At 42.4% G+C, this 288,358-nt stretch overlaps 6 protein-coding genes, 1 long non-coding RNA gene and 1 pseudogene across 28 annotated transcripts; 5 read left to right on the top strand and 3 right to left on the bottom strand.

Moving 5' to 3' along the window:
• The first annotated feature begins 5,619 nt into the window (after positions 1-5,619).
• On the top strand, positions 5,620-6,273 carry LOC100350100 (histone H1.0-like; annotated as a pseudogene).
• An 8,983-nt stretch (positions 6,274-15,256) lies between these two features.
• On the top strand, positions 15,257-29,281 carry AMBN (ameloblastin). Of its 5 annotated transcripts, none has more exons than XM_051819732.2 (11): positions 15,257-15,672; positions 17,184-17,252; positions 19,989-20,039; positions 21,620-21,667; positions 22,097-22,207; positions 23,924-24,160; positions 25,075-25,113; positions 25,352-25,411; positions 25,514-25,558; positions 25,987-26,031; positions 28,219-29,281. In XM_051819732.2, the coding sequence occupies exons 2-11, from the start codon at positions 17,199-17,201 to the stop codon at positions 28,762-28,764; spliced, it is 1,236 nt and encodes a 411-aa protein (XP_051675692.2). In that variant the 5' UTR covers positions 15,257-15,672; positions 17,184-17,198; the 3' UTR covers positions 28,765-29,281. The 5 variants fall into 5 exon arrangements, with proteins under 5 accessions (XP_051675692.2, XP_002717166.3, XP_008265993.3 ...); XM_002717120.5 differs by lacking the exon at positions 15,257-15,672 and adding an exon at positions 16,096-16,262 and having other exon boundaries at positions 23,969-24,160; XM_008267771.4 differs by lacking the exon at positions 15,257-15,672 and adding an exon at positions 16,097-16,262.
• Positions 29,282-61,081: 31,800 nt separating this feature from the next.
• ENAM (enamelin) lies at positions 61,082-74,303 on the top strand. Its single transcript, XM_002717035.3, has 8 exons — positions 61,082-61,264; positions 62,758-62,826; positions 62,935-62,979; positions 63,685-63,726; positions 65,221-65,475; positions 66,435-66,497; positions 67,845-67,892; positions 71,460-74,303. Exons 1-8 carry the CDS (start codon positions 61,211-61,213, stop codon positions 74,301-74,303), a joined length of 3,420 nt encoding a protein of 1,139 aa, XP_002717081.2. The 5' UTR covers positions 61,082-61,210.
• An 11,494-nt stretch (positions 74,304-85,797) lies between these two features.
• Positions 85,798-100,162, bottom strand: JCHAIN (joining chain of multimeric IgA and IgM). Its single transcript, XM_008267769.4, has 4 exons — positions 97,013-100,162; positions 92,661-92,781; positions 87,451-87,531; positions 85,798-86,807 (listed from the first exon to the last, which is right to left on the bottom strand). Exons 1-4 carry the CDS (start codon positions 97,074-97,076, stop codon positions 86,597-86,599), a joined length of 477 nt encoding a protein of 158 aa, XP_008265991.2. The 5' UTR covers positions 97,077-100,162; the 3' UTR covers positions 85,798-86,596.
• A 1,691-nt stretch (positions 100,163-101,853) lies between these two features.
• Positions 101,854-147,100, bottom strand: LOC138843560 (uncharacterized). The gene is made up of 3 exons (XR_011378406.1): positions 146,973-147,100; positions 127,920-127,953; positions 101,854-101,979 (listed from the first exon to the last, which is right to left on the bottom strand). It is a non-coding gene; the product is annotated as an uncharacterized lncRNA (long non-coding RNA).
• Positions 131,222-133,728, top strand: UTP3 (UTP3 small subunit processome component). Its single transcript, XM_002717119.5, has one exon. The coding sequence runs from the start codon at positions 132,221-132,223 to the stop codon at positions 133,655-133,657; it is 1,437 nt and encodes a 478-aa protein (XP_002717165.3). The 5' UTR covers positions 131,222-132,220; the 3' UTR covers positions 133,658-133,728.
• A 1,081-nt stretch (positions 147,101-148,181) lies between the features above and the next one.
• Positions 148,182-249,528, top strand: RUFY3 (RUN and FYVE domain containing 3). Of its 17 annotated transcripts, XM_051819718.2 has the most exons (20): positions 173,464-173,595; positions 173,756-173,943; positions 194,169-194,222; positions 211,551-211,724; positions 212,807-212,924; positions 213,709-213,810; positions 214,032-214,155; positions 215,676-215,737; positions 218,168-218,233; positions 218,946-219,015; positions 222,664-222,756; positions 223,863-223,946; positions 226,698-226,865; positions 233,740-233,837; positions 237,894-238,013; positions 238,777-238,876; positions 241,232-241,296; positions 244,751-244,778; positions 245,467-245,535; positions 248,087-249,528. In XM_051819718.2, exons 2-20 carry the CDS (start codon positions 173,766-173,768, stop codon positions 248,228-248,230), a joined length of 1,917 nt encoding a protein of 638 aa, XP_051675678.1. In that variant the 5' UTR covers positions 173,464-173,595; positions 173,756-173,765; the 3' UTR covers positions 248,231-249,528. The 17 variants fall into 17 exon arrangements, 16 of the variants coding, with proteins under 16 accessions (XP_051675674.2, XP_069904147.1, XP_069904151.1 ...); XM_070048049.1 differs by lacking the exons at positions 173,464-173,595; positions 194,169-194,222 and adding an exon at positions 148,593-148,750; XM_070048047.1 differs by having other exon boundaries at positions 173,035-173,943.
• Positions 249,529-257,269: 7,741 nt separating this feature from the next.
• Positions 257,270-276,498, bottom strand: GRSF1 (G-rich RNA sequence binding factor 1). 2 transcript variants are annotated; one of them, XM_051819728.2, is made up of 10 exons: positions 276,016-276,498; positions 273,435-273,591; positions 272,187-272,342; positions 270,952-271,095; positions 269,934-270,069; positions 265,598-265,782; positions 263,639-263,760; positions 261,759-261,894; positions 261,316-261,391; positions 257,270-258,714 (listed from the first exon to the last, which is right to left on the bottom strand). In XM_051819728.2, the coding sequence occupies exons 1-9, from the start codon at positions 276,367-276,369 to the stop codon at positions 261,342-261,344; spliced, it is 1,440 nt and encodes a 479-aa protein (XP_051675688.2). In that variant the 5' UTR covers positions 276,370-276,498; the 3' UTR covers positions 257,270-258,714; positions 261,316-261,341. The 2 variants fall into 2 exon arrangements, with proteins under 2 accessions (XP_051675688.2, XP_051675689.2); XM_051819729.2 differs by lacking the exon at positions 276,016-276,498 and adding an exon at positions 275,741-275,944.
• Between the last annotated feature and the right edge of the window lie 11,860 nt (positions 276,499-288,358).

Raw genomic sequence — 288,358 nt, 5'->3', positions numbered from 1 at the left:
CCTGCCTCCTTGGGCTCTAATGGGGAATAAATGTAACAACATAGGTAAATATCAGGTATAGAGGAAAAGTAAACCCTAATGGGTAGCTCTCCCTTCCCCTCTCATTGCCTGCTACATCTTATTACATCCTGGAAAGCACAGGGCAGCCAGGGAGAGATAAATACACCCTACAAGTGTTAAAGGAAAATGTATGTGCTTGGTCATCTGTACTCCCTCTATTATTTTGCTTGCAGTTTTGTATCTCTCTGCATGTCTGTGTTCCAGCCAGAAATGCTGAGACCACAGAAGGAAAGCCAGAGTGTCTTCATCTTGCCTGAATAAGAGTCCCTGACTGCCTCCTCAGAAAAGGAGCTCTTTTTTGCAGATTGATTTATTTAGAGTCCTATATTTTTACAACATTATGCAAGCATTATCTTGCACTTTCAGAAATTCAGTAAAATCCTCTAAACTCTTCATCTCTATGACCCTTATGGTCATGAAATTCTAAAAAATACATAGATGATGATGTTTGAGCCAGTATTTCAGACATTCTGTGAAACACAGTCAATAGTGTAATCTATGTCTACCCAGAAAGTTAACATCTCTTTTCAGTGATATTAAAGAAATCAAATGAAACATGTCTTCAACTATAGTATATAACCAATAATGCTCCATTCACTGAGGTTATCAGAAAATGGGCTACTCCATACACATTAATTTTCCAGATAAATGAAGTTTGTAGTTGGCCCAATGCCTATCCTCCTCACTCCAGCTATCAGAAAGGAATTCTAGAATGTACAGAGGATGTGGAGAAAAGGAAAAGCCCACATTCAGAACGCAGAGTGGTATGGACAGGCTCAACAGAGAAGAAGGCAGCCCTTCCTGAAACAGAAAGAGCTCCTGGAGCCACCCTCCTGTGTACACGCTGCCCAGCCGCAGGCCTCAGAAGAGCTTGGGGAATGACCTTTGGTGGGAGGGATGGAGCTACATACGGACAGGCTATGAGGTTTAGAGACAGAAAGTTAAAACTAGCGGTTTCAGGCCAGCGCCGCGACTCAATAGGCTAATCCTACGCCTGAGGCGCCAGCACCCCAGGTTCTAGTCCCGGTCGGGGTGCCCAATTCTGTCCCAGTTGCTCCTCTTCCAGTCCAGCTCCCTGCTGTGGCCCGGGAAGGCAGTGGAGGATGGCCCAAATCCTTGGGCCCTGCACCCGCATGGGAGACCAGGAGAAGCACCTGGCTCCTGGCTTCGGATCAGCGCGGTGCGCTGGCCGCAGCAGCCAACTGGGGGGTGAACCAACGGAAAAGGAAGACCTTTCTCTTTGTCTCTCTCTCTCTCACTGTCCACTCTGCCTGTCAAAAAAAAAAAAAAAAAAACTAGCGGTTTGTGACTTTTTGGCCCATATTACCAACTTAACACTAAAGGATTTGAAGAATTTCTTGGGGCTTTTTGAGAGCTTTTAGAGCATCTGTAGTCCTTTGGAATGTGTCAAGATGGCCCCCTCAGAAAAAAAGGAATTAGGTGGGGCCAGCGCTGTGGCTTACCAAGTGAAGCCACAGCTGGTAATTCTAGCATCCCATATGGGCACTGGTTCAAGTCCCCGCTGCTTCACTTCTGATCCAGCTCCCTACTGATGTGCCTAGGAAGGCAGCGGAGGAAGGCCCAGGTGCCTGGGCCCCTGAATCCACTTGGGAGACCCAGATGACACTCCTGGCTCCTGGCTTCATTCTGGCACAGCCCTGGCCATTGTCCATTTGAGGAATGAAACCAGCAGATGGATGATGGGGGGGGGGGGGGGACCTCTTTCAAATAAATAAATAAATCTTTAAAAAAATAAAGGAAGGGTGAAGTAGGGAATACATTGATGAACCTTAAGCTAGTTTCTAATTTTAAAATTTTCCTCGCATTTGTTAAATCAACTCTCTGAGCTAAGCAGAGAGATCACAGGTGAGGATCAGAGTTCTATGCATCCACAAACTATTGTCTGTACTCCCTCTCAAAACTGATTCAAACACATTTCATCCTCTTAGAGAGAAATTTCTATAATTTTACTCTCCTGTTCCCTTGCCAAAAAAAAATTACAAAAAATCTAACCGATTTTGATGTCACAATGACTGTTGCAAACATCTGTTTCTATTTTACAGGAACTTCTACAGCAGTGGGAAATGTTAGACCCACACCAAGTATCCTCAGGCTCTTTGGTTTTTGTTTTGTTTTGCTTTGTTTTCATTTTTTGTATCTTTTTTGTTCTCTATTTTATTTTTTAAGCTTTTTGTCAACATGTAGTACTTGTCCATCATTATAGAGAAAAGTACAATATTTCCACCTTTCCATTCTTCCTCCATGTTTGGAACCTTCCAGCTTCCATTTTCTAGTTCTTTTTGTGGCAGATAATCAGTATTGTGAATCAGTCACCAGGGATAATAGCTAACAGCAAACATAAAAATAAAAACAACAGGACAGTGGGGTAACTATACTTGTTTTTATTTTTATTCTTGAGATCATTTATTACTTTGGGGGACTGTAAGTTTTTCTAAACCTGAAATATTTCTCTTTCCCTTCTGATCTGCCATTTCTAATATTTTATTATCTAAAAAATGATAAGATGATGATATTGATTTGAAGTATAACTCACATAAGAAAAGAAAGAGGGGCCGGCACTGTGGTGCAGTGGGTTAATGCCCTGGCCTGCAACGTTAGCATCCCATATGGGCGCCGGTTCGAGACCCAGCTACTGCAGTTCCCATCCAGCTCTGTGCTATGGCCTGGGAAAGCAGCACAAGATGTCCCAAGTCCTTGGGCCCCTGCACCCACTTGGGAGACCCAGCAGAAGCTCCTGGCTCCTGGCTTCGGATCGGCGCAGCTCTAGACGTTGCAGCCAATTGGGGAATGAACCATCGGATGGAAGACCTTTCTCTCTCTCTCTCTCCCTCCCTCTCTCTCTCCTATCTCTATGTAACTCTTTCAAATAAATAAATAAATCTTAAAAAAAATAGAAAGGAACTAAGAAAGTCTCTTATTGTATATGAACTTTAGTGCAATGTGTGTGCTGTCTTAATGACTTTTAAGAAAATTTTTTTCTAAGTTGAATGTTCCAGATAGCTGCCTTTAAAAATAAGTGATAGCTATCCATATCCATGACATCATCCTACTCAATAAATACTATGCCAGCCTTTTTCTTTCCTTTCTCTCATATTCTACATGTACCCCATCAGTAAATTCCACCAGACTTACCTGGGAAAAAACATCCAGAATCCAACCATGCTCCATCACTTCCACTGCTCCCAGTATAACCCAAACCATCATCATCTCCAACCTGAATTATTTTAATCCCTTCTAACCCATTCCGTGCTTCTACCTTTGGCATAAGCCCAGACACGATGGTCCTATTAAAATGTTAAGTCAGAAGAGTATGCCCCTTCCCTCTCAAAACCCTCCAGTGACTTCCTACTTCAGAGTAAAAGCCAAAGCCATTCCCATATCCCTGAAATCCTACACAATTTCATCTCCTACCACTGTCTCCATCAGTCCTCTCCACCCACATTGTCCTCTATACATGATTTACACACACACACATGCACACACGAACCCTAAAACCATCTCCCTGTGCACTGGCTGTTTTCTCTCCCTCAAACCCACTTCCCCTAGATACCCACTGGGTCTTCTCCTTCACATCATTCAAGCGTTTTCTCAGTTGTCCCCTTCTCATCAATACCTTTCATGACCACTCCAACTAGTGTTTCAGCATTCACGCCTCCAATTCCTATGTCCATTTCCTGACTGATTTCTCCTGGCACTTATCACACAGTTCACCATCTTACCTTGTCAATTACTGTTTCCCTACTGGTGGGTTTGTTTTCATCTGTTTTGTTTGCTTTCACATCTAGTGCCTAGAACAGTATCTAGCACATATTAAGTGCTCAGTTTTGAAAGATTAAGTGAGCTATTTCAACTTTTCATTTAAATCACAAAAAAATTAAACATCCATTTAATTTCTTGAAATATTTAACTCCTTTCTCTTGAAAGAATTTAAATCCTTTGGTACAATTTGGCTCTCATTGGCCAGACTTGTGTTGAATCTAGGCTACCACGTACTAGCTGTATGACTGAGCAAACTAATTAAACTCACTTTCTTCATCTACAAAACATTGACAAGAATACATTGCCTGCCTCAAGGGCTTATTGTAAGGATTACATTAAATGTCCAGAATATTTATGTCTAGAAAGAACTTTATAAATATGAGTTATGATTTTTTCATATACATTGAGTTTTTAAAATATATGTGTCCAGGGAGTAGGCATTTGGCCTAGTGGTTAAGATAACAACATCCCATATCAAAGTATTTGAGTTTAATTCCTGGCTCAGGCTTCTGACTCCAGCTTCCTGCTAATGCAGACCTTGGAAGCAACAGGGATGACTCAAGTAATTGGGTTCCTGCCACTCACACTGGAGACCTGCTACCAACTTCAGCCCCAGCCCTGGATTTGGGGAGCCAACCAGCAGATGGGAGGTCTCTCCCTCTCTTCCTCTCCCTCCCCCTCCTTCCCCTCCCCCTCCTCCTCTCTGTCCCTCTCTCCCTCCCCTCTCCCTCTCCCACCTCTCTCTTTCTCTGCCTCTCAAATAAACAGAATTTTTGAATGTATACAAATATGTTTTATACTCTGGAGAATAAAATAATATAAAAACTGCAAATAAAAACTTGATTTCAGGCCGGCACCGCGGCTCACTAGGCTAATCCTCCGCCTTGCGGCGCCGGCACACCAGGTTCTAGTCCTGGTCAGGGCGCCGGATTCTGTCCCGGTTGCCCCTCTTCCAGGCCAGCTCTCTGCTGTGGCCCGGGAGTGCAGTGGAGGATGGCCCAAGTGCTTGGGCCCTGCACCCCATGGGAGACCAGGAGAAGCATCTGGCTCCTGCCATCAGATCAGTGCAGTGCACCGGCCACAGCAGCCATTGGAGGATGAACCAACGGCAAAGGAAGACCTTTCTCTCTGTCTCTCTCTCTCACTGTCCACTCTGCCTGTCAAAAAAAAAAAAAAAAAAAAACTTGATTTCAAGGCACCATTTTGGCTACTAGTAACTTACAGGAAAGAAAAAGCAGATACTCTAATCTGTCTCTTGATTTCCTTGGCAGTCATTATGATGCTCACCTTTCAAAAGGAAAAAGCAAACTTTCAGTATATCTGGTACCACGCTCATGTTACTTCCTACCAACGAGACACAATTTTCCCTAGATTTCTTAGTAATACTTAACCTCAGACCATTTGCTTTTCTGTCTGCATTATGCAACCAGTTCATTTCTATTCACGGATCATTCCTTCAGCATGGAAGTCCACCTATCAATCTATATTCTCCATCCTTGCCATTCCTGCTTTAAAACTTACCTTCCGCGAGATGCAGGCACTAAGAGCAGCAGCGGGGCCCAGCCAGTCCTCCAGCGACCCGCGCCTGGGTGCAGAGGTCCCCCTCCCCTCCCCGGCTCTCCTCTCCTCACCTCTCCTGGCCGGCTTCCAGGAAAGCTGGACCCTCCCATGCCCACACTGTCAAGGGCCCGACAGCAGGTCTGAGGTGGGCTTTGCTCAGCCTCCGACGGGGCCGGGGCTTGGGAAGGCATCTTCGACAGCAAGACCCTGCCGGCCAGCATGACCAAGAACTCCACGGCAGCCCCTATGGCCAAGCCGAAGCAGGCCAAGGCGGCCTCCAAGAAGTCCACAGACCACCCCAAGTACTCAGACATGATCGTGGCTGCCATTCAAGCCGAGAACTGCACCTGCTCCTCGCACCAGTCCATCCAGAAGTACATCCAGAGCCACTACACAGTGGGCGAGACGCCGGCTCGCAGATCAAGCTGGCCATCAGGCGCCTGGTCACCCCTGGCGCCCTCAAGCAGAACAAACGGTAGGTGCCTCGGGCTCCTTCCGGCTGGCCAAGGGCAACACGCCCAAGAGAGCAGTGGCTCTCAAGAAGGCGGCCACGCCGAGAAAGGCCCCCAAGCCCAAGAAGGCGCCCTCCAAAGCCCCTGCGAGAAACCCAAAGCCATCCCAGCCAAGAAGGCCAAGAAGCAGCCAGCTGGCACACCCAAGCAGGTCAAAAAGTCCAGGGCCATCAGAACCAAACCGGGCAAGGCCTCCAAACCCACAAAGGCCAAGCCGGTGCAGTCTAAAGCCAAGTCCAGCGCCAAAAAGGGTGGCTTTCCCTCTGGCTCAGCTTCCTGGCTCCCACTCCTGCCGGCACCTCCCTGCTTCTCTCGCGCCCCGTACCTGCACCCCTTGCCTATTTCTACTCTGACTCGATGAGAGAATTTCATTCCTCAGACAATGAGGGAGTGATTCCTTTTCCCTTAACCAGGTATGCAAGACAGCAGCAGCATACCTCCGTACTTAGGAGACTCTGCTGACAATTCTGCTTTGTCCCTCTGCTGCGAGTGCTACTGGTTTAGGGGTCTGGGTTGGGGCGGCGTGCGTCCTGTGCGTCTTGTTCTGCTGGGCGTTTGCGATAAAGCTGAGGGGAGCAGAGCCAGCCGGGGCCTACAAGGCCCGCGGGGCCAGCCGGCCAGCAAGCTTTTCTGGAAGTTGGCACCCCATGGAGAGTTAGAGAAGGCAGGCAGCAGTGCCCGCCAAGGAAGGAGGTGGAAAAGCCTCAAGTCTCGCGGGCCGACTGCTGCCTCCCTGCAGGCCCTGTTCCCTCTCCTCTCCAGGCCTGGCCTTGCGGCCTGCCCTAGTCTCCGGGCCGAAACCGGGCCAGGGCCGGGGCAGGGGACCGGGAAGGGGATTCAGGGGATGGCTGGGACTAGCCCCGCGGGGAAGGGGCTGTCTTGGTGGCTTCTGCAAGGACCCCTGTTGGTGGGAGTGGACACTCGGGGGTGAGTGGGGAGGTGGCCAAGTGCCTTGGTGCACCGCGCTGAAACTCGGGCTTCTCACACGGCGGGTGGGCCGTGTCCTGGGAGGACTTTTCCCCTGGGTTTGGCCCCCTTGGCCAGGGCTCCAACCCCACCCCTTGCCACTTAAATCACCTTTGAAAGTAGGATAGTGGACAGTCAGACACGCTGCCTCCCGCCGCCTGGTGAATGAGCTAGGTGCATGCGCGCGTGTATATAGCTTATCTCGCCAGGAACCCGGAAAAAAAATCTTTTTTAATAAAACAAGAACATCATGCACTTGCGCGTTACCCCCTCCCCCAACTTTCCTTTTAAAAAAAAAATGTTATTTGTGCCGGGATAATTTTGCAGGAAAAACATGAACAATTTACAAAAACTATAAAACAGTAAGTAAATGTGAATAAAATATTTAACCTTGATGATCAAATAAATATAAATGAAAATATTAATAAAGTAGTGCATTATACCTATTAAATTACAAGAAGGATTAATTTGATTAACAAGCGCTGGCAAGGCTGTAAGAAAACCAGGGCACATAAACTGTCAGTAGTAGACAACTCAGCAATGTTATCAAATCATAAAATTGTACATACTTTCAACTGCAAAGCATATTCATAGAAAATTATATTAAGCAAGTAATTCAAAATACAAAAATATTTTAAATCGCTATAGATCTAAATATTTTCATTATGAAAAATCTGAATCAAAAATAAAAAATTAGAGGTCCTGGGGAGGCATTTGTCCTAGTGGCTAAGATGCCAGGTTGCAGACCCACGTCCCATACCAGAGCACCTGGGTTCAATATCTGCCTCCAGTTCCTGACTCCACCTAATGCAGACCCTGAGAGGCCATAGTAATTGTGTTCCTGCCACCCACAGTGAAGACCTGGAGTGAGTTTCTGCCTCCTGGCTTCGGCCTGGCCCAGCCCTGACTATCACAGGCATTTGGGGAGTAACCATGGAAAGAAGCTCCCTCTATCCTTTCTCTGCCTCTCAAATAAATAAATGAAAGCTTAAAAAGATATCATAATCATCAACTTGAGGATTTACCACCTAAACTATTAAAAATATAATATTTATCCCTATAGCCACATATTAATATTTATTACATAACAGTAAGTATATAAAGTCCAATGCCAAATGATACAACTATAATTATCCTAAATGGGGATTTACCATGGATAAATACTGTAAGGGAAAAAAAATTTTAAATTGATGAGATGGTAAACTACTATCTAATTCGTCTTTCTTTTATATTTGTGTCATCATCATTATATTGTTTTTTCTGATTCTTGTCTTTATTATGAAGTAAGTAGAAAACAATGAAAAATAGTATTTTCTAATGTTGTCTGCAATTTTTGAAATAACATTGATCAGATTATCAGGCAAAAATAATTCACACCTGACTCCTCTATTAACTATATGGTAATAATGTATCAATACACTTCACATATATTTTCCTCTTTTGTAGGAAGTACAAATCAAATATATGAGAGAAGACATTTAGTCTAGTAGTTAAGAAGTCCTTGTCCCACTTTGGGACACGTTGGTTCAGTTCTCAGCTCCAGCTTCCTAATATGCAGAACCTAGGAGGCAGTGGTGATAATTCAAATAATTGGACTCCTGCCACCTACTTGGGAGAACTAGATTGCATTCCCAGCTCCCAAGCTTTGGGCCCTGGCCCACCCCAGCCACTGCAAGCTTGGAGCGAGTGAACAAGCAGATGGAAGCTCTTGCTCTCTCTCTCTGTTCAAACTAGCTTGATAATGGGCTCTATGAAAACAACAAGTCTAACAGTCAATATGGTAGCCCAGTGGTTAGGAGCAGACAACCAGCTATGCTACTTAATAGCTCTGCTAGACATCAACATCCTTTCTAATAGAGGATATTAAACATAGCACCTAGTGCATGGTAAATGGTCAATAAAAATAAGCTACTGTGGCCAGTGCCACGGCTCACTTGGTTAATCCTCCGCCTGCGGCGCCAGCACCCCGGGGTTCTAGTCCCAGTTGGGGTGCCGGATTCTGTCCAGATTGCTCCTCTTCCAGTCCAGCTCTCTGCTGTGGCCCAGCAGTACAGTGGAGGATGGCCCAAGTGCTTGGACCCTGCACCCGCATGGGAGACCAGGAGGAGGCACCTGGCTCCTGGCTTCGGATCGGCGCTGTGCCAGCCATAGCGGCCATTTGGGGAGTGAACCAACGGAAGAAAGACCTTTCTCTCTCTCTCTCTCTCTCTCTCTATCCATCTCTCTCTCTTTCTCTCTCTCTCTCTCAGTGTCTATAACTCTACCTGTCAAATAAAAATAAATAAATAAATAAATAATAAGCTACCAATATGACATAAGGTAGATTTTGTAAGATTCATGAGATCTATTTTGTTCCTTTTATTTTTCAAAAGTACAAAGACAGCTGTAACAAATGACCTTGCCCTGGCATAGCCACACTCTCAACCCTGGCTCCCTTTCATTGATCCTTACTGCAGGATGCTCCATCAGATTCTTTCCTTGAGTTACTTAATACTGATCCATTCAGTCAGCTACCAGTTATTAATTGAACCTCTTGTCAAATCTCATTCTGCCTCCAAAGCCCAGCTTGTACCTATTCTGGTACCTGACCCCAGTGCCCCTAAGGCTTTCTCCAATATCAAAAATCCCAAAGCCTTCTTCATAGCAGTTTCCCAACCTCTCACAATTGACATTTGGAGCTGGATAGCTGTTCTGGTGGGGCTACACATCAGTGGCCTTTACTCACTAGAAGCCAGTAGCAAATCCCCTCCACCCAACCTCAAGCAAATTGTGACAACCAAAAATATGCCCCAGACATTTCCAAATGTTCTCGGGGTGTGGGGGTTGGCAAAATTGCTCCTAATTGAGAACCACAGTTCTGTAGTATTCTTATTTGGGGAGTTTTTCTATGTGGGCTTGTACATCTTGATAAGACATGTGCTTTTAAATTAGGTTATTGTTTTTTTTTTTTGATTTTTTTTTTATCTTTTATTTAATGAATATAAATTTCCAAAGTACGACTCATGGGTTACAATGGCTTCCCCTCCCATACCGTCCCTCCCACCAACAACCCTCCCCTTTCCCACTCCCTCTCCCCTTCCATTCACATCAAGATTCATTTTCGATTATCTTAATATACAGAAGATCAGCTTAGTATACCTTAAGTAAGTATTTCAACAGTTTGCTCCCACACAGAAACATAAAGTGAAAAATAATAGATGATTTTTTTTAAATGATGATGAAATCAGATCAGACCTATTGTCATGTTTAATCCCAGTGAGAGTCAAGTTGGGAATTGAAAATTTCTTTCTTTTTTTTTTTTTTTTTTTTTACAGAAGATCAGTTTAGTGTACATTAAGTAAAGATTTCAGTCGTTTGCACCCCCATAGAAACACAAAGTGAAATATACTGTTTGAGTACTCGTTATAGCATTAAGCCTCAGTGTACAGCACGTTAAGGACCGAGATCCTACATGAGGAGTAAGTGCACAGTGACTCCTGTTGTTGACTTTACCAATTGACACTCCTGTTTATGGCATCAGTAATCTCCCTATGCACCAGTTATGAGTTTCCAAGGCTATGGAAGCCCCTTGAGTTCTCCGACTCTTATCTTGTTTAGACACGGTCATAGTCAAAGTGGAGGTTCTCTCCTCCCTTCAGAGAAAGGCACCTCCCTCTTTGAAGACCTGTTCTTTCCACTGGGATCTCACTTACAGAGATCTTTTTGCCAGAGTGTCTTGGCTTTCCATGCCTGAAATACTCTCATGGGCTTTTCAGCCAGATTAAATTAGGTTATTGTTGATCTATTGTGTGCTTCATTAACTATTTGGTGTATTAAAGAAGAACTGACTCCAATTCTTCTCAAACTATTCAGAACAATCAAAAAAGAGGGAGTCCTCCCAAATTCTTTCTATGAAGCCAGCATCACCTTAATTCCTAAGCCGGAAAAAGATGCAGCACTGAAAGAGAATTACAGACCAATATCCCTGATGAACATAGATGCAAAAATCCTCAATAAAATTCTCGCCAATAGAATGCAACAACACATCAGAAAGATCATCCACCCAGACCAAGTGGGATTTATCCCTGGTATGCAGGGATGGTTTAATGGGCACAGAACAATCAGTGTGATACACCACATTAACAGACTGCAGAAGAAAAACCATATGATTATCTCAATATTTGCCAAGAAAGCATTTGATAAAATACAACACCCGTTCATGATGAAAACTCTAAGCAAACTGGGTATGGAAGGAACATTCCTCAATCCAATCAAAGCAATCTATGAAAAACCCACAGCCAACATCCTATTGAATGGGGAAAAGTTGGAAGCATTTCCACTGAGATCTGGTACCAGACAGGGATGCCCACTCTCACCACTGCTATTCAATATAGTTCTGGAGGTTCTAGCCAGAGCTATGAGGCAAGAAAAAGAAATTAAAGGGATACAAATTGGGAAGCAAGAACTCAAACTATCCCTCTTTGCAGATGATATGATTCTTTATTTAGGGGACCCAAAGAACTCTTTTGCAAATATCTTATAATTCCTTCTGGGAACTGTATGTGTTATATTCCTTTGCACCTATCAATGACAGATTGGTCCACACCATCTGCCAAAATGGAATCTATTTTGACAGAGTAAATAAGAGCAAGGATTCTGAAGCCAGATGCCCAAATTTTTTCATGTATAAAAAGGGACAGAACAGTATCTTCTTCACAAAGTTTTTCTGAGAATTCAATAAAAGTATACATGTAAAACACTCAACTCGGTGCCTGTCTACAGTAAATATTATCCACTGTTAGTTATGATGGGTGTATACAACCAAATAATGAAAATATTTGCAATTTCTGCCCTACAGGAATGTTTTAATATTGTTGAAAAGACAGGAAACTCATATCCCAGAAAATTAGAGGACCATGTACAAAGTAAAATGTTAAAGATCTATAATGCACAAGCTGTCACAATCTGGTTTATGAACGATTACTAAGTCAATGATACAAATATTTGCAATACAGGGAAGGGAAAAATCACAAAAGAGTGGTGCAATAGTGAAAGGAGTCATGGAAGAGATGAAATTTGATCAGGACTTTGAGAAACAAGTTGTAAAGAGGTGAGAAAAATATCTAGGTGAATCTCCATCTATTGTGCAGCATTATTCACAATAACCAAGGGATAGAAACAACCCAAACGTCCATCAACACATGAATGCGTTTTGGGGAGAGGGAAATGGAAAATTATTTTTTTGTTTTCTTTTTTTTTTTTTTTTTTTTTTTTGACAGGCAGAGTGGATAGTGAGAGAAAGAGACAAAGAGAAAGGTCTTCCTTGTCCATTGGTTCACCCCCCAATGGCTGCCGCGGCTGGCGCGCCGCAGCTGGCGCACCGCAGCTGGCGCACCGTACTGATCCGATGGCAGGAGCCAGGTACTTATCCTGGTCTCCCATGGGGTGCAGGGCCCAAGCACTTGGGCCATCCTCCACTGCACTCCCAGGCCACAGCAGAGAGCTGGCCTGGAAGAGGGGCAACCGGGACAGAATCTGGCGCCCCAACCGGGACTAGAACCCGGTGTGCCAACGCCGCAAGGCGGAGGATTAGCCTATTGAGCTGCGGCGCCAGCATTTTTTTCTTTTTTTAATGTGTTATTAATATAAAGAGAACAGATTTTCATGTAGGAAATTGTTTTCCAATTGAAAAATTCCTGTGTTCTCCAACATGAGTAAGTTCTAAAGATTCTGCTGTACAACATCGTATCTACAGTTAGCAGTACTACATTATGCATCTTAAAATATGTCATAAGGAAAGAGCTCATGTTAAAGTAACTTTAAAAAGAGACAAAATAATTCAAGAAATCTTAGGAGGTGATGAATATGTGTTTGTGGTGAGGGTATTGTGAGTGTGTCCATATGTCCAAACTTATCAAAATGTATGCATTAGAAGTGTGTGATTTTTGTATATTAAACCTCAGTAAATCCAATAAAAAGTGTCTAATATGAAGCAGATATTCAGCACATTTATTTACCTCAATAAGGAAAGTAAACCACTATCACTAACCATTTTCTTTTTTTTAAAATATTTATTTTATTTTATTTGAAAGACAGAGTTACAGAGAAAGGTAAAGACAGAGACAGGGAGAGATCTTCCATCCACTGGTTCACTCCCCAAAATGGTCTCAACGGAGGCCAGAGCTGAGCCAACCCAAAGCCGGGAGCCAGGAGCTTCTTCTGGGTCTTCCACATGGGTTCAGGTGCTCAAGAACATGGGCCATCCTCTACTGCTTTCCCAGACACATTTAGCAGGAAGCTGGATCAGAAGAGCAGCAGCTGGGACTCGAACCTATGCCCATATGGGATCCCGGTGCTTCAGGCTGGGGCTTTAACCCGCTATGCCACAGTGCCAGCCCCTCGCTGAACATTTTCTGCTCAGTATGCTGAGCACTTTATATTCTTTACTATACTTAAATTAATGTTAAGCTATGGTAGACAGTATTTCACAGATGAAAATATGCATATATGATTAGTCATAGAGGGGATTTAAATATTTGTGCTCTCAGCTACTATGCTAATGTCTTCCTCAGGAATTCTTTCTCTAGATTTTCCTTACAACTTCTCCCGTGGCATGTGGCAAGGGTTTTATTATTTTTGCTGGTCTCTGGACATGGGCTTTCATTTATCGGCACTCTGGAAGGTCTTCAGACAGGTACAGGCTGAATCAGCTTCAGTTACTGCCTTAACATGTATAATGAATGGGGCAGAAACTCATTCACAAACTTAGGCTAATTTGCAATTTCTTTGTGATTAAAAGTTTCCCACAGAATTTATTAGGATCATATTTACTGACTTCCCCAAACATATGCATTACATGAACCAAGATTAAAAAACGGTTCACTTGAGGCAGGCACTTTGGCATAGCAGGCTAAGCCTCCACCTGCAGCCCTAGCATCCCATAGAGGTAGTTCCTGTCCCAGCTGCTCCTCTTCCAATCCAGCTCTCTCCTTGTGGCCTGAGAAAGTAGAGGAAGGTGGCCCAAGTGCTTGGGCCCCTTCACTCATGGGGGAGATTCAGAAGAAGCTCCTGGCTCCTGGCTTCAGTTCCGCTCAGCTCAGGCGAACGAACCAACATTTGGAAGACCTTTCTCTCTGTCTCTCCCTGTATTTGTAACTCTGCCTCTCAAATAAATATTTTTTAAGAAATGGTTGTACCTTAATATTTCTGGATGACAGTGAATATTTTTTAAAAAACTGTTCACTAGATGGAAAAACAAAACAAAATCCAACTCACTACAATTATTACTATACTGATCAACACAGTGTCTCACCCAGAGAGGGAAAGAAGTTTGTAAAGGTGAATTGAAATGTGATTTGAAGTGTCTAGTTACAGAGGGTAAAATGATTTCATAGCTGTAAAGATGCTTGAAAAGTCTATTGCTGTGTCAGTGAAAATCTGAAATGAGTATTTTAGGAAGAAATTTGATGTTGGCATGCAGGATATTGGAAGAGAAAGAAATTATCAGGTATATCCGGAAAATGGTAATCCTGGATTGAGTGTGAAGGACATTTTTGAAAGAAAGAAGCAAAAGTATCCATGACATATTGGCCATTTGTCTTAAGAACAAAGCAGGACATATGAATCTTACCAAAACTTTATTAGCCTGTCATGATCATGCTCATAAACCATGAAAGACACACATGCATTTCCAGTTAAGGACTCAACTGGGAGGCTCAGTGCTATTTGTTCTGCCTCAACTTCCAGAGAACCAATGTCTTGTGTTTTGTCCTTCCTCTTCCTTCCTTGGAGCTCTTGACCTGGCTTCCTGCACATCTCCTCCTCCAACACACACACATACACACACACACACACACACACACTGTCCTTGCAGTCCCATGTTTCATATATTTTCTCCCACAAAAAAAAAAAAAAAGACAAGTAACCCATTTATTGAGTACAGACTGCTGGACAGTTACCACATATCCATTGTCTGACCAAATTTTCAAGGCAAGCCTATGGTAGTAAATGATTATCCTTGTATTACTGAGGGAAGAAATGGGCTCAGAGAGATCAAGGGACTTGATCAAGCACTAGAGCTGGGCAATAGAGAGAGGAAAAATACTTTTACTTCAGTAACATTTTGCTGTTTACAAAATGCATTCACATTATTCATTTCATTGCATCCTAAAGATAATTCTGTCATCAGTGGAAATGGGGTCCTTCAGGGACAGCATCTTAGATAACATTATTTGAAGCTGTTACTCCCACACTTGGGTAGGGAGATGTCTTTCTCCCAAAATACCAGCTTCCTCAATGTTCCCTGTAATTGGCAAAATCTCTACTTCCCTAAAGAGCATACTGACTCATCCCTTCTCCAGCAACTAATCTTAAATGCCTAACCCTAGAGTGTATGAAATCACACCTTTGGAAAGACTAAGAGGAGCAGAGAAATAACAAAAGCAACCAGCATTCAATCTATATCCAAGACATTCTCATCTGTTCATGAAGAAAAATCAATCCAAGTTGATGTTAACCTCGTCAGTGGCCCAGATAAATCTCGCTAACCGGGCTTGATACGAATGCCTGGAAACAGGGCTGTGTAAAGACTGAAGTGAGAGTTGTTCCCCTTGATTGGATGGGTTCATGGACAATGTTCTGATTCTTCTTCCCTGTGCCTACAAAGAACATGCATCAAAGGTTTATCTCCAAGTGATTCTTGCAGAGAGTCCAGTTGAAATGTCTTACAAAAGCAGGGTTATTTCCAATCAATTTTCTCCAGAAATGAAAATATCTACGACATTCTGAAGGAAAAAATAGCACAGTCATTTTCCAGGTAACATTTTCATCCTTTCTCCTAGTCCCAGGAAATATTTGGTGTTTACCTCTAGACTGTATGTGTATGTTGGGGGAAGGTGGAGTTGTTATACCACAACATAGGTGTGAAAATATTGAGAATGCTGGCATTGGGTCACTAGCTTTATCTGTACATAAGCATCTGCACAAAACAGATAATTGCTTGCTTTGCACTGATTTTACATATATTTCCCCCAGATCACCAAAATGATTGTCTTCAGAGCCTAAGTCCATTATTTCTTTGCTGTTTTCCCTGCAATCAAGTTCTCTGAATAAATACAGGGGCTGAGTTACAATTTAATATAATGAGACCCTCCTGGGCCGATGTCCTTGCATGCAATAAAAGGGTGTGGACTAATTGCAGGATCAGAGATTCGGCCTCCCCCCTCCCCCATTTTGCCTCACTTTGATTGGTGGATTGGCACTTTAAATAAAGGTTTCTGCTCTTCCTTGAAATGAGAGGTACAGAGCAAGTCCCAGGCACAGTGCAGAAAAAATTTTATCTTTTCTTAGAACTATCTTGGTTGGCATCACGAGGTCCTGAGAGCACAGTAAATGTCAGCATCGAAGGTAAAATGTGATTTTATGATTTCCGTATGTTTCCTGTAAGTTCTTTTTTTCTATCTCCAGACAGCTTTTACAAAGAGGATTTATCTTCACTGGTCACCAGAAGCTGAATAATTGCTTATCATAACTCATTAGCGAGTTCCAGAGGTGGCATAGCTATTGCCTAATATCGATGCTGCTAAGCAAAGAAAGACTTATCTGTAGACTTTTTTTTTTTTTTTGCTATTTGTGATTATTTTTGTTCATGCTTAAATTAGAAAATTATTAGAGGGCAAGCAAATTTCTTGACTACTTAGATTTCTATTCATAGAAGAATGAAGATACTTTTGAAAGTATAGACTACTTTTTAAGAGATCATTCATCTTTTAAAGAGGAAAACTAAATTTGGAGACATATTTTCTAGTGATATCAAAGGAAAAGTATTCAATGTATTCATACTTGAAAAAGGTAAGTTTTGGCATGGTTATGTTGACAACCAAAACTTACCAAGTGATATACCCTACATATGTGCAAAACAAAAAAGATGTTATAAAGTGATTATTGAATAAATTATATTTTAAATGGATTTCAAATTTTGTCCCAGATATTAAGTGAAGTATAACTACTGTGAACACTTTATAGATCAGTATTTCACTTAATGAAAGGTATTTTTTAGTTCAAAGTTCACTGCATGAAATGAAACATAATATTTAAAGAATCTGTGGAGGCTGTTAGTGCATGTTCATTTAGGTTGCAAGTGTCAATTCATCCCAGAAATACTAAATACAAATTAAATGCCTTAACAACAGTTAGTTTTTTTATAATCTCTTTTTAACTCAGTCATGTTAGAAGAGCAGACACTCTGGCTTATTTCTAAAGCTGTCTCTTAAGCATTCTAAATTCAAAATTAATCGGATTTAATTCTTCAACCCAATTATGTTTTAGATTCCGCTTTTCAAAATGAAGGACCTGATCTTGCTCCTGTGCCTCCTGGAGACGAGTTTTGCAGTGCCGGTAAGTCAGTCTGCTGGTCAGGGAGCTCCTCACTGTTGGACACCAAACAGCAATGAAGGGATGTTGGCTGGGAATCCATACATAGACTTACTTGATTTAGTCCCGGAGTTTAGCTCCTAATAAGTCAAAAGTCATAGTGGCCCGCATCTCTGCCTTCTAGTCTAAAAGTAATATCATATACTTTTTCTATTGCAAACAATATTTAAAATATTACAAAGACAATTTCTAAATCCCATTCCACTCACTTAAAGATAAAAGACCTGGGAGGTCTCCACAATGCCATCGAACAATTGTAACATCAACTTCTTGCTATTATTATGAAATTGGAATGGAAAGAGAAATTCTTTTCTGAAAAAAGCATATTTTCTTCATTTTAAGAAGGACAATATTAGCTAAGTGACTAGAGTTACAAAATTGTGACAGGTAACTTGAAGCTAGCAATTAAATTTACCTCTTGGGGGTGATACTGTATCACTGCCAGCTGAAGTTTCTTAAAACATGTCATGGGACCAAGGCTACTTGTGTGTTGCAGGCCCACATCTGATCTACTCTATTGTATATTGAAATGATGTCATACAAATGTAATCCATGTGATTATGTCATTTCAAAGACTTTTTTCAGCTACTAAATGTATTCAACAAATATGAGGAATCACCAAAAAGTTCATAGAAATTTGTATTATGAAAAAAACTATACATGGATTTCAATTTTTTGCACCAAAATAAACTTACCTTTTTTTTTTTTTTTAAACAGGCAGAGTCAGTGAGAGAGAGAGAGAGAGAAAGGTTCCTTTTTCCGTTGGTTCATCCCCCAAGTGGCCACTATGGCTGGTGCATTGCGGCTGGCGCGCTGCGCCAATCCGAAGCCAGAAGGCAGGTGCTTCCTCCTAGTCTCCCAGGCAGGTGCAGGGCTCAAGGACCTGGGCCATCCTCCACTGCACTCCCGGGCCACAGCAGAGAGCTGTGGAAGAGGAGCAACCAGGACAGAACTGGTGCCCCTATCGGGACTAGAACCCAGGGTGCCAGCGCCGCAGGCAGAGGATTAGCCTAGTGAGCCACGGCACCGGCCCTAAACTTAACCTTTTAATTCTAATTTTCCACTAAATGTTTAAAGTGCCCTCATATATACTGAACAGCAATATGAATCTATCCACCAACATATTGGGCACGGGAGACATAGAGGTCCATAAGACATCATCTGTTGTCTTCAGAAGTTCACAGCTGATCTCAAATGAACTTTCAAATACTTTAATTCCTCAAGGGGAAAGTCTGAGTTCTCTAAATATTTTTTGAGAAAGAGGATGAAAACTTTAATTCCACAATTAAAAACAATTTCCTTTCCATCATGCAAGATGAAAGAAAATGAGAAAAATACTTAAGCTGCCACCCTAGCTCACTTCTACATGGTACTGGGGTTAGCTTTGATCATCCACCATCCATGTATTACAACAACAGTCTTTGAATCTATAAAGGTCTATGTCTGAATCAATCAGGGTCACTGTGAGGAACAAGACAATTGCTTATGATTGCTAACTGACTGCCCATCAAATCCAATGCTCCTCTTTTAATTTAGCCTGGCATATGTATCCATTTGCAATTTCTATTCATGTGAATATTGTTCCTTAATTCATGACTAGGGATAGATGGAAAGTGAAGTATATTTTGTCCTGTAATTGAATCTGCCCAAGTTTTGGTGCTTGTATACTGACCAATGGTGGAAAAGAAGGCTCTGTTCTTGCAATTCCCTCAGATTCTGAAGAGTCTACAGAAAACATTCACAAGCCACACACACATACAACTAACTTCTTTCTTCATCCAGAGGGTTTACAATACATTTTTATTGCCTGTCCCTCTTTTCATGTCAAAAATTGTAGGAGGTGGAATTCCTGAACTACTTACACAAAGGAAAATAATCTCAATACATTAGCAGACATTCTATAAATATTTGTGGTATAAATGAAGGAAAGCATTCAACCCTTTGCATTTAGATAGTGAGAATATTCAAAGAATGGGAGACTCAGAATCCAATTTACTCTCATTTCTGCTCTTCCATTTTCCTTTTTTTATATATTTGTGTTCTGTATTAATAAGGATTTTTTAGAAAGGGAAATATCTTAAAGTTTTTAAATCTAGTTGTAAGTATATCTATATTTTTGAACAATTTAAATAAACACAATAAGTGTTAAAATGCATTAGTTAGTGCTAGAATGCTCTTTTAGGGAAAATATAGCTTTGACATTATATAAAATATAAATACAGATGAACAGGTTTATACATAAGATAAACTGTCCCTAAAGATGATGAAGGATTTTTGAAGCCTGCTGAGGAGCAGGCAAGTCAGGTTTTGCATATGATTTCTTGAGTGCCATGACCCCACACCACAATCCATAAACCTGAAGCATGTGGTTTCCTATTCTACTGTATTAGTCAACTTTTCATTTGTATAACTTTAAACTAAGTCAAATTTTGGTTTTAAAGCAACATAGCATTAAGATGCAAATGATAGATATTCACATAGGAGCAAAATTACTAAATTTTAATTCTCCCAAATAACCTATATTCTTCTTCATTCAGTCCAAAAGCTAGAGTCATTTGGGCAACAAACCAATATGGTGGTCTCACGGCTGACCTTTCTGCACTAGAACAGCTTTGTATTTTCACCAAAACAACTTGAAACTATGCAGTTAGGGAAGTTCCTCACCAAAGGCAACTCGAAATTATTCTTGTTTCCATTTAGGCATTTCCTCAACAACCTGGGACACCGGGCATGGCTAGTCTGAGCCTTGAGGTATGTATTGCCAGAATCTTTACATATAATCTTTACATTGGCACGTTTCTCGTAAGAGAGAACCTTAATGAATTGCTTCTCACTTTTCCTAAACAGAAATCTGACTGTCATCCTGAGTAGTTCTAGAGAAATCAATAGCATTTACAGAGCTTTGTCTTACAATACTTATATAATTTTTAAAAGTTAATTTGATTTAATTGAATTGAAAGACAGAGATCTCCCACCCACTGGTTCATTCCACAAATAACCATGACTTCCAGGGCTTGGCTAGGCTGAAGCCAAGAGCTGGGAACTCAATCCACGTCTCCAAAGTTGGTGGCAGGGACAGAACTACATTAAGCTATTACCTGCTGCCTCCCAGGGGGCATATTAGCAGGAAGCTGGAATCAGAAGCCAAGCTGAGACTCAAACCCAGCACCCTGATGTAGAATGCTAGCATCCTAAGCAGCACCTTAACCACTGCACCAAACTCCTGCCTCCTTCTACCACAATTTTAAACTCTTGGTTTGTTTATTAAGCTTTATACTATTATCTTTATATGAATCAATGCAACCCTAATAATACCTAATATATACTATATACACTTTGATATAATGGCTACATTAATTAAAACACATTACTCTGTAGACACAGTTTACACTCCTGCTTCTTACAGTATCTTAAATGATAAAGTTCTCATGAAGAATATGTACCTGTACAAAATATAATGACTTACAAGCAGTACTGTGAATAGCATTAACGTTGTACCATGATACCTCCTTGCATAGCATTATTGCTGTATTTATTTGATGGAAATTCTTATAAAAAACATATTCTGCTTAGAAACCTCAGCAAATTAGCAATTTTGACTATACCAATAAACAAAATCAACAGTTAAACATAAAAAAATTTATGAGATTACAAATTTGTTAACAACACCTGGCAAAATTCCCTTGTATCACGACCATTTAATATCAGTCAATATAATCATGGGTTTGGTATTTATCCCACATGAAATTAATTTCATTGATGCTTTTTTTATTCTTTCTAGCTTTAACAAAATCTGAAGCACTCTAAAGCTCTTCCAATTAAAAAAGCAAGTTGACTACTGAAATTCTTGACAAGCTGTCCACATGCTTACCACTTCTTCCAGTGTATTTTATATTTATTATTTTTAGAGTTTTGTTTGTGAAGGAGGTAAAATTGATTTGGGTGTTTGTTTATTTTTTCTAATTTCTTTTCTGAGCTGAATTAATCAAAGACAAGGTAAACTAAACGGGAGAAAAGAGTTAATGAAGCAATGACATCTTAATTGCATTTTTATTTCAGTTGATTGTTATTCCCTTTGTTTCAGTGTAACACCCACTTAAATGACATTTTTCTCCTTTAATTAATGACAAAAGCAAGCTCTGTATTTTAAAATCAGTAACAACAATGGCAGAATCATACTGAATGTTTATTTTTAATGATTATTGATAACTACTTTTTATTTATTCAAATTTTCCCACCCCAAACTTTGTGCTGATAATGTCGCTATAAGATATCAGTCATGTCAAAAGTGACACACATGACAAACACTAACCTATTTTTTTTCTTTACAGACAATGAGACAGTTGGGAAGTTTGCAGGGATTAAATGCACTTTCTCAGGTAATCATATATCCAGAGATTTCTTTCAAGTAGTAATGGTGCCAATGGTGGTGAAATTAGCAGCAGAGTTGTAGTTCATAAAATGTGTTTGTGAACAGAAAATAACCTCAACACTGAAAAAACAAATAAGTAACTGAAACAGGCTAGAATAAAATAAGGTAGGGTACCAAGGAAAAATAAAATATTGAACTTTCTTTAATAAAAAATCTTCCTTACTTATCAACTTTGTTATATATCCCAAATACAAGTTCTTAGAAAGCCAAATCTCAAAAAAAAAAAAAATAGAACTATTGTAGTGGGGCTCAGAATGAAATTTGATTCTGTTGGGAGAATCTATCTATCCATTTTCAATTAACCAAAATCATTCTTATTTGTGTTTTTATTTCTTAATATTGAAATATAAGCATGTCTTTTTCCCCGTGTCTTTAGTATTCTAAATATGGCTTTGGAAAATCACTTAATTCCTTGTGGCTGCAAGGTCTCCTACCACCACCTTCCTCTTTCCCATGGATGAGGCCAAGGGAACATGAAACTCAACAGGTAAGTTAATTGCATCAGTTTGTTTGAATTTCAACCTTCAAAATCTTTCCACGCTTGCCTTCTCTTGAGCTACAATATACTAGCAATACACAAGAACCAGTAGCTAATAAAAAGTTATCTTAATAGGAAATAGAGCCTATTACTATCTACATATTTATCTCAAGTAGAAAAAGTATGTTAAGATATCATCAATAGCAACAGATAAACAATCCTTAAAAAATGGAAGCAAGTGATATACTGGTAAATTTCACCTTAATCAACAAAATTCTCTAATTAAGTACTTAAAGGCTAATTTCAGATGATAATATACATCCTCCTGAAGCACAATGAATTCTACAGAAGTCAATAAATACAGCAATCCATTAACCATTATTTATTAGGTCCTTAGTAAGTACATAAGCCAAATTGTGGTTTGGGAGTGAAAGTAAAGAAGAATGGCTCAAAGGCTCATGAAATTTCATATTTGCTTGGTAGATAACATAAAACAACATATTTCAAAGTGATAAATTATAATGAATGCCATAGGAGTTTAGCGATGGGCTGGAGGTGAAGAGTCAAAACAAAACAAAACTATTGTGAGACTTCACTGCAGGTTTGAGGAATTTGTAACCAATCCACAGGCCATCTGCCATTCACCACAAGTAACTTCTACAAGAGGCAATAAAACATATGGGTTTTCATAGGAACTTCTAATTCCAGACAGCCTTCCACAACAGGAGAATTACCCACAAAGCCACATTTAGTAGGACAATAAATTATATTCATGGTGACTATTTATCCACCTAAAGAATTATTACCAAAATGGATTCTCATGTAGGAATTGGATGGATATTTTACTTAATTACTTAATTAATTACTTAATCCTTTTGCTAACTCAAAAAATAAGTACCCACCATGTGCCAGCGTGCTTGTAAGGAAGTTAATTATATGGACTACAAAGATGAATAAGACACATTATTCTCAGTCAACTTGAGGAGGGAGCAAGGATTTATTAAAAAATTACTATAAACTGGTGACAGCACAGTAAAATAAAGATGCAAGCGGGCAGCTACTTGAACACAGAGGAAGAAATGACTCATTCCACCAGAAACAGGCAGTTTCCCTTCTTCTTGAACAATGGTGGTCCCAAAGGATGTAAATGAGGCGAGCACATACAAAACCTCCCCCAACACTCACCTTAAGAAAATTGGTGCTGCCTGGGACAGGCTTTGCTGCCACTTGGGATGCCACAACTGAGTGCTGGGTTTGAGTCCCACCTCAGCTTCCAATCTCGCGTTCCTGCTAATGTGCACCCTGGGAGAAAGCACACTGTGGCTCAGGTATTTGGGTCTCTGCCACCCATGTAGGAAATCTGGATGAAGTCTCTGGCTCCTGGTTTCAGGCTGGCTCAGCTCTAGCTGTTAACAAGCATTTGGGGAGTGAACCAGCAGATGAAGGAATTCCTTCTTTCACTCTCTCGTTCTTCCTCCCTCTCTTGCTCTCTCTTTCTCTCGCTCTCTTGCTCTCTCTCTCGCTCTCTCACCTTGCCTTTCAAATAAATGAAAATAAATATTTTTAAAGAAAATTGGTGCTTCTGATGAAAACACTTCTTCAAGACAAGTCCCTTAAGCCTCCCTTCCAGAGAGAAAGCACCTAAGCCCCTTTGCTTTAGAAATTCTAGGCACTACAGCTCCATGAACCATCCCTTCCTGACACTCTTTTCAAATTTCTCTGCAGTATGAATATTCTTTGCCTGTGCATCCCCCACCTCTCCCATCACAGCCATCCCTGCAGCCTCAACAGCCAGGACTGAAACCCTTCCTCCAGCCAACTGCTGCACCTGCCATCCAGGGCACAGCCCAGAAGGGAGGGCCTCAGCTTCGGATTCACCCCGCACAGCTGCCCTTGAAGGATGGAGAAATGCCAGAGATTCAAGAGCAGGTGGCGCCGACAGAGAAGCCCCCAAAGCCTGAGGTAATTCCCTTCTTGGAAGTCAGGTCAGGATCACCTGCTAACCTAACTGAAGGACCCCAATTGGTAGGACACATGTAAAGAATCATGGCCTGAAAATGTACTCATAGAATACAAAGATGTTCTTAATCAGTCTTTCCCATCAGGGATTTAATTTTGGAGTAGAATACAGCCATTTCTATCGTTTGCCATCAGAGACCAGGCACAGATTCTAACAGATCCTGTGGCCACAGAACTTGCTATCTTAGTTGTAAAACACGAAAGCTTCCAGAAGATTCGGGACAGCCCAGAGAGATCCAGGCTTCCTATAGTTGTGTCTTTACTGTGTTGGAAATGCTGAAAAGAGAAATTGATCCCTCAACATCACAAGTAGGATTCCACGCTGTTATTTCTCTGACTGAGGGGTGACAACCATGCAAAACCACATTATGATAATGTAGACAAAAGAACAATAGGCCGAGAACAAGATGCTGTGGAACTGAAATGTTGCGAACACTTAACATCCCTCCCCCATATCATGCTAACAATAGTCCTACAAAGATCGACAGTATCATTATTTTAAAGAGAAGACAGACTTGGATCTGCCTAGGATCACACAAAAACTAAGACACAGAATCTAAGTGACAGAGCTAAGATTCAAGCCAATCAAGTATATATGGTTCAGTTCCGAAACCCATGACTTTTGACCCTATAAGGGATAGCAAATCCATGATGGCAGGCCTCAGTTCCCTGCAGGTACACTTGACTTGTATCAGTAGAAGACCATTGAAAACTCTTGGGTCATATCTCCCAAGAGACTAAAAGAACAAAAACAAAGAGACTTGTTTTAGAATGTTTTGATGTAATTGTATACAAGTGTGTGTTCTGCTCATTTTGTCTATTTTGACTGGTAATTTTAATATTTATCTGTATCATAGCTCCCAGCAATGGATTTTGCTGGCCCACAAGTTCCAACCGTAAGTACAGCTCTCAATGAGACTTTCTTGGGGATAATTTCTCTATATTCAAAAAAATTGAATGAAATGTTTAAATTGTCTCATTTATCCATGGGTATGAAATATAATGGGTACATTTGTGTTAATATTAAAAACTGATTTTTCATACTGATCCATCTGAAAATGTGTTTCAGTAACTCAGAAATTACTGTAACAGGGACTTGCCTGTGTCAATTATTTTGTTTTCTGCTACTTACAGGTGTTCCAAATAGCCCGTTTGATCCCTCGGGGACCCCTGCCTCAAAATAGACATGCTGCAGTAAGTTTTTTCCTTTTTTAATACCACTTCTCTGCTTGCAATTTAATAAAAAGCTTTCCCTTTATAAAATGCATTCTGTGACAATTATTGTATTTTATTTAGCTTTATCCAGGTATGTTTTACATGTCCTATGGAGGAAATCAACTGGTAAGTCTATATTCCATAAAAGGTATCATTCTTAATAAATGTTATCTTAAGAACTAAAATTATAAAATCAGACCTCACAAAAGATATTTCAAATAAATATTCACTGAATGCTTACATTAGCAACTGAAATAGTAAAGAGGCACAATTCCCTACATATTTGGACAATTCTGGCCATATGCACACACACACATACACACAATAATACAATTGCATTAAGGAAAAAGTAAATTTTAAATATGAATTACCCAAGTTGGATACATTGATTCAATAATGATTCATCTCTCTGCTTTATTCTGCCTCTGGGTACAGCATTAATATTAAGGTTTGATGGAGAAACAAATGACTTTATTAACTTTGTCTTGTGCAGATAAGAAGGTAAATAGAAGGCAGCTGGTTCATAATACGATGTAATGTTTCTTTTTGAACAGAATGCCCCTGCCAGACTTGGCATCCTGAGTTCAGAAGAAATGCCCGTGAGTAATGTCTTCTAGCTCTGCTTAAAATAGTAGTCAGGGAAGGACAGTCCCGGAGGACAGGATGATTGGTTACAAACGCAGTCATTGGGCATAGGTTTCAGATTTTTCCACTCCAAAGCCAAGAGCTTGATTCCAAAGCAGTATCCAAGGATTATATCGTGTTTCCTAGATTGACACTCATAAATGAGTGATGACCATTAAAGAGTGTAGGATTTTTTCCCCATTCATTGTATATTTGTGAAGAAACCTCTCCTGAAAGGCCATCTTCATTGAGCTGCAAACACTTCAAACCAAAAAACAACATGTGTGGTTCATACAAATCTCCCATTCTTTGCAAGACCTTAAAGTCCTACTCCCCAACACCAAATTCAACAACAGCACGAAATATTTCAGCTTCAAAGACTGAAATATCAAAAAGGAAAAGGAAAGGAAACAAGTTTAAATTTTGATTATTGTAAACTTCAATGTTCATTACATCCAGGAGAGTATGTTCTTATTCTATTATTCTATTATTATCCATACATATCACAAGTTTAAGATTTGAGATCAGTAGACTCACACTCATCAACCTTTTCCCTCAGAAATATCTATGTGTTACATCTGTTGCAGTACACACACACACACACACACACACAGCACAAAAGCCACACTGCCTTAACAAATCATTAGCAACTACAGATCCAGTGGAATAAATATGCATACATATGCCATCACTAAAACAAAATTCACATAACATTTTAAAGATTTATTTTGTTTGTTTGAAAGGCAAAGTGACAGAAGGACAGAGACAGAGAGAAAAAGAGTTTCTCCATCTGTTAGTTCACTCCCCAAGTGGTATCACCAGCTGGCACTGGGCCAGGCTGAACTCCCTCCTGGTCCCCCACATGGTGGCAGGAATCAAAGGATTTAGACCACCATCCACTGCTTTCCCAGGTAGATTAGCAAGGAGGATCAGTTGGGACTCAAACTGACACTCCAATATGGGATGGCAGCATCACAGGAGGTAGTTTAACACATCGTGCCATAATGCCAGCCCCCAGACACAACATTTTTTAGAACTTTTTCTTGCTTAACACATAGGGAAATATTGTAGGCAAGATAGATAGAATAATATTACTGTTCTCAAGGAGATTACAGTCTCATGATGAAAAATATAGTTACGAAGGCAGACAATGTCAAATTAATGTAATAATGGTATCAATATTTTTATTATAGGGAAAGAGAAAGAAAGGATAGGAAGGTAGCTTCACCAAGGAGCTCACAGTGCCATCCCTGGAGGAGACAGTGTGAAAGCTGAGACTCAGTAAAGAGGCAGGCAAAGGCAGAAGGAAAGAGTATTGTTTCTATACAACACACACACATACACACATACACACTGGCTGAAAATTCAGAATAAGTGTTGATTGACATATTTATAGTATTAATTATCTATATTATGCCTCATTCCCAAATGATAGTCTGCTTCTAAAAAAATCACACAATAAGTATAACAAATAATTGAAGGTAGGATTAAAAATGAGTACAAATTGCAAAGAAATCAGAATATAGATGTGCAAGCCACATAGCCATAAATGTTTGCTGCAAATTGCCCAAGATTTTGGTCTGCATATGGCAGAAAAAGAAACATGATCAGTTCTGGTGTCCTGTCTGTCCACAAGAAGAAAACATTACAGTTCCTCCGGAGAAATCAAGCCTTTTCTTGACTTTGTTTTTTAAAAAATCTTGTATAGACTTTATCCATTGGGAAGATACTGAGAAATGCCAATGACAAGATCTTCCAAACCACCCCCCAACAAATGCAGTTACAAAGTTTAGCCTTTGTTTGTTTGTGATGGTGGTTCCCGTTCCAAACGCATGTTATTGTCTTAAAATTCAATTCAAACTAACTTTGCTGAAGTCTTGCTTCTGCCCTACTTCCCCACTGCTGCCCTTCTAGCTAGGTGTGGAGAAAGGTCTCAAGCTCCCTTTCAGAGAACCGGCCTTTCCCCACCCAGATATGTGCAGAATCCTCTCCATTATATTTCAAAGCCAGTTTTGTAAGAAATGTACTGACATCAAGCTGTCAGCCAATTCACTCCATGCTCTCTGTTAGTTCTTTGTAGATTCTTGCTGAATATGACCAGACATAATTGCAGGGAAGAGTTACTAGCATATGATAATAATGTCTTTGATCCTTTTTTCCAGGGAGAAAGAGGAGGACCCATGGCCTACGGAGCCATGTTCCCAAGATTTGGAGGCATCAGGCACAGCCTTGGCGGAATGCCTCACAACCCGGCCATGGGTGGGGACTTTACTCTGGAGTTTGACTCCCCAGTGGCCGCAACTAAAGGCCCTGAGAAAGGAGAAGGAGCTGCAGAGGACGCCCCCATGCCGGAAGCCAACCCATCCAATCCAGAAAACCCAGCTCTCCTTCAAGAGGTAGCACATGGCGCCCACGCAGGGCTCCTTGCTTTCCCTAAGGACAACATTCCTGGCATGGCAAGGGGCCCAGCAGGGAAGAAAATGGGAGTCCCCAGAGTCACCCCTTCAGATGCTGACCCACTGGCAACCCCTGAATTAGCTGAGGTTTATGATATCTATGGTCCAGATGTGACCACACCCCTGGGTACCCAGGAAGAAACAACCACGGATACCACCATGACCCCAGACACTCAGGAAACATCCATACCGGGAAACAAAGATCAGCACTCCCAGATGATGCACAATGCGTGGCGTTTCCAAGAGCCCTGAAGGCCTTGAGATCTCCGCTGCTTTCTGTATGCATAAGCTGCCCAGCTTAGTCCCCGTAGTGTACCTCTTTGCTAAAGCACTTATCACCCTTCTGCAGCAAAGGCATTAAAAGTGCAAAGCATGTCTTAATAAACACACGTGGCTAGAAATAGTGTAGGTCCCCTTCTTGCTTCCATTCTCTTATTGAAATAAAATGAGTCGACTGTCTCTGTGATTTAAAAATATGATTGATAACATCAGAGAAATCTGAGAGCCTCAGCATTTGATAATCTTTGTTTCTTAGCTGTCTCGTCATTATAGAATTTTCTCACTAGCCTCACACTCTTATATCTAAGAAGCATTGCCCTGCTTTCTTCTCTAAGCAAAGGCACATGTTCTCAGAATTCTAAGCTATTTCATTTAAACTTTATTAAATGAGGATTGGTGGAGAATCCCTGACTGGTATGACTGGGTTTGGTATATTGGACTTAAAATTCTCATTTGTAGAGTATTTTATTTAATTTAGGGAAAAGCAATTCTAGACTATTTTAAATAAAGGATTGTTTTCACTGAAAATAATCAGGAATTATATGCTTATTATTTATAAAGATTTAAGTGGCTAAAAAAATACTCATCCCTTACCTTTGCTACTCTTAACTCATTTTATTCAATTCATTCATTCTTTCACCTGAAAGTTTGTTGAATATCCACCTTCATCTTAGGCAACAAAGTTTGTAATGGACATGACTGAGAAGTAGATAGAGAATTTCAATAACAGAAACCACCATTCTAGGTCCAGCTTAGTTATTCACATCTAGTATCTCATAACACTGGAAAACATGAGCAGTCTTCAAAAAGCTCATGAAAATATGTGTTGTGGAAAACTGCATAATTTCAAAATTTTTGCACTTAAATAAACTCACCTTTTAATTCTACTTTCCACAAATTTTTCAAAGTACCCTGGTAGTGTACTCAATCCCATAACACATGTGAAAAGTACTATGAAGAAGCCAAATATAGGTGCTCCTAGAACCACAAGGTAGAGGCACGTTACACACTTGCAGGTCACTGGAGGGGCTGGGAGACATTAGACGAGTTTTCTCGGAAAAGTTTCAAAGACAGCTACAGAATGAGGCCTCCAGGAGGAAGAAACACAAGCAAAACTTGGTGCCATGTGAGAAATAGCTCATTCCTATGGACTATGACATGGGAAAGGGGGAAGCCGCAAGTGATCCTTGTTTGTCACCAAGGCTAGGAGTGAGTCAGTTAGGGCTATATGCATAACTTATGAGGTTCCCAGACCAGAAATAGTCACCCCTGAAAAGTAATCTCCTATTCCCACTGTCTCCACTCTCTCCTAAGTTTCCCAGCCAGGTCTTAGCTCCTTGGGATTCAGACTCCTCTCCAACTTTTTTTTTTTTTCTCTCCAACCTTTAATGATGAATCTGGGGAAACAGCCAGAAGAGAGAGCCCTGGGATGCCTCCCAGCCTGGGAAACTTCAGAAGCCTCAGCAGGAGAATGTAGCCTCCCTCTTTTTGGCAAAGCTCTGTTCAGCTCCACTCCATGGACTGGAGCTGCAGTAGACACACAGAAGATAAAGTCAACTTTCCTCCCTATAAGCTCTGGCAAAGGTGCAAAGATAGAAGAATGACTTTCACAGTAGCCAACAGGTACCTACTAAAACCCATCTTAGCATTCCAGATAGTCTCCTAAAAAACAGTAGGGTAAAAGGCATACACATAGGCAGATATGAGTTAAAACTTTGACATCACATCTTATCATTTCTGAGACTTTAGGTATGAAACTGAATTTCTGTGCTTGTGTTCTCACTGCCATATGGGCAAAACCTAGCTCACAGACTTGTTGTCAGAACTAAAAGAAAAAGTACACAGATGAAACTGCTGAATCATAGAAGTTTCCTTCCTTTCCAACTGATCCATTTCATCAAGTGAACTCAGCAAAACAGCAGTAGTAACAATGGCAGGGTAGAATTGTTCCCATTATCTGACAGATTTGTGCTTTTCCATTTACACACAATGCATTACCCTTTTGGTGCTTCTCCATAATTCAGAGCGTGCATTCATGAGGCTCCATATGAGGGTGAAAACTATCATATCCTAGCCACAGAGTGGACCTCTGCTGCGAGCAGGCTGGGCAGTTAATTGTGGTGAGAGCTAAGGTCAATTTCAGTGAAGACAGATATCATATTGTTGAGAGGTTGAATAACCCCTATCTCTGTTACCATAATCATTCTGTATACTGACCCACTGAGCAAACACCAAGGCCAGGGAAAGAAGTTAAATGTTGTGCTCAAGAGGGGCCGTCTTGATTATTGAGAATTTCCTCCAGCAGGCATTTACACAGAAAAAAAATTCTTATACGATGTCCCGTTCTCAGAGGTCTATCCCAGTAACCTTTCTTCCAGGCACTCCGTAGCATCAGTCTTCCAATTTTTTCCTTTCCCTTCCTTTCCACATGACCAGGTAACTTTCTCATACATTCCTGGGTCAGTGTAGTTCTGTATATCAGGCTATCTCTCTTACCACACAACATAGACAACCAGGTATTCTGAGAGGGGTTGTGGTGCATTGACTGCCTAATACCAGTTAATGCCAAAACAGCATGCAGAAACCCGTGAGCCAAGCACCTACTCTTTCCTCTCTGGTAACTGATATGAGACGAAGTGATCATATAATTGATCCTTGAAGCTGGAGCACTTTTGACAATGAAAGGGCTGACATTATTAATGATTGTGTTGGACAACAGGCACAAACTAATACTACCTAGGGTAAATCTGGACACCTGGTCATTCTACTCATATGGAACCCCCCATGAAGATAAATCTACAGATTGAGGGAAAGGCATAAATATTGCAAAGAGGAAGTATGTGGAAGTCTGAACCACTTGCTATGAAATTTACTCATGTCCTCTACACCTGATAAGTGGAGAACCTGGTATCACATTTATCATTTCCATTTACCATGGAATCCTGCTACTTACGTTCAATTTTATGGTTCAGTGAATCATGTATTACCTAGTGCATTATGAACTATTCAAATAGCAAGATCACTTGGCATCCCATAGTGGGATACATTGCTTTATCGGGGTCCAGTAGCAAGGCAAGAACTACTTTTCACAAAGAAGATTCTAAGGTTCTATGTTCCTATTCTCCTGCCAGGCCTGGCCACAAAGGTCCTGTACAGGAGGCTAATGCTTTCAATTCACTTGCCTTCTAGATCATGACGCCCAAGTGACATGGAAGCTTCCATCACAGCATGCACTCCTTTCATGCTGTAACTCCCATGCAAAACCACCAGCCTTTCAAGCTACACAATGGGTGCCATGTGTTACCTTCAAAACACAAGTCCAATGGGCACTGCATTTCTTTATTCTTGTAGTATGGTTCAAGAAGCAACAGCTTGCCCAACTTTAGCTATCCAACATGTCTCAGGCTACTGGACCCCTAGAAATGTCATGACACACTACAGTATTTATTTTTCACCCTCTGATTTGCTACTTCATGTAAATCAAATTCTGTTGCATTGTACCTTTAATATATTAGAGGGGTGTGGTATATAAAAATAATTAAGGACTGAGGACCATATTGTGACAAATTACAAGCTGGTAGAGATAGTCCTAAGGGGAGACACTATAAGTTGGTACTGTCTCTATCATTTTTACTTATTTTTTTCCCAGAAACCTTTTATTTAAGGTCCCAAAACTGTATACATTTCATAAATGCAAAGTTAGGAACATAGTGATTCTTCCCACCCACATTGCCACCCTTCTTCTTCCTCTCTCTCTTATTTTCATTCCTATTTTTTGTTAATATCTATTTTTTTTTTTTGACAGGCAGAGTGGACAGTGAGAGAGAGACAGAGAGAAAGGTCTTCCTTTGCTGTTGGTTCACCCTCCAGTGGCCACCGCGGCTGGCGCGCTGCGGCCGGCACACCGCGCTGATCTGATGGCAGGAGCCAGGTACTTATCCTGGTCTCCCATGGGGTGCAGGGCCCAAGTACTTGGGCCATCCTCCACTGCACTCCCGGGCCACAGCAGAGAGCTGGCCTGGAAGAGGGGCAACCGGGACAGAACCTGGCGCCCCAACCAGGCCTAGAACCCGGTGTGCCGGCACAACAAGGCAGAGGATTAGCCTAGTGAGCCGCAGCACCTGTTAAGATCTATTTTTAATTGACTTTATATACATAAGATTAACCCTATACTAAGTACAGAGTTCAACAAATAATATTTTAAAAAACTTACTCAACAGTTGAGACAAGATGTCCCTATCTTTTAAAAGCAAACTGATTTTGAGTTTTCTTACTGATTGAAATAGAAAGAATATTCTAGATCAATAGTTACACATTAAGTACTATAGGCTATCCTGATTTGCTGCAATAAAGTTGCCATATCTGAAAATACATCTGCAAGTGGCATCATTGCCTAATTGAGTTTGCAATAATCCACTATAATTCCCTGTGTACAATCTAGCTTTTTCACCAAACAAGTGAGTTAAATGAGGAGGTGGTAGTTCACTGTCCCTGTATCTCTAAAGTCTGATGATTACAGTAATCTCTGTAATTTTCCCGTAGGGCTTCCTGTCCTGTTGGGAATGAGAAAGAGCACAATTCCAGGAGCTTGCTTGCACTTGGCCCTTCCTAATATAGTTTTTATTCTAATGGCATAGGAATCATTGCGGAATTCTTCCAGTTAGTAGATATACCTATTCCCAATTATACATTCTAGAACTAGAGAAATACCTACATGTTAAGTCCATTGGACCCACTGTTAGATGGATGTGGACCAAGATTCTACCTCTCATCTGATTTCTATAAGCTTTAGTCAGTAAATTATGATGGCTTTTCAGGTCAAGACCACATTCTAATAACCCCTAGAAAGTCTAGGTATTTCCCTTTCCACACCCCACCCTACTCAATCTATTAAATTACCTCAGGTCCCTCTAGAGAAAACTTAGGGATACTGCCATGGTTTATACATGTGGCCACATAGCAGAATCTAGGTCTAGGAGCCAGGTAATACACCACAAATACCACTATGGAGGTTTGAGTTGGGATCCATGACCCTAAGATGCTTTTGTCCTTTTATGTCAAGCAACACTTTAACAAGATGCCCATTTACCTTTTTTCTAGAAATCTATGATCAACTAATGACCACCAAGGAACCCTATCAGTCAAAACCCACTGAAGAGCATTCTGTCCTCTGTTACTGTGGATGCCCCTTGCCTCTGAGAGAAGAGCATCCCCACCTAGCCACCACTGTTCCAGATTCCCATCTGTCCCAGTGAGATTCCAAAGAAGCACCCTCATCAGCGTATCTGGCCTATAGAGAAGGAAACCACAGTGCTTTTAATTTTGTACTGCCTTGGAGAAGGAAAAGTTTTCTGGTCTCTTGTGTAGAGAGAAAGGTGGCCAGTGAATCTGGTATGGTAAACATAATAAATACATGCATTACAGCAGTATGTCAGCTGTGACACACCTACCATTAATATAAAGACAGTAATATTTATGTAGGACCTGAATAAACTTTTTATTTAAAAAGATTTATTTATTTGTTTGTTTGTTTATTTGAAAGTCAAAATTACAGAGGGAGAGAGCTCCGGAGAGACAGGGAGAGGGAAGGAGAGAGAGAGGGAGAGGGGAGGGGGAGGGGAGAGGGAGGGAGAGAGGGGAGAGGGAGGGGGGAGAGGGAGGGGGGAGGGAGAGGTAGAGGGAAGAGGGAGATCTTCCATCCACTGCTTTACTCCCCAAATGGATGCAATGGCCAGGGCTGGGCCAGGAGCCAGGAGCTTCATCCAGGTCTCTCACATGGGTGCAGAGACCCAATTATTTGGATCATCTTCTGATGCTTTTCCAGGTGCATTAGCAGGGCGCTGGATCAGAAGTGGAGCAGCCAGGACTTTACCAGTGCCCATATGGAATGCCAGTGCTGCAGAAGGCAGCTTAACCCACTATGCCACAGCGCATGCATCAGATCACCTTTTTCAAAACTTACAAATCAGTATTAAGATGGCAGGGTAGGGAGGTAGCTTACTTCTCTAGTCTAGAAGAAGATAATTCTTAAAACATGGAGACAGTGCAGTCTCAGGGAAGTTAGGGAGAAAATGGCAGAGGGAACTCCACACAAATTAGAGAGACACTATGGACCTACAGGGAGGGTGTGGATGCATACAACTCAGGTCTCTAGTAGCTGAAGTCCTCCACACCAGCTTTGGAGAGTGAGTTGAGACCAGTCTGCAGCAGTCCAAGCCACTGGTGATAAAGTTGTAGGAAAAGCCTGGAGGCAATCACGCTTGGAGCCCTGTGGGGGACAGTTTACCTGCTAACTTAGAGAAGAAAAATAAGGGAGGGGCATGTTTCTCTCTCCCCAATCACCCTGCAATGGCATCCTGAAACAAGCCAGCAGAGAACAGGCACCATTTTGGACATATGTAACAGCTATGTCAGCTCATGTCTGCACCCAGCAACCAGCCAAGCAGAGATTCCTGACAGAGGACTTGGTGTTCATAACTGTGGTAGGCTTGTGTCCTGGGACTATGAAAACACTGAGGCTACCTGGGGAGGGCTCAGGGTGTGCCTGGGCCTTTGGGCAGTCACTGTCAGAGGCTCCACGTGCTCAGGGCTCCCTGATTCCCTGGTGAGGGACACAGCTGTGGAATCTGGGCTTACTCCAAGGAGTGCACAAATCCTCTGTATGGTTCTCGTGGCAGTGAGGACAAAGATTATATCCACTGGGGCTAGCAGCCAGGCACTGGTGTCCTTTGAGGAGAGGAGGTGAGCTGAGCCTACACCAACGGAAAAAATAAACCTTCCCTCTGATTCAAAAAGAGAGAGAGAGGCCGGCGCCGTGGCTCAATAGGCTAATCCTCTGCCCACGGCGCCGGTACCCTTGGTTCTAGTCCTGGTCGGGGCACCGGATTCTGTCCCGTTTACTCCTCTTCCAGTCCAGCTCTCTGCTGTGGCCTGGGAGTGCAGTGGAGGATGGCCCAAGTCCTTGGGCCCTGCACCCACACGGGAGACCAGGCACCTGGCTCCTGGCTTCTGATCAGCGTGGTGTGCCAGCCACAGCGCACCGGCTGCCGTGGTCATTGGGGGGTGAACCAACAGAAAAAAAGAAGACCTTTCCCTCTCTCACTATCCACTCTGCCTGTTAAAAAAAGAGAGAGAGAGACAGAGAAATTTACCTTGCCCAACCTGGTTGTCACCTTAACACTCCCTTCGCCCTGGAGCACTGAACAGAGCTCCCTGTCCACGCCTACCACATAGTTCTACTGAAAAAGTAGACACTCCATTAATCCACATAGGCATAGCCCAAAGGTAAAAGCCACCACAGTGAAAAAAAATAAAGAAACCATTAATATCTCCACAAATGTCAAATAATAAATGCACCAATTTAAGACACAAGAATAAGGAAGACAAAATGATAACTCCAAAGGAACACAGTACTCAATACTAGATTATGAAGATGTAGAGATTGAAGAAATGCCAGAAATAGATATCAAAAATTGATTATAGGATTACTTAAAAGTAATCAGAAGCAAATGCACAAATTGTGTAATCTGTACATGACATGAAAGAAAATTTCTCCCATGAAATTGAGATCTTAAAGAGAAGTTAAAACAAAATATTTTTTTTTGACAGGCAGAGTGGATAGTGAGAGAGAGAGAGAGACAGACAGAGAGAAAGGTCTTCCTTTGCCATTGGTTCACCCTCCAATGGCCGCCACGGCTGGCACGCTGCAGCCAGCGCACTGCGCTGATCCGATGGCAGGAGCCAGGTGCTTCTCCTGGTCTCCCATGGGGTGCAGGGCCCAAGTACTTGGGCCATCCTCCACTGCACTCCCTGGCCACAGCAGAGAACAGGCCTGGAAGAGGGGCAACTGGGACAGAATCCGGCGCCCCGACCGGGACTAGAACCCGGTGTGCCGGTGCTGCGGCTCAATAGGCTAATCCTCCACCTATCTATCACCGCTAGGTGGAGGATTAGCCTATTGAGCCGCAGCACCGGCCTAAAACAAAATCTTGGAAATGAAGAATTCAATAAAAAAAATTAAAAATGTAGTGGAAAGGCTTAACAACAGAATAGATTAAGCAGAAGAAAGAATATGCAACTTAGAAGACAAATCACAAGAAATTACACAATCAGACGAAGCACAAGAAGAAGAAATTAGAAAACTAAAACACACTTTTGGAGATCTACAGGATACTATCAAACAACCTAACATACAGGTTCTAGGAGTTCCTGAAGGCAAGAAAAGAGAGAAAGGATTAGAAGGCCTTTTTAGTGAAATAATAACAGAAAAGTTCCCTAATTTGGAGAAAGTAACATCCAAGTACAGAAAGCACACAGAACTCCTAATAGACATGATGAAAAAAGATCTTTACCATGACACATTGTGATCAAACTCTCCATGATAAAACATGAAAAGAGAAGATTCTAAAATGTGTACGAGAGAAATACCAAATTATTTTCAGAGGAACTCACAGTGGACTTCTCATCAGAAACCCTAAAAGCTAGGAGAGAATAGCTAGATATATTCAAAGTCTTAACAAAAAAAAAATTGTTAACACTGCAGAGCTTTCATTTAGGAATGAAGGTGAAATAAAGAAGCATAACAAACAGAAATTAAAAGAATTTGTCACTACTCATCCAGCCTTGCTAAGATGCTTAAGGATGTGCTGCACACAGAAACACAGAAACATAATCATCACAAAGAAAGAAAGAAAAGGGCAAAAAACCTCTTAGTAAAAGTACAAAGGAAATCCAATGTAAAAATTAGGAATATTTTGCTGGCGCCGCGGCTCACTAAGGCTAATCCTCCGCCTTGCGGCGCTGACACACCAGGTTCTAGTCCCAGTCGAGGCGCCGGATTCTGTCCCAGTTGCCCCTCTTCCAGGCCAGCTCTCTACTGTGGCCAGGGAGTGCAGTGGAGGATGGCCCCAAGTGCTTGGTCCCTGCACCCCATGGGAAACCAGGATAAGTACCTGGCCCCTGCCATCGGATCGGCGCGGTGTGCCGGCCGCAGCGTGCCAGCCGCGGCAGCCATTGGAGGGTGAACCAATGGCAAAGGAAGACCTTTCTCTCTGTCTCTCTCTCACTGTCCACTCTGCCTGTCAAAAAAAAATTAGGAATTTTATGAGAAAATGGCACAGGAAAGTCTATACTTAGCAATAGCCACCTTGAATGTAAATGGCCTCAACTCTCCAATTAAAAGACACAGACTGGCTGAACAGATTAAAAAACAAACCCATCTATTTTCTGCCTACAAGAAACAAATCTTAGCAACAGAGATGCATATAGACTGAAAATGAAGGATGAAAAATGATATTCATGGCCGGTGCTATGGCACAGCAGGTAAAGACACCTCCTGCAGTGCCGGCATCACATATGGGCACTGGTTCAAGTCTCAGCTGCTCCACTTCCCATCCAGCTCTCTACTATGGCCTGAGAAAGCAAAAGAAGATGGCCCAAGTCTTTGGGCTTCTGCACCCACATGGGTGACCCCGAGTAAGCTCCTGCCTCCTGGCTTCAGATCAGTTCAAATCCAGCCATTGCAGCCAATTAGGGAGTGAACCAGTGGATGGAAGACCTCTCTCTCTTTCTCTCTTTCTCTCTCTCTCTCTCTCTCTCTCTCTCTCTTTTCCCCCCAGAGTGTCTTGGCTTTCCATGCCTAAAATACTCTCATGGGCTCTTCAACCAGATCCAAATGCCTTAAGGGTTGATTCTGAGGCCAGAGTGCTATTTAGGACATCTGCCATTCTATGAGTCTACTGTGTTTCCCGCTTCCCATGTTGGATTGTTCTCTCCCTTTTTGATTCTATAAGTTAGTATTAGCAGACACTAGTCTTGGTTATGTGATCCCTTTGACTCTTAGACCTATCAGTGTGATCAATTGTGAACTGAAGTTGATCACTTGGACTAGTGAGATGGCATTGGTACATGCCACCTTGATGGGATTGTATTGGAATCCCCTGGCACGTTTCTAACTCCACCATTTGGGGCAAGTCCAATTGAGCATGTCCCAAATTGTACATCTCCTCCCTCTCTTATTCGCACTCTTATATTTAACAGGGATCACTTTTCAGTTAAAATTTAAACACCTAAGAATAATTGTGTGTTAATTACAGAGTTCAACCAATAGTACTAGAACAAAAAAAAATACTAACATGGATAAAGTATTACATTGTACATCAACAGTCAGGACAAGAGCTGATCAACTCACTATTTCTCATAGTGTCCATTTCACTTCAACAGGTTTCCCCTTTGGTGCTCAGTTAGTTGTCGCCGATCAGGGAGAACATATGATATTTGTCCCTTTGGGACTGGCTTAGTTCACTCAGCATGATGTTTTCCAGATTCCTCATCTTGTTGCAAATGACCGGGTTTCATTGTTTTTGACTGCTGTATAGTATTCTGTATATAGTATTGCTGTATAGTATAGTACATGTCCCATAATTTCTTTATCCAGTCTATGGTTGATGGGCATTTGGGTTGGTTCCAGGTCTTAGCTATTGTGAATTGAGCTGCAATAAACATTGAGGTGCAGACAGCTCTTTCATTTGCCAATTTCATTTCCTTTGGGTAAATTCCAAGGAGTGGGATGGCTGGGTTGTATAGTAGGGTTATATTCAGGTTTCTGAGGAATCTCCAGACTGACTTCCATAGTGGCTTAACCAGTTTGCATTCCCACCAACAGTGGGTTAGTGTCCCTTTTTCCCCACATCCTCGCCAGCATCTGTTGTTGGTAGATGTCTGAATGTGAGCCATTCTAACCGGGGTGAGGTGAAACCTCATTGTGGTTTTGATTTGCATTTCCCTAATTGCTAGTGATCTTGAACATTTTTTCATGTGTCTGTTGGCCCTTTGGATTTCCTCTTTTGAAAAATGTCTATTGATGTCCTTGGCCCATCTCTTAAGTGGGTTGTTTGTTTTGATGTTTGGAGTTTCTTGATTTCTTTGTAGATTCTGGTTATCAACCCTTTATCTGTTGCATAGTTTGCAAATATTTTTTCCCATTCTGTTGGCTGCCTCTTCACTTTCCTGACTGTTTCTTTTGAAGTACAGAAACTTCTCAATTTGATGCAATCCCAAATGTTAATTTTGGCTTTGACTGCCTGTGCTTCTGGGGTAATTTCCAAGAAGTCTTTGCCAGTACCTCTATCTTGCAGGGTTTCTCCTATGCTCTCTAATAGTTTGATGGTATCGGGTCATAGATTTAAGTCTTTAATCCACATTGAGTGAATTTTTGTGTAAGGTGAAAGGTAGGGGTCTTGCTTCATGATTCTGCACGTGGAAATCCAATTTTCCCAGCACCATTTATTGAATAGACTGTCCTTACTCCAGGGATTGGTTTTGGATCCTTGATCAAATATAAGTTGGCTGTAGATGTTTGGGTTGATTTCTGGTGTTTCTATTCTGTTCCATTGGTCTATCCATCTGTTTCTGTACCAGTACCATGCTGTTTTGATTACAACTGCCCTGTAGTATGTCCTGAAATCTGGTATTGTGATGCCTCCGGCTCTGTTTTTGTTGTACAAAATTGCTTTAGCTATTCGAGGTCTCCTGTGTCTCCATATGAATTTCAGCATCATTTTTTCCAGATCTGAGAAGAAGGTCTTTGGTATTTTGATTGGTATTGCATTGAATGTATAAATTCCTTTTGGGAAAATGGACATTTCAATTATGTTGATTCTTCCAATCCATGAGCATGGACGATTTTTCCATTTCTTGGTATCCTCTTCTATTTCTTTCTTTAAGGTTTTGTAATTTTCATCGTAGAGATCTTTAATGTCCTTGTTTAAGTTTATTCCAAGGTATTTGATTGTTTTTGTAGCTATTGTGAATGGGATTGATCTTAGAAGTTCTTCCTCAGCCATGGCATTGCCTGTGTATACAAACATTGTTGATTTTTGTGCATTGATTTTATACCCTGCTACTTTGCCAAACTCTTCTATGAGTTCTAATAGTCTCTCAGTAGAGTTCTTTGGATCCCCTAAATAAAGAATCATATCATCTGCAAAGAGGGATAGTTTGAGTTCTTCCTTCCCAATTTGTATCCCTTTAATTTCTTTTTCTTGCCTAATAGCTCTGGCTAGAACCTCCAGAACTATATTGAATAGCAGTGGTGAGAGTGGGCATCCCTGTCTGGTACCAGATCTCAGTGGAAATGCTTCCAACTTTTCCCCATTCCATAGGATGTTGGCTGTGGGTTTTTCATAGATTGCTTTGATTGTATTGAGGAATGTTCCTTCCAAACCCAGTTTGCTTAGAGTTTTCATCATGAAAGGGTGTTGTATTTTATCAAATGCTTTCTCTGCATCTATTGAGATAATCATATGGTTTTTCTTCTGCAGTCTGTTAATGTGGTGTATCACACTGATTGTTTTGCAAACACTGAACCATCCCTGCACTTGGTCTGGGTGGATGATCTTTCTGATGTGTTGTTGCATTCTATTGGCCAGAATTTTATCGAGGATTTTTGCATCTAAGTTCATCAGAGATATTGGTCTGTAATTCTCTTTCAATGCTGCATCTTTTTCCAGCTTAGGAATTAAGGTGATGCTGGCTTCATAGAAAGAATTTTGGAGGATTCCCTCTTTTTCGATTGTTCTGAATAGTTTGAGAAAAATTGGAGTTAGTTCTTCTTTAAATGTCTGGTAGAATTCAGCAGTGAATCCATCTGGTCCTGGGCTTTTCTTTGTTGGGAGGGCCTTTATTACTGTTTCAATTTCTGTCTCAGTTATGGGTCTGTTTAGGTTTTCTATGTCTTCAAATAAAAAAAATTTTAAAAAAACATGAGAAAAGATATTCCATGCTAACAGAAACCAAAAGAGAGAGCTGGTGTAGCCATCCTAATATCAGAAAAAAAATAGACTTTAACACAAAAACTATTAAAAGAGACAAAGAAGGGCACTATGCAATGATTAAGAGATCAATGCAACAGGAAGTTGCAACTATTACAAATGAATATGCATTTAATTACAGGGCAGTTGGCTATTTAAAATATTAAGGGACCTAAAGGGAGACATACAATCAAATACAATAGTCATGGGAGACATCAATACCCCACTTTCAGCAATGAACAGATCAACCAGGCAGAAAATCAGAAAGAATACAACAGAGTTAATTGATACTATAGGCCAAATGGATCTAACAGATATCTACAGAACTTTCCATCCTACAGTTGAAGAATGCACATTCTCACCAGTGCATGGAACTTTCTATAGGATTGGCTATATGCTAGACCATAAAGCAAGTCTCAGCAAATTCAAAAAAAATCAAACTCATACCATGCACAATGGAATTAAGCTGGAAATCAGGAGTCTCTAGAACATATGCAAATACATGGATACTGGATAACATGCTTGTGAATGAACACTGGGTCATTGAAGAAATCAAGAGAAATCAATAAATTTCAGGAAACAAATGAAAACAACATTACAACATATCAAACATATGGGATACAACAAAAACAGTGTTAAGAGGAAAGTTTATAGCAATAGTTGCCTACCTCAAGAAATTGGAAAGGCACCAAACAAAAGAGTTATCAGCTCATCTCAAGGCTCTAGAACAACAACAGCAAACCAAACCCAAAACTAGTAGGAGAAAAGAAATAATTAAAATTAGAGAAGAAATCAACAAAACTGAATCAAAAAAAAACAATATAAAAGATCAACAAAACGAAGAGCTGGTTTTTTGAAAAAAAAAATTGACACACCATTGTCCAAAATAATCAAAAAAAGGAAAGCAAACACCCAAATCAATAAAATTAGAGATGAAAAAGGAAATGTAACAATACACACCACAGAAATAAAAAGAATCATCAGAAATTACTACAAAGAGCTGTAACCCAACAAAAAAGGAAACCTAGAAAAACGGATAGATTCCTGGACACATACAACCTACCTAAATTGAGCCATGAAAACATAGAAAACCTGAACAGACCCCAAACCAAGACAGAAGTTGAATCAGTAATAAAGGCCCTCCCAACAAAGAAAAACCCAGAACTAGATGGCTTCACTGTGGAATTCTACCAGACATTTAAAGAACTAACTCCAGTCTTCTCAAGTTATTCAAGAACAATTTAAAGAGAGGGATTCCTCCGCAATTCTTTCTGTGAAGCCACTATCATTTCAATTCCTAAACATGAAAAAGGTGCAACAAAGAGAATTACAGACCAATTTCCCTGATGAACATAGATGCAAAAACCCTCAACATTATTCTAGTCAATTGAATCCAACAACACATCAGAAAGATCATCCAGGGATTTATCCCTGGTATGCAGGGATGGTTCAATGCTCACAAATCAATCAATGTGATACATCACATTAACAGACTGCAGAACAAAAACCATATGATTATTTCAATAGATGCAGAGAAAGCATTTGATAATATACAACACCATTTAATGATGAAAACTCTAAGCAAATTGGGTATAGAAGGAACATTCCTCAACACAATCAAGGCAATTTATGACAAATTCATGGCCAGCATCCTATTGAATGGGGAAAACTTGGAAGCATTCCCAGTGAGATCCCAAACTAGACAAGAATACCCACTCTCACCATTGCTATTCAATATAGTACTGGAAGTTTTAGTTAGAGCCTTCAGGCAAGAAAAGGAAATCAAAGAGATAGAAATTGGGAAGAAGGAAGCCAAATTATCCCTATTTGCAGATGACATGATTCTATATACAGCGGTCCAAAGGACTCCACTAAGACACTATTGGAACTCTTAGATGAGTTTGGTAAAGTAGCAGGATATAAAATCAATACACAAAAATCAACAGCGTTTGTATACACAGACAATGCCATAGCTGAGAAAGAACTTCTCTCTGACCTGTGATAATTAATAGAGCACCTAAAAGGCAACCTGTAGAAGTGAAATTGACATTTTGAGAAGCAATGACTTGAACAGTCCTTGTCTTTACTGTTAAGGAACAGGTTTTTTTTTTTTTAAATACTATTTGTTGAACTCTTTACTTAAGATAGATTTAATCATATGTTTATAAAATCATTTGAAAATAGATCTTAGTAAGAAATAAGAGTGGATTGGGGTAGTGCTGTGGCATAGCAGGTAAAGCTGCCACCTGCAGTGTCAGCATTCCATATGGGCTCCAGTTTGAGACTCAGCTGCTACACTTCTGATCCAGCTCTCTGCTATGTCCTGGAAAAACAGTAGAAGATGGTCCAAATTCTTGGGTCCATGCACCCACATGGGAGACATGGAAGAAGCTCCTGGCTCCTGGCTTTGGATCAGCCCAACTCTGTCATTGCAGCCATTTGGGGAGTGAAGCAGCAGATGGAAGACACCTCTCTCTCTCTCTCTCTCTCTCTCTCTCTAAATCTGACTTTCAAATAAATAAATAAATCTTTTTTTAAAAAAATAAGAATGAGAATAAGAGAGAGAGGAGGGGCTAGTGCCATGGCTCACTAGGCTAATCCTCTGCCTACGGTGCCGGCACTCCGGGTTCTAGTCCCAGTTGGGGCACCAGTTCTGTCCTGGTTGCTCCTCTTCCAGTTCAGCTCTCTGCTGTGGCCCAAAAAGGCAGTGGAGGATGACCCAAGTGCTTGGGCCCTGCACCTGCATGGGAGACCAGAAGGAAGCACCTAACTCCCGGCTTCAGATCGGCACAGCGCGCCAGCCGTAGTGGTCATTTGGGGGGTGAACCAATGGAAGGAAGACCTTTCACTCTGTCTCTCTCTCTCTCTCTCACTGTCTAACATTGCCTGTCAAAAAAAAGGAAGAATCAACATTTCCTAAATTTAATTATAAAGTATATGAAGTTTGTAATTGTAAAGCTAGATAGTTCTCCATACATTCCTACTGAATTACTTCTAAGGGTACAGTTTGCCATGGAACCTCAAATCCCCTTAAGCTAGGTGATAAAAATACCATCTTAAGTGTTAAAGTAACCATATGGATAGGATTAAGTGTTAAAGTGATCATATAGATATGATTAAGCGTCTGGTAATAATAATAGATAGAATTTTAAAAGAGTGAATACTGCAACATGGGAAGCAGCCCACACAACAGACTCATAGAATGACAATCACTTTAAGTAGCACTCTGACCTCAAAATCAACCCTTAAGGCATCCTCTTCTGGCTGAAAAAGCCCATAAGAGCATTTCAGGCATGGAAATCCAAGACACTGTGGCAAAAATATGTCCTACATGAAGGACCTAAGTGGGTGATATCACAGTGGAAAGAAGTGGTCATCAGGGACCGGCACTGTGGGGCAGCAGGTTAAAGCCCTGGCCTGGGGTGCTAGCATCCCATATGGGTGCCAGTTCTAGTCCCAGCTGCTCCTCTACTGATCCAGCTCTCTTCTATGGCCTGGGAAAGCAGTACAAGATGGCCCAAGTTCTTCAGCCCCTGCACCCACGTGGGAGACCCAGAAGAGGCTCCTGGCTCCTGGCTTTGGATTGGCACAGCTCCAGCTATTGTGGCCATCTGGGGAGTGAACCAGCAGATGGAAGATCTCTCTCTCTCTGTCTCTACCTCTCTCTGTAACTCTGTCTTTCAAATAAATAAAATAAAAATTAAAAAGAAAAAGTGGTCATCAAAAAAGGAGGTACTTTTCTCTGAAGGGAAGAAAGAACGTCCACTTTGTTTATGGCCTTGTCTAAATACTGACGGAGTTTGTGGATTCAAAAGGCTTATATAGCCTTGGCAGCTCATGTCAAGAGCCTCAGGGGATCACTTGTGTCATAAATAAGAGTGTTAATTGTTAAATTAACAACAGGAGTCACTGTACTTTAGCTTTCCATGCAGGACTTTTGTCCTCAAAGAGTTGTATTATGGGAGTTAAGAGTAAAATTTTTTCTCAAAGATTTATTTAATCTAGTGTATTAAGTGGAAGAAATTCTTATGTCTCATAAGTTTTAGTTATGCCTAAGTGTTCAAGTCTATTGCCTATTTACTTAGGGTCTTCCTTAATTAATGGTAAAACTTGTTCTCAAGGACTTACTTTCTTTTAATGTATTAAGTGGAGGATATTCTTATGTCTCATAAGTTATAGTTATGTCTAAGTGCTCCAAAAATATGTATCATTCTTAAGTGCTTCTTTAAAGTTAATTTAAAAAATAGTGAAATTGTGCCGGCGCCATGGCTCACTTGGTTAATCCTCTGCCTGAGGCACCAGCATCCCATATGGGCGTCAGGTTCTAGTCCCAGTTGCACTTCTTCCAGTCCAGCTCTCTGCTGTAGCCCGGGAGGGCAGTGGAGGATGGCGCAAGCACTTGGGCCCCTTAAACCCATATGGGAAACCAGGAGGAAACACCTGGCTCCTGGCTTCAAATAGGTGCAGCTCCGGCCATAGCGGCCATTTGGGGAATGAACCAACAGAAGGAAGACCTTTCTCTCTGTCTCTCTCTCACACTGTCTATAACTCTACCTGTCAAATAAAAAACAAAGTGAAATTAACTTGGAGATGCAATGACTTGAACAGCCCTTATCTTGACTGTTGAGGAACAGGTTTTGGTTGTGTGTGTGTGTGTGTGTGTGTGTAAATTGTTGAACTCTTTACTTATTATAGAGATGGTCTTTTGTGTATAAAGTTAAATAAAGTGTATCTTAGTGTAGAATGGGACTGGCATTGGGAGAGGGAGGAAGTGAAGGGGTGGGAGTGTGGGTGGGAGGGTGGGTATGGTGGGAAGAATCACTATATTACTAAAGTTGTACTTATTATATGCATGGTTTGTATTCCTTAAATAAAAGGTTTCTTTGGGGAAAAAACTTACATCAGGTGATGCTGATTTTCATCTACAGATATTAAAAAAAGCTTCCTTTTAAAATAAATTTTATTTTTCAATGTTTAGGTGAAAGAAAATATTAAGTTAGTAGTACAGGTTGTAGTCAGATAAGACAAAAATCATAAAGAGAATCTGTAAATGCCTATGAAAATGAATAAACTTTGGGAAAACACTGATTTAATTCAGTCTTCTCATTTATAAGTGAGAAGAGTAATGATGTCTTTTTTCAAGTTCTAAAAGGTATGAGAGGCTGAAGAACCCAGGTTTCCAGATTTCCCATTTGATGTTTTCCCATATACACTGTCCACAATGGTCAATCCTTGTTTCAAGTGTCTAATGAAAGCCATGGGTCACCTTCCCCAAAAAGTAAACAGAAAACACACAAAACTCTGTTCATAATTTCAGTGACTAATTACCACAAATTCTATGGATCTAAGGTTTAAAAAAAATACCCTAATTTGATCATTAAAATACCCACCAGTGTCTGGGATTGTACAAAAGGAAGTAAATATTCAAAATGCCCCGCTCAGAGTCTGAATTTTAAGAGAACTTAAATATACTCAAACTTGAATATGTCTCAAACACATAAAACCTTTAAACTTCTAAGTGTGTTCCTATTATATCCAAAACTGCTCAGCATGCAAAGGTTGACTCCTGAGGACAGCATGTGGCTACCAGTCAAGTGACATCAACAGACTATGCTGCATCGTGCCAAAAAGATCAAGACAGAAGTTCAGACGATTCCTTTCTTCCAGAAACAGTAGTGACTGCAGGGAAGTTGAAACAGTGCTAACCACATGCCATGGAAACCAGACATTAGAAACAGAAATTTTCAGCTTTGAGAAATGATTATTATGAAGCTGTTTGCCATAATATCTTTTGCTGATGTCTTTGGCTCCTTCCTTACCCTTTCATCTTTCCCCAAGGTTCAGCAACTTTCTACCCAAAGACCCCATCTAACAACCACCTTGATGATGACTTAAAGATAAGCTGCCTTAAGCACAGTGAAGGAAATGACTGTGGGTTTTCCAGAGTGGTTGGGGATTTACATACTAATCTATTCATAAACTAGACATGTATGGATGATAGAGGTATGTTTTGGGAAGAACTAGCATGAAAGAACAAGTCAACCCTGGAGTTATGTGTCTGGCATCCTCTGGATAGCATTTCATTTTTTTTATATTTTATCTTATTTAATGCAGATAAATTTCCAAAGTACAGCTTATGGATTACAATAGCTCCCCCCCATAACTTCCCTCCCACCCACAACACTCCCCTCTCCCACTCACTCTCCCCTTCCATTCACATCAAGATTAATTTTCAATTATCTCTATATACAGAAGATCAATTTAGCACATATTAAGTAAAGATTTCCACAGTTTACACCCACACAGAAACACAAAGTGTAAAATACTATTTGAGTACTAGTTATAGCACTAATTAAACACCTGAGAGTAATTGTGTATTAATTACAGAGTTCAACCAATAGTTTTAAGTAGAACATAAAAAATACTAAAAGGGTAAAGTATTAAGTTCTTTTTGTTTGTTTGTTTGTTATATAGGTTTTTTTATTTAATAAATGTGAATTTACAAAGTGCAACTTTTGTATTGTTGTGGCTTCCCCCCCTAACCTCTCTCCCTCCCGTGGCCCTCCCCTCTCCCTCTCCCTCTCCCATCCCGCCTTTCATCGAGTTTCCTTTTCAATTACCTTCATATACTGAAGATCAACTTAGTATATACTAAGCAAGGATTTCAACAGGCTGCACTCACACAACCGCACAAGGTATAGGGTATTGTTTGACTAGTAGTGTTGTTTTTAAGTTTCATAGTAAAACACATTAAGGACAGAGATCCTATGTGGGGAGCATGTACCCAGTGACTCCCGTTGTTGATTAACAATTGGCACTCTTATTTATGACGTCAGCAATCACCCGAGACTCTTGCTATGAGCTGTCTTGGCTATGGAAGCCCCTTGAGTTCACCGACTCTGAACTTGTTTAATCAAGGCCGTATCACAGTGGAGGTTCCTTCCTCCCTTCAGAGAAAGGCGCCTCTCTCCTTGATGGCCTGTTCCTTCTGCTGGGGTCTTGTTCACCAGGATCTTTCATTTAGATTGTTTTTTGCCACCGTGTCATGGCTTTCCATGCCTGTGAGACTCTCATGGACCTTTCAGCCAGATCCGAATGTCCCAAGGGCTGATTCTGAGGCAGGAGTGCTACCATTCTATGAGTCTGCTGTGTGTCCTGTCTCCCCCACAGGATCATTCTCTCCCTTTTAATTCTGGATAGCATTTCAACGTGAATGTTGAAGACTGCACTACCTTTAGGAGACAGAAGCTACAGAACTTGGCAAGCTACTCTTGTCCTCACCTTGGGAAAAAAAATGAAAGAATGAAAGAAATCCTGATTGAGACTATATCTCTGCCTTGACCTCTAAGGCTTTCGTTCACATCCTCCAGTGCTCAAGTTGACCCAGTTTCCTACTTTTCAAGTAAATTCATGAAATATAGTTTTCTCTACAAAGACGCAGTTCTAAAAGATACAGTTTCTGCATTTCGATAACTGTTGGTGCCAAACATATTTTTGGGAAAAATCCCATGCTGGTTCTGCAGATTGTTTTCTATCCCATCTCCTAGAAAACTTGTTCCATAAAAATTCAAGTGAAAACCTCATCTTAAGTACAGTTCTAGACCTTCAGAAGACATCAGTAAACCAAACTACAAATTTATAATACTGTGTCAGGTCATGAAAAACCCTTAGAAGAAAATTAAATCAGGATGAGGAAAGAGGGAGAAGGGATGTTGGGACAGTCGCAATAACACCCTGAGGAATGGAGATTTGAATGTAACGACTTCAAAATGGAAAGATCCTTACGGGACAACTCATCAAATATTGACATTCAAAAACGAATGTTAAACCATCTAAATAACTTGTTCAACGTTGCACAGAGAGGAATATGAGACCCATAATTGAAAGCTAGCATGATGTTGCCCTGACCAAAGCTTATCCTGTCTGGTGTTCTGACTACCTTCTGCCCCGAGCTGAAGCATCTTCTTAGTCCTGGTGTTTCAACAGTGGGAGAAAGAAATGTGTAAAGCAACCCAAATGCCATGCCTGATTACATTAGAACTTGAAGATACTCCCTTTGATGAGAATACTAAACAGTAATGTAGCATAGTAGTTTAAATCCCACTTCTGCCCTTCCTCACTTGTGACCTTGTTCTTTAAATTCTGTGCCACAGTTGCCCTATCTGAAAACAAAATAATAACAGTAGAACCAATCCTCACGGTCCAGAAAAGTTTACAATCTAGCATGTGAAGAACTTAAAACAATGAGTTGCACATATTAAGAACTCAGTAAATACTAGATGCTGTTGTGCTGTTTAAAGATAGCATCTGTCATTACAATTACTAAATCTTTAAGATATGCCACAATGCAAGCCCATAAACTCTTTGATGGCAGGGACAGTGTTTGTCTTGTTTACTTCAGTGTCTTCAGACCCGAGAACAGAGCCTGACACGGAACAAGTTCTCCAAACATTTAACAAATGAATTTTTAAATGCATCTTTTCCATAGCCATTGGATAGGAGAGCAAAGCTGATGGAAAATTTGCCGGTTAAAAATTAGCAGTGCTCAGTGACTTACTGAAGTTCTGATCCAGAACTCTATTTGTTGTCACAAGAGAGGCTTAAGTTTGAGTCTAAATTTATTTTGTGTACTCAACTAAATGTAGTATACATAATGCTTCACTTCTTACTGCCCATAATCACTTTTTCATATTTATTTTAGAGACAGAGAAGAAGATATAGAGAAATCTCTCATCTGCTGACTTACTCCCCAGATATCTGAAACAGCCAGGGCCAGGCTTGTAAACAAAGCCATGGTCTGGAAACTCAATCTAAGTCTTCTACATGGGTGGCAGGAACTGTTGCCTGAGGCCTCCCAGGGTCTGCATTAACAGGAAGCTGGAGTCAGGAGCCAGAGCGTAGAATGGAATCCAGGCACTTCAATACGGGTCTTTGGTATCTTAATTATCTTAATCCCTAGGCTAAAAACCTGCCCACAAAATCACTTTTCATAAGAACCACACTTTAGTTAAGCTGTAATTGGGGCTAATTGAGCGCTTACTAGGCCTTGGCACTATGGATAAACATATGACACCAGCATAAATATGGATAAACAATGACATCAGCATAAATAGGAAACATGCTGTGGTAAATTCTACCACCAAGAACTGGACTCAAGGGACAAAGGCATGCAGAGAACAGAAAAGCTGAGCCTAATGGTAAGGGAAAGAAGGGGGAACCATCAGAGAGGAGAGGATTTTTGAGCTTGCCCTTAAAAAAATATGGAGGAACTGTCCACATCAGAGAAGTAGAGAGGGAATCTTAGACGCAGCAAACTTACACATGCAAATGGATAAAAAATGTGCAAAGACCCCGAGAATCTGGGAAGGGGGAATAGATCACTATGGTAATAATGTCAGGATGTCCAAGGAAATCATGGGTTGCTGTATTGTAAAAAAAAAAAAGAGGAGGCAGGTGGTGACTTGTATGCCAAGCCATGAAGTTTACATTTTGTTGTATTACTCCTGGGGAATCAACAGGGGTGCTATAGATCATAACAGGTTTAGGGGTAATTACTCTGGTACTAACAAGAAGAGTTGGAGGTTTGCTTGTCTGAAGAGTAACTGGAGGCATGAATCCAGGTAAGGCTGACTCTATCCTCTTCTTTCTTATTTCTGTCCCTTAACTCCGAGCGTGTGTGTGTGTGTGTGTGTGTGTGTGATTTTTATGCTATCTTACTCTTCTCCCATTTTCTCTATCACTCTGTGTCTCTTTGTTATTGCAGGGTATACTGACTCCAAAATCTAGAATGTGATATCAGTTTTTAAGAACTGTTCAAAACAATGTATCATACAGTAAAATATAAAATATAAATGTATCATGCAGTAAAATATAAACTAAACTGAAAGTCAGTGACCTGAATTCTGATCCTCACCAGTGGCAGATATCCTGGAAAAATCTATTAATCTCTGCTTAGTTCCCTTATCCACTCAATAAAGCAGCTGAATTGTGAGATTTTATTTAATTCCACAAATATTTACTGAGCATGTACTATGTTCCAGGTAGTAGGGATAGAATAATGAACATAATGGGAAAAAATTCTCACCTTTATGGAGCTTACACTGTAATAAAAGAAGAAAAACGGGCCGGCGCCGCAGCTCACTAGGCTAATCCTCCACCTAGCGGCGCCGGCACACTGGGTCTAGTCCCGGTCGGGGTGCTGGATTCTGTCCCGGTTGCCCCTCTTCCAGGCCAGCTCTCTACTGTGGCCCAGGAAGGCAGCGGCGGATGGCCCAAGTGGTTGGGCCCTGCACCCCATGGGAGACCAGGAGAAGCACCTGGCTCCTGCCATCAGATCAGCGCGGTGCGCCGGCCACAGCGCGCCGGCCGTGCCAGCCATTGAAGGGTGAACCAATGGCAAAATGGAAGACCTTTCTCTCTGTCTCTCTCTCTCTCTCTCTCTCACTGTCCACTCTGCCTGTCAAAAAAAAAAAAAAAAAAAAAAAAAAGAAGACAGACAACAAAATTGAAGTTAGGTAAATATATGTGAATTGGTAGTGAGTTCAGTGGAAAAAAATTAAGCCTTAAAGGTGATTAGGAAAGACGATGAGTTTCCAATGTTCTTTTAGATAAGGCCTCACTAAGAAGGTATCATCTAATTGAAGGCCTGAAAGAGGAAAAAGGATGGGCCATGAAGCCTTGGAGAAAAATATTCCAGACAAAAGACATGACTACTGCAAAGGTCCTGAGGCAGGAACATGCTTGGTATAATAAAGCAGAAAGGCCCACAGGACCATAACAGAAGAAGAAGAACAGAGACTAGTGTGAACCCAGGGGAGTGAGACAAAGAGCCACTGGAGGAAGGTCATGGTCTGCCTTCTGTTTTCCAAGGACCACTGGCTGCCATCTAAGAATCAACTGGAGGGGGCAAAGCACAGGATGTAGTAAGGTGTCATGATCGCACCGCAGTGGATGGAGACTTGCAGAGTGGGCTGTTTCTGGATCTGTGCTCAAGGTGGGGCTGACAGGTCGCCCGGCAATGACAGAAGTAAGGGATCAAGGATGAGGCCAAGGCTTGTTTCTATGGAACTGGAAAGACAGAGATGCACTCTTTAGATGATCCTTGAGGTCCCTTCTGACTCTGTGGTTTGGTGACATGGAAAAGCTCTCTTTCTTCATGGTAAAATTTCCCACTCATTCAGAAATGAGTCTCTAAAAACTAAAAGTATGTATCTTTTACATTTTTTTCCATTTTGAGAAGACTTTACAATAAAGTCTATAGCAAAAACCTTTGTTTAGAAAAGCATGAAGGAAAAACATCTATTGCTTCAAAACCCACTCTTTGCCAGTAACTTTGCAATGAGAGTATAATGGCAAACAGCACTCAGAGCAAGCCCCCCACTCTGTGTATCCTGAGCCCATGTTTATTAACCTTATCACCTGAGCCTCAATTTCCCCATGTGTCAAATGCATACTGTTCAGATCTGTGAGAGGAGGCCAACATGTCTGAAGCAAGAAGTCTTCACACATCCTGAGGGTGGGCTTATGAGATCCACTCCTTGCAAATGGGTGGGTGAATGAAGAAGGGACTGGTAGGAAGGGGAACGTAAGCAACACACTACCCAGAGGCTGCTCCCGTGTGCGGACTTGTTCAGGAAGAGGGGCTTGAAATGTGTGCATCATTGGAACACAGATGTGTCAGTGCAGGTGCTAACATTTTTGGAAAAAGTGATTAGATGGTGTCTAGTAAGAAATGATGTAATAGACTCAACCAGCTTCAACTTACTCAATTATGTAGTCTGCTCTAACTGTTTATTTAAAAGTTGATTCATCCTGCCCAGCAGGAACTGCATTTCAAATACTAAGAGAATATTTTCTTGTTTGAGAAGAGGGTTTTTTTTTTTAATTTCCATGTAATCAGACTTTTTTTAAAAAAAAATCATATAATTCATGTTAGTATTTGGAAGTAAAATTTCATAAACTTCTTTCATTGAAGTTTATACCTCCTACTTCATTTTTACAGAGAAGGCTTTTGTAGAATACTGGTCTTGATATCTGGCACCACTGATTAAAACAAGTCTAGTACATATGTGAACACCATATGCAGTGAAATGGTTACCTGCACACAGAAACAGATTATACCAATTAGCCTTGATCAGCTTATCAAACTTCATCAAGATTCCATTTTTCAACAGTGCAATGTTAACGAGGGAATTAGTATCTATCTTACAAGGTTTTGCAAATGTTAAGGGACTCATCAAAAGTATTTAGCACAGTGCATGGCACAGTGCAAGTGAACATGTTGTTATGCTTTCCAAGGTGCTGTCACTGTCAGAGAGCAGTAAATTAAGTAGGGTCTGCTGTCACTACTTTATGTGATTAGCTATGTTGTTTATATCTTTTTCATCTCAAAAAGGTTTTTAGAGCAAGAAATCGTGATAAATTTGGTACAGGTAGAAGGTAGACACTGGAAAGAAGGAAGTTCACAGGCAAACTCAATACAGGGACAGAGGCAGGGTCATTGTCACACAAATGAAGCAGAACCCCTTCCATACACTAGGAGGGGCCCAGACACTGTGTTCACAAGACCTTGAGTCTATGTAGAATTTGTCCACAACTGATTAAGACTGCTGTCTCTCCCCACTCCCATGTTGGCTCATCACACTTCTAAAATCAAATGGGGTTGCAATAGCCATGGGCATTTTGAAGAAGATGAGATGAACAGATGCTTAGTGTTTTCGGGATTCACACTCAATTTCTGAGTGTAGTTAAAGGGTGTTACCAGCCATATGCATGTAGGAGTGGCTTCCAGGGATATTTCTACCTTTCATGCCTAACTATCAATGCCTACTTGTCCAGCATGTCACCAAAAACATAGGACCAAAGGTCATATTGTGACATGAATGGATCCTTCTCGGCCTAAGCAAGAAAAATATGGATAACAGAGGGGAAATTAGCCTTGCAAGGTACAAAATACAGTGTTACTAGAGAGGAATTTTAGGCAATTAGAAAAAAATTTTTTTTCTGGATGTTTTGGTATTTGTACAATGTCATATTTTCAAAATTCAAAAAGTATGTTGGGCCGGCGCCTCGGCTCACTAGGCTAATCCTCCGCCTAGCGGCGCCAGCACACCAGGTTCTAGTCCCGGTTGGGGCGCTGGATTCTGTCCCGGTTGCCCCTCTTCCAGGCCAGCTCTCTGCTGTGGCCAGGGAGTGCAGTGGAGGATGGCCCAAGTGCTTGGGCCCTGCACCCCATGGGAGACCAGGAGAAGCACCTGGCTCCTGCCATCGGATCAGCGTGGTGCGCCGGCTGCAGTGCGCCAGCCGTGGCGGCCATTGTGGGGTGAACCAACGGAAAAGGAAGACCTTTCTCTCTGTCTCTTTCTCTCACTGTCCACTCTGCCTGTCAAAAAATAAATAAATAAAATTAAAAAAAATTTGAAGTATGTTGCACCTTTTTTCTTACCAAAACAAATATTTATTCTAACTTAATTTTATTTTTTATAAAGACACATTAAAATTTTTATTAGCTTAGGCCTTATATTACCCAGATATTTATTGTTTCAAATTTAGCTCCAAGTTTCCTAGTAAATCAGAGTGATAAGGAAACACAAGATGTTACAACTTATTTTTCTAGGACAAGAGAAAATAAACCATAACAAAGTTTTAAGAAAAGTGATTGAGTATGTCATTTCCATGATGAGATGATGTTATAATCAGTGTATAGGAAGTATAAGAAACCTAACCCATCTAGAACATTCACTACTGTACAGGTACTACTGTAAACACAGTATAGACAGTACTGAGAACCCAGGAATAATGACATGGGATACTAGCATCCCAATCAGCATCTAAACTACTGTACCAGTCACCTGCCCCAGTGCCAGGCATTTAATACACACTTATTTCATTTATTTCTTTGAAATATGTGTGGGGCAGGGAATATTAGTCCTATCTTATGGAACAGGAATTTGGACAGTTGAATAATTCATGGAAGGTTTAAATTCAGATATGGCAACTCCAAAACTCATCCTCTTTCTTCCACTTTTATCTTAAGAAATCAAGACTTTTCTGCTCGTGGTGGAGTAAAATCTAGAGAAACATGAGTAAAATCTAGTAATTGGAAGGAGAGAGAAATGGGGAGGTCACAGGTCCATGGAGGATATTGGTTCTCTTTCTGGGGCATGAGAGAGAATAAGCTTTTACACACAATGTAAATGCAGATACTTATATAAAGTTTCCCGAGTTTAGATGTAGATCACAAGTTAAAACAGCTTGCTTTATGGATAAAAAGGGAAATATAGAGGAGGTAAAAAGAGATGCACTTAAAAATTTTTTAAATCCAGCCGGCGCCGCGGCTCACTAGGCTAATCCTCCACCTTGCAGCGCTGGCATACCGGGTTCTAGTCCCTGTCAGGGCGCCGGATTCTGTCCCAGTTGCCCCTCTTCCAGGCCAGCTCTCTGCTGTGGCCAGGGAGTGCAGTGGAGGATGGTCCAAGTGCTTGGGCCCTGCACCCCATGGGAGACCAGGAGAAGCACCTGGCTCCTGCCATCAGATCAGCATGGTGTGCCGGCCGCAGCGTGCCAGCCGTGGCGGCCATTGGAGGGTGAACCAACAGCAAAAAGGAAGACCTTTCTCTTTGTCTCTCTCTCTCACTGTCCACTCTGCCTGTCAAAAAAAAATTTTTTTTAATCCAAATCATAATATGTTCACAAATGGTTGTATTTGTAAGGGAAAAGGATTTGCAAAATAAATAGAGATCACTGGAGCCAGGAGGGGGAAGTCATGAGGGACTGGTTTCAGAACATTTTACAGAATTAAGCACTTATTAAAAAAAAAAAAAAGAGTTGATTGTTTTTGTAATCCAAGTCCACTCTTTCAATAGCTTGGTGGAATTTTGGGAACCTGGATTCTTTCATGACCACTAACAACCCTTGTGGCAAAGGGAACAAGGGTAAACAGAGAAAGTGATCAAAAGTGAGAGTTAGTGGCAATGCCCAATAATCTATGCTAAGGCCAATGTCACAGGCATTGGCCAGGTTCATCCAGCATCACAACTCCCACTTCACTTCCTTGAATACACTGTCTACTAGTACAACTGCAAATTTATCTCAGTGTACTCACAAGTTATAGCCACTTCTCAGTTTCCACAAAATCCAACAAAGGTCCCAGGCACGTGATCTTTGCACATCTTGGAGACATATAGGCTGAGAAGATATTTTTTGCTGAAGTCAAAGATTCTAGCTCAATTTTATTCTTTGTAGCACTCAATCTGGGGAGCAAAGGGGAGACCTGCAGTGTTATTTGGTCCAAGAGAAAGGACAAGGCAATTGTGATGCCTTGGAAGAACAGCACCACGTGCACCCACTGGATGAACCTATATACTGCAGTCATGCCAAGCAGTATTAGCAGACACAGGGATCTGTTCACTTGGGGGATTTCTCAGAGAAGCATTTCACACACTTGTGACAAATAAAGGAGACAGTGGGAAGACAGAGTTCCCCAAAGACTGTCTCTCAGAGAAGCAGTTTTCTAGGGCTTTTATAGCAAGGGTTAGGTGAGTATCCATCAAGTGGAAAAGGGCTCACAGGAGGACCCTTCCTGCTCAAGCAACAGATACCACACATTCCATGTTCAAGAGTCTCACTGACACCGGTCTCTTGCAGCTCTCCTTGTCCCTGGAGGTTTGCCCTCTAGTCGCGAGAACAATACTGCAGGATAAACTTTCCTGGAACATTCCCTGAAAAATAAGCTCAAGGGAATAAACTGCTTCAGATTCTCTGCCATGTTCCTGTGCCCTCTCCCTGCCTAAATTCTACACTCAGAGTAGGAAACTGGTTTTGACATCAAAATCATTCTTAGTTTTTAAATGCCAACATTAAAATAAGCAAACATCATTACAACAAATGTTTTCTGTTGTGGAGCCCTAAGAGAACAGCAAAGAGCAAATCGTGCTCTTGTCAATGAAAAACATATTGAGCCGGCACCGTGGCTTACTTGGCTAATCCTCCACCTGTGGCGCCGGCACACCAGGTTCTAGTCCTGGTTGGGGCACCAGATTCTGTCCCGGTGGCTCCTCTTCCAGTCCAGCTCTCTGCTGTGGCCAGGGAGTGCAGTGGAGGATGGCCCAAGTGCTTGGGCCCTGCACTCCATGGGAGACCAGGAGGAAGCACCTGGCTTCTGGCTTTGGATCAGTGTGGTGCGCCGGCCGCAGTGCGCCGGCCGCAGCGGCCATTGCGGGGTGAACCAACGGAAAAGGAAGACCTTTCTCTCTGTCTCTCTCTCTCTGTCCGCTCTGCCTGTCAAAATAATTAATTAATTAATTAATTAATTAAAAAGTATATTGGACCCATTTATTTAGAAGTGAAATCTTGATTATGAAAAGCCTCAGAAAAAAATAGTCCAGAACATAACCCCTTGGGTGAATTTCTCATGAGGCTGTATTATTATGTCTAGCTCAGAGTCCATTTGTCATTTTACCCAGCTCTCCTGAATTTCTGAATCTCTAATGACTAAACTATATGTAAGATCAAAACAACCTTATAGAGCAGAACTGTCTAGCCCAACAGCACAACTCCCAAACCAGCACCAGCCCAATCCAACCCAGAAAGAAAAGGGCAGTCATTGACCTTGCTGTGAGGCAGTGCCAGCCTTTACAAATCACTCCAGTGCATAGGCCCACCTCCCAGCAGTGCACTCCCTCCAGCTTCTCAACACGTCTGACCCTGGCAGCCAAAGTTAAGAAACCCAGGGCCACAGCAATCCCTGGTGCTGTTGGAGAGCTGTACCCCAAGGTGGCCACACCGACCAAGTGCCACACCAACATGGCCTCGTTTGGCCTGTACCAGGCCACAGCCAAGGGCCAGACAAAGGAGAACTTCCTGCTGACACCCATGGTCATGGCCTCATCACTGGACCTCATGCCACTGCGTGGAAAGACAGTCACAGGGCAGGCCTGAGTGAGTTGTTACACCATGACCTGGAAGCTGAGTAGTCACCAGCCTGGACCCACCGTGCCAGCCTCACTGACCATTTTTTTATGCAGCAGCAAGTAGCACCACAATAAGCAGGTAGTTCAAGGTCACCTCCTATACCCACTAAAAGATGGTACCCTGCTCCTCAACATGTTTCTGTCATAAGATAGTAGAAAACCAAGGTATGGTGGTGACTCATTCCTGTACCGTGGGTTTCATGATGCTGCACTGGGCAGGCCCCTAGAACTACTGTGCTGATAACAAGAAGAAGCTGCAAATCAGAGGTGTCCAGTCCACCTGCAGGTGCTCTCACACCTCATCCTTCTCCTCCACCACCAGGCAGAGTCCCTTGGGCACCCTGAAGAGCTGCTAACCAGGAGCAGCTGAGGATCTGGGTGGGGCTGCTGCAGAAGGCAGCTCTGACCATACTCCTGCCCCAGGGTGTGATGGAGGTGACCAATGACTTACAGAAACACTTGGCTAGGTGGGCCTGACCATTGCCACAGACAAGAACAAGGCAGACTTATTGGGCATGGCCATGAGAAGAACCTACAGCTGCCCACCCTGTTCCATACCACCCACTTTGAGTGGGACCCAGAGGGTAGCTCCTTTCTCTGGGACATCTACAAGTGCCAGGAGCTGCACCGCCCTAAGCTGTTATTCACTGAGCAACCCTTTATCTCCCTGATGTGAGAACACTGGAAGGGGGTCCCTGGCTCCCTGCCTTGGCCGGCCCAGGGTGACAAGAAGGGAGATGCACTGTAGCACCCCAGAGTGGGTATGAGAGGCGAGAGGATGCAGAAGACTCTTGGAACATGAGTCCTCTTTTGGGAGTTTGGAGAAATAACCAGATGGGGATTCTTGGGTGTGGGGATGAAAAAATAGACTAGATTCTGGTGTGCCTGAGCAGAACTCCCCAGATAAAAATCATTCCTCTTGGATACGGGTTCCCAGATACCATGATGCTAAGACTCCACGTCCTTAGCACTTGGGTCTTATTCATACTGCCCTGCCCTCAAAGTCCCAAATGAAGCCTGCTACTCGATCAGTGTGCATTTCACAGCTATGTACTCTCCCACCTGTGAGAAGAGCTCAAGCTCGGGACTCAACCCAGCCCTCTTCTGGGCTCTACCTGGCTCTACCTCAGCCCATTGTCAACTTCCCCCATCGACAGGATTGACTGCTGCAGCACCCCAGGACCACGCACCCCACCCCAAAGGGTGCTGCCCTTGTGTGGAGGATGGGGAAATTAATTCATAATTAATTCATAGCTCCCAGGAGTAGCTTCCGGCAGCCTGTGGTCAAGAACAATGGCACCAGGCCTCAGGGTGGGGTGCACTTTAGTGTTCATTTTTCCCTTTTTTAGTTTTTCAAAGATGGGGAGTGAAAGGAGAACATAGGCCTTTGTTATTGTCAAACTGAGAATTTACTTGCATTTTTTTTTCAGTAAAACTTTTCCAATGGGGAAAAGAGAAAAGAATATCATGTTCTGATAGCCTTATACAATACAAATCAAAAGAAGTCACTGAGTTGTCCATGGATCTCACATTCCAGTTCATTTTAATTACATGTTAAATATATTAAATTAAATACACAGATGCCTACCTTTTCATGATGGCCAGTGATTTATGACAATAGCAGATAGTTAATATTCACTTTGGTTCATCTTAGTATAAACAAAGTTTCTATGCTTCAAAATTCAAATTCACCAAGCAAAGCATCTTCTAAATCTTACTGCTGTAAGCTCATTTTCCCAGACTATTATTATACATAATAAGAGACTTCATTTGACTGTTTCTATAATAACACATTATCAATTTTACACTGGATGTGTTTTTTAAGCGTAAATTCTTGTGACGGCAAAGTCATTTTCCTTACACCTGATTGGTTGTGCATGACTACAGCAGTGCTTAAATGTGACCTTGCAGTGCCAAGCTTTCTGACAAGGAAGGATCTTTTTATCTTAAGCCCTTTGGGTACTGAACATGACATCTCCATGAAGACTTTTTGTTTTGTCATTAAGAAATAAATGTGCCTTGCTCCTTGAGATCTCCCAGGCTTCAGCAATTTAGTCATTTCCATTACAGACCATTAAGAATGTATTTCAAAGACAGGCTAGCAAAGTTCAAGTAAAAATTATTTTTCACATATTGCTGCTTCTAACTGGCATTGGGTGAGTATTTAAGATGACCAATATGTTATATAGTACCGAATAATGAACTTAATTCATAGGTATTTATTTCCTTATTGCATTTCTTGATGTTAGTTATGTAATCACTGCTTGCAGACTAATCTTTGGACAAAACCTTAAACTCCTTAGTTTATTAGGTTTATTTGCTTTTCTTAAAGTTTTCTTCCAACCTATTCATACCTCCTTTAAAACAGTGCTTTTGTCAACAGTGCTCTCTAGAAGTCTCTGTGGCTGTGTCATTTTCTCTCTGATTTAACTTTTGGGCTAATCTTAAAATGACAGAAGACTAAACTTGATTTTGAGGACCTTCTAACAAGCGTAGGATAAGATGAAATAATTAACACAATATGTGCTATTTTAGAGCTGCAGCTTCACCAGTTATTTACTTGTTCCATTTCTATATTTGAGTTTCTTCTCATGCTAAATCTTTATTTTCATAAAGGCTTATGAAAATTTTGGTGAAAAAATGTTGCTGCTTTGGTACAGGAATGGAGCCTCTTTTCCTGAGCTAGATAACTTGGTGAGTATTTTCATTCATTTTTCATAGTACACTTAGTCAAACAAACGAGGTGTCATCAAGAGTATACTTTAGGGGACAAAACTCTATTTAAAGATGTCAGAACTGAAGAGCATCTGTATTCACAAATGAGAGAGAAGGAAGAACTTAGAATCATCGCACTTTGTAGTGATCCTTACGAGTGTTATCTTCAGTTCAACATAGTAATACATTCCATCCAATCATGTACTTTGAGAGATGGGGAGGGTCTTAAGTCATCCAACATAATGCATCAATTTTACAAATGAGAAAATGAATAGCATTTTATACTTGGTAAATAAAGGCCACATCTTCCTTTATGAGCACGCAACATATCAAGAACCTCTGACATCCACCATAGAGATGAGAGAGACAATTAAGCAAAAAGGAAGTTAAACAACCCAAAGTTCACCAAAATCTTGGACCATAATCCTAGACATATATAAAAGGAAAATTTTCTCCAACATTTTCTTTAATAGCTTTCTTGTGTAGTCTTTCCTAAACACAGTAGCTTCAGCTGTTATTTACCAAATAGATAAATTTACATTTCTGCCTGTTTCTTCCTATTGTGACCAATCCTTGCACATAAGTGATTTTTTTAAAAAGATTTACTTTATTTATTTGAAAGGCAGAGTTTCAGGGACAGGGAGAAACAGAGAGAGAGGTCTTCTATCCACTGTTTCACTCCCCCAAATGACCACAATGGCTGGGCCAAGCAGAACCTAGAGCTGGGAGCTTCTTCCGGGTCTCCCATGTGAGTATAGGGTTCCAAGATTGGGCCATCGTTTGCTGCTTTCCCATGCATGTTAGCAGGAAGCTGGATCTGAGGTGAAGCAGCTGGGACTCGAACTGACATCCATATGGGATGCCAGCACTGCAGGCAGCAGCTTAACCCTTTGCCACTAGGCGGCCCCCATAAGTGATTTTTAAATGGTAAAATAACAATAATAGAAAGAATAGAAAAAGAAGGAAAAATAGAATTCTGGAATATTTCTGTTTACTTATTATAAGCCTCTTGATGGATGTCTGAAACTCAGAAAGCAGTGCTAAATCCCGGCTTTGGAGTGTGTGATCACAGAAACTGAGGATACTCTATACCGTGAATGTAGTCAGACATAACTGTGCCTTCCTAAACCAGTCTGGCAAATGGAAACTCAAAACCATCAATATTCCTAGAGTTTGGTAGCCTCCTAATTTCTGGTTTTCACATTCTTGTACTGTGCTCTATCTCCTCTTGCATCATTGCTCCCCCCTCCTTACTTTACCTTTCATTTTGAGTGGATCCTTCTGTCAGCTTGGACTAGCACCAGGTAGAAACTCCATAATCCTTTCTTAACATAAACTAACAAGGCTGCAGTGGCCCTTTTATTTCTGTAACTCTTCTTCACAGACAAGGGGGCTAGAACCTATATGAATACAGAGTGGCCTGAGCATAATTATTCCACAGTCCAAAAATAAAATTTAGCTTTGTGTTCCAGGTACCAAGTGGAAAAATGAAGATTCTCCTGACCTTTCTAGGTCTGCTTGGTAATGCCATGGCTATGCCCGTGAGTATTTTTCAGATTGTAGGCTTTCTCTTTCTATGCTTGGGGACAAGTGTTGAGCTCATTTCAACTGCTGTGCTGCATTTGTCACTGATATGCTCTCATTTCCAGATGCACATGCCCCGAATGCCTGGATTTAGCAGTAAAAGTGAGGAGGTATGTATATTCAGTGTCAGGGAAGGAGCTTTCTACACGCCCTTCCTAGAAGTTCATTAAAAACAAGAATATTGGCAAACTTTCTGACACATAAACTTTCTCATGAAAGACATGTAAGGAGGAGAGTTGAAAATCTTAAACTCCAAATCGAAGCAAAGTAGTAATTTCCCCCGTGTCATCCTTCCCAAATGCTTCGATATTTCTTGTCAAGGTAAATGTGGATTTGTGTTAAAATCTAGTTGACATTAGCTTTTTTTGCTGACTTTTTAAGCTACGAAATATAGCCACTTCTAAGGATCGAAGTTGATGTTTAAAGACATGAACATTTTTACATCACTCATATCAGGGGTCAATAGACAAATTCAATACACATCAAAAAGAATCATCATGTTGTTGTGGAGCTATTATCCAATCATAAACTCCAAATGAACAGAATGTTGAAAAACTTCAAAGTAGACCACACGTTTACCTATCATTCTATAGTGATACTGATTCTTCTCAAAATAAAAATCTAACTTAAAAATTAAAGTGCCTTAAAAATTTTTAAATGCACTCTTAGTTTAAATGTATGTATAACAACTAGTGAAAGACATTATGACCACTGTGATTTAAAATCAGAAATTAAACTTATTTCTTGTGATTTGTGAGTGGATCGAATAAAAAATTTTCACTTTGTGCCATATTAATGGATTCCTTTGGTTGCAGATGATGCGGTACGGTCCATTTCCCTATATGAACTACCCACATGTAAGTTCCTCTTTATCTTATTTCTGAGGATTTCTTGTTTATATTCAGATACCTACATTATAAGGTTTGTCTTAGCTAAGTAGACATCGTAGCTATCCCTATGCATTATTTACAATATAATCATAACAGTTTCAAGAGGGAAAAATCATCCTCCCTGTCCCCTCACCCCAAATTATCCCCTTACACATTATTATTGCTCTTTCACGTAACTCGAAGTCATTTATTAATTAATTATTAAATCTAGAAAAAATTGGTTCCAGGAAAAGATCATACAAGTAATGAACACAAAAATTGCTTAATAAATAAAGTTTGGGAGTAAATTTTATTTTATCTTAAGAGCTAAGACTAAAATTGTGAAATAAGCTTTTTATCTTTTAACTGAATTTGGGCTGTTCTTTGTCCCTGTGCTTTAATCTTTGGAACAAAATAATTAATCAATTATCAATTGGATTTTTTTTTTGCACATAACTTTTCTGTCAATGTTGTTGTATTATTGTGCTATCATACACTTTGGATTTTTGTGGCACGACCATGAGGGCCAAGGGTGGGGGGGAGTGGGAATTGAGGATTTCATTGATTTCTCTTAATTCTTTTCATTTAAATCACTTCCTTTTAAAGATCCTGACTTAAAATCATTTTCAATTTCCTCTTACTCAACTTTTTACTGATGTAACTTTTCCAGCTTTCACTCTTGGTTGTAATTACTGAGTGTGATCTGAAATTTTCACCAACTTAATTGTCAAGAAATCCTGCATCTTAAAAAGGACTTGCAATTTTACCTTCCATCAACTCCCAAAACATTGCACTGGGACTGGTGCTGTGGCGTAGTGGGTAAAGTCGCCAGCTGCAGTGCCCACTTCACATATGAGACCCAGCTGCTCCACTTCTGATCCAGTTCTCTGCTGTGACCTGGGAAAGCAGTAGAAAATGGCCCAAGTCCTTGGGCCCCTGCACCCATGTGGGAGATCCCGAGGAAGCTCCTGGCTCCTGGCTTTGGATTGGCGAAGCTCCAGCCATTGCAGCCATTTGGGGAGTGAACCAGTGGATGATAGACCTCCCTCCCTCCCTCCTTCTCTCTCTCTCTCTCACCCTCTCTACCCTTCTCCCCCTTTGCCTCTGCCCCTGCCTCTCTGTATCTCTGCCTTTCAAGTAAAATTAAAATTAAAAATTTGCACTATATTATGGGTACATCATCCAATAGTTAGAGACTGATTAATAAAGACTGCAGATAAGAGAGTGGTGTTAAACCAGGAGAGAAATGTTCATATAGAGACTAATGTTCTAAGACCAATGTCAATTCATAAATTAGAATTTTCAGATTAAAGCTACTTTTGCTTACCTGTCCAACCTTCCTGTTGTGAATATTTTGATGATGAAAATGGAATTACTAGGAATTTATCAGAAACCAAAAAGTATAGGCACTATACCCTCATGCTAGAAGGTAGAGAGAGCCAGACTCCAATGTGATTTCCATGCCTTTTGCTACTCTTTCAGATGTCACCAATGGGCCCTTATGGAAATGGTTTCCAATTCCCTCAGCAGTTCCCACCGTACCAGATGCCTATGTGGCCTCAACCACCACCTAACATGTGGCTCCCACCAAAACCCGCAGGATTCAGACGCCAGAGCAATACTGACCAAGCCCAAGAGACCCAGAAACCCAACGAGACTCAGACAAAAACAGAACAGCAGCCTGTAAACCAGCCACCTACCCCAACTCCAGCCAAAGAGGAAACCCCGCCGACTCAGGTGAGGCTTATTCAGAGAAATTCCACATCTGAGTTATCAGTGGCCTCAGAGAGATCTGGAGAGTCATGTCCTTCCCTCCCCTCCACATAAACACTTCCTCCAAGATGCAATACAGGTGCTATTACATGGCAATGCAAAATGTAGTTTGGACATTTATCCAAAATGCCTGGAAAGTCATTTCTAGCTTTGTCTGGTTCAAAATTATGCTAACACCATAGCCTCCAAGAATCTCCTTCTGAAATACAGAGTCAACATGGTACAATAACATGCACACTAATCTAAGAATCAACAAAGATTCTACTCCCAGCTCTTATCATTTATATGATCTTCATCAAATCATATCTCCCCATAAATAAACCAAATGGCCTCCAAATACCTCCCAGCTCTATGATGCTCTAAAACATTGTTCTGAAATTAACACTGCCTCTAGTACTTCAGGACAACATAACTGTAGTCTTGACACAAAGCAAGAGGTACAAATGATTTTTTCAGATCTCGTCCTGTGTGGAGTCTCAAAAATAAATGGCTTTCAGTTATTTAATATCAACCAGCACTAGATATGTAGGAAACACAAAACTGAATAAAAAGACATTCCTGGATTTGAATCCGGGTTTCGATAATTCCCTTGCCTTGAGATTTTGGACAAGTGACTTAACTTTTCTCAACCTCAAATTCTTAGGTAACATGAGAATGATAGTAGTACATATCTTCTATGGTTATATGAGTATATGAATTTAACAATATAAAATGCTCAGCACAGAGCTTGGAACATAAGTATTCAGTAACTCTAATTGCTATTATTGTCATTACAATTATCATCTCTACCCTAAAACACACACACAGTTTAATGTAAAGAGAGATATAGACCACATATGATTCAAATAATTTTATTTAGTTGGTTTATTTTGTTTTTCATTTATCCTTATCATTTCCACAAAACTGTGATTCTTTCTCTCTAGACATTCCCACCATTCAACAATGGACTATTTCCCTATCAACAACCACCATGGCCATTTCCACAGGTAAGAATTTTTTTCTTTATACTAAAATGAAAAATAATACTACCATGTTTTATTTTAAATCAATATCAGTCCATGCACTCTACTAATTCATATATGGCATTCTATTAGAGAGTATCTAACAAAATCATCACATCAGTCATTATGCAGGGGAGAGATAAGGAATTTTCAAACGGCTTTTTTGCTCAGACTAATTAGTGGCATGAACCCAGCTTAAATCATAAAAGAGCTACTAATAGCTTAGAAATAAGTTAACTTCAGAGGTTTGTACTATTTTATTACTATTTATCCATTTTCCTAAGAGATTGGAAAATACTAAGATGACCCTCATTTAATGTAATGAGGAAACTGGGACAAAATGGAGTTTGAAAACCATCACATGAACTATGGTTAGGCTAAGATCTCTTATTATATATTATTGTTTCTAGCCATAGGTATATCATCCTAAAGAATCTTATAAAATTATGTTCATAACAATTCTCAAATAATTCCTTAAATTCTTAAAATTATTAAAATAAATCAAAACATTGAAATTGTATCGTAGGCATTAGAATATGAATGACAGGGGTCAGCATTTAGCCTAACAGATAAGATACTGGTTAAGATGCCCATATCTCATATGAAGTACCCAGGTCCAGAACCTGGCTACAGCTCTTCACTTCAAGTTCCTGCTAATGCAGACCTTGGGAGGTATCAGTGATGACTGAAGTCACTGAGTTCTGTTACCCATGTGGGACACCTGGATTGAGTTCCCAGCTCCTGGCTTCAGCATGCAGGCATTTGGGGAATGAAGCAGCAGATAGGAGGTGTGTGTGTGTCTGTGTGTATTCAATAAATAAGTTAAATAATTTTTACAACAAATAAAATATTTACAATATCATATAATCTCTATTGTTAAATGTTCTAATATGGATGATTCAACCACAATAGCACTGAAATTCTTTCTCCTCCCACCTGCCCAACTCCCTCTCCCACATCCTCACCACTCCCCACCTCCCCACCCTTCATCATCCTCTGTGTGTGTGATTGAAGAGCAAGGAAAATGGGGGGAGGGAGTGTTAATGAGTGTTGGAGGGGGTGGGGTGGGGCATTCCTAAACACACAGCCATACAGGGAATTTTGAGTAGAATCAGCCAGGAACCAGCTGACACCTTTGTTTTTACCAGTATTCACTGATGAATCATAACTCTTAATAGCTACACTGTGAGAGCTAACAACTCAAAGGCCACACACTCGCACTGTTACTGCCCTGTCACTGATTTGAGCTAGTTTAAGACACCTTGAAGCTTACACACAAGGGGTAGCATAGAAAGTGGTTCTCTTGTGTTCATTTTGTTTTTCACCTTGCAGAGGATGCCACCACCAGGTTATGGACGTCTCAGCAATGAAGAAGGTGGGGTAAGTAAACAGCGTTCCCCATCAGGAACAACAATTTAGTAGTCTCAGTTTTGTGACCCACATCTAATATGAAAGACAAAACCTAACACATAAACCCATAGCTCAAGCTTCAAAGATTAAAAGTGAAACAATAAAGACAGTGACCTAGGCCGGCACCATGCCTCACTTGGCTAATCCTCCACCTGTGGCGACAGCACCCCGGGTTCTAGTCCCGGTCAGGGCGCTGGATTCTGTCCTGGTTGCCCCTCTTCCAGGCCAGCTCTCTGCTGTGGCCCGGGAGTGCAGGGGAGGATGGCCCAAGTCCTTGGGCCCTGCACCCGCATGGGAGACCAGGAGAAGCACCTGGCTCCTGCCATTGGATCAGCACGGTGCGCCGGCCGCAGCAGCCGTTGTGGGGTGAACCAATGGAAAAGGAAGACCTTTCTCTCTGTCTCTCTCTCTCTCTCTCACTGTCCACTCTACCTGTCAAAAAATAAAAATTAAAATTAAAAAAAGACAGTGACCTAAAAAAAAGTGACACATCATTTCTTCTTCTGCTCCACATGTATTGAAATCTCTCTCCCTCTCTCAGATAAGAAACTTTGTCAAGGTTGATGCTAGACAGTGATAAACAGAAAAGGAAGTATAAGTATGTTATCCTCAGTAGTCATCTAACTTCCCAGTTGTACAGAAAAATTGAAGGTCAGAGAAGAGAAATTACTACTTAATTTCACTTACTGAGCTAGTGGATGATCTAAACCCAGAACTCACATCTTTAGAGACCCTGTCCAATTGCTTTTCCCCATATCAACAAAAAGAATCAAATGTGTCACCCAGTAATATACCTGTAAAATACTCTGGCACTGTGTCAACAGTCATTTTAGTGATTCTGACATAGCACCCCAGCCTTGAAGCTTACTCTCTGTTTTCCCCTAAATGTATGATATGGCCTCAGTGAAATGCAGGGAACTGATAGGTTGGCAGAGGGAAGAGAGGGCTAGGTTTTTCTTAAAATAATTGCATTAAAGTCTACTATGTCACTAATGATATAAGATGCTTTCTAAAACATCATTGTGAAATAACTCCAAATAAAAATGAGTCAAGTAATTATATGCAACCTAGACTGGCATTTCAAATTTTCATAAACATAATGTAAGAAAGTAAAACAGAGCAACGAGGTAGTTGGCACAAGTATGAAGAAGTTAAATTCTTCCTCTTGGGATACTACCTGATTTCCTGTATGATGTTGGAGATATCACTTCACCTATCTCTCTCATCACCTCTATCTGCAGATGGGGATAAAAATATTTTTTCTCCAGAATGCATTTGTTTTTAAAGAAAAGCTAAATGACCTAAATGCTTTACAAATGCCTAACAAAGTGACAGAGCTCATGATGATGAAATCATCCATTAAATGAAAATGTACCAAGCACTTCCCACTGTGGTAGGTACTGGAAAGCGAAGATGGAAAACATAATTTTTTCATTCAAAAAGTTTCTGCGGGAGAATCCCAGGAAAGTAAGAAGCTGAAATTCAGTGGGATGATGGTTATGATAGAAGTCTGTATTGCTGTCAGCATCTAGAAGTACAGTCCAGTTATGGCCACAAAAGTCAGGACACAGAGGTAGCAGTCAAGCTGAGTTCTGAAAGATGAGTCGAGTTTGCCACAAGAGATTAAGTGTACAGGTGGAAGAAGTTTTGATGTTAAAGAAGCCACGAGGCAAAGGTACTGAAACACAGAGAATTTAGCATCCATAAAACTAAGAACAACTTGATTTCAATTGCATAAAGTACAGTGGATAAGAAATGAGGCTGACTGTAATAGTTATGGCACAGATGATTTTTTTGAAAGATTTAATTATTTGAAAGTCAGAGTTATACAGAGAGAGAAGGAGAGGCAGAGAGAGAGAGAGAGAGAGAGGTCTTCCATCCGCTGGTTCACTCCCCAGTTGGCGGAATGGTCGGAGCTGCCCCGATCCAAAGCCAGGAGCCAGGAGCTTCTTCTGGGTCTCTCACACAGGTTTAGGGACCCAAGGACTTGAGCCATCCCCCACTGCTTTCCCAGGCCATAGCAGAGAGCTGGATCAGAAGTGGAGCAGCCAGGACTTAAACTGGTGCCCATATGGGACGCCGGCACTGCAAGCATCGGCTTTACCCACTATGCCACAACAACGGCCCCAATTATTAAAAATTATTATATGTAACACTTAATTAGGCATTTGCTAAGTGCCAGGCACTGAGTCTTATATATTGGACATACATTGGACTTTCATGACAATCTACAAAGTCAATATTATTTTATTATTATCTCCATATTACAAATGAATAAATTGAGATTAGCCCAGAGTCACACTACTAATATTGATAGGATAAGGATTTTTACCCATATCTGTCTAGAATCCCACTGTTTAACATCAAGATGTGCTGCTTAATATGTCATCCTGGCCTGCGCCGCAGCTCACTAGGCTAATCCTCCACCTTACGGCACCGGCACACAGGGTTCTAGTCCCAGTCGGGGCGCCGGATTCTGTCCCAGTTGTCCCTCTTCCAGGCCAGCTCTCTGCTGTGGCCAGGGAGTGCAGTGGAGGATGGCCCAAGTACTTGGGCCCTGCAGCCACATGGGAGACCAGGAGAAGTACCTGGCTCCTGCCATCGGATCAGCACGGTGCGCAGGCCACAGCGCACCGGCCACGGCGGCCATTGGAGGGTGAACCAACGGCAAAGGAAGACCTTTCTCTCTGTCCCTCTCTCTCACTGTCCACTCTGCCTGTCAAAAAAAAAAAAAAAAATGTCATCCTAAGGGGTTTAGAGTTTATCCAATAAGATAAGAGAATCTTTAAATACATACTACAGCAGAAAGTGGCAGGATTCCCACTTACCCACCCCAAGCCTCCACAACTGTGATGTAGTGGAAAGGCAAGAGTAGAAGATCTGGTAGGTAGATTATGTTGTAAAGTAAATAATCCATCAAAACCCAGGGAGGAGTCACAGTAGCCAGCAGGAGCACTATTGTGAGAGTTCAAGAGTACTGAGGGCTCCAGTTGCACAATCGGTAGCACATGGTACTTATAAAAGTACTGAGGTTAACAGCAGAGGGGACAAGGATGAGAGTTTAAATTCCATAGGGCTTGGCCATTAATTGTCTAGGAACATAAAAGACAGAGCAGAAACCTGGGAAACTGAGTAAATATTGATAAGAGTTGCTTAGATATAAATCACCAGAGAAAGAGGTTTGGAGGAGAGGGGCCCAGGTATGGGTACAATCAACTAGAAGTAATAATGAGGCCAACAGAAAAAATGAGGACAGAGGATGGAATTCCTTAAAAACAAACAAGAAACCTTCAGATTTAGGATCCCCTAGGAAGAGAAAACTGAGAAGTAAAGGACAGAAAATGTTCCAGAAGAGAAAGCCACAAGACTGTAGAGTCACACAAACCAAGGAGTCAAATTTCGAGAAAGAATACATAGCCAGTGGTGGTAAAATAAGCAAGTGGCTTGATAAGATTTCCCTATTACACAAAAAAATTCCAGTTAATATCATAGGGAGAACCCAAGAACAATTATTGATTTCCAATTTCTTTCCTACAGAATCCTTACTTTGGATTTTTTGGATATCATGGCTTTGGGGGCCGCCCCCCTTATTACTCAGAAGAGATGTATGATGATATTGAAAAACCCAAAGAAGAAGATCCCCCTAAAGCAGAAAGTCCAGCCACAGAAACGTCAGCAAACGCAACAGTAAATGAGACTAATTCTACCCAACCAAACGCTGGAGGGAGTCAGGGAGGAAATGACACCAGTCCAGTAGGAAACGGTGCCCCAGGGCAGAACACTGGGAGCAATCCTACAGCTCAGAATGGAGTCAACCCATCCCCTGCAGTTAATACTTCAGGCCAGGGAGCACCCAGGAGTCAATTCCCATGGAGACCAAGTCAGCCAAATATTTATGAAAATTATCCAAATCACAACACCCGAAATTTTCCTTCAGAAAGACAATGGCATCACACTGGTACTGCTGTGGGGCACAGACCAAATGGGCCTTTTTACCGAAATCAACAGGTTCAAAGAGGTACTCAATGGAATTCTTTTGCTTGGGAAAGCAAACAAGCCACACGGCCAGAAAATCCAACTTATCGCAAAACTTTCCATTCCACTACCAGAGGCTATTATACTAATTATGCAGGAAATCCAGCAAACTTTAGAAGAAGGCCTCAGGGACCAAATAAAAATGTTATAGGAACCAATGTTGCCTCACTGGGTCCCAAACAAGGTAGTGTCGGCCACAATGAAAAAGTCCAGAATCCAAAGGAGAAGTCAATAGGTCAAAAAGAAAGGACTGTTGTTCCCACAAAGGATACAACTGGCCCCTGGAAAAACTCTCAGTCTTATGGAGTGAATAAACGATATTATAAACTGCCTTGGTCTGAGGGTAACATTCAAGGCCCAAATTTTAATTCTATTGGTCAACAAGAAAATTCTTATAACCCAAGAGGAGATTCCAGAAGAATCCCAAATTCTGGTGTACAAATCCAAAGCCAGAATTTGCCCAAAGGGATTGTTTTACAGCCAAAAAGAACTCCATATGAGCCACAAACTAATCAGCCAGAATTAAAGCACAGAACTTATCAGCCTGCATACCCTAAAGAAATCCCTACTTCTACAAGAGAACATTTTCCTACTGGAAGAAATACTTGGAATCACCAAGAAATCTCTCCACGCTTTAAGGAAGATCCTAGGTGGCAGGCAAAACGTTTACCTCCTTCTCCGCCTCCTTCTCATGGCTCTAGAGGAAGTGTTTTCTTCCAGAAATACAGCCCCTATGATCCCAGGGAAAATCCGCCTTATCGTAGGAGCAATATGTGGGGTGAGATAGTTGATCCTCCTAGTACTATGCGGCAAGCAGAAAATCCAAAGTACCCCATGAATACTCCAGACCAGAAGGAGACTTATAATGAAGAGGACCCTATAGATCCAACTGGAGATGAAATTTTTCCAGGGCAAAGTACATGGGGTGAGGAAGAGTTGAGCTTTAAAAGAGATCCAACAGTTAGGCAGTATGGAGGTGGACAATATGCCTTAAATCAGCCAAAGGAAATTTTCCCTTATCCAGCAGATAATCCATCAAAACCTAAGGAGGATTTTCCCTATAATGACTTTTACCCCTGGAGCCCAGATGAGAATTTCCCATCATATAATACAGGTCCCACTGTAACCCCACCTATGCAGAACAAGGGTTATTATACTACCAGTGCTGCTGAACAAGAAGAAAGCACTCTATTTCCATCATGGAACTCCTGGGACTACAGTTTTCAAGCTCAAGAGGAGAAAGAAAAACAGCCATATTATAACAGAAATTACTGGGATCAGGCAACAAATTTACAGCAAACCCCAGCTAGTATACCAGACCTGAAAGAGACTCAGCTCTATTACACCAGTTCCCCAGCTGGGCTTCAGAAAAACCCTGTGTGGCATGAAGATGAGAATTTGAATTATGGCATGCAAATCACTAGTTTAAATTCACCAGACAGGGACTATTTGACTTATTCAGATTTAATCACTCAAAATTACCCATCAAGTCAAAAAGAAATACATTTATATCACCAAAGCCAGCGGGGTCCCTGCTGTACTGGAGGCTCCACAGGGCCCAAGGACAACCCACTGTCTCTACAAGCCTACACATCATCCTATGGTCTTGCGCCAGAGGAGAAACAAGACACCAATCCTCTATATACAGAAAGTAGTCATACCAATAATCCAAGCCCTATTGTCTCCCCAACAAGCATTCTGCCTGGCCAAAGAAACAGCTCAGAGAACAGACTTCCTGGAGAGATCCAAAGCCCAATTTCTTTCAGAGATGATGTGTCTACTCTAAGAAGGAATATACCATGTTCTATGAAGAATCAACTGAGCCAATTGGAAATTATGTCCAATTCCCCTCAGTCAAAGAATACACCTTGTCTCAAAAATGATCTTGGAGGAGATGGGAACAACATTGTGAAACAAATGTTTGAAGGCAATCAGCTCAATGAGAGAACTGTTGCCCTTACACCTGAGCAGCTCATTATGGGTACACCTGATGAAGGTCCCAGGCCAAAAGGTATCCAAAGTGAAGTCCAAGGAAATGAGAATGAAAAGCAACAACAAAGACCACCAAGAATCCTGCATGTACCATGCTTTGGTTCCAAATTAGCAGACCATCACTCTGTCAGCACTGGAACTCCCTCTACCAGTGGAAAACAAGACCCAGTTGATGGGGATCTAATTATGCCTACTGGAAATCCTAGTACATCAGTTGGGTTAGCTACTGGAGAACAGTTTAAACATATAAATGTAAACTCATTTAATGCAAATGAACACACTCCATATGAATCCTTTCAAACAGGAACCAATCCACAAGACCAGGTACAAGACTGCTTATTACTTCAGGTATAGGGATTATCTCAACCAAGAATCCCTGGGAAAGGAAAATAACTGACATTCAATACCAATGGTTTCCAAACATTTTTTCCAAGACTTCATTATCTGACCCTCCTAGTGACCCTTAAGCTTATCTTCCTCTCAGAAATAGAAATAGTGGGGCAGACATTGTGGATTAAGCCACGACTTGGGATGCTGGCATCCCATATCAGAGTGCCTGGGATTGAGTCCCGCCTCTGCTTCTGAACGAGCTTCCTACTAACACACACCCTGGGAGGCAGCAGGTGATGTCTCAAGTAGTTGGGTCCCTGCCACCCACATGGGAGATCTGCATGGATTTCCTAACTCCTGTCTTTGGTCTGACCCAATCCCAGTTGTTGTGGGCATTTGGGGGAGCAAACCAGTGAATCTATCTCCCTTTCCCTTTCCCTTTCCCTTCCTCCCTCTCTGTCACTTTGCCTTTCAAATAAATAAAAATAAATAAAATTTTAAGAAGAAATAAAAGTAAGACCCAGGTGGAACTAATGATTTTGGATCACTGGAGGTGGCTACATCCAATACTATCAAAATTACTGCAGATCTACAAAAAGGCAGGCAGGCTGTGATCAATCTTGCCTTGCATCTTGGAAGACACTTGTCTGGGTTAGTTGCCTTTTTTTTTTTTTTTTTTTTTTTTTGCTTATCCCTCCTTTTTCTGTCAAAGTTGCATACTTAGAAAATTGTCTGATTTTCCTAGACTTGAAGATGAATGTCCCATGTTGCATATGCAGATCTACATGTTGGTATAACCCTAATGCACTGTACATTTTTTCTTGAGTTGGTCTTTATCAGGTTTTATTCCTGGTTTACATTCCCTTTTGGCTTTTTTTTTTTCTTCTATTGCCTCTACTTTACCATTTCCTTTCTTACCATCCTTCCTTATTCTCTGTCCCCCAGAACCACCCTATATTTAGCTTTCTACTTTTCCACCCCTTCTTTTGTTCCCAGTGTCAATTCTTGCATTCTAAGCTAGCTATCTTTAACTACCATTAGTCTTTCCTTTAAGTTAATATTCTCTGTTATGTCTTCCTCTATTCCTATCATACTGTCTCCTAATGTGTCACTTGTCCATTAACCCCTCTCTTTGCTGACTCCTTCCTTCCCTTCAATTCCTTTTCCCTGCTATGCCATTTTCATATCTTAACACTGCATGTCACTTTCTCCCTTTTTATATCTATTTTCTAAACTCTACCTAAATTTTTTCTTGACCCAGCCTAACCATCATTGTAGAATATATTTTGGAAATAGTACTGAATGATATCTACTTTTTTTCTTATGGTATCTACAAGGTAGACACAGCTCAGTTAGAGAAACACATTCATGGAGAAGGGGAGACAGGCTAGTTACCAGAACTAGCATCCTAGGGGAAAGGCTTAGGAAAGCAGCGAATGGCAAATAGAAGAAACTGCCACTCTGGGACTGAACATCAAGAAGAAAAGACATGGACTTGCCACATCCTGTTACCAGCTCAGAATCTGCAGGGTCTATGGGAGGCATTTTCGAAAGTACTCTTGTAAACAAATAAAACACTCACTATTTAGTGTTTTATAACTATTGCAGCCTATGTGATTCACCATATATGCTACTACTAATAACTCATTCTTCATATCCTTGTAGAATTATTCAGACACACTTTCCTGGTGCCTTGATTACATAGTGTAAATTATTTTGTAAAGTAGTATTTCTTGCTTAAAGTATATCCAGGTTTTTATTATTTTTATTATTATTATTAATATTGTTAATGGAATTTTTACCTGTTCTCTGAATATTCCTAATGTAGAAGAGAAAATTCTCAGAATTACATAGAAAGTTTCCTTCTAACTCAAAGGAATCTCTTTGGAGAAAATTTGGGGAGAGATTTCAAAAGATCTCAGAAATTTGGGGAAATACCATATTGAGAACTTGAGGAGAAAAGGAATCTTGCCTTTGAGTCTTCTAAAGTACCTAGCACAGTGGTTTTCACATAAAAGGTATTCAACAAAGGTTTATTACTTGGCTGATTTTTGAATGGCTTTCAGAGCTCCCATGAAAAGACCACTCTGTTTCTCCTGAAGTGAACTGTCTGGGATGCTGATTGAGGCACCACTTTCAGTAGCTTGATATATTCAGCAACATTTGATTTATAAAATTTCAGATGACCTATGCAATCCACAAGTTGTTTAATGTCCTCCCTGCCCCACCAGTCTTATATTTTAAACACATGTTGAAAATCATTAACTTTTTCTCTAAGAATTACCCACTCAAAATAAAACTACATTTATTATTATGTTTCACTACTTTTTTCAATTTTTTTGGAAATCTCAATATGAATACTTTCATTGCAAAACACTCTCTTCTTATATTACACCAAAATATATGGGTCACTCGGTGATTTTGGCACATAAGCTGACACTTCTGAGTCTATGACAGGCTACCACTTAAATTATCATCTGAGACCTCGGTAATGCAGAAAGTAAGCCAAAAATATCTACTGAATTTGAGAACATACAAGTAGAATAAAAAGAAGGGGAACTGTTCCTGTAGAAAAGGACTCTTCATCCCATCAGCTCAGGAACGCTTTGGAAAGCCTGCATCTTCCAGACCCAAGTTCCTCCCAGTAAAGAAATCATTTATTCTATGTGTCCTAGATAAGCTATTGATAAAGCTTTTAAAGTCTGCTTTAAAGTTAAGGTAGGGGTGAGCATTTGGCTTAGCAGTTAAGATACCCAACCCAAACTAAAGCACCTGTGCTAGAATCCCAGCTCCACTCCTGATTCTAGCTTCCTGCTAATGGGCACCCGGGCAGTCAGTAGGTAATGGGTCAAGTACTTGGGTTCCTGACATCCACATGGGAGACCTGGATTGATTTATTGGCTCCTGGCTTTGGTCTGGTCAACCTCTGTTTGTTGCAGACATTTGGGAAGTGAACCAGTAGATCTGCCTGTCCCTGTCTCTGTATGTCTCTCTGTTTTCAAATAAACAAATAAACTTTTTAAAAATAAATTTAAAGTGCACATGGTAGAGATGGGGAGATTCTGAACATGGTCTTCATTGTCTCTAATATCCCTACCCTTGACTACTGCTTCGTTTCTATGACAAGTTCCTATGTCTAGGGGTCATGTCACTTGCTGATTCTAAAACAGCTGGTTATAGCCTACAATGTCTTTAGTTGATAATGTAAATAAAGAAGAAGGAAATGGTATCTGAGGACTACATGAACATGAGATAATCCAGGAAGCCTCATACACACCTGTCTTACAGGCTTCCCTGTTGCACAGCCTCAGACTTCTCTTCGTTAACAGTACCCAGTTGGCTGTGGGAAGTCTCGCACAGCCTCACTCTATGTTGGAAGCAAAGGAAGGCAATGAAATGCGGGCTCCAGCAAACTCTACACAAACTCAGCCTAGTAGCCACCATAGTTGAGAGTTGTCCTCTGGCTTTTTGAGGCACCTAAAAATGTAGAAAATGTTTTACATTGGGTTACTTACATCAGTCTTAACCTTAAAAGAAATTGATAAGAAATTACCTGTAAGATATTTTAGTAGTTGTTTTTTTAGATCTCTGCCCATTTGTTTCTTCTTCCCTTGCTTACTTATCCCCATCTCCTTAAGTCATGTCCTTAAGAAACCCAAAGAAGATCCATCTTGTCTCCAGAAAATCAAACTTCTCTACCAAGAACCAAAAAGGGAACCAGAAAGGTTGAACTTAAAAGCAGCAGCTCTTTTCCCTGCTTCACAAAGCCTCAAGGTTTTGCTGTGACTCGAGCCAATGGCTAATTAAAACCCAGCAGAAAGCCACACTTGATGGAAAACAGGTGGTCATTGTTTTAAAGCAGAGGAGAGCGTTTGCTTTCGTCCACCTGTCTTCCTTGCCTCTGCACCTCACCCCTAGCCTAATGATGTCAGCTGCTGGACATTTTTCTTTCAATTTGTATTTATCAGTCAATTTCATTTAGAAAAATGTCTCAGCTGGTCGCAGGCAAAATTCTCTGCTGGAAGAGGAAAATCTCCCAACAAAGAAGCACAGAGGAGGCCAAGATGTCATTTGACACACATGTAATTGTGAAACAGATGAAGCTGCTGCCAGTGCCCATTACCTGCCCAGTTAAGGTCCTCTTGCCCTCACCTGTCTGGACACCTAGCACTTTCAGTTCTGAGCTTCATCAGAGCCTGGACAGTAATTAGCTCTTAGCTAATCCAAATAATCATATATCATTTCTTTCTGCACTGTATAACTTGGCAAAAACTTTTTTTCTCAAATGTTGACTAATACATAGTCCTCCCAGATCATGCACCATTCCCTAGAGTGAGTGTAGGGGCCGGTGTTTTTAGCACAGCAGGTTAGGCTGCCACTTGCAACGCTGGCATCCTACATTGCAGCACCGATTTGAGTTGGCTTCTCCAGTTCTGATCTAGATCCTGGAAAAGCAGCAGAGGATGGACCAAAAACTTGGGCCCCTGCCACCCAGGTGGAAGGCTCAGATGAAATTCCTAGTTCCTGGTTTACACTAGCCCTGACCTGGCTACTGCAGCCAGCTGGAAAGTGAATTCGCAGATAGAAGACCTCTCCCTCTCTCTGTCACTCTGCTTTTAAATAAAGAAAATAAATCTTAAAAAAAAAAAAAAAAGGACTGTAACCATGGCATACCTGGAGAACGATAATGTGATAAAATTTTGTTTGCAAGAGACCTTACCAGTCCTTCCATTGTTAAACCACATGGACAGCTGCCTCCTTTAATCAGGGCTCAGCCTGGTCTGACAGTGTTCCCTGCCATACTGGTCTTTCACACGTTTTGATGCACATATGAAACTTGTTAAAATGCAGATTACCATTTTGAAGTTTTTTGTTTTTGTTTTTTTGACAGGCAGAGTGGACAGTGAGAGAGAGAGACAGAGAGACAGAGAGAAAGGTCTTCCTTTGCTGTTGGTTCACCCTCCAATGGCCGCCGCGGCCGGCACGCTGCAGCCGGCACACCGTGCTGATCCGATGGCAGGAGCCAGGTACTTATCCTGGTCTCCCATGGGGTGCAGGGCCCAAGCACTTGGGCCATCCTCCACTGCACTCCCTGGCCACAGCAGAGAGCTGGCCTGGAAGAGGGGCAACCAGGACAGAATCCGGCGCCCCAACCGGGACTAGAACCCGGTGTGCCGGCGCCACAAGGTGGAGGATTAGTCTAGTGAGCCGCGGCGCCGGCTATTTTGAAGTATTAACATGTCTCCAGTGGATGATGATTCAACCAGTTGGTGGACCAAGCCTGGGGTGGCAAAGTGCTAAGCTGTTTCCTGTAAATGAATGACAACTGAACACTCTTCAGTAAAGAGAAAGGTCTTTACTACTGGAAAAACAATTTCACCAATTTGAAGGAATGTGTGTAAATGAAGCATATAAGTGAAAGACTTGATGGAGAACACAAAGAGGAGCAGACTGATCCTGTCTTTTTCCTTGATTTATGTTGTTCCTTCCTGTTTGCCTGGCAAACAGTTCTAGAAAGTTCCATAGGCTTATGCAATTAACATCTTCTCCAAGATTATCCCCACGGCAACATTCCTAGCTTCTCTGGAATCCTGCAGCTCACTGTCTTACATTTAATCATACATTAGTTGTATGTCATGTGCCAAATTTTACCTTTGTTACTTTTGCCTATAGAAGAAGTAGGTACATTCTTAAATATCTCATAGCAGCTGACACTACTGAGGTAGATCCTAAGTAAACATCATTCATTCTATATATATGCACATGAAAATTAAATTGGCACATGAGTTACCTAAATCCCTATGTTTATATCAGCTTAACTCACAATAGCTAAGAATCAATCCAGATGTCCGTGAACTGATGACTGGATAAAAAAAAAAAAAAAAAAAAGATGGTATCTATACATGATGGAATACTCCTGAGTCGTAAAAGAAACAATGAAATCTTGTCTTTTGCAGCAAAATGGATGGAATTGGAGACTATTGTGCTTAGTGAAACTATCAGTCCCAAAAAAGACAAATACCATGTCTTCCCTGACTTGTGGTAACTATCTACAGAGTACAAAAGAAAATATAATGCATATCAGCCAAATTGACATTTTGAGATTTGATTACTGTTTATAGTCCTTGACTGTACTCGTTATTTTTTTTTTTGGGGGGGGGACAGGCATAATGATACTTCCCATACTACTCTTTCTCCTTCCCTCACTTCCACCCTCCCTCTTCCTTTTCTTATTTTTATTTTCAGTTTTACAATGACATACTTTCAATTTACTTTATAATCACAAGCTTAATCCTCTAATAAATAAAGAATTCAACAAGTAGTAAGTAGAAAAACCACTGTTCCTAAAGAGTATAGTTGGCTGGCGCCGCGGCTCACTAGGCTAATCCTATATGTTCCTTTATACGAAAACTTTTATGAAACCTATATGAAAACTTTATATGAAACTTATATAACTTAAATAAAATATATATTTAAAAAGCTGCATATATGAAATACCTGAAATTTGTTTGCTTTATATAAATATTAAAATGTAAAAATTAGAATTTCACAAAGCTTATTAAAATTACAACTTAATTTATAATATTAAATATTAAAGAACATTTGGAAAATACTGAAAAGTAAATGGAAGCAAATAAAAAATAACATCTAGATGATTTCCTTCAAGTCTTTTCTCATGTATGTGTAGGGGATGTTCTTAAGGTCATTTTTTATGTAATCTTATATTTTCCTCTTCATATTGTATAAGTAAGTTATAAAAAATTAAGAATATTCAAAATTGGGAATGGCATTGTGGCATAGCAGGTTAAGCTGCCAGCTGGGATGACAGCATCTCATATAGGAACTGTTTCACTTCCCAGCTGCTCCACTTCCCATCCAGCTCCTCGCTAATGTGCCTAGGAAAGCAGCAGCAGATGACCCAAGTATCTGTGCCACTGCATCCACATGGGAGACCCAGATGGAGTTTCTGGTTCCTGGCTTACACCTAGTCCAGCTCTGGCCATTATGGCCATCTGGGGAATGAACCAGCAGATGGAAGATTTCTCTGTGTCACTCCTTGTCTCCCTGTAACTCTTTCAAATAAATAAATAAATATTTTTTAAAAAAGAATATTTAAAATTTCATCTCTGCACAAATGTGCAAATACACAGATGTGTGCATAACCATATGCATATACACACATAATAGCTGGCCTGTCAGCAGTGGGGTAGGATAAGCATCCTTGAATATTCTTTCCAGGTCTTGGCATTGGAACACCAATGTAGTCTAATGGATAAAACCATGGCCTGAGTTGGAATATATACTCTAAATGGCTAAGTGATACTGGGCACAGAATAGAGAACCCAGAAGTTAATGCATGCACATACAGCCAATTGGTTTTTTACAAAAGTGCTCAGACTTTATATTGAATTAAAAAATAGTCTCAACAAATGGTGCTGGCAAAACTAGATGTATAAATGCAGAAGAATGAAATTAGATCCATACCTCTCATCATATTCAAAAACCAATTCAAGATGGATCAAGGACCTGAATTTAAGATCTGAGACTATTAAGTTGCTGGAAGAAAATACAAGGTAAACACTCCAAGACATTGATGTAGGTGACAATTTTTTTGGATAAGAACCCTAAAGCACGGGCAACAAAATCAAAACAAAACAAATGGGATTATATCAAACTCAGAAGTTTCTGCACAGCAAAGGAAATAATCAACAGAGTGAAGAGACACCTAACAGAATGGTAAAAAATATTTGTGAGCTACCTATCCAACAAAAGATTAATGTCCAGAATATATCAGTAACTTTAAAAACTCAACAACAACAACAAAAAACAGTCCAGTTAAGAAACAGGCAATGAGGAGCTGTGACACAACAGGTTAAGCCACAGCCTGCAGTGCCAGCATCCCATCCTGGCTGCTCTACTTCTGAACCCTGCTAATATGCCTTGGAAAGCAACAGAGGATGACCCAAGTGCTTGGGCCCCTGCACCCACATTTGGGGAATGAACCAGCAAATGGAAGATTTTCTCTCTCTCCACCCTCCCCCTTCTGACTTATAAATAAATACATATATAAGTAAATAAATAAATAAATAAATAAAAAGAAATAGGTGAAGGACCACAACAGTTTTCAAAAGAAGAAATATAAATGGCCAGCAAATGTATGGAAAATGCTCAAGATCAATAGCTGTCAGGGAAATGAAAATCAAAACCACAATGCAACGTAACCTCACCCTTGTCAGAAGGCTAAAATTCAAAAGACAAAAACAAATGCTGGAGATGATGTGGACAAAAGGCAATACTTATATACTGTTGGTGGGAATGTAACGTCCAGCCACTGTGGAAAAGGGTATGGGGATTTCTTAAAGACTAGAAATAGACTTGCCAGATGATTCAGCAACCCCACCATGGGGTATATACCCAAAAGACATGAACTCATTGTATCAAAGAGATACCTGCACCATCATGTTTATAGCAGCACTGTTCACAATCACCAAAATATGGAATCAACCAAGGTGTTCATCATTAGATCAATGGATAAAGAATATGTGGCATTTATACACAATGAGATATTATTCAGCTATTAAAAAGAATGAAATTTTGGCCGGCGCCGCGGCTCAACAGGCTAATCCTCTGCCTAGCGGCACCAGTACACCAGGTTCTAGTCCCAGTCGGGACGCCGGATTCTGTCCCGGTTGCCCCTCTTCCAGGCCAGCTCTCTGCTGTGGCCAGGGAAGACAGTGGAGGATGGCCCAAGTACTTGGGCCCTGCACCCCATGGGAGACCAGGAGAAGCACCTGGCTCCTGCCTTAGGATCAGCGCGGTGCGCTGGCCGCAGCGCGCCGGCCACGGTGGCCATTGGAGGGTGAACCAACGGCAAAAGGAAGACCTTTCTCTCTGTCTCTCTCTCTCTCACTGTCCACTCTGCCTGTCAAAAAAAAAAAAATGAAATTCTACCATCTGCAGCAAAAATGGATGCAACTGGAGGACATCATATTGAGTAAAAAATCTGTACACAGAAAGACAAATATTACATGTTCTTCTCATGAATCTTCATAAACACAAACACCACAGTGAAAAATACTTCTATTCTTTGTGGGAGTTTTCTGATTATTTCCTCAGGAGTTGCACCTCTGGGACATGGTCTGAAAACATGCATAGACAGGACAACATACAAATGTTATGAGATCATCGGCCCTGGAATCTGATTGTCATGGATCCAACAATCAGTTCTCCATACATTACCTGTAAAACTTTAAGCAGATTACTCCTCATTACATCTGAGTCTTGTCATTTGCAAAATGGAGGTAGTGCTTATTTCATAGGCTTCTTGAGAATTAGGTGAAACAAATGTTAAAAATGCATGTTCATTGTATTTTGTAATTCAACCACTAGGTGGAAGTGAAGGTTTATCATTCTAAAGCGTGAGTCCCAAGCAATTCTCAGTGTGTGAGAACTGCAATTTTCCCAGCTGCATCCCAGAACGACTTACTCAGCATCTCTGGGAAACGGCTCATGTACTCTAGAAAAGTTTTTATTCACTTATTTATTGAGAAGCAGAAGGAGTAAAGAGCTCCCAACTGCTGATTCACTCCACCAAATGCATACAACATCCCACACTGGACTTATGTTGAATGCATTAAAATTTATAAAGCACTGAGTTTGATGCTTTGCACATAGTAAGTACTAAATTATACTTAACATTGTGGTGTTACAGTTAATGACCTTATGAAAGAAGGATGACCTTCAGGACTATAAATTAGCAGTCCTCTTTCAGCTAGCGTTTAATGAGGCTGAAAAGGCTGGAATAGGGGTCTTTTATATAAGAATCTGCAATGTGGTAACAAAAAAATTTCCCACTGGGTCCACAGAGAAACTGAGGCAAAGATGGGTAGGGAGTGGAGAGGCCTCTCCTACACACAGTGGTTGTGAGTGAGCAGAGTGGAGAGGCCTCTTCAGCAGCAGTCTCCCTTCAACGCCAGCATCCCTATGGTCACCGGTTTGAGTCCCAGCTGCTCCACTGCCAATCCAACTCCCTGCTAATGGGCCTGGGAAAACAGTGGAAGACGGCCCAAGAGCCTGGGCCCCTGACACCCAGGTAGGAGACCTGGATGGAGTTCTTGGCTCCTGGATTCAAACTAGCCCAGCCCAACCCTCACCACTATAGCCATCTGGGGAGTGAACAAGTAGATGGAAGATCTCTCTCTCTCCCTGTGGGGAGCAACTGGGAGCAACTCGGACTAGACTAAGTTACTGGAATTAAGACTTATTCTATGCATCTGCTCTCCCACAACATGGCGCTGGGAGAGGAGGACACAGCTTCTACCCAGCTGCCTCTCGCCAACTTGACAAGCTGCAGGACCTGCTCCTGATTGCAGGAGAGCAGCGTACTTGGCATGTGGGTAGCAGAGTTGGGATTGGTGGAAGAGGACTATAAAGGAGGAGAGAGACAACATGCACCAGGAACATCTGAGGGAACACCTGTGCAGCCCCCGAGAGAGCCGGCCGGCAGTGTGCCGCTCCCCCGTGGAAGTGGGGAATGTGGCCAGGGGGAACTGCCCTTCCACGGAGGTGGAAGGGACGGTAGCCAACCCGGGAAGAACCAGCAGCAAACCCGGGGAGGGCCGAGCAGACGAAAGAACAACGCAGGGTCCTGTGTCGTTCCTCCACGAAGACGGGGAGCGACATAATGGTGCCGTGACTCGGATATGAAGCCTAGGCAGGGTTTAGTGTCGTTCCTCCATGAAGAGGGGGAGCGACACTCCCCCTTTCAAATAAATAAATAAATATTTAAAAATAATAAAATAAGGGGCCAGCGCTATGGCTCACTTGGTTAATCCTCCACCAGCAGCGCCGGCATCCCATATGGGCGCCAGTTCTAGTCCCAGTTGCTCCTCTTCCAGTCCAGCTCTCTGCTGTGGCCCAGGAAGACAGTGGAGGATGGCCCAAGTGCACCCGCATGGAAGACCAGGAAGAAGCACCTGGCTCCTGGCTTTGGATCGGCACAGCGCCGGCCGAAGTGGCCATTTGGGGAATGAACCAATGGAAGGAAGACCTTTCTCTCTGTCTCCCTCTCACGCTATCTATAACTCTACCTGTCAAATAATTAAAAAAAAAAATAAAATAGTAATAAAATAAAATATAAAAATAATAAATAATAAATAAAAATAATAATATAAAAAATAAATAATAAAAAATAATAAAATAAAATAATAATAAAATAAAAAAGGAAACAGAATAATGTTTCTTCCCATCAATCTCCCATCACTTAAAATCCAGAGTCAACTTGCCATAGTGTCCCTAAATGTGTCAATTAGCCTTGGCATTCTGCCATAATGGAGTTTTAAGTGCCATGAAGACTTTGCCTTTTAACTTTATGTGTGAAATGACAAAGCCACCACAATACAGACAGACATGAATGCAGTGATTAATGAAACTACATCATACTTACAAACTGTTCATCAATAACAAATTATATTTAACTTACAAAAATTTAACACAAGCAAACTATTTCACACAGATATATGCTTATAAATCTATTTAATTGTTCAACTGTGTTAGAGAATACATATGTTGGAATACATACTTAGATTTGGATATAACAGAGATGATTTCTAATAGGAATTTCTTACAGTAACATGATTATCAAAACAAAAATTGTCCATAAAAATACAAATCTGTATCATCTGCTGCTAAGTCTGCATATGAAGTCAAAATATCATATTCAATTATGCATTTAATTACATCACTTTTGGTTAATTGGTTTCAAAAACATTAGTGATCTCATTTTAAATTATTTTTACAAGTAGCTCCAAAATATGTTTTGCAATAATTATTTTTCTCAGGAAGACAATTAATGGACCCACACATACATTTTCTCTACACAGTGAAAAGTTTTTAAAGAGAATAGCAGGGAACGGGCAAAGCTCTGGCTCTCCAAGGCAAAGGCAAATGCAAAAACAAAGAGAGGTGGGTGCAACATTTAACTATGCCTCCTGACTTTCACTTCTTGAGTTTCATTTTCTCCCTTTGTGTATTTTTTGAAATGCTAGAAACCATTTTCTGAAGGAGGCATACCCTTTCAGACAAACATGATGATTGACAGATTTTAATGCTTAAAAGTAGGAGCATGTGGTTCAGGAGTAATTACCTAATAAAGATAGCAATGGTATTAATTCAATTACCTTGGGGAGAGGGGGGTAGTTTTACAACACCTAAAAAAATAAATCTTGCTTTCAAATTCACTGGTAGTAAATTTATTAACTTTCTGGATCAAAATGGAGAGCATCTCAAGAGTTGTGGATTGTCAGCAATCCCTTGAGTTAGTCAGGATAGCAGGAATCCGGGGTCAAGGTTGCCTTAACCATTCTGGTCACACCCCTATGAGTAATTGGGACCAAAGTTGTGTAGCACTTGTTTCTGTCGTAAGTGTAACAGGTCTCAGAATAATCGTCATCGGGACAGATGTTGCTTTGGCTAGCAGTAAACACCTGATTGTCCAGCTCTATTTCCGTAGGATCACATTTTTTACAGCTGAAAGACAGAACAAGCACATTAGACAATCCCTAGCAAATGCTGTATCAACATCTGAGTGACTACACATTTTTTCTAGTCAATTAATTCTTGCAGCAAATGATGATTCCTTTCAAACCTAAACAGCTCTACAACACGGCATAGTTTGCGATATATTTCAACTGTCAGTATACAAAAACTAGTTGAAAGTAAGCAGTATAATATATGATATATGATTGCTTTATTTACATAATACAGTCAGTTCTACTGTGTTAAAATTTATTCCCAATTGTACACTTAAATAAGCAATAAACAAGAAAGGAAGACCTTTTTAATAAACTGTTTGATATAAATTATATCATTTCCAAAGAAACATCTGCATGTTTATAAGCTAAAAACACTTACTGAACTATTAAAATAAATTGGCCCTTCCTTTATGAATGGCAGTAATTTCTTCTTTAGAATAAATTTACAGCTAATTTTAATCTGTGACAAAATTATACAAATTTGATAACTAATAATTAACATAAGAATAAATGTATTTGAAAGTTCAGATTATATTTGTAACTGTTTATATCTGAACATATCATCAAAAACCTTCTGACTAACAAGGTTAAAGTTACTGACTTCCACAACGGTATTTATATGAAGGAAAATCTCTTACAGGTTAGCCAAATTATACTTGAATTCGGTTCTCAATGGTGAGGTGGGATCAGAGATATTCTCCCTGGTGTTCAGAGGAACGCTAAAAATAAGAGGGAAAAAAAGGAGTAAAATGTAAACATTGTTATTTTTGGTAATAGGTATATTGCTAGAACAATACTATATTGCAATGGCACTAACCACTGCATTTATATACCATATAGTAATACCATTACTCAATTTTTACAATAATTTGCACTATTTTAAATATTTCCCATTTCAAATAAACCTCAAAGCTGCTCCTCTGTCAACTATCTTTGTTTACTTCACAAATCCCTGTTTTCTTTTAAAAATCACCTCAAGTTTTACCTCTGTGAGATTACCTTGATCCTCTTTCCACCCTTCAACAAATTTTTCTCTCTATGGTCTCATTAAATTTCACATATATGTATTGCAACAAATGCCATATCATAGTTGCTTATCTATAACCTGGATGCTTCTCTAGCTACATAAGTTCCTTGAGGCAAAATACATTTAGGTATTCTTTGTACCTGGCTAGATGTGTGGCATGTGGAATATATCCAATATTTGTGGGATGAATAGACATTTTATCTACATTTCAGAGATGCAAACCCTGTAAATCAGAGAGGCTATTGACCTACCCACAACAACTAAGTAGCAAAGCTGGAATTTTTTTCATGCTGATATCCCAAGGAAAATTAGATAATGGTTATCAGCTAATTCAAGTGATTCCCTTAACCTTTTGCATTTTTTTCATCTATGTCATTATCCCTTCTCATATGTATCCCTCCCTGACAAAAGAAACAAAGAAAGCCAGTGCTGCGGTGTAGAGTGTAAAGCTGCCACCTGCTGGGCCAGCATCCCATATGGGTGACAGTTCAAGTCGTGGCTGCTCCATTTCTGATCTAGCTCTCTGCTATGGCCTGGGAAAACAGTGGAAGATGACTCAAGTCCTTGGGCTCCTGCATCCACGTGGGAGACCTGGAAGAAGCTCCTGGCTCCTGGCTTCAGACTGGCACAACTCCTGTCATTGGGGCCATCTGGGGAGTAAACCAGCGATGGAAGACCTCCCCCACCCCCCGCCTCTCTGTAACTCTACCTTTCAAATAAATAAATAAATATTTTTTAAAAAAAATAAATGTAATTATAAAAGAAACAGAAAAATTTGTGTTTCCTAACGCAATATTTAGCAATACCATTCACACATGTATCCAAGCCAAAAATCTAGATGTCAGCCCCTATTCTCCCTCCTTATGAGGCCTCTATCTAGTCAATCTCATAGTCCAGTTGATTCTCTTTCCTTGTATGTATGAAACCTATGCACTTGTCTCTTTTGTCTCTCTTCTCATTATGACTGCCTTGGCTCAGTATACCACACCATACCCCTCCAAGATCGCTCCAAGATCGCAGCAATACCCTCCTTTTGTCTTGATGCCTTGGCTTCATTATTGCCAAAATGGCCCTTCTAAAATGCAAACCTAATTTCTTTCTCTGGTTAAAACCGACAGCAACTCCCACAGATAATAGGGTGTCCTTAAGAGAGCACAGGAGGCACTTCATAATATGCTCCCAACTCAGTCTCATCTCTCACCACACCACCCTCTTCTGGCAGCTGTATACAACTGCTTAAGGAGTTCCACAAACTGGGGTCAGCGTTTGCTGCAGCAGTTAAGCCCCTGCCTAGGACAGCCTCCTCCCCTATCCAGCGGGAGTTCCTGGATTTGACTCACAGCTTTGCTTCTGAATCCAATTCCTTACTAATGTGTGCCCTGGGAAGCAGAAGGTGATGGTGCAAGTATTTGGATCCCTGACACCCACAGAGAAGACCTGGATTGAGTTCCTGGTTCCCAGCTTCGGCCTGGACTGGCACAGACCCAGTTATTGTGGGCATTTTGGGAAATGAACCAGTGGACTGGAGATCTCTCTCAGCTGCTCAAATAAATGAAATAAATAATTTTAAAAAGGAAATTCTATAAACTGACCATGATTTTATCATTGCCAAGTGGCTTTTATCATGGCAATGATAAAAGCATGGTCAGTTTGTAGAAACTACTTAGTGCGTAAACTACTTAGTGTGCCTGACACTAAGCTAAGTATGTTACATGAAGATCTCACCTATTCCAAACACATCCTTCCTGCCTCCCATCCCATTATCACACTCCTTCCCCCCAACACTAACTCTGTCCCAAGATTGAACTCAGTGCCCTTCCTCAGTGCCCCTATAACATCTATGCCTTCTTTTATCATACAATTTACTGTATTTGATTGCCTTTTTAAAAATGTTTATTTATTTGAGAGGCAGAATGACAGAGACAGACAGATCTACCCACTGGTTCACACCTAACATGCCTGCATTAGACAGGGCGTGGGCAGACCAAAGCCAGGAGCCCAGAACTCCACCAAGATCTCCCACCTGCGTGGCAAGGACTCAAGTACTTGGGCCATCACCTGCTGCCTCCCAGGATGGATATTAGTAGAAAGCTGGGTTGGAAGTGGAGTAGCTGGTACTCAAATCAGACATTCTGATCTGGAATATAGATGTACCGAGCAGCAATTTAACCCACAATGCCATAACACTTGCCTATGGTTGCCTTTTTAATTGTGTAAAATTTCCTCTTAGATAGTAAACTCTGTGTTTAATATAAACTGTTGTATTTCCTAGCCTAGTACAAACCCTTAATATTTGGCATTTGCTAGACAAATACTTATTGAATGAATTAATGAATAAATGTGCCTACTCCTTATTAGGTTGTAACAGCTTTAGTAAGAGGCTTTAAATAATGAGAAAGGCAAGGGAATAGACATTTATGAGGGTCTACTATAAGATGAACACTATTCTTTTATGAATTCCTATATTTAGTCACCCTCACAACCCTATAAATTATATGTGTACATATTCATACATAGATGATTCTCTCTTTCTTATAATTTAGGAATCAGGGTCAATTTACTGAAGTACTTCCCCAAAGTCACATCATTTTAGTAAGTGATGGAGTTGGCAATGATGCCACAGTGACACAGCAATGTTAATGTACTTTGAGAAATGAGATCAAGAAAGATTAATTTACATCAGGCAAAGTGGCCTGAAGTAACAGAACTATCAGTAAACAATACAAAACAGTTTTTAAAAATGTCATAAAAGAAGAAGATGAGTTAAGCATCATGGAGGGCTGTTTTTAAAACTCTCCACCTGAGAGTGGGCAATTGGCTCAGGGTTAGTTAAGTTTGCTTGGGATGTCTGCAGGACACATTGGAGAGCCTGGTTCCAGTCCTGGATACTCTGCTTCCAATCCAGTTTCCTGCTAATGCGCACTAGGTGGGAAGTGACAGATGATGGCTCAGGTACTTGGATGTCTGACACACACATGGGACACCCAGACTGATCTCAGGGCTCCTGGCTTTGGCCTGGCCCAGCCCAGCTGTTGCAGGCAGTTGAGGAGTGAACCAAGGGATAGAAGATTTCTCTCACGCTCGCTCTCTCTCCATCTCTTTCTCTCTGCCTTTCAAATATATCAAATAAAATAAAAATGAATAAATTCAAAACTTCTTAAAATTTCCCCCTAGAGATATTCACATTAGTTAGACATTCTTCTTCAACATGGCTTAATTGCCAGTGTCATGAATGCACCCCTTCCAAACCTGCTTCTCTAATTGTCCTGTCCCTAACAGGGAGCTTGTAGGGCAAGGCCTTAGAAGGAGTGATAGCTAAACTAAGACAAACAGATTGGAGAGAAGAGAATCAGGCTGAGAGGGCCAGAAGAAAGAGTTCCTTAGAGGAACCCATAGTTGTAAACATAAGAAAGGAATAAAGCACCACAGGATTGCTGGATGTTTAAAAATAAAGGAAATGTGGCAATGGATCATCTTGAGAATTATGCTAAGCTTTGTAGGTTAGGCCAAAGATTTGTAATATAACCTAAGAACAAGGTTGGTGAAGTCATCAAAAGGATTTTAAGCAGGATAATGACATAATAACTGGCACATAGATTAGGTGAACAAACAATAGTAAATATTTTTGAATATGTGTCAGAAACTACACAAACCATAAAAGGAATAGCTAAGCTCCATTTTTTATAATAACCCTACAAAATGGCAACTATCTTCCCCATGTTTAAAGATAATAAAGTTGTGGTGGCATTGTGGTGCAGCAGGTTGAGCTGCCAACTTGGGATGCTCATACCCTGTATTGGAATGTCAGTTTGGGTCCTGGCTACTCTATGCTTCCCATCCTGAGTCCTGCTAATGTACCTAGGACCCAGTAGACAGAGACATGGGAGAACAGATGGGATTTCTGGTTCCTGGTCCAGTTCAGTTAATTCAGGCATTTGGGGAGTGAACTTGCAGATGGAAGTCTCTCTCTCTCTCTCTCTCTCTCTCACTCTCACTCTTACTCTGCCTTTCATGAAAGCATGAAATGAATAAATAAATCTTTTTGAAAAAGATGATGAAGTTTACAGTGAATAAGGAACTTGCATATAAGAGCTATTTGGTGACCCAGTCTGAATTTGAAACACAATTCTTAAACACATTAAACTTTTTCCCATCAACTGAATAAGATTAAATTCTATGTTCTCTTTTTATAAGAGGTATTTGATTGAGGAGAAACTCTTAAGGAAGGAGTAGTTCACAAGGAAATCTTATTACTGATTGGACTACATAGAAATGTCATGTCACAAATATTATTAGTAGTCTTGCCATTGAGTAAGAGCTACAAAGCATATAACTGCACTGCTCACTCATACATGGAAAATGAAATGAATAGCTGAAGTCCATTTTACAAGTGAAGATTGAGTCTATTAGTCAGTTTGATCACTCCACCTAGTCTTCATGCAGATATTTAAGTGAAGGGTAAAATACTCAGTAGTCCACAAATGATACAAAAGGAGGCTTTTGTGTTATCTGAAGTTTCAGTTTTAACTGACCAATGGCAATTATAGCTCTAATTCAAATAGGAGCAACTCTATAGAAGCAGAGCAAGTGGATGACCACATCACAACCTTTGGTTGTAACTTGATCTAGCTGTTTTAATTGCCTGCAATCCTTTGATCCTGCCCTTAACTTCTACAAAATCACCTCAAGCTCACTAATAATGTTGAATCTCATGTAAGATGCTGTATATCCAAATGGAGAGTAAAGACATTCAAACAATGCTTAACGTTGGAAAGTAGCTCTGCTTACAACGGGAAACAGAAAGCATAAGATGCCACATACATAATTCTGATGTTTCTCTCCACAATGTCCTCACTGGGGTTGTCGGGATCACGGATGATCCTGGAAGTGATGCGGACACACTGGCATTTGTTGTCAACAAGAACAGTGCTTTCGTCTTCACCTTGGGATTGAGGGTAAAATATATTAAGAAGAAGAGAAAACAACAGTATATTTATATAATCATATTGAATTAATTTATCTTTCTTGCCTGCAGAAAAAAAGGTAAGTTTTATTGTTGATCAGTCTCACTTTTTCCCATGTATTTTCTTTATAATCTATAATAACTAAGTGGAGTCTCACATCACAGTGAACGATATCCCAGTGTGCTCTAAAAGGAATTTTCTCTTTTCCTGGGACCAGTCTATGAGAAAGAATCTGGTCTGGGAGGATTCTTATTTTCAGATAATGCTTCTAATAGAGGCAAAGTTTTCTGAATGACGTGGCCTTATACATCAGTGGCAAATGCCAAAGTGAGTGAGAAAACACAAATCTAAACTGGATGTCTCCCAGACCAAAGGAATTCATTAAAAAATGAACAAGAATTAGCATTAGCCTTTATAAACCCAATTTGAAATGTCACATCCTTCTTAACCTTTTATTTGTACTTAAAATGTGTGTGGGGGCTGGCGCTGTGGCACAGCTGGTAAAGCTACCACCTGCAGTGCCAGTATCCCATATGGGTGCTGGTTCGAGTCCTAGCTGCTCCACTTCCAATCCAGCTCTCTGCTATGGCCTGGGAAAGCAATGGAAGATGGCCCACGTCCTTGGGCCCCTGCACCCAGGTAGGGGACCCAGAAGAAGCTCCTGGCTCCTGGCTGCAGATTGGCATAGCACCAGCTGTTGCAGCCAGTTGGGGAGTGAACCAGCAAATGGAAGACCTCTCTCTTTGCCTCTCCTTTCTCTCTGTGTAACTCAGACTTTCAAATAAAATAAATAAATCTTTGAAAAAAAAAGTTAATTGTCAGAATTGTTAATGAAAAATGTGTGTGTAATGCTTTAATTGCATTACAGCTAAGAACAGGCATATTTATCCCCAAGATAAACTTATTTTGTAGGATTTTTAAATATTCTCCACCACAACTTTCCTAATTATATTCTTTTTTCTTCTCAACAATCAAATTACCATGGTACAATGATTCGATCGAGTTGAAAAAGGCTACATTAATAATAGTGCTTTTAAGAATTATTTTAAAAGGTAGACTACATTCAGAGTACTGGAAATTTGTAAAAGCAATTTAGAGAATACTGTGTGGTATAAGCTCAACTTAATAGGAATAAATGAACTAATACACAGGTGCCATTTAAGCTTTCATTTTTGAGTATCAACATTTATTGTCCAGATTCGGTGAATGTAAAATGAATAAACCAAGAAAAGTTCTTATTTTCTGAATCTGGAGCAGTGAACAGGTTACCTATTAAGCTTTATTCATTAGTGCAAATAAAATAATAATTTTATTAAATATAAATTTATTCCTATAATTTGAGCTGACCTTTAAACATTCCTTCCATTAAGCTTCAATTAAAAAATATTTGGGGCCCGGCGCTGTGGCACAGTGAGTTAACGCCCTGGCCTGAGGCATGAGAATCCCATGTGGGCGGCCGGTTCGAGACCCGGCTGCTCCACTTCCCATCCAGCTCTCTGCTATGGCCTGGGAAAGCAGTAGAAGATGGCCCCTGCACCCAGGTGAGAGACCTGGAAGAAGCTCCTAGCTCCTAGCTTCGGATCGGCTCAGCTCTGGCCACTGCGGCCAACTGCGGAGTGAACCAGCAGATGGAAGACTTCTCTCTCTCTGCCTCTCCTTTCTCTGTGTAACTCTGACTTTCAAATAAATAAAATAAATCTTTTAAAAAAACATTTGGTACACAAATTCAATTTCAAGTTAAATGACCAGGATAGATACCATCATAACTGAAAGTCTAATTCCTCCAGAGATGATGCCCAGAGCAGAGAGGACCTCCTCATTGTAGTATTGCAGTCTTTATGATAACAGCCATTACAATGACATTTTAAAACCAGTCTTGCTATACTTATAATTGTCTGAAGTACTTTATAATGTACTTTATTATTCATAGTTCTTAATAAATCTCCAGACACGAGTCTATATAGTATTAGAGAAGAAACGTTATGGAGACATTCAAGGTAATGATAGGACTCTTATTAACATTCTAAAAAGAACAAATGATTCTAATGATATCTCCTTCCCTGCTTCTGAATCCATGAGCCATCAATTTTCCTCAATAAAATGTTCACTAATATATGACCAAAAATATAGATTGAGTCAAGTAAGTGACTTAAATACTTAGTATAAGATAGAAAATGTTACAGTCTATTATGGAATATAATTTATTTCTTTACCAGAAACTTAGAGACTATCAGTGCTGTTTTTATATAAGAATATCAAGCTGGGGTTGGAGCTGTGGCATAGAGGGAAAAGCTGGCACCTGCAGTGCTGGCATCTCATATGGGCGCTGGTTTGAGTCCTGGCTGCCTCATTTCAGATCCAGCTCTCTGCCATGGCCTGGAAAGCAGTAGAAGATGGCCCAAGGCCTTGGGCCCCTGCACCCACATGGGAGACCTGGAAGAAGCTCCTGGCTCTTGGCTTTGGATGGGTCCAGCTCTGACCATTGCAGCCATTTGAGGAGCAAACCAGTGAATGGAAGACCTCTCTCTCTTTCGCTGCCTCTGCCTCTGTAACTCTGACTTTCAAATAAATAAATATTTTTTTAAAAATAAAAGGATATCAGGAAGCCTAATATATGTACTAAAAATGTACAAATAGTTTGAATTTGCCAAGACACTTTTAAAATTCTCTCTCACTGATAGGTACTGTATCTTACTTTATTCCAGGAATAGCTGAGACAAAGTATGTGCTCAATAAATGTGTTATATTTAATTCAGTTTTCAAAAATAAGAAAATAGGCTTAACATTACAATGCATTACAATGCATGCTAAATATGACCACAATAAGTTTATTAAAAAGACAATTCCCTTATGCCCACAGAATAGGACAGTAATTAAGAAGTTTGGGCTACAGGGTCAGATCGCCTAGGTTCTATCTACCACTTGCTGTTTTGTAACTTTAGCTAAGTTATTTCACCTCTCTTAAGTCTCAACTGTCTCAACTATATGTTGAAAACAATAATAGAACCTATCCTCATTTGATTATTATAAGCATTAACAGGAATACTATAGATTAAGCAGTGTAATAACAGAATATAATATTCAATAAATGATAGCTGTTTTATATATTACTATATTTTTTGCAGATATTTTTATAGGCAAATGGACATGTTTCTAAATATATATAATTTATATATCTATATACATAAATATATTATATATGGTTTATTACTGTTTTATATTGCTTTATATATTTTAAAATATTAGAAAGCTATTATTCTTAATGTTTAGTATTAAAATATATGCAATGATTATTTTTATATTTTCTTAAAGTTTTACTTATTTTGAAAGGCAGAAAGAGAGGCAGAAAGAGGCAGGCAGAGATTTCCCATCTGCTAGTATACTTCCCAACTGCCCATAACAACTGGGACTGGGCCAGCAAAATCCTGGAGCTAGGAACTCCATCCAGGTCTCCCACATGGGTGGCAGGGATCCAACTACTTGAGCCATCACCTGCTTCCTCGCAGGGTGCCCATAAAATGATTATTCTTAATTATATTTCTACTATGCTCTTTCCTGAAATAAGAATAGGCTCAATAAGAGAAACAATCCAAATTATATCACTTTTAAGTCATGTGCCCTTTTATATGAAAATCATTTAATACTATAGTTCTATTTTCAGAATATATTCTAGTTTCTACAGTTGTTGAGCAAGTCAATAAACAAAACAAAGAACATCAGCCAGCAAGTTCTAGGCAACCTGTATACCATTAAACATTATTAAAGGGCCATCATAAATCTGTGGGCTCTGATCCAAGAAAGTTGTTAGGTCTGATGGCAGCGTCTCTGGGGAAATAAAACCCCAATGTATCATATATTGTATTTACAGTAATTATTACTTCATTTCTCTAGAACACTAATTAAAGAGACTCAAGGGAAATATTACTGATTTTTAAGTCAATATGGACATTGACAAAAATATGGCTAGTCACCCACAAATAACTATTTTTTATTCTGTAAGTTGTAATAGGAAGAGAAAGAAAGAATAAAAAGAATCTCTTTGAGTCTTGTCTGTGTCCAGTTCACAGTTCACACAAAGTGCAAAGCATGTTACAAAATAGTGGCTGGCTAACTGGTCAACCAAAGCATGCCCATAAATCTTAAAATCAGAAAAATAGATCTTTGCTGTATTTACCCTTTTTCTGGGTTCTTCTTCTAAATACTACATACCTGTGACAAGAACAGCCTGAGCAAAAATGGCCAGGATGCCCCAGAGAAGCAAATGGCTCTTCATCTTGACTTCCTTCTTTTGAAAAGCTGTAGCCAGAAAGTCGGGGTTAAGGTGTGTGATCGCTAAGGAGTGTGCAAATGATGGTGCTTCCGCTTTCTTAAAATAACACTCCTGGCAACTAACAAACTAAAAACAATCACAACTGCGGTTGAAGTCTGAACTTTAAAGGCTGCACTGGAAAGAAATGTATGATTCACATTTAAGTTGTTCTTCTAAGGCAGCCCCTCTCCCCTAACCCCACCCTCCAGAAAAACTACCATGATCTGATGCAATCACTTCTATTTTACATTTATGTTATAGAAATGTGTAAACTAGAAGACCAATAGTCATTTCACATCAAAAGTCCATTCAAGATGTTTAAATAGGGGTTCTTAGCTCTACTACTTAGATATATTCACATTGGACTTCCAACCAAATATCTGACATTTGTTGTGCCGAGAACAATGATTGCTGGGAATGGAAGGGAAGTAATGAAGTAAGGGAAGAAATGAAAGCACTGTAAGGTCCTAACTGAATCTATGTCAATTTTTACTAGTAATATTTAATTAACCAAACTAGTGGATTTAAATTTATAATGTATACTCTACTTTCAGCTATTTTATAAGCTCAAATATGGAGTTGGAATTAGAAACTGGTGGATACTAGATAAATCGATTGCCATGTTCTCATTTGATAAAAGGCAGACCTTATATTTTCTCATCTAGTAACACCTTTCAGAATTGTAAACCCATGAGATTTGTATTTGAGATGTCACAATAGAAAACTGAATCACTACAGAATTTTGTGTAACTTTTTTAGCTTATTTTTTAAAAATATAAATAAAAAACCTTAAGCTTTTAGACAGAGCACTCCTACCCCTTACCCACAACCAAACATGCTGGAACTTCTAGTCTCCTAGGGAGGGTTGGTTCCATGAATATGCTGGTTATATTTATATGCAACAGCACCAAATCTGATTGACTTTTTTGTCCTCAGCTCTAGTTTTTCAAACACTTCATATAGCATAAAGTAGGAAATGGCAGAATGAAAGAGATATTAAAAGCTAGTATGTAATTGTATTCCTCTAAAGAACATGTATTGAGGGGTAAAGTCATGGCTTGGGATACCTGCATCCCATATCAGAGTGCCAGCTTGAATCCTGGCACCTCTGCTTCAGATCCCACTTCTTGCTAATGCATCCTGGGAGGCAGCAGATGATGGCTCAAGCACTTTAGTCCCTGTCACCCACATCAGAGATCCACATGGAGTTGCAGGCTTCTTGCTTCAGCCTGGCCTAGCCCTGGTTATTGCAGAAATTTGGAGAGTGAATGAGCAAATGAAAGATCTTTCTCTCTATCTCTCTCCCTCTCTCCTTCCCTCCTTCCCTCTGCCACTCTACATTTCAAAAATAGATAGATAGATAGATAGATAGATAGATAGATAGATAGATAGATAGATAGAAAGAAGGGAGTAGGTTCAGCAGTGCTGTGGCAGAGCAGATAAAGTCACTGCTTGCAGTGCCGGCATCCCATATGGACACCAGTTCAAGTCTTAGTTCCTCCACTCCAATCCAGCTCTCTGCTGTGACTGGGAAAATAGTAGAGAATGGCCCAAGTCCTTAGGCCCTTGAATCCACGTGGGAGACCCAGAGGAAGCTCCTAGCTCCTTGCTTCAGATCAGCCCAGCTCCAGCCATTGCAGCCATTTGGGCAGTGAACCAGCAGATGCAAGACCTATCTCTCCCTCTCTGCCTCTGCCTCTCTGTAACTCTGCATTTCAAATAAATAAATAAATCTAAGGAAGGAAGAAAAGAAGAAAGGAAGGGAGGGATGGAGGGAAGGAAGGAGAGAGGGAGGGAAGGAAGAAAGATAGATAGGGGCCAGTGTTGGGGTACAGCAGGTCAAGCTGCCACTTGTGACACTCCATCCCATATTTGAGCCCCAGCTACTCTGCTTCTGATTCAGCTTCCTGCTAATGTTCCTGAGAAGACACCAGAAGATGGCCCAAGTGCTTTGGACCCTGCCACCCATGAGGAAGACTTGGATGGACTTCTCAGCTCCTGGCTTAAGCCTGCCCTTGACCTGCTTGGCTATTGTGGCTATTTGGGAAGGAACCAGCAGATAGAAGATATCTCTGCCCCCATCCCTTTATCTCTATGTGTCATTCTGCCTTCCAAATAAATAAATGAATAAACTTTATTTTTAAAAAAAGTATGATTCAAATTCCAATAAGAACAAAGTGCCAGGTACTAGAATATGGAATATTATTATACTGCCAAAGTTTATTCTCATTTTCATTGCTACTATCTATATATGACTTAGACACTACTGGATTTAAGAAAAATACCTTAGAGTCACATGAACAATTTTGTCTATTAGAAAAAGAAACAGATCTGAAAGCACATTATTTTAGTTTGTGGGCAGGGTGTCAAAACAAATATAAACCGCTTGAAATATTGCTTACACCTAACTGTAGTTTCTGATTTATTCTACCATTCCAGAACCAAGAAAAGGAGTAGTTAAAAGCTAGCTGGGTACTTTTTTAAGTCATTATTTCCTTGAAAATAAACCTAAAGCTGAACTGCCTTCTTAAGACAAACTGGTAAGTCCTTGGGAACTAATTAAAGCTTTCCTAAAAGCTTCTTTTTTTATAAAATTAAAGACTATTTAACAAATAATTACCAACCTAAACAAAAATTCTATATTTGGTGTTTTTTCTTTCAATCTTGCAGTTTTGTGTTTCTGTTTTGTAAACTATGTCTCTAAAAGATATTAATTTAATAAAAATAAGATGTGACACTTTTTTCACCAGAAGAGAGTCACCTGCACACAATATAGGATCAGGACCAGTGTCTGAACTTTGTCTAGGATTATCAACCTAGAATCATTTAAAGGATTGGTTAAAATACAGACTTCCTAGCTATATTCACAGAGAATTCTACAGTCTTGCAATATATATTTTCAAAAAGCATCCCAGGACATTTGGCACAGCAAATGCCTGCATCCCAATTAGAAGGGCCTGGGTTCACATTCTGACTCCACTTCCAAGTCCAGCTTCCTGTTAAAGCATATTCTAGGAGGCAGCAGATGATGGCTCAAGTACATGAGTCCCTTGCCACCCACATGGGAGACCAGATGAAGTTCCTAGCTCCTAGCTTCGGCCTAGACCAGAAATAGTTGTTGCAGCCATTTGAGGAGTGAACCAGGTGATGGAAGATCTCTTGTATGTCTGTCTCTCCACCTTTCATCAATCATCTGGTTCACTCTCCGAATGACTGCAACACAAAGCTGGGCTAGGTCAAAGAGGGGAGCATCCTGGGAGATGTTAGCCTTCTGTAAATAATGATGTTCATGATAAGAGACTTTTCACCTTTCCTTTTAACTTTGGGAGAACAAAAAGTAGGGAATTTTTCCTCTCTCCAAAGTCAGTGAGACAGAGAGCTTCAAGAACATTACTCAAAGAGATCAGGGATTCTTAAAGCAGGAGAAATTGAAAAGCAACACAGCAATTATGCTGTTAAGCTAAGAAAAAAGACCCCTGACCCTGACTGGCTGGGTTTATCTGCCAATCCTACCATTCTCCAGCTATGTGATAATGGACAAACTTTGGACAAATCACTTAATCTATTAGAATTCCCCTCCCTGTCAAATGGGGAAAAATAACAAAACATGCTTCATGGGATTCCTGTGAGAGTTAATGTGTAGTATTTCGTGTGAAGAAGTTAGCTGGCACTGAGGTGCAGTGGGTTAAGCCACTGCCTGCAATGCTGGCACCCCATAGGGACACTGGTTGCAGTCCCAGCTGCTCCACTTCCAATCCAGCTGTCTACTAATGGTCTGAGAAACCAGCAGAAGACGGCCCAAGTGCTTGGGTCCCTGTACCACTATGCGAGACCCGGATGAAGCTCCTGGCTCCTGGCTTCATCCTGGCCTAGCCCTGGTCATTGCAGGCATTTGGGGAGTAAACCAGTGGTTAGAAGATCTCTCGCTGTGTATCTCTCCTGTAACTCTACTTTCCAAATAAAAAAGTAAACTTTAAAAAAAAGCACTAGTTATTATCATCACCAGCAGCAGCAGCATTGTATCTTTAGCTCCTTGCTGAGTTGCAGAAAATGCATACCCAACCTGCAGCCCCCAAATGCAGTGCAGCTTGAGGAAAGTGTTCCTGGAAGAGTCTGACATGTCCCCTGGGGTTTCAGGTATGCAGAAACCTGGAAGTTGACAGGTGCTCACACTATACAAAGTATGATGTCTATTTTACCACTAAACCAGGGTATTTTTGCTTTTTTACTCATGAAACTTCTTATTCATTGAAGTATCAAGCCTTTTTTTTACTGCAATATAAATTTAAAATGTTATCTCCAAAAGTAAAAGAAATAAAGAGAGAAGGAAGGACAGGAAGGAGAGAGGTGGAGGGAGGGGGCAGGAAGAGAATATCATTGTGTTCTCAGAATTTTATCTACAAAGCACACTGAATCTGTGAAAAACTAATTTAAAATTAAAAATTTTTAAATTTTAACAAAGAAAAACAAGAAAATATTCCGTTTTTCTAACAGGGTAAGTGAAGAGAAAAGACACTGGGAAAAAGTGCTATCATTATTTGTAGTAGCATAAAGTTGGAATCAATCTTAGGGTACATAAACATTGGATATAAAAATTGTGCCGTATCCATTAATCAACAATAAAAATGAATGAATTTTTGATACACCATGACTTACTCTCAAAATAACTATTCTGAGGGAAAGTACTAAGACACAAATATTAAAAAGAGGGGCCAGCGCTGTGGCATAGAGGGTAAAGCCACCACCTGCAGTGCCACCATCCCATATACGCACCTGTTCAAGTATAAGCTGCTCCATTTCTGATTCAGCTTTCTGCTATGGCCTGGGAAAACAGCAGAAGATGGCCCAAATCCTTGTACCTTTGTACCTGTATGGGAGACCCAGAGAAGCTCTTGGCTCCTGGCTTTGGATCAGCTCAGCACCAGCCATTGTAGCCATTTAAGGAGTGAACCAGCAGATAGAAGACTTCTCTCTCTCTCCCTCTCTCTCTCTCACCTCTGCCTCTTTGTAACTCTGCTTTTCAAATAAAATTTTAAAATCTTTTTAAAAATATTAAAAATAGAATACTTACTGTATGATTCCATATATATTATGATTCTATATATATATACATATATATATATTAACCCCCCTGGAAAATGGAAGCAAATCTATGGTGACAGAAAGATCAGTGGTTGCCTGGGAAGTTGGGGACAGGCAGTGAGGAAGGGAAAGATAAATAAAAGGCCTGAAGAAACCTTTGGGAATGGTAGATATGCTCATGATCTTGATGACAATGAACTCACTGTATGCTAAAATGTATTAAATTGTAGTTAACTTCATATCAATAAAGCTGTTATAAAGGGCACATCTTCAGAATTCAGATTTAAGTAGTATATCAGGTTTTCCTTGGATGCCCTTTATTAAGCTTGAGTAAGTTCTCTCTTCTATTTCCAGAATGTTGAGATTGGTGGGGCTGGTGTTGTGTCCCAGGAGGTTGAGCCATCCCAGCCTCCACTGCTCCACTTCCTATCCAACTCCCTATTAGTGCACCTTGGAAAGCAGAGCAGAATGGCCTAAGTGCTTGGGCACCTGCCACCCAAGTAGGAGACCAGGATGGAGTTCCAGACTCTTGGCTTCAGCCTGGCCCAGCCCTGGCCATTGGGGACATTTGGGGAGTGAACAAGCAGATGAAAGATCTCTTTCTCTCTCTCTCTCTCCCTCTCCTTCCCAACTCCAGTAGTCCTGCCTTTCAAATAAATAAAAGACATCATAAGAAATGTGTCGCTCCCCGTCTTCGTGGAGGAACGACACAGGACCCTGCGCTGTTCTTTTGTCTGCTCGGCCCTCCCCGGGTTTGCTGCTGGTTCTTCCCGGGTTGGTTGCCGACCCTTCCACCTCCGTGGAAGGGCGGTTCCCCCTGCCACATTCCCCACTTCCGCGGGGGAGCGGCACACCGCCGGCCGGCTCTCTCGGGGGCTGCACAGGTGTTCCTCTTAGATGTTCCCCCTAGATGTTCCTGGTGCATGCCGTCTCTCTCCTCCTTTATAGTCCTCCTCCGCCAATCCTAACTCGGCTACCCACATGCCGAGTACGCTGCTCTCCTCCAATCAGGAGCAGGATCAGCTCCTGGAGGTCATCACTCAAGTTGGCAAGAGGCAGCTGCGTAGAAGCTGTTTTCTCCTCTCCCAGCGCCATATTGTGGGAGAGCAGATGCATAGAATAAGTCTTAATTCCAGTAACTCAGTCCAGTCCGGGTTGCTCCCCACAGAAATGGATATTGGTTTTCTTCGGTGCTTCTTCTCTATTGAGATGCCCAGATGGTTTTCCTTTTCTTTTTTTTTTTTTAAGTTTGTTGGTCTAGTGAATTACATTTTTTTGTTACTGCTGTTTTTTGCTTTAATTTTAATCCACTGTATAACCACTGGCTTAATTTACCACTAATTCACCCCAGTGGTGTTGCAGGTTAAGCCACCATCTGCAGTGCCAGCATCCCATATGGGCACCAGTTCATTTCCTGGCTGCTCTGCTTCAGATCCTGCTCCTTGCTAATGGCCCAGGAAAGCAGTGGAAGATGGCCCAAGTACTTGGGCCCCTGCATCAACATGGAAGACCTGGAAGAAGTTCTTGGCTCCTGGCTTTGGTCTGGCCCAGCTACAGCCGTTGCAGTCATTTGGGGAGTGAACCAGCAAATGGAAGGTCTTTCTCTCTGTAACTCTGCCTTTCAAATAAAACAAATAAATCTTAAAAAAAAAAAAAAAAGTAGGAAGACCCACAGAAGTATAAACAAGGGCTAAAAACAATAATCATGTCACATTTCTATACTTTTGTTGTATACTATATTAATTGTCACATACCAGAGAAAACATGATAGTTGTCTCTTTGATACTGGCTTATTTCACTAAGCATAATGACTTCCAGTTGCATGTACTTTGTTGCAAAAGACAGGAATTCCTTCTTTTTCATGACTGAATAGTATTCCATAGTGTTATATACCACATTTTCTTTACCAGTCATCAGTTGTTAGACATCTGGGTTGATTCCGTATCTTTGCTATAGTGAATCAAGCTTCAATAAACATGGGAGTACAGATAACTCTTTCATTTTTAGTTATCCTTTAAAAGACCTATTTATTTATTTGAAAGGCAGAGTTACAGACAGAGGGAGAAACACAGAGTGAGAGAGAGAGATCTTCCATCCACTGGTTCACTCTCCAAATGGCTACAATAACCAGGACTGGGCCAGGCCGAAGCCAAGAGCTAGGAGCTTCATCTGGGTCTCCCATGTGAGTACAAGGGCTCAAGGACTTGAGCCATTTTCCATTGCTTCCTTAGGCCATTAGCAGGGGGCTGGATCAGAAGTGGAATCTATATGGGATACCAGTCCCAACTCTTTCAATTTTAAATATTAAACTAACCTCATCTTCCTAAGACAAACCCTGCTTAATCATGTAATATCATTTTTATAAACTGCTAGATTATCCTTACTAGGATTTCGCTTAGAATTTCTGCTTCTATTCTCCAGAGAGATATTGGTTGGAAGCACTCTTTCCGTGTAATGTCTTTGCCTGGTTTCATTATTATGGTGATGCTGGCCCAAGAGAACAAGTTGAGAAGTTATTTCCTCCTCTTCAGTTTTCTGGAGGGGTTTTGAGGAGAATAGGAGAATTTGTTTTTTTCCTCAAATGTTTGGCAGAATTCAGAAGGGAAGCCATGGCCTGGAAACCCTCTCCCAGGCACTAAGCTGGGGCAATGGTAGCAGTCCCCTCATTAGTTTTCTCTCTCAGAAATCAACAGCCTTCAATGCTGAATATTTAAAAGCCAGTATTTCAAAAATTTTGTCAGTTTTTCTTAGTTATTTCAGATGAGAGAGTCAATCTGATCTCTATTATTCCATCTTGTTTAGATTTGGAGTCCAGAGATTTGAAACCAAAAGTGAGTTTAAGAAGCATTTTTAGACTGGACTGGGCCTTTTTAAAATAGACTTTTGCCCGGCGTTGCGGCTCAATAGGCTAATCCTCCGCCTGTGGCGCCGGCACCCCGGGTTCTAGTCCCGGTCGGGGCGCCAGATTCTGTCCCGATTGCTCCCCTTCCAGTCCAGCTCTCTGCTGTGGCCCGGGAGTGCAGTGGAGGATGGCCCAAGTGCTTGGGCCCTGCACCCCATGGGAGACCAGGAGAAGCACCTGGCTCCTGGCTTCGGATCAACACGGTGCGCTGGCCACAGCGCACTGGCTGCAGCAGCCATTGGGGGGTGAACTAACAGAAAAGGAAGACCTTTCTCTCTGTCTCTCTCTCTCTCACTGTCCACTCTGCCTGTCAAAAAAAAAAAAAAAAAAAAAACAAACAAAAAAAAAAAAACAGACTTTTAATAGCAGTTTTAGGATCACAGCAAATAAACTAGATGTTTAATAATGGGAACTTACCAAAATATTCTGGAATTTTCTTAAAACATTGTCAAGGGAACGCAAAAGAAAACTTGATTCTGGTAACTTGGAAGTGCTAATTTTGGGAAAATCTGATTTTGTGTTTATAAGTCACCATGTCCATTCTTATCCCCACAACTCATTGTCCATTCAGCAAAATGATCTTTTTAAAAGATGGAATGAAGAATATTTTTACAAGGAGTTGAAAACTGTCTCTAAATTTATGTTCTTTGACAATAGTAGTGTCTTTTTCTGGATAGGCTCTGTATTGTCAATGTCCCTTTTAAAGTGTAGCATCCAAGTATATAGATATATGTGTGTGTATATGTGTGTATATGCATGTATGTGCATATATATGTGTGAGTACACATACACACAATAGTCAAGTATTGTATGACAAGTACAAAAGGATCTGTATCATTTTTCAATAGATGCCACTTAAGATGATAGTATCATTTTTTAAAAGTTGTGTGACACAATTTTTCAGTTAAGTAAATAAGCAACTAAAAATCCCCACTTTAAAAATAAGTGTTTCTTTAAAATAATGACTTCCTCACATTTCATGCTTAAGTAGTCGGGATTTGAGTATGAGATTTCCCTTTGGTCCCTCTGCTTTATCTTACTTTTTGAACCCAGATTCTGAAGCCTGGCACACTAATTATTTCTCTCAGCTTCGCAATGTTGCAAACTTGACACGCATGCCACACATCCTCAATTTTGTCACTAGGAAAAATGTTCAATGGGATTAGTGAGTGCTTGAGATGGATTTCTATGGCACCAATTTAAGTGCTATCTCTAAGCTAATATCAATCCATCAATAAACACATTTTGAGATTAATGATTAATTTCAACTTAACTCAAGATACATAATACAACGTAGACTGAAATTCCCGATTTCATCCATACAGGTAGAATGAACCCTTATCATTAAAAATTCAATTTTGGGGCCAGCATTGTGGCATAATGGGTAAAGCTGCTGCCTACGATGCTAGCATCCCATGTACGCACTGATTCAAGTCCCAGCAGTTCTAATTCCAATCCAGCTCCCTGCTAATGCATCTTGGAAAGCAGTGGAAGATGTCCCAAATCCTTGGGGCTCTATACCTTGTGTGGGAGACCCAGAAGAACTCCTGGCTCCTGGCTTTGGTGTGGCCCAGCCCTAGCCATTGTGGCCATTTGGGGAGAGAACCAGTGGATTAAAGATCTCTGTCTCTCCTTCTTTCTCTCTCTCTCTGTAACTGTGACTATAAATAAATAAAATAAATCTTTAAAAAATCAATCCCTTATCTTCTACCTTAATATCATGTGATTTCTCCCCTTGAAAGTCTTCTCTACTATAAAAGGATTCTTGGCGGAGCCTGGCACATTTCCACTAAAATACTTAAAAGGGGTGATGACATTTTTAATGGCCTTGGTGGCTTTAAATCTAAGATGTGATTGAAATCTCTTAAATGTTCCTTCTAATGGATTAAGTTCTTCATTTAGTGTAATAATCCACAATTCCCATTTGTCCTTGAACTTTATGTGAAAAACAAGTTTAGGTAACAAACAGAATTGCCCAATCAGCTCTCCCCGCCCCAAAAAAATTGTGAACCAAAAAAAGACATCTACACTAAACCTTGAATTAAATATCAATCTGTAGATCTCAAGCAATCTAAAATTCTTTTAAATTTTATAGTAACTTTTGAGTGTTTCCAATAGTGCTAAAAAAGAGAAAACATATGTGTATGTATGTGTGTGTGTGTGTGTGGTAGCCTAAATGTGTTTGTAGGTACTATTATTTTTTAAAAGATTTATTTATTTACTTGAAAGTCAAAATTACAGAGAGAGAAAGAGAGGCAGACAGAGAGAGAGAGGTCTTCCATCTTCTGATTCACTCCCCAAATGGCCACAACAGCCGGAGCTACATCAATCAGAAGCCAGGAGCCAGGAGCCAGGAGCTTCTTCCGGGTCTCTCACATGGATGCAGGGGCCCAAGGACTTTCCCAGGCCATAAGAAAGAGCTGGATTGGAAGTGGAGCAGCCAGGACTCATATGGAAATATGAGCGCCCATATGGAATGCCAGCACTGCAGGCAGCGGCCCTACTAACTACGCCACAGCACCAGCCCCTTGAAGGTACTATTATTATAAGGGATGGGTGTAAGGACATGAAATCATCAGGTTTCAGTCACCCTAAAAATTATCTTTCCTCAGATCTCTCTCTTTCTTTTTATCTATCCCTTCCTCTCTCTGTAACTCTGCCTTTCAAATAAACAAATAAATTTTTTAAGATTTATTTATGGCTGGCGCTGCGGCTCAATAAGCTAATCCTCCGCCTGCGGCGCCGGCACCCCGGGTTCTAGTCCAGCTGGGGCACTGGATTCTGTCCTGGTTGCTCCCCTTCCAGTCCAGCTCTCTGCTGTGGCCCAGGAGTGCAGTGGAGGATGGCCCAAGTGCTTGGGCCCTGCACTCGCATGGGAGACCAGGAGAAGCACCTGGCTCCTGGCTTCGGATCACCGCGATACGCTGGCCGCAGCGTGCCAGCCGCGGTGGCCATTGGAGGGTGAACCAACGGCAAAAAAAGGAAGATCTTTCTCTCTGTCTCTCTCTCTCTCACTGTCCACTCTGCCTGTAAAAAAAAAAAAAAATATGTTGAAGAGGGGCTGGCGCTGTGGTGTGGCAGGTAAAGCTGCTGCCCGCAGTGCCAGCATCCCATATGGGCAATGGTTCAAGTTCTAGCAGCTCCACTTCCAATCCAGCTCTCTGTTGTGGCCTGGGAAAGCAGTGGAAGATGACCCAAGTCCTTGGGCCCTTGCATCTGCGTGGGAGACCTGGAGGAAGCTCCTGGCTTCTGGCTTCAGATGGACGCAGCTCCAGCTGTTGCTGCCAGCTGGGGAGTGAACCAACGGATGGAAAACCTCTCGCTTGGGTGGCGCCGCAGCACATTAGGCTAATCCTCTGCCTTGCGGCGCCGGCACACCGGGTTCTAGTCCGGGTTGGGGCACCGGATTCTGTCCCGGTTGCCCCTCTTCCAGTCCAGCTCTCTGCTGTGGCCCGGGAGTGCAGTGGAGGATGGCCCAAGTGCTTGGGCCCTGCACCCACATGAGAGACCAGGAGAAGCACCTGGCTCCTGACTTAGGATCAGCGTGGTGCGCTGGCCCCAGCGGCCATTGGGGGGTGAACCAATGGCAAAGGAAGATCTTTCTCTCTCTCTCTCTCTCACTGTCCACTCTTCCTGTCCAAAAAAAAAAAAAAAAAAAAAAAGGAAAAGAAAAAAGAAAACCTCTCTCTCTCTCTCTCTCTCTCTCTCTGCCTCTCCTTCTTTCTGTGTGTAACTCTGACTTTCAAATAAAAGAAAATATGTTGAAGAGTTCTCAGAAACCAGCCTTGATATATGTACCACGTTTATACATTCTATGCCGAGACCCTAGACAATACAATAGTAACTTCTGAATCACTCTACAAAAAGAAACTGAGGGAAGATTTCATGAGCACTGGAGGAAAGATCTCTTACCAAGGAATGCAACAGCAAAAACAATATCCAAGAGTGGTGATGCAAGACAAAGCTTTCAGAAGTGGAAAATCCCGGTTATATATACTTATAGTGAATATGTAGTTGTTATCAATGAAATATTAAACTAAGTCTCAAAATACCCAGGGTTCCACAGGTGAAACATGCATAAAATTACTAAGAAAGGATAAAAAGACAGATTTTTAAATGATAAAACTGAGCCAAAGCTCTTGATGTGCCTGACTCTATGCTCCTCAGCCCCCAACACCCTTGTTGGGTTGCTCAGAACTTCCCTAACCTCCCATAGAACATGCCCCCTCCCAACCTCTCCAAACCCAGTACATGTAACTTAGCTGGAATCATAGTCATTAAAAGTTTCAAGATAGGGGCCGGCACTGTGGCATAATAGGCTAAGCCCCAACCTGTGACACTGGCATCCCATATAGGTGCCAGTTCACGTCCCAGCTGCTCCTCTTCCAATCTAGCTCTCTGCCTAAGGATTGGGAAAGCAGCAGAGGATGGCCCAAGTGCTTGGCCCCCTGCACCGGCAAGGCTTCGGATCTGTTTAGCTCTGACCGCTGCAGCCATTTGGGAAGTGAACCAGTGGGTAGGAGACCTTTTCCCTCTCTTTCTCTCTCTCTGTAACTCTACCTCTCAAATAAAATAAATAAAACCTTAAAAAATAAATAAATAAAAGTCTGCTGGGTCAAAGAGCCAAGAATATAAAAAAAAAGTTTAAAGATATGCTTAATAATGTTAAGGAGGTTGGGGCTGGCACAGCTAGGCTAAGCCTCCACCTGTGGCACCGGCATCCCATATGGGCGCCAGTTCGAGTCCTGGCTGCTCCACTTCCAATCTAGCTCTTTGCTATGGCCTGGGAAATCAGTGGAAGATGGCCCAAGTGTTTGGGCCCCTTGTACTTACGTAGGAGACCTGGAAGAAGCTGCTGGCTCCTGGCTTCGGACTGACCCAGTTCCAGCCTCTGCAGCTATTTGGGGAGTGAACCAGCAGTTGGAAGACTTTTCTGTCTGTCTCTCCCTCTCTGTAACTCTGCTTCTCAAATAAATAATTAAAATCTTTTTTTAAAAAAATGATGTTGAGGACAAAGCAACTGCAAGTGTATTTGTAATGCTCTTATTTATTTGTTTGTTTGAAAGGCAGAGTGACAAAGAAGAGAGAGACAGAGAGAGATCTTCTATCTACTGGTTCATTCCCCAATGGCAGCAACTGTCATTTCTGGACCAGGCTGAAGCCAGGAGCCAGGAACTCCATCCTAGTCTACCACATGCATAGCAGGGACACAATTACTTAGCTCATCATCACTGCCTTCCAGACACATTAGCAGGAAGATGGATCAGAAGCAGAGCAGACGGGACTCTAACCAGATGGGAAGCTGGTATGGTAAATGGCACTTAGCCTTCTGTGATACAATGACATCCCCTGTTTTATTAATTTTTTTTTTTTTTTTTGACAGGCAGAGCTAGACAGTGAGAGAGAGATAGACAGAGAGAAAGGTCTTCCTTTTTGCTGTTGGTTCACCCTCCAACGGCCGCCACGGCTGGCGCGCTGCGGCTGGCGCACCACGCTGATCCGAAGCCAGGAGCCAGGTGCTTCTCCTGGTCTCCCATGGGGTGCAGGGCCCAAGCACTTGGGCCATTCTCCACTGCCTTCCTGGGCCACAGCAGAGAGCTGGCCTGGAAGAGGGGCAACCGGGAAAGAATCCGGTGCCCTGACTGGGACTAGAACCCGGTGTGCTGGCGCAGCTAGGTGGAGGATTAGCCTATTGAGCCGCAGCGCCGGCCTGTTTTATTAACTTTTAAAGAAAGATTTATTTATTTCAAAGTCACAGTGACAGAGTGAGAGAGAGGAAGAGACTAAGAAAGAGAGAGGCCTTCCACCTACTGGTGCATTCCCCAATGCCTGCCACAGCCAGAGCTTGGCCAGGCAGAAACCAGGAACTAGGAACTTCATTCTGGTCTCCCCACACCAGTGGCAGGAACCCAACAACTTGGGCCATCTTGTGCTGGCAGAGACATTAGCAAGAAACTGGGATGGAGGAGAATGGATCTAAATCAGGACTTAAATATGGGATGCAGGAATCCCAAGAGTAGGCTCAGCCCACTCAGCCAAAACACTCACTTCTGTTTTATTTCTAAAACTGAGTACCAGTCTAAGGAAACTTTTTTTAAATCCATGGAAAAATGGAATTAAAATATAAGCTTATTTTGGTACAAAAGCTTTTTTGAAATTCAGTAATAGTTTTTTCTTCTTTTTTTTAGATTTATTCATTTTTTTAAAGATTTATTTATTTATTTGAAAGGCAGAGTTACAGAGAGGCAGAGGCACAGAGAAGGAGGCCTTCCATCTACTAGTCCAGACCCCAAATGGCTGCAACAGTGGAGCTGGGCTGATCTAAAGCTAGGAGCCAGGAGCTTCTTCCAGGTCTCCCTTTTGGGTGCAGGGGCCCAAGGACTTGGGTCATCTTCCACTGCTTTCCCAGGCCACAACAGAGAGCTGGATCAGAAGTGGAGCAGCCAGGACTCGAACCAGCGCCCATATAGGATGCTGGCAATGCAGGCGGCAGCTTCACCCACTACACCACAGCACCAGCCCCGAGATTTATTTTATTTATGTGAAAGGCATAATTACAGAGAGAGAATGAGTCGCACAGAGAGAAATCTTCTATCCATTGGTTCACTCCCCAGATTGCCACAAAGGCCAGGGCTGGGTCAGGCTGAAGCCAAGAGCCAGGACTTTTTTCCTGGTCTCCCACATGGGTGCAGGGGCCCAAGCACTTAGGCTGTCCTTTGATGCTCTCCCAGATGCATAACAGGGAGCTGGATAGGAACTGAAACAACTGGAACTTGAACCGGTACCCATATGAGATGCTGGCATCACTGGTGGTGGATTAACCCACTACACTACAACACTGACCTCTTATATAGTTCTTTCATAACACACATTTTCCATGAACTTTTTTGAGGATGCCTCATATACAGATATTTGATATATTATCCTTTACAACTTGTATATTCATAATAATTATCATCCCAAACAATGCATGCCTATCTCTTCCTTTCCAAAACCTTAACCCAGGATGTATTTTGTAGATAACAAATTAAACTGGGGCCAGCACTGTAACATAGCAGATAAAGCTGTCGCCTACAGTGCCAACATCCCACATGGGTACCAGTTCTAGTCCCGGCTGCTCCACTTGCGATCGAACTCTCTGCTGTCCCTGGGAAGGCAGAAGAAGATGGCCCAAGTCCTTGGGCCCCTGCACTCCCATGGGAGACCCAGAGGAAGCTCCTGGCTTCTGGCTTCAGATCAGTGCAGCTCCAGCCATTGCAGCCAATTGGGGAGTTAACCAGCAGATGAAAGACCGACCGACCGACCTCTCTCTTTCTCTGCCTCTCCTTCTCTCTGTGTGTGACTCTTTCAAATAAATAAATAAAACAATTAAATTTGCAGGGACCAGCATGGCATAATATGCTAAACCAGCAGTGATACCAACATTCCATATGAGAGCTGGTCTGAGTCCTGGCTGCACCACATTCAGCTCCCTGCTAATGTACCTGGGAAAGCAGCAGAGGATGGTCCAAGTACTTGGGCCCCTGCCACCTACATTGGAGACGTGGCTGAAGCTCCTGGCTCCTGCCTTCGGCCTGACCCAACCCTGGCTGTTACAACCATTGGGGTAGTGAACAAGCAGATGGAAGATATCTCTCTCCTCTCTCTCTCTCTCTCTGTAACTCTGTCTTTCAAATAAATAAATAATTTTTCATGTTTGTTGCAGCTCAATTCACAATTGCTAAGACATGGAATCAACCTAAATGCCTGTCAACAGCAGACTGGATAAAGAAAATATGGGGGGGGGGGGGGTGGCATGGTGGCGCAGCAGGTTAAAGCCCTGGCCTGAAGCGCTGGCATCCCATATGGGTGCTGGTTCTAGTCCCAGCTGTTCCTCTTTCGATCCAGCTCTCTGCTATGGCCTGGGATAGCAGTAGAGAATGGTCCAAGGCCTTGGGCCCCTGCACCCACGTGGGAGACCCAGAAGTTCCTGGCTCTTGGCTTCGGATCGGCGCAGCTTCGGCCGTTGTAGCCATCTGGGGAGTGAACCAGCAGATGGAAGACTTTTCTCTCTGTCTCTACCTCTCTCTGTAACTCTGTCTTTCAAACAAATAAAATAAATCTTTTAAAAAACAAAAAGAAAGTATGGGATATGTGCTCTGTGGAATATTACACAATGGTTAAAAAAAACGAAATCCAGTCATTTGCAACAAAATGGAGGAATCTGGGAAACATCATACTAAGTGAAATAAGCTAGTCCCAAAGGGACAAATATCATATGTTTTCCCTGATCTGTGACAAATAACTGAGCACCTAAAAAGAAACCTGTAGAAGTGAAACTGACACTATGAGAAGTAATGACTTGATCAGCCCTTGTCCTGACTGTTGAGGAACAGCTTATTATTTTATTCTTTTTACTATTTTCTTTTTCTACTTAACACCATTGGTTGAATTCTTTACTTAACACAGAACTATTCTTAGGTGTTTAAGTCCAATTGCAAATTGATCCCTGTAAAAAAAAAATAAGAGTAGGATTAAGAGAGACAGGAGATGTACAGTTCGGCACATGTTCCCACAGACTTACACCTAAGGGTAAAGCTAAAACTTGCCACAGGACTCCAAATCCCATTAATTTGGCAGGTACTAATGCCATCTTACTAGTTAAAATGATCATTTTAAGTGCGTAACTGATCATAAAGATAGGAATAAGTGTCAAAGGGATCACATAAATAAGATCAGTGTCTGCTAATAGCAATAGATAGAATTAAAAAAGAGAGAATGTTCCAACATGGGAAGCAGACCACACAGCAGATTCACAGAATGAAAAACACCCTAAACAGCACTCTGGCCTCAGAATCAACCCTCAAGGCATTCGGATCTGTCTAAAAAGACCATGAGAGTATTTCAGGCATGGAAAGCCAAGACACAGTGGCAAAAAAATGGCCTACATGAAAGATCTCTGTGAGTGAGATTGCAGTGAAAAGAAAGGGCCATCAAAGAAGGAGTTACCTTTCTCTGAAGGGAGGAGAGAACTGCCACTTTGACTATGGATTTGTCTAAATAATGATGGAGTTTGTGGACTCAAAAGGCTTCCAAAGCCTTGGAAGCTCATGACAAGAGCCTCGGGTGATCACTGATGTCATAAATAAGAGTGTCAGTTGTTAAATCAACAACAGGAGTCACTGTGCACTTGCTCCCCATGTAGAACCTCTCTCCTTAATGAGTTGTACTATGAGAATTAATGATAAACTTGTCTTCAAACAGTACTTTATACTTTGTGTATCTGTGTGGGTGCAAACTGTTGAAATCTTTACTTAGTATAGAGTTGATCTTCTGTATATAAAGATAATTAAAAATGAATCTTAATGAAGAATGGTATGGGAGAGGGAACAGGAGGTGGGATGGGAGTCAGGGGGGGAAGAATCGCTATATTCCAAAAGCTATACCTATGAAATTTATATTTATCAAATAAAAGCTGTCTTTAAAAAAAGAATTAAACATGGAGCAGGAGTTTGGCACAGCAATTGGAATGCCACTTGAGACATTTGCATGCCATATTGGAGTGCCTGGGTTTGACTGGCAGGTCTGCTTCCAATCCAGCTTCCTGCTAGTTAGCACCGTGGGAGGCAGCAGCTGATAGCTCAAGTACTTGAGTCCCTGCCACCCACTGGAAGACTCAGATTGAGTTTCAGGCTTCCAGCTTCCACCTGGCCAAGTTCTAATTGTTGTGGGCATTTGGGGAATGAACCAGCAGATGAAAAATCTCCATCTGTCTCTCTCTACCATTCAAGAAAAATAAATGTTTTTAAAAAGAATTAAATAATATCCCCATGTTTTTCATATTATAATGAATTAAGCAACTGTTTAGTATTAAATTCAGAATTAAGAACATTAAGCATTATTTCCAAAATTCTCATCTTTGAATGTATATATAAATGCATTTTATACAATTGTATTTTTATGCACACTATTTGGTTACTTTTTGGTCTTGTATATATTTTAGATTTTAATTTCCAAAAACTGATATTGAACACATTTAACCTTTGAAATACTTGATCATCACTTTTAAAATAGTACTGACATGGTACATTTTGTTGATATATCATAAATACTACTCAATTGGGGATTATCCCATTCACTGTTACATCAAAAATTATTTTTTAACAAATGTTAGTGGCAGACCTCACATGTGCTAATATGTCATGCCCTTGTACTAAGATATAGTGATAACTATGGTTAACAGGATCCTGACTTTCCAGAGCTGACACTCCGGTGGGGAAGACAGAAAAGAAAAAGCAAGGTAAATTAAGAAAAATCATCACAGTTTATAATAAATTCTAAGCAGGAAATATAGTAATGTAATAGAGTGTCTAGAGTAGGACTGGGGTAATCTACCTTAGGAGACAACTTGGGAGAGGCAACTAGGCTGAGGCAGGACATAGGAGAAGGTGGCTGTGCTGGCATGACAAATTACACACAATGTGGATACTCCACTATCTTCAAAGTTATGTGAAATCAGAAGTCCCAGCAGGCTAGGTTAATTCCTTACAATGTGGGATCCTGGGTGTCAGCTAGCCTGGGCTCTTTATCTTGATGTTCTTCTGAGACTGAATCCACTTCTAAGTTCATTCAAGCTGCTGGTAGAATCCAATCTCTTGTCATGCAGGGTCTAGGTCCCTGCTTTGCTGTTAACTGTCAGCTGGAAGTTAATCTCATCTTGGACAGGCCAACAGCATTCCCTGACTAGTGGCTCCCTTCATCACCAAAGCCAGCAACACTGGATCAAGTTCTTCTCCTGCTGCAGATTCCTCCACCACCCTCCTCCCTCCCCCTGCTTTTGCCTCTTCTCTCCTGTACTCCAGTCAGAGAGATTTCCCTGTAATTACAGTGGACCCTTCCAATTAACTGGACGATTATCTATTTTTAAGACCTATAGCTTTAGTCATATTTGCAAAGTCCCTTCTGCTGCATAATGCGTAGCATATTACCAGGTTCTGGGGATAAGGGAATGGACATTTGGGAATGGGGGAAGGTATTATTCTGCCTACCAGAGCCAGATAAACACTGTTCCAAGACAGGCAAGAGCAAGGAACAGGAACAAGATAGAAAAGACCTTGCCTGGGAAGGACAAGCTGCAGGGTGGAAAGCCAAGATAGCAACAGAACAAGGGAAGAATCACAGAAGGTGGCACCATGCACTTTTTTACAAGAGTAAACTTGTTTTCCCATTTGAACTACACAAGTTTAGAATCTGTTTCGAATTTTAGAATCAATATTATTTATTCTAAAGCTAAAGATACAGCGTTGGCCTCCCAACTTCCAGTCCATTTTACCTCCCACAAAACTAAAAGGCATTAATATTATTCCTTCACACATGTATGGAGAAATTGCTTCCAATCAGCATTTCTTAACCCTAAATATTTTGGTTCTTGCATGTAAAACTTATCCAAATACTGATCTCCATCCATCACAGTATATGTAAAATATGTATTTGACTATCAGGAGGCAAAAAACTAAAGTTAAAAAGAATTTAAAATATGAGAAAGAAACTTTATCCCAAAATTTTATAATTAAAAAATAAGAAAAAAAAAAGAATTCTTTCTTTCCAACGCTTTCCACAAAGACTTGTAGGGCAGTGTTTTGTGGTTAAATGTTGATAAGGAGAATTGCACCTGTGCTGTGGTCTGTTTTTAAATAAACTTGCACCTGCAGTGGCTTTTCAGAGAACTGCTATTTGGGATATTAGGTGTCATTTGTTTGACCATCACACAGTTTGTTCCCTTCCCCCACACTACTTTGTGGGCAGTCCTAATTTACAAATGGCCTACATCCAAAAACTCATTTGAAAAAAAAAAAAAAAAAAGCCTATTCTGTTGTCATGATCATTTCTCCAAGGACACAATTACAAGGCTCCCAGGAACCCCCTCATACATCAAGAGCATGGCCCTCTAAATCGGTGAATTTAAGCAGCCTGACCCCTCTCTGCTTTAAGGAAACTTCTAATCTATTTTGGGAGGAAGCTTCTGCTCTAGTCAAATATGTCTGCTTTCTTTTTCCTATAAGTGAGCTACTAATTCCTGTTTCAGAATTTTTTTTATTCTGTCATTCTCCTTACCAGACCTTTCCTTCACTTTCCTTCCTGCTAATCCTTGTCAAAAATTCTAAATTCTTCAAAACTAATTTTGCTGCATTTTCCCTGCTTAATGTCATCCCATTCCATTCGCTCCTTTCCTCTCCTGTTCCTCATTGCTAATAAAGCCATATTATGTACCTATACCACTTTGGATGGATTGGCATATTACTTTATCATTTTATCCATTTTCTTCATATGCATATGACTTACCTCCTTATGACATTAACGCTTTCTAAATGCAGGAAGGGGTATAAAAAGAGCAGTATCAAATGGCACCCCCACAAAAGGATATGAAGAGACCCCAGAAGGGAACTCTAAAGAATGAATTGGGGGGCCATGCTGTGGTATACTGGGTGAGGCTGCCACCTGCAGTGCGGGCACCCCATATGGGCACCGGTTGGAGTCCCGGCTGCTCTACTTCCAATCCAGCTCTCTACTATGGCCTGGGAAAGCAGTAGAAGATGGCCAGGTCCTTGGGCCCCTGAATCTACTTGAGAGATACAGTAGAAGCTCCTGGCTCCTGGCTTTGGAAAGGCCCAGCTCCAGCCATTGTGGCCATCTGGGGAGTGAACCAGCAGATGGAAGACCTCTCTCTGTCTGCTTCTCTCTCTCTCTCTCTCTGTGTAACTCTGGCTTTCAAGTAAATAAATAAATCTTTAGAAAAGAAAAGAAAAGAAAGAATGAGTTGGGAAAATGAATGAAAAAACAATTTTTCTTGCACTTACTCTTCAATTTAGAATGTTTATATCACATGTTAATGCATACTATGGGCACTGGTTCTAGTCCCAGCTGTTCCACTTCTGATCCAGCTCTCTGCTATGCCCTGGGAAAGCAGTAGAGGATGGCCCAAGTCCTTGGGCCCCTGCACCCACGTGGGAGACCTGGAAGAAGCTCCTGGCTCCTGGCTTCTGGCTTTGGATCAGCCCAGCTCCAGCCATTGCAGTCATTTGGGGAGTGAATCAGAAGATGGAAGACCTCTCTCTCTTTCTCTCTCTTTTTCTCTCTCTCGCCCCCTTCTTCCTTCCCTTTTCTCCCCCCCCCCACCCCGCTTCTGCCTCTATCTCTGCCTTTCAAGTAAATAAATAAATCTTTTAAAATCGAGAGATTATTCTAGACTAGTTGAGTGGGCCCTATGAAACATAAGGGCCCTGATAATTGAAAGAAGACAGGAGAGTCAGTGGGAGAAATGTAAATATCCTGCACTCCTGGCTTGGAAGGAAAAGCCTATCAGCCAGGGAATACAGCACACCTCTAGAAGCAAGAAAAGGCATGGAGACAGATTCTGCCTAGAAACTGCATAAAGAACATAGCCCTGCTGATTCTTTGACTTTTAACCCAAAGAGACCATATCAAACTTCCAAACTACAGACAATATTCATATGCATTATTTTAAGCCACTAAGATTGCAGTAATTTATTAAAGAACCACAACAAAATTAATATAGCCATATTTTTTACTTACAATTTCCTTGTATAATTGGGGAAACCCATAAATGGTTATTTAAAATAATTTCTCTTTAAGATAAACAGGAATGGGATCAGTGTTGTGTGGTGGGTTAAGCCACTGTCTACAATGCTGGCATCTCACATGAGCACCAGTTCAAGTTCTAGCTGCAACACTTTCTTATTTTTTTATATGGAGTCTTTTTTTTTTCTTCAAGATTTATTTATTTACTTGAAAGTCAGGGTTACATAGAGAGAGAAGGAGAGGCAGAGAGAGATAGAAAGGTCTTCCATCCACTGGTTCACTCCCCAGTTGGCCACAACAGCCGGAGCTGCCAATCTGAAGCCAGGAGCCAGGAGCTTCTTCTGGATCTCCCGAGTGGGTACAGGAGCCCAAGGACTTGGGCCATCTTGTACTTCTTTCCCAGGGCATAGCAGAGAGCTGGATTGGAAACAAAGCAGCGGGGTCTCAAACCGACACCCATATGGGATGTCGGCACTGCAGGCGATGGCTTTACCCGCTATGCCACATCGCTGGCCCCTGCAACACTTCCAATCCAGCTCCCTGCTTATGAACCTGTGGAGGAAGAAGATGGTCTCAGTGCATGGGCCACCCACGTGGGAGACCAGGATGGAATTCCTGACTCTTGGATTCAGCCTGGCCCAGCCCTGGCCATTGCAGCCATTTGGAGAGTCAACTAGAGGATAGAAGTTCATTCTCTCTCTCTCTCTCCCTCTCTCTCTCTTTCTCTCTGTAATTCTGCCTTTCAAAAATGATGAACAGAATAAAGTTTCCATTATGACAAATAGGTAATGTGGTCTGTAAGGTGAAGACCGCTTTTCTGGTCTTCATTAAAATGTTTATTCATTTATTTATTCCTTCAACAAATATATCAGCACTTATTTTACATAGCAGGGATGTAAGTGAACAAAATAGGTCTGACTTTTGATCACATGGATTTACAGTCTAGTTGGTAATAACCATGTGTATCCTCATGGTGATGAAGTATAGTGTGCCATAGGAGCACAGAAGTTCAGGGCGAGAAGTAGCAGGATCAAGGAAAGCTTCTCAGAGGAGGTGATGTGTAGCCTGAGACTGAAAGATGAATAAAGTTAGGCAAAGCAGGAAAGGATGTGATGTATGAGAGACTAAAACATCATTGGCAATTTGCAGTTGAGAGAAAACATGACCATTCGAGGAAATGAAACTTTAATATGTTAATATGAGTCCAGAGATCAGACACTTTGTTCCATCACACCTACCCTTAAGTACACCCTTAAGTACCTACACTGCTGTGTGCTGTCAAAATTAAAATATCTTATATGGGGGCCGGCGCCGCAGCTCACTAGGCTAATCCTCCGCCTTGCGGCGCCGGCACACCGGGTTCTAGTCCCAGTCGGGGCGCCGGATTCTGTCCCGGTTGCCCCTCTTCCAGGCCAGCTCTCTGCTGTGGCCCGGGAGTGCAGTGGAGGATGGCCCAAGTGCTTGGGCCCTGCACGCACATGGGAACCAGGATAAGTACCTGGCTCCTGCCTTCAGATCAGTGCGATGCGCCGGCCACAGTGCGCCGGCCACGGCATCCATTGGAGGGTGAACCAACGGCAAAGGAAGACCTTTCTCTCTGTCTCTCTCTCTCTCACTGTCCACTCTGCCTGTCAAAAAAAAAATTTATATGGATATAAATTTGGCATTATTATGGTATATGGTTGTAGAGAACTCTTTGCATGGATAACTATAATTTATACTTGGTTATTTAATATCTTCATCCAGTTCAGTTCCATAACAACATGATATGATTCTTTTTAAAAAAAAAAAGATATTTATTTGAAAAGCAGAGTTATATATAGAGAGATCTTCCATCTGCTGGTTCACTCCCCAAATGGCCACGACTGTCCGGGGCGGGCCAGGCTGAAGCCGGGAGCCTGGCACTTCAGCCAGGTCTCCCCACTTAGGTAGCAGGGGCTTAAGTATTTGGACCATCTTCTGCTGCTTTCCCAGGTGTATTAGCAGGGAGCTGGACTGGAAATGGAGCAGCCAGGAATTGAAACAGCACCCATATGTTGCTTAACCAACTGCACCACAAGTTTTCAAATATGAGAATATTATCATCTGAAAGAATACACTTGGGGCCAGCACTGTGGCATAGTGGGTAAAGTCACTGCCTGCAGTGCTGGCATCCCATAAGGATGCCGGTTTGAGTCCCAGCTGCTCAACTTCCAATCCAGCTCTCTAATGTGTCCTGGGAAAGCAGTAGAAGATGGTCCAAGGTCTTGGGCCCCTGCACCCACATGGGAAACCTGAAAGAAGCTCCTGGCTCCTGGCTTTGGATTACCACAGCTCTGGCTGTTGCAGCCAATTGAGGAGTGAACAAGCATATGGAAGATTTCTCTCTCTCTCTCTTTCGTTCTCTCTCTCTCTCTCCCCCCGTCTCCCTCTCTCTTTCTCTCTGCCTCTCCTTCTCTCTCTGTGTAACTCTGACTTTCAATTAAGTGAATAAATCTTTAAAAAAAAATCCCTGTCAGGGTTGAAAGTTTTCTTTAAAAAAAAAGAATACATTTATAATATATAAGTGTTGTATTTATTCCCTCTTAAGTACTGTTCAAAAGAATATTAATTGTAGTATTAATAACAGTCTGAAGTAATGCTCTGATTAGTGTAACTGAAAGGAAATACAGGGGCTAGCGCTGTGGCGTAGTGGGTAAAGCTACCGCCTACATTGCTGGCATCCCACATGGGCATCAGTTGGAGTCCCAGCTGCTCCACATCTGATCCAGCTTTCTGCTATTGCCTTGGAAAGCAGTAGAAGATGGCCCAAGTGCTGGGGTCTCTGCACCCTCATGGGAGACCTGGAAGAAGTTCCTGGCTCCTGGCTTTGGATTGGTGCAGCTCCAGGCATTGCAACCAATTGGGGAGTGAACCATCGGATGGAAGACTTCTCTCTCTCTCTCTGCCTCTCTCTCTGTGTAACTCTGACTTTCAAATAAATAAATAAAATCTTTTAAAAAAAGCAATTTACAATGAACAAGCAATTTTACCAAATCACAAGAAAAAAAAATCAGCCTAAAGTTTCCCCAAATTCATCAAAGAAAGAACCAATCAATCTCTGAATAATACTCCCCAATTATACTTTACGGTTTGCCTGTACTCTGAATATACCTACTACAGTCATGATTGCCCAGACCCCAAAACAAAAACTGCAGAGATGTAATATGACTGATGCCTCTGAATGCACTTATTTTTTGTAATCATTTTGGTTAAAAGTTGTCGCTCCCCCTCTTCATGGAGGAACGACACTGAACCCTGCGCTGTTCTTTCGTCTGCTCGGCCCTCCCCGGGTTTGCTGCTGGTTCTTCCCGGGTTGGCTACTGTCCCTTCCACCTCCATGGAAGGGCGGTTCCCCCTGGCCACTTTTCCCCACTTCTGCAGGGGAGCGGCACACTGCCGGCCGGCTCTCTCGGGGGCTGCACAGGTGTTCCCCTTAGATGTTCCCCTTAGATGTTCCTGGTGCATGCCGTCTCTCTCCTCCTTTATAGTCCTCCTCCGCCAATCCTAACTCGGCTGCCCACACGCCGAGTACGCTGCTCTCCTCCAATCAGGAGCAGGATCAGCTCCTGGAGGTCATCACTCAAGTTGGCAAGAGGCAGCTGCGTAGAAGCTGTTTTCTCCTCTCCCAGCGCCATATTGTGGGAGAGCAGATGCATAGAATAAGTCTTAATTCCAGTAACTCAGTCCAGTCCGGGTTGCTCCCCACAGATCCCCCTTTCTTTTTATTTTTGGCGTTGATACGCGCCTGTCTTCGGTGCCCCATGGCACACATTCTGCTCTGCTTGCTAGAGTTGCCCACAGGTGCTTACAAGTCCTATCAATCAGGCAAACCAAATCCGGGTCCTCTCTTCGCCATGTTGTGAGGAGGTTTTTAGGCGCTGATGTGTGCCTATGTTCGGTGCCCTGCAGCGCATGCTCTGCTCTGCTAGAACTGCCTGCAGGTGCTTACAAGCCCTAGCAATCAGGCAAACCGAATCCAAGCCTTCTCATTGCCGTATTGTGGGGAGACTTATTGGTGTTGATTCGTGCCTATCTTCAGTGACCTGCAGCTCATACTCTGGTCGAGCTGCCTGCTGGTGCTTACCGCCTTACTAATCAGGCAGACCGAATCCAAGCCTTCTCATTACGGTATTGTGGGGAGACTTATTGATGTTAATTCGTGCCTGTCTTCGGTGACCTGCGGCGCATAAGCTGCTAGCCGCCCGCAGGTGCTTATCGTCCTAATCAGGCAGACCGAATCCAAGCTCTCTCATTGCTGTGTTGTGGGGAGGCCTTTCTCTATTTCTCTATCTCCGGGCATTCCTATTTCTCCTATTTTACTTCTATCTACCAGCATTCCTATTTCTCTCATTTTACTTCTAAAACTTCTGTTTCTCTTATCCCTGCGGCTTCCCGGCGCCCGCCCCAAGGCTGCTTCTCGGCGGCTTCTCGGCTCTGAGCCGCTTCAGCCAGCTTCTCTCATCTGCGCGGCTTCCCAGCTTCGCGCCCGCACCACGGCCTCGCACTAGCCCAGTGTTCCCTATCTACTTGTGCCCCGCACGCTCTCTCTGCGCACGGCAGCCTCCGCGAGTCACACAGCCCCAGCTCACGTTTCCGCCACTAGTATTCAATCTAAGTTCCCCGGGCTAACCTGGCGAATTCAACCTAGCTCACGCGTCTGCGCCTTTCGGTCTGGCTTCCCGTCCTTTGCTCCCCAGGCTAATCTGACGGATTCCAACCTGGCGGCCCACGTCTCTGCCTCTGGTTCCAGATTTTCGCCTTTTGCCCCCCGGGCTGACTTAAAGAATCCCAAGATAGCTTACGTCTCCGCTTCAGCCTGCACTCGCAGCTTCATCCTCCCTAACATTTTTCTCTACCCGGTATGTTTCCCTAAGTTTTCTTCCAACAATATTCCTCCCTCATTTCTCCTGGCCTCTCCCCACAGTCCGTATCCAAGTCTAAGTTTCTTATAGGTTTCACTTTCACTTTCAACCTGCAGTCCGTATCTGAGTCTAAGTTTCTTCTTGTTTTCACTTTAAATCCTAACTTCTTTCCCACAGTCCGTATCCGAGTCTGTTTGTTCTAGCTTTCACTTTCGACCTTAGAGATTTCTCCCAACTTCCCCCCGTAGTCCGTATCCGAGTCTATGCCTAGGCTTTCAATAGCTTCTTCCGGCACCTTTTCCGTCCGGCTTTCCCCTAGGCTCTTCTAGTCTCTCTCTCCGGTATTTTCCCATTTTTTCCCGTTTCTTCCCTCCTAAGTTTCCTATCCATCCTAGGTTTCCGATCCGAGTCACGGCACCATTATGTCGCTCCCCCTCTTCGCGGAGGAACGACACAGAACCCTGCCTAGGCTTCATATCTGAGTCACGGCACCATTGTGTCACTCCCCCTCTTCGTGGAGGAACGACACAGGACCCTGCGCTGTTCTTTCGTCTGCTCGGCCCTCCCCAGGTTTGCTGCTGGTTCTTCCCAGGTTGGCTACTGTCCCTTCCACCTCCATGGAAGGGCGGTTCCCCCTGGCCACTTTTCCCCACTTCCGCGGGGGAGCGGCACACCGCCGGCCGGCTCTCTCGGGGGCTGCACAGGTGTTCCCCTTAGATGTTCCCCTTAGATGTTCCTGGTGCATGCCGTCTCTCTCCTCCTTTATAGTCCTCCTCCGCCAATCCTAACTCGGCTACCCACATGCCGAGTACGCTGCTCTCCTCCAATCAGGAGCAGGATCAGCTCCTGGAGGTCATCACTCAAGTTGGCAAGAGGCAGCTGCGTAGAAGCTGTTTTCTCCTCTCCCAGCGCCATATTGTGGGAGAGCAGATGCATAGAATAAGTCTTAATTCCAGTAACTCAGTCCAGTCCGGGTTGCTCCCCACAAAAGTGATACCAAGTCTCTGAGAAATATTAATTCATACATCTGAGGATCCAAGTTCATGAAGCATAGATGTAGATGTCGCTGAATCCTGTAAGTTTTTCACTGGTGATAAAATGTAGACTGGAAAACATGATAGTATACTGGTTCTGAAAACCAGCGTTGTAGGGAGACATATTTGGCTTCAACCTCCTGCTATACAATCTGGGAGCAAATTATTCCACACTTATGAGCCTTGTCAGTGAAAACAGGATGATAAAGGCATCCTTCTCATAGCTCTGTTATGAAAAATAAGTAAGATCATGAACTTAAAGTACCTGGCCCAGTCCCTGACACATAACTAGTACCTACCAAAATAGTGAAGGAAAACAAGTGGAGCAAGCCCAGAGAGCCATTAAAACTTTGGATACACTAAGGATGTGAATCAAATACATATGGAAGTTTTTTTCAGATGTATTTTTGTCAGGAATTTTCACAATTTAGTTGCACAGTGTAAGTTCAGAAATCTTAAACTTGAATAAATTACATACCTAATTGAATATATATACATATAACTCATTAATAATCTAAGCGTTTTTGACACTTGAAGACAGATGGTGCTGTATCCATAGTGGCAGGCAGGTAGTACATCTCCAGTAGAACTGGTCTACCAGTTCTTGTGTGCTAGCTACTTAGATTAAAAAAAAATCTAAAATCTTATTTCTTGTGTTTTCAGTTAAATATCAAGTAGGATCCCATGTTCCAAATGAATCTGAAAAACCCTAACATCTCTATATAGTTCAGATCTTTCCCTCAACCTTGAGATTATGTACCTGACTGTCTGGAAGACATCTGGACACTACAACATCTTCACAAATACCTGAAAAGCAACATCTAAAAACTTAACTTCCCCTGTGTGCTGTCCCCAGCTAAACTCTTTCTACCTAACTTTTCTGTCTTACTGTAAGGTACAGCATTCACTTGGTTGTACAGGAGAATCTGAAAAGCATTTTAACAGCTTACCCTTCATACTTGATCATACACTAAATTCCACAATGCCACCTCCTAAGCAGCTCTTACTCTGTCTACTTTTCACATCCTGATTCCCAGCACCCTAGTTTAGACACTAAAATTCATCATCTAGATGACTGTAACAGCAACTTTCCACCTGTGATTTTTATCTCCAGTTAACTCTCCAATCCTTCCATTTAAAACTCTCCAATGATTCCTCTTTGCTCTTAGCAGAAGGTCTATCTTATCTCTTAATACCTAAAATAGATAAAGATCAAGGTCATACATGCAAAAAGCTTATTATTAAATCCTTGTGTTATTTCTAATAACTTCTAATACCTTACTAAAATTCAAAGGAACTCAATTTAACTTATTATTTGACCAGCTGATTATCAGCATTTACTATGCATGAGTAACTGCATTAGACATACTATGCGCCAGCATCTCATATGGGCACTGGTTCTAGTCCTGGTTGATCCTCTTCCAGTCCAGCTCTCTGCTGTGGCCCAGGAGGACAGTGGAGGATGGCTCAGGCGCTGGGCCCCTGCACCCGCGTGGGAGGCCAGGAGGAAGCACCTGGCTCCCAGCTTCGGATCGGTGCAGCACGCCGGCCATAGCAGCCATTTGGGGAATGAACCAATGGAAGGAAGACCTCTCTCTCTGTCTCTTTCTCTCACTGTCTATGACTCTACCTGTCAAATAAAAAAAATTATTTAAAAAAAGGTAGAAAGAAAAAAAATAAACTGAGTAAAAAAATAATAGAAAACAAATAGAGAAAATTAATAAAGTCAAAAGATGGACATTAAAAAGATTAACAAAATAAATTTAAAAAAACTTTAAAAAATATGCTAAGATTTACAGAGATGAGTGGTGATATATCAGACAACTACACAACTCATCTTAACACCTGGAGCAATGTCTAGCAATCCCTAACTTAGGAAGAGTTGACTGGCTATTAGATGGTAATGAAGAGAAACAAATCGAAGAAAATAGCCTGGAGAACATAAGATTTTAGCTGACCTTGAAGGCCAGTTAAGAACTGGGATGGGGCATAGCCTAAACAAACCCAAGAGAAATAAATCTCAAAAAGACAAAAAGAATAAGAAGTATTTTGGTTTGGATAGAATATAGAATTCAGGAAAGCAGCTAGAAAAGAAGTTTGGGCCAGATAAGAACAGGCCCCGAACATCATGCTAAGACCTAAGGATTTTACTCCATGGAGAATGAGGGATGACTGAAGGCAAAAAAAAAAAAAAAGCGAGTTGTGTTTCAGAAGAGCCTCATCCTCAAAGCTATAATTATTATTGAATAAATAGTTAATATATAAGTAGATATACTTACAAGTTTCCTTATAAGAAAAATTTAAAAAGGGATTAAACAAAATTTAGAAAACGATCACATAGTTCTTAGAGTTTGGAAAAGAAAGCAGTGTCACAATTCCATTAAATTCTCCATTTTGTAATTAAGACTACTAAACCAAGTCATTTTTTTACTTAAAAGCTTATAAAGTTTCAAATACTTACTGCCTATCTCAGTAGAAGTTCTATATTTTACTTCCAAATCACTTTTAGGATCTTTGTGACTTAAAATAGATCCAGGCCTTATTTGCAAAAAGAATCTGTAACATATTGGTCTCAGAGTAAGTAGTTTCTGATAGAAATGAAAGCAGATGGCAACTCCACCTTATCTTTTCCATTTTCCTTATTTCTAAAAATAATCCTTCTTTCTGTTTTGTGACAAAAAATAGTTCAGCAAGTTTCTGTGGTCGTATTAAACTAAGTAAGCTGATAGCTATTAACACCAAGGACACATTTTCCTATTATTACTCTCATATAAAATTATCATGTTTGCTATGCTATTACCTCACCAAGCTTTACAAAAAAGCTACTTCTTTCAACAACTTTAGTCTCCCCAACCTAGTCTGTATGCTATGAATTTAATCTTGACAGTAACTGTCATTCAAAGTTTTCCGTTGGTATTTTAAGAATATATACCTGGTGAGCAGACCTAAAATTGAAGAGACCTACTGCTGGAATATCTGAAAGCCAGTGGAGTTCACTAGTAGTTACAGTGCAGTATGGGTTCTGGAGCAATCCAGTTCTAGTTACTAGCTTTATGCCTTCATGTTTCCTTGGTTCTAAATTAGATATCATTATAGTACGTCTTTCCACAGAATTAAATGTCAGGAGTTTACAACAGTAAGTGGCACCTAATAATTGTTCCCAGTGTTGATGCTATTCAACAGTCCAGGAAAAAAGAGATCAGTTCAAAGTGAAGTAGTATCCTGGTATCACCTGACGTCATTTACAGACCCCTACTTTCCCACAGTAAGAAAATCCCCTTTAGACCAAGGCAAAAGAGTAGTCTGTAAAACAAATTCAAAAACGAACCTGTTGGCTTTCATTGTGTGTAGCTTGCTAACTCCTGAGCAGGACACCAACATCATGTAAAAAAAAAAAAAAAGGAAAAAAGATTCAAGTTAATGATATGTTGTAATTACCACAGATGCAATAGTTACATATCAAATGTTATTCAGTACTTGTTTATTTTCTCTAGGAATTCTGTGCTTTTCTTTTTAATAGGCATAGGCTTATGATGTTAAAAAGCTGTTAATCTGTCTTTGCAGGAATACAAATTTCAGCAAATAATTTTCTTACCTAAGTGGCAAATTCTAAAATTAGGCTGCGGAAGGGTCTATAGGCACTAATGTAATTGAAGACCTGACTTCTAAACTGGTCTTTATCAAAAGGATCTTAGAATGTTAGAATACAACATCATCTATGCATTGCATATTGCAACTTGTGTACCTAAGTAAAACTTAATGCTTAGACATAATGAAACAATTGTACATTTTTTAAAGATTTGTTTTATTTACTATTTGAAAGTCAGAGTTACACAGAGAGAGAAGAGGCAGAGAGAGAGAGAGAGTTCTTCCACCCAATGGTTCACTCCCCAATTGGCCACAACAGCTAGAGTTGTGCCGATCCGAAGCCAGGAGCTTCTTCTGGGTCTCCTACGTGGGTGCCAGGGCTCAAGGACTTGGGCCATCTTTTACTGCTTTCCCAGGCCACAGCAGAGAGCTGGATTGGAAGTGGAGCAGCCAGAACTTGAACCAGCGCCCATATGGGATGCCAGCGCTGCAGGCCAGGGCATTAACCTGCTGCGCAACAGCGATGGCCCCACAATTGTACATTTAAAGTAAGGATATAATTACAGTCCTAGCTTAGATGCAACAATGACCTGGGCTGGGCAGTGGTCAAAACTGAAGAAGGAAATGCAATCCAGGTTGTCCATGAGAATGGCAGGAACCCAATCATCATGGCCTCCCAAGATCTGTATTAGCAGGAAGCTGAAATCAGGAACCAGGGCTGGGAAACAAGCCTACACACTCCAATGTGGGATGTGGGTGTTTTAAGCAGTAGACTAACTGCCAGGCAAAACACCCACCCTCTGCCTTGTTTTTCAGTAATCTGTATGTCTTCTTCTCTGTTTGATTTTAAGCTCCTCAAGGGCGTTCATTTTTGGATCTACTACTGCATGTAACATTCTACTAGATAGCAAGCTGAATGACAAAATCCATTAACATTTACATTCAAAGATTAACTTCACATTTACCATCAGAAAATAGACATTTGGCCGGCGCCGCGGCTCACTAGGCTAATCCTCCGCCTTGCGGCGCCGGCACACAGGGTTCTAGTCCCGGTCGCAGCGCCGGATTCTGTCCCGGTTGCCCCTCTTCCAGTCCAGCTCTCTGCTGTGGCCAGGGAGTACAGTGGAGGATGGCCCAGGTGCTTGGGCCCTGCACCCGATGGGAGACCAGGATAAGTAGCTGGCTCCTGCCATCGGATCAGCGCGGTGCGCCGGCTGCAGCGGCGGCCATTGGAGGGTGAACCAACGGCAAAGGAAGACCTTTCTCTCTGTCTCTCTCTCTCACTGTCCACTCTGCCTGTCAAAAAAAAAAAAAATAGACATTTACTCACATCTTTTTTATCCATTAAATTTAAATTTATTTTCAAAATCTTGTGATGGTTCAAAAATGCTTTAAAAACCTTTAAGTGCTTTGAAATTATTGTTTAGTTAAAAATGTTATTTTTCATGGAAAATGGCCCAGATGGTGCAGCCTGGGGCACAGCGGGTTAAGCCACCCTTGCATCCTAAATGGGTGCCAGTTCAAGTCCCAGCTGTTCCACTTCAGATCCAGCTCTCTGATAATGCATCTGTGAAAGCAGGGGAAGATGGCTGAAGTCCTTGGGCCACTGTCACCCACTTGGGAGACCCAGAAGAAGCACCTGATACCTGGCTCTAGCCTGGCCCAGCCCAATCATTGCAGCCATTTGGGGAGTGAACCTGAGACAGATGGTTTTCATTCTCTCTCTCCCTCTCTCTCTCCCCTTCTCTCTGAAGTCTGCTTTTCAAATAAGTTAATTAAGATATTTCTATCTCTAAAAAATTTGATGTAATGATAATATAATGTATCCAAAGAAGTTGTAGATCGCTTAATTTTTTTAAGGCAGTCTTTTTTTTTTTTTAAGATTTATTTTATTTATTTGAAAGACAAAGTTACACAGAGAGGTAGAGCCAGAAAGAGAGAAAGGTCTTCCATCCACCAGTTCACTCCCCAAATGGCCCCAACAGCCAGAGCTGCGTCGATCTGAAGCCAGGAGCCAGGAGATTCCTCCGGGTCTCCCACTCTGGTGCAGGAGCCCAAGGAGTTGGGCCATCTTCTACTGCTTTCCCAGGCCACAGCAGAGAGCTGGATTGGAAGTGGAGCAGCCGGGCCTGGAACCGGCGACCCACATGAAATAGCAGCACTGTAGGCCAGGGCTTTAAACCACTGCGCCACAGTACCGGCCCTATCACTTAATTTTAACAATGAAATTTCAGCTTCCAAATACTTACATTTTTAAAGTATCACAAAACTAACTGAATCTGTCTTACACAAAGTCTGAAAACTTAAACCTGAATTAGTCTGCGGGTAGAGCAGAGCTTTCATACATCTAGTCTTAACAATTTTTCTAAAAACCAACTTAATTCTTTCCTTATTACTATTACCCTCTTCTTCAAATAGCTTGAGCTGTGCCCCTATTCTTTTTTTTCTTTCATCCACTCAGTGACACCCACCCTCTGGAAAATGTCAGAAATTCACCCACATTGGAGAGATAAATGACTGATAACAGCTAAACATGGAAGCTCGGTGTGCCAGCACAGTCCCTGGTTTCTGTGCTAGATTTGCTAGTGACATTTTCCAAGCCTGGTTCCAACTGTGTAAAATGAAAGTCGTTACAATGAAGGATTCCTGAAGTCCATTCTAGCTCAGGTTTTCAGCCTCAGGCATCATTCATCCACTCAGCTCTATATTGCACCGTAAGGTAACAAAACACTCTAATTTCAATACCTATTCATCAACAAATACTGACTGAGCGTCACCCTAAGCGAAGCACTGGACTGGGTTCTTGAAATAAAGGTCTTTGAAGAAATCCACCAAGCCGACGTTAGGACGGAGGGAAACACAACTAAGGGAGTGAAAGAAGAGACCGAAAGGACAAAGCTTCAGCTGCCTGTTGCACGCAGCAGGAATTCCCCGTCTGGGCGAGAATACAAACGCCTTTTCAAGTAACGGGGCTGGCAGGTGCAAAGACAGCTGTGCCGCACGCACCAGGGCACGCCGGAACCGGGCCAGACCGCAGCCACCACGCGACCGCCACGCGCGCCTGGGGCGCAATCCGCGCCCCACAGCCCACCTGGGTGCTCCCTCGCCCGGCACGGGCCAGGCGGATGCTGGGGAATCAACGAGGGGTTCGCCCGGAAAGTTCAGCTGTGTCAAGAACGAATCTCTTCCACTTGGTGAAGAGAAATGGCGGGGCGCGGCCCCTTCTCAAGGAGGGACCCCCGTGGCTGACCGGACTTCCCGGGAGCCTCCCAATCCCATAGCGGGGCTCTGCCTTCCGCCGTCCCCCCTCGGCCCTACACACCCGCGTGGACTCGGCCGCCGAGCGCTGCGGGCAGGGAGACAGGATGCGAGCTCAGCTCCGCGGGAGTCTGGGGTCTAGGGGCTCGGCGCTGCCTCAGGCTGTGGCGCCCGACAGTGTGGTGATTGGAAGTTGCAGCGAAAACACCCGACAAAAGCCATCTGATTAACTACAAAACTGACACGCGGACAAGAGAAAAATTACACCCGCTAACACTGTTCCCAGGGGCTTGGCCCCCGGCGCATGCGCCGTACAGCTCACAGGCCCGCCCTCGGGATGTAGACATACTGCGCCCTCTACCGGCGTCCGCGAACTCACCTCGCGGTTACATCGCGATCTCGCCCCTCAGCCACTCCCAAGCTCGCGAGAGTTAAGAACCAAAATCTCCGGAAAGACTTGTGCGGAACGGAATTTCATTGTTCTATTGTTTCCGCACGGGCAGATTTTAATTCACCGGAACCGACAGGTGTTAAAGGGCACAGCGAGCAACTGATCCGTCTATAGACCGAGCGGAAGTCCTGATTTATTCGACACGCGGAAAGCTTGTTAGGACCCAGAAGGAGGTGGAAGCTCCTGCGTCCGGAGTGCTCGCAAACTCGCGTGGTCGGGGTGCGTGCTGCTGTTTAAATCCTGCTCGTTGCTGAAGAACCAGGTCTGTGCGCAGAAGTCGGAGACGGCCGGGATCCCCGTGGCGCTTTAGAACCTGAGACTGCCGGTGAGCCATGGTGGGGAGATCCCGGCGGCGCGGAGCAGCCAAGTGGGCAGCTGTGCAGGCCAAGGCAGGTCACAGCGCCGCGGACGAAGCTGAGGACGATTTAGGGCCGCCACCCTCGCCAGGGGACTCCAGCTACTACCAAGACCAGGTAGATGATTTCCATGAGGCGCGATCCCGGGCAGCCTTGGCTAAGGGCTGGAGCGAAGTGCCGAGTGGGGATGAGGATGATGGCGATGAGGAGGAGGAGGTACTAGCCTTAGATATTGATGAAGACGATGGAGAAGGAGAGAGTTCGAGTGATGAGGAGGGCGGTGATGATGATGATGAGGATGATGATGGCGGGAGCTCCGTGCAGAGCGAGGGGGAGGCCTCTGTGGATCCCAGCTTGTCTTGGGGTCAGAGGAAGAAACTTTACTATGACACGGACTATGGTTCCAAGTCCCGAGGCCGACAGAGCCAGCAGGAAGTGGAGGAGGAAGAAAAAGAGGAGGAGGAGGAGGCACAAGTCATTCAGCGGCGCCTAACCCAAGTCCTGCAAGAGGACGATTTTGGGGTCGCTTGGGTGGAGGCCTTTGCAAAACCAGTGCCTCAGACAGAAGAGGCAGAGACACGGGTCACGAAGGATCTGGCTAAAGTGTCCGTGAAAGAGAAGTTAAAGATGCTGCGAAAAGAATCCCCAGAGCTCTTGGAGCTGATAGAAGACCTCAAAGTCAAGTTGACAGAGGTGAAGGATGAACTGGAGCCGTTGCTACAGATGGTGGAACAAGGGATCATCCCACGTGGAAAAGGAAGCCAGTATTTGAGGACCAAGTACAACCTCTACTTAAACTATTGCTCCAACATCAGCTTTTATTTAGTCCTGAAAGCTAGGAGAGTCCCTGCCCATGGACATCCTGTCATAGAAAGGCTTGTCACCTACCGAAATTTGATCAACAAGCTGTCAGTCGTGGATCAGAAGCTGTCCTCTGAAATTCGTCATCTACTCACACTTAAGGATGGTACAGCAAAGAAAGAACTGATTGCAAAAGCAAAATTGACCAAGGCCAAGCCAAAGTCTGTTTCAGAGACTTCTGCTCCTGCCTCCAGTGTGGGAGAACTTTCTGATGATTCTGATTTTGATGAAGCCTCACTGAAAAACTATAAAGAAATGGAAAACAGGCAAACACTGAAGAGAAAGAATGAAGAAAATGGCACTGAGGAACAGGTTCTTGAAGATCAAAATGCCAAGAGAGCTATTACCTACCAGATTGCTAAAAATAGAGGACTTACACCTAGAAGAAAGAAGATTGACCGCAATCCTAGAGTGAAACATAGGGAGAAGTTCAGAAGAGCCAAAATTCGAAGAAGAGGCCAAGTTAGGGAAGTTCGTAAAGAAGAGCAACGTTATAGTGGTGAATTATCTGGCATTCGTGCTGGAGTTAAAAAGAGCATTAAGCTTAAATAAAGTTTCTTTGCTTAGCTCAATTAAGGTTTTCGGTAGTAATTTTAGAGCAATAAATTTCATTTCTGACTAAAGTGGCTGATTGTATTAGTATTAGCATACTTAAGTTTTAAAAACTCTTGTCAATGGGGAAATTTGTTTGAGTTATTGTCTAATTTTTTCCTTTAATTTATATTAAGGTCATACTAAGAACCATGGGAATAATATAAAAGTGCTTCAGAAATGATTGTGTTGAAAAAGTTCCCTAATATTGACAAGTATTAGAAAATTTCATAGCTACTTGTGGAGTGTTAATGGAACTTAGAACTTTTATAACTTTTCACAAAAGGAGAACATACCTTTGGCAATCAGGTTTTTTCAAATAGCCTAATATTTCATTTGCCTAGCTATCTTTCTCGGGCAGAATACTTGTTAAATGGTTTAATGGTAAGATGGATTATATACATTCTATGGGTAAATGTGTGGGAATGAAAGGAAACGTTGGTTAAAAGTTGAAGGATATGCTTTATAATTGATCACATCAATTATGAATATTGGCCAGTGGCCCTTGTGTTAAATAAGGTAAAAAATTGATTTCTCCTGGTGATCTTTAGTGGCTGCTTGTGGGGAGCAATCCGGACTAGACTAAGTTACTCGAATTAGGACTTACTCTATGCATCTGCTCTCCCACAATATGGCGCTGGGAGAGAAGTAAACAGCTTCCGCACAGCTGCCTCCAGTTCAACCAATTAACTGTAGGACTTGCTCCTGATTGGAGAGCAGCGTACTCAGCCGAGTTGGGATTGGCGGAGGAGGACTATAAAGGAGGAGAGAGACGGCATGCACCAGGAACATCTATGGGGAACATCTAGGGGAACCCGTGCAGCCCCCGAGAAGAGCCGGCCGGCGGTGTGCCGCTCCCCTGCGGAAGTGGGGAATGCGGCCAGGGGGAACTGCCCTTCCACGGAGGTGGAAGGGATAGTAGCCAACCCGGGAAGAACCAGCAGCAAACCCGGGGAGGGCCGAGCAGACGAAAGAACAGCGCAGGGTCCTGTGTCGTTCCTCCACGAAGAGGGGGAGCGACATAATGGTGCCGTGACTCGGATAGGAAACCTGACTCGGATAGAAAACCTAGGACGGATAGGAAACTTAGGACGGATAGGAAACTTAGGAGGGAAGAAACGGGAAGAACTAGGGAAAATATCGGAGAGAGAGACTAGCAAACAGCCTAGGGAAAAGCCGGACGAAAAAGGTGCCGGAAGAAGCTATTGAAAGCCTAGGCATAGACTCGGATACGGACTACGGGGGGAAGCTGGGAGAAATCTCTAAGGTCGAAAGCGAAAGTGAAAGCTAGAACAAACAGACTCGGACGCGGACTGTGGGGAGAGGCCAGGAGAAATGAGGGAGGAATATCGTTGGAGGAAAGCTTGGGGAAACATACCGGGTAGAGAAAAATGTTAGGGAAATTGAAGCCGCGGGGGGCAGGCCGAGGCGGAAACGAAAGCCACTTTGGGGTTCTCAAGTTAGCCCGGGAATGGGGGGCGAAAAGTTGAAACCAGAAGCTGAGACGCAAGCCAGGTTGGGATCCGTCTGATTAGCCCGGGGAGCAAAGGACGGGAAGCCAGATCGTGGGGCGGAGACGTACGCTGGGTTGAATTCGCCAGGCTAGCCCGGGGAACTTAGATTGAATCCTAGTGGCGGAGACGCAAGCTACGCTGTGTTACTCGCGGAAGCCGCCGCGTGCAGAGAGAGCACGGGGCGTGAATAGATAGGGAACGCTGGCGTAGGCCGTGGTTCAGACGCGAAAGGGTTAAGCGTGGAGACCGCGGACCGCGCAAAGCCGGGAAGCCGCGCAGAGAGGCGCGCGGGCTGAAGCGGCGCAGAGCCGGGAACCCGCCGGCGGGGCGAGGTGCCGGAAAGCCGCAGGGATAAGAGAAACAGAAGTTTGGAAGTGAAGTAAAAGAGAAATGGGAATGCTGGAAGATAGAAGTGAAATGGGAGAGGTAGGAATGCCCGGAGATAGAGAAATAGAGAAAAATAAGGCCTCCCCTCAACATGCCAATTAGAAGGCTTGGATTCGGTCTGCCCGATTAGTGAGGCGATGAGCACCTGGGCGGCTAGCCGCAGGTCACCGAAGACAGGCACGAATTGACATCAGTAAAGCTTCCCCACAATGCAACAATTAGGAGGCTTGGATTCGGTCTGCCTGATTTAAGGCGGTAAGCGCCAGCAAAGCTCGACCAGAGTATGAGCTGCAGGTCACCGAAGATAGGCACGAACCAACACTAATAAGTCTCCCCCACAATAAGGCAATGAGAAGGCTTGGATTCGGTTTGCCTGATAGGTTTTGTAAGCCCCTGCGGGCAGAGCAGAGCATGCGCTGCAGGGCACCGAACACAGGCATGCATCAGCGCCTAAAAACCTCCTCACAATGGCGAAGAGAGGACCCGGATTCGGTTTTCCTGATTGATAGGACTTGTAAGAGCCTGTGGCAACTCTAGCAAGTAGAGCAGAGTGTGTTCCGCGGGACACCGAAGACAGGCGCGTATCAACGCTAAAAAATAAAAAGAAAGGGGGATCTGTGGGGAGCAATCCGGACTAGACTAAGTTACTCGAATTAGGACTTATTCTATGCATCTGCTCTCCCACAATATGGCGCTGGGAGAGAAGTAAACAGCTTCCGCACAGCTGCCTCCAGTTCAACCAATTAACTGTAGGACTTGCTCCTGATTGGAGAGCAGCGTACTCAGCCGAGTTGGGATTGGCGGAGGAGGACTATAAAGGAGGAGAGAGACGGCATGCACCAGGAACATCTATGGGGAACATCTAGGGGAACCCGTGCAGCCCCCGAGAAGAGCCAGCCGGCGGTGTGCCGCTCCCCTGCGGAAGTGGGGAATGCGGCCAGGGGGAACTGCCCTTCCACGGAGGTGGAAGGGATAGTAGCCAACCCGGGAAGAACCAGCAGCAAACCCGGGGAGGGCCGAGCAGACGAAAGAACAGCGCAGGGTCCTGTGTCGTTCCTCCACGAAGAGGGGGAGCGACAGCTGCTGTTTATACTCATATCCTTCCATGTGCTAAAAATTTGGTATTATTACTACTAGGGAAGTGACAACTTGAAATAGTAACAGCAGGGATTATATTTTTCTTTACATTTACTTTGGTCTTTTACACTAGGGAGAAGATATTGAAATGGTGAATTTAAAGATGATGCCAGGGAGAAAAGTAATAGTATTAGTGAAAGAAGGCACAAAAGTAGTCTTAACTGTGCTGTGGTTGGTTCATTAAACATGTGCTAACAGCTAGAGATGCAAATATGTCAGTGGTTAATACTAAACAATTGCTAGGTACTAGTTGTGCACTATCTCATTAAATCCTTAAAATAACTTTGTGAGGTGGTGATGTAGTCCCAGTATCACAGATGAGGATGTTGAAATTGTAGGAGGTAAGGCCGGCGCCGCGGCTCACTAGGCTAATCCTCCGCCTTGCGGCACCGGCACACCGGGTTCTAGTCCCGGTCGGGGTGCCAAATTCTGTCCCGGTTTCCCCTCTTCCAGGCCAGCTCTCTGCTGTGGCCAGGGAGTGCAGTGGAGGATGGCCCAAGTGCTTGGGCCCTGCACCCATGGGAGACCAGGAGAAGCACCTGGCTCCTGCCATCGGATCAGTGCGGTGCGCTGGCCGCGGCAGCCATTGGAGGGTGAACCAATGGCAAAGGAAGACCTTTCTCTCTGTCTCTCTCTCACTGTCCACTCTGCCTGTCCAAAAAAAAAAAAAAAAAAGATATTGTAGGAGGTAACTTTCTAAAGGACATCTGCTTGGGATTTGTACACAAACCAACTTAATTGAGCTTCACTCTCTTAACCTCTGGCTCACAACTGTTTTTCCTGGAGTAACACACACGCCAAATTATTTTATCTTTTTTTTCCTATAGATAAAGGTGGGTTGGAAAACAAAAACAAACAAACAAAAAAAACACTGAATGCTTTCTAAGGTACTTTTTCTGAGAACTTTATTTAGACATTTCCTTATTCCTTACAGTCTTATGCGGTAAATCCTACTAGCCACATTTTTGAAGATGAGGAAGCTGTGGCAAAGAGAAGTAATTTTCTCAAGGTCACATAGCTATTATGTGGCAGAGCCAAGATTTCAACCCAGCCTTTCTGGTTTCAGAGCCTTATCCTATTACTTGCACTTCCTTTTCTGGTATAGAAAAAGTACAGGTTTTGGAGTTACTTAGGAGGGTGATTAATTAATCTCTGTGTTTGATTTCTTTTTATGTGTATTCTATTTTTGCTAATTGCCTAATAAGTGTTGGCTTGTGAGAAATTAATACAAGTTTGGGATAAAGGAGAGGCATTGGGTGAGCACATGAAGGGATATAGCAAATCTAGGACAGGGTAAAAATGAGTTATGAAGTTAGAGGTTGAAAGTATTTGCTGTTTTATGTCAAATCCTTGCTATTTATATATAGTTGTGGTGAGAACAAAATGTTATAAAGGAAGAAGAGTTTTCCATTTAGGAAAGTGGAAAAAAACGAAGCTTGATATATATTCCTCCAAATATATTCCTTTGGAGATTTTATAACACATCATATAAATATTCATCATTTTGGAAGAGCTAGAAAATAGATAGTGCCATCCTATATTGTAAAACATGGCTTTGTTTGATGTGAGATAACAGCAAAAGAAGTTGTTAGAGTTAATATTTACATGTTCCAAAATTTTTGTTTATCTAACAAAAGGAGCACTGGGGTGTGTCCTGATGCATGCATAACAAGTTGTTAACCTATGTGATGATCATTTTCCAGGCTCACTTTGTGAACTCCAGAGTGCTTCATAGAAAGGCGTTCTAATACAGAAGATTACTGATATAAGGCATCAGTTCAAAGCACAATCTGTTAGTTGTATGGCAGCATATTAAACTGTGGGCGGCAGTGGAAAATAGAGAATACTAAAATAGAACATTGAATTAATGAATCCATGACTGACAAGCCAGCTGGCTTTGAACTGGTCAATTTCCCAAGGCCACAGTTTCTTACTGTGTTCTTATCTATGAAAGCATTAAATAAAACAATCCCCCTAAGGCCAGCACTGTGGCATAACAGGTAAAGACACCGTCCGCAGTGCCAGCATCCCATATGAGTGCTGGTTCAAAACCTGGCTGCTCAACTTCCAATCCAGCTCTCTGCTGTGGCCTGGGAAGGCACTGAAAGATGGCCCAAGTGCTTGGGTCCCTGTACCTTTGTGGGAGACCCAGAGGAGACTCCTGGCTTCTGACTGGCCCAATTCCAGCTATTACAGCTATTTGAGGATTAACCAGCAGATGGAAGATCTCTCCCTCTCTGCAATTCTGCCTTTCAAATAAATAAATCTTTAAATAAACACTCCCCTTTAGAAATGAATTTTATTTGCTTATCAGACCTAAACTAGCTACTAGTTTGCATTTGGCAAACTGAAAAATTTTTTTAAGGTTTGCTTATTTATTTGAAAGAGAGAGACCTCCCATCTGCTAGTTCACTCCCCCAAATATCTGCATGGTCTAGGGCTGGAGCAGACCAAAGCCAGGAGGCTGAGACTCCCTCCATCCAAGTCTCCCAATGGTGAGGCAGAGGCCCAAGGACTTGGGCCATCTTCTGCTGCTTTCTCAGGCACATTAACAGGAGCTAGATTGAAAGAGAAGCAGAGACTCAAACCAGTCCCCATATGGGATGCTGGCACTGCAGGGCAGCAGTTTAACTCACTGAGCCACAAAAACCAGCTCCTTGAAAATCTCTTTGACCAGGGCCGGCGCCGTGGCTCACTAGGCTAATCCTCCGCCTAGCGGCGCCGGCACACCGGGTTCTAGTCCCAGTCGGGGCGCCGGATTCTTTCCCGGTTGCCCCTCTTCCAGGCCAGCCCAGGAGTGCAGTGGAGAATGGCCCAAGTGCTTGGGCCCTGCACCCGCATGGGAGACCAGGAAGAGCACCTGGCTCCTGCCTTAGGATCAGCGCGGTGCGCCAGCCACAGTGCGCCGCCGGCGGCCGTTGGAGGGTGAACCAACGGCAAAGGAAGACCTTTCTCTCTGTCTCTCTCTTTCACTGTCCACTCTGCCTGTCAAAAAAAAAAAAAAAAAAAAAGAAAATCTCTTTGACCAAAGCAATAACTAGCTTGGAAAACTTTAGCAGTTATATTTTCATATTTCAAATAAATACTTTATATTCTTGAGGAATTATTGAGATTGCTTATTTTTCCTGTGTTTGTATGAAATTAAATAATTTTAAGTTAGTCAATTATACCACTTAATATTACAAAACTCAAGAAAGGTGAAACTTGGCACCCTGTGTGAATGGAATCACAATGAAAGAACACTGAATAGTAGATAATCCCAAAAAATGTAGGATTAAATTAGAACTAAATACCATTCAAGCAGGAAAAAATTGTTTCAATAATAAGTTATATTTTTAATTCATTTATTTTTTAAAAACATGTTTTTCCTTTAGAAGTTTAAAAGCATATAAAATTTAAGCCTACTCAAAATCAACAAATGTTAATGTTTTTAATTTTGCTTAAGGTGAATTTTCTCATATCAAAGTTTTTAATTTGATAGTTACTTTAGCTGTGTATCACAGATGATGTGTTTTCATTACTCATTCTTAAGACAATGGTTTTATATTTGCTTTGCCTTTTTTTTTTTTTGAAAGATTTATTTATTTATTTGAAAGAGAGAGAGAGAGACAGAAAAAGAGATCTTTCATCCATTGGTACACTCCCCAGGTGGCTGTAATGGCCAGGGCTGGGCCAGGCTGAAGCCAGGAGCCAAGAGCTTCATCTGGATCTCCCACTTGGATGCAGGGGCCCAGCAACTTGGGCCATCTTTCATTGCTTTCTCAGGCACATTAGCAGGCAGCTGGATTGGCAGTGGAGCAGGGGACTCTGGCATCGCAGGCGGTGGCTTACCCACTATACCTTATATTACTATATTTACTTCAAAATAAAGTTCTGAATGACAGGAACTATCAAGAATCAGCATTTGGGAATAGGCATGCAACCTAGTAGTTGAGATGCTGGTTAGAATGCGCATGTCTTGGGTTTAGTATTCAGCTCTTGCTCCTAATTCCAGCTTCCTGCTATAGCAGAAAGATCATCCAGGGAGGCAGCAGTGATGGGTTCCTGCCACCCATACAGGAGATCTGGATGAAGTTCCTTAGCTCCCTGTTTTGGCCCTGGCCCAGGCCTAGCAGTTGTGGGCATTTGGGAGTAGGCATGTAATCTAGTAGTTAAAATGCTGGTTGGAATGTGGGCATTTGGGGAGTGAACCAGAGGACTCTGTCTCTCTCACAAATAGGAAAAAGAAAATTTTTAAAGAAGAAACATGTATTAAAAAACAAAAAGTAGGAAGGGACTAGTGTTCTGCCTCAGGAAGGACAATATAAGATAGCAATTAGGAGTTTGGTCTTGGGAGGGATCAAGTTCAAATCCTGGTTTCATTGCTTATCTCGTGTCTTTGGTGTACTTAACCTCTCTATACCATTTTCTTCACATTGAATAATATATGACTTATAACCACTGAAATAATCTGTATTAGTAAAAAGTTTGTGGAAAATGGAATTAAAAGGTAAATTTATTTTGGTACAAGAGGTTTTCAGATTCATGCATATGTGGAGTCTTCAAAAAGTTCACACACAAAAAAAATTCATGTTCTGGGGCTAGCACTATGCCACAATGAGCTAACTTGCAACACAGGCATCCCATACTTGAGTGCTGGATCTAGTCCTGGCTGCTCCACTTTGATCCAGCTCCCTGCTAAAGTGCCTGGGAAAGCAAAAGGATGGCCCAAGTACTTGGGTCCTTGCCACCCACGTGGCAGACCAAGGTGGAGTTCCTGACTCCTGGTTTCAGCCTGGACTAACCCCAGCCGTTGGGACCATTTAGGGGAGTAAACCTTGCCCTCTCCATACATACATAATCTGCCTTTCAAATAAATAAATCTTAAAAAAAAAAAAATGCATGTTCTGAAAAGGCTATCCATGAATTTCAAAAAGTTCTGCACCAAAATAAAAATTCCATTTCCATGGACTTTTAAAAATGCTTTCAAGTATTAACAACACTACCTGCTAGATGTGAATTCTTAATTACTATTATGCCATTTTTTATTAAAAAAAAAAAGCTAATTTACCCCATTTGAATGAGGTTTTTTCCATGTTTCTACCATAATGCTTCTTAAACTAGAATGCCAAAGGATCAGCAAGTACATTTTATTTATTCTTTTAAAGATTTATTTATTTATTTGAAAGTTGTAGAGAGAGAAGGAGAGGCAAGGAGAGAGGTCGTCCATCTGCTGGTTCACTCCCTAAATGGCTGCAGTGGCTAGAGCTAAGCCGATCCAAATCCAGGAGCCAGGAACTTCTTCCAGGTCTCCTACGTAGGTGCAGGGGCCCAAGGGCTTGGGCCATCTACTGCTTTCCCAGGCCACAGCAGAGAGCTGGATTGGAAGTGGAACAGCCAGGACGAACCTGTGCCCATATGGGATGCTGGCACTGCAGGGCAACGGCTTTACCTGCTATACCACAGCGCCTTTACCTGCTATACCACAGCACCGGCCCCAGCAGGTACATTTTAAAATGCAGATTCCTGTGCCCTGATTCAGATGACCTGGAGTAGGGCCCAGGAGTCTTTTTAACAGGCATTCCACAAGATTATGAACCGGATGGTCTACAGAAAATACTCAAGAGTGACAAGCATATGAATGAAGTTAATTAAAAGAGTGAAATATTATGTAGAATTTTCATGGAACAATATAAAACATTGAGGGTAGCTCCCAATAATCTTTTGAAAGCAATGAACCTTCCCGCAGAACTATAAAACAGGATTAATCACAACATTTTACACACCTAACCGGTGGGTTCCTGGGCTCCCTAAAAGCAGGAGCTCATGAAACCTGTTAGAATCTTTACTCTCAAGTGTTGGTTTTGTAAGCCTGTATAAATATGTATAGTAAGAGATTCATTTACCCTAACTAGGGGAGGGGATCATTTAAATTAAGTAGCTGAGAACAGAATTTTATTAGCACTTAGATTTTTTTTTTTTTTTAAAGATTTATTTATTTGAAAGGCAAAGTTAGAGAGACTTTCCATCTGCTGGTTTACTACCTAAGTGGCCGCAATGGCCAGGGCTGGGCCAGGCCAAAGCCAAGAGCCAGGAACTCCATCTGGGTCTCCCACATGGGTAGCAGGGCCCCAAGCTCTAGGACCATCTTCTGCTGCATTCCCAGGCCATTAACAGGGAGCTGGATCAGAAGTGGAGCAGCTGCGTTTCAAACATGTGCCCATTTGTAACACCAGAATCGAAGGCAGCAGCTTAATTTGCTGCCACACAATGCCAGCCCCAGCACCCAGGGTTTTTTTTTATATTTATTAAAGTGCCTCTTTTAGACATACATTTTTATTTATACCATATTTGCATATTTATACCATAAAAAGGGAAATATAAGCCAAATAAGTTACTCCTTAAGCCTCATAACCCAACTTTTCTGAATCCATTCTATTCAGGGCCCTTGATAGCCACAGACAGAATCAAAAAAATGTAGACAGGATCGTGAGAAGAGATCTGGGGTTTTTAAAAAAACAGGCTGAGAACTACTTTGAGGAATAGACTTTTGTGCACTACAGAAATAAGAAACTCTAAAGGTACAAAAAGACATGTTAGAGGATACCCATTACAATTAAATCACCTGATTAAATAGGGTGCTAGGGGACCTCAGAAAAGAAAAACATCCCACGGCCCGCACTGTGGCACAGCGGGTTAATGCCCTGGCCTTAAGCACCAGCATCCCATATGGGTGCTGGATCCCAGCTGCTCCACTTCTGATGCAGCTCTCTGCTATGGCCTGGGAAAGCAGTAGAAGATGGCCCAAATCCTTGGGCTCCTGCACCTACATGGGAGACCCGGAGCTTTCCTGGCTTCTAGCTTTGGATCGGCACAGCTCTGGCCTTTGCGGCCCTCTGGGGAGTCTCTACCTCTCTCTGTAACTCTTTCAAATAAATAAAATAAATCTTAAAAAGAAAAGAAAAGAAAAATATCCCTCCCACAGTGAGAGCAGAGAAATTGTGACAGATCGGTTTTTCCTGAACATTTGGCAGGGGCCAGGGACAAGAGGGCATGGCAATATGAGGAATGCCAAACATGTCAGTAGGCAACAGAGGTGCGGCAAGGTAGGAAGATAACAGTGCATAAGAAAGGTGGGGAGGATTAGATCAGGAAAGAACTTGGGTTATTTAGAAAAGACTATTTCAGAAATGGAGAGGCCAAACCAAGGTCTTAGGAAACAGTATGACATAATTAGATCAATCTTCAGAAAAGTCAACTATTTATTTTAGTTGCCGGAGAGTAAAGGACTGGAATGGATTAAAACTAGGAGCAGGGAAACCACCTAAGAATCCCTCATAGGCCAGCGCCCCGGGGTTCTAGTCCTGGTTGGGGCGCCGGGTTCTGTCCCGGTTGTTCCTCTTCTAGTCCAGCTCTCTGCTATGGCCCGGGAAGGCAGTGGAGGATGGCCCAAGTGCACCCGCATGGGAGACCAGGAGAAGCACCTGGCTCCTGGCTTCAGATTGGCGCAGCGCGCCGGCCATAGCAGCCATTTGGGGGCTGAACCAACGGAAGGAAGACCTCTCTCTCTCTCTAATTCTGCCTGTGGGGGGGAAAAAAACTCTCATAATAACAACAGGAAAAAAGATGAGGATTTAAATTAAAGGAGAGGGGGCCAGCACTGTGGCGTAGCCGGTAAAACCGCCACCTGCAACCGCCACCTGCAACGCTGCCATCCCATTTGGGCGCCAGTTTGAGACCCGGCTGCTCCACTTCGGATCCAGTTCTCTGGAAAAGCAGAAGCTGGCCCAAGTCCTTGGATCTTTGCACCCACATGGGAGACCCAGAAGAAGCTCTTGGCTCCTGGCTTGGATCTGAGCAGCTCTGGCCATTGCAGCCAACTGGGGAGTGAACAGTGGATGGAAGACCTCTCTCTTTCACTGTCTCTCCTTCTCTGTGTGTAACTCTGACTTTCAAATAAATAAATAAATCTTTTAAAAAAGTAATTAAAAGAGAGAAGACGGGACAGATTTGAGAGAAATTTATTAGAGAATATGGAAAGCATGGGAATTGGGATGAAGTGAATAAAGTCATAGAGGGTAAGCAAAAGCAAACAATATAGCCTCAGCAATGACATCAAGATATTAAATGCTGGAGACACAAAACAGAATAAGCTCCTCTAGAGGAGGCCTAGTGAATTCTCTACAGTATACATAAGAAACACAACTTTGCTATTAGATCTTCATAAAAGTGATATCATTATGTAACCACTAATCAAAATATCCCCTCGACATGTTTTACTATCCATTATAAAATTAACACATCCATTATAGACTACCTGCAAATATAGTATGTATCTATATATCCATATTCCTTAAGAATCCTAAGAAAATTGCCATTGTTTGATTTAGACTAAATATATTGCTTATATTTCTTAAGAGTTTTCTACAACAAACAGGAAATACAATTAGCTAGCTGTTTTTATAATTTATGTTCTGGAAAAAATAATAAGCTAATAACAGCCATCAAAACCTAGAGATTTAGTAGAACAGTAAACTCAAGAACTTTCATAGTGAGGGATTATATTAACTAATTAATATAAATAAATAAATTTCTGCATTTCTTAAAATGAGTTTAACAGGAAACCTTAAATCGAGCGCCTTGTTTTCAAATAAGGTAAGGCTTTTCCCAAGTATGATGTAAAAACAAAACAACTCAAGAAAACCATTATTTTAGAATAATAATATATATACTATATTAAAAAGAATGGAAAATAGCACTCCTTCTCAGGTAGCATCTTTTTAAAAGATTTATTTATTTAAAAGGCAGGGAGGGAGGAAGAGATATTTCATCCACTGGTCACTCCCCAATGGCTGCAAGTTCCTGGGGGATTGCAGGAACCCAGGGACTTGGGGCACTTCTGCTTTCTCAGGCACATGAGTAGGGAGCTAAATCAAAAGCTAAGCACCAGGGGCTGGCGCCATGGCTCAGTAAGTTAATCCTCTATCCCACAGGGGTGCCAGTTCGAGTCCTGGCTGCTCTTCCAATCCAGCTTTCTGCTGTGGCCTGGGAAGGCAGTAGAAGATGGCCCAAGTGCTTGGACCCCTGCACCTGCATGGGAGACCAGGACGCAGCTCCGGCCAAACATACTATATTATAAATATCCATACTTAGGATCACCAAAGTGTTTAAAAACAAAACAAACATGAACAATTAAATATAAAATACAGGCAATTAACAAAGCTTGACTTTTAATTATAGTGTTCAGGTTTTGTTGCTTTAAAACAATATGGGACGATGGTACATTTTCAGGAAGGAACATTGTTTAGGCTTGTTTTTATAATCTTGGCTTCTTTAAATGTGCGTAGCAGCTGAATCAGCCCTTTACGTCACTACAGCTAATGCAGAGCTGTGATTTTATTATTGATCCAAAAGCTAAAAGCATAAGAAACTAGGAACTTGGAGTCCCAGCCACCTTTACAGAAAAAGTTCATAAATAGCCTTGCCTGTAAATTTTAAAGGACTCATATTTCAACTAATTTTCTGTACTCATTATACCGCCACTTAATTAGACATAAAGCATAAATGGGATCCTATTATAAAACTAGAGAGGCACACAAACAACACAGTGCAAGATTCCAGCTCATGGCAATGTTTCCATACCTACAGACATTTTGGCTAACAACAGGGGGAAAGCTGGCAAGACAGGATAGCATTTCATTCTTTTGTTGAGTTGGTGACTGCCTGGGCTAATCACTGGCCTTCCTCAAGAACAGTTTCTGCTGCTCTTTTCCTCTCCTTAAAATGGGGTAAGTGCAAATTCTTGTCAGATTCTTTACTGAAACATTGCAAACCATTTCTATGAAGGAGTCTGACAAGAACATACGATCCTTTGGAATTTCTACATGCAAGAGCAAGAAAAGATATCCAATTAAGGATGGATTTTAAAGCCATAAATCTAGAATCTTTTTCTCAAGTCAGTATACGGTTCACAATCCTACAAGGCAAGTACATCTTTTTATCAGGATGCTCACCATCATCAGGAGTGAAACAAAAAGGTCCAACAAACCTCCAACATTCTAAAGACACGATGAAAATGCTTTGTTCCCCGATTCAGCTTTTCATTATTATAAGTAACAAGCTATTTGCCAAAATGATCAAATACCTCTAATAATAATGATTTAATCCTATGTTATATCGCGTTCTATTGCTTAACCACTCACAATAGCTCTATCAAGTAAGTAATAAAATCTTTCTATAGAAGAGCACAAATAACTTACTCAAGTAGTTAGTAGGGCTGGATTCAACAGGTCAGGAAAACACCCAAAACTAGGATGCTATGAAATTTTCTAAGACTACCTGAAGTTAGCTTCTTGGCAACATTCCTCTGTTTCAATGCTTCTGGCTTCAAAGACGGGAAATTGACAGTATTAGAAGTAATTTCTGGTGGTATTTTCAAGAGTGATTTATAGACAACAGTATTTTTTAAAGGATCACTTTTTCTTTCAGGAGAGTATACAACTTCCTCTTCGGAGGGAAAGACTCAACAGAGGCGGCGGGGAAAGCAGGTGGGCAATATGTTACACAACAGTGATTTTTAATTACGAGTCAACATGGACTCCATGCCAGCATTCTGCAACCCGAACACAAAGCTCATCAGCTGGGAATCCAGGGAGGAGAATAACGAGAGTAGCTGGAAACTCTCTCGTGGAGAAACGCGTTTCCTTGCGGGGTCAAGTGAATCAACAACCACGGATGCAAATATGTAACCTAAACCAATGCTAGGCAGTTTCTGGCGAGACCCAGGCTCTATCAGAGGGAAAACTGTCCACCTGTCACAGGCACTTGTCATATAAATCTCGAGCTGGTTGGCTTAAAATGCACTCATGCGCACCGGGAGCACTGGCAAACCAGGCAGTTTCAGTCAAAGCAAATACAATATTTCTATACCACGCACATGACAGGGAACAAAAGACGAGGTCGAAGGAGGACACCCACCTCTGGTTTATCACCTAAAACGCTCATGAATCAAAACCGTGTATCCACGGTTGAAGTTCCAGGGTGCGAAAGGCAAATGGTACCGTTTTCTACCCGGGGCGGGGGGGAGGCAGGCAGGCGCCTTTTTAAAACGAGCTTTCGCCTCTCCTTCCACCCAGGGCTTTGTGCCTTCGCGCTGCCGATCAGTTGGCAGTTAGACAGAAACGCTGCACGGTACTAGGCCAGGTTTCCCCACCTTTCAAGGCACCAGGGGGCAAACACGCCCGGCTCGCCCCCGGGGGCCCGGGCCGGTCAGGACGCGCCGCGGGGCGCCCGGCGCTCCCCGGGTCGGGGGCGAGCTCGGCCCGGCCGCGGGGAAGCGGGAGGCGGGGAGGCGGGAGAAGGCGGACGCTGCCCCCTAGGGGAGCCGAGTCGCAGGCTGGGGCCCGGGCAGCGAGGGAGGGAGGGAGGGGCGGCGGGAGGAGGCGGCCGGTAGGCAGGCCGCGCCGTCGGGCGGGGCCGTCCCTCCGGCTGGCTCGGGCCCGGCGGGGCGGGCTGTGGGCCGCGCGGCGGAGTCGAGGCACTGCCCGTGGCCAAGGAGAAAGGTGGCGGCGGCGCGGACGGGACGGGGCGGCAGCTCCCGGCCGTAACCCTCAGCTCCTCCGCCCGGGTTCCCGCGCCGAGTCGGAGGCGGCGGCCAAGGAGGGCACGAGCATGGCTGAGACCCCTCCGCCGCCGCCGCCGCCCGCCGCTGGTGCCGAAAGTTGCAGCGAGGAGCCGGCGAGGGGCGGAGAGCGGCGGCCGGAGGAGCCGCGGAGCGCCCCTGCCGGAGGCGCGGACCGCGAGGGCGAGGCGGGGCCGCCGCCGCCGGCCTCCCCCGCTGGGCCATCGGAGCCGGACTCGCCGGTGGCCGCCCCCTTCTTCCTGCTCTACCCGGGCGATGGAGCCTCGGGCTTCGCAGCGCGCCCACCGCCGCAGCAACAGCGCTCCTGGAGGACCCCGCCGTCCCCGGGCTCCCCGCTGCCCTTCCTGCTGCTGAGCTACCCGAGCGGCGGCGGCGGCGGCGGCGGCGGCAAGCACCGTGAGTGGCGGCGGGGAAGGGGGCACTCGGCCGGGAAGCGCCGGCCCGGCCCCCGAGGAGCTCCGCCTCCCGCTAGTGTGTGTGGAGCCGGGCCGGCCGGGAGGCGGGGGCGCTGGGGACAGCCCCCGGCGCGGCGCGGCGCGGTGTCGGGGCGCGGCGAGGAGGCACCTGGGCGGGGCGGCCGCGGTCCGGGCGCCGGGTTTTGTACCTCAAGTTTCCCCAGGCCGCGGGCCCCCGCCGGGCCTGGCCTCCCTCCCTGCTCGAGCCGGCCTCCCACGTGCTCGCGCGGGGGCGTCGAGCCTCCTTCAGCCCCAGCCCTCGGCGCTGGGGCCCATGTTGGGACCCGTCCCGGGGCGGTGGAGGTGGAGGCGGCGCCCGGAGACCCCCGCAGCCCCGCCGAGCCTCCGATTGCGGGCTGCAGGCGGGCGCCGGGGCCGCCGAGTAGGTGTGGCCGCCGCCCGGCCGGCCTCAGTGTACTAGCACATTCTCAAGTGCGCTCACTCCGTCTCCATAAATAGGATGGATCCGTCTGCGGGAGTGGGAACAGCAGCCCGGAGCGGCGTGGCTCTGGAAGGGCACCTCCCAGGATTCTAGCTTTTGTCAGGAAGAGGCCTTCGCCTTTTTTTTTTTTTTTTTTTAAGCCGCTGTCGCACGCTGTGAACCCCGCTCGGTGCTGACCCTGAGCGGCCTCAGGGTGGGCGCTGTGAAGACTCTGGGAGCAGAGTTAAATCGGGTTTACAAAGCCAAGATCTTACAGTGTGAAAATGTGGCTGACTTGCAAAACAAGCCAAATATTTTGCTGTAGGAGTTCTGAAAAGGGAGAGAAACTTGCCTGAGGTGATGCGGGAAGGCGCCTCTCAATTTATTATTGCTGTTATTATTTGAGCAGCAAATGGAGAATGCCCATCTACTGGTTCAGTCTCCCAGATGCCCAAAACTCCCCAAAGCCTGGAGCCAGGAACTCAGTTCGCGTCTCCCACGTGGGTGACAGAGACTCAATTACCTGAACCCAGTAGCCCAGGATTTGCACCTGCCAAAAGCTGGAGGCGCCCCAGTGTGGAACACGGTTGTCTTAACTGCTGGGCTGAAGTCGAGGACCCCTCATTCTTTCGGTTTTTAAAGCATCAGCATGAATCTTTAACTCAACTCACTTGTTCTGCCTTCTGGCCCATCTGGTAGGAAAAGGTTAGGTTTGTTGAGTAGTTTCTATGAGAGAATGCTGTCATGGTCGTGGTTAATATGTTTCTTGAGCCAAATATGATACTTTTTTAGATGAAGAAGTTGAAGATGAGTATAATTACATGAGTTGTCCTAAGTAATAGCTTAAGAGAAGGAATGAAGTTGACCTGGATTCTTTCTGTACCAAGTTCATGCTCTTGTTGGACAGCAGAAGTCCAGAAGTGGGAGATGGTTTATCGCAGGTTAACAGTAGGGGAAAGTCAGTTGGATTCAGCCCTGTGTTACCTTCTCTGTATCACTTACCTAGAGAGTAGGACAGTATGAGCATAGTTTGTGTAGTATGCTCAAAAAAAATCTAGAAACATATTTTTATATAGCAGAAGAGGTAACAGTCTTCTCAGCTGCTTTTCATTCTCTAAGAATCTGCTTCCTGCTTTGTACTGTAGGCACAGCCTCTTTTTTTCCTCAAAATTTTCTATTTCTGTATAGCCTGCTTGTAACCACATCACTTCATCGAATGAAGAAGCCACCCCTGGCAGTTCCCTGTGTACTAGTTAGGGTACAATGTTTGATGTAAACTTTTACAACTTTGGCCTCTATCAGTTGCTGGGATTATCTGAATTTCAGGTAATGTATTTGGTTCTTTCCTCCTAGTAAAGATTGACTTTCTTTTTTTAAAGTATTGTTGGAAACAAAGATCAGTATCAGGAATGATGACTTGAAGTTTCATGTGATCTTTGAGTGTGAACTTACAATACACCAGATGAGTGACATGATTTGTTAGCAAATAAAAGTTTTAGTATTGGGCACTGGTGTTGTACCGCAGCAGATGAAGCTGCTGCCTGTGAGTAAGCATCCTATATGGGCACCAGTTAGTGTCCCATCTGTTACACTTCCCATCCAGCTCCTTGCTAATGGTCTACAAAAAACAGAAAATGGCTCAAGTATATGGGCCACTGCCACCAACACAAGAGACCCAAGTGAAGCTAGTGTCTCCTGGATTCGGCCTGTCCCAGCCCTGGCCATTGCAATCATTTGGGGAATAAACCAGTGGTTGGAAGATGCCTCTCCTTCTGTCTCTAACACTGATTTTCAAATAAATTAATAACCCCTTTTTTTAAAAAAAGTTTTAATATTGCCTCATAATCTTTATTTCTGAAATAGTTCATAGATGTGTAAGTGCCAAAAAAATCGCAGGGAAAACACGTAGGTCACACTTCCTCTTCTTTTAAAGACCAGTCACCGAAAATATTTCGTATTAGCAAAAAAATTTCAGAACTACATATTTTTAAATGTAAAGTTTACAAAGTAGTTCTTGTTTGGGACTTGGGATTTTTTTCAATAAATTCCATTTTTTTAAAAAGATTTATTTATTTGAAAGGTAGAGTTAGAGAAAGGGAGAGAGATCTTCCATCTACTGGTTCACTTCCCAAATGGTTGCAATAGCCAAGCCTGGGCCAGGAACCTGGAGTGTCATCCAGGTTTCCCACATGGGTGGCAGAGACCCAACCACTTGAGACCATCTTCTGCTTTCCTAGGCCGTTGGCAGGAAGCTAGATTGGAACTGGAGCAGCCAAGACTCCAACCGGTGCACATATGGGATGCTGACGGCATAGGAGGAAGCTTAATCAGCCTTACCACAATATCAGTCCCTGTAAATTGAATTTTATATTCCCTTTCAATTTATCTTTGTCTACATTGATTGCCATATCAGAGCATTACTTCATAAAGTTGTTCTTGTCTTGGACATTTGGATTTTTACCTACTATTTTTTTTATTAACTTTTTTTTTTTTTCAGGCAGAGTGGACAATGAGAGAGAGAGAGACAGAGAGAAAGGTCTTCCTTTTACAGTTGGTTCACCCTCCAGTGGCCGCTGCGGCTGGCGCGCTGCGCCAGGCGTACCGTGCTGATCTGAAGTCAGGAGCCAGGTGCTTCTCCTGGTCTCCCATGTGGGTGCAGGGCCCAAGCACTTGGGCCATTTTCCACTGCACTCCCGGGCCACAGCAGAGAGCTGGCCTGGAAGAGGGTCAACCAGGACAGAATCCGGTGCCCCGACCCGGACTAGAACCCGGTGTGCCGGCGCCGCTAGGTGGAGGATTAGCCTAGTGAGCCATGGCGCCGGCTATTTACCTACTATTTTTATACAGGGATACTTCAGAAGGTTCATGGGGAAAAGCAATTAATAATAAACTTATTGGGTTCAGCTTGTGATGTAGAGTATTAAGCTGATGCCTGTGATGCCCATGGATAGAAGTTTCTCTCCCTCTTTCTCTCTCTAACGCTGCCTTCAAATAAATAAATCTTTACTCCCCAGATGACCACTATAGCCTGGGCTTAGGCAGACTGAAGCCAGGAGGCAGGAGCTTTATCTGGTTCTCCCACATGGGTACAGGGGCCAAAAGACTTAGGCCATCTTCTGCTGCTTTGCCAGGCACATTAGTAGGGAGCTGGATCTGAAGTAAAGTCATTGGGACATGAACTGGTACCCCTATGGGCTGCGGGTGTCATAGGCAATGACTTTACCAACTCTGCTGCAACACCAACCCCACAAAAAGTTTTTTTTAATCAAGGATGGGTATTTAGCCTAGAGGTTAAAGATACCTGCATGCCTTATTGGAGTGCCTGGGTTTGAGTCCTAGCCCTGCTCGAAACTTCAGATTTCTGCCAATATTCACCTTATGAGGCAGCAAGTGATAACTCAAATGGTTGAGACCTGCCACCCACCTAGGAAGCCTGGGTTGTGTTCCCAGCTCCAGCTCCAGCTTTGTTGTGGGCATTTGGGAAGAGAACAGACAGATAGGAGCTCTCTTTTTCTCTCTGCCTCTCAAATAAATAAAATGAGTAAAAATTTTAGAAAAATATTTTCAGATCCATGCATAGTTTTGGTTGTTTTATTTAACAATACATATTAAAGGCCCTTCTTGCATGGATTTCTTTTGTTGTTGTTCTTGTTTTTAGAAAAGGATTTTATTTATTTATTTGAGAGGTAGAGCTACAGAAAGAGAGAGGGAGAAACAGAGGAAGGTCTTTCATCTGCTGGTTCACTCCCTTAATGGATGCAATGGCTAGAACTGGACCAATGTAAAGCCAAGAGCCAGGAGGTTCCTCAGGGTCTCTCACATGGGTGCAGGGGCCGAAGCACTTGGGCCATCTTCTACTGCTTTCCAAAGCCATAATAGAGTTCAATTAGAAGAGAAGCAGCCAGAACACGAACAGGTGACCATATGGGATGCTGGCGCCACAGGTGCAGGTCAGCCCACTACACCACAGTGCTGGCCCCCATGCACTAATTTAAAAAAAAAGAAATTTTAGCCGGCACTGCGGCTCACTAGGCTAATCCTCCGCCTTGCGGCGCCGGCACACCAAATTCTAGTCCCGGTTGGGGCGCCGGATTCTGTCCCGGTTGCCCCTCTTCCAGGCCAGCTCTCTGCTGTGGCCAGGGAGTGCAGTGGAGGATGGCCCAAGTACTTGGGCCCTGCACCCCATGGGAGACCAGGAGAAGCACCTGGCTCCTGGTTTCAGATCAGCGCAGTGCACCAGCCGCGGTGGCCATTGGAGGGTGAACCAACAGCAAAGGAAGACCTTTCTCTCTCTCACTGTCCACTCTACCTGTCCAAAAAAAAAAAAAAAAAAAAAAGAAAATTTTGCGCCAAAATAAATTAAGTTCCATTTGTGATGAACATTGTGGAGTATCTTCATATGTGCTTTAGAACACATGTATACTTAGAAAAAGGAATACTCTAGATATGAATACAAATGTCAGAATCAGTGCAATATTACTTTCTGTAGTGATACTGAATATCAGAACTGATTGTCAGTAAGAAACCTCAGACCAGCGGTTGTGTGTTTGTGTGTGTGTGTTTTAAGGTTTATTTGAAAGGCAGAGTCAGAGAGCTTCTATCTGCTGGTTCACTGCCCAAATGGCTCCAAAGCTAGGGCTGGGCCTGGCCAAAACCAGGAGCTTGAACTCCATCCATGTCTCTCCATAGGTGGCAGGGACCCAAGCACTTGGGCCATCTTCTGCTGCTTTCCCAGGCACATTAGGGGGAATCTGCATCGAAAGCGGATCAGCTGGGATTCAAACCAGCACTCATGGGATGTTGGCATTGCGGGTGGGACTTAACCTTCTGTGCCACAACACCAGCCCCAAGACCAGAGTGTTTTTTCTGGACAGGCAGAGTTAGACAGAGAGAGAGAAAGAGAAAGGTCTTCCTTTCCGTTGGTTCACCCCCCCAAATGGCTGCTACGGCCGGCGCACTACACCGATCCGAAGCCAGGAGCCAGGTGCTTCCTCCTGGACTCCCATGCGGGTGCAGGGCCCAAGGGCTTGGGCCATCCTCCACTGCACTCCCTGGCCACAGCAGAGAGCTGGGCTGGACTGGAAGAGGAGCAACCGGGACAGAATCTGGTGCCCCAACCGGGACTAGAACCCTGGGTGCCGGCACCGCAGGTGGAGGATTAGCCAAGTGAGCTGCGGCGCCGGCCATAGACGAGAGTTTTTAAGACTTGCTTTGATTACAGTACTTGGACTTAGTCTCAATGCCCAGTGAATACATGGTAATGACATCTGCCTACTCAGCACCCAGTTTTTAATTCTTACTAATGTTTTTGCTGAAAGTATATAATAGGCCAGCGCCGTGGCTCACTTGGCTAATCCTCCGCCTGCGGTGCCAGCACCCCGGGTTCTAGTTCCAGTTGGGGTGCCAGATTCTGTCCTGGTTGCTCCTCTCCCAGTCCAGTTCTCTGCTGTGGCCCAGGAGTGCAGTGGAGGATGGCCCAAGTGCTTGGGCCTTGCAGCCGTATGGGAGACCGGGAGGAAGTACCTGGCTCCTGGCTTCGGATCGGCACAGCACACCGGCCGTAGCGGCCATTTTGGGGGTGAACCAACAGAAGGAAGACCTTTCTCTCTGTCTCTTTCTCTCTCACTGTCTAACTCTGCCTGTCAAAAAAAAAAAAAAAAAAAGTCTAATATATGATAGCTTTGAAAGAGTATTGATTAAGATAAAAATATTGGCCGGCGCCACAGCTCACTAGGCTAATCCTCCGCCTTGCGGCACCGGCACACTAGTTCTAGTCCCGGTCGGGGCGCCGGATTCTGTCCCAGTTGCCCCTCTTCCAGGCCAGTTCTCTGCTGTGGCCAGGGAGTGCAGTGGAGGATGGCCCAAGTGCTTGGGACCTGCACCCCATGGGAGACCAGGAGAAGTACCTGGCTCCTGCCATCGGATTAGTGCAGCGCACTGGCCGCAGCGGCCATTGAAGGGTGAACCAGTGGCAAAGGAAGACCTTTCTTTCTGTCTCTCTCCCTCACTGTCCACTCTACCTGTCAAAAAAAAAAAAAAAAAAAAAAGAAAAGAAAAGATAAATGTATCAAGGCCATTACTGTGGCATAGTGGGTAAAGCTGCCACCTGCAGTACCGGCATCCTATATGGGCAATGGTTCGAATCCCAGCTGCTCCACTTCCCATCCAGAACTCTGCTATGGACTGGGAAAGCAGTAGAAGATAGCCCAGTTCCTTGGGCCCCTGACCCCATGTAGGAGACCCGAAGGAAGCTTCTGGCTCCTGGCTTCAGATCAGCATAGCTCTGGCCATTGCAGCAATCTGGGGAGTGAACCAGCAGATGGAAGACCTCTCTTTCTGCCTCTCCTTCTCTCTCTCTGTGTAACTGACTATCAAGTAAATAAATAAATCTTTAAAAGGGGGGGGGGGGGGCAGTGCTGTGGCGCAGCAGGTTCATGCCCTGGCCTGAAAAGCCAGCATCCCATATAGGTGCAAGTTCGAGACTCGGCTGCTCCACTTTTGATGCAGCTCTCTGCTGTGGCCTGGCAGGGTAGTCCACCAAAAGGGGAGACCCGGAGGAAGCTCCTGGCTTCAGATCGGCACAGCTCTGGCCGTTGCGGCCAGTAGGAGAGTAAATCATCGGATGAAGACCTCTCTCTCTCTCCCTCTCTCTCTCTCTCTCTCTCTGCCTCTCCTCTCTGTGTGACTCTGACTTTCAAATAAATTTTTAAAAATTATTTAAGAAAAGATATTATCAAAAAAAGATATTATCTTTATTTTAGAAATCAGGACTGTACTCAGATTTTAAATATTAACTTTCCCATTTGAGTTCAGAAACTCTTCTTAAAAGAATAGCAAGCAAAACAAAACAGAAACATATTCTTAGCAAACAGAAGCGGTGGCCTAAGCTCTCAGGGTTGGTGATGTGAAGTATTCTGGTATAAAATCTCACAGGATGTAATTCCATAAAATCTGCATGCTTAAATGAAACATGAAAGGCAGCTTCTCTCGCGCCTTCTTGGATTGTTTTCCTTTCTGAGTCTGAGTGCTGGCAGTCTCCATTTTTATTCTAGTAACTTTTATATCTCGTGAAATTCTGTATCTTTGCAAGTGGCATGTTAATCGATTGTTGTTGTCTAGATGTCTTACAATACAAACACACATCATACTAATTTGCTTTTCCTGGTGTGAACCCCAGGATGCCCTCTGCTACTCCGCTGCATATTTATTCCTTATCAGAGGATACTACTTTTGAGATTGATGAGTTTTCCAGGACTTTTTCATGTGTTCATAGACATGCATGTGTTCGTTCCTATTTCGTAGTATCTTTTCTCCCTTGGTGTATGACCTTCCATGACAGTTTCTTGTCAACTATATTGGATAAAGCTATGGAATGCCATGGTACAACATTTTAATAGCTTCCTTTTCCATCCTAATGTTAGAAACTGTCTGGTGCATGGGCAAGATGAATAGGAAAAGGCTTCTCCCTGGTGCAGGATGGAAGAGATACTCCCACTGTTTGCATGATTACTGGCTTCTGTGTACAGTTATTTTCTCTTTCCAACCCTCAAAACTATAGCAGACATTTATGTTTAAGGCAATGCCACGCAAACAGCCCATATCTCTGCCTTTATCTTTTCTCTCCTGTCGCTCCCCCTCTTCATGGAGGAACGACACTAAGCTCTGCCTAGGCTTCCTATCCGAGTCACGGCACCATTATGTCGCTCCCCCTCTTCGTGGAGGAACGACACTAAGCCCTGCCTAGGCTTCCTATCCGAGTCACGGCACCATTATGTCGCTCCCCGTCTTCGTGGAGGAACGACACAGGACCCTGCGCTGTTCTTTCGTCTGCTCGGCCCTCCCCGGGTTTGCTGCTGGTTCTTCCCGGGTTGGCTACTGTCCCTTCCACCTCCGTGGAAGGGCGGTTCCCCCTGGCCACATTCCCCACTTCCGCAGGGGAGCGGCACACCGCCGGCCGGCTCTCTCGGGGGCTGCACAGGCGTTCCCCTTAGATGTTCCTGGTGCATGCCGTCTCTCTCCTCCTTTATAGTCCTCCTCCGCCAATCCGTGCTCGGCTGCCCACACGCCGAGTACGCTGCTCTCCTCCAATCAGGAGCAGGTCCTACAGTTCATTGGCTGAACTGGAGGCAGCTGTGTAGAAGCTGTTTTCTTCTCTCCCAGCGCCATATTGTGGGAGAGCAGATGCATAGAATAAGTCTTAATTCCAGTAACTTAGTCTAAGTCCGGGTTGCTCCCCACATCTCCCAGTTAACAGCAGTATACAAACAGTGTCCCACCCAGGAAAAAGCTTGCTTTATGTATTTGTGTATGCTCTTTTGAGATGGAAGATAGGCTGGAAGAGGAACAGAAGTGAAAATCAGACTCTTGGAAAGGCCTGGCCATGTTACTACGACTGCCCACTTAAAAGTTGGGTACACGTAACAGTGAGTGCCAAGGGTCTGAGGGTAAGCCCTGAGTAGTGCAGAGAATGAGACATCTAGAAGCATGTGATTGTTTCTCAGAAGCACTTGAAGAATCTGTGATGTGGGGGAAAGAATATACAACTTACATATAAACCCAGCAATGAGTGTTTTAGGGGAGAAAATCAATTTTTATGTTTACATTCTCTTCTTTTTTTAAATTTTTTTATTTTTATTTTTTGACAGGAAGAGTGGACAGTGAGAGAGACAGAGAGAAAGGTCTTCCTTTGCCGTTGGTTCACCCTCCAATGGCCGCCGCAGCCGGTGCGCTGCGGCCGGCACTGCGCTGATCCGATGGCAGAAGCCAGGTACTTCTCCTGGTCTCCCATGGGGTGCAGGGCTCAAGCACTTGGGCCATCCTCCACTGCACTCCCTGGCCACAGCAGAGAGCTGGCCTGGAAGAGGGGCAACCGGGACAGAATCCGGCACCCCGACCGGGACTAGAACCCGGTGTGCTGGTGCTGCAAGGCAGAGGATTAGCCTAGTGAGCCACGGTGCCGGCCTACATTCTCTTCTATGAAGAGTCTTAAGCAAGTTCATATGAATTGCATATTATGAAAAAAACTATACAAGGATTTCAGTGCTCTTTGCACCAGAATAAACTTACCTTTTAATTCCATCTTCTGCAAACTTTCTGAAGTACCCTTGTGTGTGGATATACATACACAGATATATAGATGTGTGTATATCTATATAAAAAAGTTTGTATATATAGATATGTAGATGTGTATATATAGCATGTGTGTATAAAGATACGTGGATGTGGCTGTATATTGTGTGTGTTTATTGTAGTTTATATTTCATGGACCATCCCAATTTCTGTTATTGGCTCTCTTTCTTATTTTTTAAACTTAATAATACTCTAGGAAACATACAGGAGTTGAATACACATTCATCAGTTCATCTACTGTATACCTTTAAAAAAATTTATTTATTTTACTTGAAAGTCACAGATACACACAGAGACAGAAGGAAAGGCAGGGTGGAGGTGGAGGGGTCTTCCATCCGATGGTTCACTCCCCAGATGGCCGCAACGGCCGGAGCTGTGCCAACCCGAAGCCAGGAGCCAGGAGCTTCTTCTAGGTCTCTCATGTTGGTGCAGGGGCCCATGAACTTGGGCCATCCTCCACTGCTTTCCCAGGCCATAACAGAGAACTGAATCAGAAGTGGAGCAGCCGGGTCTCGAACCGGCACCCATATGGGATGCCAGCACTGCAGGCGGTGGCTTTGCCCACTACGCCACAGCACTGGCCCCTGCTGTATGCCTTTTAAAGTCTGAAAAGTACTTGATTCTGTTTTGTAAATAAAGAGGTAGCTACCCAAGCTGTTGAGATATAGAAGGAAGGATCAAACCCTCAGAACCTCAAAGTCTTGAGCATTCACCTTCCTACAAGTAGATTTTGAAACAACAAGTTAATTTGTGATTTTTTTTTAACTTTTATTTAATGAATATAAATTTCCAAAGTACAGCTTATGGATTACAATGGCTCCCCCCCCCCATCACTTCCCTCCCACCCGCAACCCTCCCCTTTCCCACTCCCTCTCCCCTTCCATTGTGATTTTTTTTTTAGAAAGACACTCCTTGGTACGTTCAGTATAGATCAGCACCCATTTACCATACTGTGATTCACAAGTCTGTTAGCTTTCAGATCTTCTCCCGCCTTATTAAGAGAGCAAAGACATTTTCTGATCCATGAAATGTTATTTTGTGAAGAGACAGATAAAAGCACCCATTATCAAAAAAAGAAAGAAAAACCTGTGAGAAACGTAGCATCATCAGATTATATATAATTGTAGGTAAGTGACCTCTAGAGAACTGGAGTTGAGCCATTAATAGTATCTTAAGTGGGGCCAGCATTGTGGTTAAGCCTCTGCCTACAGTGCCCGCATCCCATATGGGCTCTGGTTCAAGTCCCAGCTGCTACGCTTCCAGTCCAGCCCCCTGCTGATGCCTGGAGAGCAGTGGAGGATGACCCAAATACTTGTGCCCCTGCACCCACTTGGGAGACTCAGAAGAAGCTCCTGGCTCCTGGCTTTGTCCTGGACCATTGCAGCCATTTGGGGAGTGAACCAGCAGAAGGAAGATTTTCTCTCTCTCTCTCTCTGCCTTTCAAATTTCAAATTAATTAATTAATTAAAAAAGAAAGAAAAGAGCATTTAAGTGCAGCTAGCTGTTCTCTGTGTGCAGCTGAAATGACCTGGACCATCCTGAGCTACTGAGGGGCAGGCAGCTCGGTCACCTTCCCGTCTCCTTCCTCTGCTGCTCACCTTCCTGGCTCTGCTTCTGCCACCACTGCTGCCTGAGCCATCACAGGTGGTTCTCCATGCCGTCTTCTCTCCTCCTCTTCTGCCTTTGCCCTTGTGTTTTCACTTGTTCTTCTGACCTAGTATAATCAAAAAGTCAAATTGCACTTCTGATTGGCAAAACAACCATTGCAGAATATGGAACTGACCCTTTGAATGTTTGTATTTGCTTTGGCTGCTCCCCTTTTGATAATCATAGATCATTTATGAAGAGTTTTCTTTTTCTTCTCATCTTAGTTTCATTCTGGTTACTAGAGGATGGGTCCTAAAAGGCTCTTCATTTAGGCCGGCGCCGTGGCTCACTAGGCTAATCCTCCACCTTGCGGCGCCGGCACACCGGGTTCTAGTCCCGGTTGGGGCGCCGGATTCTGTCCCGGTTGCCCCTCTTCCAGGCCAGCTCTCTGCTATGGCCAGGGAGTGCAGTGGAGGATGGCCCAGGTGCTTGGGCCCTGCACCCCATGGGAGACCAGGAAAAGCACCTGGATCCTGGCTCCTGCCATCGGATCAGCGCGGTGCGCCGGCTGCAGCGGCGACCATTGGAGGGTGAACCAACGGCAAAGGAAGACCTTTCTCTCTCTGTCTCTCTCTCTCACTGTCCACTCTGCCTGTCAAAAATAAAAAATAATTAAAAAAAAAAGGCTCTTCATTTATATAACACAGGCTTACTGTAGCTTTCTCACCCAAAAAATTTCCAATAAAGAATGTTACTAGGCCGGCGACGCGGCACAATAGGCTAATCCTCCACCTGCAATGCCAGCGCCCCGTGTTCTAGTCCTGGTCAGGGCACCGGATTAGCAGGGTGAACCAACGGCAAAGGAAGACCTTTCTCTCTGTCTGTCTCTCTCACTGTCTAACTCTGCATGTCAAAAAAAAAATGTTACTAGTAAACAAACAAAAAAAAAGAATGTTACTAGTAAGATAATAATAGAAATAGTGATTCCCAGTTGTGGGATTTTTTTCTTTTTGAGAGACAGAGACCTCTTATCTGCTAATTTATTCCCCAGTCACTTGCAACAGCTGGGTCTGGGCTAGGCCAACGCTTGGAGCTGAGAGCTCCATTTGGCTCTCCTCTGTGTGTGTCAGGGACCCAAGTACTTGAGCCATCACCTGCTGTCTTCCAAGGTATACATTATCTGGAAGGTGGAGCTATGACTCCAACACAGGCTTTCTGATATGGGATGTTACCATCCCAACCACCATCAAAGCCATTATGTTAAACACGTGTCCCTTGTAGAACATTTTTATGGGTCATATAGAAAACTAGTACTTAATGATTTTTTTTTACTGAGGATTAGAGAATGAATATTCCTAAGTGATCTAAGCCCAAAGTCCATGTTGTTTATCACTTTGTGTTCTCACCAAGGTCTGGGCAGAGGGCAGAAAGGGTTGCTGGTTGGAGGGTGAACAGAAAAAAGGTGGTACAGAAACTAACTCTTGCAACTGAAAACAAGTATTGACCTCATACATATTCACCTGATTATGTTCTGCTTTGCCTCTTTTCCCTTTTTGTTTGCTTTGTCATAGAAATCTGTAGAGTAAAATGGTAAAATTTCATTAATAAACAAAAAGAACATGTTTTTCTAGCATAGAATATAGGCATGGGGGCCAGCATTGTGGCATAGCTGGGAAAGCCACCACTTGCAATGCTGACATCCCATAAGGGTGCCAGTTGTGTCCCAACTGCTCCACTTCTGATCCAGCTCTCTGTTGATGGCCTGGAAAAACAGTAGAAGATGACCCAAGTGTTTGAACCCCTTCTACCCACATGGGAGACCGGATGAACCTCCTGGCTTCGGCCAGGTTCAGCCCCTGCCATAGCAGCCAGGGCTGCTATGAACCAGTGGAGGGATTTCTGTATCTCTCTTCTCTCTCTCTAACTCTTTCAAATAAAGAAATATTTTTCGATAGTCTTGTTTCTTTTTTTTTTTTTTTTTGGTAGTTTTTTTTTTTTTTTTTTTTTTAAGATTTATTTATTTGTTTTAGAGGCAAAATTACAGAGAGAGGGAGAGACAGAAAGGTCTTCCATCACTGGTCACTCCCCAAATGACCACAACGGCTAGAGCTGAGCGAATCTGAAGCCAGGAGCCAGGAGGTCTTCCAAGTTTCCCATGTGGGTACAGGGGCCTAGGGTCCTGGACCATCTGCTGCTTTCCCAGGCGCATTAGCAGAGAGCTGGATTAGAAGTGGAGCAGCTGGGACTTGAGCTGGAACCTATATGGGATGTTGGCACAATAAATAAAGCTTTTAAAAATATACAAGCGTGTAAAAAGTCTAGATATGCTGATGAAAAGTATAACAGAATTAGCTGGATGAGATAATGGTTTTTCTTTGTTGACTTAGTATTTTTAAAAAATTCCTTAATTAATGAAAGAATTGACTAAAAGATGGGCTGGCCCTCCATTGCATATAGGCAGCCTGTGGCCACGATAAATAAAGGTAGAATCTTATTTTAGTGAGCTTGGCAGGACATCGTAGCTGTTGCATTTCTTCCTAAGTACTATGAATATTGCTTCTCTCTGCAGTGCCACGTGGCTCAAGCATGAGCTTTGCAAATCTGTCTTGGGAAGTCAGTGGCGTACCATACGCATTAAAGAGTTGATTTGAAATTAGGTGAAAGGACAGGCTTTTAGAGTCCACAGTGGTAGAGCTTGAGAGGGCGTCAACATGACTGTGACTGCACTGTCGGCTTCCTGAGCGCCCCAAGGATGCTGGCCCACGTGGGATTCCAGAGCCTTTTGCATAACTGCCTTGCGGTAGATTTGCTCCCTACCAAATGGACTCAACACTCTGCGTGTGTCAGAGGTGGTGGTTGGACAGAGGCCAGGAAGCTTGACAGAAAGGGGTGGGAACCTCGTGATGTTGGGGTGAGGGAGAGACTAGCCAGGGGCATGGAAAAAGCAGAAGTTGTTTCAGCATGTTCCCTCTTAGAGTGTGGTTCCTCTGACTCTCCACAGACATTTGTCTGCTTCTGCTGTCTTTTTAATGAACTCTGGAAATCCAGTCACCAGATGTGAATGCTTGGTAAAATCCTGACCCATCTCTCTCCCCCTTCTCAAGACCGGAGGCACCACGGTGTACCCTTTGCTCCAGTCTCCTTGTTCCTCTCCTCTGCCCCCATCCCCAGAACTTTCGTCCTCACTGGCTTTCATCCTCGTGGGGTGGTCAGTGTTTTCCAGATCTCTCAGAAGCACTTATACTAAGCATAATGGCTGACTTTGTTTCCTTGCTGCTTGCTTTGTGCCAAATGCCATGCTAAGCATTTTACTGACATTACTTCATTGAACTCTGAGGTAGTTAATTTTCCCCAATTTGTTCATGAAGAAATGGGCACAGAGTGGAGCAATATGGCAGTCCTGAGGTTCAATGTGGGCCTTTGGACTCCAGGGTCCACGAGTTCCATCATGCTGCTTTTCAGGCAACAACCCTCTGGTTCTTTCTACTCACTAACAATGAATGAATGAGTGAACAAATGAAATGCTAAGATACCCAGTTTGATAGAGGAAAATTGTGTGTGAACAACCCTGAACAGTCCATGTGTAACAGGGACATAGGAATTTTTTAAATATCTGTCTGTTGCCTATTGCCTTGTTTTTCCTTCTGTATGCTAAGCCATTGATACTTGGCAGGTGTCCTGTACATGTTAAATGAATTAATCTGTTCTGTTACATGAAAAATGCCTATGTTATGATAGTGGTTTTCAAGGTTGAAGTAAAATAAGAAGGTGGAAGAATACAATTGTAATACTATGAAGTGTTTTAGAATTACATATGCCATGCACCAAAGTTGTAGTACCCAGGATAAGCTGCTGCCTATGATGCCAGAATCCCACATGAGCGCTGGGTTGGGTGTCCTGGCTGTTCCACTTCTGGTCCAGTTCCCAGATAATGTGCCTGGGAAAGCAATAGAAGATGGCCTAAGTGCTTGGTCCCTGCCACCCAAGTGGGAGACCCACATGGAGTCTTGGACTCCTGTTTTCAGCCTGGCCCAACCACAATTGTTGTGGCCATTTGGAGAGCATGCCAGTGGATGAAAGATCTTCTCTCTCTCTCCCTCTGTAACTCCACCTTTCAAATAAGTAAATAAATTTTTATTAAAAAAAAACTTAAAAGAGGATACATATACCAACAAATTGGTTTAGTGTACTATACCAGCAAGAATCTTTTGATAACCTGGCATTTGGTAGGTACTGTTTTGAGCAGGCGTATAAATGGTATACAAAACAGGCAAATTTCTTCTCATGTACCCTTTGAAAAGCAGAAAAAGAGACTGCCCTTCTGCTGACTCATTCCCCAAATGCCTGCAACAACCAGGACTAGGCCAGGCCAAAGCCAGGAGCCCAGAACTTAATCTGAGTCTCCCACAATTACTTGACCCAATTACTTGCCATCACCTGCTGCCTCCCAGAGTTAGTGTTAGCAGGACACTGGATCAGAGGCAGAGCAGGGACTTGAACTCAGACCTTCTGATACGGGATGCAGGTATGCAATGTGGAGCTTTAACCACTGCACCAAATGTCTGCCCAGTGAAACTAGCTTTTAGTTTCCTTTTACAGTAAAGCTGAGTAAATTGAGGCAAAGGAGGATCGATTTCCCAAGGTCACCCACTAGGTTGTTGTAAGCTGTTCTGCTGTTAATAATTGCCTACTGCCAATGAGCCATGAAATCAATTTTACTTTTCAAGGTAGAAGTTACTCTAGTGTTATGCTGGCTGATTTTAACACATGAAAAAGATGATGCATTATAATACTCCTGGTGGCATTTATTTCTAAAAAAATAACTCAGCTTCCCAGGTATAATTATTATATTGTTACTTATTGTCACCCTTAGTTAATGTCTACAACCAAGTGTATAAAACTAAAATTGAAGAAATCTCAGAGGCAGAGGTAGATGGAATAGATTTTGGTTCTGGGAGAGGAGGGGAGGTGGTTGTGGACTGGGAGCATGTGAGATGATCATGGACATTCAGATGAGTACTCTTGCAACTTAGCAGAAACATCTGGGCTTTCCACCAGTGTCGTCATAATGATAATTCATCACAGATCTCCTGTCATGCTAACAGCAAGTAGTAAAAGGGGAGGTTAATGAGATTTTTCTTCTCATATTGTGAAACCATGACCCAGAAGCCTCAGAAAACAGATTTTGTGGGCTTTACAAATTGATGTAGTACACAACTGACATTTTAAGAAGCAATATTATGTCTAGAATAGGAGCAGCTAACTAGAAAGAGGTGACTAACTATCAAATAAATGACATGGCCTCTTTCCCTCAAACCTGTTAGGAAGAATTGGCATACCTGCCAAAAAAATCGATTTCTGAAAAAAAATCTAAATAATATGCCTATAATTAAAAACAAACAAAATTAGAAATATTCCAAATGTCCACCAGTGTGAAAATGAATCAGAAAATTTCTTATACATACAATGGAATGTTTCCTTATCTATCAGCTGAAAGGATAAATGAACCACAACTGCACATTACAGGGTGGGTGCATGTTAGAAGATGAGATGTTGAGTGAAAGGCTTAGGTTATATGCAGCATGAAACCCTTTCTATAAAGCTAAAAAAAAAAAGAGCTAACTACATCGTTTTTAATATCCATACATTAATAATAATATTTTTAAAGATTTATTTTATTTATTTGAAAGAGTTACAGAGAGAGGTAGAGACAGAGAGAGGTCTTCCATCTGATGGTTCACTCCCCAGATGGCCGCAACAGCCGGAGCTGTGCTGATCCGAAGCCAGGAGCCAGGAGCTTCTAGGTCTCTCACATGGGTGCAGGGGCCCAAGGACTTGGGCCATCTTCCACTGCTTTTCCAGACCATAGCAGAGAGCTGGATAGGAAGAGGAGCAGCTGGGACTAGAAACAGTGCCCATATGGGATGCCAGTGCTTCAGGCCAGGGCTTTAACCCACTGAGCCACAGCGCCGGCTCCAATAATAATATTTTAAAAATAGGAATGATCAGGGCCAGCACCATGGCTCACTTGGTTAATCCTCCACCTGTGGCACCAGTATCCCATTTGGGTGCCGGGTTCTAGTCCCAGTTGCTCCTCTTCCAGTCCAGCGCTCTGCTGTGGTCCGGGAGGGCAGTGGAAGATGGCCCAGGTACTTGGGCCCCTGCACCTGCATGAGAGACCGGGAGGAAGCTCCTGGCTCCTGGCTTCGGATCAGTGTAGCTCCGGCAGTAGCAGCCATATGGGGGGTGAACCAACAGAGGGAAGACCTTTCTCTTTCTCTCTCTCTCTCTCTCACTCTGTCTGTCAAATAAAAATAAATAAATGAGCCGGCGCCGTGGCTCAATAGGCTAATCCTCCACCTTGCGGCGCCGGCACACCGGGTTCTAGTCCCGGTTGGGGCGCCGGATTCTGTCCCGGTTGCCCCTCTTCCAGGCCAGCTCTCTGCTATGGCCAGGGAGTGCAGTGGAGGATGGCCCAGGTGCTTGGGCCCTGCACCCCATGGGAGACCAGGAAAAGCACCTGGCTCCTGGCTCCTGCCAGGATCAGCGCGGTGCGCCGGCTGCAGCGGCGGCCATTGGAGGGTGAACCAGCGGCAAAAGGAAGACCTTTCTCTCTCTGTCTCTCTCTCTCACTGTCCACTCTGCCTGTCAAAAAAATAAATAAATAAATAAATAAATAAATAAATGAGTAAGGAATGATTTACAGGAAATTGAAATTTCTATTTAGTGGCTGCCTGAAAAGGGGAGGCAGGAGTTCTGAGGAGAGAAGGAAAGTGTAAATACATGTAAGTTGTTGGTCTATTTCCCCAGTTGAGCAGTGGTTTCATGGACATTGGTTATTTAAAGAATTAAAATTGTACATTAAGCTTTTGTTATTTAAAGGAGGTGTATATGGAGTCAAAGAACGGTTCCTCCTTTCATTTATATTTTTCTATTTCCTAATGTATCAAGGGTTCTTAATGAGTAGGTAATTGTGGAGGGAACTTGGCGAGAGGATTTTTTTTTCAGCTATATAGAACATGAAGGTTTATTTTAAAAAAGATTACCTTTTTTATCCAGGATACACAGCTGCACTTAATCTAACAGTACTTTCAGCATAAATAGGTTTACATGAGACACAAAAATGCAAGGAATAGTCTTACTCTCCAAATATTAGATGGCAGATTATTTTTCTTTAAGCTTAGACAACCTTCCAAATGGATGCTGAAAATGCTTGGTGACAAAAAGTAACCCTAGAGCCTGACACCACAGTTAGTGTGCAAATTAAACCAATACCAAACACTGCAAGCTACTCTTCGTATTCACCCATTGTTCAACAAAATGACTTCAATTCCAGTCTTTTCAAAAGTGTCTCCATGCTGCAAGGAAAAAAAGTTGAGTGGTACACAAAACTGTTGAAAGTTGCAACAGAACTATTTAAACATCCTCTCTAAAATCAAGAAAAGCAATCATGTTAAACTTAAAAAAAAAAAAAAAAGCTCTCAAGTAAGTCAGAGGTGCTCTTCTTAAGTAGTCAAGTAAAGTTTATAGGAGATTTCAATAAATTCTCTTGAGGGGCCAGTGCCATGGGTCACTTGGTTAATCCTCCGCCTGCAGCGCCAGCATCCCATTTGGGCTCCGGGTTCTAGTCCCAGTTGCTCCTCTTCCAGTCCAGCTCTCTGCTGTGGCCCAGGAAGGCAGTGGAGGATGGCCCAAGTGCCTGGGCCCTGCACCCGCGTGGGAGACCAGGAGAAGCACCTGGCTCCTGGCTTCAGATCGGCGCAGCATACCGGCTGCTCCAGCCATTTGGGGAGTGAACCAACAGAAGGAAGACCTTTCTCTCTGTCTCTCTCTCTCTCTCACTCTCACTGTCTAACTCTGCCTAATAATAAAAAAAAAAATTCTCTTGAAACCATGGCAGATAGCTCATTTTCAGAATGGTCAGGAAGGTCCACCCTTAAATGCAGCACCACTTCCTCTTGGCCTGGAATTGCCACAGATTTGTAGAATTCTGTTAATTGGGGATGCATTACTAGGATGTTTGGGTTATGCCAGCTCCTGCCTGGCCATCACCCATTTGCCTTGTGTCTTGATAGCCAGGCCCTTGTGAGAGTGGACCTTGCCACTCTTTCCTTGGTCCACTCGTGTCCTATCCGTGGTGTTCAGCTCCACGTCATTCTTCAGGGTAATGCTGAGCTCCACTTCCCGGGTCTGAGATGACTGTGAGGTGATTTTTTTTCAGCTGTCTCTCCAGAGTGATGGAATGAGCCAGGTGACATGGTCCTTCCTGGTGTTTGGGAACAGTATGGCTTGCCCCTCACAAGCACATAACAGCAAAAATCCATGCCGTGTATAAACCTGAATTAAATGTATAAGAAATCAGGAGGCAGAGTGTTAAGACACTGTGAAATGTTAAGATGTAAAGAGGGAAAACTGATACAAGCTTTTTTCATCTTCAAATCTTAATTTGTTGGCACTTGTATTGAGGAAATTTCAGAAGGCCCTTGCCTGTGTTGCCTTTGTTTTGTTTTATTTTCTCTGAGTAAAATTTAACTTGGAGAAAGAATCTGGGTACTGTGATGAAGTTGCAGAGAAGAAACATGGACTTCGGGAGCATTGAGACAGATCGGCTACTTGCTGACTGTGGGCTCCTGGGCCAGTCACTTGGCTAAACTTCGATGTCCTTATTTATAAAGATGAAGTATCATTACATACGTTGCAGTGTTCTTGTGAGGGTTTGATGTATTTGTAAAGCACCTAACACCATGGAAATTCAATAAATGATAGCTACCTTAAGAAATTTTTCCATACTGGGGACATTAAACCTGACAAATCAATCTGTGTCTTAAAATAGTAGCAGCTGAGTACAAAAGTACTTCAAGAAGAATGTAACTTCGAACACTGAAATGTGAATCCCTTTTGCTCTGAATCAGTCATGTGGAAAATTCAGTGTTTAGGCAACAAGAACATAGAATTTTTTTGGATTTGAACTTCACACAAGTGTAACCTGTTTTAGAGCCACAGATTGCATCACACTCTCCACACAACCATCTTAGAAATGTGAACCATTATTCATGAATGAGGATAGATGAGAAAATACTTGAGTAAAGCTTGTAATTAGTGTGTCTATGAGAAAAAAAAAATCAAAGTGTATGTATCTTATTGATGGCTTAATATTGTCTTTATATTTAAGGCCAGTACATTTACTTAGTAAAGACCCAATGGGAAAAGCAATACTAAGCAATCTTTAAAATTATTTTTTATTATTAGTCTTGTATAAATAATGACATTTTTATAATGAGTTCATCGTTTATGAACAGTAAGCAACTGCTTATTCTAAAGACTCAATGACATTTACCTGAAGAACAGGTGTGATTCCAATAGTGGAAGTACAGGTTTTCCTGCTCACCCTCAGTTCTTATTTCTGAAATGACTGTTAATGCCTCCTCAAGTATATAGACATGTGAAGCTAGAGGGTGACCAGGCTTTTTTGTCCTTACCAAAATTTCAGTTGTTTTGGGCTTCTGTCCCTGTATAATCTATCTGGAGAGAAAGGGGGTTGGGAAGGATCTTGGAAAGGAATGTTAACTAAGTTTTTTACTTCCTAACCTAGTTAATCCTGTTGTGCTGGTGTGTTGTAATCAATCCAAATCTCCTGTTCAAGGTTAATAAATGCTTATTGGTTGGAGAAAGATTGTTTATCAGGGTTTGTGACAAGGCTAAGTTTAGGGACAGTAGTCCTGTCTTACCCAGTTTTGCTTTCCACAGTTTGTTACTTACAGTCCACTGTGATTCATTACATGGACAATTCCAGAAGTAAGCGATTAATACATTTTAAATTTCACTCTGTTTTCTGAGTAGTATGATAAAATCTTATACCTTCTTGTTCTAGACGTGACTCAATCATTGGTCCAGTATATCCTTGTTACATACACCACCCTTCCATTATCAGATAAATTGTTTTGTTCAAGTAACCCTCACATGGTAGCCTAATGCTGGGTCATAATGCCCACATCATTCAGCTACTTCCCACTTACCTTGTAGGCATTGTTTTGCATATCTTCACAAGAAAAGTGAGAACTATACAGTAAGATACTTGAGACAGACCACAATCACCTTTTTATTACAATAAACAAGTATTGTTATTATTGTCCTATTTATTATTAGTCATTGTTTTCAACCTCACACTGTGCCTACTTTATAAGCTAAGCTATACCATAGGTATGCATGAATAGGATAGGAAAGGTCATCATGAGTGTAGCATTCAGTGCTACCCTCAGTTTCCTGCATCCAATGGCCATCCTGAAATGTATCCCCTTTGGAAAAGAGAAGGCTACTGTATTGGACCCCAGGCAGTAACCAAACATTTAGATTCTTTATGTATTCATTGTTCTATTTTTTTTTTTTTTTTTTTGACAGGTAGAGTTATAGATAGTGAGAGAGACAAAGATCTTCCTTCCGTTGGTTCACCCCCCAAATGGCCACTACGGCCAGAGCTGCATCGATCCGAAGCCAGGAGCCAGGTGTTACCTCCTGTTCTCCCATGAGGGTGCAGGGGCCCAAACACCTGGGCCATCCTCCACTGCCTTCCCAGGCCACAGCAGAGAGCTGGACTGGAAGAGGAGCAAGTGGGACTAGAACCCGGCGCCCATATGGGATGCCGCTGCAACAGGCGGTGGATTAACCAAGTGAGCCACAGTGCCAGCTTGTTGTTCTGTATTTTAAGGATGTCTCAGGGACCTAGAGGCTTGACATAGCTAATACAGATAACAAAGACTGGAGTTGTGGTTCCTGGAACTGTTCAGTGTAATATATAGGTTTTAATGATGACTTAATATGTTTTGAAGTAGGCAGAAAGTGAAACTATAAACTCTGTGTTAATATATGTGATGGAAATACGTTTGGCTAAAAAGGAATTGAACTGCGAATACATGTGAATGTGGTAGATGATAGCCTGTGTTCTACATTTGGGTATGTAACTACTGCCTTGATAAAAGAGTCCTGTCTTTGCTGCACGTACATTACCTACTTTGCCACCTGGCGTGGGGAGCACATCTCAGTGAATACTTGCTGACTGAAGAAGTAAATGAATTACTCTGGGTCCAGATGTTGAGAGATAATGAGAGAGAAATAAATTGGGAATGTTTTATTTTCCTTAGTAATTTACTGATTACCCACCCCTATTATAAAGAAAAATGTATATGGAGATTCCTTGAATTACAGTGTTTTGAAGTAGAAACTGTCCTTTAGATTTTGACTTTGGCTACTTTCCCAGGCTAGCCATCTTAAGTACGATCCTCCCTCCAGATGCTGAGCAGGGGCAGCAGCTACGGCTCCTACAGCTCCTGCAATCACAAAGGGAAACACCTGAGATTCTACAATGCTTCTTGACTCAGGACGGAGTTATGTCCTGATAAAGTCATCAGAGGTGAAAGACCTTGAAAAATGCATTCACTACCCTTAACCTACCGAATGTCATAGCTCAGCAATATAGTACTCTGGGGATATCAGTTGTTCCCCTCATGACTGTTGTGCTGCCAGGCTGCATTCCAGTAGAGTATCCTGCATCATATGGTTAGCCCTGGAAAAGCTCAGGAGGCAAACTCTGCTTTTGACAAACTACATACCACTTTTGCACCATTGTAAAGTCATAAACTGAACCATTGAAAGTCGAGGACTGGTTGCACTGTATTGTCAAGCTATGATGCTCTTCAGGTTAGGTGTACTTTAAAAAAAAAAAACGGATTTAATTTTATTTATTTGAAAGAGTTACAGAGAGAGGTAGAGACAGAGAGAGAGGTCTTCCATCACTGGTTCACTCCCCAAATTGCCGCAACGGCCAGAGCTGTGGTGATCTGAAGTCAGGAGCCAGGAGCTTCCTCCGGATCTCCCATGCAGATGCAGGGGCCCAAGGACTTGGGCCATCCTCTACTACCTTCCCAGGCCATAGCAGAGAGCTGGATCAGAAGAAGAGCAGCCGGGACTAGAACTAGCACCCAGGTTAGCTGTATTAAATGCATCTTATAGTGGGTTTATGGGGATGTAATCCCATTCTAAGTCCAGGAACATCTGTACATACATTCTCACGTTCTACCAGTTTGTCCTTCTAACAATGCCTGTTTGCAGAATTCAGCTCTTAGCATTCTTTCTTTGAACTCAGTCTCAAATTAAGGTGGAACATTTATGAATATTCCATGAATATTATCCAAATAATATTCTTCTAGTTTTCAGAGATCAGATAAATCAAAATGTCTATCTGATAAGAATCCCTACAATGGAATAAGTAGTCTTAGGTTTTATTTTTTGAAGTTGTATGGTCTTTCTTAAAACCACAACTCTTAAATAGAAAAATCATTTGCTATAAAAACAGAAAAAACCCTTATATTCAGTTGTCTAAAGCAGTTTCAAAGAAGATCCATTTCATTCTTCTCCTTGTTATTTCTGTAGCTCAGGAAGCATGTACCTGTCCTTTTGGTACCTTTTGGTTTAAGAATAGTGATTCTTAAACAGAGTAATTTAAAACCACATTTAATTAATTTCAGACCTCAGCAGCTAATATCATAAGTTTGCATATATTGGTTGGTTGGTTCAAGTGAATGTGACAGTGAGTCTTCAGTATGTACCAGGATGGAAGGATTTTTAAAATAGAACATGGTTTTATCTTCTGCTTACAAACATTAGGTAATATCAAAAAAGGAGGGAAATTACCATTAATCAGGAAGGATTTTATTTTTTTCAGCTTTAAGTTTCTGTCCTGCATTTCTGCCTAGTCTAAAAAGTCAGGTCTTTGTACTTTGGAGATCAAAATCATTAGTGAGAACAAAATAGTTTAATTGAAAATCTGCTGTAGCTTTTCTTAAAATACCACCTTGAACATAGAATAGAATTTTAAGAGCTGTGTACCTAAGGATAAAAGAGGTGAGATATGTTCTTGTTAAATTTATCTAACTGCCTCTTTCACCATCTTTGCTGTGGAGCATTACCCAGTGTTCATTGTCCTCTTGTTATTCAGCCCTGTGTTCCACAGTGAGGGCAATTGATGAGGATATGTGCATTGTGTTATGTCTGATCACAGTTTGACTAGCACGGTCTGGAAGTGGGCTGTACAGAATGAGAGAGAGCAGCCTAATTGCTCTCCCCGCATCAGCAGCATCTATAAAGCATCCTGGGAATTGCTCGCCCAACGTTCAGAGCAGCTGGTCACATGAGCCTGAATTTTCAGTTCAGTTCATTAGTCAGCCATTTTGGTCAACACCCTGCTTACTGCGCACAACCAATCCTATTAGAACTCAGCATCCCGGCTCATCTGAGCAGATCCTAGAAGTGATTTCTGCAGTTCAGGATTTTTTAAAGCTAAATTGAAAACACAGGTTTAATTTTTTGTTCAGGTTTTCTTTTGTGGTTTTTTTTTCCCCTGCACAGAGAAGGAGGATTTTTTTTTTCCACTTCTTCATGCCAAGGCCAGTTTTTTAAAGCCAGCTAAAGCAGCATCGGCTGGGCAGGATTTCAAGGCTGTTGCTGAGCTGCGGAGAAAAGGGTAGGGAGGGGACGATCAAAGGACAAGCAGCTGAGAGAAGACAGGCATCATCGTATTTCGCTATGTGGTAGGAACTGACCATAAGAAGAGATAGTACAGAATTTTCTTGAGCATTTGGTTCTTAAACCAAAAGGTATTTTTCCTTGTTTTTTGCTTTTTGTTTTTTATAGCCTCCCCCACCCCTTTTCTGGAAAGCTTTGTTTGAGAGCTTTGGGTCGGGGTTTTTTGGTGAGGAGCTCTTATTTATTTTTGTGGGGTGTGTGTGTGTGTGTGTGTGTGTGTTGTGGTCCCAGCTGAGTCATCATGTCTGCTCTGACACCTCCGACCGATATGCCAACCCCCACCACTGACAAGATCACACAGGCTGCCATGGAGACCATCTACCTTTGCAAATTCCGAGTGTCTATGGATGGAGAATGGCTCTGTCTGCGAGAGCTGGATGACATCTCACTTACACCTGACCCAGAGCCTACCCATGAAGGTACGGGTGTCTCACCAGCATCCTCGTTGTTACAGGGGGCTGGGAGGGCCCTGGGGAGGTAGGAAGAACCTACACTCTATAAACTGTGAATGGCCCTGAAACCCTTTCATCCTTACCTACCACTCTGCTCCCTGTCTCACTTACCAGGGAAAAATTATATTTTTCCCTACTCCCTTTCAAAAGATGCTGGTGCCTATTTAGTGTTCTTTGTCTTTAAGCCTCTCATGAGAACATTAGAGGTCACATATCACATCTTATCCTAATCAATAATGAAAAAGCTGTTAATTTTATTCATATATTATAGAAAGTAGAGTAATTCTTAAACAGTAATTTAACACAACATGGCTATAAATATAGGATTGTACATTGTACATGATAATATAGTAGAAACGCTTAGAGGGACATAAGTTAAACTTACTGACATCTAGAAAATACTTGATAAAGTATTATTTTTAATAATATGGATTATTAGGTTAGATGAGAAAGCAGATTTACATTCAGCATTTATTTAATAAATAGGGACCTTTGAAAAAAGTGTAATGCCTTGGAAAGGTTATGCATGATTAATATAGTAATCCCTACCCTAGAATCTGTGGGCCATTGCTTTTATAAGTTGTTTATGTGACTATTCTGAGCCACTTGAAATTTCTACTGTTAGTGCCTTGGAGACCTTTGAAGTCTTTTGATTGTGCCTTTATCCTAGACTCTTTCCTCATTTATTTTAGCTTCTACCCCTTAATTCTCTTAATACCATAGCAAAAGAGTTGGAGCCATAGCTGTGGATTGTTTGTTTTTATACAGTGACTTCTTAGTGTTTTTTCTTTACCTTTAAAATAATGAAGACGGAAATGCCCGTGAGGAGATGTTCTTCATAAACAGCTGCCTGATACTGAGGCAGAACTGCAGGGCAGGGAGGGACCTAAGGAGAATGGGACCTAAGCAGATGGGGTTGGGGAAAGTGATTTCTTGCCCTTGACCTTGTGTTGCAATCTTATCATGACTCAGATTTCACCCATTTTGTTTGATAAGGATTTTATCTTTCCAGTCAGACTCTAAATTTTGGGGAAGGATGAGATAAGAGAACAAAGCAGTGATGTTGGGTGTGTCTTTAAGATGTTTAAGTGGTTTTTAAAACTCTGCCTCAGTTAGAAGTCCTCCTCAGGCTATAAGTTTCAGAATAGGCACAAAGATTAGAAGACATCAGCTAAAATTCTGTCTAATGCCAGCACTGTTTAAAACAGCCTCTAAAGTTTTAAACATCTTGGAGAAGAAAAATACAGTTTGAGGAGGCTATCAAAAAGTCTTAGCAGATGCCTCAGTGAGCGTTTTAAGATTTTTGCCATTCATTTGGAAACATTCACCAAGTTTGAAATATTAAATATGAAATATTCACTTGTAAAATCCAGTTTCTCAGTGTCTGAAAAATAATCTTTAACAATTTTTGTACTTTGAATGTATGTTCGTTTTTAGCATGATTCCTATGAGTAAATAAAAGTAGATTTATTAGTTCATGTAAGCACTTGGAGCGGTGCTGTTTGAATCCTTCATGCAGAAATATTGCCACAGTTTTTGAGAGCTACAACCTAAGTGCTAAGTGATTAAGGAATCCAACACATAGGAAGTTTTGTAAACCTTTAATCAACCCTAGATGATGTGGAAGAAAGTAGAGAAATGCTGACAGTGAGTTTGGGAATTTCCCCTTAAATTGGGAAAGGTTAGAAATGAAAATAATGAGAGAAAGCATAGGTCTTTGGAAGCATTTATGGGCAGGTGTAATGATCTGAGAAACCAGGTGGTACTTCATGGGGCTTTTATCTCCTTGTCTACTGGCTAATTCCCCTGATCTCTACATAGTCCTTTGGACCTAAGAAATGCCTGCTTTAATGTTAACACCAGTGACTATTGTTAGATTTAATTTAGCTACATGCATTTAAGTAGTATTCACCAAGACAATGATTATGTGACTCTGAACTCGGAATTGCTGGTGCTAGACACTTAGAATCCAGTCTACTTCTGGCTGATTCACAGTAGAAGACATCTGACCACATAAATCTTGCAGTAGACTCCTGACTCTCACTGAAGAAAATGGACAAAAAAATCATAATGTCCCTTCTTTAAAAAAACAAAACTAAGATTTATTTGTTTGAAAGGCAGAGTTACAGAGAAAGAGAGGGAAGAGAGAGAGCTCTTCCATTCCTCTGGTTCACTCCCCAAATGGCTGGCAGGGCCAGAGCTGGGCCAGCTGAAGTTAGGAGCCTGGAACTCCATACGGAATCTCCCAAGTGGGTAGCAGGGACCCGGGTACTTGGACCACCTTCCACTGCTTTCCTAGGCACATTAGCATGGAGGTGGGTTGGAAGTGGAGCATTCGGGCTGTGAATGGACATTCAAATGGGATGCTGGCATTCTAGACAGTGTCACAAGTGGCAGCTTAACCCACTGCACCACAGCACCAGCCCTATAATGTACTTTCATCGTAGTACAGACTGCTTGTGTTTTACTTCTGCAGCAGAAGCTTTGGAGTTTCCAAATTTAGCTTTCAGAAAAATTCCCATCCTTCACTGTGCAGCCCACAGTGTAAGCCTGCACCCCAAGGTTCTGCCTCCATAATCCTTAAATACATGAGGGTAAGAACATGCACTTCATTCCCTCAGTGCTTATTGGTGGTCAGTGAGGTGATTGCGCTCTCGCGCGCTCTCTCTCTCTCTCTCAAAACCAGGAATGTTATCTACAACTTTTCTTACAAATAGTGTTTCTGTAAAGATAATTACCTAGAATTGATTCCACAGAGGGCAAAGTGATCAGGAGAGGCTTCCTGGAGGGGACCTTGGGCTGGAGAGATTTCTAGGTGATCAGCAAGCAGACACGGACAAGAGCATTGCAGATAATGTAGTGAGTTGGCGAAGATAGAGAATAGCAAGCAGTTAGGAGAATAAACTGCATGTGGTTGTCACAATGAGGTGCAAGGCTGGAAAGCTAAATAGGCTAGATTGGAAAAGTTTCCTCCTAATCCTGAGGACTCTGGACTTGATTCTATAATGAAAAACCACTGCTAGTGCATTATGTCTTAGAGTACCATGAAGTAAGGTTTCTATTGCGAAAGGATCACTCTGGCAGCAATATAGTGGATGTAAGCTCTCCAGGGACCCCCTAACCATTACTATTAAAATAGTCCGGGTCAGAGAAGGCAATTCCAAACTGAGGGGGTGAGAGCGAACATGAAGGGATAGCAAAGTAGAGTGTAGTGATGGTGAGTAGCTGTGGCCTGGAGGATGAAGGTGAGGCGATGCTTAGGACCCTGAAGTTTCTGGCTTCAGGTCCTGGGTCTCCCGTACCCTTAGGGAAGGTAGAGGAAGAGGACATTTGAGTCCCTAATGGTAATCACTGTCAGTTTAGCCCTCCGACCACCACCACAGAAGTGTGAATCAAGTTACACTTTTCCAGATTATGTGCTCTGGTTTTATCCTCTACCTCAGCTTCCTTTAGTAGTTAGAATCCTTGCACTTGAGGGGCAAGGTAGAGGGAAGGAAAATGAAACTTGAATGGACATTTAGTGATTTGACACTGTTACAAATCAACAGCAGAAGCCTTGATTATATAAAATTCACTTTGCATTTTCCTGGCTTAAGAAAATATGTGCCATCATTGAAAGGACCTTTTAGAGACGTTGTTTGAATTTTTTGTTGGTTTTTGAAGGAAAGTAGAATTTCACAGTAAAGCACCACGGACTTTATATGTGCCCTTGTCTTCCCAAGAAGGGAAGCTCAACTCCTCAGGGATTCCTTGAGACATTCCTGTAGTGATTTCAGAAATGACACCAGGGCCAGTGTTGTGGCGTAGCAGGTTAAGCTTCTGCCTGTGACACCTGCATCCCATATGGGCACTGGTTCAAGTCCCAGCTGTTCCATTTCCCACCCAGCTCTCTGCTAATGCACTTGGGAAAGCAGTGAGGATGGCCCCAGTACTTGGGCCCCTGCACCCATTTGGCAAATTTGCATGCTTTTCTCATGTTAATCTCTTTTACTTCAGTTTAATTCTTTTTTTAGATTTATTTTATTTATTTGAAAGACAGAGTTACAGAGAGACTTAGAGACAGAGAGAGAGGTCTTCCATCCAGTGGTTCACTCCCCAAATGGCTGCAACAGCCAGGGCTGTGTTGATTCAAAGCCAGGAGCTTCTTCCAGGTCTTCCATGTGGCAGCAGAGGCCCAATGACTTGGCCCATCTTCCACTGCCTTCCCAGGCCATAGCAGAGAGCTGGATCGGAAGAGGAGCAGCCGGGACTAGAACCAGTGCCATATGGATGCCGGCGCCTCAGGCCCGGGCTTTAACCTGCTGTACCACCCCTGCACCCATTTGGGAGACCAGGAAGAAGCTCATGGCTCCTGGCCCAGCTCTGGCCCTTGCGGGCATTTGCATGTGAATTTCCTAGAGCAGCAATCCCAAAACAATTATTTATAATTCCAAGATAAGGAAAACAGTAAGAAGTTTGATTTCGTTTTTCCCCCCAGAAATTCCTCAGTATACCTTGTGTTTATACACAAGTACGTGAAGAACAGGCTTTAGAGGTACCTTAAGTATCATCAGGTGTTTAAACAACAAATTCAACTATAGATGTTACTCAGTTTATAATAAGCTTACTTAATTAGCAGTTTGTATGTTGAAAAAAATCTTTGGCACTTTAACAAGACTCTTTAAAGAAGCAAATCCTGAGCTTTTCATATTTTGTTTCTTATGTGGCTGAAAAGATAGCAGTGGTGCAGTTTTTTGTTTTTTTTTTGTTTGTTTGTTTGTTTGTTTTTGACAGGCAGAGTGGACAGAGAGAGAGACTGAGAGAAAGGTCTTCCTTTGCCGTTGGTTCACCCTCCAATGGCTGCCGCGGCCGGCGCCCCGCACTGATCCGAAGCCAGGAGCCAGGTGTTTCTCCTGGTCTCCCATGGCGTGCAGGGCCCAAGCACCTGGGCCATCCTCCATTGCACTCCCGGGCCACAGCAGAGAGCTGGCCTGGAAGAGGGGCAACCGGGACAGAATCCGGTGCCCCGACCGGGACTAGAACCCTGTGTGCCGGCGCCGCAAGATGGAGGATTAGCCTAGTGAGCCGCGGCGCCAGCCTGGTACTGTATTTCAAAAGAGAAAACAGGCTGGTGCCTCAGCTCACTAGACTAATCTTCTGCCTGCGGCACTGGCACCCCGGGTTCTAGTCCCAGTTGGGGTACCAGATTCTGTCCCGATTCCTCTTCTTCCAGTCCAGCTCTCCGCTGTGGCCTGGGAGTGCAATGGAGGATGGCCCAAGTCCTTGGGCCCTGCAACCACATGGGAGACCAGGAGAAGCACATGGCTCCTGCCTTTGGATCAGCGCATTGGGGAGTGAACCAGTGGAAAAGGAAGACCTTTCTCTCTGTCTCTCTCACTGTCCACTCTGCCTGTCAAAAGAAAAAAAAGAGAAAATAATATTCTGCCTATATTGCCTTTATTCTGTAAAGTGTCCTATAAACAGGTATCCGAACAGGATTTATAGTCAAAGTTAAATTCCTTACTTGCTTTTGAACAGTCCAGTTTCAGATGCATTTTTCTTTCACTTTCCTGTTCTCCTTTGTATTTATTAAATTGAATCAAAGTTGAATTTTTAAAATAGAACTTTTATGTGAATATGAAAAATATTGTGGATATTTGGAAATTTTTAATTTTTTACTTTTTAAAGATTTATTTATTCGGGGGGCTGGCACTGTGGCGCCACAGGTTAAAGCCCTGGCCTGAAGCCCTGGCATCCCATATAGGTACCAGTTCTAGTCCCAGCTGCTCCTGCTCCTATCCAGCTCTCTGCTATGGCCTGAGAAAGCAGGATAAGATGGCCCAGGTCCTTGGGGCCCTGCATCCACGTGGGAGACCCAGGGTAAGCTCGTGGCTCCTGGCTCCTGGCTTTGGGTCAGTGCAGCTCTGGCCGTTGCGGCCATCTGGGGAGTGTACCAGCAGATGGAGGACCTCTCTCTCTCTCTCTCTTTCTCTCTGCTTCTCTGTAACTGTCTTTCAAATAAAATACATATTAAAAAAAGAAAGATTTATTTTATTTGAAAGAGATACAGAGAGTAGAGAAAGAGAGAGATCTTCCATCCACTGGTTCACTCCCCAAATGGCCAGAGCTGGGCCTGGCTGAAGCCAGGAACCAAGAGCTTCTTGGTCTCCCACATGGGTGCAGGGGCACAAGTAGTTGTGCCATCTTTCTCTCCTTTCCCCAGGTGCATTAGCAGGGAGCTTGATTGGAAATGGAACAGCCAGGACTAGAACCGGAGCCCATATAGGATGCTGATGCCACAGGCTGAGGGTTAGCTCACTATGCTACAGCACTGGCCCCAGATTTAGAAGTTTCTAAAAGGAATTTTGGCACAAAATCCAAAATGATCATGAAGAAATCTGGGTCCCTAATGAGCTTATTTAGAATTGGATGGATAGCGGTTAGACTCTGGAAAACCTTGCTGCTCTCAGTATAGTGCTATATCTGATAACAGTCAAGGGGTTATTATAATAGTGGGTTGACTTGGCATTTAATGCTTTCAGCCACTACGTTAGTCATTAATTGAGAGTTAATACAGGACATTGATTAAAATCAAAGATTTTATATCTTCTTTTAAGATTGATTGATTTATTTTTTTGAAAGGCAGTTACAGAGAGAGAAAGAGAGATTTCCCATCCACTGGTTCACTCCCTAGATGTCCACAATGCTAGGACTGGGCCAAGCTGAAGCCAGAAGCCAGGAACTCCATCCAGATCTCCCACATGGGTGGGCAGGGGTGCAAATAGTTGGGACCATTTTCTGCTGCCTTCCCAGTCACATTGGCAGGGAGCTGGATTGAAAGTAGAGCAGCCAGGACTTGAACCAGTGCTTTGCTATGGGGTTATGCACCATAACACCAGCCCCAGATTTTGTCTTGAATCTTGGATCCAGTTCCTTACTCTCCTCATACTCAGTAGTCATGTGACCTTGTGCAGGTTACTAAATCACTCTATTCCTGAGTTTTCCTTTCTTCTTCTTCTTCTTCTGCCTTTTTTTTTTTTAAGATTTATTTACTTATTTGAAAGATTTACACAGCGAGAGGAGAGGCAGAGAGAGAGAGAGAGAGAGAGAGAGAGGTCTTCCATCTGATGGTTCACTCCCTAATTGGCCACAGTGGCCAGAGCTGTGTCGATCTGAAGCCAGGAGCCAAGTGCTTCCTCCTGGTCTCCCACGTGGGTTCAGGGGCCAAGGACTCGGGCCATCTTCCTCTGCTTTCCCAGGCCATAGCAGAGAGCTGGGTTGGAAGTGGAGCAGCCAGGTCTCGAACCGATGCCCATATGGGATGCCGGTGCTTCAGGTCCTGGGCGTTAACCCGCTGTGCCACAGCACCGGCCCCTCCTTTCTTCTTAGTCGGAAATTTTAATGGTAACTACTTGATTGGTGTATTAAATGAAATAATTAATGAAACAGTGGTTGTAGCTGCACTGTTTAAGCCCCTTCTTTTCTTTTCTTTTCTTTTTTTTTTTTTTTAAAGATTTATTTATTTGAAAGGCAAAGTTACAGAGAGAAATACCTTCCATCTACTGATTCATTCTCCAAATGACCCCAATGGCCAGGGCTGGGCCAGGCCAAAGCAGGAGCTTTGTCTGGGTCTCCCATGTGGGTGACAGAGACCCAAGTACTTGAATCATCTTCCACTGCTTTCTCAGGTGCATTAACAGCAGGGAACTGGATGGAAAGCAGAGCAGCTGGAACGCAAACCCACGCCCATATGGGATGCTGGCATTTCAGGCAGCAGTTTTACTTTCTATGCCACAATGCTGGCCTCTCAGTTTGGCTTTTACATTTGGCCGCCTCCTGACCAGTATCCTCTGAGGGCACGCCTCCAGTTTCCAAACACCTCGCAACTACATGCATGACTGACTGGATTAAATTTCTGCCCTCTCAGTGCCATTAACTAAGGTTTTAGAGACTAAGCCTTTTAACACATGGGTCTTTGGGGTACACTCAAAGTAATATCCATACCATAGCAAGTATAAATACGGAAGTAATTGGTTAAAAATAAAACTCAGTTACCAAGAAATATGTGCTTTTCTATGAACTTTCTTTTAGTTTGGGAATCTGACTTTGAGGACTTGATGCACAGGCGATCAATTTAATACAATTAAATACACCACTAGGTTTTACACAGGCAACTTTGTGAGCTTTGAATTTACTCTTTCGACTCATTCTCAAGTACAGATCATGAGAACCAGACTCTGAGGTTATTCTATATGGGATGGACGTGTTAAGAAAAGAACCTTTGCTCAAGTCTTTGAGTTTAAGATTACTGTGGACAATTGCAGATGGTGGCAGAATTCCCATGTGCAGTTTTGGCCTAATCAAAGTTTTCCCTGGTGGTTGCATTTGCTTTGGTGATCATTTAGAATGTCTGACATTTATGCAACAAGAGTGTTTTGGTCTGCTAGTTGGCTATAAATATTCATCAGGCACCCTTTGATGACTGTTCAGTCTGAGACTAAAAAATAGATAGCTCTTGCCTTCTTCCATGAATTCATTGTCAAGGTAAAGAAATGGAGTCAGATGTCAAAGGCTGATGAAAAACAGGTGTGAACTACTGGCCACCCCTTTTAGGAACTGGAACATGGAATTCAAATCGTGATAGCACTTAGAATGACCGTGTTTCCCAAAGTATAGTGTGTGCGTACAGCTTAGAGTTCAGGCTTTTCCATTCAATACAGAATACACTAATCATAAGATGATCTCTCAAGATGAAATGGAAAGTATTCATCATTTATTGACTGTAGGAAGTGTCTGGTACTGAGATCACTTCATTGACTTTTACTATTTCACTTTTACTCATTAAAAATCACCACATTAATGACCCCATTCTGCTGGGGAACAGTATAGGTTATATGAAAAAAAGGGCTTGTTCCAGTGGCCATTTTGGTAGTGGAAGCCAAATGGCTGTTTATTGAGAGACTTCACAGCCTAAATTCAACATAGTCTAGTACAGGGCTTCTAAACCTTAGATCTGTCATCCCAAAAACTATATATCAAATTTTGTTTCTGTACATTCCCCTCACCCCACCCCAGGGAAAAAACCTTAGTGTCCATTTGAACCACAAAAGAAAGTTTTCAAAAAAAGGTACTTAAAAACCATGTGATTTATATCAAAAGATCAGACTTTCAATGCTTCATCCAGCAAACATTATGACTGCACTTTAGACCTAACACTATATAACTAGTTCATAGGGACACACAGCACAGTGATGCAACGTAGTCCTGTGTATTTTCTGAGTTTACTACAACTGTAGGGCGAGATTGAGATGCTTCAGACAGTTAAAGTGGCAATCATTATCCTATGATGGTTTCTGTGATACGGAAATGCAGAATACCTTGTATGATGAGCAACCAATTTTTCCTGAATGGGACGGGGTGGGGTATCCAATAACGATTTCCAGTTGAAATAGTGTTTGAGTCAAAACCTAAAAGATGTGCTGAAGCTAGCTGACCATAAACTGAAGGTAACTGTTGTTGGATGGGGGGATACCACAATTGTAAGATATTCAGTATTTTCAGCCGCATTCCAAAATTTCCTTTCCAGTGAATCTTTACCTTTTTGATCAGAAGTAATAATAAAGCCACATGCTTGCTCTAGCAGGGACACAATGTTAGGGGTAGAGATGGTGTAGCTTGCTTTTCTCTTCTGGGTTGTGCACAATATTAATTTTCAACATTAAAAGTCTGAAATGTTTGAACAGTGGATGAGTTCACTGAATACATGCATTGACTTCTATTCTTTAATAAGGATATAGTAAATATTTAGCATATGAATTTAATGACTCTTAAACAAGACTTAATAGGACCCATTTTCCTCCAATTAATAGAAAAATAAGACAACTTTTACTCTTACTGTTGAATATGATAAGCATGTAATTTGTGCTTAGACTTCCTATTTTCACTTATTTATGTGTGACCCTTCCTTTATCCTTTTGATGCTAAACTTAAGTTTCTTCTACCAAGAAAAATTACAGCCATGGAATATTCAAAATTTCTGAAATGAAAACATTTAGCTGAAGCTGATGAAAAGTCAAGACTTCAATTATTTTCATAAAACTTGTTAATTAAAAAAGGTTTAATGATCTGAATGATCCTTCCATATTTAATATAACATGTGGGGTGTGTGTGTGTGTGTGTGTGAAAAATGATATGTTTAAAACATCTGATTATATCTGTTAGGGTTAAATAGGAAAACAGTGCCATGCATGTTTAGGACCTAAAAGGGGTGTGTATATGCTCTAATCTACAGTGGTCTTGATTTTGTCTTTTGTTTTCATTTCTACAACTGCCAGGATCTAATCTTGTCACATCCAGATTCCTACACCTACTTTCCAACTTTTCCCCCAACCTATGTCTATTCCCATGCCAATCCATTCTTTGTAAAATCGTGAAAGTACATTTTTCCTTCCTGTACTGGAGCTCTTATTTCAGGTGCCCAGCTGCATTGAATGTAGAATATTCCTGGAAAACATGCAGTGGTGGTTTAGCAGGAAGAAATACTCTCATTTACTGAGCAATTACTTTGTGCCAAAACTGTTTTCTGTTAATATATGTATTAACTCTTTTAATCTTTATGGTAACTATTATCATTCCTACCTTAAAAATGGAAAATTGACTGAGTATTAGAGTCATTATTCAAACTCAGGCAGCCAGTGGCTCAGCCTATAAACAGCCCACCTATTCCAGAACCCAGTAAGTCCAACCAAATACCTGCATGTAATGAGAGCCCTTCCTCCCAGTCTCTGATGACATACTTTAGTTGAAAATGGCATAGGCCACACAGCTCAAGTTCAACAAATAGCCAAATAAGGCCAAAACATGGCATTTGGGACATGCTTGGTGGTTGCTATCAATTAAACTGGAGACCTGAAATTTTTGCCCACAGACTTTTCCTTTTTTTTTTCTATAAAGATTTATTTATTTGTTTATTTGAAAGTCAGAAGGAGAGGCAGAGAGAGAGAGAGAGAGAGATCTTCCATCTGCTGGTTCATTCCCCAAATGGCCACAACTGTCAGAGCTGGGCCAGGCCAAAGCTAGGAGCCTGGAACTGCATCTGGGTCTCCCATGCAGATGAAGGGACCCCTTGGACTATTCCACTGCTTTCCCAGGTCATAGCAGGGAGCTGGATCAGAAGTGGAGCAGCCAGGTCTTGAATGGGTGCCAATATGGGATGCTGGCATTGTAGGTGGTGGCTTTAGCCACTACACCAGAGCATCAGCCCCTCATTTTTCCTTTTTCCATTCATTTTTATAAAATAGTACATGAAAGTATTTTCGTATTTGAGCAGACCTTGCCAAACAGCAATATTGTGCACTGCTAAAACTGAGTGGCTGATGGCCCCTTTGTTTTCTGTGTTTAAAATGGTCCTCAAAATGATGCACACAAGGGATATGAAAAGCTGTTTGTGATAGCAGTAATGTTTGTAATTATGTATTACTTAAGATAACTACACTGACTTCTTATTTTTTTTGTAATTTTTCATTGTATTTGAATAGACAGAACTTCCATCTGCGGGTTCACGTCCCAACGCCCTCATTAGCTGTAGTGGGCTAGGCAGAATCCCAGATCCCAGAACTCCGAGTCTACCACTTAGGTGGTAGGGACCCAACTGCTTGTCATCACCTGCTGCCTGCCAGGATGCACATTAGCAGGAATCTTCACCAGAAGCAGACTAAGAGTAGCCAAGATTGAAGCGGGGATCTCAAGTGGCGACAACCACTGTACCCAAATCCTCACACTTAAGACAAGCTTGCCCATGTCCTTCCCTGGATGAATTCACTTATCCAGTGTTTTTTCAAACTCCTTTTTAAAATACTTACCTGTTTCAGCCAGGCTGTTGATTCTGTACTTCACCAAAACCCTAACTGTTATTCCCTTAACCCCAACTCACTTCATCTGCAAGTCTCTGATAAACCCAGTACCCTTCATCTACTGAATCCCCGGGTACTGACTGTGTCCATTGTTTGAATATGCTTGGCATCAAAGTCTGTTTATTTGGTTCCTTGTTTCTTAAATTATGTAGAAAGTTCTTTGGGGCAAAACTTTTTTCTGCATCTTCAGATCTTATAGTATTGTGTACTATTTATGGTAGATGACCAACGAACTTTCATTGAACTCAATAATTTCCTTGTAGCCCCAAAAGCAATTCATTATAAAAGATTGTTGGAATGACTTTCCTGCATTACACACAATTTAATTTACAGTTCCTGTGTTTTTTTTTTTAAGATATATGTATTTATTTGAAAGGCAGCGTTAGATAACTTTATCAGTGTGAGCCAGGGGACTTAAAAATTAATTCCTGACCACAATACCAGACATCTATCCTAAGAAAATAATCAGATAGATAGACCAAGAGTTCTATATGCATGTTTATTGCAGTCTTTTAAAGTATAGAGGCAAAACCTTGAAATTATTCCACGAACATCTGTATAGCACACACTAAAAATTACTCTAGATTATTGAATGGCATAAGATAATGTTTGGAACATAATGATTTTTCAAAGTTGTATCCCAAACCACATATACACTGTGGTCACAAATTTTTTTTTCATGCTGAATACAGATAAACACAAGAAAAAGGAGATGTACCAAAAATGTAAAAAGTGATTATTTCTGCGTAGTGGAATTACAGTGTTTTTTTTTTCTTTTTTAAAAATTTTATTTGTTATGCAAGTTTCATGTATTTTTTTTGTTTTTTTTGTTTTGTTTTGTTTTGTTTTGACAGGTAGAGTTAGACAGAGAGAGAGACAGAGAGAAAGGTCTTCCTTCTGTTGGTTCACCCCCTAAATGGCCGCTACGGCCGGCACGCTGCGCCGATCTGAAGCCAGGAGCCAAGTGCTTCCTCCTGGTCTCCCAGGTGGGTGCAGGGCCCAAGGACTTGGGCCATCCTCCACTGCGCTCCCAGGCCACAGCAGAGAGCTGGACTGGAAGAGGAGCAATCGGGACAGAATCGGCGCCCCAACTGGGACTAGAACCCGGGGTGCCGGCGCTGCAGGCAGAGGATTAGCCTAGTGAGCCGTGGCGCCGGCTCATGTATTTCATATGTACAGATTTAGGAACATAGTGACACTTCCCCCCTTACTCTCCCTCCCACCCACTCTCCAAACCTTTGTCCTCCCAATTCTCACATTCCCACTTTTGATTTTTACAAAGATCTGTTTTCAGTTTACTTAATGATAGTATAGTTAACCCCATACTAAGTAAAAGAGTTCAACAAATAGTATGAAAGCAAAAAACAAAAACAAAAACTGTTCCTCAACAGAAGAGACAAGGGCTGTAAACAGTCATTGACTCTCAAAATGTCTATTAAATTACAATGATTTTTATGATATTCTTTATTCATTTATATCTTCCAAATAGTCTACATGTGAAAGTATTATTCCAGTCGGTGTGAAAAAATGATTATTCTTCCCCAAAGCAAAAAGCTTCATGAAAATGATAGTTATACAATCCCTCATCCATGTGACATATCATATACCGGTGCCTTCTGTAGTGGTGTTTCACATTCGGTGAGCAGGGAAAATCACCTAAAGGCAGAGCTATATTCGGGATTCAATTTCCATGGTAATTTTTTGGTGTTTCTGTTAGACATACTGAGTAGTTCCAAGTTACAGACCTGTGTTTAGTTACTGGCATGTTTTGTTTTTGTAGCCATCTTAAATGCAGCATACAGTACACAGGGTGATCCATAGGGCCCAGGCATAAAAACATTCAATACATTTGATGTTTTCCCTTCCTACTTGTTCAGAAAACAAAATGAGTTGCTCAGATCCTGTCTCCTGGAATCTTGTTGTCCTTTGCTTTGGCTGCCCTCCTCCCCACTTTGTCAGCAGCCCTTGGTGAGATTATGAGAACATTTGTTGCCCCCGGGGCAGTTAACCTCAGACTGTCAGGTTCGTGTACACAAGGCAGTCTTTGTGAGCCTCTCAGAGTGGAGATGGTTGCAGCTTTAATACAGCCTCGGAAACCTCTGGGGCAAAGTTCCTTGGACAAGGTTCATTCCTCATTGCACTGCACTGGGAATAACCTGGCTTGTCACCCTCAAGGTAAGCTTTTCCCAGGTAGCCAGCAGGATTTTGTAAAACCCTCAATCTGGGCGGAAAATAGCAGTAGACTGTACTTGTCCCCAGTCCCTGTCTAAACCCCAGAGAAGCTTTGGGGTGCCTCTGAGCTGATGGTGTTGGCTGCCCTGAAGAAAGCCGGCGCTGGCCCGCCTGTTTCAGATCCACTCCTTTCTTCCCCACTCCTTTGGTGTTCCTGTACCATCCTTAATCACAGTACCTTGCAGTCTTTCTTGATGAGCCTTTTCTGGATCTTAGAACAGAGCTCCTACTTAAATCTTTAACTTGTGCCTTTCTTAGTTCACATTAATCTCTGTTGAGTTGTCAGCTTCTAACACCTAAAAGTCCATTGTCCTAAACTAATGGGAGAGATAATGTATCATTTTCCAAAACTAAATGCTGTGGCAGATTAGCTAACTACTGCTGGTGGTAGAACTCAGAATAGAATTCACGTTGTTAGGTTCCCAACCATGGATACAGACTCCTGGCTGGGAAGAAAGCACCTGCTGCCGAGCATCCCCCGAGGAGCTGCTGCCTTTCAGGGGCTGCACTGGCAGGAAGCTAGAGTCAAGAACCAGAGCCAGAAATCCAGTCCAGGCACTCTAATGCGGGACATGGGCGTTTTAACTGCTAGGCTAAAGGCACACTCCCTCAATGACAATATTTTATCTGGTTCTTTAAAATAACAGCAAAACTAGCAGTAATGTTTCAACTGTAATTTATGCAATAAGAAACTATAAAAATCTAAAACTGAAAGTGTATGTGAGCTGTACTACATTTTACTTTTGAATCCATAACATCTGGATCTGTGTTTAGCAACTCTCCCACTCCATTCTACCACGGAAGTTACCTCAGCCGGTGCAACCATCCAGATAGAAAAAAGTGCACGTATGGGGGCCCCTTTTCCCTGTCCCTCCCTGCCCCTTCAGGCCTAGCCTTCCATTTTCACTTCACTGCTCACCTGCCCTATGATCTGTTTTCCCTTCAATTGTTCTGCTGATACTAATTTCCTTTCTTTGTGTTGTAGTTATTTAGGTCTCCTCAAGGTCAGTGTCTATGAATCTTTCATCTTTGTAACTTCTGTTGCCTTAATAAAGTGCTCTGCGTGGCTCACTAGGCTAATCCTCCGCCTAGCGGCGCCGGCACACCGGGTTCTAGTCCCGGTTGGGGCGCCGGATGCTGTCCCGGTTGCCCCTCTTCCAGGCCAGCTCTCTGCTGTGGCCAGGGAGTGCAGTGGAGGATGGCCCAGGTGCTTGGGCCCTGCACCCCATGGGAGACCAGGAAAAGCACCTGGCTCCTGGCTCCTGCCATCGGATCAGCGCGGTGCGCCGGCCGCACCGCGCCGGCCGCGGCGGCCATTGGAGGGTGAACCAACGGCAAAGGAAGACCCTTCTCTCTGTCTCTCTCTCTCACTGTCCACTCTGCCTGTCAAAAAAAAAAAAAAAAAGTGCTCTGCTCACCATAGATGCTCAGGTGTTAATAACATAGTGTATTACTTTTTTCTAGGACCATTTGTAATTCTTTACTGATATTTTGTTTTTAGTATATACTGTGGGAAGATCTACCTTGGCATAAATTGCTGCCTTATTAGTAGCAAACTTCTTTAGCATTAATGAAAATTAGCTTGGCAGTTTGTTTACTAATGTTGATCATTATGTTTCCAACCTAATTATATTATTGTTCACTTAACAGCACTTCAGCTGTCAAAAGTTGTCATTTGGTCTATAAGCTGACTAATTTTTTCCCTATGTTTAATATTGAGCCTAGTTGATTTTTTAAAATGCCTTTCATCTTCTCTCCCTCCCTCCCTCTGTCTCTTTCCTTCTCTCCCCACTCTCCTTTTAAATAGTCGTAACAGATACACTTAGACGAATCCAGTTTTTAGCCTAACCATAATACAGAGGACACTTTGCTTTCTTATAAATTTGAAGTTGAAATTGAATAGTTATGATGTGCCAAGTATTTGAAATTCATTAGCTTTTATTTTCACAGCAGTCCCGTAAGGAGTTATTTGTGATTGACCTATCAGGAGGGCTGTCCAAGAAACTGTAATAAACTTCTAAAAATTAACACTCTCATCCAAAGACTCACTGGGTCAAGCAGACAAAATTACTCCAGGTCTTGTAGAATTTGACTGTAACTTGGTTGTCTGTGGTTAATACTGCTGGAGAAAGATTGTATCAAAAAGAGAGATTTTGCAACAATGCATAACATCAACAACAGAGAGGCAAATTTTGAACTTGAATACTTTTCTGTAGAGAAGGAGCCTTGTAGGCACCATCCTAGCTCTGTGTCAGCATCAAATTCGGACCAGATCAGACTGCTGCCCTCATACAGTCACCACGTACTTTCAAAGCAAATCTATTGAAGTACCACCTTAGTATTTCTAGAGACACATAGTGATTTATTCATTCTTAGACCTGAAACAGAATGATAATCAAAAAATAGTTAAGTAAACCTTAAATAAATATGTATTCTAATTGAGAGTTCTTATACAGTTCTGCTTTGTCTCTTAAGACCAAAAAAGTCTTTGTTGTATGTGCATCTCAAAGGTCACTAACTTCTTCTAGGTGCAGCATTCTTAACCATTTAACCCAGGTGTTTGGAGCAGAGTGACCGTCACAGTGTTTTGTTACTTCTCTCACAGCCCCACACATGTCACTGTCAGCTCCGCATTTCTGAGCTGGGCACTCCGATACTTACTGAGTCAGTTGCCAAGGCTAACTGCTTAGCCAGAATAACTTTGGAAACTCCTCTTTACTACTTACTTTAATATTTATGGTATCCATCTAGCACAGTTCTGATTGGTGCTGCTCTGAATTGTGCATTATCTCCAAGGAGTCTTCAAAAAGGTTCATGTAAAACATGTATTATGAAAAAAAAACTATCCATTGATTTCCAAAAATTTGTACCAAAATAAACTCATACTAACTTGTTGTAACATATCTGGATAGGATCTCCTTTGAGGCATGAAGAAGCCTAAAACATTAGTTTGAAAACAGCACCTTTCAGAGCAACATTAATTCTGCTAAAACTGGAGCAAGAACATCAAAATTTATGAGGAAATTTAGGTGGAAAGATATGAAAACACTGATGCTTTATGGAAATTTTATAGGAACAATGCCTCCAAAGATATCAGCAGTTTACGGGTGGATAGCTCATTTTAAGAAGGGATGAGACAATATTGAAGACAAAGCCTGCAGTGGTATACCATTGACATCAACTTACAAGGAAAAAATTAATCTTGTTCATGCCTTAATTGAAGAAGACCATTGATTAACAGCAAAATCAATATTCAACACCATAGACAACTCCACTGGTTCAGCTTACACAATTCTGATGGAAGAATTAATGTGGAGCAAACTTTCCGCTCAGTGGGTACCCATATGGTTACACCCAGATCAGCTGCAAAAAAAAAAAAAAAAAAAAAAAAAAAAACGCCTGAGATTTCAGTGGAGATTGTAAATGAGTGACATAAGGATCCTAAAACATTTCTCAGAAGAACTGTTAAGTGGAGATGAAATATGGCCTTAGGTATGTGATTCTGAAGACAAAGTACTAAGTAATGTCTGCCCAAGAGGTAGAAGTGGTCCAGTTAAGCCAAAGGCAGACCACTTGAGGATTAAGGTCATGACTTGGGGTGCTCCTTGCTTGTTGATTTTCTGGAGGGCCAGATAGTAATAGCATTTGCATTCTGTGAGGGTGTTTGCAGAAAGTGAGCCAAAGCTTTAGCAGAAAAATGCCACAGAAAGCTTCACTCATCCTTCTCATCAAACCAGGGCAGTTTTGTAATTTTCCATGGGAAATCATTAGACATCTGCTTTAGAGTCCTGATTTGGCCCTTTCTGACTCAATTCCTAATCTTAAAAAAATCTTTAACGGGCATCCATATATTTTTCTTCAGTTAATAATGTAAAAAAGACTGCATTGGCATTAACTTCCCAAGGCCCTCAGTTCCTTAGGGATAGCTAAGTATCATCACTTCCAAAAGTGTATTGAACCTGATGGAGCCTATGTTCAGGATTAATGTTTACATTTCTTGTTATTATCTTTTTTTTTTTAATTTTTTGACAGACAGAGTGGATAGTGAGAGAGAGAGAGACAGAGAGAAAGGTCTTCCTTTTGCCATTGGTTCACCCTCCAATGGCCGCCGCGGCTGGCGTGCTGCAGCTGGCGCACCACGCTGATCCAATGGCAGGAGCCAGGTGCTTCTTCTGGTCTCCCATGTGGGTGCAGGGCCCAAGCACTTGGGCCATCCTCCACTGCCTTCCCGGGCCACAGCAGAGAGCTGGCCTGGAAGGGGGGCAACTGGGACAGAATCCGGCGCCCCGACCGAGGCTAGAACCCGGTGTGCCAGTGCCACTAGGTATAGGGTTAGCCTATTGAGCCGCAGCGCCGGCCGTTATTATCTTTTAATTCCATTTTCCCATGAACTATTTGAAGTCCCCTAATGTAGCAGAATTTTAATCCAGACCTGTTAACTGTTATGAACTAGCAGGTTTTTAGAACTGCTTCTCCCTGTAATTTGTGAAAGGGAGTTTTTCTGATACAAATTACGTTAATACAGCTTTTTAGACCAGGCAAAACCTGTATGAGCTCTCAAGGAATGAAACATGCTGGGAAAGAGACAGGAGTTGTCCATGCTGCCACCCGCCTCTTTGGTAAGTGGTAGATGGCAGCTGTTGTTTTAATAATTTGAGCATATTCTAAAAGCACAATTTTTAAAAATCTTTTATACATCCTTCTTTTGGCATTAAAAAGAATGGCTTGGGATTTTTGTTAATACAAGAAAATCCTCAGGACCCTAAGGTAAAGTGGAGAACTTGTAACAGGAAATACAACATCTTTTACCCTTTTGTGAAAAGAGGATTTTTTTGATTCTGTCATTCTGGTGCTTAAAACTTTAAACTCAGCTTTAAAGAGAAAATGAAAATATGAGTGGTTGAAAAAGAAAAGTACCTCTTGCTGGCACATGCAAAGGGGAAAGCCAGAGAGCTCTTGGTACCAACCGCACGTCCTTACCTAGGAGTTCACTTTCTAGAGCTTTTTCCTGTATAAATCCTGGAGGATTTTTATATTTTGCCTAAAATAAGGTAGGCTTTTATTAGGTGACAAGTGTAGCTCCTTGTTAAATGAATAAAATGAGAATATTTGGTCTATGACTTTTAAGGTCACATAAGCAAGTCTATAAAGGCACTCATGTATATGGTTAAAAGAGTACATTCTTGGGACTCTACATAATACATCTGTAACACATATGTTTATGTATTATGTCTGAAAATAGCATATGTCTGTATAATTTATTTTAGCATTAATTTACTGTAAAATCTTAGCAAACAGTTTTTTTCCCTTTTTCTTCCTGTGTAATACAGTTTCTAAGTGCTTTACATAGACAAATAAACTATTCCAAATTCCCAAAACAGCTCTAGAAACTAAAAGCACTTTTCATAAATTTTCCTGAACTCACTTAGTGATTAAACATGCCATGAATTAATTTGAGGCTGTTTATAGTCTTTATTCTATTTAATCTGAATATTCAATTGACAAAACATCTGGCTTTGTGGAATACTGATTTATTTTGTGGATTTTCAAAATAATATCCCTTATTTATATTTTGAGAAGAAAAATTGTAGAGATTAGAAGAAGTGTTTAGATTTTTATTGTTATTTTAAGGAAAATTATTTGTTTGCCTTCTGACATTTGTCCTGAGTCTAAAAAAAAGAAAATCCACATACTTTTCAGATTCACTGAAGTGACCAAAATAAATTTTGAATGTGGTTAATGTTGTGTACACTTAAGATAGGAAGAACCTAATTTGATTTTCAATAGAAAAGTATCTCTGTGTTATTTTTTTATGGAGTATGCATCTTTGTTTTCTTTTACTAGAAACTTTGAAATTCCCGATCTTAGCTTTGAAAGGTATTCAAGAAAGCTGCTCAGTTGGATGCATCCCCAGCCATTTTCAGTGTTAACCTCTGTGCCAAGCAGAAAGAGTCCTAGGAACTTACCTTTCAGTTATCCCTTTGGAAATCTTGTTTTTAATAGCGTTTTTTTTTCTCGGCTTGCATGACATTTTATCTTTCTTTTCCTTTCTTTTTGCTGTTTGCAAAGACTCTTGGGAGGATTTGACAGATTTGGTGGAGCAAATGCGCGATGATACAGAAGGTGCGTGCCACACCAGCATCTTTCAGCTTTTTTTTTCCTTTCTTTTTAATTTTCTGACCACCTTTAATTGTTTTCCATAAGAGGGAGTGTCAGCTTTAGGTTTTATTTCCCATGGCAAAAGTGGAAATCTTTATTCTTGTGGTCCTAAGTAAAATAGCATTAATACATGTTTTCACTGCTCTTTTAAGATATTTGTTAAATAATGTGTTTAAAAGGGACATTATTTAAAGATTTCGTCGTTTTTCTGTGGCCGTTTTTTCATTCGTTTGTTGGGAAAGTGTAAATGTTATCACTCATGTCAAAATACACGTGTTTTATTTCTGTGATTTTCATAGCAGTCAGAAACAGATCCCAGCCATCGTTTAGCCTTTGGTCTGTAGTGTTGCTCTAAATTGTAGGTTTTCATTTCATGTTAAACACCTTCAGCTTTGTCATGTATTAATATTCCTTTCTGGTGGAATTGCTTTGAAAAGTACCTCACGCGTGTGTTCCAATGTATGAGGGTTACCCAAACCAGTCATTTTCCCTTCTGTAATTTTAGCACCTAACTGGGGTGATTTACATACTTATAGTAAAAATAGATGTTAGAGGTTTGACTCCACTTTGCATTCTTCCACCTTGTCCTGGCATCTAGAGGTATCTCTGAGTGTGCTCCTCTAGCTCACACACATCCACTGGTCTGCTTAGCGCCTTTGCGCTGGCCTCTCTGCCTGTGCTGCCATATGCTCTCCTGCTTTTGTTACTATGACATCACATGTGGAGTGTTTACCACCCCCTCCCTCTGCCTGTGCCACCTGTCCAGCCCATTGGTCTAGACAGGGGCTTCACAAAATACCTCTGACATTTGGCCCATACTCATTTCGCCATTCGCATAACTCCTGCACAACTTGGAGCTTAAGGCTTTTTACTTGTTCTTTAATTGTCATGTGTTTATCCACCCTAGTTATAGTTTAAGTTCCTTGAGAGCAGAGATTGTCTTAAACTTCTTAGTGTCTTTATCAGACCTGGGACAGTGCTCTCCTCAGTAGATCTGGTCCCACCAAACAAAACCAAGGCACATTTCTCTCTCCAGTAATGCCTGTGACAGTATCTTCTTCAGTGCTTCCCTTTGAATGAATAATTTAGGATCCTGAGTCTCATCTCTCTTCCTGTGGTCAGACTATTTTTCAATGCCATCTTTGTTTCTAATATGACTGATTACATATAATTTAATGAAAAAATAAATGTGTATTGTCTAGCAAGTTCTTGTTCACAGACAAGAAAAAAGGAGGTCTATTTTTTCAGTGAATAATGTTTACAGTTATGTTAACTATTGTGATTATGATTATGATTATTTACCAGTCACAATCAGGTTTTAGGTTTTTATTACTTTCATAGACTATATAACAAAGAAAAAACCTACATAAAATCTTTGACCTTCTTAAGGACTTGTTCCCTGAAACTCAGGGAAAATTCAATTTCTGTAATCAAAACTACTACAAGAATTAAGTGTACTATGAGAGGATGTGCCTCCTTTTTTTTATTTTGTTTTTTTTCTGGAGTCTTTAATGGGTGATTATAGGTGAAATCTGAAAGAAAACAAGATTAACTTTAAAAGTATAATACATAAAATACCCAGAAGATGTGAATTGTGGCAGTACTTCAATGATCTTAATAAATTACCAGATAAATGCTGTATGGTAAATCTAGTCACGGTCCTATTTGCTGAAGAATCTTTTGGGAGACTGGCTTTTTAAAAAGCAGTATGGAAAGAAGGGGGTGTCTTTACTTGTTAGCTTTTTTGTGTCATTTCATTTTTTTAAATATCATTTTCTACTTCTCTTACCTTGTGGCTTAACCACAAGTATGTGAAATATCATAACTGAAGTGTATTACATAACTTGGAGGCTTTGAAACTGGGTACCAGGAGCAAGAAGAAATGTGAGTTGTGGAATGTTACCCACACGTAACACATAGAGCAGTTTGGGGCCCGGGGAGAATCATGGTTTCACATCTGATGATGTAAAAAGCTAGTGATGTAGGTAGGCTCAGATTTTTTTTCAGAATACCTTCCTTGCTGAGCTGTTCCAGTTCTGTTTCTGAGCTGTGATGATGGATGTGACATTTCAGTTGGCTTTTTAATAAATGTGTTAACATTGACTTCTGACCTCTAAGAAAATTTACTTTTAAGAGCAACAAACTCTAGTAGATTGCAGTTTTGTACAGGTAGTTTCTTTTATTTATTGTTTAATTTTTGCAAGATTGAAACTTAATTACAGTGATGATTGGTGTCACACTTAGTATGTCTATGACTTATGTCCAGTAGACTATGAAATATCTCCTTAGGGTCAAATTGTATTTTACTTACATCATTGATATCTTTTTGAATTTTTATTTATTCATATTTTATTTGTTTGAAAGGCAGAGAGACAGATATTTCTCATCTGCTACTTCATTCCCCAAGTATTGACAGCATCCAAGGCTGGGCCAGGCCAAAGCCTGGAGCCAAGAACTCAGTCTAAGTCTCCCAAGTGAGTTTCAAGGACCCAACTACTTGAGCCATCACCTGATGCCTTCCAGAGTGCACATTAGCAGGAGGCTGGATTAACCCTGGCACTCTGATACAGGCTATAGCATCCCAAGTGACATCTACGTGCCTGCCCTGATTATCTTGCATTAGCCCAGTATGTGCTAGTAATGTGTGTCTATAAAAGTTTTGAAACTCACCAGGAAAATTACAAAGATTAAATTAAGTAATAGCACATGATTTGCTACCTTTGGTTTCTCAATAAATACTGAATTTCCACCTGACTCATTACTAGCCTGTTCAGCAGATTTTGTGAATGTGCAGTTGTCCATATAACTTCCCACCTCCTGGGAATTGAAATGGTCAGGACACTACTGGAATTTGTGTGAGATATTTCCTGGCTGAGAATGGTTACTGTGTTTTTGGCATTGCTTTTATTTAAAACTTTATTCTACCATGTTGAAAAACAGAAGAAACTATCTAAGAGACTTTCTTAGCTTCTAACACTGTGCCACTCCACTTAGTCATTCACTGAAGGTTTATTAAAATATTTTTGGAAGATCATAATAATTACAGCTAACAATTTTTTGTTCTTAGTATGTCCTAAGCAAGTCTCGATACATAACATATATGAACTTGTTTAACCTTTAAAATCCTCATCATTTTATGGATGGGATGGTAAAGCTAACAGAGGTAAAGAACTTTCCCAGTGGTATACAAGTACTACTCACAATAAAAAGGAACAAACTGTTGATACGTGCAGCAGTCTGGGTGAATCTCCAGAGAATTAGGTTGAGTGGAAAAAATGTACTTAAAATGTTACATACTATAGGTCTCATTCCTATAACATCCTTGAAGTGGCAGAGCTGTAGAAACAAAGAGCAGGTTATGGGTGCTGGTTCAGGTTCTAGCTGCGTCACTTCCAGTCTAGATCCCTGCTACACACTAGGGAGACCTGGATGGAGCTCCTGGCTCCTGGGTTCATTCAGGCCCAGCCCTGGCCATTGTGGCCATTTGGGGAGCAAACCAGTGATGAAAGATCTGTCTCTCGTCTCCCCCTCTCTTTGCAACTCTGCCTTTTGAATGAATCTATAAAATCTTTTTAAAAAATCCTTTAAAGAGGGGGAGGGGTCAATAAGAGGGATCCTTGTGATGCAAGTGCTCTGCTTTTTGACTGTCATTCAGTTATCTGTATATAATGTTTGTGATCATATACTACATATAGTGTGAAAGGTACTTCCTATGGAGGAGCTAGGTTAAAGGTATGTGGTATATATCTGTATTATTTCTCAGTTATCTCAAGATACATATACAACAAGTGAAATAAGATAAATTTTCCCAAGGCTACATGATATGGAAGAATTTGAGTAGAGTTCAGACCCCCACAGACTAGCTTTAGAGCTTGTTCTTAGCTGTTACACCAAAATTCTTCAAACTTTCACCCAACTTTGACAGGCTAACTTATTAGCTTGTGAGTAGGGTAAACCTCAGACCTGATTTAAAAAAAAAAAAAAAAAAAACAGCAACACTTCTATCTTTAATTTAACTCTCTGGAATATTGTGCCCCAGCATGTTTGTGCTCCAAATGAGAGAACACCAAAAGTAAATACAGACAAAAACATGATAAATCCCCACATCCTACAGGACTTGAGGCAGACCCCATATGTTGCAAAATTCAGAAAACAGAGGAAAGTATTCCAGGTAACCAAAGAACCACTGTAAAAATGTATTTTCATCAGAATTCAGAACACACATCATTTATTTGTTCATATCTAAAATACATGTTTTATGTATGAAACAATACATAACCTTACCATGTAGAACAACACATCAAATCAACTGTATGACCCACTTAAGGGGTCCTAACATTCAGTTGAAGACCCTGCAGAGGCAGGCATTTAGCCTAGAGGTTAAAATGCCAGTTCTGACACCCATGTCCCACATCAGAGTACATGGGTTTGATTCCTGGCTCTGGCTCTTAACTCCTGCTTCCTGTTCATGGAAGGCAACAGGGATGGCTCAAGTGATTGAGTCCACTTCTTGCAAGGCCAGGATTGAGTTCCTAGGTCCCCACTTTGGCCTGATCCAGCCAAGTCTTCATGGGTATTTGGGGAATGAACCAGCAAACAGAACATGTTCTTTCTCTTCCCCCCAAATAAATTAATTAGGTGATTTATTAAAACACATAAAAGACTGCATTATCCTGTGCTGCCTCTCTAGCTTATATACACTTGAGCCCTAGCCATTCTCTAAGTATTTAAAAAAAAATCTTTTCCTGAAGTCACGGTCTTGGCTCTCTGTTTCCAGCCTATAATGGTTGACACACATGGGCCAGTCACATTGCATCCTTCTGGTTTTCATTAAATCATATCTGGTTAAGGCATCATTTTTAACTTAATCCTTTAGTTTTTGAGGTAACGTTTTAATTTACAATATAATCAAAGGCTTAATGGCTCTACTGAATAAAGAGTTCAACAAATAGAGTAAAAATACGGTAGCCCAAGAGGAAAATAGGCAAGGGCTATAAGCAGTAATCATGAAAAGATATTGAACGTTACTTATGTAGCATCCTTCTTCACCATTGCTTTTTAAAAAATTTATTTATTAATAAGGCAGAATTACAGAGAGGCAGTGGCAGAGAGAGGTCTTCCATCCTCTGGTTCACTCCTCAAATGGCCGCAATGGCTGGAGCTGGGTCCATCTGAAGCCAGGAGCCTTTTCTGGGTCTCCCACTTAGGTGCAAGGGCCCAAGGATTTGGGCCATCTTCTGCTGGTTTCCCAGGCCACAGCAGAGAGCTGGATCAGAAGAGGACCAGCGACTCAAACTGGCACCTATATGAGATTCTGGCACTACAGGTGGCAGCTTTACCCACTACACCACAGCACCGGGCCCTCACCATAGCTTTTATTACCAATATGCTGTTGACTGTTCAACTCCAAACTTTTTTCCTATTTACAACTATATGATAAAAAATGTTGATAGACTATTTATTGAACTTGTTAGTATAGAATTGATCCTATGTGTATAAAGTTAATTGAAAATAAAAATGAGGGGGCCACGCCATGGCATAGAGTGAAGCTACCGCCTATGGTGCCATCATCCCGTATGGGTGCCAGTTCAAGTTCCAGCTGCTCCATTTCTGATCCAGCTCTCTGCTATGGCCTGGGAAAGCAGTGGAAGAAGTCCTTGGGCCCCTGCACCTCCATGGTGAAAGAAACTCCTGGCTCCTGGCTTCCGATATGCCCAGTTCTGGCCATTCCGGCCAGTTGGGGAGTGAACCAGCAGATGGAAAACTTCTCTCTCTCTTTCTCTCTCTGCCTCTGCCTCTGCCTCTGCCTCTCTGTAACTTTGCCTCTCAAATAAAATAAATAAATCTTGGGGCTGGTGCTGTAGCATAGTGGGTAAAACTGCCCTTTGCAGGGCCATATCCCAAATTGGTGCCAGGTTGAGTCCCGGCTGCTGCACTTCCAATCCAGCTCTCGGCTTTGCACTAGGAAAGCAGTGGAGGATGGCCCAAGTGCTTGGGCCTCTGCAACCACATGGGAGACTCGGAAGAAACTCCTGGCTCCTGGCTTCCGATCAGCCCAGCTCCAGCCATTGCAGCCATCTGGGGAGTGAATCAGCAGATGAAAGTCTTTCTCTCTCTCATTCTCTCTCTCTCTCTCTCTACCTCTCTGTAACTCTGCCTTTCAAATAAATAAATAAATCTTAAATAAAATAAATCTTTTTTTTTTTTTTTTGACAGGTAGAGCCGTAGACAGTGAGAGACAGAGAGAAAGGTCTTCCTTCTGTTGGTTCACTCCCTTAATGGCCACTACGGCTGGCGCTGCGCCGATCCGAAGCCAGGAGCCAGGTGCTTCCTTCCAGTCTCCCATGCGGGTGCAGGGGCCCAAGCACTTGGGCCATCCCTGCCCTCCCGGGCCACAGCAGAGAGCTGGACTGGAAGAGGAGCAACCAGGACTAGAACCCCGTGCCCATATGGGATGCCAGCGCCGCAGGCAGAGGATTATTAGCCTAATGAGCCTCGGCGCCGGCCCCGACTTTGCTCATTCGTAACACCTCAATTTCCTTAACAGTTGCTTTTCAATTCAACTCTTCTGTCCTCAGTGACTGCCTAAACTTGAAGTACTACAATTCCTCATGGTTAACAGTTTTTATATTCTTTTCCCAGATTCATTTTTTAAACAAACTGAATTGTCATCATACTGATCCTTTGCTCAGAACCTAGCCTTTCCCATTGCCCCTTCATTAGGATGCATATGTCAAGTCTGAGAATACCCTACTAGGTTTTTCAGCTCTCCCTAGTAAATACTCCCATTCAATTCTTATTTTCTCCACCTCACTTCACCACAAGAATTCCCACCATTTGGAATACTTCCCTGTGTGTTTTCTTAATTTTTCAACATATGGATCTGCCTCAATTCCTGTAGGATATGGGGATTTATCATGCTTTTGTCTGTGTTACTTTTTGTGTTCTCTCATTTTGGAGCACAAACATGCTGGAGCACAGTATTCCAGAGAATTAAATTAAAGATAGAAGCGTTGCTGTTTTTGTTTTTCTATCAGGTCTAAGGGACACTCTCCTTACAAGCTAATAAGTTATCCTGTTACTGTTTTTTGGGTGTTGGCACAGACACAAGATTCCCAGGTCGGAGAGAAAGGACCTCATTACTTGTAACACTGTAAGCAGCCTGAGTATCAACAGATTTGTACCAGTTTCTCTTGTGTCCCAAAGGGTGACACGGGCTTAGCCACCTGTTGTGCATGTGAGGATCATGGAGTTTGGGGAATCCATTGCTTTGATAGGACCCAGTAGGAAAGCCCTATCTTCATGATTATCAGCTATAATATAAACAACCAGAGAAATGAATAACCAAGAAACTCTCAAATTGTATGCATTACCTAAATTTTCTATGTTGTATCAAAACAAAGATGACTGACCATTGTTCCAGTTTCTGAACATTTCCAGAAACCTAGGTGTTCTTCTGTGGCTTGGAATTGTTTAGATAAGAATACCTGGAGAAGCTTTGGAAATTTCCAAAATGAAAATTGATTATGTTGTGATATGAGAGCTCCCTGCCCCCCCAAAAATGAGTGGTTTGTTAGGGAACTCTGGTGCAAGCTTGAATTATAAAAGATGACCTATTAATGGTTAGAGAAATGCATACCTAACCAAGAATGAATAAGAAGGTATAAAGAATGCTTTGGGAAAGTTAAATCTCCAAATAAGCTCACTCATTTCAGTGCTAAAGATAATCAAAAAGGCTTTTTGTGTCTGTCATGTTCAGAGGTAGAAAGAAAGAGCACTTTTATTCTTCCTGGAGGCTAGGAGATAGCATGTGACCTAAAGCAAATAAAGCAGAACTTCTCTACTTTTAAGCACCTAGAATAGAAAGAACAGCATACTTAACTCTTAACATCTTCATTGTTCAGCTTCAGTAATTAGCAATATTTGTCAATCTTACCTATTACCCCCACAGTTTTGTTTATGGAGCATTTTAAGGCAAACTTCATATCCTGGGTCTGATCATCTGTAAACATCCGATTACATCTAACAAAGTTAACACTGGTGTCTTTTTTTTCTGCTATACATCCATCACCACTGTCTAATTCTAGATTTTCATCACCAAAAAGAAACCCTACACCCAGTTAGCAGTTGCTCCCTATTCTCCCCAGCACCTGGCAGTCACTAGTGTATTTTCCATCACTGTGTATTTGCCTATTTTCAATATTTCATATAAATGAAATCATAAAATATGTGACCTTTGTGTGTTCTTTGACTTAACATAATGCTTTGAAAAATCCATCCATCTTGTAGCATGTATTAGAACATCATTCCTTTTAATGGCTGAGTAGTAGTCTGTTGTGTGGACATACCACATTTTTTCTGTCCAATGATCAGTTGGTAGATATTTGCTTGTTTCCCCTTTGGGGCTCATTTTTGAATAATGCTACTATGAACTGTAACGTAGATGTTTTAGTGTGGATATATGTTTTCACATTACTGATATACCTAAGAGCAGATTTGCAAGGTCAGATGGTAACTCTCATGTTTAACTTTTTGGAGAAATGAAAGATTGTTTTTATAAAGCTGCTGCACCTTTTATATCCCTGAGTGTTACCTTTTATACTTTGGCCTCTGTTTCATTTTGTGCTGTTTTCATGGCTTTTTTTTTTCCATGTGGATAACTAATTGTCCTAGCACCATTTTTTTTTTAAACAAAAACTCTTTCTTCCAAGTAGTCTTGATGCTTTTATCAAAAAAAATTTTTTAAAGATTTATTTTATTTATTTGAAAGACAGAGTGACAGAGAGAGTGGTCTTCCATCTGCTGGTTCACTCCCCAGATGGCCACAACGGCCGAAGCTGTGCCGATCCAAAGCCAAGAGCCAGGAGATTCCTCTGGGTCTCCCACATGGGCGCAGAGGCCCAAGGACTTGGGCCATCCTCCACTGCTATCCCAGGCCATAGCAGAGAGCTGAATTGGAAGAGGAGCAGCCAGGACTGGAACCGGCGCCCAGATGGGATGCCGGCGCCTCAGGCCAGGGCTTTTAACCCAGTGCGCCACAGTGCCGGCCCCATCAAAAATCTTTTGACCATAGGTGTATGAGATTATTTCTGGACTCTCAACTTTATTCTGTTAATCTATATTCTCTCCTAGTGAAAGTACCACACAGTCTCGACTACTGTTGGCTTATAGTAAGTTGTTGTTGTTTTTTAAGATTTATTTGAAAGGCAGAGTAACAAAGAGAGAGGGAGAGACAGAGAGTAAGGTCTTCCATCCGCTGGTTCAATCTCCAAATGGCCTCAACGCTAGAGCTGAGCCAGGTGCCAGGAGCTTCCAGGTTCCCCGGATGGTGCAGGGGCCCTAGCACTTAGGCCATCTTCCACTGCTTTCCCAGACTGTTAGCAGAAAGCTGCAATGGAAGTGGAGCAGCCATGACTCCAACGCTGTGGACGGAGGCTTAACCTACTGCACCACAGCACCTGCCTCTTGTAGTAAGTTTTGAAATCAAGAAATATGCATCCTCCCACGTTAGTGGTTTTTTTTAGGATTGTTTTGGCTGTTTTGTGTGTCTCACATTTCCATATATATTTTAAGATGAATTTGTCAATTTCTACAAAAAGCGGGAAAATTATTAAGAACTATTCGGAATCTGTATATCAACTTGAGGAATATCGCCACTTTAGCAAAATTAAGTCTCCTAATCTGTGAACTTTGGATGCCTATTTCTTTTGTCAAGATGTTTTGTAGTTTTCAGTGTACAAGTCTTGCATTTCTCTTGTTAAATTTATTTTTATTTTATTCTCTTTTGATGCTACTATAAATGATGTTTTTTTTTCATTTCATTTTTGAATTATTTATTACGAATACATAGTATAATTTATGTAGTGATCTTTTTTTAAGATTTTATTTATTTGGGGCTGGCGCTGTGGCTCACTTGGTTAATCCTCTGCCTGCGGCACCGGCATCCTATATGGGCGCTGGGTTCTAGTCCTGGTTGCGCCTCTTCCGGTACAGCTCTCTGTTGTGGCCCAGGAGGGCAGTGGAGGATGGCCCAAGTGCTTGGGCCCTGCACTCGCACGGGAGACCAGGAAGAAGCTCCTGGCTTCGGATTGGCGCAGTGCCAGCTGTGGTGGCCATTTAGGGAGTGAACCAACAGAAGGAAGACTTTTCTCTCTTCCTCTCTCTCTCTCACTGTCTACAACTCTACCTGTCAAATTAAAAAAAAAAAAAAAAGATTTATTTATTTGAGAGAGTTACAGAGAGGAAGGTCATTCATCCACTGGTTCACTCCCCAAATGGCCACAGCTGTCAAAGCTGTACCTATCCAAAGCCAGGAGACAGGAACTTCTTCCGGGTCTCCCATGCGGTACAGGGGCCCAAGCACTTGGGTCTTCTTCTACTGCTTTCCCTGGTCATAGCGGAGAGCCTGATCAGAAGAGGAGCAGCCAGGACTAGACCAAGTGCCCATATGGGATGCCAGCGCTGCAGGCAGAGAATTAACCTACTGCACCACAGCACCGGCCCCAATGTGTAATGATCCTGTGCCCTGTAACCTTGTTGAACTCATTTACTAGCTAATATATGTGTGTATGTCTGTGCCTGGGTATTCTTAGGCAAATCTACAGAGACAGAAAATACATTAATGGTTGCCAGAAGCTGGGAGGAAGGAGAAACAGGGATGACTGCTAATTGACTACAGGGTTTCTTTTTTACAGTGATGAAAATCTAGGATTAAATAGTGGTGATGGATGCACAGCTTAGTGAATACACTAACCAGTGTTTAACTGCATACTTAAAGACATGATCTTTGTGGGTTACAAATTTTTAATTGACATCTAATATTTGTACACATTTATGGGGTACAGTATGATAAATTGGTTCATGGATACAATGTGTAATGAGCAAATTAGGGTGATTAGTATTTCCATCTCAAACATTGTCATATCTGTGTGTTGAGGGCTTTTTATATGTAAAGCCATGTCATTTGCAAATACAATTTACTTCTATAATTTTTTTTTAAAAAAGAGTAGACATCCTTGTCTTATTCCTGATTTCTGAAAACCTTCTGTCTTTTAGCATCAAGTAAGATGTTAGCTTTAAGTTTTTGTAGCTACCTTTTTTTTTTTATTTGACAGGCAGAGTGGACAGTGAGAGAGAGAGACAGAGAGAAAGGTCTTCCTTTGCCGTTGGTTCACCCTCCAATGGCCGCTGCGGCCGGCGCGCTGCAGCCGGCACACCGCGCTGATCCGATGGCAGGAGCCAGGAGCCAGGTGCTTTTCCTGGTCTCCCATGGGGTGCAGGGCCCAAGCACCTGGGCCGTCCTCCACTGCGCTCCCTGGCCACAGCAGAGAGCTGGCCTGGAAGAGGGGCAACCGGGACAGAATCCGGCGCCCCGACCGGGACTAGAACCCGGTGTGCCAGCGCCGCAAGGCGGAGGATTAGCCTAGTGAGCCGCGGCACTGGCTGTAGCTACCTTTTATTAGGTTGATAAAGTTTCCCCTGTCTTCTAATTTGTTGAGTGTTTGTACCGTTAAAGGGTGTTGAATTTTGTCAAATGTTTGATTTGCTTCTGTTGAGATGAGCATGTGGTGTTTGTCCTTTATTAATTTGGTGTAATAATAAGCATTAAATAATACTCCTTTAACTGTTGTATTAGTTAACAACAGTAAATTCTTACTTTTAGGTTCTATGTTCAGTAGTCAAGTTACTCTGATTTTTGTTTGACTCTCGTTTGTTTAAGGTAGGCGTTCTCAGTGGGGAAGGGGCCTGATTTTGTTTCACAGAGAATGGCAATATCTGAAGATACTTTTGTATGTCATAACTGGAGGGTGACGCTGACATCTAATGGGTACAGACTTGGGATGATGCTAAACTTTTTTTTTTTTTTTTTTTTAACTTTTCCCACATTCATTGCATTGAAAAGGTTCATCACCAGTATGGATGGAGCCATTGATATTGAATGAAATAGGCCTTGCGGACAAAACCCTTTCCACATTCTTCACATTTGTGGCATTTCTCTTCTGAGTTTGGTGTCTTACAGATAATGTTAGTGTTTCCCCTAAACATTCTCTGTTCCTGGGTCAAAGATTCCCTTGGTATTTCCCATAAGAAGATCCCTCTCTGTTTATCTAACCTACCAACAGTTCAAAAGTTTCTCTTCCTGTGGGGTTCTGGTCAATTTCACTTTTGATTCTTGTAACTATTACATCCTGTGGTTCCACTTTTTCCTCAGTTTCTTGTTTAACAGTTGGCTCCTCATCATCTCTGTTCAAAACATCCAGTGAGGGCCGGCGTCGTGGCTCACTTGGCTAATCCTCCGCCTGCAGCGCCGGCACCCCGGGTTCTGGTCCCGGTTGGGGCACCAGATTCTGTCCTGGTTGCCCCTCTTCCAGTCCAGCTCTCTGCTGTGGCCCGGGAGGGCAGCGGAGGATGGCCCAAGTGCTTGGGTCCCTGCAGCCATATGGGAGACCAGGAGGAAGCACCCGGCTCCTGGCTTCGGATTGGCGCAGCGCCGGCCGTATTGACCATTAGGGGGTGAACCAACGGAAGGAAGACCTTTCTCTCCGTCTCTCTCATTGTCTGTAACTCTACCTGTGAAATAAAAATTAAAAAAAAAAATCCAGTGAGACCAGGTTTCCATAACTCTCCATCATGACATCCTTATACAGACTTCCCTGAGCTGGATCCAGATAATCCCACTCCTCCTCATTGCCCTGCTCTTATTCTCTATTTACACCGTCTTGTGATCCAATTCAGTTCAATTCCATGAGCTTCTCTAAGCGTTTACCTTGGGTCCAGGCTTCATGCAGGCGCAGAAGACACAAGGGAAGGTAAAAAATGGTGCCTCATCTTTGGCTCCAGTGTGGGGCTTGGGAAGGCCATCTCCTGGCCAGAGAATAGGAGTAGCAACCGGGGCGGCGACACAGAAGGGAGCCTCTGGTAAGGCCTACCCTGCAGCTATAAATTAGGCCTGATGAAGACAAGCCTTCCTGGTTGTGTCCAGCCAGATCCTACCTCAGTCCCTGAGCAATCACGACCCCTGCAGTGTATCAGACACACTCCCTGGCTGCGTTCCAACCTTGAACCTCAACCCTTGCATGGCAGCACGTTTCAGTCCTCTCTACAGCCTCCTTCCAGTTTCCAGTTCCTCCTCCTTGCAGCCAAGCAGCCAAGCAGCCAAGCAGCCCTATGACCATTTGCCCCTGGTCCAGAATGCGTCACCCGGAACCCTCATATGCTAAACTTCATTCATAGAACAGCCCCCTCCCCCCATAAAAAGAACTGTCTAGCTCAAAATGTCAGTAGTGCCAAGATTGAGAGTGGTATTTTCTCAAGAATGGATGGAGTGTTTGTGTTTGATATAGGTGAATGTAAATAGGTTATAGGAACATAGTGATGGAGTTCAGATGGAGTGGTGGAGTGGTGGAGTTCAGGAATATAATTACCATAAGCACAGGTAATCTTACTTGCATCCCTGACCCCAGCTAGATATTCTAAATGTAGCTGCTACTGATTACACAAAGAGCAAGATTATGCTTTGTAGATGGTTGATAGAAATCTATCACCACATCCAGGAAAATGTCTCAAAGCATGATTTTTTCTATCTACTCCAAATCCAGTTCTCTGCACATAGAGGTTGGAATTGTAGGACCCCAAAAGCGGTGTCCTCTTGTGACGACCCCAGAAACACAGACTCCGGACCAAACGATGCAATAGAACAGGAGGTAATTTATTTCATTTGTACAAATGGGCCCCCTACTGCTGCAAGCAGCAAGCAAGTGAGAGGAGCCCCGAGCAGCTATCTTCTACAGCTTTTATAAGGCAAAACCACAGAATTAACATATTAAAGACTGGCATAAGTTCATTGGATAATTTTCAGTAGCGGGCCTTTTATGGCAGTCTGAAGTGCTAATGTCGGTGGAAAAGTACTAGGTCAAAGGGATACATTAGGGGAGGGGGTTTCTAGGAGACAGGAGTAGGTTGCTACATGCCTTGTAACTTTCTTAGTTAACCTTGAGCAAGAGGAAGGAAGGGGGGCTTATCTACAAGGCAGGTGTTCTGCGTATCTCCGGTCAGTAGCTGACTGCTTTCTCTGTGAACCGGTTTACTCCCCATTTTCCAAGGCCGTCTCTGGAACAGTTTGTCTCAAGAGCCCCATTTTTTTCTTTATGGTGGCTCTTGGCTCCTTTCAGAATCTGCTTCTAAACTTTGACTACTAGCAGTGTTTAGTCTAATTCTTAGCTCCTAAATTAACAGCCTACAGATTCAGAACGAATGTTTTCTTAGGGAAGATAACTACCCAACTGCAACCACAGTCTGTTGCCGTCTGTTCAGAGGTGCTAAATGAGGAGTCCAGGTGCTCTCCATTAACATTCATGCCCGCACCCATGCCCTGTTGCTTTTGTCCAGTGGTGATAAGAGGTCAGAGACACTAAACTACAAGTAAATGCTAGTGATGAGTAGAAATTAATACCTGGTGATGTTGTTTTTTGTGGTTGTCTTTTAGGGCATAGTTTTCTCGTGTATTTCACTGTCTCTTGTGAACTTGCTCTGTGCTTAACAAGTTGATCTGCCATGAACAAAGACAGCCCATTTGCAACATGGCCCTGAAATATTTGTTTGCAAGAAAGAATTTATGGTAATTTGTACCAACTCTCACTTTTATATACAGTACTTCTCTAAAAGTACTGCCTCAGAAAGCACTACAATAAACCAAAATTTGTACATTTGGAACTAAAATCTATGTAAACTGTAAATCCTTAAACTTATGGAGAAGATTAGTTTAGAATTTGCCCATTTGACTCTTCTCATTTAACTGTGGTAATAGATATAAGTAAAACACTTATGAAGACAACTACTTGGGATAATTGGCATACAATCATCTCTGTTTTGTATTAAGTGGCTTATCTGTATTATGGAAGTATAGTTTCATTAATAATTTTATTAGTACTTTTAGTTTTTCTAAGAAAAAGTAAAATATTTCATAGAGTTGTATGCCTTTTACTTTTTAACAAAGATTTTTCAAAACACATCTTATAGGTATTTTTATTATTATTATTATTATTATTTATTTGAAAGGCAGAGTTACAGAGAGAGAGAGACAGATCTTGCGTCTGCTGGTTCACTCCCCAAATAGCCACAGTGGCCAGAGCTGGGTCAATCTGAAGCCAAGGAGCCAGGAGCTTCTTCCCAGTCTCCCACATGGGTACAGAGGCCCAAGGATTTGCCTATCCTCTGCTGCTTTCCCAGGTGCATTAGCAGGGAGCTGGATTGGAAGTGGAGTGGCTGGCGCCACAGCTCACTAGGCTGATCCTCTGCCTGCGGCACTGGCACCCCAGGTTCTAGTCCCGGTTGGGGCACCAGATTCTGTCCTGGTTGCTCCTCTTCCAGTCCAGCTCTCTGCTGTGGCCCGGGAGGGCAGTGGAGGATGGCCCAGGTCCTTGGGCCCTGCACCCACATGGGAAACCAGGAGGAAGCACCTGGCTCCTGGCTTCAGATCAGTGCAGCGCGCCGGCTGTAGCAGCCATTTAGGGGGTGAACCAAAGGAAAAAGGAAGACCTTTCTCTCTGTCTCTGTCTCTCACTAACACTGCCTGTCAAAAAAAAAAAAAAAAAAAAAGGAAATGGAGTATCTGGGACTCAAACCAGTGCCCATATGGGATGCCAGCTCTGCAGACAGCAGCTTAACCTGCTATGCCACAGTGCCAGCCCCTTTAATATAGATTTGATACTTGGGAAGATATACACAGTGTAGTGGAAACTACATGAGCTTTTGTGTCAGATCCAGGTCCAAATTATACTATTTAGGAACTGTTTGGCCTTGAGCTGCTAAACTGTTATGGTCTGCTTTGGAACAGGAAAAGAAGGGAGAATACTTCAATGGTTGTAATAACATAGTAATTAAATAGGAGGAGGATGGAATCAACATTAATCAGAGTCATCCATTCATTTGTAAAGAGGTTATAATTGTTAAGAGCCCAGGATTTGGATCAGACAAGTGGGGTTTCGGCTGTGGCTCTGGCACTGATTACCAGCTGTGCCAGTGGGCCAGCTACAGCTAGACTAGGCTGTGATCTGCCCAGGGTTACATGGTGAATTAGCAGAGCAGTTGACCCTTTACTCTCTAAGTCTCTCTCGTTTTCTTTTTCTGTAAAATCATGGCATTGGTGACTGTTTCAAAACATGTTGTAAGAAGTAGTTGGGTTCATAATTGTAAGAAGGAGCCCGCAGAGTATAGCACAGGATAAGCCCAATAAATGAGATGGTGAGTGCTTAGGTTTTTCTGAGTACTATCAGATAAAATGTGGTTTTTAGTCCTTTTCATCAAATCATTTATCAGTGGGATTGATGAGAGCCACACACCAGATCCCAAGTCTTAAATCCCGGGGAGTTGATTCAGTTCTAGTATTGCATTATACTTAGCTAATGCTTAGTTTAAATAATAATAGTGCTAAATTAGTATAAATACTAATAATTCAAATAGTAAACACTTGGAGCAAAGTTTGTTCAAGCACTCTATCTTATTTTGCCACGTTCCTTTTTTTCTTTGAGCACTTTAGGAACTGTAGAGAATGGAAGAGAGTGGCAGTGCAGACCAGAGTGCAGGTGCTGCTGTAGTGATGGGTGCTCAGGTGGGGCTGGTGGCAGAGGTGAGGGGAGGATATTAAAAGACTGTATGGGCTGGCGCCGTGGCTCACTTGGCTAATCCTCCGCCTGTGGCACCGGCACCCCGGGTTCTAGTCCCAGTTGGGGCACCGGGTACTAGTCCCGGTTGCTCCTCTTCCAGTCCAGCTCTCTGCTGTGGCCCGGGAAGGCAGTGGAGGATGGCCCAAGTGCTTGGGCCCTGCAGCCGCATGGGAGACCAGGAGGAAGCACCCGGCTCCTAGCTTCGGATTGGCGCAACGCCGGCCATATTGGCCATTAGGGGGTGAACCAACGGAAAGAAGACCTTTCTCTCTGTCTCTCTCTCTCTGTCTCTCTCTCACTAACTCTGCCTGTCAAAAAATAAAGAAAAAAAACCTATGTAGGTCTTTTGATTTGATTAAAATACTTTTTACTGCTTCATCAAGAAGAATCTTAAGAGAAACTGGCATCTTTTTTTTTTTTTTAAAAAACAGCAATACATGGCAAAGATGACTACAACTAATAGAACAGTGTGGTGCCACTTCCTTGCTTCCTGACTTGGCACCAGCACTCTTACCCACTACTGCCTTTATACATCTGTGAAATTGGGAACACAGTAAAATTATATTGAATTTTAAAAGTTGTCATTTCCATTAACCAGGCTTCATCCCCCCTCCCCCTTTTGCTGCAGATCCTAATTATCTCATGGCTAACGAACGCATGAACCTGATGAACATGGCCAAGCTGAGCATCAAGGGCTTGATTGAGTCAGCTCTGAACCTGGGGAGGACTCTGGATTCTGACTATGCACCCCTTCAGCAGTTCTTTGTGGTGATGGAGCACTGTCTGAAACATGGTTTGAAAGGTAGGCTGTGGCCTCACAATACAAATGGGCGTGCATATATACTGGTCTCTCTCTCTCTCTCTCTCTCTCTCTATATATATATATATATACACACATACACACACACTGGTGCATATATATTGGTTCCCAGCAATATACACTCAAGAAAAGAGCATTGTTTGTGGAACCAAAGAGTAAGAGGTGTGAATTAATAATAATAATAATAATGCATTGGAATGCTGTTTCAATGGGGGCAGGGTTGTTATTAAATTGGGGATTTGTTGGGCTGAAGAAAAGATGCTTTTATGTTCCTGTTGTAAGGGTTATTATAAGTAATCAAGTACAAGAGTGTAGTCCATTTGACAGGCAGAAACAGGCTTGCCTAGACGGACTTGCACAGTGGGTTGGAGCAGAGAGGGTTCCAGATCTCAGGCCTCATGATGTATTCCTCATTGCTCCTCCCACTGAACTATGAGCTTTTGAGAGCAGCACTTGGTCTGGTTCACCTTGATTCTGTTTCTTAGGGCTAAGGCCGCAAAGCCTTCCTTAAGAAGCATTGAGTGTTGGGATGCAGATTTTATTTTCATAAAATCTTATCTATTGGGCCGGCGCCGTGGCTCAATAGGCTAATCCTCCACCTTGCGGCGCCGGCACACCGGGTTCTAGTCCCGGTTGGGGCGCCGGATTCTGTCCCGGTCGCCCCTCTTCCAGGCCAGCTCTCTGCTATGGCCAGGGAGTGCAGTGGAGGATGGCCCAGGTGCTTGGGCCCTGCACCCCATGGGAGACCAGGAAAAGCACCTGGCTCCTGGCTCCTGCCAGGATCAGCGCGGTGCGCCGGCTGCAGCGGCGGCCATTGGAGGGTGAACCAACGGCAAAAGGAAGACCTTTCTCTCTGTCTCTCTCTCTCACTGTCCACTCTGCCTGTCAAAAAAAAAAAAAAAAAAAAAAAATCTTATCTATTATTAAAGCTTGCATAATTTTAAAACTAATAATCTAGGATTGGCTACCTGAAAAAAACATTGAGTAGATGTGTGTATGTGTTTTGAGGATGTGCTTATGTTGTAAAGAATATTTAAAATATTGCTTTGTTTTTATTTCCTTAGCTAAAAAAACTTTTCTTGGACAAAATAAATCCTTCTGGGGACCTCTGGAATTAGTAGAAAAACTTGTTCCAGAAGCTGCAGAGATAACAGCAAGTGTTAAAGATCTTCCAGGACTTAAGTAAGTCTAGGGTTGGATTCTGCTCGTTAGGAGCATCTTTATCAACTGTTCCCTTAAGAAGATAAAGATGTCCACCATTGTTTATTTCATAACAATCCAAAATATATACCATTGTTATGAATAGGCACTGTTATGAGAGAACTGGTATGTAGCATAGTAAGGAAAATGTGCCCTTGAGGGTTAATTATTCATCTAAGAGAAGTTGTTTCCTTGGTGGAATACCAAACATTATCTTACTTTTTATAGAACTTGTGAGAATCAGTTGATGAGTCTCAAGAAATAGCAATCTTGGGAGGTGGCAATGTAGGAAAAAGACTGTATTTGATGGAGTTTGAGAGCAAAGACTGAAACAACTGTCACGTGAACATCAGAAACTCACTCCTGCAGCCTGCCTTAGAACTTGAAGGAGAGTGGTGATCACTTCCCAAATGAGATTGCTTTAATTTTAACCAGATAGAAACCTAAATTGCCTGTGTCCACAATAGTGTTTGGCTGCTTGTACATACAATCTGCACTGAATTTACTAGGATTTACTCATACATATCTAATGGAACATTTTCAGATTGCAGGCACATTCACTCATTAGTTCTTTGAGAGAGCTATCATCTCAAATGCACCTCTGGGTCCCAGTAGCCCACACAAAATTCCTTGGATAGCAATGAGGTGGGAGAGGTTGTGGGGAGTACCCAGTGTGCTTGTTACACTGGGAGACCCTTAGCAAGTGAGTCTGTTCCTCCATGACCCCTGTCTCTGTTATGTTTTTGTTTGGTTTGTGTTTTTGTAGGACACCAGTAGGTAGAGGAAGAGCCTGGCTTCGTTTGGCATTAATGCAAAAGAAACTCTCAGAATATATGAAAGCTTTGATCAATAAGAAGGAACTTCTCAGGTATTACTACCATCTTCAACTTTCTCTCTCCTTAGTAGGTTCAGTGTCATAAAGTAAGCTAGACCATCCATTATCTATTTATGCACCTATTACATAAAGTATTTAATGAATTTTTTTTTTTAACTTTTTCATTGTTACCATAGATGACCATGTTTCAACCATGAAGAATTTAATTTTTGCAGCTTTATTATAATGGAGAATTCTGTGGATTTCTCTTACAGTGAATTCTATGAACCCAATGCCCTCATGATGGAAGAAGAAGGAGCCATAATTGCTGGTTTGTTGGTGGGTCTGAATGTCATCGATGCCAACTTCTGTATGAAAGGAGAAGATCTAGACTCTCAGGTGTGTCCGTCCAAGTCCCATTACTTCAGAATTTTGATTGATTAGATTTTTATGCTGACCAAATTAGAAATTCTGTGAGTCTCAAATAGTATTTGCTTCAGTTTTGATGTGAATAATGAAAGTAGCCTGTTTCCTTCCAAGTTGGCTCATTTATGTATTATGAATTTTTCAAATTCTTGCCTTAGCCATGTTCCCTATTAAACATGTATGAGGGTACTTCAAAATGTTGTTGAAAAGTGGAATTAAATGGCAAGTTCAAAAACAATTTTGAAATCCATTCATATAAAAATATACATTAGGAAAAATCAAGTAAAGCTTTCAAAATTTTTTACAACAAATGAGCATCCATTTCTATAATCATTATGAAGTATCCTTATATATATATATACACTATATATATATATTTATACCTAGACACACAGTTACACACCATTTATGAAAAGTCTGCTTAGCATGATAGTTACCAGTAAAGGCTCTGAAGCTAAACTAATTAGTTTTAAATTCTGACTTCCTCATTTTTTAGGTGAATATATTTTGTAGTTAGTTTCTTGATAATTCAGATTCCTTGATGTAATACAGAGACAAAAAAAAAATCCCTGGGACGCACATTTAGCTTAGTGATTATGACACCTGCATCTCACTTTGGAGTACTTGAGCTCAAATCTCAGCTCCTGGCTTGAGCTTCCTGCTAATGCAGACCCTGAGAGGCAACAGTAATAACTCAAATAATTGGATTCCTGCCACCCACATAGGAGCGCGCTCTCTCTCTCTCTCTCTCTCTTTCTGCCTCTCAAATTAATTAATTCAAAAAAGGTTATTTACTTGAGCTATTGTGAGGGGGAACGATAGGAGTTGATATGTGTAATGGACTTAGAACAGGACCTAGCACATAATTAATTGCAAAATAAATAATGCTACTTTCACTATGACTGTTTCCCACAGGAACAAGTTTCTGTTATATTTTACTGGGAAAAATGGAAAAGGAAGTATGATATTTTGATGTGGATTTTAAAAAATACATAAACTGAATAGTTGAATGGCAAACCTGAAAGATTAAGCATCTGTGTCAATGAAGTTTGAGAGAATAGACATAAAAGTGTTAACAGAGTTCAGTTTAGGGTGGTTGAGGTTATGACTGTCATAAGACTTTCTTTTTAACTGTATTCTCTAAAACTTCTGCAGGGGAATGTGCATTGTTTTTGTAATTAAAATTTTTTTAAAGTTATTCCTAATGTCGATTCAGTAGCAAAATACCTGAAGTAAACAAAAGGGAAAGAAACTTTAGGCCTTGTTTGTATTAAGGATTCCATTGATTGTTACAAGATGGCCTTCCAGTCCTATTGACTTAATCTGGATTATTATTTCCAACCTTATCAATTTTTTATTGTACTAAGGCAGTAATTTCTATCACAAATTTCTGATAATTGTCATGAGTATATTACTGTTTTGAGTACTTTGAGAAATTTATCTATGCTCTTCTAAAAGTATCTAATTTTATATTCTGAAAATTCTGTCTGTAGGTTGGAGTTATAGATTTTTCAATGTATCTCAAGGATGGGAACAGCAGTAAAGGTAGTGAAGGGTATGTACAAAGAAAAATAGGTTTCTTTTTTTCTCTGATACAGTAATATTTTGCTTTGTTCATATTTAATACTTAGAGTAATACTTTAAGCAGACTTGCTATAAAAAGTTCTGATGATAGGTAAAAATACCTAACTATTCTGCCTACTGCTAAACCAAAAGGGTTCTTTGTTGAGTGATTTTCCTGCTGTCTGCTTTGAGGACAAACAAAATAGAAACTTACTAGAGGAATCCAGCTCTCCATCTCTTAAAGGTGTATTTGAAAATGTGATGGTCTTGACCAGAGGAACTGCAATTTCATTTTGCTTAACATTTGAAATGTGAAAGGTGTACATGGCATTATGTGTTTTTTTGGTTTTTGTTTTTTGTTTTTTGTTTTTTTATTGACAGGCAGAGTGGACAGTGAGAGAGAGAGACAGAGAGAAAGGTCTTCCTTTGCCGTTGGTTCACCCTCCAATGGCTGCCGTGGCCGGCGCGCTGCACTGATCCAGTGGCAGGTGCCAGGTACTTATCCTGGTCTCCCATGGGGTGCAGGGCCCAAGTACTCGGGCCATCCTCCGCTGCACTCCCGAGCCACAGCAAAGAGCTGTCCTGGAAGAGGGACAACCGGGACAGAATCCGGCGCCCCGATCAGGACTAGAACCCGGTGTGCCGGTGCCGCAAGGCAGAGGATTAGCCTAGTAGCCAGCACCCCAGGTTCTAGTCCCGGTTGGGGTGCCGGATTCTGTCCTAGTTGCTCCTCTTCCAGTCCAGCTCTTTGCTGTGGCCCCGGAAGGCAGTGGAGGATGGCCCAGGTCCTTGGGCCCTGCACCTGCATGGGAGACCAAGAGGAAGCACCTGGCTCCTGGCTTCAGATCAGCACAGTGCACCACTGGCCATAGCGGCCATTTGGGGGTTGAACCAAGGAGGGAAGACCTTTCTCTGTCTCTCTCTCTCTCACTGTCTAACTCTGCCTGTAAAAAAAAAAAAAAAAAAAAAAGAAAAAGAAGAAGAAGAAAAAAGAACAAGTATATGGAAATCTATACTGTCTTTATAATTCTTGTAAATCTAAAATTATTTCAAAAATTTAAAATATATTCATTATGTTACTTAGTAATTAGAGGTCAAAAGCATACCTTATATCTTTTATAAATTTAGCAGTTTAAAGCATAATTAGTCTAGTGTTGTTAACCTTGGCTATTGAGTTAAGATTATATCACTTGTTCTTCTGGTAGTTGTCCAGATACATGACCTTTCATATCTTTCAGCTGAAAAGGCAGGCTGTTCAGTTTTGGCCTATTATCAGTTTAGCTGGTTGTAGAAGTGAACCTTTTCCCCAGTTTATTTTTCATGTAACATTAGATTCTTGATCTTCATGAAAGTTTTTTATAAAGGTTGAGCATCCCTAATCCAAAAATCTAAACTCTGAAATGCTTTTTTTTTTTTTTTTTTTTTTTTTTTTTGACAGGCAGAGTAGACAGTGAGAGAGAGAGACAGAGAGAGAAAGGTCTTCCTTTTGCCGTTGGTTCACCCTCCAATGGCCGCCGCTGCAGCCGGCGCACCGCGCTGATCTGATGGCAGGAGCCAGGAGCCAGGTGCTTTTCCTGGTCTCCCATGGGGTGCAGGGCCCAAGCACCTGGGCCATCCTCCACTGCACTCCCTGGCCATAGCAGAGAGCTGGCCTGGAAGAGAGGCAACCGGGACAGAATCCGGCGCCCCAACCGGGACTAGAACCCGGTGTGCCGGCGCCGCAAGGTGGAGGATTAGCCTATTGAGCCACGGCGCCGGCCCTAAAGTCTGAAATGCTTTAAAATCTGACTGTTTCAGTGCTGACAATGTTGCTCAAAAACTTTTAGATTTTGGATTCCAGATTTCCAGAAGAGGGATGCTCAGCTGGTAAAGTCCATGTAAATATTGCAAAATTTGAACACTCCTGGTGCCAAGCATTTCAGATAGGGATTACTCAACTTAAACCGTTCGGTTTGAATGTAAATAGCACTTAAAGGCAAATACTGTACAAAGCCTTTGAGAACAACCATGTAACACTGCAATGAGCTTAGTTCAGTGCCTATGACAAAAGGAAAATTATTGGTAGGTAATACTAGTGAAGTTGAAAAAAAAACCCACTACTCACAAGAAAATGCTTATCCTTTAAAAGCCTCCTTTATCCTTTAAAAGTAGTGTAACACTACTTAAGGTCTTTAGGTTTGTAAGTTATAACAAGGATTTTATTAATGTAGGGTTTTTTTTATGTTTAAACTTCTGAGTGTTTCTTATTGTTGAGAGGGCTCATCACTTCTGTCTTCTGGTTCACTGTATCTGTGCCACAATTTTTCTCCTGTATTATGAAAAAACACAGGGGTTGGGGAGCAGAATCTAAAGTTATTTAGATTTATTTAGTTATTTCTAAAGTTATTTATTTTATTGGATTTCCTCTGTTTTTCCCCTCTAGAGATGGTCAGATTACTGCAATTCTGGACCAGAAGAACTATGTAGAAGAACTCAACAGACATTTAAAGTAATGGATGAATAATCTTAACTTTACTGGGATTTGTTGGAGGGGAAAGGGACATGTGAAACTGTGAACACACCATACTCTCCAAGTCTATACTGAACTCCTGCCTACCTTATTTATAGTTCTCTTATGAAAGATAGCCATTTTTCATTTAAGTAAGACCTTAATATGATTATCTAGCATCAGTATAAATTTGGGGTAGTCTTGGTTCCAGCTAGCAAATTCAAAACTAATTTAAGTGAATTTTCTTTGGGGACCAGGAACTAATAAAGACTGTAATGAGTTATGGAAGTGTTACAGCAGATTATTTACTCTTTCTGTGCCTTAGTTTTTTAATCTGTGACTACGCATACCTAACAGATAGGGTTATTGAAAGGAGTAAGTGAAAAAATGCAAGTAAAATTATTTGAAAAGTTCTTGGTGTGTATAAACAATTACTGTAGCCTGTTATTGTCATATATAGTCATCTTAAAATTTAGTGTATAGGAAATTAGCTTTTTTATTTCACTGAGCAAATACTGAATACAAACTACAATGCCAAAATAGCAGTGAAGGCAAACACTGCCCTTTGCAAGCTGTGTACAGCCTGGGAGTCAACCAGGAACTATAGACATTAGACAGTGAAAGGTAAGTGTGGTGAGTATTTGGAAAGTAAAGTACAAAGTATTGTTCCGCTTTTCAAAAGATGCCATTATGTTTTTTCTTCTCTTGATAGTGCTACTGTAAACAACCTTCAGGCAAAAGTAGATGCATTAGAAAAATCCAACACCAAACTGACAGAGGAGGTAAGTGTTTTGGAAAGTTTTGTTTGACCTGTAGAATTTAATAGTATGCATTTGTGGAGCCAATAATCTTTGTGTAACTTTAGAAATGAAGGACTTGATTTTTTAGATAATATCTACTATAGTATGTATAGACCCTTATTCTGACCAGAACAGCTAATTAACTTCTCACAGAGGTCTGTTTTACCCAGTTGGTTTGTGTAGGCAGTGTAACTTGGCCTATGAAGTGTCTCGATTTCTTTTGTGTGTTTTGTCTGGGCTAACCTAGAGTAAATGTCTAGCATATAGCAAAATATTCATCATTTATCAATCAGTTAACATATTGGGCACTGTTTATTTGCTAGAGCTAGACAAAGGTTTATATGCGCCAAGCGTGGATTTTTGTGTTCAGATTGGCAAGCTGCTCACTCCACACATCCTTTTTTCCTTGAGGGAGGGGATAAATGTGGTGAAGAGCTCTGGTGAGAGACCAGTAATTCTGCTTACATGTCATGTGTTCCCAAGTCAGTCACTTGACCTCTAAGAGGCCCAGTTCCTCCACAGCCAAGTGAGGGTGTGCTTACTTCCCCTTTCAACCTCACAGTTACTCAGAACAGAGCAGAATACATATGATAAAAGTCCCCAAAATAAAAACAGGAAAATAATCAAATAAAAAGAATTTTCATGTTTTACTTCTGATTAATAAAGATCTCCCCCTCACACACTCACAACTTGCCAAAGGCTAAACTAGAGATTTTTTTCATTAGACATTTCTATGAAAGATCTTAAAATTACCCAGGTGACAGAGAATTTCTCTTCTCTATTTCTAATTATAGTGATCCTGTTACATACAGTGAGATAAATTTGGCGAATATAAGATCAAATTAAAGCACTAGTCAGGGAGCTGTTGTTTGATGTTTAATACGTTTTTCTTCCGAATAAAAATTTTCATTGTAATTTTGAAATTCCTCCCTTTGTCGGCTTCATTTTTGGATGAAGACTTAAATTTTACATATGTATGTAATATATATTTAAATATGTTTAATTCATGGGTATGACCCTTAGAACTGTATCTCACAAGGCTTTTGGAATTTTGAACACAGGAACTGTCCACTGTGATTCTGCTGTCCTGTGTTGAAGCAAATTCTAGCAGAGCTCTTTTTCTTTGTGTGTGTGTGTGTGTGTGTGTGTGTGTGTGTGTTTTACAGGCAGAGTGGACAGTGAGAGAGAGAGAGAGACAGAGAGAAAGGTCTTCCTTTTGAAGTTGGTTCACCCTCCAATGGCCAACATGGCTGGCGCACTGCGGCCAGCACACCGCGCTGATCTGAAGGCAGGAGCCAGGTGCTTCTCCTGGTCTCCCATGGGGTGTAGGGCCCAAGCACTTGGGCCATCCTCCACTGCCTTCCCAGGCCACAGCAGAGAGCTGGCCTGGAAGAGGGGCAACCGGGACAGAATCCGGCGCCCCGACCGGGACTAGAACCCCATGTGCTGGCACCGCTAGGTGGAGGATTAGCCTATTGAGCCGCGGCGCTGGCCCAACTAGCAGAGCTCTTAAGCCTGGTCTCTAATTAGACTACTTGAGTTCATATCCCAGCTCTGGCCCTTGCTAATTTTCTGATCCTGGGCTGATCTCTTAAACTTCTACTACTGACATTGTTTTGCAAATTACATGATTTACTACTCAGTCAAGTCTTGGGACAGTGCTTCACACATCATGAGCACTTAATACAGTTGTTAATTTTGTTCCTTCCGGGCCAGTGCCGCGGCTCAATAGGCTAATCCTCCGCCTTGCGGCATCGGCACACCGGGTTCTAGTCCCGGTCGGGGGCACCAGATTCTGTCCCGGTTGCCCCTCTTCCAAGCCAGCTCTCTGCTGTGGCCCGGGAAGGCAGTGGAGGATGGCCCAAGTGCTTGGGCCCTACACCCCATGAGAGACCAGGAGAAGCACCTGGCTCCTGCCTTCGGATCAGCGCGGTGCGCCGGCCGCGGCGGCCGTTGGAGGGTGAACCGACAGCAAAAGGAAGACCTTTCGCTCTCTCACTATCCATGCCTGTCAAAAAAAAAAAAAGAAATTTTATTCCTTCAGTCACCAGAATTGTCCTCCTGACTAGATGTATTATATCAACAATATTTATTTATTTATTTATTTATTTATTTTCTGATTTATTTTACCAATAACATTTATTTTCTTGAAACTTTGAACCTTAAGAGATAGGTAAGCACTGTGTATATTTTATAGAGAACAGAAAAAGCTAATCAGGTCTGCCTTTTCTCCTTTCTGTTTTTGGTTTTAAGAAGATCAGTTAAAAAACAAATTAACAGGCCGGCTCCGTGGCTCACTAGGCTAATCCTCCGCCTGCAGCGCCAGCACACCAGGTTCTAGTCCCAGTCGGGGTGCCAGATTCTGTCCCGGTTGCTCCTTTTCCAGGCCAGCTCTCTGCTGTGGCCCAGGAGTGCAGTGGAGGATGGCCCAAGTCCTTGGGACCTGCACCCCATGGGAAACCAGGAGAAGCACCTGGCTCCTGCCTTCGGATCAGTGCGGTGCGCTGGCCGCAGCGTGCCAGCCGCAGCAGCCATTAGAGGGTGAGCCAAGGGCAAAGGAAGACCTTTCTCTGTCTCTCTCTCACTGTCCACTCTGCCTGTCAAAAATAAATAAACAAACAAACAGTTATGGAGCATTCATAATGTGTATTCCAAGATGTGGTTCCATGTATGAGGTAACCTCTTTTACTAAAAATTTTCAGAAATAGATATTCTTGCTTATTATAAGTACAAGATACCCAGGAGGACATCCTGGAGGTAAAAATTCTTGTAAAAAGCAGTGATGAAGAGATGCTGCTTAATTTTTTTTAGCCTGCTCTAAAAGTATTTCTTCTAAGTTCCTTCAATTACTTTTTTTTTTTTTAATGTATTTATTTACTTGAAAGAGTTACACAGAGAGAGAAGGAGAGGCAGAGGGAGAGGTCTTCCATCTGCTGGTTCACTCCCCCAGTTGGCCGCAATGGCCAGAGCTGTGCCGGTCGGAAGCCAGGAGCCAGGAGCTTCTTCCCGGATCTCCCACTTGGGTGCAGGGACCCAAGGACTTGGGCCATCCTCTACTGCTTTCCCAGACCATAGCAGAGAGCTTGATCAGAAGTGGAGTAGCCGGAACTTGAACTGGTACCCATATGGGATACCGGCACTGCAGGCTGCAGCTTTACCTGCTACGTCACAGCACTAGTCCCAGCAATAACTTTTTAAAAAATTTTTATTTATGTATTTATTTGAAAGGCAGGCAGACAGAAGGAGAGCTCTGATCTGTTTTACTCCCCAAAATGCATCACACAACAGCTGGACCTGGACTGAGGCTGAACCTGGGAGCCAGGGCTCCCACATGAGTGGCAGGGACCCATGTAATACAGCCATCTCCTGCTGCTTCCAGGATCCATATTAACAGGGATCTGGAATCAGGAGCAAATAGAACATGAGCCAGGCACTCCCATGTGGAATGTGAGTGTCCCAGCAGGCATATTAACCACTACGCCAAATGCCTACTCCAGCACATTTTTATTGGGTTATAGATGGCTTTGTTCATTCCCAAGAATATCCAAACCTAAAAAATATGTCCTAGCACATCATGAGTTGTACTATATTAACAAATGATAAAAGATTCTCTTTAAATTTCATCAACAGCTCGCAGTTGCAAACAACAGGATTATTACCTTGCAAGAAGAAATGGAACGAGTCAAAGAGGAAAGCTCCTACATATTGGAGTCCAATCGGAAGGTTAGTCTAACTGGACTTATAAAGTATTCACAGGGAGCGCATCGATGTGTTAGCAGCAGGAGGGCTGTTTTAAGCAGCGGGTACTTGCACGTCTCAAGCATACTGTTTTTACTTCAGTCTTGTGCTTAATTGAGTACACAGCAAACGTTATGGCTGGGTTACACCCCTTCTCACAGATGCTCCTTGGCTTCCCTGCCTCCTACATCTGTTTAGAAACTGCCAGAAAGTTGAACTCAGTTTCTTGCTTTTATGTACTGATTTGTATTGTATTGTATTTAACTATTATACTTGTTATATTGAATATACCATTATCTTTATAACATGTAAGTGCTTTATAAGAAGTGACTGACACCTCATTTATGTGATATCACTGGGAAAGAGTTAATCTCTTCAAGAGCAAACTTTTTTGTGTGTTTCATCAAATTTTTGCAGACTTTTTCTATATTGCACAATTCTAAATCTCCTTAGTTGCAGGACTTAACGACGCATTTAGGCATGTGTGCTGACGGAAGATCATAATTATCAATCTAGGTAGTTCTATACTAAATTATAAAGATGCTGTGATAGGAAACTGCTAAGATTGATAGAGCTTCAAGCACCTAGATTTCTAATCTGTTGTAACCTAGGAATGCACATGTCTATAGTTACTAAAATTGTTCCTAAAAAGCAGTTAGGCTCTGAGTACGCTCTTTAGCAATTATTTCTAAGAATAGAGTTTGATTTTACTGAATGGACTTAATGAAAACCAGTGTGAATGCACGGAAGATATTTTTGATACCTATTTATTTCTAGCTGTAAAATCCTTCTATAGTTGAAAACAGTAGACACAAGATTTCTGGAGAATTGATATTTCCCATTTAAACTTTTGGCACAACTCATAATTTGCAGCGAATACTGGATTTTTTTTTTAAGGCTAAAATGTTACCACCTAGTTTGATAACCTATCTTACGATTTTAGATAAAGTAACGGGAAACTTCATAGTTCAGGTCTTTTGAAATTTACTAGACCTTTTCAGTTACCTTATTCTCTTTCTGTGTTGTTAGACCTGCTTAGGTATGGTGTGGATTATTTATATGCTCAAATATGTAATATATACCTCTTTAAGGGTCCTAAGCAAGACAGAACTTCAGAAGGGCAAGCACTAAGTGAAGCCAGAAAACATTTGAAGGAGGAGACACAATTACGACTGGTAAGCTTTGCTTAGATTCTAATAGTTCAGGGTCCAGTATTGTGGCACAGCAAGTTAAGCCATTGCCTGCAATGCCAGCAACCCATTAAGGTGCCAGTTCATGTCCCAGCTGCTCCATTTCTGACCCTGCTAAGGTGCCTGGGAAGCACCAGAGGCTGGTGCAAGCGCTTGGGCTCCTGCACGCATGTGGTAGACCCACATGAATTTCCAGGCTCCTGTCTTCAACCTGGCCCAGCCCTGGCTGTTGCAGCCATTTGGGGAGTGATCCAGCAGATGTAAGATTCTCTCTCTCTCTCTCTCTCCCCCTTTCTCTATGTAATTCTGTCTTTAAAATAAATAAATTAAATATTTTAAAAACTTAGAAAATTTGTTTTAAGAAGATGCTACTAGATCAAAAACACATTAAAAGGTTTTACAGGAGAAGACCAAGATCAGAGGTATAAATGGTGTTGTAAAATTTGCGTGTGTGCAATGTATACATGTGGTGGAACACATTATAACTTGTAGGTACACACAGTTATCAGGTGTTAAGCAGCCAGTCTGTTTCAATTATCTAAGGACGTGGAAATGCTAACTAGAATGATTTTATCAGCACCATTAGATATATAAGTGAAATTATCACACTGTGCCCCATAAATATGTAAGATTATGATAATTAGTAAATAAAAACCTCTTAAGGTTGAAAAAGATGTTTTATGGATCCTATAAAATTGTTTCTCATTCATTTTAAACCACATTCCCTATAAATCTTAATCTATTTTTTTTTAAGATTTATATATTTGAGAGGCAGAGTTACAGACAGAGGGAGGGAGAGATGGAGAGAGAGGTCCTCCATCCACTGGTTCACTCCCCAGATGGCCGCAACGGCCAAAGCTGAACCAATCTGAAGATAGGAGCCAGGAGCTTCTCTGAGTCTCTCACTTGGGTGCAGGGACGCAAGGACTTGGGCCATCTTCCACTACTTTCCTAGGCCACAGCAGAGAGCTGGATTGGAAGAGGAGCAGCCAGAACATGAATTGGTGCCCACGCTAGTGCTGCAGGCTGAGGCTTAGCCCACTTTGCTACAGTGCACCCTCTCAGTCCATTTTCTGAGTATTCTCAGCAGCAATGAGATTTAGCTAATCTTAATAGTTTTTCCTCTTATACTTTGTGTTCCAAGAACATTAAGTATACAAAATCTGCTTTCTCATCTCATGCAGTCCTCCAGCAGCAGTGTTAAGTGTTCTGGGAGGGGTAACTCCTCTGTTCCTCATCAAGAATCCCTGACAGAGAATTACTCTTCTTCTTTTTTGCTGTTATTTGTAAATTATTCTTGCTCCTAGAGATAAATGGTAAAAGTTGTGATTTGGCATTAGAATTGAGAATTTTTTTTTAAATAAAAATTATACCCATACGAACTCATCGTGGGGCCAGCGCCGTGGCTCACTTGGTTAATCCTCTGCCTGCGGCACCGGCATCCCATATGGGCACCGGGTTCTAGTCCTGGTCGCTCCTTTTCCAGTCCAGCTCTCTTCTGTGGCCCGAGAGGGCAGTGGAGGATGGCACAGATGCTTGGGCCCCTGCACCTGCATGGGAGACCAGGAGGAGGCACCTGGCTCCTGGCTTCAGATTGTGCCAACCGTGGCAGCCATTTGGGGAATGAACCAATGGAGGGAAGACCTTTCTCTCTGTCTCTCACACTGTCTAACTCTGCCTGTCAAATTAAAAAAAAAAAAAAAAAAAAAAAAAGAACTCATCGTAAGGAATGATACTGTTCTGATCAATTTTATCCAAGTGTGAGTATCATTGTGTTAACTCCTCCAGAAGTTCAGGTAGGGTGACAAACAAGAATGCCTCTAGTTTCTCAAGGAATTGAGGAAAGCTTGAAAATGAGGGGTGGGTTCATTTGTACTCCAAACTTACCACACCTTTACAGTGTCCATCAGTGTTTTGGGTTCTCTGAAAATAAAGCAATGTTATTTTAACATCCTTGAGATAATTAGTATTTGCTTTTTATGTGTTTATGAATTAAATCTCAAAAGTGCTTCCCTTTGGGTTGTTCCTAGTGATAATCTATCTCTGCATTTTCAGAAACAATGATTAATTTTTGCTAATCATGTAAAGACAGGAATCTCAGTTAAACAGCCCCTGATGAAAATCTGAAAGTTTTCCATATCCTTTTATTACAATAAATGTTTGTTAAGGTAAGAAACTAAAATATTAGGCAAGGTCCTGTGTACAGTGTGGGTGTAGAAGAACTTCAGGACTTTGTATCTGTCTTCTGCATAATACTGTGTTAATCATGGTCCATACAAAAGGAGGTTTCTTATTAAGTGAACCTAAAATTCAGTTAGCTGTGTAGACCATGTACCCTAGGGACCTAGAGTGCCTTCTGGTTTCCATGGGCTCATGACTATATCAGTAATATTCAAATTCAGCAAAATTGCAGCTGCCTCATTTTGTGCTGAGTACTGTAGCATTTCATGCATAGTTCTATAAGAGGATGTGGCATCCATTGTCTTAATTTGTAACAAAGTACCTCAATTACATGAATATTTTAGACACTAAGTACACTGTCTTTGGCCTAGCAAGTGTTTCAGATTTATACAATATTGAGCAAATGTTACTATAATTGTCCTAACTGTGATCCTCGTTGTTACAGTCTCTGTAAATGAATGGCAGCTTATAGCTATTTTGCCCAACTATTCAGTTTTGGTCTCACCTTTCCTGTGAACTATTATGAGTAAGCAATGTATTTACCTTTGGGGTCAGGATGTTGAAAAGGAACTGGAGCTGCAAATCAGCATGAGACAGGAGATGGAATTAGCTATGAAGATGCTGGAGAAGGATGTCTGTGAGAAGCAGGATGCTCTGGTGTCTCTGCGGCAGCAGCTGGATGACCTCAGGGCTCTCAAGCATGAACTTGCCTTCAAGCTGCAGGTAAGGGAAGGAAGAGGCATGGACTTGCTGGCTCTCTGACTTCTTGACACTGCCCTTGCCCTTCTTGTCCTCTAGAATCTCACTTCAAATACATCACATTTGAAGCTAGCTGCCAGTAAACCACTTTAAGAATTAAACTGTGCAAGGAGCTGCTGTTGCTGTTCTGGAAAACAGGGCCACTGTTCACGTGGCAGTGGAGATCTGGGTCTTTACTTTCCTATGAGATAACTTCTGTACACCACTCTAACGTATTAGATAAATTGGTGTACCTTCTGATACTGTCTGAGAGCTGCATATAACAAAACTAATTTTAAATAAATACCTTTTGCTTCTTGTTTTCCATTTGGGAATTAATTGATAAACATATGACCATTTCTGTTTATTTACCTTTAGAGTCAAAAGGCAGATATAGTTATATTTCTAGATTAAATGTTGGGAAAATACACATAGACTGAAAATGAAAGGATAGAAGAAAGGATGGGAAAAGATAGTCCATGCTAACAGAAAGTAAAAAATGAACAGGTGTAGCCATCCTAATATCAAACAAATAGACTTTAGCAGAAAAACTGTTAAAAGAGACAAAGAAGAACATTAAGTAATGATTAAGGGATCAGTTCAACAGGAAGATGTGACTGTAATAAATGCGTATGCACCCAATGCCAGGACACCTGGCTATTTAAAACAAATACTAATGGATCTAAAGGGAGAGATAGGATCCAATACAAGAGTAATGGGGGACTTCAACACCCCGCTTTCGTCAATGGGCATATTTCCATTTCATCAATGGAAAATCAACAAACAGAGCTAATCTACACTATGGACAAATGGACATAACTGATATCTATAGAACCTTTCATCCCACAGTTGCAGAATACACATTGTTTTCACCAGTATATGGAACTTTCTCTAGTATAGACCATATGCTAGGCCACAAAGCAAGTCTTACCAAATTAAAAAAAAAAAAGGCCGGCGCCATGGCTCACTAGGCTAATCCTCCGCCTGCAGCGCCGGCACCCCAGGTTCTAGTCGCGAGCAGGGCGCCAGATTCTGTCCCGGTTGCTCCTCTTCCAGTCCAGTTCTCTGCTGTGGCCCGGGAGTGCAGTGGAAGATGGCCCAGGTCCTTAGGCCATGCATCCGCATGGGAGACCAGGAGGAAGACCTGGGCCCCGGCTTCGGATCGGCACAGCACACTGGCCACAACGTGCTGGCCATAGCGGCCATTTGGGGGGTAAACCAATGGAAAAAGGAAGACCTTTCTCTCTGTCTGTTTCTTACTGTCTAACTTTGCCTGTCAAAAAAAAAAAAAAAAAAAATGAAATCATACCATGCATCTTTTCTGACCACAATGGAATGAAGCTGGAAATTAACAATTGAATCTCTAGAAAATATGCCAACACATGGAGACTGAACAGCGTGCTCCTGAATGAATAATAGTTCATAAAAGAAAGAAATCAAAAGAGAAATGAAAAAATTTCTGGAAATGAATGAAGATGACATTAGAGCATATCAAAACTTATGGGATACAGCAATGTTAACTTATGGGAAAAACAATGTTAAGAGGGAAGTTTAGGGGCCAACCCTGTGGTGTAGTAGGTTAAGCATCCGCCTGCAGTGCTGGCATCCCATATAGGCACCAGTTCAAGTCCAAGCTACTCCGCTTCTGATCCGGCTCCCTGCTGATGGCCTGGGAAAGCAGTAGAAGATGGCCCAAGCACTTGGATGCCTGCACCCATTGGGTGACCTGGAAGAGGCTCCTGGCTCCTGACTTCAGATAGGCCCAGCTCCAGCAGTTAATGGCCATTTGGGGAGTGAACCAGGGGTTAGAGTCCTTCCCTCCCTCGCTCCCTCCCTCCCTCTCTCTCTCTTTCTCTATCTCTCTGTAACTCTGCCTCTCAAGTGAATAAATAAATTAAAAAAAAAAAAAGTTTATAGAAGTTGGTGCCTGCATCAAGAAATTGGAAAGATACCAAATAAATGAGCTATCATTGAATCTCAAGGACCAAGAAAGACAACAAACCAAACCCCAAATAGTAGGAGGACAGAAATTATTAAAATTAGAGAAGAAATAAACAAAATTGAAATGAAAAAAGTTACAAAAGATCATTGAAATGAAGAGCTAGTTGTTTTTTTTTTTTTTTTAAGATTTTATTTATAGCCGGCACTGCGGCTCACTAGGCTAATCCTCCGCCTTGCGGTGCCGGCACACCAGGTTCTAGTCCCGGTCGGGGAGCCAGATTCTTTCCTGGTTGCCCCTCTTCCAGGCCAGCTCTCTGCTGTGGCCAGGGAGTGCAATGGAGGATGGCCTGGGTACTTGGGCCCTAGAGTGTACCGCATGGGAGACCAGGAGAAGTACCTGGCTCCTGCCATTGGATCAGCGCGGTGCGCCGGCCGCAGCGCGGCGGCCATTGGAGGGTGAACCAACAGCAAAAGGAAGACCTTTCTCTCTGTCTCTCTCTCTCACTGTCCACTCGGCCTGTCAATAAATAAATTGAGTGGTTGAGTTACAGAGAGAGGGAGAGACAGAGAGAAAGGTCTTACATCCTCTGGTTCACTTGACAAAAGGCTGCAATAACTGGAGTTGAGTCAATCTGAAGACAGGAGCCAGGAGCATCTCCTGGGTCTCCTACGTAAGTGCAGGGGCCCAAGCACTTGGGCCATCTTCCACTGCCTTCCCAGGCCATACTAGAGAGCTAGATCAGAAGTGGAGCAGCCAGGACTTGAACTGGCACCCTGTGGGATTCTGGCACCACAGGCAGAAGCTTAGCCCACTAAGCCAGCCACAAGAGCCAGTTTTTTATAAAAATAAACAAAATTGAGAATACCATTGGCTCAATTAACCAAAAAAAAAAAAAAGACTTAAATTAATGAATTCAGAGATTTAAAAGGAGATATAACAGTGGATACTACAGAAACAAAAAGAATCATTAAGAAGTAATTCAAACACTATATACCAACAAATTGGAAAATCTAGAAGAAATGGATAGATTCCTGGACACATACAGTCTACCAACACTGAGTCCTGAAGACATAGAAAATGTAAACAGATCAATAACCAAAATGGAGACAATCAGTAATGAAGACCCAAAGAAAAGTCCAGGATCAATATGGCTTCACTGCTGAATTCTACCAGACTTTAAAAGAAGAACTAATTCCAATTCTTCTCAAGCTATTCAAAAACAATTAAAAGGGATGGAATCCTCCCAACTCCTTCTGTGAGACCAGCATCAATTTAAGTCCTAAACCAGAAAAAGATACAACAAAGAAAGGGAACTATAGACCAATATCCTGATGAACATAGATGCAAAAGTCCCCAACGAAATATTAGCTAATCAAATCCAACAGCACATCAGCAAGATTATTCACCCGGACCAAGTAGGATTTATCCTTGATATGGAGGGATGGTTCAACTTAGGCAAATCAATAAATACGATACATCACATTAGTAAATTTAAGTATAAAAACTATATGATTATCTCAATAGATGCAGACAAAGCATTTGATAAAATACAACATCTTTTCCTGATAAAAACCTTAAGCAAATTGCGTATAGAAGGAAAACTAAGCACAATCAAGGCTATTCATGACAAACCCACAGCCAGCATCTTATTGAATGGGGAAAAGCTGGAAGTCTTCCCACTAAGGTCTGGAACCAGACAATCACTATTGCTATTCAATATAGTCCTGTAAGTTTTAGCCAGAGCCATTAGGCAATAAAAAGAAATCAAAGGGATACAAATTGGAAAAGAGGAAGTCAAATTATCCATTTGCAGATGACATGATTCTATTTTTAGGAGAAGCAAAAGACTTACTGAGAGACTATTGGACTCATAAAAGAGTTTGTTAAAGTTGCAGGATATAAAATTAATACAAAAAACTCAGTAGCCTTTGTATATACAGACAATGCCATGGCTGAGAAAGAACTTATAAGATCAATCCCATTCACAATAGCTACAAAAAGAAGTAAATAGCTGGGATAAATTTAACCAAGGAGTTGAAAAAAAATTTTTAATTTAAAAAATTTAATAAATTTAAAAATTTTAAAAAATTTTTGAAGAAAAAAATGGAAGACACCAAAAAATGGAAAAAGCTTTCATGCTCATGAATTGGAAGAATTAATATCATCAAAAAAGTCCATACTACCTAAACCAATTTACAGAGTCAATGCTATCCCAATCCAAATACAATGACATTCTTCTCAGATTTAAAAAAAAATGGTGCTAAAATTCATATGGAAACACAAGAGACCCCGAATAGCTAAAGCAATCTAATATAACAAAAAGCCTGAGACAGCACCATATCAGATTTTAAGACATATTACAGGGCAGTTAAAATCCAATATCCCGGCCGGCGCCGTGGCTCAGTAGGCTAATCCCCCGCCTTGTGGTGCCGGCACACCAGGTTCTAGTCCCGGTCGGGGCACCGGATTCTTTCCTGGTTGCCCCTCTTCCAGGCCAGCTCTCTGCTGTGGCCCGGGAGTGCAGTGGAGGATGGCCCAAGTGCTTGGGCCCTGCACCCCATGGGAGACCAGGAGGAAGCACCTGGCTCCTGCCTTCGGATCAGCGAGGTGCGCCGGCCTCAGCACACTGGCCGCACCGGCCCTTGAAGGGTGAACCAATGGCAAAGGAAGACCTTTCTCTCTGTCTCTCTCTCACTGTCCACTCTGCCTGTAAAAAAAAAAAAAAAAAAAAAAAAAAAAAAAATATCCTGGTACTGGCACAAAAATAGACATGTAGACCAATGGAAAATTATAGAAACTCCAGAAACCAATCCACACATCTACAGCCAACTAATCTTTGACAAAGGAGCTAAAATCAATCCCTGGAGAAAGGACAGTCTTTTCAACAAATGGTGCTGGAAAAATTGGATCTCTATGTGCAGAGTATGAAACAAGACCCCTACCTTACACCTTATACAAAAATCAAACTCTAAATGGATCAAGGAGCTAAATCTGTGACCTGATACCATCAGATTACTAGAGGAGAACACTAGGGCAACTCTGCAAGACATTGGCATAGGCCAAGACTTCTTGGAAAAGATCCCAGAAGCACAGGCAGTCAAAGCCAAAATAGACAAATGGGATTATATCCAGTTGAGAAGCTTTGTGCTGCATTGCAAAAAAGAGGCAACTGACAGAATGGGAGAAAATATTTGCAAACTGTGCAGCTGATAGAGGATTAATGTCCAGAATCTATAAAGAGCTCAAGCAACTCAACAACAACAAAACAAACAATCCAGTTAAGAAATGGGCAAAGGACTTAAACAGGCATTTTTCAAAAGAGGAAATTCAAATGGCCGATAGACACATGAAAAACTGCTCAGGATCACTAGCTGTCAGGGAAATGCAAATCAAAACTAGAATGAGGTTTCACCTCACCCCAGTTAAAATGGCTGTCATACATAAATTAACAAACAATAAATGCTGGTGAAGATGTGGGGGAAAAGGTACCCTAATCCACTTTTGGTGGGAATGTGAACTAGTACAGCTATTGTGGAAGACTGTATGGAGATACCTCAGAAAGATGAAAATGGATAAACAATATGACCCAGCAATCCCACTCCTGGGAATTTACCCAAAGGAAATGAAATCAACATTGAAGCCGGCACCGCAGCTCACTAGGCTAATCCTCCGCCTGGGGTGCCGGCACACCGGGTTCTAGTCCCGGGCGGGGTGCCAGATTCTGTCCTGGTTGCTCACCTTCCAGGCCTGCTCTCTGCTGTGGCCAGGGAGTACAGTGGAGGATGGCCCAAGTGCTTGGGCCCTGCACCCCATGGGAGACCAGGAGAAGCACCTGGCTCCTGCCTTTGGATCAACGCGTTGCACCAGCCGGTGCTGTGCCCGCAGCGGCCATTAGAGGGTGAACCAACGGCAAAGGAAGACCTTTCTCTCTCTCTCTCTCTCTCACTGTCCATTCTGCCTGTCAAAAAATTAAAAAAAAAAAAAAAGAAAGAAAAAGAAATCAGCATTGTAAGACTTCCCTGTACCCCCATGTTTATTGCAGTTCAATTCATATTAGCTAAGATATGGAATCAACCCAGATAGCCATCAACTGATGAATGGATAAAGAAATTGTGGTATATATAGTATGGAATACTACTCAGTGGTAAAAAAAGAATGAAATCCTGTCTTTTGCAATAAAATGGATGCAACTAGAAACCATTATACTTAGTGAAATAAGCCAATCCCATAAAGACAAATACCATGTTTTCCCTGATCTGTGGTAATTAACAGAGTACCAAAAATGTAATGTGTAAGAGAAATTGACATTTTGAGATTGAATGATTGTTTACAGCTGTTGTTTCTACTGCTGAGGAGCAGTGTTTTTTTCTTTTTACTATTTGTGGAACTCTTTAGTGTAGGATTAATTTTATAAGTATAAAGTAAACAAAGTAGATAATTATAAAAATTGAGAGGGAATAAGAGAGGAAGGAGGACGAAGGGTGGGAAATATCACTATGTTCCTAAATCTGTATATACTGGATATTTGTTTACCTTAAATATAAAGATTAAAGCAATAAAAAAGATTATATGTTGGGAATAGCATAGTGGTACAGCAGGTTAAGCCTCTACATATAATGTCAGCATTCCACATGAGCACTGGTTCAAGTCCTGGCTGCTCCACTTCCAATCCAGCTCCCTGCTGATGTGCCTGGGAAAGCAGTGGAAGATGACCCAAGTACTTGGGCCCTTGCCACCCACATGGGAGACCTAGATGGAGTTCTGAGTTTGACCTGGCCAGTACGGTCATTTGGGGAGTCAACCAGTAGATAGAATGTCTCTCCCTCTCTCTCTCTCTCTCTAATTCTATATTTCTGATACATAAATAAATCTTTTTAAAATGTTACATAAATTATTTCTTATTCTTTTCTGTAACAGAGTTCAGACTTAGGGGTAAAACAGAAAAGTGAACTAAACAGTCGCTTAGAAGAGAAGACTAATCAGATGGCTGCTACCATTAAACAACTTGAGCAAAGGTAAAAGTGCTTTTTCCTTCATGAAACATTTTGGGCTGTCAGTGCTGGAAGTGAAGTGAAGTGCTTTGCATTTGGCAAAGAGAAGTATATGAAGTTCTTCCAATTTGACAGATTTTGTTTTCTAAGATGTCACTGACAGCATTTTAAAGTAACATTAACCTTTCTTGATTGTTCTGATTGTTGGAACTCTTAATGCATTTCATTGTTGATGTGAGAGAAAAGATCCTCAGATGAAAGCACTTTTAAATATGTGTTTGTAATTTTATTATTCATCACTAAAGTCTTTGAATACTTTGAGGCTAGGTGATGTTGGGGTACTGAGACATAGGTGTCCTCCAGGGATGTATTCTGATCTTTCCCTTCTTTAACTTGAACCTTTTTCTCCTCTTTCACATCTCCCTCTTCTTTCTACTTTATCCTGCACAGTCCTGTAGCCTACAATGTCTTACCCAGCATGAATCTCCAACTCTGACCTCCATCTGGAGACCACTTCTAAGTGACCAGCTGACCAGCTGTCTCCTATCAGTGCCTACAGTCCATCTGCCTGAGGCGCATCTTTTCCCCGTGCCACTCTCTTGTTTCTTTTTGTCTAAGACCATTGTTTTCTTCCTGGTGACTCAGCACTAAGAGAAATGGCTGCTTGAGTGTAGCATGGCACTCCTCATGGTCATTCGCTATTTCTGCTTTTAACCTCACTCATCATCCTTCCTGTATGTGATCAAAATAAAGTCCTGGCCCTTGGACTTACATGCCGTTTTCCTTGCCTATTCCATTCCTAAAAGTTCTGTCCGTTAGAACTGCCTGTCCTCTACTCCCTCCCTTGTTCTTCAGGTGTATTTGTTACAACTAGACTGAAGTGCCTCACTCCAGAGCTTCCTCTGATGGCTCTTCCCAACTAGAAGCCATTTGTTCTCTTGGAATTTCCATGGCGTATATCCTTAGGATCCACACCACTTATAACTCTTCCTACTGTCTGCTTTATCTTGTAGTCCTTTTCAACCTGTATCTTACCCTCCAATGAGAGTATAAGTTCCTTTAGATTAGTTAACTGATCTGTTAAGCTCCTTCCCACTGGATCTGTCACAGTGCCTTGAATATTCAGGACATTGATTCAGCAGATAAATGAATGGATGACTTCTTTTATTTAGGTGATTCTTAACCAGGGAGAGTCCTGTACAGCATTACATGTTAACGTTCACTCAAAAGTAAATTGCAAATTAATAAATGAGCTTCAAGCCTCTGGTATGGCTGATAAATAAACACTATTGGTTCACTTCTGAAAGAAAGTTATTTAAGTAATTTCTCATAAGCAGTTACACATTTATTATTTAATAAATTCATTTTCATGTTCATTAGTTGTGCTTTTGAAATGTATAAATTACTTTTCAGTGTTTTTTAGACTTGTCATTTAAAACAGATAGAACTAAAATGATGACATCTCTTTGAATATTAAGCTGACTTACTCTCTTGCTATTTTTGTGTTTCCTATTTATCCGTTTTCTCATTCCCCTTTCACTCCGTTTTTCATTTTTATTTTATTTAGTGAAAAGGATTTGGTGAAACAGGCAAAGACCTTAAATAGTGCAGCAAATAAACTGATTCCAAAACATCATTAGGCGTTTTGCAGTTGGTCACCTCAGAAGTCTGTTATCACAACAGTTGTAAAAGGAAGAAATCAGAAAGTTATTATGTTTAAATTCTGACCCTATAGAAAATATCACCAAAAGTTGACTTTGAATTTGTTGGACTTTAAAAAAATAATTGGACATATAGGTTGAATTTTTTTTTATTTTCTGCCCAGAGTTAGAAAATTTGGTATAGGTTCCTAATTAAATGCCAAATAAAACTTTGAGAAATTAATTACGAGTTGACCAATAAATAAAACACCATTAAAACAGAAGCCTAGGGAATTGGAGTGCTGTGCATATATTAAGGATGCCTTTACAGCCCAGTCCTTGATAATGTCAGATTCTTGGTGCATTGTTCGTGTGTGTGTCTGCAAGCCTGTTCTGCCATTGCCGTGTAATGAACTAGAGGTGACTAGCGTGTGAACCTGGACTCTTCCAAAGTAGTTCTGTGTCTGTTACGCCATGGCCCCTTTTCAATTTTGTTGTATAGATTTCGTCCCCAGGCCCAGGGATAAGAACTAAAGTATTTCCCTACAGTTCTACTCTCAATAACCAAGATTGCTTGCAGTTTTTTTGCCTTAGTGACTTTGGGTGAAAAAAAGAAAAAAGAAAAAAAAAGCATCCTTAGATTTCTTTAAAGTACATAGAGATACAGTTAGGAATTAGGTAACTTATGATAACATAACTTGGAAGCTTGGGAAAACCCTCCTAATATTTGCCATCTTCTACCTCTGCCATTTTGTTGCAATTCCACTTTCTATTTAGATAACTCAGAGAGAAAAATGTTAATGAAAATGTTCTCTCCTGTAAAAAAATTATAAGCACTACACATTTTTCAAAACTGTCCTGCTTTTCTTACTAGAGTGAAAAGACGTAGGCATAAGTGATTATTTTCTTCCTGCCATTCCTTTCCCAGCAATGTTTTACTTACGAGTTTTTGTGCAGATGGGGATTTGTTAAAGGTTCTGGGAAACTAATAATTTAATTATTAAAAATATTTCAGAAAAGGAAATAGATAAATGATAAACTTATATTCTTTGTTAGTAACAAATAAATATTCCCAGTAGATATCCACAAGCAATATTAGCAGGGCTTTTTTTCTAAGTGATCACAGATCTAACCCTTTTAGCTCTTACGTTGTAAATAACCCTATAAGTACTTCGATTTTTTTTTTTCTACTAATGGCTTTTGATTTGGAGTACAGGCGTCACATAAGCCTTCATTCCTTCAAAAGATCTTGGCATAGTATTCTGGGTTCTTTTTTCCCTTTTGTTCCCTATTCTGATACACTTTGCGGCATTTCAGCTGCTTAGGTGAAGACAAAGACAACCCCTTTGTTTCCAGCTTTTCAAATTCCTTAGCTTCTTCTTGGCAAAACCATGATTAAAGGAGTGCGGTAGATTCCCTGGGTGCATTTGTAGGTTCTTGCACAGATTTGAATCAAAATCAAGTCAAAGAACATATGTTTAGATCAGCTTCCTGGAAGATCCTGTGCTCTTGAACTTATTTTAGTTCTTATAATTTTGCACCTTTATAAATGCAGCTCCCACTTTGTTCTCATCTTCAGCAACCTTTTGTGATAGCCTTTTTAATAAGCATTTGGAAGGAATGATCAAACTCCAAAATAAAACTACTTAAAGACTGCACATAGCATGCTTCTAAATACTATTATATAAAGCCCCCAATTTTTTACCTTGTAAAACATAATTCTTCATAGGTGCAAATTTATAAAGATTCTTAGGAGAAAATGTCCGTCAGAATCTTCTCAAGAACATGGTCATGAGTCTTACTCAGGCCCAGTGCCGAGGCCGTTAGTCACACACCACTAGGCAGGAATGAAATAGGAGAGGGAACCAAATTTTGACAAAGGCTTTTACTATACAGTAACCCGGAGCCTGGAGAAGGGTTGATGTAGAATGTCCCATGAGCTAATAATGTACATGGTCTGGGGAAAGGACCAGAAAAATTAATGTTACAGTTCCACATATAAGGTAGTTGCCCATTTGCAAGTTCCAGTTATGTGTGTAAAACAGAAATATAAAGTACCAGATCTATTAGGAAATAAGAACAAACAAGCAAGTGGATTTAACTAAATTGCTGTGTATTTGAGGTTGGCTTTGGATATGAATTTTCTAAAAAGTGTTGTTTTAATGTTTATCATCTAATGGCTGTAAACTGTAGTATTAGAATAAAAAAAGTGCAAAATCAGCTTTTCCTCTGCCTGGTTCACCATCATCTTGTGTTTCTTTAGAATTTGTTCCTTTACCATCTTTTCTGCCCCCTTAATTTCTTCCCCTGTGTCTTCGCAGTTTTTTTCCTCTCTGTCCATGCCGTCTTCGTTGGGTTATTTTATTTTGTGTTGTGAACTTGGTCTTCCTCCCCACCATGGTTTTGTTTTTTATCACAAGTTCATGTGGCTCACATCCAGATTGCGCCAGGCTGAGCGAGGCCGCCAGTCTGCTGAGTTGGACAACCGGCTCTTCAAACAGGACTTTGGAGACAAGATCAACAGTCTGCAGCTGGAAGTGGAGGAGCTCACCAGGCAGCGGTGAAGAGAGGGCAGCTTGAACTGGCAGGGTGGTCATGGGTAATTCAGGGCCAGACAGGAGGAGAAGGAAGGGGCGCTCATGGCCTTCAGACATCTCAGCTCTGGCTTTTCAATGTCCTTCCTCTGGAGTTGGAATTCAGGAAGCTTTGGTATTCCCCAAATCCTGTCAACATCCTTTAGGAGATTAGAGTCCATGGTCCTAGATTAATAGTAATTAATGGCCAACATAATCCTAATAATAAAAGTTAGTATTTACTGAATTCTATGTGCCAGACACTTTACAAACACCTCACATGCAATCTCTCCTTGCACATCCACCCCTCTTAGCAGGCAATATTATTGCTTTGCTTTCAGGTGAAATTAAACCTTGGAGGGGTTAAGTGTATCCCATTCACACAGGTAGTAAATGGCAACATGATCATTTTAAAACCTGTCTCTCTGATATAAGCCCTTAACTAGTCTGTATTCTCTCTCAAATGAGACTCACTTCTATGCTGAAGCCACTGACTTCAAACATAAGTAGTGCTTTGTTGGATATAAAGAAGAGAACTAGAAGGAACACTAGTGGTTATGAGGGTGTGAGTGAGGATTGGATAGATAGCTATAAAGAGACCAGCTAAGTAATATGAAATGGAACTGTATTGAAACTTCACTACTGTATGTACTGAAAATTTTAATTTTAAGACCAGAGTTCAGCGTTCTTTAGACAATGTGAATGTAGAAATCCAAGTTTTTCATTCCTTTCCTCTCCCACCCATCCAAGGAACCAGCTGGAGTTGGAACTAAAACTGGAAAGAGAAAGACGGTTACAGAACAACAGGAGCATCCCGGGAAGGGCTTCCCAAAAGCCAGAACCCAAGATGGTAATATCTGTTACTCCTTTGTTTACTGACGTTTAGGGTAGTGTTGAAGGCTACCTTGATGGGCCTGTGGGGTTTCTTTGGGGATTCACTTCCTGAATCAAGCTGTGGCCTGGAGGATGTGCACAGCAAACTTAAGGATGGAGTGAGCAGAGGAAAGCTTGATTCTGGGTCTGCCTTTAGCACATTCTCCAACTTGACTTCATTTGGAAAGGTGGATTTTAACAGTCATCACTTTCAGTGACTCTCTTTTCCTTTTAAGTTTTAAAACAAAGATTATGGTGCTCTCTTAACAAAAATATGTGTTTTCTTGGTTATCTGCTAATATTTTCAATAATATGGTATAATAACCCCTCCCCAGCCTGAATTCCACTTTAACACAATGTCTTAAATGTGGGTTTGTTTCTGTATATACTGTCTTCAAAATCATGAGGATTTCAGTCTGAGTATACTCAGAATCTCCTCTTGGGAATAGATAGGAAGAGAGGGAACTTAGTCCTGGGAAAGGGAGAATAATTAATGTAGAGTGATTTGAAGTGCACAAGTGGAAATTTCTGCAGAATGGCTTTGGAAGGCAAGGCTTCCAGCACCTGCGGCGATGAGAGAGCTCAAATCAGGTCTGATCATCACCAGGAGCCAACCTCTTCAAATAATGAAACCAGAAAAGTGTGATATACTTTTGAAATCAAAGACAAACTGCAGAGAAAAAATTGCCTCCCTTATGTACATACTGTATCAAAGCAAGACAAATTTACATGCTTCCTATTTAGAATTTATAGAGTGAGCTGCTGCTGCTTTTTGAGCTAGAAAGTAGAAAAGAATGCGAAAATGCAGTATCTGTTACTAACAAAATGTGCAAAGAACCACTCTGTGTCACATGCTTTCTTTATTATTTGTGCATAGTGAGTATAAAATCTAAAGGGTATACAAAGGTTTCTTTAAAATCATAGCCTTTGTTACTCTTCTCCCAATGAACATTAGGTTTCTCAATTCTCAATTGCCTTGCAGTGGGATTTCCAGGAGGGTAATTTACATTGACCTTCCTTCCTAGAAACTCGAGTTTCTACATTTGGAAGCAGATAGCGGTGGTTCAAGGCAGGCAAGGAGAGTGTGCACAAATCTATCCCAGGGCCAGCATTGTGGTACAAAGGGTTAAACTGCCATCTGCAACAGTGGCATCCCATATGAACCTGGGTCCAAGACCTGGCTGCTCTGTTTCCAATCTAACTCCCTGCTGATGCACCTGGGAAAGCAGCAGACAGTGGCCCAAGTGTGTAGGCTCCTGCCATTCACATGGAAACCAGGATGGAGTTGATTTGTTCCTGGCTTCTGCGTGGCTCAGCCCTGGATGTTGCAGCCATTTGGGGAGTGAACCAGCTGATGGAAGTTATCTCTGTGTCTCTTCCTTTCTCTCTCTCTGTGACTCTGCCTTTCAAATAAATCAGTAAATAAATCTGTTTTTTAAAAAAATTTGTTTTGCCGGCGCTGCTGCTCACTAGGCTAATCCTCCACCTTGCGGCGCCGGCACACCAGGTTCTAGTCCCAGTCGGGGCGCCGGATTCTGTCCCGGTTGCTCCTCTTCCTGTCCAGCTCTCTGCTGTGGCCCGGAAGTGCAGTGGAGGATGGCCCAAGTGCTTGGGCCCCGCACCCGCATGGGAGACCAGGAGGAAGCACCTGGCTCCTGGCTTCGGATTGGCACAGTGCACCAGCCATGGCGGCCATTTGGGGCATGAACCAACGGAAGGAAGACCTTTCTCTCTGTCTCTCTCTCTCTCTCTCTCTCACTGTCCACTCTGCCTGTCAAAAAAAAAAAAAAAAAAAAAAGAATTTGTTTCTAAAAACTGTCCAGGCAGGGCTTCAGAGCATTGGGCAAAATACGGTTTGGAACTTGAGAGTAGACACTTTGAGTGGTGGCGGTTGTGGAAGTTGTCTTGGTAGCCAGGCTCCTGCTCGATTGAGTGTCCAGAGGATCACACCGTCTGCTGGAGATGACCACTTGGTTTTTTCAGAGCTAAGTCAGGAAGAATAAAATTATATTTCTCCTAAGAAGTAACTGAAATCTTGAGCCTACTTATAAGTAAATAGAATACATTCTGGATTTTATTTGAATCTCAGGAATTAAAAAATAATGTCATTTGTTGCAAACACTATCCAAAAATTAAGAAGCTTTTTGGAGAAGAGAAGGAGAAAATATGCTTGAAAGTCAGATCCCTCTCCCAATTAAAAAGCTACTTAGCTTTACTGAATTTGGGGGTTGCAGAACAAAATTGCAATATCATCATTTGGCATCTGAATACTTAATAAACTGAGTTTTTATTTTTTTTGTGTGTGTGTGTGTGTGTGTCTTTTTTTTGGCAGGATGGGAAGCACAAAAATCAAGAGGAAAATGTTAAACCAAAAAAGCCCCTGGAAGAAAACTGCAGGTGTTTGTTAATCGAGTATTACTATTAACTAAGATACATGAAGTTATTTGGGGGAAGCGGGAATGAGGACGCTTTGATATACGTTGGCATCGACAAAGACCAGGCACTGACTTGTAATAGTCCTATGCCAGAAAGACATTTTGAAGAGGAAGTAAATAACCAGTGATCACGTACTATTAAATCAGACCCATTAGGCCACTTCAGAAGAAAGCAGAATAATCCAGCTGCTCTCTGAATTCTTGCCTGATTAATCCCCAAACTCAAATTACCAGTTAGAGCAGTCTTCCTCATCTTTATGAGTCATGGCTTTTCTCAGGCCCGTGAATGGCTGTGACTGTGACTGTTTCCACCCGTGTGCCAGGTTCCCAGGATCCTCATTTCCCTGTCAGGGGTAGGGAACCTTGTTTCTGCCAGGGGCCAGCTAGATATTTACTTACGTCTTTCACAGGCCATACAAAATGATTAACTTAAAAATGAGCCTGCTGTAGCTATGTTGATTTTTGGGTCTGCCTGTGGTTGGCTTGGCAGGACCGCGCCAAATGATTTCAGGTTTTGTACAGCTCATGGCCAGAAGTTCCCCTCCCCTGTAAGGGCTCAAACTAAATAACTTCATTACTTTTTCATAATTCTTCGTCTAACTGGCTCACTATGAAGAACATATGATTGTTTCAAGGAAGCTGACTTCTTTGAAACACTATCTTTGAAGGTTAGAAATAAAAGTACTCCATAATGCCACTGCATTAAAACATTAAGGATATCTGTGGAGGCCATTGTGACACAGTAGGACACCCGCATCTTCTGTCAGAGTGCCAGTGCCGATGCAGTTTCCTGATAATGCATTCTGGGATGCAGCAGATGATGGCTCAGGTGCTTGGGCCCTTGCCACCCACAGGGGAGACCTAGGTGGAGTTCTAGGTTCCTGGCTTCAGCTTGTCCCAGCCCATGTTATGAGGGTGTGAACCAACAGATGGAAGGTGTCTTTCTTTGTCTCTCTGTGTCACTTTACTTTTCAAGTATGTGAAAAGAAACAAATGAAGGCTATCCAGCTATATGATATTCTAGAAAAGGCAAAACCCATGGAGAGAATAAAAAAAAAAAATCAGTGGTTGATAGGGGTTAGGGGGAGGGATAAGAAGGCAGAACTCAAAGGTTTTTTTTTTTTTTTTTTTTTTAAGATTTATTTATTTATTTGAAAGTCAGAGTTACACAGAGAGAGGAGAGGCAGAGAGAGAAAGAAGTCTTCCATCTGCTGGTTCACTCCCCAATTGGCTGCAATGGCCAGAGCTGTGCCAATCCAAAGCCAGGAGCCAGGAGCTTCTTCCAGGTCTCCCATGCGGGTGCAGGGGCCCAAGGGGTTGGGCCATCTTCTACTGCTTTCCCAGGACCAGAGTAGAGCAGCCCAGTCTTGAACCGGCACCCATTTGGAATGCTGGCGCTTCAGGCCAGGGCGTTAACCTGCTGTGCCACAGCGCCGGCCCCCTCAAAGGGTTTTAGGACAGTGGAGCTGTCCTATGTCAAACTGTAATGGCGGCAGAGCCAGGTCATCCACACACTTGCCCAAACCCACCCAGCAGCAAGAGTGACTCCTGATGTAAACGATGGACTCCAGGTGATGCGCCCTATCAGTGTGTTCTCATCAGTTGTAGCACACCCGCTGTGGTGCAGGGTGTTGATAATGGGAGAACCTGCAGAGGCAGGAGGAGAGGGGGATCTCTGCACTTTCTACTCAGTGTTGCTGTGAACATAAAACTGCTATTAAAATGTATTTTCAAAGGAAGGAGAGTTTAGTGATAAGGAAAGATACCATGGAGGTGTTTTGAGAGAACCATACCCTGTCCTTGTTGAGTCACTGTCTCTAGGCTTTGATGCCTGGAGAATGAGGTAGGGGTGTCCTTTGGTCTAGCAGCTGAGAAGCTGTGTGCCAGATCAGAGTGCAGGATTTAATGGCCAGCTCTCGCTCCTGACTCCCAGCTTCTTGCTAATGCAGGCCATAGGAGGCAGCAGTTGATGGGTCAAGTAATTGGGTTCCTGCCACCTCTCGGGGAGACTTGCACTGCTTTCCCAGCTCCTGGTGCTTCCACCTTGACCCAGCTGCAGCATTGCGGGCATTTGTGTTTGGGAGAGTGAACCAGTGGATTGGAGTTTTCTCTGCCTGCCTGCCTGTCTGTCTCTGTGCATGTATGCCTCTCAAATGAGTGAAAACTTAAAAAAAAAAAAAAAAGTGAGGTAGTATGTCACCTGCAGCTAAAGGAGCTGCTGGAGAAGAGACACAGCACAGCCGTGTAGCAGCTCGTGTAGGGGCTCTACCTTAAAATACCTTCCTCGCTGCCCAGCCAGCCAGGATGACACCAGAGTCTTTCATTTTCTCTCAGAGAGCATGGTTTAATCCAGCACGAGTCCATCAGAGATCGGCGTGGACGCAGGAAAGGGAACTAGAAAGACTGTAAAATTTCCTTGAAATAAATAAACAAAATAGGACTGTAAAATAAACTGGGCTTCCAGGTCTTTCACGGCCAGCCTCGTTCCACACTAAAATCAAATCTTGACCTGAGCAATAGGAATGTCTGTTAAATGTGAAGTTCTGATTGAGACCCTAGGAATTTAAGAGTTCTTCCTGGTATCCATGATGTGCTCTGAGGTTGGAATGTAGGTTTTACATTTATTTTCTCCTTAATACATTTAATTCTTCTTACTTGAGTATAATTCCTACTTTACAGATGAGAAAATGGGCAGAGAAAGGCAAGAGGACACACCGCTTAGGTGCTCTGGTTTAAGTCCTTTGTCTCTGCACTCCTTGGTAGCAACTTTAAGGACCCAGTGCAGCCAAAACTACCATCGTCAGACACACCAAGCTTGCTAGGCTTGTGGTCCAAGGAACACCGGCATGTGTCTGGGGGTTACACTGCCACTCAGCTGAGAGAACAGGCACCAGGGTAGTCTTGGGTGCATTTCCCCCAGAACCCAGAGACTTGGCTTCTCTGCTTGTGTGGCTTCCAGTCCAAGTTGGGATAACTGGAGTTCGCTCAGTTTAATCTCATAAAAAAATAGTCAGTCTGAATGGCTGTTCATGTGACCATCTCATTTGAGTGAAGAAACTAATACAATATCTGATGGGAAAACAAAACTACTAAAATACATGGCAGTGGGCTTTGAAGTTTTATGTACTGGCCATGAATGCTGTTGCTTTTAATAAAGAAGCATAAACTATAACTCCAAATCTAGTTTTTAAATGTAACCATAATATAGGTGAAAGGTCAGAAACTAGTAATAGATGTAACCAAAATTTCTAAAACCTTAAGAGGTTACAGTTAATATTTATGTGGTTCCCAGCTACAGCTGTGTAAAGGAACTACAGCGTTGCTTGACAGACTGTCTTCTGAGCTTTTGAGGTGGTATCAGTGGAAATACAGTAAATTGCTGTTCCTTAACTCTTTGTATTCTCCATCCGTTCTAGGCTGCAGTCCCACCCTACCAGTGAACAGGTAACTGAGCCTCATGTTTTAAAATACTTTGTAGAAGTTATGAAGTTGATTGTACCACGTCTAGCCAGTGAACAAGGTAGCATGGGAGGAAGGTAATGAGGCCAGGCCTCTGCGTCCCATCCTTTTAACTGCATGGCCCTAACAGGGGACTGCCGGAAGCTCTCACAGGCAGCAGCTCGGCTTTAAGCCATTTGCTAAGTACACAGCAGTTCTTACTTCTGACTTGAAATAACCTCTGGACGCCAGGAAAGCTCAGTTTACTTCCCTGTCCTTTAGTCTTTTACATAAAATGGAGACAAATACACTTCCTGATCACAGAAATAAACTAACAAAAATGGCTGTAAAATATTTTGTGAATGTAATAGCATGTGACAGTCCCAGAGAAAGACTATATATGCTACTGTGTCTGAGTCACAGACCTGTTGGGAAATAAAATGATGCCTTCTCTCAATTCTTCATGGTAGAGTGAGATAACAGGAATGGGACCACTAAATAAGAATCAGATACAGACCGCCCACCTTGACACATCTCTGATGATCCTATCACAGAAAGTTTAAGCATATGGGAGTGTCATTTCCAGGTAGTCTGTAGTGTGGTTATATAAATTTTATGGCCAAAAACTGCATACTCTGAAAGCATTCATGTTTTTGACACTGAAATAAACTGACTGCTTCACTCTCTGGTTTAGGATCTGCTGCTGCTCTCAGAGAAGCCCTGGGTGTGTCAGCTGTGCCAGGAAGGCGGCAGCCTCACAAAGGTAACGGGTTCCTCACTGGGCACGCCATGTACTGCCTGCCCCTTCCCAGGCCCACTAGGGACCGTGTACCAGGGACCGCGACGTGTGCAGTGCAGAGTGCCCTCTCCCAGAGCCAAGGATGGGGAAGCAAAGGGGATGTTGTGGAGTACCTGTTCTTTCTTAGTCCTGGCAAGTCATGTCAGTAAATTCCCATTAAAATTAGTCTCAAAAACTGTATACATAATTTAGAACAAATAAGCAAATAGAAATTTATGAGTAAATAAGATATCTGTGGATGCCCACTGTGTAGAATGTGCTGGGGAAAGAGGAGAAAAGAAAAAATAGACCGTGTCCTGGTCTTGGACATCCTGTGTCCTGTGTGCCATCTTTTAAAGATGAAGAGCCTTGGGCTCAGAGACGTTAAGCGCATTTCCCAGCTACTCACGTCGTTAAGTGGTGAAGTCTGGATTTCAGCCCGACTTTGGCTCGGAAGTGCAATCTGCCTCCAGTACTCGTCCTGCTCGGAACTGGGGAAAGGAGCTCTCCCCGCCCCCCGCCCCGACTGTCTCCTCACTGTCCCCCCTCCATGGGTGCACCAGGATCTCTGCCTCAGCACCTCCCTAGTTTGTCTCCCTAGAGCGGGCCAAGTGAAAGAAGTATTGAGAGAGCACGAGTGTCCTTCCGTGTCCTGCTGGAACTGTGGCTCCTCACAGTGTCTCCCCCAGCACCTGGTGCAGCGTGCACTCGTGGTAGACACTCTAGAAGTGTTCTTACAGTGAATTTAGGAAGCAAGTGCTTGACGAGATACAGGAGACACACCCAGGGCAGGATTACAACCCGCACACTACCATTTGTGATCATGCTGCATTTTAATGAACAAAACTAGGACATGACTTCATCTTAGAGTCACACAGTCAGATGGCAGAGGAACCACCTTTATAGAACTGGAAGTTGCAGTTGTAGAAATATGGTTCAAAATAGAAGAAACTGCTAACCAAAGTCTGACTTCTGGCTGCGAAGCCATACAAAGTAACTTGAGCATGTCGGATCGAAATTCTTCTCAGGCTCTCAGGTAAGTGATCCACTGTGCCCTCAGGAAGAGGCATTGTTTGCAATGACAGTAGCATTTCACAGGGGAAATTACTCACAGCATTTTTTTTTTTTTTTTAAGATTTATGTAATATATGTGAAAGGTAGAGACACAGAGAGAGAGAGAGCACACTTCTGTGCAATGGCCAGGGCTAGGCCAGGCTGAAACCGGGAGCTCGGATCTCCATCCAGGTCTCACACTTGGGTGGCAAGGGTCCAAGCATTTGGGCCATCTGCTGCTGCTTTCCTAGCAGGGAGCTAGATTGGAAGCATTTAAGACCATGGGGCTCTGCAGGCACCAAAGAACTTTACCAGTCACACAACCCAGTGACCCACCCACTTTCCTTAAAAGGATGCAAGAAGCCATGTTCCAACTTCACTGATATCCCAAAAGATATGCTTACAGAGCATCATAGGAAAGGACAGTATATTAAGAATTACAGTTTCAAGCCAGCGCCGCGGATCACTAGGCTACTCCTCCGCCTTGCGGCGCCGGCACACTGGGTTCTAGTCCCGGTCGGGGCGCCGGATTCTGTCCCGGTTGCCCCTCTTCCAGGCCAGCTCTCTGCTGTGGCCCGGGAGTGCAGTGGAGGATGGCCCAAGTGCTTGGGCCCTGCACCCCATGGGAGACCAGGAGAAGCACCTGGCTCCTGCCTTCGGATCAGTGCAGTGCGCCGGACGCAGCGCGCCAGCCACGGCGGCCATTGGAGGGTGAACCAACGGTAAAAGGAAGACCTTTCTCTCTGTCTCTCTCACTGTCCACTCTGCCTGTAAAAAAAAAAAAAAATTTAAAAAAAATTTATAGTTTCAGTTCATAGCAGATCTTTTCATCCCAGCCTGTCCACCCAATCCATTGCAAGGTCATTGTGTCATTTGGAGTATGATTAGATACTTGCAAACTCATTTTAGAATTAGACCATCTGCCTGGTTCTGGTTCAAGTCCTGACTGCTCCACCTCCATTCCAGCTCCCTACTAATGCAACGAGGAAAGCAGCAGAGGATGGCCCACCACGTACTTGGGCCCCTGCACCCATGTATGAGACCTGGAAGAGCCTCCTGGCTCTGGCTTGGCCCAGCCCCAGCCATTGAGGCCCTCTGGGGAGTGAACCAGCAGATGGAAGATCTCCATCTCTTGTCTTTCTGTAACTCTGCCTTTCAAATAAATAAAATAAATCTTTAAAAAAAAATTAACCCATCTGAGAGTGAACAGAAGCAAAAGTATGAAATGTATTTCAAAGGTGACTAATTTGTGTAGTACCTGTTCTTTCGATTTTGTTGGCACTGCTCCCTCTGTTCATTTCAACCTAAGAATTAGACTGAGCCTGTAGACCGGGTCTGTGTGGTCAGGTACACAGCAGACATTCGGTCAGTGCTTAAGTAGGCATTGAGCATCTACCAGGGTTGGCCTTTATAGCCCACACATCCTGCCTTGCTGCTCTTGTACTTCCCACCTAACCTCCTCCTCCTCCTCCTCCTCTTACAGAATGTGTGCAAGAACTGCAAAGGAACCTTCTGCAATGCCTGTTCAACAAAGGAACTGCCTCTGCCATCCAGTATCAAGCCTGAGCGAGTTTGCAATCCCTGTCACAAGCTGCTGATGCAGCAATATTCTGCCAGCCCATCGTAAGACTGGAGGCCACAACCTGGACCAAAATGTCCACTCAGGGCCATTCTCTGCCTGTGTTAGGTGTCAGACTCTCCTCCAGCTCAGTCCTAAGGATCAACTAGAGTTGATAGGAATGATGTAAGTAAACAGGTCTAGGGAGAAAAGGCAGCAGCACTGGAGGTGCTAGAAATTTCCTGTAAGAGCTGTATAAATAAAAGTGACTCCGTTGAGCCTTTCTCTTCTAAATCTAAACAAACCCACTTTGAAGGGTTTATTTGATAGCACATTTGGGGAGGGCTATTTATTTTCAATAGTGATAATATTATCGGGAGGGGGTGTAATAGGAAAGTCCAAACAGATTACAATAAAAAGGAAAATTATCATCTCCCTCTATTATACTTGCAGAGGGAAAGGTTAATGTTAATTGAGATCCAAATGACAGATGTTACCTACTTTCCCAGGTGCTACTAGACATAAACATTGCTTTCCTCTTCACCCCCCTAACTACCTCTTTAAAGTATCTCTTCCAGACTGTGAACCCAGACTCAGGGAAAAGAAATTAAAGCGTAATATAAATTTTCAATGTAATGGAAACAATCTAATATATTAGAATTTGAGGGCCAGCATTTCCTGGTCTTGGCCTTCAAGTGTCTCATCATCACAGCAAGAATGAACACTGCTGATTTTTCCACTTACTGACTTCAAAATAACATGTCCTTTTCAGACTCTTTCTACCACAAAACAAGCCGGCTCTGTTCCCCAACCCTCCCTTCTCTCCAAGTCATGGTGGAAACTTTAAGGAGTGTTATAGGTAGGGTTTACCTTTTGCACATACGAAGTATTGATTAAATAAAAGCTAAGTCATTGAAAAGTAAAACAAACTAATTTAATTGGTTGCTGACAACATTTAGCTCAATATTTATTAAATTGTTTCTTTTAAATAAGGAATTCCTTATGCTATTCCAGAGCTGGTAGATGGGCTTCTGAGAAAGGACAATTCTCAAACATCTCTTAAACCCTTTGAGGGGAGAGAGAGGGAAGCGCATAAACAAGGGAAGGAAAGACATGGTATACACTGTTTTGATTATGTTGCATGTGTCTAGATTGTTTGATTCTAATTAGTACCTGAGAAGAAATGATTCCGTGGCTGGTTTAGAATTCTGGGTGGAAACATCCTGGCACTGTGTTATTTGATAAATTCTGTCTGCTAGCATGGGTTACAGCCTGGGAAAGGGTTATTATTCTAGAAGTCTTGCCTGTTACTTGGCCAAGCTGGAGTTTGAATACTAAGGAAAATAAAATCTAATGATTCTAGCTGAGTTTTTTTTGTTTTGTTTTTTAGTTTATTAATTATTTCTATTTGAAAGGCAAAGTGACAGAGACAGATTAAATAAAAAAAAAAAAAAGTGACAGAGACAGAAAGAAATCTTCTTTACTGGCTTACTCCACAAATGCCCACAATAGCCAGAACTGGACCAGGCTGAAGCCAGGAACCAGGAACTCCATCTGGGTCTTCCACGTGGGTATCAGGGACCCAATTCCTAGAGCCATTATCTTCTGCTTCTATAGTGCATATTAGCAGGAAGCTGGATCAGAAGCAAAAGCAGAACTTGATCCCACGCACTCTTATATGGAATGAAGCCATCCCCAACCTGTGCCACAACTCCTTTGCCACTGATTTTTTTTTTCCCAAGTGCCATCTTCAGGACCCTGAAGAAACTCCTGGCTCCTGGCTTCAGATGGACTCAGCTTGTTGCGGCCATCTGAAGAGTGAACCAGGGAATGGAAGACCTCTCTCTCTACTTCTAACTCTTCCAAGTAAATCTTACATAAAAAGTATGGTGGAGCTCTTAAAAGGGTTTAACTATTTCATGAAAGGACTCTAGGTTGGCCTCCTGATTCTGAAGCTGCTCTCAGGACCAGCGTCCACTGCAGCCTCATTTCAACCACAGGCCCTCTTTTCTTTTCTTTTCTTTTTTTTTTTTTTTTTTTGACAGGCAGAGTGGACAGGAGAGAGAGACAGAGAGAAAGATCTTCCTTTTGCCGTTGGTTCACCCTCCAGTGGCCGCCGCTGCCAGCGAGCTGTGGCCGGCGCACCACGCTGATCCGATGGCAGGAGCCAGGTACTTATCCTGATCTCCCATGGGGTGCAGGGCCCAAGTATTTGGGCCATCCTCCACTGCACTCCCTGGCTACAGCAGAGAGCTGGCCTGGAAGAGGGACAACCGGGACAGAACCGGCGCCCCGACTGGGACTAGAACCCGGTGTGCCGGCACCGCAAGGCAGAGGAGTAGCCTATTGAGCCGTGGCGCCGGCCACAGGCCCTCTTTTTTTAAAAAATTATACTTCAGAAAGCAAGTGAACTTATGTGGTTTATAGTAAGTTTTCCTTCAAATAACTTAGCCTAATTTAAGTTTCTCAGGTCAAATTGTAATGATTCTTAGACATTTGCTGGCTTAGAGTTGTCAACTGTTGAGGTCCCCTATTTTATGAATGTACTTAGTTCATGGGAGTGGGCATTTAGCCTAGCAGTTAAAATGCCTGCATCTTATCCTGGAGTACTTGGTTTCAAAACCAAGCTCTGCTCCTGACCCAGCTACCTGCCAGTGCAGACCCTGGGAGACAGCAATGATGGCTCAGGTAGGCTCCTGCTGCCCACCTGAGAGACCTGGATTGAGTTCCCAGCTCCCAGCCATTGTGGATAGTAGGGGAGTGAACCAGTAGATGAGAGCCCTCTCTGTTTTCTTCTCACATTTATAAAATAAAATAAAATGGAAAAATTTTAAAGTGGTTTATTTTGGTGCAGAACATTTTGAAATCCATGCAGTTTCTTCATAAACATCCTAGAGTCCTGTTCTCAACATTCCCGAGGCCAGGCTGATGTGAACACACTACTTTTGGGTAAAGATTTGTGTACGCATGGCATTCATTATAAGAAGTCAGAAACCAAGTATCTGATCAGCACAGCTTCTACACCTAGGATAAGAGAACAAACGTCCTTCAGACAGTGTGAAATTTGTTTAAAAGTAGAACCAGCAAGCACTGCTGCGCTAATAAGCACCTCAGACCTCCAGTGGGCAGGCAGAAGGAACCACCTGTGCGAGTCTCCAGGAAGTGCTACTGACACACAGGTACCACTCAGACTCAACTACAAGGCCTGTCTCAAAACCTCTTATGTTAGAGCAGGTTAGAAAGAATACCACTACTTGTACTCCCCAATTTGTCTTCCTACAGAGCCAGGGACAGCGGAATTACATCCAGCCTATCAGAAACTGGGACTTAGTCTCCCTGGTTCTGGGTCCTTATTCCCAAATGCTGGCTACTTTCTATGAAGTGGCAGAAGGTTGAGAGCTTTATTTGTTGGAAGCAGGTATGTTTTGGGATCACAAGGTTTTTTTTTATATATATATTCTTGTGAAGTTGTTTGTGGGCTTTTTAAGTGCACTTTGGCAATTTCTGTGACCTTCCCTGAACCCATCCACATTCTAGAGTCTGCCTTGTTTATAACACCTTCATACCTCATCACCACATAACTTCCCAAGAATCATTTCCCCGAGATGTCCTATAGCTGACACAAATCCCTGAAACCATAAAAGGGGATATTTAAGAACTGAACCACTTAAAAATTTCTGGGGGCCGGCGCAGAGGCATAGCAGGTAAAGCAGCTGCCTACAGTGCCGGCATCCCATATGGACCCAGTTCCAGTCCCAGCTGTTCCACTTCCAGTCCACCTCTCTGCCATGACCTGGGAAAGCAGAAGAAAATGGTCCAAGTCCCTGGGCCCCTGCACCCACGAGGAAGACCCAGAAGAAGCTCCTGACTTCAGATGGGCTCAGCTCCAGTTGTTGTGGCCAGTTGGGGAGTGAACCAGCGGATGGAAGCCCTCTTTCTCCTCTCTCTGTGTAACTCTTTCAAATAAATAAATCTTTAAAAAAAATAATCTCTGAACAAGTGAGGGGGAAGCATTTAGAGCTCATTGCAGCATAAAGGGCTTCGGTGACTTAAGTTCCAAGACAAAACCCAATATAGCAAAATGCAGGTCATGGGAGGGAATGTATAGCTTCTTTCTTAAAGTCAGTGAAAAATAAATGGATGGGAAAATCTACCAATGAAGAAAAACAAGAAACAGAAACTTCATTTCACTAAAGATAATTGAATGGCCTGTGAACATCAATTGTCAGAAAAAGCAAATTAAACACATGAGGTACCACTATACACACTGTGGCTAACTTACAGACAGAGCACCACTGGTAAGGATATGGACGACTTGGGCTCTGGGAGCATAAAACAGGATGACCACTCTGGGAAAAGTACGTCAACTTCTAGTAAAATTTAAAATATATCAATCTTAAAACTCCGGATATTCCACTCTCAAGTACCTACCCAGAGGAAAATAAACATAGGTTCACAAAAAGGCTTGCACAAGATGTTCACAGCACATAAGCTTTATTTATGAGTGCAAAACCTGGAAACAGCCCATTGTCCATCAGTTGTTCACCTAACAGGTCATGGGTTAAACTGTGGCATATTCATACAATGGAATACTACTCAGTAGGGAACAAAGAGCTGCAACATGGGTGAATCTAAAATATGCTGTCAAAGAAACGTACACAAGGTTACACACTATATGAATCTGTTTAGATCAAATTCTAGAGCAGGTGAAACTAAACTATGATGAACACAATCTTATCAGCAGATCCCTGCAAAGGAAGGGAAGAAATCTGGTATGATAGAAACATCCTCCAGCTTGCTAGGGATTTGGGTGATATAAACATCAAGATTTATCAAATGTCAGACTTAACATTGGTTCGTGTGACTGTATGCTTATCTTTTAGAAAACACACACACAAGGGTCTTCAAAAAGTTTATGGAAACATATGAACCAATTTCTGTATTTTTGCCATCAAAATAAACTTCCCTTTTAATTCCCTTTTCCTCACACACAGTTTGAGTCCCTTTGTGTGCTGACAAGCTTAAGAATCAAGTACAGATGTCTCCAATTCACTTTGATAGGAATATAGAAAGAGACTGCCCAAAGGTATGTGAGAAAGAATGCAAAATGTTGACTGAGTAAAGGCATTCTGCTTGTATGCTTGGGACCTGCTATCACTAGGATGTTACAAGGCAAAATAGGCATGGAACCCAGCTGTAGTCTGGGGACTGTTTGGATCCTGATTCAGAGCAATTTTTTGAAGTGACAGTTCAGGAAATCAATTATTTTAACAAGAAATTATTAATATTTTAGGGATGATTTTTTAAAATCCCTTTTTAGAGACATACTGAAATATTTAGATAACTTAATGCTCTTTAGGACCTGGTTTTAAATTAATGATAGTTAAATAAATGGAGACTTTAGATGAAACAAGACTGACCATAACTGATAATTACGAGTGACAGTTTACTATACTCTTCTATTTTTGTTACATTTGAAATTTCCCAAAATAAGGGCTTTTATAAAAGAAAAGAGGGACCTAGTGTCATGGCATAGCAAGTCAAGCCTCTACCTGTGACACTGGCATACCATTTTGGCTCTGGTTCCTGGCCCGGCTGCTCCACTTCCAACCCAACTCCCTGCTAGTGTGCCTGGGAAGGCAGCAGCAGATGACCCAAGTGTTTGAGCCCTTGCACCCAAGTGGGAGACCTGAAAGAAGCTCCTGGCTCAGCTTCGGCCTGGCCCAGCCCTGGCCATTGCAGCCATTTTGGGAGTGTACCAGTAGATGGAACATCTGTCTCACCATCTCTGTTAACTCTGCCTTTCACATAAATAAAAAATAAATATAAAAAAAACTGGTAAGATATGAATACAACTCACAGAAAAAGAACTCAAATGCTCTAAAACAAAGAAACTACCTAGTTAAGAAAGTACTTTTTTAAATTTTTCTTCACCTGGAAAAAACAGATTGGCTAATACGCTACTGTGTCAGTGAGGCTCTGCACTTGCATTGCTGGTGCTATAAAGTAACTTCAGATATAGATTTAATTTTATATTATCAATTATAAGTGCACATAATCTTAACCATTTATCCTACAGAAAAATTTATGGATCTACAAAATGACAAGTTTATATAAGGCAATCATTTCTGCATCATAGTAGTAAAAGTTTGGAAACAACATGTTCATCAGTAAAGTGACAGGCTAAATTGCATAGATCTACATTATACAATCATTAAAAAGAATGAGAAAAGATTTTATAAATAAATATATACTGATATAAAATGATCTTTTGGATTTTTAAGTGGAAAAAATACAGAATTGTATGCATAGTACACTATATATCTAAAAAAATGTATTAATATCTGCTTTTATGTGTGTGTTTATATATATTAAAAACCATTAGAAACTCATGTCAGAAACTGATGGCTGGGCTGCCTGAGAGAGGACAAGTGGCTGATGTGAAGATCACTGGGACACTGTCCACCATACACCCCTTCCAGCTCTCAAAGTGTGCTTCAGAAACAAAATGCATACAATTTTAAATTGAATCCATTCTTTATTTTCATATCATCAAGGATTAAGACATACTCAGTCTTCCAAAACCCTTTCTAAAACTCAGTAAGAAAACCACCTAAACAAAACGAGGCAAAAGATCTGAGCAGCCACCTCACTGAAGATGATACACAGGTGGTAAGGACAGGAAGATGCTTAACAATTATGGAATTGAAAATTAAACAATGAGGTATCTGGGGCTGGTAGTTCACCTAGCAGTCAAAGATGCTTCTTTGCTGTATGCCTGCCTCTCATTGGAGTTACCTAGGCTCAAGGCCTGGCTCTGTAAATCCCAGCTTCCTGCTAATGCACACTCTAGGAGTTAGCTGAGTTCCAGTTTGGGGAATGAACCAATGGATAGAAGTGCTCTCTCAAGTAAGTAAAAAGTTTAAAATAGATGAAACAGCATTGTCACTATACACTAAACAGAATGGCTAAAAAAACAAAACTGATACTACCAAATACTGGTGAGGATGAGCTCCAGCAATCTCACTCACTGCTGGTTGAGAATGTAACCTGGTACAGCCACATTCTACATCCATCGGCTGTTCCCATAGAACCCAGCAGACATGTTCCTTGAGATTTACGCAAAGACATCGATAACTGCACACAGGCACTCGCACAGAAAGGTTCCAAAAGCTTCATCTTTATTCCCTTCGTACAAACTTCAGAGATTATTTTCTCAACTGCTAAACTGGGGTTGAAGAGAGAGGGTCTATTTCTACCATATTAGAACTGATTGTGTCAAAGTCCCGCCTCCACATTACCACTGAGATGCACCATTCTGCTTTAGAGTATAGCACCTACCAACTCAATGTGAATTCCTTGACCTGAGTCAGGGGACTTCTCAGAACAATGGGGTGCTTTCAATTATAAAACGAACAGGATGAAACCAGAGAATTTTGTATCTCCCGATGACTAATGAGGACGCTGGAGCAGAGGATGCTAATAAGGCATGCTCACTGATCAGCCAGGTCAGCACACACAGAGTGGCTTTAATCTAAAGCTTCTTCAGTGCAGAAGTGGTGAGGACTGAGACCCCAGAGCAGCCTCAGTCTCCTACAGGACAGAAGCTTCAGTCACCCAGTAATAAAGGGACAAACTCGGGCACAGCAGGTTAAAACCCTGTCCTGAATCGCCGGCATGCCATATGGGCGCGGGTTCTAGTCCTGGCTGCTCCTCTTCTGATCCAGTTCTCTGCTATGGCCTAGGAAGGCAGTAGAAGATGGCCCAAGTGCTTGGGCCCTTGCAACCACGTGGGAGACCTGGAGGAAGCTCCTGGCTTCGGATCAGTGCAGCTCCGGCTGTTGCGGCCATCTGGGGAGTAAACCAGCGAATGGAAGACCTCTCTTTCTCTACCTCTCTGTAACTCTTCCAAGTAAATAAAACAAATCTTTGGGGGAAAAAAAAAGAGAAACAAACTCTGTGTCTGCTTCACTCGCTGGTAACTTTGAGTGCTACAAGATCAGATCACAATCTTCAACAATTTCTCCTTGGTATCTATAGCCTCCTTTGCAATTCCTTGAGAAGCAGCTAGGTCAAAACAAGAACAAGATATGAACACCATGGCCATATACTCCAATTCCATAATGCTTTTCAACTGCTTTATCATGAAGATTATGACAGCATAGGGAACCCAATTAGCAGGAGGAAACTCAGGACTTATGTAGTGACAGAAGGCTAAGCCACCACCTGTGCTGCCAGCAACCCATATGAGCACCAGGTCCAGCCCTAGCTACTCCACTGCCAATCCAGCTCCCTGCTAATGCACCTGGGCAAGCAGAAAATGGCCCAAGTACCTGGGCCCCTGCCACCTTTGTGGGAGACCTGGATGGAATTCCAGGTTCGTTGGCTTCAGACTGGCCCAGTGCTGGATGTTGTAGCCATTTGGAAAGTGAACCAGTGGATGGAGGCTCTCTCTTTCTGTAACTCTCCCTTTCAAATAAATAATAAAAAAAATTTTTTTAATTAAAAAAAAAAGGAAATTCACCATCACCACTTCCTTCAATAGCAAATGGTGCACAACTCAGTGATAACCAAAATTTAAGAGACAGAAATGTGTCTGCTGACTGCAAAGAAACAAAAGGCTGCTTTTATTCCATTATGTGTTTCCTTCTCCCAGGGAGGACATCTGCCTTATCTGCATGTCACTGACTGCCTCGCCTGTTAGGAAAAACTAAAGGCAGTACTCCAGCTCCTAGGAGGGCTCCCAAGAAAGGCCACCTTCCCGCTTAGCCTTCACACAGCATTCCAATGCTTTTTGTCTCATTCTTTTCCCAGATTTGCAAATGCAACTCATTAGCTTAAAATGACTACAAACAAATTAATTCCTTAACCACCTTAATCCCAGTAGCCCCTTCAGATGTTTTCTAAAGCAAATTAGATACCAACTGTGAAGAGAAAGGGGGAAAAAATGGCACTTTCACAGGGTACAACCAGACACCAGTTCTCCTACCTTGGTGCACTCAACCAGCTATCAAAACCTGTTTCCATCTGAGTATTATGGCTGAAAATGTCAAGCTAGTTGACTATGTCATGTTCCTATAGGACAATTTGAAAAAAACACACAACAACTTAAAAGGAATCACTTTTTCTTGTATTAATATAGCAGGACTGATAGAAAGAAAATATATTCAGTTGACTCGCACACTCCAATAATAAATACTCTTGGGTAATCTTCATTTATTGGCTACTTACAGTACAGTGATTCTGTCTCTCAGCTGGTAGCTAAAGGTGGTTACGCATCACATCAGAGAAGACACAGTCTGTCTTCTGCCTTCCAGAGGTCACCTTTCAGCAATCTGGGCACACTTAATTTTAAGAACAAGAAACACATCTCCTGGTGGCGGTCGTCACCTTGAGACAGGAACAAGGCAAAGAATGTATACAGGACTTGGATTCTCCTATGCAGGTTCACATAAAGTCAGTTTATTAATGACTACATTTTGAAGCCAGCCAGTTTGTCCGATATTTAAATAACAAGCTGTTTAATATTAAAGCAGAAAGGTACTGCCACAACGTGACAGAAGTACAGCTTTAACCAAAAACCCCCTCACACACAATGATACATTAAATGCTATTTTTATTTAAGCAAGGCACCCCTACTTGTTCTAAAACATGGGATGTGCTACCCCATTGAAAAAGCAAATGAGAACTTAAGATTTTTTTTCCTATCTAGAGCTGGTTTAAATTCAAGTGAGGCCATTAATGTCCTTACCAATCTGGACTGCTGACACGTTACTCCACAGTTCTGAGACTAACACACACACTCAAGGGTCACCCAAAACCAAAAAACTGGGGGGTGGGGGTGGTTCAGACAACTTTTAAGTTGAGACTAGAATCTCCCCTTAGGTAGACAGGCACCAACGTTAAATGCCTTTAGCACAAGGCTTTAGAAAGGCAAAACATTTCTAAAGACATAAAACTGTCAAAATGTATGATTTACACTAACCCGTGATTTTTATGCTTTATTTGCTGTCTTTTTAATTCCTACTCCTATCTAAGTCATCAAATACAGCTAAAATTAAAAGTATTCTGCCAGACCACACTGGTTCAAAGGTCTGAAACCTTCCTTGCTTTGGTGAGCATTTGGTTAAAATAAATCATTATTTTACTCCATGAGAAGTATTATATCAGAGTTCTCAATCCATAGGCAAAGAAACAAAACCTCATACAGATTATTTTAAATGGGAGAAAGATTTTAAAGAACTGTGCTAAATAAAAATATGCAGTCTTCATAATAGGTAATATCCTCTAGGAAAACAGTTTAAATCATATAAAGACCAGTTTTTAAAATCAAATCCTGAATAGTTTGAACAACAATTTTAATTTGTGGTTTGTTTCACAATCCCAAACTGAATTTTTCTTTCTCTTTCTAAATAGTCCATTATGAATTTTTTCTTAGAAGTAATTAATCCAAAAACCCCAAAATCTTTTCTCTAGCAGCTGCTGCTAATAAACTGGAACGTTATATCCCATGTCCAAGAAAGATGTGCAAATGAAATGCTTCTTGCTTCATCCTGAAAAGAAAACAAAAAACGTTGCACATTTACTCAAAATGAAATAGGATCACGTGTGTTCCCATCCCACACTATTTAAAATTCAAATTTATATTTTCTTTCTGATTTAGTGCAAGCCATGGGGTATCAATTAAGTTAAGGTGGAGACAATTAATTACATTTTAGTGTTTATATCCTGATATGAAGGTAGATTTTCAGATTTGAGTACAAAATATGTTTTATATAACAATTAGCTAAAATAAATATGGGACTCTATATCTAAAAACAGCCCATGACACCTATTGGTAACAGAACGTCCATGTGTTTTCATGCGAATCATTACAGGTGTCTTGAAGAATCCACCACTGTATTTAGAGAAATGACTGCAACACAATATCTTAAAATACTTAGTGGGAGAAAAAAGACAATGTATATTTTGTCAAAGAAAGGGACATCAAGATGTATTTAGCAAATTTGACTCAGGTAAGTTAACAATGTGGAGAATTTTTATAACACTAGTTAATAATAAAGGAAACAGGCCAGCGCTGCGGCTCACTAGGCTAATCCTCCGCCTAGCGGCACCGGCACACCAGGTTCTAGTCCCGGTCGGGGCGCCGGATTCTGTCCCAGTTGCCCCTCTTCCAGGCCAGCCCTCTGCTGTGGCCAGGGAGTGCAGTGGAGGATGGCCCAGGTGCTTGGGCCCTGCACCCCATGGGAGACCAGGAAAAGCACCTGGCTCCTGGCTCCTGCCATCGGATCAGCGCGGTGCGCCGGCCGCAGTGCGCCAGCCACGGCGGCCATTGGAGGGTGAACCAACGGCAAAAGGAAGACCTTTCTCTCTGTCTCTCTCTCTCTCACTGTCCACTCTGCCTGTCAAAAAAAAAAATAATAATAATAATAATAAAGGAAACAGTGGCTCATTAACTGTGTAAGTATTGATGACACACCCAAGTTTCTCATGTATTGCTTTAAACATCTTAAAAATATCTTACAACTGAGGAAAAATGTTTAAATTTTGGTGGGAAGAAAAGCCAATGCAAGATACATTTTCAGTGTGCTATGATTTATAGCTACTAAAGGTAGCTATATATATATTTTTTTAAAAGATTTTATTTATTTTATCTGAGAGGCAGAGTTACAGACAGTGAGAGGGAGAGACAGAGAGAAAGGTCTTCCTTCCACTGGTTCACTTCACAGTTGGCTGCAACGGCCAGAACTGTGCCGATCCAAAGCCAGGAACCAGGAGCTTCTTCCTGGTCTCCCATGCAGGTGCAGGGGCCCAAGGGCTTGGGCCATCTTCTACTGCTTTCCCAGGCCACAGCAGAAAGCTGGATTGGAAGTGGAGCAGCCGGGACTAGAACTGGCGCCCACATGGGATGCCGGTGCCACAGGTGGAAGATTAGCCTGGAGCCAGCAAATCAGTCCACATGGGTGGCAGGTACCCCATTTACTTGAACTATTGTATACTGCCTCCTGGGGTGCTCGTTAGCAGAAAGCTGCAATCAGAAGTGGAGCTGGGGCTCAAACCCAGACACTCCACTACAGGATGCAGGTATCTCAAGCAGCACCTTTTTTTTTTCCCCCAAGAAGAGGGGGAGGGGGAGGAATGGAGAAGAGGGGAGAGAGGAAGTTAGGAGAGAGGGAGTGAGAGGGAGAAGGGAGAGGGAAGTAGGGGGAGGGAGAGGGAGAGCTCAAGCAGCATCTTAAATGCTGTGCCAAATGCCTATTCCTTTAAAACTATTTTTCAGCACATAGCATGAACAATGTTGGGAAATTATAAAAAAAAAAGATTCCATATTGGGATAATGCTCAAACTCATTCTACAGGGGTAGGCATTTGGGACAGCAGTGAAGATGCTGCTTGAGGGGCCAGCACTGTGGCACAGCAGATAAAGCTACCGCCTGCAACATCACATCCCATAGGGGCGCCAGTTCGAGTCCTGGTTGCTCCACTTCCAATCAGCTCCCTGCTAATGGTCTGGGAAAGCAGTGAAAGATGGCCCAAGTGCTTGGTCCCCTGCTCCCACGTGGGAGACCCAGAATAAGCACCTGCTCCTGGCTTCACCCTGGCCCAGCCTCAGCTGTTGCAGCCATCTGGGGAGTGAACCAGTGGATGGAAGATCTTTTCCTCTCTCTGTACTTTCAAATAAATGAATAAACCTTAAAAAAAGGGGGGGGCGGGGCTGCTGCTTGGAATGGCAGACGTGCTTGGGTTTGAGTCTTTTAACTACAGCTTCTTGCTAATGTGCACTATGAGAATGAAGCAGGTGGTGGCTCAAGTAGTTGGCACCTTGCCAATCGCATGCAAGGTGTGGATGGAGTTCTAGGCTCCTGGTGTAAGCCTGGTCCAGCTCTGGCTGTTACAGGCATTAGAGGTGTTAGATTTCTCTCTCTCTACTTTCCAAATAAATGAAAATAAATTAAAAAATTTAAAGAGAAAGCAAAGCCATTATACAATCAAAATGAACTGTATTTCTCAGGAGAGTTTCATTCTTTATATTGATACTTCAATTACTGTCATGATTAGTCTGATCTTTATTAAAAAGAATTGTTCCCACCATATTACAAATTAGTAAGCTGATAATTATTAGCAATTGAAAATATTTCTACCTCTTAAATTTACCTTATTAGATGGAGTCCCTGGAAGTCTTATTTTCCTTTTGGACATGAATTTAGGAACAGTTCAATATACCTATGATCTGAGGATAATTAAAAAGCAAAAAAAGATTAGCTTTAAAAAGTTGAAAAGGCAGAAAAACACTGGAGCCAATTTTCTTTCTGCCCTTTCCTTTCCATAACTGAAAACAAAAACTAAATTAAAAAAAAACAAACAAACAAACAAACAAAAAAAACAGACAATAACAAAAAAAACTCCTACCTAAATCTGCATAGAAATATGCAGGCTAACTATCAGACAAGTGCTTTTCATTATAATGCTCACATAGCATTTTATCCTGTACGTTTGAGTAGTACTAAAACAGCACATTTTCCCAAGGCAAGCTTCTGAGCCAATTCCCAGACAGAGGGAGGCACTCGTAAGCACAGACGGGAGCCGGCAGTACTCACGGACGTGGGACCGGTCCTTGAGCATGGCGGCAACGGCGTCCTCGTGGGTCTCGAAGTGCACGTCAGCCTCCCCGGTGGCCTTCCCGCTGGAGCTGTACTCCATGGTGATCCTCACAGGCTTCAGTGGAGCAAAGAACTGAACAAAGGCAGCAGAGTGACGTCAGCTCCTCTGCCCTTTCCTTTGATCCGTACACCTGAGAAATGTGTCTTCTGGCTGTCTCTTCTTAAACACTAAAGCGGTTCAACATCTACCGTATTTTTCACACAACTCAAGCTTACATCTCAAGCATCTGCTCTCAAAGAGCTGAGCACTGGGAATACAATCGGTGCACGAATGCCTCTCAAACTTTTTTAAACCAACAAGGACCACTTTTTCCTCCCATACACATTCTTCCCTGTGTTTAAAAAATGCCCATTAAATATATTCTTAATAATTCACTGTTGGGACCAGTGCTGTGGCACAGAGGGGAAAGCCACTGCCTGCAGCACCAGCATCCCATACGAGTGCCAATTTGAGTCCTGGCTGCTCCACTTCAATCAGATATGTACCTAATAACTACATTCTTATCAGTACTATACAAACAGTGCTACCACATTTGAGTGGTTCTGATTCCAAACCAAAGCAACAGAATATAATGCTTTAATGAGAACGTGCAACTTGAGTTACGATATGATTCCTGGGGCTGGCACTGTGGTATAGCAGATTAAGCCACCACCTGCAATACCAGCATCCCATATGGGCACCGGTTTGTGTCCCGGCTGCTCTGTTTCCCATCCAGCTCCCTGCTAACAGCCTGGGAGAACAGCAGATGGCCCAAGCACTTGGGCCCCTGCTACCAACACAGGAGACCTGGAAGAAGCTCCTGACTCCTGGCCACTGCAGTCATCTGGGAAGTGATGATCTCTCTCTCTCTCTCTCTCTCTGTCACTCTTTCAAATAAATAAATAAATCTTAAAAAAAAAAAAAAAAAAAAAAGACATGATTCCTATTGGGCTTTGTGAAGTAGAAAACAAAGGCCCCACTATTAACTGAAGACTAATAGATTTGGATCTAACATATGTGCTCAAGCTCATAAAGTCAAGGGCTTTGTTATTTTATCTTTTTTATTTTTTAAAATGCCTTTTCTCAAAAATTAGGGAGCCTTGATGCAAGAAAGCTACAGGGTATCTAATGAAAACTCTAAGCATTTTTGTCTAGTAATAACTGCTTTGTGAGCAACTGCCCGTGAATCTGAATTTCCTAATCTAAAACATGAATAGGGCAATGAGTGTTTAATCTAGCAGTTGTGATGTCAATTGGGACGCCTGCACCCCACACCGGACTGCCTAGATTTAATTCCTGGCTTCAGCTCCAGATTCCGATTCCAGCTTCCTGCTAATATGGAACCTAGACAGCTGCTGTGATGACTTGAGTGGCTGGGTTCCTGCCAGCCACGTGAGAGACTTGGATTGAGTTCCTAGCGTCTAGCTTCAGGCCCCCAGGTTGCAGGCATTTGGGGAATGAACAAATAAATGCATGAGAGAGCTCGCTCTCTGTCCCTCTTTCTCTTTCAAATCAATAGATTAACTAATTTTGGAAAAGAAAAAAAAAAAACAGTTGAACTAATTTATTCTAAACCAAACTTTCCTACTTTGAAGACTACACCCACATATTACTGTATCCATAAACTCTTCTGATCCTTTTCTGACTTTAAATACAGTAAGAAGCCACACTTTCAACAGAGAAAACAAAGCAAGCTTCTGCAAACATGGAGATGTCACCTTACTGTTCAAAGATACTCTAGAAATGGTGTATTCTTCTCTCTCCCCCAGATTAATACAAGTTCAAGGCTGGAACCTTTGTTCAAACTATTGAGATTGGGTATCTTACTGCCACACACGTTTATAATGTCTTGGGCATTGGCTTGGAAAGGCAGTCCTCTCATGTGGACAAAATGCAGTGACGGAGTAGTTCCCAGATCCACAGCCTCCGGAAGCTTTTCTGACATCTCCTTAGGCAACTCTGAGAAGCAGAACAAGAAGTGCTGTCATGAACACAGAAGCTTCAAGGGTTATTGACAGATTATAATTAAGTAGGACTTTCACGTCAGAAATCCACAGTTCCTCTTGAACTGGCAAAGAAGTGTCTGAAAACCCAAAATGACCCAAAATTTCGGCTCCTCAGCAAACATCACCTGAACACCCAATAAGCATTTAGTACCTCCAACCATTACCAGACTAAGAACTTATCTTTCTATAAATAGCAGAGCAAAAATAAAATGACTATGAGTTATACTATAAAAGCAGGAGAAACTTTTTGGGATATAGTAACTATAAAAACAGAAATAAGCAAAAAAAAGATAATCCCTAGGCATCAGGAAAAAAGTATTTTTGTTTTGTTTTGTTTTTGTTTTTGACAGGCAGAGTGGACAGTGAGAGAGAGAGACAGAGAGAAAGGTCTTCCTTTTCCCGTTGGTTCACCCTCCAATGGCCGCCACGGCCAGCGCGCCGCAGCCGGCAGCCGGCGCACCGCGCTGATCCGATGGCAGGAGCCAGGAGCCAGGTGCTTCTCCTGGTCTCCCATGGGGTGCAGAGCCCAAGCACCTGGGCCATCCTCCACTGCACTCCCTGGCCACAGCAGAGAGCTGGCCTGGAAGAGGGGCAACCGAGACAGAATCCGGCGCCCCAACCGGGACTAGAACCTGGTGTGCCGGCGCCGCAAGGTGTAGGATTAGCCTATTGAGCCACGGCACCGGCCAGGTAAAAAAGTATTTATCAAGCCTTCAAGATTTCAAAAGTTACTTTAGAGTTAGGAATCAAAGAAGCAGTAAAATCCAGAAACAAATAAAAATCCTTACTTCAGTCAGTATTCCTGCTCTCTTCCCAAATACTTCCTCCACCTTAGTTTAGATGTTGTCATTTTACTCCATCTATTCCTTTTTATCACTGAGCTTTTGATATATAGCCTACAAAAATTAAGGTAAAAATCTAACTAAACAGGAGCCAGCATTGTAGCACTGTGAATTAAGTTGCTGCCTACAATGCCAGCATTCCATATCTGAGTCCAGGCTTGAGTCTGGGCTATTTAGCTTCCAATACAGCTCCATGACAACATGCCTAGGAAGACAGCAAAAGATGACCCAAGTGCTTGGGCCCCCATCACCCACACAGGAAACCCAGACAGAGCTCCAGGTTACTGGCTTCAGCCTGGACCAGCCCAGACACTGAGGTCCTTTGGGGAGTAAACCAGCAATGTTAGAGCATTAGCCATCTTTCTCTCTGTGTCATTCTGCCTTTCAAATAAATAAAACAAACCCTTTATTAAAAAAAAAAAAAAAAAGACTAACAGTTAAGAGCCTCTGCATGTGTTCAAAGAAATCACTACACTCAAAGACCTATTAAAATCTGTAACTCAGGCCGGCACCGCAGCTCATTAGGCTAATCCTCCGCCTTGCGGCACCGGCACCCCGGGTTCTAGTCCCGGTCGGGGTGCCAGATTCTGTCCCGGTTGCCCCTCTTCCAGGCCAGCTCTCTGCTCTGACCCGGGAGTGCAGTGGAGGATGGCCCAAATCCTTGGGCCCTGCACCCACATGGGAGACCAGAAGCACCTGGCTCCTGCCTTCGGGTCAGCGCAGTGCGCCGGCCACGGCGGCCATTGGAGGGTGAACCAACGGCAAAGGAAGACCTTTCTCTCTGTCTCTCTCTCTCACTGTCCACTCTGCCTGTCAAAAAAAAAATCTGTAACTCAATTCCCTTGTCCTAGTCTCAGAATTTCACACAACATGGTCATAAAGAAAATAGTTTTTAACAATAACCACAACAAACAAGATTAAGCCCAGGAAGTTGCAAGGAGACCTTACCTATTTCCTTCTCACTTTCAAATGCTGTTATGGGGCGAATATCCTCGTTTACTTCATGTTCTTCAAAGACCACTTCGGGCTCAGTTATGTATTTAGCAGTAGGAGAAGACGCCATTTTCTTTCCCTTATGAGAGCCAACGTGTGTTCGAACTTCATTCCTTCTGCTTGGAAATATCTCTATATACCTGTCAAAGCAAACATGAACAGCCATGAGTAACACAAAGTAACTTTATATTGAAGATATTTAAAATAAACATATATATATATAATATTTCCAACAGCTTAAGAAACACAGGTTCCCAAAGATAGGGAGGAAAGTAAGAATAGTTATAGACATTAAGTCCATGAGAGTAGGTCATTGTTGAAGTTTCCTTCAAATGCACTCTTCTAAAGATTTACTTATGGCCGGCACCGTGGCTCAGTAGGCTAATCCTCCGCCTTGCGGCACTGGCACAACAGGTTCTAGTCCCGGTCGGGGCACCGGATTCTGTCCCGGTTGCCCCTCTTCCAGGCCAGCTCTCTGCTGTGGCCCGGGAAGACAGTGGAGGATGGCCCAAGTGCTTGGGCCCTGCACCCCATGGGAGACCAGGAGAAGCACGTGGCTCCTGCCTTCTGATCAGCGCGGTGCGCCGGCTGCAGCGCACCGGCTGCAGTGGCCATTGGAGGGTGAACCAACGGGAAAAGGAAGACCTTTCTCTCTGTCTCTCTCTCTCACTGTCCACTCTGCCTGTCCAAAAAAAAAAAAAAAAAAAAAACCATCTCACCCTAAAGATTTACTTATTTTATTTTTTGAAAGGCAGAGTTACAGAGGTAGAGGTAGAGAGAGTGAGTGAGAGAGGTCTTCCATCCAATGGTTCACTCCCCAGATGGCGCAATGGCCGGAGCTGCGCCCATCCAAAGCTAGGGGCCAGGAGCTTCTTTCAGGTCTCCCACACGGATGCAGGAGCCCAAGCACTTGGGCCCATCTTCTACTGCTTTCTCAGGCCATAGCAGAGAGCTGGATAGGAAGTGGAGCAGCCGGGACTTGAACTGGGACCCATATGGGATGCTGGCACTGCAAGCAGTGGCTTTACCCACTACGCCAAAGCACCAGCCCCTCAAATGCATTTTAACAGTATTTTTTTAATTGTTTTCCTTCATATGAACAACTATGCTAAGGCTAATTGTGTGCATAGGACAGCATCTGGCAAGAAGGGTGTCCATACACACACACCTTACCAATCTCCAGGAGCCTTGCAATTTCATCTTGCCAAAACTGGTCCTATCTTGTAAGACACAAAGTCATAGTGTGAGAAGAGCTAACTCCCCCCAAAGCTTCAGTATGAAGCTAGAGTAGTCAAGAATTGTCAATTCTGATTGGCTACCATGGCGACAGTGGGACTATTAAATCCAAGCATCTGGTTTTTTCTCAACACTGCTTTTCCTAACTCAGTTCTTAAAAGTAAATTGTAAAAATCATTTATATTGGGGCCAGCACTGTGGTATAGTAGGTTAAGCCTCCACCTAAGGCAGTGGCATCCCATATGGGCACCACTTCATGTCCTGGCTACTCTTCCAATCCAGCTCTCTGCTGTGGCCTGGGAAAGCAGTAGAAGATGGCCCAAGTGCTTGGGCCCCTGCACCCGTGTGGGAGACCTGAAAGAAACTCCTGGCTCCTATCTTCACATGGGCCCAGCTCTTGGCCACTGCAGCCATCTGGGGAGTGAACCAGCAGATGGAAGACTCCCTCTGTCTGTTAACTCTGCCTCTCAAATAAATAAATAAATAAAATCTTTAAAAAAATTGTATTTACAGAACTTATATAAAGATTAAATGAGCACTACTTTTTTGTGTGACCAAACAAGTTTTAATCGACATGAACTCCACTGCCAAAGAGAACAAATTATTTTTAATTATATCGTCCAAGAGAAAGAGAAACAGTGTGTACAGAAGTCCAGGAACGAAAGGATCTTTGAGGGGAGAAAAAGGCAAAAAATGCACTATCCAAGATGAAGTAAAAGGGATCGGGAACCACTGAACACTATCCAGGGCCCAGGAGTAGAGGGAACAGAGGCTGTACGTATTTGCATTGTAAATAATGTACAACATATGAACTTAAAAATCTATAATTAGGGGCCAATGCCTGTGACACACTGTGGTAAAGCCACAGCCTACAGCAGTAGCATCACATGTGGGCACCAGTTCAAGTCCTGGCTGCTCCACTATCAATTTAGCTTCCTGCTAATTCACCTGGGAAAGCAGAGGATGGCCCAAATACTTGGGCTCCTGCACCCACGTGGGATACCTGTAAGAAGCTCCTGGCTTCCGCCTGGCCCAGCCCTGGCCATTGCAGCCATTTGAGTGAACCAGTGGATGGAAGCGCTCTCTCTCTATATAACTCTGCCTTTCCAATAAATAAATAAATCTTTACAAAAGAAATCTATAATTAAAACCTAGTGAATTGGGGCCGGCGCTGTGGCGCAGTGGGTTAATGCCCTGGCCTGAAGTGCCAGCATCCCATATGGGCGCCAGTTCAGGACCCGGCTGTTTCACTTCCGATCCAGTTCTCTGCTATGGCCTGGGATAGCAGTAGAAGATGGCCCAGGTCTTTGGGCCCCTGCACCCATGTGGGAGACCTGGAAGAAGCTCCTGGCTCCTGGCTTCGGATTGGTGCAGCTCCAGCCGTTACAGCCAGTTGGGGAGTGATCTAGAGGATGGAAGACCTCTTTCTCTCTCTGCCTCTCCTCTGTCTGTGAAACTCTGACTTTCAAATAAAAATAAGTAAATCTTAAAAAAAAAAAAAAAACAAAAAAAAAAAACTAGTGAATTCATCTGGTAAAAACCATTCACACAGCACAATGTAGGCAAATATGTTTAAAATATTTTAATAAGTATATTCAAAATATGCAGACAGGGAATGTGAGAAGGGAATTATTTAACAGTGTAAAATTATTATGCATAAATTTAAAGACATCTAATTCCTAATTTTAAATTCCTATTTAAATATTGCTTCAAATACATTTTAAAGGTCAAGAGATATGCATTAAACTGAGTTGCAGGTTCTGAATTCTGTTTGAAAACACATCAGCAAACAGAAAACCATTCCAAATGAAAAATGATTGGTGCACTACTTCTCAAAAGAAGACCTTTGAGGGGCTGGCACTGTGGCATAGCAGGTAAAGCTACTGCCTGCAGTGCTGGCAAGCTACATGGGCACCGGTTCCAGTACCGACTGCTCCACTTCTGATCCAGCTCTCTGCTGTGGCCTGGGAAAGCAGCAGAAGATGGCCGAAGTCCTTGGTCCCCTGCACCTGTGTGGGAGACCTGGAAGAAGCTCATGGCACCAGCCCCTTTAAGTCTGTCTTTCAAATAAATAAAAATAAAATGTAAAGAATGACTTATGAATTTTTTAACTTCAAAAGAGCTAAGTAAAAGGCCAGAAAGCATCAAAACAATGATTAAAATTTGACATTTTTTATTATACCTCAAACTAAAGTTGAAACTCAAACCACCTCAATCAATATGTGCATCCTGACTGATGTGACATGAACATGAGACATAGCACAAGACAGCTGACCCAGTTTCTTCAAAAGTCAATTGCAAGTTGAGAATAAATAAAGGAGGAGATTTACTCTAGTTTATAGGAGAATCAGGAACAATAATCAAATGCAATGTGTAAACTCTAAATTCTAAACAAACTGCAAAAAATACTTTTGGTACATGTGGGAAAGCATTGTTACAGACTCTTATTAAGTAACTGCTGATTTTTCAGATGTGGTAATATAGTAATTATGTCAGAAAATGTAATTTTAATATGTATACTGGGGACCGGCCCAGTATACCCAGGCATAGTGGGTAAAGCCGCTGCCTGCATGCCGGTATCCCATATGGGCACTGGTTCTTCAAGTCCTGGCTGCTCCACTTCCTATCTAGCTCTCTGCTATGGCCTGAGAAAGCAGCAGCAGATGGCCCAAGTCCTTGGGCCCCTGCACCCCCGTGGGAGACCCAGAAAAAGTTCCTATCTCCTGGCTTCAGATCGGAACAGCTCTGGCCATTGCGGCCAACTGGGGAGTGAACCAGCGGATAGAAGACCTCTCTCTGCTTCTCCTTCTCTCTCTGTGTAACTCTGACTTTCAAATAAATAAATAAATCTTTAAAAAAATGCATACATAGAAAAATGAAACAAATATAACAGATGTTAATAATTTGTTACTATAAGTGACAGACATTTAATGGCTTATCATCCTCTTCTCACTACTCTTCTGCATTTGGGTAATTTTACAGTCATATTATAGTCCATGTATCAAACTGACCTGATGTGCAAAACTTCTGCCATCGAAAAACATTATCTACTCACCGGTTACCAATTTCTTCCCTGTGTTTCAACAGTGCTTGGTTGGCCATCTCGGGTTCTTCAAACTGCACATAGGCCTCTCCTGTTTTTCTCCTCCCTCTGTAGTCCATCACAAAAGTAATGTCCACTATATTCAGACCTAGGACCCCAAAATTATTGCAAATTAGTGCTGCTAACAGGAACTTTTTGTATCCTTAGAACACAATTACTAATACAATCTATATGCTGTTCTGCCAGTCCCAAAGCATGAATATTATGCAGCCAAAAGTGACTAACACATTTTAATATCTGTATTTCCAAAATGTCTAGGGTCCAAGCAGCACCTCTAAAACACACACTGTCCACCCTTCACTTTTTGAGGTCATGCATTGCCTAACGACTCCATCAACAACACAGCATACACACAACAGTGGTCCCGTAGGATTATGCTGCCTAGTGACTCTGCAGCCTTGTTATTTGGTGTAAACACACTACTCTATGATGTTCATACAACCAAGAAGGCACCCAACCACACCTTTCTCAGAATGTATCCCACCATTAAGCAATGCATCACTCTAGGGGGTACTTCAAAAAGTTCACTAAAGAGTGAATTAAAATTTGTTGATTTTGATGCAAAAACCTTTTGAAATCCATATAAAAAAATTTTTTAAATTCATGAGAAATGCATTATTGTGAAAAAACTATGCATGGGTTTCATTTTTTTTTGCAGCAATATAGGCTTATCTATTTCCATTTTTCCATGAACCTTTTGAAGTACCTTAAATAGAGATCTAGGCTAACATTATTACAACTAATTGTGGTGCATATTTTACAGCTAGGAATTAGATAATGCTTTAAAATCATACAAGTTGTTACTGCTTCAAATATGGCCACTATTACAAGACAATATTTTCTTCAATAGTGAAATTACTTCAAAATTTAACAATCCCTAAAAACCTGCCTGACAGAATAAAATACAGAAGGAGATAATGGAGGGAAACGGGGGGAAATGATACCCAAACACGATATAAATTAAAAGCACCTGCAAAGAAGTCTACAATGTCTTTCTCATTGCAGCTATAAGGAAGTCCTCGCAAACGAACCACGCCATCATTTACCACAGGTGAAGATTTGACCTGCAGGCTCTTCATTAAGGCATCCACATCTTCATTGTTTATCTCATATACTGCAAACAAAAGCACAAATTGGATAAAAATGTTCATAGTACAAAGGAAGAGGCCAGCCATTTTTTTTTTTAAATCAAATATTACCACTTGGTGAATCATCCAAGAATTCAAAAAACTGTTTTCAGCTTTATTACTTCTCATGGGAAAATGATTGACATTTATTGAATATATAATCATGCGTCAGGTATAACTCATTTAATCCTCTCGACTCTTTAAACAATTTTTACTTTGGGGCCAACACCATGGCGCAGTAGGCTAAGCCTCCACCTTCATCCCATATGGGAGCCAATTCATGTCCAGGCTTCTCCTCTTCAGATCCAAGCTCTCTGCTTAAGCCTGGGAAAGCAGTGGAAGATGGCCCAAGTGCTTGGACCCCTGCACCTACAAGGGAGACTCGGAAGAAGCTCTTGGCGCCCAGCTTCAGATCAACTCAGCTCTGGCTGTTTCGGCCATTTGGGGAGTGAACCAGTGGATGGATGACTTTTCTCTCCATCTCTCCCTCTCTCTGTCTGTAACTCTACCTCTCAAATAAACAAAATCTTTTTAAAAAATTACTTATTCATTTTCACTTTATTTTAAAGGCAGAGAACAAGTGAGGGAGAGAGAGATTACTCATCTGCTGATTCACTCTGCCAGTGCCTGCAACAGCCAGGCTTGGCCGGGCCAGCAAAGTCAGGAGCCTAGAATTGAATCCAGGTCTCCCACATGGGTGGCAGGGACCCAAGTACTTGAGCTATCACCTGCTGCCGCTCAAGGGTGTGCATCAGCAGGAAGCTGTACCAGAAGCAGCGGAGCAGGAACTTACACTCAGGCACTCTAATAGGGATGCAGGTGCTCTAAGCAATGTGTCAACTGCAGTGTCAAACGCCCACCACTAACCCAGTCCATTTTTAACACAAACTTGGTCAACATCTTCATTTTATAGATAAGAGACTGAGATTATCACTTTGCTTCACTTTCACAGGCTATAAAATAACACATTCAAAACATCTAACTACTTCACTGTTGTCAGGGAGCATAGGACAACGTCCCTGAGAAGCGTACAACCTAAAGCAAGAATCTTCAGAAGCCAGCAGCTCGCTTCACATACCTTCCACGTACCGCTGACCCATGTACATGCGGTGCTTCTCTAAGGCCTTCTGCACATCTTGCTCTGACTCCATTTCAATTAAGGCATCACCCCTTCGCTTCCCATCTCTGTTTAAGAGGAAGTGTATTCCATTCTCGCCATTGCGGATTCTGCAGTCTAAAAATATAGAAATCAAATCAATTAAAAGCAAAATTTCAGTTCAATTACCCAAGTGGCTGGAATGCAATTTTCCAGAATCAGAGCAGAAACCACATTTTTTATGCCTGTCAGATCCCTTATACAACTCCCCTCTCTGAAGCCACCCAAATGTTAATCGGGTGGTAATCTCTATATAAGGTTGCAAGCAGCCAGGATAAGTAAGCCCTGACACACAGGCTCAGGATCTCCCGGCCGGCAAACCGCAAGTCGACACACAGGCTCAGGATCTCCCGGCCGGCAAACGGCAAGTCAGGCTAGGCCCAACTCAAAATGCAGGATGTCCACTCTGGTGTTCCTATGTCAGTTTCAAATCACTTACAGGCATTAATATGTGGTTGGGTTGATGCATAAGGGTCTTAAAATCACATCCACAGGCCTCTAAAAACATCTATAAGAATATTTTTGCTACCATAATTTTACTTTTCACACTTCTAATAATGAAGGAAAGACTTCCCCATACTGCACACCTCTTACAGTGGGAGTAAGGCAAAGATGTAAGTGGCAAGCAGCTTCATAAATTGCTTGACCTACATAATCCTGGGCACATGATGGCAGTTAATACATCACACTCTGCCACAACATTTTATGGTGGCACCTTCTAAAAGCCTCTGAACAGAAAAATTAAGAGAGTCAGATGTAGAAACTCAATACACAAACCACAGATTATAGAATCTCCCAAATATGTTACTAAACGACGTCTATCACTTGATACCAAGTGACCTTGTATTCTAAATGGATGGTCTACATAAAGAGCTACTCTTAATCCACTATTTACATGAACAGGTTTGCTTTTTGATATGTTTATATTAAAACTTCAGAGAAAACTGGTTTCATACAACAGTGTTAACATGAAATACTGTACCGCATTCAAAGTTAAAAAATCAAGCATATACAGGCCACAGATGGTACACACAGTGTCACTTGGCCTGACTACAGAAGAGCCAACATAAAACTCTTCCCAACCATCAGAGAAACTGTCTACAGCATACCTGACTTCAGCGCTTGCAGGACTACCTGTTACTCACACAAATTGACAGAACTGAAATGTACCTGAGAAAAAGCTAAGCACATCTTCCACAGTGCACGACCAGGGCAATCCTTGAGCTCGAATGAGAAAAACATCATCCACTTCCTCTCCTATCTTGGATGGGGCCAACTCATACTCAGGGAGCGGTGGAAGGTCTTCCAGGTAGGTAGTTTTGGACTCCTTTCAAGAGAAATGAAGATAGGTAAAAGTACTTCCTGGACAGCCCACCCAGAAAATGTTTATTTCTACAAACTACTGTGTTAGATGACAGTAATATTTCAGATGCAAAAAACTTCACAAAGTCAACATGTCCTGTTTGGGCTTCAAATGTACACCCTAAAGCAACAAGCAGGCATAGCCTTCTGCTTTGGCAGGCCATACATTTTAAAATGCATCAGCCCCAAATTATACCTAGTAATGTTTTAATTAAAGTAGCACAAGATGCATCCCTTCAACCTGACCAATATTTGAGTGCCCCTTATATACAATGCAAGGGAGACTCTCCTCTCAGGGACATTATCTCTTTTTTGTAAATATCTATTTATTTATTTGAAAGGTAGAGTTACAGAGAGGCAGGGAGAGAGAGAGAGAGAGAGAGAGAGAGAGAGGAGTCTTCCATCCAGGGATTCACTCCCCAGATGGCTGCAACAGCTGAAGCTGGGGCGAACTAAAGCCAGGAGCCAGGAGATTCTCTGGGTCTTCCATGTGGGTGCAGGGGCCCAAGGAGCTGAGCTGGATGAGAAATGGAGCAGCCAAGGACTCGAACTGGCATCCATATGGGATGCCAGCACTGCAGGCGGTACCCGCTAGCCACATCACAGGCCCCGAGATTATTATCTTGAATCAGACAAGCCTAGAAGATGTTTTAAGTGCTATACTTAAGATACAAAATATTAAAGAATTCAAAACAGAGCACTAACAGAAGAATCAAGAGGTGATACAGGGATATATAAAAGGGCATTACAGTTTGAGAGGTGGAGACAAGAAGCAATATGACCAAAGGCCCATTTGGAAAACAAACAGCAAACTACTCCCATTTGTCCCAACTGTAGAGGACACTCAGGAACCAAAGAAAATGAGCTGGCAAAAGGAATCTGGTAGGATACAGCAGCAGGCCTTGACCCCTGGGCCCAACGTGCGTCCTTTGCTGGGCAGGCAAAGGAAAGTTAATAAAAGACGTGGAGCAGTGGGTAAATCCAGGCCGCAGGACGCCCCGGAAAGATTAATCTGTCAGCTGGCACGCCAACAAGTGAACAAGAAGCCCACAGCAAGCAGCAGTGCGAGGCAACAGGAGCTGAAGATGCACCTAAAGAACTCCGTGTTCTAAGACTGAGCCACAACTGGGATTTAATAACGCGTCAGGTACTGTAACAGCAACGTGGGGCGACAAACCAGGTTTTCGGAGACACCTGCGTACCATCCATCCTTTCATGAAGATTGGGGTCTAATTTTAAGGGAGTCGAGGATAAATGGGAGCATGGTGTGTAACACACACAGTACTGGTATATGCTCAAGATTCTGTCGCTGTAGTCAATTTTACAGAAGAAAATACATCAATCGAGAGAGGCCTAGCGCACAAAGGCTCACTGGAGATGGGCTTTCTGTTTGTTTTAGAGCAACTTTCCCCCCATTTCGCCAGCGTTCCAAAAAGCACCGCAGCAGAAAAGTATTGGGCCAGGATTCAAATCAATTAGCTCAGCCCCTGGCAGACAGCAGCCATGCTGTTTCACCTCCCAGTTTCCATAAATCCAAGCAGCACAAACTGAATTCAGACAAACATCCGGGTCCAGGGAGTCCAAAAGTGTTCATGCCACTTCTCAGACGCCACAGAACAAGCAGAGGCGGACACTGCACACAGCAGGCGCCAAATACGTGCAATCAGAAAAAAAAAATTTAAAAAACGGTGGACTCACTCTGGAGACCCCAAATTGCGGCCTCGACCCTCGAGGCCCACTCCCCGCAGTCTCTCCTCCGCCCCCAGCACCGCACACTGTCCCAACTGCTCTCCCCGCGGGAGGCGCCCCGCAGTGCTAAAGGCCCTTGTGTCAAAGGAGTGGAGTTCCAGAGGTGACCTTCAGTGCACTGGGGCAGCCCGCCTCGGCCCGAGGAGGCGAGCGAGCAGGGCGCGCCGGGCTCCAGGCTCCATCCCTGCACGAACCCTGGCGGCGGCGGCTGCCCGCGCGGCGCCCAGGGACGCCCGGGCCTAGCGCTGCGGCTGCACGGCGGCAGCTCCCAGCCCCGCGCCGGGTCCGGCCTCCAACTTCACCACCGGCGGGTGGACGGCGACAGGGATGCGGGGAGCGCGTGTCAGCAGCCTCACGACACCTACCATGGGCCCGGCGGGACACGAGGCCTCAACATGCACCCCAGTCCCGCGTACACTGCCCAACCGACCAGAGACTCCAGGGGCGAACAAAACCAGGAGAAAATCGCAGGCCTGGAAGAGCGGCCCTTGTTCCCCGGGCCCAATAGGAGCAGGGAGCGGACCGGGGGGCGGGTGTGTGCGGCGCGTGCCGCGGGTCCCCGGGCGCGCGCGCGCGCCGCCGCCGCCGGGAATGGGGGGGGGGGGAGTCCCGCGCGCGGCCCCGCGCGGCGCCAACGTACCTGGCTGTAGCCCCGCGCCGGGCCCGCGGCCGCCGCCAGCGACTGCGGCAGCAGAGGGGCGCGCAGGGCCGGGTAGGAGGCGGCGGCCGCGGCTGCGGCGGAGGTGGCCGCGGGCGGAGGGCCCGCCAGCCTCCCGGCGGGCGCAGGCCCGATCTGGAGGCCGCGTGTCTGGGAGGCGGCGGCCGCGGCGGCCCCGAGCAGCAGCAGCAGGCGGCGGCGGCCCGAGACGCCGGAGGGGAAGGAGCCAGCGGCGGAGTAGAAGGGCAGGCAGGCGGCGCCGGTGCGCCGGCAACTGCTGCAGTTGCAGCCGCAGCCCCGGAGCAGCGCCCCGAGCACCCAGCGCGTCCCGGCCATGGACTCCGGCGGCGGCGCGGGGCCTGGAGGCGGCTGCCGCTGCAGCGCGAGCGGAGGGGAAGCGGACTCCAGGGCCGGGGAGGGGACGCCGGGCACATGCGCCGCCGGCACCGGGGGCAGCGGCGAGTCGCGAGGAGGCGGAGGAGAGCGCGCCGCTCCGCCCGGTCTCCGCCCTCGGGGCGGGGCCGCCCGCGGGTCGGGCGGGGCCGGGGCCGCGGCTGCGCCCGCCCGGCCGCACCTCAGCCTGGGGGGAAACTGAGGCCTCGCGGCGAGGAGGCGAGGCTGTCCCGGCTGTGAGGGGCCGCCGGAACGCGTGACGTGAGGAGCCGTGATCTCCCGGTGGTAAACAGACGGGCAGACGTCGGAGGAGGCTTGGTAACCCCAAGCTTGAGAGCACTTTGCTTCAAGATGCACTGTGTACTTAAGCTGATGGTAAACACAGAGAGCCTCCCCTGATGAGAGTGCATTCGCGAGCGGACACGCAGGGATTTGCACCAAATAAATGGTGACCGCTTGAGCATTTTTCTTCCTTGTGTTGCCAGGACCTGTCAAAGATAAGTGGGCTGAAGGGAGTTCTTAGAATCAAAAGGAAAAGCTAATTTTAAAAAAACTTTATTATGGAAAATATCGTAGAAATGTATAAATCACACGAGCTTCTAGAACGTGTGGATTATCAACAGTTTTCTTCTTTAAAAAAGGTGTATTTATGGGGTCGGTGCTGTGGCCCAGCGCGTTAAGGAGCGACCGCAAGCCCTGTCATTCCTCATAGGTGCCTGTTCCAGTCCCACCTGCTCCACTGCCTGCTGAACACGCCAGGGAAAGCAGCAGAAGATAGCCCAAGTGCCTGGGCCCCTGCACCCACGTGGGAGACCCAGAGGAAGCTCCTGGCTCCTGCCTCCCGCCTGACCTAGCTCAGGTTATGGCGATTTGAGAAGTGAACCAGCGGATGAAAGATCTCTCTCTCCTTCTCCTTCAGTAACTCTGACTTTCAAATAAATAAATCAGTCTTTAAAAAGGAAAAAGGATGAGTGTAACAAATAGTACAAAATCTTAAAAAAAAAATTTATTTATTTGAAAGGCAAAATGATACAGAGAGGGAGGGAGCTATCGTGCACTTCTTGGTTCACTACCCAAATGGCTGCAAACAGGGGCAGGCTGAAGCTGGGAGCCAGGAACTCCACCTTGGTCTCCCACATGGGTGCCAGGAGCCCAAGCCCTGTTCATACACTACCTTCCCAGGAGCATTAGCAGGGAGCTGGATTGGAAGCCAAACAGTAGGGGATTTGAACTTCTGATATGGAGCTCCAGTGTGGTAAGCAGCGGCTTAAACCACAGCACCACAAAGCTGGCCCATCAACATGTTTCAGTATTGTTTCTTTTTTTGTTGTTATTTTTTTTCTTTTTTTTATATTTTTTTTATCAGTATTGTTTCATCTACTCCTACTGTCACCACTATAACCTTATTTTCTTTGCTAAGATATATAAAAGCAAAGTGTGATCTTCCCAGTCATTCATCCTAAATTGACAAGGTCTGAAACAGAAAAACACCACACTGACAGGTTGCATTTTGTGGGTTTTTTAGATATTTTAGGTTATTGCACTTTGTTTACCTTGGACTACCTTTAGGTAAGGAAAACTCAGTACTTCTCAAGAAAACTTTTCTTCTCCCAACAAGCAAAGAACAGGAAAAGATGTGACGAGTTCAACTCTGTGAACCTAAGTATCAGCAAGGCAGGCATGCAGCAGAGTAGGAAGATGCCCCTTGGGATGCCTGCATCCCCGAACAGTCCCTGGGTTTCATCCCAGCTCCATTCCTGATTCCGGCCTCTTGCCAATGCACACACAGGAGAACAACAGGTGATGACTCAGGTATTTGGAACCTGACACCCCCATGAAAACCTGGATTGAGTCACTGGTTCCTGGCTTTGGCCTGGGCTGGCTCCAGCTGATGTGAGCATTTGGGGAATGAACCAACAGATGAAAGATCTGTCTCTGTTCTCCAAACCTTTCAAATAAAAATAAATTTAAAAGATTTATTATTATTTATTTGAAAGAATTAGAGACAGAAGAGAGCTTCCATCTGCTGGTTCACTCCTCAAATGGCTGCAATGGCCAGGGCTGGGCCAGGGAGTTTCTTCCGGGTCTCTACGTGGGTGCAGGGTCCCAAGAAGTTGAGCCATCTTTTGCTGCTTTTCCTAGACCAGTAACAGGGAGCTGGATGGGAAGTGGAACAGCTGGGACAGGAACCAGCGCTCACATATGGGATGCTGGTATTATAGGCAGCGACCTTACCAGCTCTGCCACAACACCAGCCCCAGTAAATGTTATTTTAAAATCAAGTAACTGTAAACACCACTTTTTAGTGCTAGTTATTTAACTTTTAATTATGGAAGTAAAACTGTTGGACAAGAACCTATATTGAAAGACTTAAAACTTTTACTTACTTATATTTGAAAGAGAGAGAAACAGATACAATTGATACAGAGAACCCAAATACCCAAAACACTGAGTACTAGGCCAGGCCGAAGCCAGGAGCCAGGAACTTCATCCAGTCTCCGCTTTGAGTGATGGGGGTGCAAGTACTTGAAGCACCATCTGCTGCCTCCAAGATCCGAAGCAAGGTCAGAAGTAGAGGCAGGGGAGCTGGCGCTGTGGCTTAGCGGATAAAGCTGCCCCCTGCAGTGCTGGCATCCCATATGGGTACCTATTCGCATCCCGAATGCTCCACTTCTGATCCAGCTCTCTGCTATGGCCTGGAAAAGCAGTAGAAGATGGCCCAAGTCCTTGGGCCCCTGCACCCGCATGGGAGACCCGGAAGAAGCTCCTGGCTTCAGATTGGCGCAGCTCTGACCATTGGCAGTCATCTGGAGAGTAAACCAGCCGATGGAAGACCCTTTCTCTCTCTCTCTCTCTCTCTCTCACTCTCTCTCTCTTTGCCGCTCTGTAACTCTGCCTTTCAAATAAATAAATAAATTAATCTTTAAAAAACAAACAAACAAAAAGAAGTAGAGGCAGGGGTGGATCCCAGGCACTTTGATAAGGGCTACAGATAACCTATGACCACAGTGCCCACCCTCCAAGCTGTGGCTTAACCATGTGAGAGGCATCAGCCCTCAGAGACTGTTTGGGACTAAGATGGTAAAACTGGAGATGGATGAAGAGAAGGGGGAAGATTTGAGAGACTGGAGGTAGAATTAACAGAACTGAAGGATTGATAGGGTATTGTGTTCTGTTGTTTCATTGTTACTATATTTGGAATTGTGTGGGTGGGGATGATTTTGCATCCCTGGGAAAATTTAAATATAGATATGTTACAAGCAAGCAAGTGTTAAATTCATGCTGTTGAGATAGAGATGCCTGACCTACAACTATTAATTTGAGAACTGTCAGTATAAATGAAGCTACTGGTGTGGATAAGGTTGCCTAAGACCAAGTTTGGAGTGAAAAGAGAAGTCTAGAAACCAGACTTGTAGTACTTGAACATTTACTGTCACATACAGAAAAATGAACCTGCAAGGAGAGAGATAAGAGGAAGAGAGATTAAGAGAAAAATTAAGAGAAGCCAACAGCATGTTTCTGGAAGAGGGAATCATAAAAGTGTCACCTACTTAGAAGAATCAATACTTCATCAATTCATCAAGTGAGATGAGAACAGGCAGAAACACCTTGGATTTAGGGAGGCTTCAGAAACCTTATCCATAGCTGTGTAGGGTAGTGATAGTAGAGACCAGAGTAAAGCAAAGGGTGAAAAAATGGGGATGGAAGGGCAAAGTTTGATTTTGTGGGTGAAGAAGGCAGTATAGGTCAAAAGTAGGTTTTGTTTTGCTTTGTTTGGATTAAATTTAGTGAGATTAGAATATGTTGAAGTGGTGCTGGGAAAGACTAAGTAACCAGGAGAAAAATAGGTATAATCAATGTGTGGTTTCCTAGAAAATAAAAGAGGCCAGGCACCAAAGCACAGATGCTGAGAGTAGCTTTAAATAGGAGAGAGTTCTCCACTTTTTGTAGTGGGTGGGAGGGACGGTATGTGGGGGAAGCCATTGTAATCCATAAATCGTACTTTGGAAATTTATATTCATTAAATAAAAGTTAAAAAAAATAAATAAAGGAATCCTACAACATTGTTCTTCTGGTATGGCCTTTTGGCCCATGTATAAGCATATACAGGGTAGTACAGGCAGATTATCAGCCTAATTTTCTGACAATTTCTGAGTTTAAATTGGGGTAAGCACTCTAGATTTAAGATAGTGTGAGGAAAAGAAGAAAAAATTATATTCCATCCCTAGGGAAAAACGTTCTAAGGAAGTCTTCATAGCTCTAAAGAGCATGTTAGTTAACTGGGAGAGGAGCTGGAAGTGGATAATTATTCTGATTACGAATCAATAAATGAAGGAACTCATTTTATTGTCTGCCCCTCAATTCTTAGAAGTGAACATACTTCCCTTCTGATATGCAATGAAGTTGAGCTAATCTCCCAGGGTCCCACCCTAAAGCCTTCTTTGCATTTGAAAGAAGCCAAAAATCATGAGCCATGGATGTCAATAAGCCTAGGGTGGCAAAAGGAAAAGGAATTGTAGTCAAGTACCATAAAGAAATGGTGCCCATTTGTGTAACCTGTGATTAAGGTGCTATTTGTCATCCAAGATTAAAGGAAGAAGTTTATTAGGTTGGGTAGATGCTAGAGAATTTCAGGAATTGAGGCTACCAGTTATTTCCAAGGAAAAACAAAGAGATGCATTTTATCACCATGATCATTGCCTCATTCTTTTATCTGACAAGAAAAGCTGATACAGTAGGGCCGCAAACTCAAAGATTTGTTTTTGCTGTAATCATGTGTTTCTTAGGCTAGCTGTGGCCTGTGTTCACTATTAGCAAGTCCATGCTAACCAAATCTTATGTTTATCCCTTAGATTATTTTTGGAAAACTCTCTTTGAAGGAATAAAATAGACCTATTTATAACTCACACACAACAGACCAATACTCCTCTAAACACTTCTTTACTTGTTAAAACAGGGCTCTGGAAAAGAGTAACTGAGAGTTATTTACATGAAATGTTCTGTCAAGAAATGGTAATTTCAACAAAAATTAAAAATAAATATTTTATATTAATAGCACATTTCTTTCCTATGGCAAATGTTTAAAAATTAACAAGACTAGAAATGTAAACTGCATTCCTGAGAGAGTTCTCAGATACAATGTCAGCATGATCATGAGAAAAAAGAATTCACTGCAGATAAGGTAGTCACAAAACTAAATGCTAAGATGATGCCCTCTATATGAAGGATGTTTAGCAACACTGGGGATATTTAGCAAGTGAAAAGATGGGCTGTGGCATCTTCTGGCCATATCTACAAAGATAAGGCGAAGTAGTCACAGCAACTGGTTCTTTGTAGGAGCATACAAGCTAGAAGCAACTGGAGTTCAAAGCTTGGAACATCCATTGACACAAGAATACAGCATAACAAAAAATGATTTGTTAACTAGGCATCTTTCTGATGAATTATCTCTTTTAAATAGGTAACACTTGCAAACAAAGTAAAAAAGTCAAACCATGCAAAGTAATGCTACCCACATGCACACACAGCACACACACGGTAGAGCAAGCTGAATACAGGTTGCCTCCAGCCACTGTCCTCTCACTATTCAGTTTTCCTCAGATAGGAACTAGTACCAGCTTTTTGTGTATCCTTTCAGTGGTGGTCTGTGCAGAGTCTCATCACTTTTAAATTTGGTAATTCTGCTGTACTCAGGATTTTGACAAGTTTTGTACCTGCAGTGAAGTATCTTCTGAAGCCAGTGTGTCCCTAAATTGAAAGCAAAAGGAAAAGGAAGCAAAACAGGCAAATGAGATCCTGTGTTGCAAAAGGACACCAGCACAAAAGGTATGACAGGAAAAGGTAAATCTGCTATATTTGGTAAAACTATCTCCCACCCCCCTTTAACAACATGGTTAGGAAAAATGTAAGGCTTTGGAGATCAGATACTTGGATAAAATCCTGGCTTTGTCACTGTCTAACTATGTGACACTGGTCAAATTATTTTTAATCTCTCTGAGTTTTATTTTTCTAAGTTATAAAAATGGAGAAAACATTCACCACCACAAAGAGCAGTGATACACCTGGTACACAGGAAGATCCTAATAAGCAGTGACTATTACTTCTTAGCTGTGTTTAAAGGAAATTTTCAAGGTTGTCTTCATCCATCTGATGCCACCTCATTGTTTGTTTATAATCTATCATGATCCTAAAAGGGTTTAAGGTAGATTCCACCCCCAGAAAATAATTTTCCCTTGGAAACAAATTCTATGGGAAAAGAATACATCAAGCTTAAGGTTAAGTTCTGTGAGGCCTGTTTGAACCTTGAGTTTAGGGCAGGGCTATGCCCTACTTGTCTGAAGGACATCAAAGGAATGTGGATCCTTATTCTGAAGAGATCTTGACAGTGCTTGTTTCTTATGTACTATATTTAGTCTGTTTCCCCTGTTGCATTTAAAATCTTTATATCAGGAGCAGGTGTTAGCTTGTATCCCACATCAGAGTACCTGAGTTGGATACCTAGCTCCAGCTCCTGATTCCAGCCTCCTGCTGATGAAGACCCTGAGAGGCTGTGATGATGGTTCAAGGAACTGTGCTCCTGCACTCATTTTGGAGACCTGGATTGTGTTCCCTGTTCCTGGCTTTGGCCTGGCCCAGTTCAGATGGTTGCAGGCATTTGGAGAGTAAACCAGCAGATAGAAACTCTGTCAAATACATAAATTTAAAATATATAGAGAGATATGAAGATACGTGTGTATAGATATGTACCTACACAGCTGACATTAATCAGTATGCAGTAACTATTTATTGAACTAAAACCAGAAGGCTGTTTTTATATGTAAATGTGTGTACATTAAGGAATATGGGTATTGTCCTAATGCTGATTTATTAATAATATTTTTAATTGGTCAAGAAGAAACAAAAAGTGAAAAAAAATAAATGGAAAAATGGGCATTGGATAAAACACTTTTTCAGTGAAAATGGAAACCTATATACTTTTAATAGATTTCCTATGGATTTTTAATTTGATCTCATTGTAGCTTTCATTGAAAACAAATACTGCCGGCGCCGCGGCTCACTAGGCTAATCCTCCGCCTAGCGGCGCCGGCACACTGGGTTCTAGTCCCGGTCGGGGCACCGGATTCTGTCCCGGTTGCCCCTCTTCCAGGCCAGCCCTCTGTTGTGGCCAGGGAGTGCAGTGGAGGATGGCCCAAGTCCTTGGGCCCTGCACCCCATGGGAGACCAGGAAAAGCACTTGGCTCCTGGCTCCTGCCATGGGATCAGCGCGGTGCGCCGGCCGCAGCGCGCCGGCCGCGGCAGCCATTGGAGGGTGAACCAACGGCAAAGGAAGACCTTTCTCTCTGTCTCTCTCTCTCACTGTCCACTCTGCCTATCAAAAAAAAAAAAAAAAAAAAAAATGGGGCTGGTGCTGTGGCACAGTGGGTTAACGCCCTAGCCTGCAGTGCCGGCATCCCATATGGGCGCCAGTTCGAGACCCGGCTGCTCCACTTCCCATCCAGCTCTCTGCTATGGCCTGGGATAGCAGTGGAAGATGGCCCAAGTCCTTGGGCCCCTGCACCCATGTGGGAGACCTGGAAGAAGCTCCTGGCTCCTGGCTGCGGATCAGCACAGCTCCGGCCGTTGCGGCCATCTGGGGAGTGAACCATTGGATGGAAGACCTCTCCTCTCTCTGTGTAACTCTGACTTCAAAGTAAAAAAAAAAAAAAAGATTAAAAAAAGTTTAAAAAAAAAAAGAAAACAAATACTAGAGACTGCTAGAAGTACATATATAGCATCTAATATATGTTAAACTCACTTCAAGCTTTATCATTGGTAGGTTGACATTGGAAATGATTCACCTAGGGTATAATTCCATTATCACTTATACTTAATTTACATGAAATTAATTATTCTGCTTACTAATATATTGATAAACTCTCAAGGTTTTAGGATGAAGGGGTCAACTGAAATACGAAAGGCCTACCTTCTGTTTTTTTTGTTTGTTTTCTTTAGAAGTATGGCACAGTTGGGGGTTTAATTTATTACAAGAACTACCCCTAGAAAAAGTCAAGAAAATGGTTGCATTCTCCACCATCACCCACTCCCATTCTATCTACTTCTAACACTTCATGGACATCTCCATTGATAATTTTTATGCTGAACCATATTTCAGTAGTGTACCCTCCCCCAGTGTCATCTTCGTGATATTTTCACACAGGTTTAGTTGTTGTTTCCCCATTTTTACAATCTCTGTTGTTGACCATGTTGGCTAAGCATGAATCTGACCTCTTGCTTTATAATGTCATGGAGTTATGAGTCATTTATTCTGAGGGTCATTGATTCCAGAAATATTTATTATGAGTATATACATTTTTTGTGCTAGATAATAAGAACTAGATAAATGAAAGTATTCCCTATGTTCGAGTTTCTCAACCATGAGGTTCTCCTAGTAAGGAAAATGGGTTAAAAAAAATTGTGGGGCCATCACTGTGGCCTAGTGGGCTAAGCCTCTGCCTGCGGCACTGGCATCCCACAGGGCACCAGTTCAACTCCCAGCTGCTCCACTTCTGATCCAGCTTCTGCTGTGGCCTGGGAGAGCAGTCCAGGAAGACCCAGGTCCGTGGGCCCCTGCACCACGTGGCAAACCCAGAAGAAGCTCTTGGCTCCTGGCTTTGGATGGGCTCAGCTTCAGCTGTTGCAGCCATTTGGGGAGTGAACCAGCAGATAGAAGACTTCTCTGCCTCTGCCTCTCTGTAACTCTGCCTTTCAAATAAATAAATAAACAAATAAATCTTTTAAAAAATTATAAATTTAAAAAAATTAAAAAAAAAAACAATTGCGCCGACACCGCGGCTCACTAGGCTAATCCTCCGCCTAGCGGCGCCGGCACACGGGGTTCTAGTCCCGGTCGGGGCGCCAGATTCTGTCCCGGTTGCCCCTCTTCCAGGCCAGCCCTCTGCTGTGGCCAGGGAGTGCAGTGGAGGATGGCCCAGGTGCTTGGGCCCTGCACCCCATGGGAGACCAGGAAAAGCACCTGGCTCCTGGCTCCTGCCATCGGATCAGCGCGGTGCGCCGGCCGCAGTGCACTGGCCGCGGCGGCCATTGGAGGGTGAACCAACGGCAAAGGAAGACCTTTCTCTCTGTCTCTCTCTCTCACTGTCCACTCTGCCTGTCCAAAAAAAAAAAAAAAAAAAAAAAAAAAAACAATTGCAACACATTATTCCTGCTGTAATGGAGGAATCTCAGAATACCACTGACCTTCAAAAGAGGGACTCTTCACATTCTCAATGGATGAAAGGTGACTTAAAGAGAGTTAACTTCAAAGTTGGATCTTAAGGAAATCAATAAGGATTAATAAAGTGAAGGAGGGACTATTGTCCCACATAGAATGAACAGTTTTTTCAAAATTCCACAGGCATAAGAGAACTTAGAGAATTCAGGGAACTACAAATGATTTGTGGCAGAACTACTAACATAATGGTATCTTGCACAGGCTAATTTGAAGTTAGATCACTAAAAAGCCTTATGCATGCATTTTAAGGAAGCTGAACTTTGGAAGAAGATGGGCTACCCATTCAAGTAGGAAAGTGATATAAATAGATTTACATTTAGAAATTCAACTCTGGCAATAGTTTGGAGGATTGATTGTAAGAAGGCAAGAAAACCAAAGGTAGTTATGAGACTCATACAGTAATGCACAAGAGAAAAGCACAGGGCCTGGGCCAGAAGAGCAATCCCAAGAGCTGCTTCAGAGGCAGAGGCAGAGGCAGAGGCAGAGAAGTCTTCCATCTGCTGCCTATGGAAACCCTACTGTCCTGAAAGGATCCTTTCCAAGTCTATTGGCAGCTCTGGCAGGTAAAGGTCAAACTGAAGCCACTAACAGAAATGCGTCAAAAGGGAAGGCTTTCATCCTACTGTCATAAACTGGGGAAATGCTTGACCAAGAAACAAGCAAGCCAACAACTTTTGTTATTATTAGAAGATCATAAAGTTTTTAGGACAGAAAAAAAGCATTAAAGATTATTGAAAGAATCTAAACGAATTTAATCCCCTTTACAATATCCCTGCCAGATGGAGAGGCAGACTGTGTTGAATAATTCCAGTGAGAGTAATCCTCTTCTTCCTAAAAAAAACTCTCTCACTTTTGCTCCAACAAAACAAAACAAATAAAAAAGATAAAGAGCAAAAAAAGAAAAGGAGGAATTCCATTTAGGTGCCACTCCCGGACTTTCCATTGGCTTCATTTGCACTCTCTTCCTGAAATTCTACTCTGTATAGTGATGCATAATTTATAGGTAGGGCAGACTTTATGGAAAGGTAAAAGGAAGCTATTCTCTAAGTAGTTATCCGTGGAGCCAGGAAGTGAAGCTTCTCCCTGTACCACCCCCATGCAATGCTATCATAGAGTCTCAAATCCCGCCATTAGCATTTCTGAAGAAACAGCACATTAAACTAAGTCACATCAGGGTGTTAATGACATATCAGACAGATTTCATCCTGATGTTGGGGATCCTGGGAAGCGCAGCCCCAGTAGTAAAGGAAGGAGCAGAGAAGAAGCCAGGTGATCCAGAGGTCCTTGTGGTCCACAGACCCAGAGGCTTGGTTAACTGTAGAAAAAGGGCCTGGAATTTGTTTAGAACACTGTTGCCAGGATTCCTCTTTACATTATGTTGTCTCAAATGGTCTGGGGTGGACTCCTAGGAGATTTTGACACACAACTAAGCTTAGGAGTTGTTAACTATGAAGTCACATTAGAAAACAGACAGGAGCCAACTCTGTGGCACAGCAGGCAAAAGCTGCAGCCTGCAGTGCTAGCATTGCATATGGGTGCTGGTTCCAGTCCCAGCTGCTCCACTTCCAATCCAGCTCTCTGCTATGGCCTGGGAAAGCAGTAGAAGATGGCCCAAGTGCGTGGGCCCCTGCACCCACATGAGAGACCCAGAGGAAACGCCTGATTCCTGGCTTTGGATTGGCACAGCTCCAGTTGTTGCGGCCATCTAGGGAGTAAACCAGCAGATGGAAGACCTCGATATCTCTCTGCCTCTGCCTCTCTGTAACTCTGTCAAATAAATAAATAAATCTTAAAAAAACAAAAAGAAAGAAAGATAACAGAGTAGCTCTAGAACCTGGAAACTAGCTGAGCTCTTGATACAAAGAGAAGAAGAAAAAAAGACAAGTATATAGAGTTTGTAGTCTGGCCTGGGAACTGTATCAGTGAACAAATTAATATAAGATGATGAATTCTGCATTAGTTATTTTTAGCATCACTATTAATGAGAAAAGATAATGTAGTCTCACTGTGATGCAAGATAAAATATACAATATTACCCATTATATTCTAACTGAAAATGTTAACTTGAATGTGTATAAGTCTTCATGGGGCCAGCACTCTGGCACAGGAAGTTGAGCTGCCACCTACAACACCAGCATTCCAGGTGCTCCACTGCTGATCCATTCCCTGCCTGGGAAAGCAGCAGCAGATGGCCCAAGTACTTGGGCCCCTGCCACCCACATGAGAGACCGGGATGGAATTCTGGGCTCCTGGTTTCAGCCTGGCCCAGCCACAACTATTGCAGCCATTTGGGGAGTGAACCACCAGATGAAAATCTCTCACTCTCTCTCTCTCCTTTTTTTTTTATTTTTATTTTTTGACAGGCAGAGTGGACAGTGAGAAAGAGAGACAGAGAGAAGGGTCTTTCTTTGCCGTTGGTTTACCCTCCAATGGCCGCCGCGGCTGGCACACCACGCTGATCCAATGGCAGGAGCCAGGTACTTATCCTGGTCTCCCATGGGATGCAGGGCCCAAGGACTTGGGCCATCCTCCACTGCACTCCCTGGCCACAGCAGAGAGCTGGCCTGGAAGAGGGGCAACCGGGACAGAATCCGGCGCCCTGACCGGGACTAGAACCTGGTGTGCCAGCGCCGCAAGGCAGAGTATTAGCCTAGTGAGCCG

Source organism: Oryctolagus cuniculus, chromosome 8 (assembly GCF_964237555.1).
Source record: "Oryctolagus cuniculus chromosome 8, mOryCun1.1, whole genome shotgun sequence".
NCBI lineage: Eukaryota > Metazoa > Chordata > Mammalia > Lagomorpha > Leporidae > Oryctolagus > Oryctolagus cuniculus.
Note: the sequence above shows the minus strand (reverse complement) of the source record. Positions and strands in the feature narration are given on the sequence as shown.

Bases quoted from the DNA above. Each gene is read 5' to 3' on its own strand.
- GRSF1 (XM_051819728.2), bottom strand. From the start codon at position 276,369: ATGGCCGGGACGCGCTGGGTGCTCGGGGCGCTGCTCCGGGGCTGCGGC. The intron at 270,070-270,951 runs GTGCTTTTAATT...TTGGGGTCCTAG, and splicing joins CATTGTAGACTTCTTTGCAG to GTCTGAATATAGTGGACATT. The intron at 263,761-265,597 runs GTAAGGTCTCCT...TCTGCTTCTCAG, and splicing joins TGAAAGTGAGAAGGAAATAG to AGTTGCCTAAGGAGATGTCA.
- JCHAIN (XM_008267769.4), bottom strand. From the start codon at position 97,076: ATGAAGAGCCATTTGCTTCTCTGGGGCATCCTGGCCATTTTTGCTCAG. The intron at 92,782-97,012 runs GTATGTAGTATT...CTCAATCCCAAG, and splicing joins TCAGGCTGTTCTTGTCACAG to GTGAAGACGAAAGCACTGTT. The intron at 86,808-87,450 runs GTAAGAGATTTT...TCTGTCTTTCAG, and splicing joins AAGTATAATTTGGCTAACCT to CTGTAAAAAATGTGATCCTA.
- RUFY3 (XM_051819714.2), top strand. From the start codon at position 148,384: ATGGCTGAGACCCCTCCGCCGCCGCCGCCGCCCGCCGCTGGTGCCGAA. The intron at 212,925-213,708 runs GTAAGTCTAGGG...GTGTTTTTGTAG, and splicing joins AAAGATCTTCCAGGACTTAA to GACACCAGTAGGTAGAGGAA. The intron at 245,536-248,086 runs GTAACGGGTTCC...CTCCTCTTACAG, and splicing joins AAGGCGGCAGCCTCACAAAG to AATGTGTGCAAGAACTGCAA.
- AMBN (XM_051819730.2), top strand. From the start codon at position 16,686: ATGTATTCATACTTGAAAAAG. The intron at 17,253-19,988 runs GTAAGTCAGTCT...GTTTCCATTTAG, and splicing joins AGACGAGTTTTGCAGTGCCG to GCATTTCCTCAACAACCTGG. The intron at 25,114-25,351 runs GTAAGTACAGCT...TGCTACTTACAG, and splicing joins CTGGCCCACAAGTTCCAACC to GTGTTCCAAATAGCCCGTTT.
- UTP3 (XM_002717119.5), top strand. From the start codon at position 132,221: ATGGTGGGGAGATCCCGGCGGCGCGGAGCAGCCAAGTGGGCAGCTGTG.
- ENAM (XM_002717035.3), top strand. From the start codon at position 61,211: ATGTTGCTGCTTTGGTACAGGAATGGAGCCTCTTTTCCTGAGCTAGAT. The intron at 62,827-62,934 runs GTGAGTATTTTT...TCTCATTTCCAG, and splicing joins GTAATGCCATGGCTATGCCC to ATGCACATGCCCCGAATGCC. The intron at 65,476-66,434 runs GTGAGGCTTATT...CTTTCTCTCTAG, and splicing joins AGGAAACCCCGCCGACTCAG to ACATTCCCACCATTCAACAA.